The sequence below is a fragment of the Bos indicus genome, chromosome 25 (genome assembly GCF_029378745.1).
Source record: "Bos indicus isolate NIAB-ARS_2022 breed Sahiwal x Tharparkar chromosome 25, NIAB-ARS_B.indTharparkar_mat_pri_1.0, whole genome shotgun sequence".
Taxonomy (NCBI): Eukaryota; Metazoa; Chordata; class Mammalia; order Artiodactyla; family Bovidae; genus Bos; species Bos indicus.
In genome coordinates, this window is record NC_091784.1 from 20,711,453 (window position 1) to 20,942,414 (window position 230,962).

Consider the following 230,962-nt stretch of genomic DNA (forward strand, 5'->3'; position numbering starts at 1 on the left):
GTCTGGCAGTTAGAGAAGAAAATTGGACAAGGCCTAAGTTCTCATGGAGCTAATGATCTAATGACGACTTCACCAAGCAAAAGGCGATCACACCCGGTTTCGAAGCCTAAGTTTTGAAGCCTATCTGCAGAAGAGCAGATACAGGAAGGTCTTCTAAAGCCGCCGGCCCCTACGGAGCGGGAAGTCCTGGAGTTCAGATGGCTCGAGGCCAGACGCCGCTGGTGGAATCGCGGAACCCGACTCTTTCATTGGACAGTCCGGATCGGGAGAATCCAAAGTGGCGGGGGGGAGGGAGAGAGGCTGCTATGTGCTGTCGCAGGAGTAGTCAGAAGATTACAAAGTGGATATCCAGGCCATGAAGAGAACTAAAAAATCGGTAACTGAAACTATCTTCTAAATACTCCCTTATGAAATTATGCGTCTCCGCATCCTATGTCTTGGAGGAATTGGACTGGCCCAACCTCCAAGGAGCAGTAGAGCGCAGCCGGTCGTCTAGAGAGTCCCTCACGTAAGAGACGTGGGAAAGAGTGTCGCAGGGAAAGCTGGGCCACTGCCGCTGTCCGCCACCATCTTGCTTTCCTCTAAGGCGGCAGTGACCGAGGTTCAGAACAATCTTGAGCAATGAAGCTGTTAACCAGAGCCGGGTCCCTCTCGGTGAGCACAGCTGGCGGGCTTGGGGAAGGGTTGGAAAGCAGATGGTCAGCAAGGTCATACGGACCGGAGTTGCCTGGTTTGGGGCCCCTGGGCCCTGGGCTTCGTTCTGCCCTTCAGCTGAACCCTCCCTGGAGGCCAACTGGGCTCCAGGCTGGGTGGGTCAGGCTTTGGAAGGCCCGCTCATGCTCTGAGCAGAGGAGACCTAATGCAGGAAAACGTGCAGAGAGAGAGGGGGCTTGAGAGCAGAGATGAAGCGACTCGGTGGAGACACCTTTGAAGGTCATTGCTGCACTTGCGTGCAGGTGAAGGAGACCATGAGATATGGGTCACAGGAGGCCGGTGTAGACCTAGTCCCCCATCCCTACCCTATCAGCTGCTGCCTGTTTCTTGGCACATCATGTAGCATCAGCTGCTCCAACTGTTAAGCGGGCTTATGAGTAAAATCATAAGGGAAAAAATGAGCTAATACCTGTATAGCGTTTTTCAGTGAACCTGGAACTTGATTGTTACTGTCGTGTCCTGGCTGCATAAAGTGTGCTTTTCTTGATCTTGTTTTAATATTATCCAGGAGAGGTTCTTGGCCTTCCCTTTAGAGCTTCTTAAGGCTCCTCCTCCATGTCCGATTGACACATAGCTGTCACTTGGGGAAAACTCCAGTATCAGTGTTATATCATTGTGGACTGGTGGTTATCAAGAGGGGACAGTCTCAACCTCTGAGTTTAAAACAACTCTTCGAGGCCAATTTTGCCCCCAGGGGACATTTGGCAATATCTAGAGACGATTTTGGTTGTGACAACCTGAGGGCCGGAGGAGTGCTACTGCTGAACATCCTTCAGGGCTCAAAGCCACCCACAGCAGAATTATCCAGCTCGAAATACCAAGAGAGCCTGGGTTGCTAAGTAACGTAGTAATCTACTAGAAGGTTCGAAAAACCAGGGAATGGAGTTTCCGGGTACTTAATATTTAAATAGATAAACTGAATTATACAAATGACCATGATTTAGACTGTAATTCTCTTAGCCTTCTTAGCACCTCTAAACTAACCGGTGATTTTAATAACCCTTAGAGGGAAGTCCAGTTGGACTAGCCAAAGACCTCAAAACCTCTTCATTCATTCCATCCTCACCTTTCAGTAGAAAAAAGAACTCAAAGGTAACAGAGTTGAAGAGGACCAGTGTAAGCAAATTGCAGTAAGCTTGAAAGCAATTGTTGTTTCTACTTACAGCACATACTTTACATAAGAATAAATGTGTACATCTTTTGTTATTAAAACAGTAATTGTATGGACAGTTACTAGGATAATTCTTTGCAACAAGTTTGAATGGAACAAATTATAGAAAGTACTTTATCAACAAAGTGTCACTGCTCAGGCACATTTGAGAGGAGAGCACCTAAATCTACCTTAGCATCTGATGTGCCTACATGTCTTAAATTTTTTACTTTCTGGAAAAATCAAAAGCTAGAATCACTAGTAGAGTTAACTGTACCACACCCAGCAAATGAAATTGATGATAATAAACCAAAGCTAATTGTAATTTATAATTTGAAAGAGCTAAGGAAAGTTATGACCAACCTAGACAACATGTTGGAGAAGGCAGTGGCACCCCACTCCAGTACTCTTGCCTGGAAAATCCCATGGACAGAGGAGCCTGGTGGGCTGCAGTCCATGGGGTCGCTAAGAGTCAGACACGACTGAGCGACTTCACTTTCCCTTTTCACTTTCATGTATTGGAGAAGGAAATGGCAACCCACTCCAGTGTTCTTGCCTGGAGAATCCCAGGGACGGGGGAGCCTGGTGGGCTGCCGTCTATGGGGTCGCACAGAGTCAGACGTAACTGATGCGACTTAGCGGCAGCAGCAGCAGACAGTATATTAAAAAGCAGAGACATCACTTTGTCAACAAAGGTCCATCTAGTCAAGGCTATGGTTTTTCCAGTAGTCATGTATGGATGTGAGAGTTAGACTATAAAGAAAGCTGAGCACAGAAGAATTGACGCTTCTGAACTGTGGTGTTGGAGAAGACTCTTGAAAGTCCCTTGGACTGCAAGGAGTCCATCCTAAAGGAGATCAGTCCTGAGTGTTCATTGGAAGGATTGATGTTGAAGCTGAAACTCCAATACTTTGGCCATCTGATGCATAGAGCTGACTCATTTGAAAAGACCCTGATGTTAGGAAAGATTGAAGGGAGGAGGAAAAGGGTGGACGACCGAGGATGAGTTGGTTAGATGGTATCACCAACTCAATGGACAAGAGTTTGGGTCAACTTCAGCAGTCAGTGATGGACAGGGAGGCCTGGTGGTCATGTGGTCGAAGAGAGTCGGACACGACTGAGCGACTGAACTGAACTGAACAGCAAATGTAAACTAGGAACCAACTTTTCGATAGTACAGCATTGAAGCTGAATGCACAACCAGCAGCCCTCCTGGACAACATGAAGTAGGAACAATGCAGCCTTTGAGGGACTCCTTGGGAAACTCAGGCAGCATGTTCATTTAATCCTGGGAGTACTAAGGTTTAATTCTCAACATCTCCACTAGTAACCTTATGATCCTTAGACATAATCAGAATTAATTCTGTGGTATTGTATATCATTCGCCAAAAAAAAAAGCTAAATAAAATTACACATTTTGGATCCATTATCTGACGTTTAAGAGGATCCCTTCCCGTGGCTGCATATTACATTTTGAGAATCTGCTGTGGGTGTACCTATCGTTAATCTCAGGGTATATTAGTCAAAGAAGATTAAAAAAAAAAAAAACCCTTTAGTTGTGTAGTCTTAATGTAGCACAAAAGAGAGTGAAGATACTATAGGAAATATTTGGGCGCTTGGATGAAGTTTTCTTTGATATGCTTTTTAAAGGTTACTAAAATGATTAAGGAAATGAAGTCATATTGGAAAGTAGACTAAAAAGATGAGACTCTTTAGGCAGATAAGAGAAGCAGTAATGCTAAAATCTATAAAAAGGTATGAACGTGGCTATTCCGCACTTTTTCAAAAAGTTCCAAAGCATTAGAGCCTAGAAAGGACCACTTGGAGCTCTAATAAGGTAGTTAAAAGGTAAAAGAAAATGCAGTGAATCTTGATATAAGAAATGAACATGTTCAACTCAGCGTTCCTTCAAGCTATACAGATCAACAATAGAGATTGAAGAGTGGCATGGTAAACTGGTGGGTGAGTTAATAGGTTAATCAGCTGACTCCTCCCATGGAGTTTATTTACCACCGAACAGCCTCTATTGCTTGGGCCAACTCAGATACAATGCACTATTCTTTTGAGAAATGTGGTAACCTGTCTTTTTTTGTGTTTAGAGATTTTATTCCCTCAAAGTTGCTCCTAAAGTTAAAGCCACAGAAGCCCCTGCAGGAGTGCCTCCACATCCTCAGGACCTTGAGGTTAGTCCCCCTGAGTTACTCACTGGACACATACACGCCTTACTGTTCTTGGTAATATAAAGACATTAATCACATCCTGCTTTATCTTATATACAGTTTACCAGGTTACCAAATGGTTTAGTGATTGCTTCTCTCGAAAACTATGCTCCTGCATCAAGAATTGGTTTGTTCATTAAAGCAGGCAGCAGATATGAGAACTCCAACAATTTAGGAACTTCTCATTTGCTTCGTCTTGCATCCAGTTTGGTAAGCATCTTGACTACTTCCGTGTGTTTAGAAATCTGTGATATCTTGGTCCTACAGAAAAGAAGAACTAAAAGCAACACCCCTATGTTAGTTTCCTGGAGCTGCCATAACAAATTACTTCACACAGTCTGGCTTAAACACCAGGAGTTTATCCTGTCACAGTTTTAGAGGCTAGAAGTCAAAGTCATGGTGTCAGTAGAGCCATACTCCCTCTGAAGGCTCTAGGAAGAATCTTGCCTTTGTTTCTCCCACAGCTTCTGGTGGTTGCCAGCAGTCCTTTTCATTCCTTGGCTTGCGGCTGCATCATTCCAATATCTGCCCCTGATTTTACGTGGCCCTGTCTGTCTTTCTGTGTCCAAATATCCCTTTTACTGAAGGGCACACTTATCCAGCATGACCTCATTTTAAATATTTACATCTGCAAAGGCTATTTCCAAACAGGGTCACTTTTGTAGGTTCTTGGGTAGACATGAATTTTGGGCATGTTTTCAAATACAGTCCCCTAATATAGCGTGAAAAATCACAGGATACTTATCACAGGGAAGCAGTAAATTAGTGTCCATCCAGAGCATAAGAAATCAGTAAAAAGACAACATTTTTAGGATAGTGAGACACATGTACATCCATGGCTGATTCATGTCAATGTATGGCAAAAACGCCACAATATTGTAAAGTAATTAGCCTCCAATTAAAATTAATTAATTTTTTAAAAAATAAAAGAATCATGTACCAAAAAAAAGAACAAGATTTTTAATTTTTAAAAAGAAGTGCCAGAAATTGAAAATTATTTTTTCCCTTATGCAAATCTCTTTCACAATAGATTGATGAATCCAACAAGCATGTATTTGATAATTGAATTTTTATCTAAATACTTTATATAAAAATCTATACTTGTGCCTTTGGGTCAACTTTGTTGGGCATATCTTAAAAAGAGGCAGTATTTTTAGTTAGTGTTCCTTTGAATTTAATGACAGACATTAGATTTTGACATAAAGTCATGTTTGGCAAACTTGGCATTAAAAAATACCAAAAATGGTTGTTTTTTTCTTTTCCAAGACTACAAAAGGAGCTTCATCTTTCAAGATAACCCGTGGAATTGAAGCAGTTGGTGGTAAATTAAGGTTTGTTAAAAATAAATAATCGGAAATAGTGAAAACACCATAAGATGATCAGTTGTAAAGGAACTTTTCTGTTATCAAGGTGGTTAACAGTTTCTTAAGGCACAAGAAGGAAAAGACTGATGAATTTGACTGCATAAATGTAAAACATCTTTATGCCTGAAAGTAAAAATCTAAGTAACTAAAAGTAGGTATTTGTAACATATGTAATATGGAGAGGATTATTTGGAAAAATAAAGAACTGCAAATTAGGAAAACAACCAAAGAGTAAATGGATAGGAACAAAGATAGGAATAGGCTGTTCCCAGAAGAGCCCAGAAACAATGATCTTAAATCAACAGTTCAAAACCATTTTATACTGCTGGTGGGAGTATGAGTTGATACAGCTACTTAGGAAAGAATCAAGAAATATCAATTAATATTAAAAATGAGCATATTCTTCAACCTAACAGTTTTTAATCCACATGCACAAAGGAATTCTTTATATTGTGACTGGAAACAATCTAAATGCCTGTCTTTAAAGAGGTGGATAAGTAAAGTATGATACAATAATATGCTGGGACTACTACAGTTAGGAATGAACAGCAGTTAAGAGATGAATTCAGTCTGTATCAACATGGCAGACTTAACAAAATGTTTTTTGGAAAACAATTTCTAAGATTTTTTGAAGGTATGAGGAGGTTTTTAACAAAATAATATGTAACGCTTATAATTATGTTTGTCTCAAGTGGGAGAAAGTGTGAGAGCCTGGGAAGAATACAAAGAGATCTTCAACTTTAAAATTGCCTTTTTTAAGTTGTGGTAAAATACGTATAGGATGAAATGTACCACCTTTAACATGTGTAGTTCTGTAACAATAAGTGTCAGTGAGCAACCATCACCACCACCCATCTCCAGAATGTTTTCATCTTCCCCAACCCAAACCCTGTAGCTATGAAACACCACCTTCCCTTCCCTCAGCCCCAGGCAAGCGGCATTCTGTGTTGTTCCCATGATTTTGACTACTCTAGGTACCTCATATCAGTGGAATCAAATAGTACGTGTTACCTTTTCATGACTGACTGACTTCACTGAGCAAAATGTTTTCAAGGTTTATCCAAGTGTAATATGTCAGGACTTTCTTCCTTTATGTCAAGTTGAAATACTTAACTGTTTTCTTTTTTAAGATTTTTTTAAATAGTTAAAATCTTCAGTTGAGTGTGCATATTTTTGTTTACTATTACTTATACTTTTTGTACTTCAAAATATTTTTTCCAAAAGATTGATTTCATGAAGATATAAGAGAAAGCTTATTCTTCTGATTTAGATAATTCACTGTAATTTATTTTTGACTCAGCGTGACGTCAACAAGGGAAAACATGGCCTATACTGTGGAATGCCTGCGGGATGATGTGTGAGTACCTGTGTTTATTTAGAAGATCTGCTTTTAAAGAAGTACTTAGATGCTCAGTTCTACTCTTTTTTTTTTTTTTTTCAGTGTGGCATGACCTCTGATGTTGGTTTTGGATTGTTATTCACAAACTGCCTAAAGTTTAATAAAAAGCATTACAGTTATGTAGAATGGATGTTCGTTTTAAATTTTTGACTGGTAACTCTGAGCTTCATGTCTTCTGTAGTGATATTCTAATGGAGTTCCTGCTCAATGTCACCACAGCACCAGAATTTCGACGCTGGGAGGTAGCTGCCCTTCAGCCTCAGCTAAGGATTGACAAAGCTGTGGCTCTTCAGAATCCACAGGCTCGTAAGTGCACTTTTAGATTATATTCCATTGTTTCTAAGATACTGGGATTTCAAGAAAATCAATTTGTAGAGGAATAAAACTGCTGTTGAAATTCTTTTTCTCCTTGGGTTTGAAAATACACTTTCCAAAAATTTGTCCACTTTTTAAAACATTGTTCATTTCTAAACATTTGTATTATTGATTATTTTTCATCATGTTAATATTTAAATTTATTACAGAATCCTAGGCCTTTCACCTGTGTTTTATGCCTATCCTCCCACCGCTGATTTTTTTGTTGTTGTTTTTTTATTGGTTGCACTGGATCTTCTGTGCTGTGCGCAGATTTCGTCTAGTTTGGGGGAGCAGGCTTCTCTTGCTGTGGAGCACGGGCTCCAGGCTCGCAGGTTCAGGAGTTGTGGCACACAGGCTTAGTTGCTCCTTGGCATGTGGAATCTTCCCAGACCAGGGATCGAACCCATGTACCCTGCATTGGCAGATGGATTCTTAGCACTGTGCCACCTGGGAAGTTCCCTGGTGTTTTTTGTTTTTTAACAGTCTTTTATTTTTAGTTGGAGGATAATTACTTTATAGTATTGTGGTGGTTTCTGCCTTAAATCAACATGAATCAGCCATATGTATATATATGTCCCCTGCCTCTTATACCTCCCTCCTTATCCCACCCCTCTAGGTTGTATCAGAGCACCCCCTGGTGTTTTTTAATGGTTGTTTTACTTACACCAAATCTGGCAGCAGTTTATTGCTGCTGCTGCTGCTTTTACTGTTATATATTGCTGTTGTTGTTTAGCCAGCTCCCTTTTATTGGGTTTTTCCAAAGCAATCAGCTTAATTTAAAAAAAACCTTTTTTGTATTCATGTTTGTGTTTATAGAATGTTTGGTTATATAATCTTGACAAGCATACCTGGCAGAACAAATCTGTAAGATAAAAAAAGCACCACTGATTCTCAGAAGTCAAGAACTTGTGGTAGGAGCAGAAACGTGCAGGTAGCCCACTGAGGTATAAGCAGGCGGTCAACTGCAGGGGCTCAGAATGGCACGGACTTCACTCACATGCAGGCCTGTCAGGTGTCTGGAACATAGTGAGTGCTTGGCTCCTGTTTGCTCATATTATATTTCATCGTGATAACTTTGTTACCCCAGGCCTTTGGTAAAAGAAATAGAATAGTAAAATTGTAGAAAAGATGACTTCTGTGTCCTGAGTAGCTTCCTTCCCCACTGGCAGCAGTGAGGCTCCAGCCCTCGTCCTTTGTGCCTGAACAGTTATTGTAGTCTCCTGGCTGGTGTCTCTCTGCCCTGGCGTGCGTCTTCAGGTGGATTCTGACATTTACAGGCTGCTATCAGAGAATCTTATTTTTCTCAGCACATTTAACTGGCAGAATTTTAGAAGTTGCTAGAGATTAAATGATAATAAATTTTCGATGCTTGAATGCGATGACCAAAGTTGTATAGTTGTTTTCGAGGCTCTCTACATGGTGTTGTCTTTATTTAAACAATGTTTCTGTAACTGCTTCTTTACTTATGTTACAGACGTCATTGAAAATTTGCATGCTGCCGCTTACAGAAATGCCTTGGCTAATTCCTTATATTGTCCTGATTATAGGATTGGAAAAGTGACACCAGTTGAGGTACTGATAAAACACCTTACATTTTTAAATGTGCTCATTTTCACATTAATTTGAATGTTCATCTACCACTCAGTTTTGTTTGCTAATTTTCTTGTCGTCTAATTTAAGAGAGTCTCTTGCTTGCTTTTTTTTCCATCACTTTGCTGCCTTTTTTTTTTTTTTTTGGCTATACTACACAGCTTGTGGGAGCTTAGTTCCCCTACCAGGGATCAAACCCATGTCCCCTGCAGTAAAGAGCAGAGTCCTGAACCACCAGGAAATTGCCCATTCATCAACTTGCTTTTTGACTAAAATTCTGTCTGAACAGTTTTTGTGTATCTTTCAACTAAAAAAAAAAAAAGTGTTTATTATGAAAGGGGCAATTCCCTGGTGGGGAATTACAGAAATTTCAGAATTACATTCTGACCAGACATTTCATTCATTCATACTTTATGAATTCATTACAGAAATTTCATTCATAATTTATGAATAGGATGTATTAAAGGGTCCCATTTTTCAAAAAGTAAGGTGTGTGTAGACAAATACCAAGATATTAACTATGATTATCAAAGTTACTAACATTTTTAAAATGTATCCCTAGGCTAAAGGAAATTCTAAAGAAATTGGTGCTGGAACACTTTAAGCAGAAGCAGCATTCAGTAGAAAAACATCACCAGGAAAAAAATAAGAGTATGACTTTCCAAGATGGCTCAATAGATGGAGACAGCATTCATTTTAGGCACAAATTCTAAATAAACTGAGCTTCAGCAAGTCTAAACATTACTCAGGGAACCTTTTTAGCTGCCCCACCACCACCACCATGAATTTTTAACACCACAGATATACTGTATATCTGTTTATGCACTGTATATATATTTGTACTTTATATATAAAGGATTTTCTTTTTTTTTTTTTCTTCCCCCAAGAAGTAATTTTCACTCTCTTGGGAGCAGTAGTATAGTTGAGAATGCATGTTTTAGCCCTACTTTTATATAAAGATTCCAAGATTTCACATTGAATCTACTGTATTAACCTATATTAGTAGGGAGACATTGACGAATTTTTTTTTAAGCTCCCAAAATAATTCTGTAATCATCCAGGTTGGAAACCCTGGTATAGACACTAACTTATTAGCAAAAAAATATTCAAAGACAGGCAAGAGGAATATAGTGATATAACTGTTAGCTCTACTATAGAATGTTAACAGTGCTTTATTACTACCTGTATAAAGATGAACCTGATGTACTCCTTAAACCACATTATAATAAAAATCATAAACTTAGTCCCATTTCAAGTTCAAGCCAATATGTCCTCTAATTTTTGTATGTTTTTTTTTCATTAACAGCTTCATTGAGATGTAATTTACATACCATACAGTTCACCATTTAAAATGCACGATTCAGGTTTTTATTCTGTTCACAGAGTTACATAACCATCACCACATTCAGTTCTAGCAATGGTTTTTAAAAGCTCAGTTTAATTCAGTACTAGGTAGTCCCTTATAGTTCATTACAGCAGCTTTTAAGCCTGTTTATTCTCTGCTAAACTGCACTTTGATATTTTTATAGTTCTTTATATTTATACCAGTATAACCAGATGAATGTTTTCACTTTCTCAGTTACATGACTATGTACAGAATCATTTTACAAGTGCAAGAATGGCTTTGATTGGACTTGGTAAGTTGGCAATTACCTGCATGTCAGTTTCCTTCTTTTAAGAGTAGTTCTTTTAACTCACAAACATAGAAAACAGACTTATGGTTGCCAAGGGGGAAGCACAGGAAAGGGTTGGTTTGGGAAGAGCAGATGCAACCTATTATGTATAGAATAGATAAACAGCAAGATCCTGTTATAGCACAGGAAGCTATATTCAATGAGAAGGTAGAATTATCCTTGAAACTGTAAAATCAGATACTATCATATGTAACTGTGTATATATACATCTTTTACAGTTATATCAATATCTAGATAACTTACAGTTCCATGTTTCTTGGCTCCCAGAGAAAGTGGTAGATAATCAGGAAATTCCCTGAGGTTGCTGACTTTTCCTTTTGTAATTGTTGGGGTAGTGAAGGGGACACCTTTCCAGTACATTGTAAGTCTATCACTATATTGGTAACCCGCCTCAATTTATAATATACTCCCTTGGGTATTTTCTTAAATTCTGATTACACAATTCTTTATGGTCTGTCTCATTTTAGAAAGTGGTTAATTGAAAAAAGAGAAACTAAGGTGCACTCCTAGTAGATGTTGCACTTATAGTTAAGAATAAAGATACTGTTTCACTGTCTCTGTATGAGTTACTTTAAAAAAGAGTAGTCCCTTAAGCTATAATTATGTGATTACTGGATTGAACAAAATTTGAGAACTTACCCTGTGTTAGGTCAGAAAGTCAGTATGTGATAGGATTTTTATATACATAATTTTAAAAATTTATTTGGCTGTGCTGGATCTTTGTTGCTGCACAGGCTTTTCTCTAGTTGCAGAGAGCGGGGGCTACTCTCTAGTGGCAGTGCACAGGCTTCTCGCTGTTGCGACTTCTCTTGTTGCAGAGCACAGGCTGTACGTGTGGCGTACAGTACAGTAGGTGTGGCCTACAGGCTTAGGAGCCCCGCAGCGCTTGGGATCTTCCCAGATCAAGGATCAGTCCCAGACCTGTGTCTCCTGCATTCGCAGGCAGATTCTTTATCACTGAGCCACCAGGGAAGCCCTGATAGGATTTTAATAGCTAGTCTTTCATGGAAACAACCTGAATGTCCACTGACAAATGAATGGATAAGGAAGATATGGTACATATATTCAATAGAATATTATTCAGCCATTAAAAAGAATCAAATAGTGCCACTTGCAGCAACATGAATGGATGTAAACATTACCATACTAAGTGAAGTAAGTCAGAAAGAGAAAAGCACCACATGATATCACTTATCCATGGAATCTAAAATACAACACTAATGAACATATCTGTGAAACAGAAACAGACTCCTAGAGAACAGAATTGCACTTGCTGAGGGGTGTCGGGGAGGGAAGATGGGGAATTTGGGATTAGTAGATGCAGACTAGTATAGATAGAATGTATAAGCAACAAGGTCCTACTACATAGCACAGAGAACTATATTCAATTTCCTGTGATAAACCATAATGAAAAAGTATATGTATAACTGAATCACTTTCCTGTACAACAGAAATTAACACAACATTGTAAATCAGCTGTACATCAATAAAATTTTTAAAATATCCCCAACACAGTTTTATAGCATATAAATAAATCTTCCACAACTCTGAAAAGAAAAAAGCTAGTCCTTTTTTTTAAGTACTAATTTTTAAATTCATTACAGTATTTGCAAAACCTATGACAAAGGGCAAATTTCTCTAAGCAAAGAGCTTTTTACAAAGAGCTTTTGTTTTAAGTACAGTTTAATAAAAAAATCGACAAAGGGATGAACAAACAGTTCATGCAGAAAGTGTGTTATGTGTGTATACAATTATTGTAAAAGATGTAATAACTAAGAAATTTTTAATCTGTTAAGTTGGCAAAAATTAAAAGATAGACACTACCCAGTATTAACCAAGGTATGGAAAAATAGGCACTCAAAAATTATTGGCAGGAGTGCAAACTGGTACATTTTTGGAGGTCTATTTTAAGAATTTATCGTTCAGAAATATTTTGATAAGTTTACAAAATACTTGCATGAGAATTTTGTTTGCAGTAGTTGGATTTTGTTCATTTGTTTTATAAATAATAATTGAGTATAATTCACACTGTGTAAAATTCACCGTTCTGAAGTGTGCAGTTTGTGGGTTTTAGCATACTCAGAGTTGTGCAGCTATTGCCACTGTCTAATCTCAGAACATTTTCATCATCCCCAGAAGAAACCCCGTACTCAATAGCAGTCACTCCTCATTCCACCTCCTTGCATCTGACAACCGGCAGTCTACTTTCTCTCTGTAGAGAGCTGACTACTCTGGACATCTCATACAAAGAGAATTTTACAGTAATAGCCTCTGTAACTGACTGCTTTCACTTAGTCACTTAGCATAATGTGTTTAAGGTACATCCATATTATAGCATGTACCAATGTTCCATTCCCTTTTCTGGCTGAAAAATATTTCAATACCACATTTTGTTCATTCACCAGTTGGACATTTGGGTTGTTCTGCATGGTTTAGAGCTATTAAGAATATAAACATTCATGTGTAAATTTTTTAACAAAATATCTTTTTCATTCTTTTGGGTGTGTACCTAGGAGTAGAATTGCTAGGATTAGGATATAGGATATCTCTCTATTTAACCCTTTGAAGAACTATGAAACTGTTTTCCAAAGCAGTTGAACCATTTTATTTTCCCACCAACAGTGTATAAGGATTCCAACTTCTCCACATCCTCACCAATATGTACTATCATATGTCTTAGGAAGTGGTATCCCATTGTAGTGATTGATAACATTGAACAACTTTTTTTATGCTTTTTGGCTGTTTATGTGTCTCCTTTGGAGAAATGTTCATTCAAGTGCGTTGGCCAGTTTTTAATTGGGTTGTTTATTCTTCATTGTTGAGTTGTAAGAGTATTTTATATATTCTGGATACTAATCCTTACCAGATACATGATGTGCAAATATTTTTCCCATTTTGTGGAGTATCTCTTCGTTCCTTTTAAAAATGCCTCTTGATGCATATTGCAGTATTGTTTTAATAGCCAGTTATTAGAAACATGTCCATCAGGAAGAGATTGATTAAATAAATAATGGTACATCAGTATAATAGAATTCTTTATAACCATTACATGTTTGGTGTAGTCCACTCAGAAGTAAATTACAACAGACAAGTTAGAAACAGTATCAATAGAAGATACCATTTTAACAATAAAAAGAATAATATTAGTATTTACATAAAAAAAGGTTCTAGATGAATACGTAATAAAGCTGTAAATGCATATCTCTGTAAGAGCATTATAATATTTTAATTATATAATGAAGCATTTTTAAAATAGTAGGTATTCTACAATTGTGTTTTAGAAATTCTGGTTCTACAGTTTTTTGTTTGTTTGTTTCTACTGACATAGGTGTGAGTCATCCTGTCCTAAAGCAAGTTGCTGAACAGTTTCTTAACATAAGGGGTGGCCTTGGTTTATCTGGTGCAAAAGCCAAGTACCATGGAGGTAAGCGTTTTGTTCTGTAAGGTTAGTTTACCAGGATGCCGCCTCTCCCCCACAATAGATATTGGAGTATAATAGGCCTGATTGTTTACTACCAAACAGTATCAGTGTGGAAAGAGAGAGAATCATTGTGGAAAGTATCAATTGCTTGGGTATTATGTGTTAAGTATATTTGTGAATGTGTTGGGGGAAGGGCAGGGTAGCAAGGAGAGGACCAGGCCAGAGAAGAGCTTCATCTTAATGCAGTAATACTGTCTCATAGAGAGTATTGAAGAATAAAACCAAAAAATGGTTTCTTCCTTGCTCTTTCTTTACATGGCCCCAGGTGAAATTCGAGAACAGAATGGAGACAGTCTCGTCCATGCCGCTCTTGTAGCAGAGAGTGCAGCCATAGGAAGTGCAGAAGCAAACGCGTTCAGTGTTCTCCAGCACGTCCTTGGTGCTGGACCACACGTTAAGAGGGGCAGCAATGCCACCAGCTCTCTGTACCAGGCTGTTGCCAAGGGAGTTCACCAACCATTTGATGTGAGTCTGAACAGTGAACATCTTTCTTTTGTTTTCAAAGGCTTAATGTTTACAATGTTGTCCTGGAAACTTGATCTTAGTATTAAACTGCTTTTAAAATTTAAGATGGCACAAAGAAAATCTTTGTAAAATTGAAGAGGCAGCCAGGCTTAATTTTAGTACCTTAGTGGGTCTATCAAAAACTTACTGTTATTCTAATATAAAAAGAATTGAATGCTTAAAAATTCCAAAAAATCCAAAATCCCCACTCTCTCTTGGAGTTTGCTCAACTTCATGTTCATGAACTTCATGTTCATGTCACCCTGCTTATTTAACTTACATGCAGAGTACATGATGAGAAACGCTGGGCTGGAAGAAGCACAAGCTGGAAGGAATCAAGATTGCCAGGAGAAATATCAATAACCTCAGATATGCAGGTGACACCACCCTTATGGCAGAAAGTGAAGAAGAACTAAAGAGCCTCTTGATGAAAGTGAAAAAGGAGAGTGGAAAAAATTGGCTTAAAACTCAATATTCAGAAAACTAAGATCATGGCATCCGGTCCCATCACTTCATGGCAAACAGATGGGGAAACAGTGGCTGACTATTTTTCTGGGCACCAAAATCACTGCAGATGGTGATTGCAGCCATGAAATTAAAAGACACTTACTCCGTGGAAGGAAAGTTATGACCACCCTAGACAGCATATTAAAAAGCAGAGACATCACTTTGTCAACAAAGGTCCGTCTAGTCAAAGCTATGGTTCTTCCAGTGGTCATGTATGGATGTGAGAGTTGGACTATAAAGAAAGCTGAGCACCGAAGAATTGATGCTTTTGAACTGTGATGTTGGAGAAGACTCTTGAGAGTCCTTTGGACCGCAAGGAGATCCAACCAATCCATCCTAAAGATCAGTCCTGGATGTTCACTGGAAGGACTCATGTTGAAGCTGAAACTAATACTTTGGCCACCTGATGCAAAGAGCTGACTCATTTGAAAAGACCCTGATACTGGGAAAGATTAAGGGCAGGAGGAGAAGGGGACGACAGAGGATGAGATGGTTGGATGGCATCACCAACTCAACAGACATGGGTTTGGGTGGACTCCGGGAGTTGGTGATGGACAGGGAGGCCTGGTGTGCTGCGGTTCATGAGGTCACAGAGAGTCAGACGCTACTGAGAGACTGAACTGAACTGAATGTCCATTAAGTCAGTGGTTCTGCCTAACAGACTCATCCTCTGCTGCCCCCTTCTCCTTTTGCCTTCAATCTTTCCAAGCATCAGAATCTTTTCAGTTGTTCGCATCAGGTGGCCAAAGTATTGGAGCTTGAGCTCAGTTCAGTGAACTTAATCGGAGCTTAAGCTTCAGCAATAGTTTAGAATTGACTGGTTTGATCTCCTTGCAGTCCAAGGGACTCTCAAGAGTCTTCTCCAACACCACAGTTCAAAAGCATCAATTCTTTGGCTCTCAGCCTTCTTTATGGTCCAACTCTCATATCCATATATGGAAAAACAATAGCTTTGACTATATGGACCTTTGTCAGCAAAGTGATGTCTCCACTTTTTAATAGCTGTCTAGGTTTGTCTTAGTTTTCCTGCCCTGGGGCAAGCATCTTACTTTCATGGCTTCAGTCACCGTCCACAGTGGTGTAAGAGCCCAAGAAAATAAAATCTGTCACTGCTTCTACTTTTTGCCCTTCTGTTTGCCATGAAGTGATGGGACTGGATCCTACGATCTCAGTTTTCTGGACATTGCGTTTTAAGCCAGTTTTTTCATCCTCCTCTTTCACCCTCATTCTGTTTGCTTTCTACCATTACAGTGGTATCATCAGCTTGTGATACATCCAGACTGGCATTTCGCATGATGCACTCTGCATATAAGTAAAATAAGCAGGGTGACAATATATAGCCTTGGCTGCACTCCTTTCCCAATTTTGAACTAACATCAAAAAAAGGTGTCCTTTTCGTCATAGAGGATTGGAATGCAAAAGTAGGGAGTCCAGAGATACCTAGAATAACATGCAAATTTGGCCTTGGAGTACAAAATGAAACAGGGCAAAGGCTAACAGAGTTGTGTCAAGAGAACACTTTAGTCATAGCAAACACCCTTTCTAGCAACACAAGAGAAGGCTCTTCACATGGACATCACTAGATGGTTAATACCAAAATCAGATTGATTATATTCTTTGCAGCCAAAGATGAAGAAGCTCTGTACAGTCAGCAAAAATAAGACCTAGAGCTGACTATGGCTCAAATCATGAGCTCCTTATTGCAAAATTCAGGCTTAAATTGAAAACAATAGGGAAAACCACTGGCCATTCAGGTATGACCTAAATCAAATCCCCTATGATTACACAATGGAGGTGATAAATAGATTCAGAGGATTATATCTAGTAGACAGAGTGCCTGAAGAACTATGGATGTAGCTTTGTAACATTATATAGGAGGCAGTGACCAAAACTGTCCCAAAGAAAAAGAAATGCAGGAATGCAGCGTGGTTGAGGAGGCTTTACAAAGAGCTCAGCGAAGAAGAGAGTGAAAGGCAAGGGAGAAAGGGAAAGATGTACCCAAAACTGAATGCACAGTTCCAGAGAACAACAAGGAGAGAGATAAGAAGGCCTTCTTAAATGGACAATGAAATAGAGGAAAACACTAGAATGGAAAAGACCAGCAACCTCTTCAAGAAAATTGGAGATACTAAGTGAACATTTCATGCAAGGATGGATACCATAAAGGACAGAAACAGTGGACCTAACAGAAGTAGAAGAGATAAAGAAGGGGTGGAAAGAATACACAGAAGAACTATACAAAAAAGGTCTTAATGACTGGATAATCATGATGGTGTGGCTATTCACCTAGAGCTGTACATCCTGGAATGTGAAGTCAAGTGGGCTTTAGGAGGCATTACTACTACAAACAAAGGTAGTAGAGGTGAAGGAACTCAGCTGAGCTTTTAAAATCCTAAAAGATGATGCTGTTAAAGTGCCGTACTCAATGATATCTTTAAAAAGTAACACAAAATTGTAGGGTTAAGTATTGTTCATAATTTCAGCAACAGCGCATGGCACAGGTAGGTTATGCTTTAGTAAGTCTTTGGCCTTTTGACATTTAACAGTGGAAATTAAATCAGTCTTCTCTTTTTATCCTTCCTTTTAATACTTGAGTGGTTGTGTCAAACTTTTATTTTTAAGCAGAGGAGCCTTTTTTAATCCAATTCCATTTCCCACCTGCAATGCCCAACACAAAAGCTTTTGCTTTTAAAAAGTAGAAGGCTTACTTGACAGTGAAACCCTTGGAATCTTCTAAACAGAGCCTTAGGGGTCCATGGAGCACAGTTTTCAAACCATTATCTTAAATTAGTCCTAAATTAGAGTTCCTCCAAATGGTCTTTCTTCCAGTCTGTGGTCTACTCTGTTTTCTTTTTTTCATGCTTTACTCTTTTCTATTGAACATTAATGATGCTTTAGATAGTTGGAGTTTAACCCAGTGACATAATTTAACAGGAATTCCTACTTTAGAATTTGGCCAGAAATTTGGAGAATGACTAGATTAGTCTCAGAATTGTAATTAAACTTCAAGTGATTGAAGTGCATATCTTTGTGTGCTTCATATGGACCAGACCCATGGTTTTCAAACTTCACCTGGAATATAGTTTAAAATTCAGGCTCCCAGACTTCATCCGTAGTGATCTGAGTGAGTGGATCTGTTGTGGGAACCTGAAAGTGTGTGTTTTATAACAACTCAAGTGATCCTTGGACTTCCCAGGTGTCGCTACTGGTAAAGAACCCACCTCCCAAAGCATGAGGTGCAAGAGATGTGGTTTTGATCCCTGGGTCCAGAAGATCCCCTGGAATAGGAAATGGCAACGCACTCCATTATTCTTGCCTAGAAAATTTCCATGGACAGAGCAGCCTGGCGGGCTACAATCCATGAGGTTGCAAAGAGTCAGATACAGCTGGGCACAGTACTCAGACACACATGAGTGCTCCTTAGGTTATTGGTCCACATAAACACTGAAAAGCACTTTACTAGGATGTCATATCCACCTCAAGGAGCTTAACACTCTACTCGGACTACACACAGAAATACCCCTGTTTGCCAGAGGCTAAACTTCTTACTCCCCTGGACACCTGCTACTAAGCAGAAAAAAATTTCTAACCCTTTGACTTTCGTCTGTAGAAAAAGTAAAAGTGAATTAGTGAAAAGGAAGTCACCACCAACAGCAGAGGGAAGAAAACATGTTTGTCTAATATCAAGGACCATGATCTGCATCACTCAGCTGTACTGAATCTATAGTAGTAATGTAGTAATGTTTACAGGTTACTGTTTGCATTAACCCTTAATCATCAAAAGGTTAGAAAATACCAAGGAAAATGAGCAATCCATTTTAGAAAAAGTTAAATGAGAAAAGTTAAAACCATTATAGTTCTGAAAAAGGTAACCTGCGTACAGAACACTTCAGTCCTTAATAGAACCAGTTACGTGAAATATTAATTCATCTCTTTGCTTATACTGTGAAGGTACATATTTTTTCTAGACAACCTTAGGAAAACTGTACTGTTTTACCTGGTAGAGTGACATATAGTAAAGTTTCATTATATTTCAGGTTTCTGCTTTTAATGCCAGTTACTCAGACTCTGGACTCTTTGGGTTCTACACTATCTCACAAGCTGCATCTGCTGGAGACGTAAGTTGCAAACTGAAAAATTCTCACAAGATTTTTTTCTCCTGTTAACATTTTTTTAGTAAAAATATAGAATGTTCGAATACATCTCTGTCTAGTGTAATATCATTAAAGTGTTATCTGCTATGGAAGAAAGTTAAAAATGGAAAATGTATATACTAATCCTTCCGGGAAAGAGGGAGGAAATGCTTCCTTGGTATTTTGGTTCTGTGTGGACATGTGGCATTAAGTTACCTCTAGGGTATCTAAATGGAGAACTCAAGTGAGGTCAAGGCAAAGATGTATACTGGGCGTCCTCAACAGAAAAAGTGTGTTGAAATCAGGGTTACATATGAAAGTTGGTAGGAGAAGAAAACTGAAGGTCAAGCTAGGGGAAATGGCCAAGAAAACAAAAAAAAAGAGAAACTGGTATATTTGGAGACCAAGAAAGAGACTGGTTAACAATCTTTTGATCTACTCTATATTAACGTCCCTTTAGTTACCACAGGGAAGTCCGGTAGTTTTAGCAAACTTGGACAGTATCAGTTTTTACAAGACTGTTGGAAGTGAACTAAAATTTACAATATTAAGAAATGAATGAGAAGAAATAAATGCAAAGTTGGTGCAGGTATAGGGGAGTGGGTGGGGTTTTAGTAGAGTTTACTCTGAGAGATTAAGTAGGAAGAGACAGATATTCATACTGAAAGGAAAGAAATTGGAGTGAATATAGGAGGTAGGAAATTATAGGTGGATTAAATCTATAGAAGCAAGAGCAAGCAGGATCCAAAGTATAAATAGACATTTTATCCTTGGACATAAAGGCTGTTGGGAGAACAGGATGTCAGAGATGAGGAAGTACATCCCTGGTGCGGTAGGAAGCTAAATCATGTTTTGAGAATAAGAGAAAGAAGGAGTTTAAAGAAAGTAAGAGGTTGGGGACAGATGAGTGCCTAGATGCACACAGAATGAGCAGAGCAGCGGATTCATAGTATAGTCAGATGGCTAGCCTCATGGAAAAATGGAGGAGGCAAGCTGTAGGGTTGATCCCAGGTTGGAATCTTGCAAAGTAGACTGGTCAGAAGTATGAAGAGGTGGCAGGAAGTTGGAAACACTGGTAGGAGTGGCTGAAAGGATAATTCATGGATTTAGGCTAAAGAAGTAAACCCAGAGGGACATGATAGATTGAAAGTGGACAAATCAAGGAACTAGAGATGTTGCCAAAAATGGAAGATATGGATAGCATGATTAAAGACAGGCCAGAGGTCTTGGAATTGAGGATTTCAGTGTTCAGGTCTGGGGTATGGCTATGGAAATAGGTAGCTCACTTGGAGGGTAAAGTAAGTTTACAGACCCCGAATGATGCCACGGTTGGGATGGAGCAAATCATGGGCCAGGTTTATTATACCCACTCACACCACTAGAACTTGATTCCTTCATGACCCCAGCATTCCAGGCATGGACAGTCTTTACAGATTGGCTCCTTACGGTTTACTACTTTCTTCTTAGTGAATAGTAAGAGAAAGCAATATTAATTACATGATACTTTGAGAGTCTGGGGAACTTTAAAAGGTGCTTATTCTTCATAAGCAATTATAAATCCCTGAGTTTTCTTTTCCTAAACCCTACTGCCATCCTCTGCCCCCTGCCCCTTAATGTTTATAAGAAGCTTGGCTACTTGGATATTGTACAAACAGCTGCTTTATCGGAAGTGTAAGCAGCACCTAGTGACTTAGGAATCCCAGATGGACACAGCGATTTCCATCTTGTGTTTCTGCCTCATAGAGGAGCATCTGGAATACTGCAGGAGACTCTGGCACTGATCAAAGATGACCAGCTTTTACTTCTCTATCCTAGGTTATCAAGGCTGCTTATAACCAAGTAAAAACAATTGCTCAAGGAAACCTTTCTAATCCAGATGTCCAAGCTGCCAAGTAAGTTTCAATATTAACTTTCAATTATTTGCAAGTTGTATTTTTTCTAGGTACAATACTATTCTAACAAAGGTACAATAGGATTGAAAAGTATAAAAAAGTATTTAAAGGAGAGGGAAATATATTCCTACCACCTAGAGATATAATTGTTAACATTTTAAATATTTTCCTCACCATTTTTAGACATAATTGTTAATACTGCATATATAGTTGTTAATAAATAATTAACATATATAGTTGTTAATAATTATCTATCATTACTAACCAATGATTTCCCTTTAAAATGCTGTTTTCATTTATTCAGATTACTGAATTAATTGGTATGTCAGAATATACTTGTTGACAACTGGAAATTGTAAACTATAAAGGATATCTTTGGCCTTAAAAAAATTTCGTATTTCACATTACTTTTTGGTACAGATTTGCAGTTGAGCCAAGAGTTATAAATATTATAATGAAAGGCTTTGCATTAAAATATATGTTTGTGTTTATATATTTTGCAATCACAGTATTAAAAGGTTGTACCAGTTTATAATCACATCATCAGGAGTGCCTGTTCCACCATAACCACTAGCAGCTTTATTTTTTCCTCTTTACTGATTTGATAGACAAAAAAAGATACCTGTTTAAAAAACTGCAACGTCCATCTATTTGGTGATTTTTAAATCCCACTGTCTTCACTGTGCTAACAGCGAGTGCTAACAACAAACACCTGTTAACTCAGTACCTCTGGGAGTTTCTCTAAAAGAGACAAACTGTGGACAGAGTTACAAATCAGCTTGCATTTTCATACAGGAGATTAAAACATTTAAATTTTACTTCATCCATTTAGGACAATTCAAAACGTGAATCCTCAAACTCAGGCAGTCTTTTAGTATTCAAAGATCATTTAGTATTGTCCACAAAGGAAGTTATGATGGTGAATTACAACCTAGGAGGGAACAACCTTTTACCATTTCTCATTAGTACTATTACATTTTTCATACTGTACACACTGAAAAGTGCATCTCTGAAATAAGTACAACACACTTTATTAAATGTTGTATACATGGAACCAAGGACTGATAGGGTGCAGCTCCACATGACTGCCTCAGAAACACATGCTTACAAGAAACTGAAACACTGGATAAACTCAGGAAAAGTCTGTTTCAAGTCTTAATTTATTTAAGAAAATGTATTTTCTTAATAAGTGTAGAATTTTGGTTATTAATGCCAAGTTCTGTTTCTTTCCTGCCATTTTGATGGAGTTTATACGTTTTTGGTAAGGTTCTTAGTCCTCCTGTATTGAAAGAGAGAAAGTGAGGTGTCATTGCTGAAGGGACAAATTAATAATCTCTTGGTAAAGTTTACTGCAGGTAAAATCTTTTTTCAGTTAAGCTGACAGTGTGATAAAATTGCTACATTAAATTGTAATTATGTTTAAATGGAGGTCTTGCTACAGAGTTTGAGTTAAATAACTCAAGTGCCTTATTGAACACCAGTTTCTTTCTGGGATAATTATGAATTGGATTTTATTTCAAATTGATGCTTTTGTGCCCATATTTAAGCTATAGGAGCTTATAAAGACCTATATTCTCCTTCCCCACTTGTTCTGTCCTCAATGAGACAAATCCCAGTCCACAGCATTCTGCTAAAGGGACAATGAGAAGAGCCTAAACAGGTATTTTCTTTAGTAGAGATGTCTAATATCACCAAAAGTGTATCAGGAAGCTAGAATTCCTTCAGTAATCAAGACTTCACACTAAAATATTTTTAACTAGATCTGAGTTCTAATCTAAAAGCAAAATGCATTCTGTTGGGTTTTTAGTATAATCTTATAATGACAGCTTTCAAAATGATAATGTAAATAATAAAATAGTTGGTAAACTGAAGAAAGGGAATGAAGATCTTTAGCACTCTTAAAGTTTCAAAGCTGTTAGTTTGCATATTTACTCAAACATGTTTAAGGATTTAGGAACATACTTTAACTTGCTCCATAAAACTGCCTTCTGCCTTACTTACACACCTTTCACTGGACAGGAACAAGCTGAAAGCTGGGTACCTGATGTCAGTGGAGTCTTCTGAGGGTTTCCTGGATGAAGTTGGGTCCCAGGCTCTAGCTGCTGGTTCATACACGCCGCCATCCACAGTCCTTCAGCAGATTGATGCAGTAGCTGACGCTGATGTCATAAATGTAAGCAAATGAAAATCTGTTTAACACACATAACTTGTCCTTAATGATGCCATTTCAGAAGGAATGCATAAGGCCTGTATATGCTATTCTCAGGGTATTTGGTATCTGTCTGCCTGGTGTGGAGGCAGAGGCTCAGTCCCATCAGATCTGCAAGTAGCTTCCTTGTCAACTCAGGAAGTCTGTGTATCTTCCTCATTCAACTAATAGTTTACCATTAGGTTAAACTATTTTAAATTTTTAAAGGTCAAGAGTGAAATATTGGCAGTTTCATACCACTGAACCTAATTGTCAAGTTTGGTATTTTTCCTCCTCACTCTGAAATAAACTTTCTATCCTGCCAACCCTTCACAGTCCACCATCTCAAGATTTTCTTTAGTCTTCTCAGCCTAAGACATTCTCCTGCCCTTGTTCTATTTTTCTTTTATTTTTCACTTGTTTCCTATAAAATTGACCAGTTTTGAGGGCAAGGACTATGTGTTATACCTCTTTGTATTCCCTACTATGCCTAACAAGTACATGAACTATAATATGAACCCTAAATCAGTCCTTTCTGTATTAAAAATGCCAACTCCCCTTTCATGTCACAATCTCAACCATCTTCTCACCAAGGGGTCTATCCTTGTGGATAGAAAAAAAATGAAGGCTGTTGGAAGATAGCAATCCTGACTTGATTTCACTTGGCGCCTAAGTTCATCATCGTTGTTGTTGTTGTTCAATCACTCGGTTGTGTCTGACTGTGACCCCGTGAACTGCAACACGCCAGGCTTCTCTGTCCTTCACCATCTCCTGGAGGTTGCTCAAACTCATGTCCATTGAGTCAGTGATGCCATCCAACCATCTCATCGTCTGCTGTCCCCTTCTCCTTCTGCCTTCAATCTTTGCCGGCATCAGGGTTTTTCAAATGAGTCGGCTCTTTGCATCAGGTAGCCAAAGTAATTGGAGCTTCAGCTTCAGCATCAGTCCTTCCAAAGAATATTCAGGATTGATTTCTTTTAGGATTGACTGGTTTGATCTCCTTGCAGTCCAAGGGACTCTCAAAAGTCTTCTCCAATACCACTGTTCAAAAGCATCAACTCTTCAGCACTCAGCCTTCTTTATGGTCCCACTCTCACATCCATACGTGACTACTGGAGAAACCATAGCTTTGACTATACGAAACATTGTTGGCAATTGTCTCTGCTTTTTAATACACTTTCTAAGTTTGTCATAGTTTTTCTTTCAAGGAGCAAGCGTCTTTTAATTTCATGTCTGCAGTCACCATCTGCAGTGATTCTGGAGCCCAAGAAAATAAAGTCTGTCACTGTTTTCATTGTCTGCCCATCTATCTGCCATTAGTGATGGGATGGGACCAGATGCCGTGATCTGAGTCTTTTGAATGTTGAGTTTTAAGCCAGCTTTTTCACTCTCCTCTTTCACCTTCATCAGGAGGCTCTTTAGTTCTTCTTCCCTTTCTGCCATAAGGGTGATGTCATCTGCATACCTGAGATTATTGATATTTCTGCCGGCAGTCTTGATTCCAGCTTGTGCTTCATCCAGCTTGGCATTTTGCATGATATACTCTGCATAGAAGTTAAATAAGCAGGGTGACAATATACAGCCTATGTACTCCTTTCCCAATCTGGAACCAGTCCATTGTTTCATGTCTAGTTCTAACTGTTGCTTCTTGACCTGCATACAGGTTTCAAAGGAGGCCTGGTATTCCCATCTCTTTAAGGATTTTCCACAGTTTGTTGTGCACACAGAGTTAAAGGCTCTGGCATGGTATAATGAAGCAGAAGTAGATGTTTTTCTGGAATTCTCTGGCTTTTTCTGTGATCCAACAGATGTTGGCAATTTGATCTCTGGTTCCTCTGCCTTTTCTAAATACAGCTTGAACATCTGAAAGTTCTCGGTTCACATACTGTTGAAACCTAGCTTGGAGAATTTTGAGCATTACTTTGCTAGCGTGTGAGATGAGTGCAATTGTGTGATAGTTTGAACATTCTTTGGCATTTCTTTTCTTTGGAAGTGGAATGAAAGTTGACTTTTTCCAGTCCTGTGGCCACTGCTGAGTTTTCCAAATTTGCTGGCATATTGAGTGCAGCACTTTCACAGCATCATCTTTTAGGATTTGAAATAGCTCAGCTGGAACTCCATCATCTCCACTAGCTTTGCCCCTAGTAATGCTTCCTAAGGCCCACTTGACTTTGCACTCCAGGATGTCTGGCTCTAGCTGAGTGATTACACCATCGTGGGTTATCTGGGTCATGATCTTTTTTGTATAGTTCTTTGTATTCTTGCCGCCTCTTCTTAATATCCTCTGCTTCTGTTAGGTCCACACCATTTCTGTCCTTTATTGTGCCTGTCTTTGCATGAAATGTTCCCTTGTTATCTCTAATTTTCTTGAAGAGAGCTCTAGTCTTTCCCATTCTATTGTTTTCCTCTCTCTCTTTGCATTAATCATTGAGGAAGTCTTTCTTATCTCTCCTTGCTATTCTTTGGAACTCTGCATTCAGATGGATATATCTTTCCTTTTCTCCTTTGCCTTTCGCTTCTCTTCCTTTCTCAGCTATTTATAAGGCCTCTTCAGACAACCATTTTGCCATTTTGCATTTCTTTTTCTGGAGGATAGTTTTGATTACCACCTCCTGTGCAGTGTTACAAACCTTCGTCCATAGTTCTTCAGGCACTCTGTGTATCAGATCTAATCCCTTGAATCTATTTGTCACTTCCACTGCATAATTGTAAGGGATTTGATTTAGGTCATACCTGAATGGCCTAGTGGTTTTCCCTACTTTTCTTCAGTTTAAGTCTGAATTTTGCAATAAGGAGTTCATGATCTGAGCCACAGTCAGCTCCAAGTCTTGTTTTTGCTGACTGTATGGAGGCTTCATCATTGTATACTCTTCCAAATGGTTGTCCTTGTCTTATATACTGTACTGTCACGAGTCCAACCCAGCTGCCTCCAACACCATCTTTATTTAAAAAGCTGATCTGAGTACCTGAGTACTTCCTGGTGCTGCACTTGACGTAAACTAACAGACTTTGGACTCTAGAGCAGTGGCATAAAGAACACTAGGATATAGTGTAACTTTGACAAGTTAACAATCAGTGTATTGTCATTGACTCAGACTATTTGCCATTGTAATACAGACACAGAGGCGGACAGCCGTGCTCCAGGAGACTACCCTATTTTGCAGTGTCAGAAATTCCTTTTCCCTCTTTAACAGCTGTCATCATTAGAGCATTACGCTTGCTCAGTCACATAAAGGATGAAATATTCAGAGTAACAGAAGTTTGTCTATTTGCTTATTTGTATTAACTTTCTTTCTTTGTTTCTGTCTTAAAGGCTGCAAAGAAGTTTGTTTCTGGCCGGAAGTCAATGGCAGCAAGTGGAAATTTGGGGCATACACCTTTCATTGATGAGTTGTAATACTGAATCCCATATTGCAGGAAAGAACTGAACGTTTTGTGAACCCAGAGCAGCAAATAACATGAAAGTGAAAAGTCCTAATGTAACATTTATCTTTTCTTCCAGTGAGAGGAAATATAAAGCATAAATATAGGTAATTGTTCCCAACTGACCTAAAGTCAATAAAGCATTCTATTTAAATGTTTTTCTTACATTTTTGCTAATCAGTTAATCAACAGGTGTTTATGTTGAGTTTTTGTTTTAGATGCTTTTAAGGAGAACAGGAATATAAAGTACAGAAGCATGAGAAACTATTAAAATTAAGGCTTAAGTGGCTATCAGAGTAACTATCTCCAGATTAGTATTGGCTTTTAAAGATAAAAGCAGTGAAAAGTCTGTATTCTTGGGTAAGAACAGTTAAATGATCTGGGTTTTACCCCGTTTTGCCTTTTTTCCAAAAGAGTTATTTGTGCAAAATATATATTACCTGTTAGCTGTGGCCTATATTTGCACTGCTTCATTTTTTATGTTTATCTTCACTGTGGCACAATTTTGGTGTGTGTTTTTTTTCCCCTCATCTTCTCCCTCTTCTGTTTCTATTCTGTCTCTTTCAAGTAATTATCAACCTAACACTCAAAAGTAAGGCAGTGCACAAAAAAAAATGGGTGTTCTCAAGATAAATGCTTCTGTGGTCACAGATTTGAAAACTGCTGCCTAGCCAACTCGTGATACTGGTTCACTGCTGCCCTTTTCAACGGGGGTACAGTCTTCCAGCCAAAATGCATCTGAGGTAGAGGAGGCTGAGGAGGAGGAGGAGATTTCGTTGTCTTGCTTCACCATGGTCCAGTATGGAGAAGGGGCCCTCACTTCTTTCTTGTGATCTCTGTGAATCATCACGTCACAGTTAATGTCTTTTCCTACACGCATTACATGGTTCTTCTTTTTATATCCATGCCATTCTCTGGAGATAGACATTGGTCTCCTTACAGGGTAATGTCCAGTGGACCGTGGATATTTGTAGTACTTAAGTCTTGTATCGAAAGCTTCATCATCATCACTGCTTGTGACAGATCCATCTTTTGCCTCCTCAGTTTTCTTTGTTGTGCTGAAATGGAAAGACTAGTGAATGAAATGGATTCTTAATGTCTACACATTCATTCTCACCTAACAAGATATCTCATAACCTGCTTTGGTTCATAAAAGAAAAAATACAGTTTAGCACTACCTGTCTGTGTTATTAAAAATCTTCTCTTTTAAAAATTACCTTTACGGAATTCCCTGGCATTCCAGTGGTTAGAGCTCCATACTTTCACTGTCAAGGGCTCAGGTTCAGTCCCTGGTAGGGGAACTAATATCCTTTTTAAATTTGTTTAAATTACCTTTAAATTTGTTTACATTCCTAAATGGAAATCAAATTCTGCCCTAAATTATTTCACATTACTTTAAAAAGCTTTGCACAGACTTAAGCGAGACTACTGACCAGAATGTTAGCAGGCCTTAAAGAGTGGGTTGATTTCACCTCACACAGAATAACAGGTCAGTGTGGCCGTCTCATCCACGGAACTCAGTTTTCATGGGTCTCTTGGGATCAGCAATAATAGAATATTACTGATTTCCAAGGAGGCATCCAGAAATAATGGGCCTCAAAGATCTTCAATATGCTTATCATTGGTTATTCCTTTAAATCTTTTTATTTTTGCCCCTGAGCATCATTCTTTGCTTCTTAATTGGGTTTACGAATGTGGATCTGTAGAACACCCTTCCACCCAGATGTCTCATCATGCACTATTCCACCTTGCTGTTGCCATCCAAAAACTTGTGAAGATTCTTTTTTATTTTTCAGTTTGCCAACAACAGGGTTCTTGAACTTTTCTAATGCCTGTAGCACCTGCGCCTGCTATTATTTTCCTGAACAAATGCTGTCACGTGCTACCCCTCATTCTGGTGCTATTACCCAGCAGATCCGAAACTAGATCTTTGCAATTATGAACTTCCATTACCGTCTGTCCTGCTAGTAGGAAACGGATTTCTTCCCTACCCTAGTCCCTCCAACCTATCCGACTTACTAGTGTTTTCCCTAACATCCTTGGAGGCCTGCTTGTGGGTTTTTTTTGTTTGTTTGTTTGCTTGCTCCTAAGGATCTGAACAGATCTTCCTTAAAGTTTCTCTCTTCTGGTAATGGCATTTGGTATTGAGTCATTTTTTTCTGAAAGCCACTAGTCTTAAATTGTATGATTTTCTTTAATCCTTGATGTAGTGCTGTGCAAGGAGATTCAGAAGATCTCAGGACTAGAACAGTTTGCCTTCAAGACTCAAAGGACCTTCTTTGTAGCTCTGTTAGATTACCATAAAGACAGGTGGCAGAGCCAGGTTCTTATTAAACTGGCATTAGATAGAAATGCCACAAGCCAGCAGAGGTCAGGGTTCGCTGGAAACAGTTTTTAATATCAGGAGGCCTGCCCAGAGCATCACATGGCGAATTGTGCACTCGGTGCTATCTGCTCCTGAAAGAAGCCTTACAACTTTGCGAAATAAACCTTTCATTCCCCTTCTGCCTCTTCCTTACCCTTTTCCACATAAGATGCTAACATGCCTTAGCTATAAGCCCTTTGCTTAATTAAGGGATTCAGAACATGATTGGTGGTATTCCTAAGTTTGTGAATTTTAGCCTCATAAGTTGTGGTATTCTGTGTTTGCTTTTGAATGGTCAACCTGCCATCCCTAGGTTTTTAATATTCTGAATCACAAACTCTACTTAGAATGTAGTTCCATAAGCAAATGGTGAGGAGCTCAGTTTTGGAAGCTGAGCTCTCCAATACAGGGTCCACCAGCTACGTGTGGCTGTTAAATTTAAACTGGTTAAACTTGAATAAATTTAAAATTCCTCAGTTACAAATCTTCACATTTCAGGGGCTTAGTAGCCACCTGTGGCTAATGGTTACCACACGGGATGGCACAGATATAGGTCTTTTCCACTAGCATAGAGAATTCTTATTGGATGTTGCTGCTCTGAAAACAGACGTAAACTACTTAGCCCTGTGGCCTCTGGCAAGTTTACATACTCCTCTATTGGCTTTAGTTTTCTTATCTGTAAAACGAGGATAAATAGAACTGTCATGAGGATTAAATGGTACAACGCTTGTAAAGCGGTGTCCATCACATAGTAAACAAGTTCAGTATTATCATTAATGGTTTTTAATCAAAGCAGGATTGGTTTAGTTATTGGGAGAAAATTTTTCCCCATTCTGTATCTGATCTGAAGGGAACAACTGCTCTCCAGCTCTAGTCCACTGTTAGCATGTGGGGATGCAAGCCCATCTTGTTTTTCAGGAGAAACCAGAGATTTGTAAATTTACCAATTCAATTTTTTTTCATTAAAATTTTTTTGAAACAGAAAAATGCAAATAAGTTGAATGAAAAAAAAATTCTAAACACCTTGGTAGCTACCACCCAGGTCAAGAAATAGAGTATTACTGGCCCCTGGAAAAAGCCCTCCTATATATATAGCCTCCTTGCTCTCAACACTGTCTAAAACAGTGAGGGAGATAAACAAATCATATCTGTGAATCATATCAGTCCCTGTGGCCACAAGTTGGACTCTGAAATAATATGGGCCATTTTTTAATCCTAGTAAAGAGCCCCTAGCCATATTTCTTTGAGCACATCCCAATAAGCAAAGGTACACAGCTGTACATCTAGTGCTCAGGGATCTGGTCAGAATTAATAACAATAACTCTTGGATCAGAATACTAAATGTGCCACTTAAAGGAGATAGAGAAATCAAGCCAGCCCTTAAATTTCTGACTTGTTTGACTAAGCAAATGCTCTCCCACTAAGACAATGGCAAACTGGCTTTTAATTTTAGGCATAATGAGTTTAAGGGGTTTATGATACAGATATCAAGTGGGTGTTTATACAAGTTTGGAGATAATACAATTTGGAAATAATGTATGAATACTAATAGAAACCAAAGAGTTTGCTTAGAAGATTGAGAGAAGAAAGCCAAAGACAAGGCTTGGTAAAAGGCAATCACGAGGAAGTGACAAAAGGAGATAAGGGAGTGTGGTATTCCAGAAGTCTGGAGAAAATTATATTTCAACAAGAGTTGAGGTGGGAGGCTGTAAAGTGCCTGTTGCTGCTCAGAAGCCAAGCAAAATTAGAGACTGAGAGGAGTCCACTGAAATCAGCAGTATGAAGGTTGCAGGTGACCTTGGGGTAAAGGGCTCTCAGTCAAGGTCTGCACCGAGGTGGGATGTGGTGTCTCCTGAGGAATTGGTAATGTCTAATACAACTCTTTCAACAGCTTTGGAGTCAAGAGACAGGACAGTGGCTGGTAAGGAAAGGAGAGGGGAGTGGAAGTAAAGTGGGCTTTGCTAAGATGGAAGAGTTTTACCGGTTATTGAGAAGGATCCAGAGAGAGAACTGAATATGCTGGAGACAAATGAGGAAAGGGAGTCACAGCACATGCTTCAGGGCTCACTTTGGGAAAGGGGGAGTCGCATATCCAGGTTTGAAGGAGAGTTGCCACTAGGTAGTTTGGTCCTTAAACTCCATGTCCAAGGCTCTTTCTTGCCTTTATCATTCTGCCTCATATTAGGTCCTACAGATTGTGCTTTCCAAAAGGATTTAGAAACCCACTGAACTGTGACAGTGTCATAAATTCCTCCTACATGGTCCAATTGATAATTCTCACACTTAACTAAGACTGCTTCATAGACCCTGGGGAATTCTGTAGTATAACAAAGATTTCCTGAACTTAACTACTTACCGTGTGATTGGGAATTTGGTCTCAGGGATTAAATCATATATTTCTTGCCATTCTTGGGGTATGTCTATAAAATCTCGGTAAACTTTTATTTGTAGTATTGTTCCTATGGTGATATGTTGCAGAAGCTTTAAAAATTCTCGAAGAGTATAACCTAACACATTTGCATAGCCAACACTAATCAAAACATCACCTGAAAAAGGGAAAAAATTCAGTAAAATTACGATGATGGTTTAAAAAAGATCATGCCATTTCTGTCTGCATTGTGCAATGTCTCTTCCTTTTTTTTTTTTTTTTTTTTGGTGAGGTATTTCATTTTATAGGTTCATATTGTTGGTTCATTTTGAACCAAAACCAGGCTTCAAATTTTATTTAATGAAAAAAAAAAAAAAATGATCCTCTCAGTGAATAATGAATACATGCAAGATGTTTCTTAATAGTCAGTGTAATGGTAAATATTATAACATTTTAGAACATTTCTGAAGTCCTTGGTGTGACAGAGGCTAAAAAGGATTTAGAATCTGAACCATCCTTGAAGATTCTAAAAATGTGCTTGTTTCAAGTAAAATAAATGGCTACTACTATTAAAGAAAAAAATCACTTCCACTAAGTGAACAAATAACCTATTTTTATTATAGCTGCCTGGCCATTGCCAATGCCCTCCACAGTAAGCAGACCATACTAAACATCAAGCCTTACAGATTAATACTTTCCTTATGCAGTATTCATTGAGCAAGTAATTCTACATATAACACTGGACATTTAGCATGCTTTAATTAAGTTGAAGATGTGTATACAGAGCATGGAAGTTCAAAGGGATTTGACACCTAGGTCCCCTATCGTAGGACAGAGTTGAACAGGAAGGGGAGTATGATAGCCAGCCGTGCAGCTTCTGAGCCCCCAAAAAATGGAAAGAGAACCACATCTTGACAGCCAAGTCCCTGAACCTCCCAACTGAATGATAAATAGACCCAATTTATTCATTTGTAACCAGCAGCTAAGGCATGGACATGTAGACTAGGTCCAGCTATTGGTCAGTCCCTCTGGGTCACTAAACCTGAAGCAGGAGATACAGAGAAGCGACAGGAGCATCCAGTTTCCATGGCCTTTTGTTCTCTCATCATTTTCCAAACCTGGTGGTCAAGGCCTTCCAGGAATTCTGTCAGATTAAATGTTCTAAATTCAGTGCCTTTACAGAACTTGAAGTTCTTTAAACTTCAAGGGAGAGCTTGAAGAAAGCAGGAAAAACCATTAGGCCATTTAGGTATGACCTAAATCAAATCCCTTATGATTATACAGTGGAAGTGACAAATAGATTCAAGGTATTAGATCTGATAGAGTGCCTGAAGAACTATGGATGGAGGTTCATTACATTGTACAGGAGGCAACAACCAAAATAATCCCCAAGAAAAAGAAATGCAAAACGGCAAAATGCTTGTCTGAAGAGGCCTTATTAATAGCTGAGAAAAGAAGTGAAGCCAAAGGAAAAGGAGAAAAGGAAAGATATAACCATCTGAATGTAGAGTTCCAAAGAACAGCAGGGAGAGATAACAAAGCCTTCTTAAGTGAACAATGCAAATGGAGGAAAACAACAGAATGGGAAAGACTAGAGCTCCCTTCAAGACAATTAGAGATAACAAGGGAACATTTCATGCCAAGATGGGCTTGATAAAGGACAGAAACAGTATGGACCTAACAGAAGCAGAAGAGATTCAGAAGAGGTGGCAAAAATACACAGAACTATACAAAAAAGATCTTCATGACCCAGATAACCCATGATGGTGTGATCACTCAGCTAGAGCCAGACATCCTGTAGTGCAAAGTCAAGTGGGCCTTAGAAAGCATTACTATGAACAAAGCTAGTGGAGATGATAGAATTCCAGCTGAGCTATTTCAAATCCTAAAAAATGATGTTGTGAAAGTGCTGCACTCAATATGCCAGCAAATTTGGAAAACTCAGCAGTGGCCACAGGACTGGAAAACGTCAGTTTTCATTCCACTCCCAAAGAAAAGAAATGCCAAAGAATGCTCAAACTACTGCACAACTGCACTCATCTCACATGCTAGCAAAGTAATGCTCAAAATTCTCCAAGCTAGGCTTCAACAGTATGTGAACCAAGAACTTCGAGATGTTCAAGCTGGATTTAGAAAGGGCAGAGGAACCAGAGATCAAATTGCCAACATCCTCTGGATCATAGAAAAGCCAGAGAATTCCAGAAAAACATGTTTCACTGACTACACCAAAGCCTTTGACTAACTGTGTGGGTCACAACAAACTGTGAAAAATTCTTAAAGAGATGGGAACATCAAATCACCTTATGTGCCTCCTCCAAAATCTATATGCATGTCAAGAAGCAACAGTTAGAACCGGACATGGAACAACAGACTGGTTCTAAATTGGTTAAGGAGTACGAGAAGGCTGTATATTGTCACCCTGCTTATTGAACTTCTATGCAGAGTATATTATGTGAAATGTTGGGCTGGATGAATTACAAGCTGGATTGCTGGGAGAAATATGAATAGCCTCAGATATGCAGATGACATCATCCTTATGGCAGAAAGTGAAGAGGAACTAAGAGCCTCTTGAAAGTGAAAGAGGAAAGTGAAAAAGCTGGCTTAAAACTCAACATTCAAAAAACTAAGATCATGGGTTCCAGTTCCATCACTTCATGGCAAATAGATGAGGAAACAATGGAAACAGTGACAGACTTTATTTTCTTGGACTCCAAATTTACTGCAGACAGTGACTACAGCCATGAAATTAGAAGACGTTTGTTCCTGGGAAGAAAAGCTATGACAGCTAGACAAGAGTATTAAAAATCAGAGACATCAGTTTGCCAACAAAGATCTGTATGATCAAAGCTAGTTTTTCTAGTAGTCATGTATGGATGTGAGAGTGGGCCTATGAAGAAGGCTGAGTGCTGAAGAACTGACGCTTTAGAAATGTGGTATTGGAGAAGACTCTTGAGGGTCCCTTGAACAGCAAGGAAATCAAACCAGTCAATCCTAAAGGACATCAACCCTCAATATTCATTTGAAGGACTAATGCTGGAAGGGCAATACTTTGGCCACCTGATGCAAAGAGCCAACTCATTTGAAAAGACCCTGATACTGGGAAAGATTGAAGGCAGGAGAAGGAGACAACAGAGGATGAGATGGTTGGATGGCATCACTGACTCAAAGGATATGAGTTTGAGCAAACTCTGGGAGATGGTAAATGACAAGGAAGCCCAGCGTGCTACAGTCTATGGGGTTGCAAAGAGTTGGACATGACTTTTTTAAGAGACTGAACAACAACAACAATAGAACTTTTTATTGCTTGCAGTTAAGACCCCTGACTGCTACAAGGGCATCTAGCAAGAGAAGAAGAAATACAGGGAAATTGATTCTTAAGGACAGATTCACATTGGGTAAATAAAATCTTAGTTATCAGATCATACAAGTACTATCATCCTGCCAAATGGTCATGGAGACTTCAGAGTTAACACCAGATAAAGTGACCCTAATAAGTCCCAAAGAATGTTTATCCCACTGTGCATGGGAAGCTAGGGATCCCTCAGTCACCTCATTCTAAGACAGCTGAGGTCTAACCTCAGAGTAGAAAAGAGTCAAGATTAAGTACTTTCTCTATTACTACTCCCCAACTCTTTGCGACCCCATGGACTGTAGTCCACCAGGCTTCTCTGTCCATGGGATTTTCCAGGCAAGAATACTGGAGTGGGTTGCAATTTCCTCCTCCAGAGGTTTTTCCCAACCCAGGTGTCAAACCTGCATCTGCCATGTCTCCTGCATCGGCAGGTGGATTCTTTACCACTGAGACTCACCTGGGAAGCACTACTCTGTACTCTGCTGTAATTGGAATTACGCTGATCCTAAAGGAAGCCTCCAAGGAACGCCAAAGACAAATTTCCATATTGCTAGATTCTATCCGAAATGAAAGGTCACAGTTTTAAAGAAAATGAATACTGAGATGGGTGGAGAAAAGCTTCTACTTTGGTCTTTAAAGACAGCTGTGGCTAACTTCAGAATGAAACAGGGCTTCTCCCAACTACCTGCAGATTGTGTAATCTGAAACAGCTGTTCACCATATAGAGGTTAATTAAAATGTCAAAAAAAAAAAAAGAAACCCTCATGGGATAAGCTTACTTGCCTAATGTTAAAAGGGGTGTTTATAGCTGAAAGCTATGGCTTGACATGCTGCTTAATTATGTTGTTAAAAAGGTGACTTATCGAGAGGGCAGAAAATAAACAGCTTAATTGCCTGACCATCCTGATTATAAACCAAAGGTGTCATTGTATGAATGTGATTATTCTAGCAAGAGACATTAACATTGCCTTTCATCAAGAAGCACCAATTTGGTCTTTATAAATATTAATATTATACATTTTTTTCTGTTTTAATGGGCTGTAGGAACCACATTGTATAAACTGTCCCAGTTATCTATATTTAATCAACTTTTCAGCAGCCAAGCCACTACCAAAAAGTAGATTTTAGTCTTCTCCCATTTCTCTCAACTAGGCTGTAAATTCCATAAGCTCTGTGTGGTTAGAGACCACACATGACTGGCTCACCATCACACCCCGTGCCTGATGTCTGCACACAGCAGGCATTCAGGAAATGCTTACTGAATTAATGTGGCCTAGTAAGGGTGGTGACCAGTACATAACTTTGTTTACCTTCCAATCTATATTAATTTCTCCAAGAAAAGAAAAATGCTGTATTAATTTCTTAAGATTCTGGATATCAGAGTTTGCTAAAACTATGCTGGCCAAAAGGATTTTAAAGTTTAGCCAAAATAAATTAGGAAATCAAGATGAAGCCCTATTAAGAAACAACAAAAGAAGAGAAATTCAAAGCACGTAAGAAATAATGGGGCTAGGAGGTAATGGGGTAAAAAAAAAAAAAAATCAGGTTTCTAGGACCATCACCTCTCCAAATCTCATCATCATTGTCAAAGGGACTGAGTTACAGAGCCTTTGAATCCCAGACCTTGAAGAGAAGTGCCTGACTTGTCATGAAGAGATATGGGACTTACTCCATATTGCAATCTCTTTTCTAGTCAAAGGTATGGGCTTTCTAAGCAGACATGGGTTCAAATCAGCTCTGACCACCCACTTAGCTCTGTACTAAACAATTTACTTCATCTCTCTGAGCCTCTGTATTTCGTTATCTACCTTCTAGGAGTGTTGCAAAGATTAGATAATAGACATGGAAACACCTTGCAAAATGCCTAGAACAAATGCTCACTTACTCTTCATTTATCAAGTACAGACATAATAAATGCACCAGTTTGAATGGTAAGTCCCTTGAATTCATTAAAAGATGAATTCAAGACTGCCTCTGACCTCCAGGAGCACACTATGACCTCACCCAGAGATTCTGTTTCATGAAAGCATACTCCCATCCCACTCCAGTGAGTGTGCTCTCTGCTTATCAACCAGCATCTGTCCCCTAACTCCAAAAAACCTACGGAGAACAAGCAGAATAGGCCCATGGGACCTGGCCTAGAATTCTTTTGGATGGAAAGTCCAGAACTTTCTTTCTGGAAGGCTGTTCCCTAGCACCAAATAGTGATATGTGGAGAAAATGCTTTGGATTTTAAGGTGAGGTAAACTTTCATAACAGCATCATTGATCCACTTAATTCTTTAATCCACTGCATTTAACCCTAACTACAACTAGAATAACCTGAGAAGCTTTTAAACCATGAACTGCCCTGTCCCCAAACCAACTGAATCAGAACCTCTGGGGAGATGGGGCCAATCCATTTTTATTTTGAAAGGTCTCCAGGTGATTCTAATAAGTAACCAGCGTTGCAAACCAGTGGTTTAATCCACTAGGGCTGTGGCACCACAATCATTTTTGTTGTTGTTGTTCAGTCGCTAAGTCATGTCCTACTCTTTGCAACCCTATGGACTGCAGCATGCCAGGCTTCCCTGTCCCTCACCATCTCCTGGAGGTTGCTCAGACTCATGTCCATTGAGTCGATGATGCCATCCTAATATCTCATCCTCTGTCATCCCCTTCTCCTCCTGCCCTCAATCTTTCTCAGCATCAGGGTCCTTTCCAATGAGTCGGCTCTTTGCATCAGGTGAGATGCAAAAATATTAGCCAATACTTTGGCCAATACACAATCATTTTTGGTTAACAACAAAACAAGATACAAGTCTGCAGAATCTCTAAGAACAGCCTTAGAGAAAGGATTGCCAATATTTCCATAGCACTGTGGCTCTCCAAGGTGGTATTATCCCAATTTAGAGATGAGGTGACTAAGGCCAGGAAAGTTAAAGGATTTTGTCCAAGGTCAAAGAACCAAAAAGAGGTATAGCCTGGGCCTGAATTCAGGCCAGCTCACCTGAATGGTTTTTCCTTCCACCACCTTACCATCCCATTGTGCGTCCCTGACTCCTGAGCACAGCCCAGAGAAGGCACTGGGGAAATGTCTTGAACTGGATGGAAAATTCATTCATCTAAAGACAAGAGAAGCAGGGCAGTACTGACAAAGACAGCATTCACATCTCCACTCCTTGGTGTGACAACGTACAAGTTACTAAATATCTGATTCCTCATCCGTATATCGGTTTAATGTAGAATCTACCTTGGGGATTGTCAGTCAGGTGAAATGAGATCACACATCTAAATGTTAATGATGATTCATACTGCCTACAAAAGAAGAAAGCCTTATCCATACAGAGCCATAAACTCTGGAGTGACACTATTCCTGTATATGAATCCCTTCTAGATGGGGGTGAACCTTGACAAGAAACTCAGTCTCACTGAGCCTTAGTTTCCTCATCTGTAAAAGGCAGATGATAATCATGCTGCTGCTGCTGCTGCTAAGTTGCTTCAGTCGTGTCCGACTCTGTGCGACCCCATAGATGGCAGCCCACCAGACTCCCCCGTCCCTGGGATTCTCCAGGCAAGAACACCGGAGTGGGTTGCCATTTCCTTCTCCAATGCATGAAAGTGAAAAGTGAAAGTGAAGTTGCTCAGTCGTGTCCGACTCTTAGTGACCCCATGGACTTCAGCCCACCAGGCTCCTCCATTCATGGGATTTTCCAGGAAAGACTACTGGAGTGGGGTGCCATTGCCTTCTCATAGTTCCTACCTAAAGGGTTATCATAAGAATTCAATAAATAGGGCTTCCCTGATGGCTCAGTGGTAAAGAATCCGCCTACCAAAGCAGGAGTCCTGGGTTCAATTCCTGAGCTGCGAAGATTCCATGTGCCGTGAAGCACTAAGTTCGTGTCCCACAGCTACTGAGCCTGTGCTCTTGAGCCCTGGAGCCACGACTGAAGCATGTGCACCCTAGAGCCCATGCTTCACAGCAAGAGAAGCCGCTACCAGCGAGAAGCTCAACCACTGCAACAAGAGAGTAACCCCTGCTCACAACTACAGAAGAGCCCGCACAGCAACAGAAACAGCACAGCCAAAAATAAATAGTGAAAGAATTCAACAAGTAAATACAGTGAGGGTTATACAAGTAGTAGCAGCTGGCTTGCCCACTGAAAGCTCTCAAACAATGTCACCATCAGCACTGTTACACGGGAACCTAATAACCTGAGTCTCCCTGAAGGCAGATGAAAGGGAGGCAGAAGTAGAGGGGTCGGGAGGCCTGGGGAAACCACAGTCACCTGGCTGGAGTGTGCCATCCCTGGCTGCAGCTCCCTTTGTAATGAGATGGCTGATCTGAAGGTAGGGCCCATGCTGGATGATGATCAGGCCTAATCCCATACTACCCACAGTGAGTTTGGTCTGTTGAGTTTTGCTCAAGTCGTGTACAGATGGCTTGACCTTGAGGTTGACTTGTTTTCCTAGAAATGGAGAGATTTGTTTTAGTCTTTCTGCTAGATATCAGCATGACAGTAGTAACTGGGGTCTTAACGCCAGAATCTTAGGGCAGTTACTTAATCTCTCTCTGCCTTAGTTTCTGCATCAGTAAAGAGAGGATAATAAAAATACCCACTCAGAGGGTTGTTATGAGAATTAAAGGAGACAGTTAAAGGGCTTTTGCACAGTGCCTAGCACACTGTGCATGTTTAATTAAAGTTAGTTATTATTATCCATTCACTTAACAAGTATTTATTGATACAGGCAGTGGGCTAGAAACTGAAGTGTTTCTTGCCCTCATGAATCTTCCAGCCTAGTGGAGGAGACAAATATCAATGAGCTGTGTAAACATACTTTGAACAACAAACTGTAACACATGCCATGAAGGAAAAATACAGAGAGTTCTGAGGGTGACCAACAGGTTAAGTCTCCTGTGGGGAAGAGGGGTCAAGGCTTCACAGAGGAGGTAAAATTTGAATTGAGGTAGAAGGACCCAATATGAGAGCTTTAAGCAAAGTATGGTGGAAGGGAACAAATAAGATTCTGAGGCAGGAAAGAACATAAAAGGAGATCAGTAGGGGCCAGACAGGAGGAGCAAATCCGTCGCAGACAGGCTGCTCAGCATTTTACCTCACTGGAAAAGCTTTGAAGTGATCTTGGCAGGACAAGCTAAGATCTGCATTCAAATAAAGAATCAAACACCTCAGGCTGCTATATGGATTGTGGGGTCCAGACTGGAAGAGACAAAGTGTTACTGCATTCACCCAAGCATGTCATGACAATGTCAGTGGAAATGGACAGTAGAAAATAAGCATTTGGAAGGAAAATCCAGGAAAACGGGTAGTGAGGAATTGAAATATGTTTTACACAGAACTAAATCTCACAAGAAAAGTTTCAAAGACTGAGGAGTGATTTAGAACAACAAGTTATTTTCCCAAGAGGAAGCTTCTGAGATTCATTTTCGGTTCACAGGAAGCTTCTGGGGAAACCTGCTTTCAGCACACTCTTCCAGCATTTCACACACCAGCACGTTTCCTTAAGGAGAAGTGACAAACTGCTACTTGCCAAACCTTTGCCAAATCCAGGTGACTGTAGTGTTTGTGGGTGGGGGGAGTGGGTCCAGGAGTCCTCCCCACTGCTAGAGGAGGGGGCATTTCCCACATCTCCAGGGGTTTCACAGTCCCTTCAACTTCACGCAAGTGTCCTTGCCTGTCTCCAGCCTCACCCTCCCCACAACCACAGATGCTCTCTGACTGAAAAATTAAGGGTGTGCTCAGTCGCTCAGTCATGTCCGACTCTTTGCGACCCCATGGACTATAGCCCGCCAGGCTCCTCTTGTCCATGGCGATTCTCCAGGCAAGAATCCTAGTATAAAGAAGGCACCATCTTTGAGACTTTTCAGGATTATAGGAGCAATTTGGAACAGGTCATCCCCTCCTCAAATCTATGGCTCCTGAGCAAACAGAGAACTGGCATCATAGACAGGGTCTGAGTTCCAACCTCAGCTTGCAAATTAAACATGCTCCTGATATAATCTATGAAGCCCAGTCACAAAAGACAGCAGGGTTAAGTGAAAGAAGCCAGATTCAAAAGACTCCATACTGTATGCTTCCATTTTTGTGACAGTCTCAGTAGAAAGGGCAAAACTATAGAAAACAGATCAGAAGTGTCGGGAGCTGGGGTGGAAAGGGGGTTGGCAGTAAACGGGCATCACAAGGTAGCTTCAGGGGTTGTGGAACCGCCACGTCCTGATTGTAGGGGGTTAAATGCGGATATATGACTATCAAAATTCACAGAGCTGTACACTAAAAAAAAAGGGGGGGGGGAGGGAATCTTCCTGTACGCAAATTATAGTTTGGTAAACAAAGGATGGTGAGACGCTGTCTCAGAAGCCAAGAGTGTGATGTCCCCATTTTACAGACAAGGAAAAGTGAAGGAGTCTTGGTCTCCAGAACATACCCAGTTACCTTTAACGTTTTTCTGGACGGACTTCTTCATGGCACTGGGAGGCCAGGCCGCTCAGGAGGGCCTCCCTGAGCGGAAGCTGGAGTCAGTCCATCTCCCAACTGTTTCGAACCAGAAGCCGGCGCCCTGCGGATCGATCGCCAGTGGCGAGGAGATCTCGAGCTGGCCCCCAGGGGGCGCTGCGACGCCGCATTCCCGACGTTGCGCGGCAGTGTGGTCACCACAATGCTTCAGGAAACCCTGGAAAATGCAGTACGTGAAAATTTTGGTGCAGAAAAACAAAACTTCTGCGGGACTAACACAGTGCCTGGCTCATACTGGGTTCATCACGCATTCTTGGGAAATTACTGAAATGGAGAGGGTGGAGGAAACCTAAGAGGGGGCCTCAAAGATGTGAATGGTCTGCAGAATATCATGACTAGTTCATAGATGAGCACAGATGTCCTGCTGAGCTCCCAATAATGGTATTTTCACACTGTTACATCAACAGCGCCAACTGCTTTGGAACTGCACTTTATTCATGAATGTTTTGAATGAGAAAAGGCCAAGGGTGGCCTGAAAAAAATGAGTCATGATTAGGAGAGGAATTAATTCTTCCTTCTTTTTTTCCAAAATAATTCACCACCTCCCCACACACACACACACATTGACTCACACAACAAATATTTACTGGAAGCCTGCTGCATGGTTTTTGCTGATGCAAAGGACACAACAGTAGACAAAACAAACATAGGCTCTATCCTCCTGGAACTTAGATTTAAAAAACAGATGAAGTGAACAATTTTAGGAAAGTATAAATTATCAAAAATAAATTCTATAAGAAATAGAAAACAATGTAATAACACAGTACTACTGTCATCCCTGGGCTTCCCAGGCAGCACTAATGGTAAAGAACTCTCCTGCCAATGCAGGTAGATACTGGAGACAAGGGTTCGATCCCCAGGTTGGGAAGATCCCTTGGAACCCAATCCAGCATCCTTGTCTGGAGAATCCCATGGATAGAAAAACCTGGCAAGTTACAGTCCACAGGGTTGCAGAGTCAGACACGACAGAAGCGACTTAACACGCACACACGCACTGTCATATGACTCTGATAAAACCAAAAGGCAAAGTCTCTTGTGTTCATGCCTTCAACAAACAGTAATCAAGCACCTGTGAGGTGTGGCACTGACCAAAGATTTCCATGGTAAACTGGGAGGTCCCAGCTTATTCAGCTGCTTCTGTGGCTTTACCCAGTTACCCAGAGCAGACTTCTTGTTGGATACATTTTGTGCTCAGGTGGCTGATTCAGAAGGAAATGTCATCCTGTTCCCTGTCACTCTCAGCCTCAAGGCATCTCCTGCAGGTAGCTCCTTGTGATAGATTGCCTGATTCCTCCTTCAGTCTGGCGAGGCTTCTGTCCAGACACTAAATTAATTCTATCATAAAATGCATCCTTTCCCTCCATTTTCCTATCAGTAGAGAATGGTGAGCATTTACAGGAATCAAGTACGTCAGCCTTCAAGGTCCTATGTGGGACCTGGCGCACAGGGGTTCCTGGACCTTCCTTCTATCCCAGACTGAAAACTCTTCATAGTGAATGCCAAGATCACACTGACTGGTGGAACTGAAAGGTACCAACTGTTGTGGATGCTATGCTGTGCTGCCCAGATTCCCCTCAGGACTGAAGGATCTGTTCGTTCTCTTCTACCTCAAATCTGCCACTGGCTGAAGAGAGCCCTTGCCTGAGATCACACCTAACCAGGGCAGCTAGCATCCAGTGACCGATCGATGCAGGGTAAAAAACCTGGCTCCCTCAGCCCAACTTGAACAACTGTAAAGGGCCATCTCAGCTTCAGAGCCCCCTAAGGGACCTGCTGAGGTCCTTCTATCGCTGCTCGGCAACCCAGCTTCTCCCTCTGCCAGGCCTTGCTTCCTTCTGTCCACTAATGGAGAGTATGCCCCAGTAAATGCCCTGCAACTCAGAGTATTCCCAGAGAACCCAACCTGCAACAGCTTATGCCAGGGACAGCATGAACGAGTAGATGCTACAATGGGATTCTGGAGCTGGACCTGCTGCCCAGGTAATAATGAGGACCCCATCCCCCATAGAGGAGGAGCATACATAGCCTTGGGCACAGGGAAGCATTAAGATTGTTGTTTTTCAATGGTAGTAAAATGGCTTGGCACCCATATGATCTACCTGGGTGCCTCAGTTCTCCTTTGCCCTATTTTATAGTAAATAGACAAACTCAGCAGCCACAGCCTGAGAGGTACATGGCAACCAGAGGCTCAACCCCCTTAGGGATGGAGGTCTGGGCCATGCCACCATGTAAGCCACCTAGAGGTGCTGAGGGTGAGAGAAATCTAGGATGGATAGGAGAGGCAGGAAACGATGAGTATGTCAGTTATACATCAAGGTGAGCTACAGCAGCAGCAGCAGCAGCAAGAGTTCTATTTTGTCCCATTAACCTTCCTGTTATAACTGTCCCACAGGAAAAGACTCCACTGGGTCCTGAAGGTGATGCGCTCAGAACTAAACAGAAGCAAGTGGATCTGTTCAGCACAATGGGTACACTGTTGCAAATGCTGCACTGTCCTACCGAGTCCCCCTTCAGGACTGGAGGACCAATGCCCCAGCTCCTGGGGAGGTTGTAGGTTGACAGCTCTCAGCGGTCAGCCCTCTCAAGGAATTGTCTTTGGCTGAAGAGCCACATTACCCTAGGTCATGCCCCATGTCTAGCACCCAATGACTGGTCCAAGCAGAGATACCAAGGCTTTGTTGGCCCTTTTACCCCAGCTCAGAACTCAGAACAGCCATTACCACTTCAGAGTTCCCTGTGGGCTTGCCAAAGCCTCCTGTGACTGCACCATAGTCAAACTGCTTCCTCTGCCCAGTCCTGCTTCCTTCCCTTCCTCCACAGGAGTTGATCCTAAGAATACTCCCTAATAAACTTCTTGTAGTATAATCAATAATCTGTCCCTAAGTCAGCTTCAACAGAACCCAATCCAAGAGACTAAATGATATTTGAGCCCCCAGCACAAGTTACTAGCCTCTGGATTTAGCTCTTTCATTTCATCTAATCCCAGAAACCCCAGGTGAACATGTATAGTGCAGTCACCACATCCTCAGCCTGCATGGTAAACCTGATCCCCAGGCAGGCAGTGTGTTCTTTATCCTGTCAGGCCAAAGATCCTCCTTAAAGAGAAGAGTGATCGCACGGTCCCCTCCACAGCTTTCCTTGAGGTCGCCTCTGGATTCAGCCTCTGCTGGGCTGAGGCCTAACATCCATCATGACAAGACATGCTATGTCCAGAGCCCTTTAAAAACCACAGAATTACTATCTATGACTTCAGGGTGCTAGCATCGCTCCCTCCTGGGGACCTTCTGTTTTCCTGGGTCCTTAAGGACTTTCTGCCTGTTGGAGCCTCATGGCTCATCTTCTCTCTGGATACAAAAGTTCTAGCTGCTCTGCACAGAGGTGAGAGGATGGGGAGGTTCTATCACTGAAACGGAGTGCCTGACTCTGGGAGTCTATTGGTCACATAGAGGAAAGAGGCCCAGAGAGGTGATGTGACTTTCCCAAGTTCAAGTTAGTAGCATGGGTGGGACTGAAATATGGTTCTGTATTCTTTTTCACTCCATCACACCATGTCTCCCTAACCCCTAGGGTTTGCCTCTACTAAAATCTAGACTGAGATATAGAGAACAGACTGATCTGTCCTGTCCTGAGAGTCTTGGGACTCTGAAACACTACATTGGCAAGCAAGAATGAAACTGGGGGCAAAACCAGCCCCAAATTATTGGGACTAATAGGAAATCTGTAAACAGAGTATTTGGTCCCTGCCCACCTCTCTCATCCCACATCCTGACTGGTAAGGAATGGGATAGGTGGCTGTTGTCTATAGTGATGTGCAGCTATTAATCCAGTAGAAAAAAAAGTTTTAAATTATTTTACCTTTGTAATAGTTGTTTTTGTGTTTTAATCTTAGATTCAGACCTCTCATGGAGGGGCAAAGGTAGGAGGGACAGGAAGGGATGCCTGGGTAGAGGGAGGAATTTATGCTTGTATTTTTAAAATACAAGAATCAAGTCATAATTCCACTTAGTTGGAGTTAGAATAGGCAAGTGTTCCAACATTTCACCCTAAGATTCTCAACTGGTCAATGGTAAACATCCGTGGACATTGTTTGAGAATTCAGAACTGTACAGTTGGAGTTTCTATCACTTGGCAACAGAAACACTAGAAAGAAGCCAAGAAAATGACTCCGCCAAAGTTCTCCAATGTTTAAACAACAAACAGTGAAAAATTCCTGCAGTAATGTGATATGCATTATGTCTAAGTCCCTGGAACATATAAATCAGCTTGTGTCAATTTCTGTGGCAGAAGAAAAATATATGATTTAATAATAATAATAAAAACCCTACCCTTCCCTCCCCCCCGCCCCCATAAGAGACCAATGTTTGGACAGGAAAGTCTATAGGCTAGCAATTGAACTTCCTTACCCAATCTATGTGGTGATACTGATAACTCTGTGCATTTCTGCAAAGCTGTTCGTCTGGTGGAATTTGAAACCTGCTGAGTTCTGTGGACATGTAGGCATTCCAAAAATAGAGACAGATATCACTCTTCTAGGTCTTTCTAGAGATGACCTAGGTGGCCTTTATGGAGAAAATGAGCATCTCATTTCCTGTTCGCTGCATGGGGAACTATCTGGGAAAGAAAGAGCTGGACTCAACGTCAGGGTTAATAGTGATTTAGTACATGAGTCATGGAAGAAAAGGAAACCTCTACTAGATAGCAAAATCGTTTGTGGTAGACCATATGTGTCGCTAACAAATTTTGCCAACCCTCTTTTTCTGTTTCTCCATCTAACTTAAGCCCCTCCCCACATCCCACCTCAGTAAATAGTATCATCAAACGCCCAGTTACTCAGGCCAAAAATGTAGGAGTCATTCCCTGAATCCTCTTTGTTTCAATTCCTCCCTACCCCCATTTATCAGCACGTCCTTTCCTCTGCCTAAAAAACATCCCTATCTGCCCATTGTCCCCCATCCTCACTACTCTTATCCTAGCTAAAGCTACATTTCTCTCTCTCCTGGACTACTGTGCCTCTAAACTGGTATCTCTGCTTTTGTTCTCGCCCCTCCCCACCTACAATCTATACTCTTTTTACAGACTAAGACCTATCAGTCTCTTGCTTTAAACCCTCCAGTGCTTTCCTGTTGCATTTAGAACAAAATCCAAACTCTTTATCACGGCTCTCGAAGTCCTACATTTGATCTCTCTTTTTCTCCAGCCACATGGGCCGTTTTGCAGTTCCTTGAACAGCCCAACCACTTCCTTGCCCGCTTCCCTAATGTTCTTTGAACTTTCTTTTCTATCTGGAACAGTCTTGCCCAGATCTTCACGCATGAGGTCTTTATGAAGGTGGCATTTTCAATGAAACCCTCCCTGGTTATCCTAAGTATCATCAAACCGCCGCCCCTTAAACCTCTCATCAGACCGACCCCCAATTTAATTAACAGATTAACACCTAGCATTAAAGATCAGTTTTTAACAAAGTTTCCGTCTCTTCCCCGACTAGAAGGTAAGCTTTCTGAGAGCGGGAAACTTCTTTCTTCTGTCCACTCCGGCACCCCCAGCACCTACAGTGCCTGCTGCAAGCAGGAGTCCATAATCATTCCCTAAATGGGGCAGTCCCGGGCTGACGGATACGGCAGAGGCAACGATAATACAAGGTGACAAGAGCCTGTCACCGGCTCCATCGGCGGTCCCGAGGCCGCCTCCTGCCGGAAGAAAAGCGGCTCCTGCCCAGTCCAGGGCAGCGAGGCGGGCGGCCGAGAAGAAGCCGGGCGGAGCAAGGCCTGAGGCGGGCGGGAGGAAGGACTGGGGCTGCGAGCCTGGGCTGGACCGAGAGGACAGAACGGGGTCGTCAGGGGCCCAGAGCCGGAGCCGGCCGCGCCAGCGCCTCGGCTTCGCTTCCGGGTGAGGGGCGGGCGGGAGGAGCAGTTCCGGGGCGGGTGGCGGTTCCGGCTGTGCGGGCCGCGCCGCGGCTGCTAGTCCCGGGCGCGCGGAGGGCGCGAGCGGCGCGCGGGGGGCCCAGGGGAGCGAGGCGGCGGCGTGGGGTCTTCTGGCCCCGGCGGCGGCCCATGGGGCGGGAGGCGTGAGGCCGCGGCCTGCCCGGGGCTCGGGGGGTGGGGGGACGGGGCGGGGAGATGGATAAACTGACCATCATCTCAGGATGTCTCTTTCTGGCCGCCGATATCTTCGCCATCGCCAGCATCGCCAACCCGGACTGGATCAACACCGGGGAGTCCGCGGGTGAGCGAGCGGCAGGCGCGCGGGGCCGGGCGGGGGATTGGCTGAGGGCGAAGGGAGGGAAGGGGAGACCCGGCTCAGGAGAAGACGGAGCTGGAGGATGCGCGGCGGCGGCCAGCCTGAGAAGAAGGGGGCGGTGAGGCGACCCGGGCTGCCTGGCCGAGGGGCTGGCGAAGGGGACACGCGGGTCTCGAGCCGGACCCCCGGACGGAAGGGAACGGCACCACGGGCTGAGTGCGAAGTGGCCGAGGGGCGAGGAGATCTGGACCGGGCTGGTGGTCCTAGACCTGGGAGAGAGGGTGAAGGGAGACAGCCGCCAACCTGAGGGACAGCGGAGAGAGGAACGAGCGTCGTCCTGGATTAAAAAAAAAAAAGTCAAGGTGGGAGACAGGAGGAAACCGATTTGGAGGAAACTGAGGCGCCTGTGAAGGAATTAGAAACCAGGCGGTGAGACTGGGGCCCGGAGCGAGGCAGCCTGTGGGGTGTGAGGGTCCCCAGAGAGCTGACGGGCGACAAGAGGCCGAAAGGAGTCGGGGCCGACCGCTGACCCTTGTTCCCCCACCCTAAGAAGCGGCGTCCGGGATAGAGGTCCGGGCAGGACCGGGTTAATGGTGCCGCGAGAGCTGGTGGCGGTGGGGGCGCCGGATGAGAGCCTCAGACCCGCGCCCCTGCCCAGCCCCTGCCCACTTGGCAGTATTTGAGATGCATGTGGCTTCCGATTTTCCCTTTGAAGCCTCTGTGGTTATAATTTTGCTTTATTTTAGGCCCCGGAGCTGTAATAATCCTAATAATAAACTTCATTTTATGGAGCATCTTTCATTCCAGCGCATCACAAAACGCTTTCGAGATCCTAATAGTAGTTACAAAATTAAGTAACACATTAGAGTTGTAGGCAGCCCAGTAGCAAACAGTGCCTGCTGTAACACCACCGAACTGTGGGCAGCAGCGACGAGGTGGTGCCCTCAGGAAAGAGGAAAGCATCTTTCTGAAGGGTATCCCAGGTGAATGCCTTTGCAGGATTTTTCCTGGCTTGGGCCACCAACTACACCCCACACACACACATACACACACACACTCACTCACTCACACTCACCCAGACCTGTAAGACCAAAACTTTAATTAATGTAACAGCTGCCAGGAGAGCTGATGGGAGTAAAGGAATAAACTTCTTTTCTAACTGCTTGTTCAGTGCAGGTGAAGGGAATAATGAGAGTTGGGACTGTCAGACTCCCTCCATGAATATTTTGTTGTAAGAATGTATCACTGTGCTGTCAGACTTCTTAAGTATTGCTTATGATTCTGTATTTATCCTGCAGTATTTTTAGCCCTTAAAAAAAGCCGTGGCTGGGACATTTGTTGCTTCCTCCTCCTTTCTCTCCCCCATCTAGACCTAGTAACACAAAATCATGCTGTCAGATTTACTGGTTATTAAAATAACACTCTAAGAATTTCTGCTCCTTTTCTTGCCTATAGAGTCATAGCACAGCTCTTAAGTGTAAAATATGTATGATTATTATGTGACCCTGTAGCAGTGTTAGCTATTGCTACAGTGGTAATGTTGCAATTTATAAATGTATCAAATGAACACTTTGTGCACCTTAAACATACACAATCTTATATGTTAATTATATGTGTTTTTTTAAACTGTAAAGCATATAAAGAAAATATCAGAATGATTTCAAATTTGGTGAAACTGCAGGCTTTGTTTCTGAAAATGTTAGTAATGTCAGTGTTACTAGTTGTGTGTGTGACATCCAGTTCCTGACTTGTTTTTAATCTGATTATGTGTGCAGTGACTCCTTTTGTAAAGAAGTTTCAAGTGGAATCCCAGTGTATAAAATAGACTGAATGTCCATGGGAAGGAAACAGCTTAGAGAGGGAGGAGAGAGAGAGAAGTGATCTCATAACTTTCCCGAGAAGATGTTATACTCTATTATATTTGAAAGAAAACAAGAATAAGATGCATACAACTCATTTAAATTAGGCAAAGTCATCAGCTGTGAGTTGCCTTGGAGATGGGAGGGACAGAAGTCCCAAGGTTTGAAAGAAGTAGAAAATGTTTGAAATAATAGTTGTGAGAGACAGCTGGAGACAGTAGGATTATCTAGCAGCGTGGAGACGTCATTGAAGTCAGTGGTCATGAACGTAAGTGTGATAACCGACCTGTGCTTTGTTGACCCTCTGGTGCTCAGCTACTCTGGCACCAGGGTATGAAGAAAGCCAGTGGACAGCTTCGTTCAGAGTTGTGGTTTGCCAGATGCATGCAACAGAATGACAGGCACAAAAGTGTTTAGGGCATCGGTCAAAATATTGTAATGATAGCTCATTAAATCTCAGCTGGATAAGGAGAAAAAGTGAAAAAGAAAGCTGTTATATCTATTTTAGTCATTGAATACCAGATGGCATACGGTCAGTGGAATAGTTGACTTAGACCCATAGAGTTGAGGAGTCACTGAGAGTTATTGATACAGCAGAGTGGAAGGGCAGGGGATTGGGGGCACAAGGTCCAGACTGTGACACTGGTGCTGTGTGGCTGAAGTGGGGGTGGAGGAGGTTAATTTTTTTTTCCCCTATCAGTTTCGCTTGCCATCTCAAGATACCTTTCAGTTAAATATTCTGTTTAGCAAGAGGAATAAGAGGAGATAGTAAGAACACTGGAGATTTTTTCAAAATCATATCTACCCGGTATTTCTTTCTTTTTTTTCATTTTTCTTTCTCCTTTTTTTTTCTGGCCGTGCCTTATGGAATTTTCATTTCCCAGTTAGAGACTGAACCAGGGCCCTTGGCAGTGAGAGCATGGAACCCTAACCACTGGATCACCAGGGAATTCCCTAACCTGTATTTCTTAAGGTTAAAATATGTCAGACAGTGAGCTCCCCAAAATTTAAAATGAATGAAGTGGTATGTTTCTTTGTTCACTCTTGTGCCTTTGCTTTGTGGTAAGATGTACCTGAATCTTGCCTAGTGTTTGAGCTTGTATTGCTCACTGTACTTTTTACCTGAACAAACAGATCTAGTCTTGAGTTAAAAAAAAAAAAAAAAAATCAGTGCAGAGTTACACTTTCCAAATCAATGAAACATTTACAGGAAGTTCAGTTAAGATTTCAGAGGTGGCAGGACTGGCTTTATGCTAAGATCTGCAAAAAAGTGACTTTACCTGGCAGCAAAAAGTTAATATGTTGTTGATTCCCTTTGGTGCATTAAACATCATACTAAAAGTCTTGATTGTGATGTTTTTACTGCAGCTTTTTAAATGAACAAAGTCTATTTTGAAAATAGAACTCCTGGAGCTGAAAAGTTCCTCAGAATGTAGTTTGAAAACCACTGCAGTAAACTAGAACGGGGAAGTTTAGGATTCAAATCCAAACCTTACCTCTTAGTAGCTCTGTTACTTTGGTTAACTTACCTGGCCTTTCTCTATAAAGTTCCCCTTCTGTAAAAATAGAGATAACATCTCAGTGAGTTATTGTAATGATTGAGTTAATCCATGTAAAACATTTAGAACAGTGCCTGATACATGGTAAGTGCTCAGTAAAAGTTAGATATCGTTGTATTGCTGTTTGAGTTTATAACAGGTGTCAGAATCCCAGTTTTGAAACTGAAGCTCAGAACTTATTACTGAGAACTGACACAATTTCTTTATTAGATGCTTGGAAGTGAGAAAACATCAAGGCTTAGCACAAGTCTAATAAATTTGTCTTCCCTCTTAGCTTTGGACTCCACCATCACTGTTTCTCCTCTTTTAGTCTCTCATCTCCAACTTCTAGTCTCTGTACTCCTCAGCTTCTACTTGAACTACCACAAAAGGAAATGAAATATTCCAAAACAAAAAGCTGAGTAAAATAACTTCTTTAAATCCCAAGTAATAAACTGTATTACTATGAGATTATGAGCCACGTTTCATGCTGGAAGTTTGGAAGTTTGTTTTTTTTTTAATTTACCATTTTTTAAGACTTTTTTTTTTGGCTGCACTGGTTCTTCGTTGCTGCACATGGGCTTTCTCTAGTTGCAGTGAGCAGAGGCTCCTCTTTGGCTCAATACTCTTCTTGTGGTGTGTGGGCTGCTCATTGGGGTGGCTTGTCTTGTTGCAGAGCCTGGGATCTAGAGCATGTGGGCTTTTAGTAGTTGTGGCTTACAGGCTTGGTTGCCCCACAGCATGTAGAATCTTGGAGCAAGAATCGAACCCATGTCCCCTGCATTGGCATGCTCAATCTTGTCTGACTCTGCAACCCCATGGACTCTAGCATGCCAGGCTCCTCTTGTCCATGGGATTTTCTTGGCAAGAATACTGGAGTGGTTGCTATTTCCTCCAGGGGATCTTCCCAACCTAGGGATTGAACCAGTGTCTCCTGCATTGGCAGACAGATTCTTTACCACTGAGCCACCTGGGAAGTCCTATACTGGCAGTTTTTTATTTGTTTTTATAGTATTGGCCCAAATACAGAGAAACTATATTCCTTTAATTTTCATCTGCGTGTGATAGCATTTCCTGAATTTGTTCTAATAGCTTGTGGATGGTGCACAAACTTTTAAACATATGATGACTGCCACCCCCCCTTTTTTTTTGGCTGTGCCATAAGCTGACTGGCTTGCAGGACCTTAGTTCCCCAACCAGAGATTGAACCCAGGCCATGGCAGTGAAAACCCCAATTCCTAACCACTGGACCACGAATAAACTCTAAAGATACAGTGTAACAGAAATGGATATCGTTTATACGGGGAATATACGTGGGGGGATACTTTAGTAAGGACCCTTAGGAGTTTCTATTAATGTAATAAAAAGTATTAAATGATAGTAAATATAATGGCAGAATTACATTAATTCTGCTATACTAGGGTCAAATTTCTACTGGTTACTGGAACTCAGTATCAAGACAATATTTTATGTAGCACTTTATAGTTTTTGAAGCACTTTGACATCTATCACCTGATTTGATTCCCTAAGGTTCATTATATTTAGCCAATGTTAAATAGTCATTTCTACATTTTCCCCCATGAGTCGGTGTGTTGCGCATGAGATTTGAGTTTCCAGGTTGCAAAGTCTCCCTTCAAGAACACTACCTATGTGGGAATTTGTGCACGCATCAGTGGCTAAAATTTTTGCCAGAATACAGAAGAGGTAAAGGAGATTTGGGTTTCAGTATTAAAGGGATGTCCTGCACTTTGTACAAATACCTTAACCTCACAGTTACTGTTTTCTCATCCCTCAAGAGACTAATTTTTAGTGAAAAAAAATTTTTTTTAACCAGATCAACAAACAAAGCTGCTCCTGATAAATGTAAGTGATCTAGAGATCCTTTTACTGAGGCATCATTCCTTTCCGGCACAGATTTCAGTGACCATTTAGGATTGTGCATGCTCAGTCGCTTCAGTCGTGCCCGACTCTTTGTAACTATGGACTGTAGCCTGCCAGGCTCCTTTGTCCATGGGATTCTCCAGGCAGGAATTCTGGAGTGGGTTGCCATGCCCTCCTTCAGGGGATCTTCCTGACCCAGGGATCAACCTTGTGTTTCCTGCATTGTAGGCAGATTTTTTACTGCTGAGCCACTGGGGAAGCCCGACCATTGAGGATTATTACCATCCTGTATCATCCTAGATGGGTTTACTTAGTGTTCTTTATGAAAATTTCCAAGTGTTTCCCAGGAGTCTTCTAGCACATGAAGGAACTTGAACCTCTTCCTTCTATCTAAGCAAAATTTTTCTCTCTAGAATTAGTTCTCTTATTCAGACTGTAGTCTGTCATAGTGTATACTGCTACTGCTGCTGCTAAGTCACTTTAGTCGTGTCCGTCTCTGTGCGACCCCATAGACGGCAGCCCACCAGGCTCCCCCGTCCCTGGGATTCTCCAGGCAAGAACACTGGAGTGGGCTGCCATTTCCTTCTCCAATGCATGAAAGTGAAAAGTGAAAGTGAAGTCGCTCAGTCGCGTCCGACTCCCAGCGACCCCACGGACTGCAGCCCACCAGGCTCCTCCGTCCATAGGATTTTCCAGGCAAGAGTACTGGAGTGGGGTGCCATTGCCTTCTCCGGTCATAGTGTATTTATTCCTGAAAATATCTTCACTCTTGTTCTTTTTAAAATTAGATTGGATGTGAGAGTTTTTAAGGAGTCTCGTTATCATCCTCTTCCCTATTTATATTGTGAACTAATTGAGAAAAAAATAGTAAGATAATTAGGAGCCAAAATATTATTTAATATTGATAAAGAGGATATTGGAGAATGTGACTTATCCTTGGACAAGTAACTTCCTCTTGAAAGTGAAAGTTGTTCAGTCGTGTCCGACTCTTTGCGACCCCATGGACTGTCCATGGAATTCTCTAGGCCAGAATACTGGAGTGGGTAGCCTTTCCCTTCTCCAGCTTCCTCTTACTGGGCCTCAAAATTGAACAGACTTAATTGTCCAATCCCAGGCAGGATTGGGGGACCTGCTCTGTAGGACTTCCAGTGGGAAAGAACGAAAGAGATGAGTGCTCCCTTTAGGCAACTTGCTCCTAAGGGCAAAAAGTTGGACCACTTATGCCCAGTTTTTTATCTTAAACTGCCAGTCAAATAAAATCTTTCCTCCTGACCTGAGAAAGATTGAGTGAGGGGACACAGATAAACTTAGATGTTCTTAACAGCCGTACCTCTACCCCATCCCTCATGGATAAAAAACATCAGAAGTGGGAAGAAAGCCTTAGCTGGTTGAAACCTAGGAGATAGCTAGCCTTTTGCAAGGAAGAATTTTCTTTTTTCTCAAGTATGAAGACTGGCAGATGATTGAGAAAGATGAGGAAGGGTTTCATTTCCCATTCTGTTACCACTGCTCTCTCCACAGAAAATCCTGGTAAACCTCAGATAGGACACTGTGGGCTTGACCTCTGTCGCATAAGAGTTCAAGATCTTCAGGTAAATCCTAGCCTATAAGTTGGTAGCCTCTGGTTTAAAACATTAAAATTAACGCTTCCGAAGCACATCTGTTATTAAATAGTAGAAAGTTATTAAATGATAAGCCCTTTTCCTGACCTGTGACAACTTCAGTAAGCAGAGTTGGTTTGGTGCGAAGGAGCTTTGTAACCTCATTTGTTAAACCAAACTATCTAGAACTGTGTCGTGTTAATCATTTTGGACGTGACTTGTAGAGAAGGACAAAACTGGCTTACCTCAGAGAGCAAAAATCTTGAGATTGTGCTCTTTTTAACTTAAAAAGCATTAACAAAACTTCTTCAATGGCCTTTTGAGTCTTTTTCCAGTAAATTTCTTTTTTAAAACAGCCTTTTTGAGACATCATTTCATTAACTGTAAGATGCGCCTATTTAAAGTGTACAGTGAAGTGGTTTGTATAACCATAAAGTTGTGCCACAGTCAATTTAAGAGCGTTCTCAGTACTCCAGAAAGAAACCCCAGATCCCTTCGCCATCACCTGCCAACTTCCTGGTTCTTAGGCACACTGCTTTCTGTCTTTGTAGATTTGCTTATTCTAGGTATTTCATATAAATGGAACCATGCAGTCTTTTGTGATTGGCTTATTTCACCTAACATAATGTTTTCAATGTTCATCCATATTATAGCAAATATCAGTAGTTCATTTCCTCTTACTGCCAAATTGTGTGGTGTATCCCCATTTATCTATCCATTCATCAGTTGATGGATATTGGGGCCAGTAAATTTTTTGCCTTCCAAGAATACCACTTCTTCATAATGGTAAAGTGGTATAAAATTTTTTCCTTGATTTTTTAAAAAAGTAACATCATCAGTATTATTTATTATTTATTTATTATTCTTATTTCAAATAAGAACTTTGAATAAAAATTCAAAGACCAGTCTTTTTACAGTGTTCACAGGTCATACTTGAAGCTTGAAATAATTTATAATACTGTGAATTTCACAGCATAGTCCAGATTTTCCAATTTGAGATGAGATTTCCTGAACAAAGCATTTATATATATTTTTTACAACCTTAGTTCCAAAAAGCCCCTCTTTTTACTATTATCAACAGAGATATAGGCACTTCAGGATAAAGGATATAAACTAGTTGACCTAAAAGATTTGGTGAAGGGAAATTTGGGACCAAGAACATAGACAGAAGTCATGAGAGAGTAGAAAAATCTAAGAGGAAGGAAATTCTGAAAAAGGTATTACAGAGTGATGACAGCCGTTGCATTTATTAGACTGACCAGACTTGTTGAGTTCTTCCTCACTTGGCTGCCAGAACCCCTTTCAAAGCTGGCATGTAGGAGTAATATACATCAGTCCTCCACTGTTCAGCTTAGTATAAACCTAAAATAGTTCTGTTGTTAACCCCTTTCCTCATAAATGTTGAGTTTGTATTGGAGTTGTAGTGTAGTAAAATAGTCCCATGAGATTTGAGTCAGACATATCTATATTCGGTTTTTTTATTCCCTTTTTATGAATTTTATGATTTGGGGCATGTAATTTGATTTCTCAGCTATAAAATTGGAAATAATATATTTATCTCAAAGGATGGTTGTGAGAAAATAAAATATGGCATATGAAGAATTAGCACATGGCCTAATATATAGCAAACGCTCAAATGTTAGTCATTGTTATATGAAAGGTCAAAACATTCTAATTTTAAAATGTTTCCCTTTTGTATTATCTGTTTTATTTATTTACCTGTGTCCTGCCTTGTTCTAAAAAGAGATTTAAGGCAATAGTGTGTCTGTGGTGAGTATTTCTGAAATCCAGCTTGGGGAAGGGAGCTTTCCAGGAATACAGACTGTGAAATCAGTTGTAGTGGTGATGTGAACTTCATGGGATATATGTAAGTACCAAAACCAAGGAATGCATGAGTTTATATGTTTCTGGAACAGACTAAAGAGGTTTTCTAAGTGAAAGACAGCCTACCGTAGTGGAAAGAGCACACAGGTTTTGGGTTAGATCAACATGTAGTCAGATCCCAGTCCCACAGTTTGCTAGCCATGTAATTGATCTTAGACAAGTTGTAGTTGATGATTTTTTATTAATCAAAATTATATCATTCAGATATGGTTAATACCTCTTGTAGAACTTCCAATTGCTGCACAGGTTCAGACCCCAACTTTCTGTTCTATATATTAAAGATTGACTGGTTCGCTGAGTGAACAACAAATATGTTAAAGAGTAGTATCTGCAGCGAATTATGAAAATCATATATTTCCCAAATTATTTTTAAAGGACCATAGTGATTTGTAAAGCTTTCAGTTAGAGTATAGTCAATTAGTCTCACCTCAAAGGCTGAAAATAAGTTTGAGATATATGAGATAGTTGTTTCTTGATAGAAACCTGGCAAATAGTACAACTGAAAATTCTTCAGTTTTCATTTATGAAATAAAATTTCTTGTAGTTGTCATTAGCTTCTTCAATGTACCTGAGAGTTTATGAATTTTTCCATACCCCATTTCAGTGCATACTTAAGCAGTGGGCCATATTACATAATCTTAAGGGGAAATTTAGACATGTAATAAAGTATTGCTGTTCATGAAATTATTGAGTTATAAATAGCTTAATCATGCAACTTGAATGGATAATTGTTTACATAGTGACCTTGTTTTATATCCTCTGAATAACCCAAGAAATTAGGTTGTACAGTGACAGCAGTGGTAATATATAGGTGTAAATCTCATATCTACAACTTTACTTATTTATGATTATTTATATAAACATAACATTCATATTTTTTTGGTTGTCAGAATGTTTTATTGTTAAGCTCTGAAGTTACACATGTTTTTCCAGGTGCTTTTTAGAATTCTTTGCCCAGCTAGCAAATAGCTGCTGATAAGTTTGATGCTTAAAAAGCATGCTCTACTTGGTAACAATAGATTATGGGTAGTGGTAACATTATTTTATTTTTTATTGACTGTAGACTAATGAAAGGGTAATATTTAGCAAAGTTACTGTTGGAATAGCTAACTAACACAACATTGTTGAAATAGAGAGGTTAGCTAAGAGCATGAAGGAACCTAAGGATCCTTGAAAATCAAGGTGAAAAAGTGTTAGTTGCTCAGTTGAGTCTGACTCTTTGTGACCCCATGGACTGTAGTCCACCAACTTCTCTATCCATAGAATTCTCCAAGCAAGAATACTGGAGTGTATAGCCACTCCCTCTAGGGGATCTTCCCAACCCAGGGGTCGAACTTGGGTCTTCTGCATTGCACACAGATTCTTTACAGTCCAAGCCACCAGGGAAGCCCAATATTTAGCAAACGTATTGTTGAAATAGTAGAGAGGTTAAATAAGAGAATGAGGGAACCTAAGGATCCTTGAAAATCTCAAGTACCTAAAACTAAGTATTTGGGTCAAAATCACTTTTCAATAACATACCTCTCTAAAATTTATTATGTATTCTCTTATTTCCTGTAAGTCACAGCTAAATTGAATATGCTTACTGGAAATGCCATGGGCAAGTAGAATGAAATAGTCCTTTGGGATTTATTGCTTTAGAGTTGACAAAGAAGCATAAAGATTTGGGTGTTGCTATCAATGATACTTACATGTATTTATGAGTATGTATAAACCAGAATGTATAGTTTACTTACATTTCAGTTTATGACTTCAGTTTTGAAGCAAACTGACAGTTCTTTGAATTGCTTTTTTTTTCTTTTTAATTGAGATGAAAAGACTGCACTTTTTGTGTGTCTCTTTTTACTAGCTTTGCTATAAATAAAAGGTCACATTTGGTATTTTGACACTTGCTGTTGTGTATATTGAGCAAAAAGGCAGCTGTTGACTTTTAATATAGATCTGTTCAACAGAGACCGTATACTGCTATCATTAGAGATTAAAAAAAGTAAAGAAAATGCAGTTGGTTGGGTCAAGTAAGAAAATGGGAGAGGGGAATTTCATTGGGTCTCCCCATTTGTGGTATATTCACAATAAGTTATATGGAACATTATTGGGTCTACTTTCAGCTATAATACAGAAATTTTTTTCAAAAATAGGACATGTTCAAAGTAAGGCAAAGATCTCCAAGGCCATTTCATTTATGACCATTTCACTTATAAATTACCATCCATTTTAAGAAATCTTTCATTTACCGTGAGTATTCCTTAAATCTTCACATAGATATTCCCTATACCACTGTACTTTATTACAGACAGTCTCACAATAAATGCTTATTAAGATACGTGTGGTCTGTAAGGAACTGTACTAAATATTCTGAGGGATTTCTTTTAAGCAAATGAAAAAGTATTTTATCTTTGGGAAACCTGTAAAGTGTTTGGGAAGACTCATTTCAGTTCATTTCTATACATCGCTGCTAAATTTATCTTTCTAAAGGATAGGATGGTAATATTAAATAGTTGCAAATACTTATAAGTACTTGCTTTATGACAGCTACTTTTCTAGACACTTTTTACATGTGTGAACCAATTTAATCCTCACAACATCCCTAAGCGCTGCTATTAGCCCCACAGAGATACAAAGAAATTAAGTAACTTGCCCAGGGTCACACAGCTGCTAAGTGGAAAAGCTGAGATTTGGATCTAGCTCCAGAGTCCTGGCTTTTAACCACTGCATATATTTGGACCAGAAACCTTCAGTGACCCTTCATCTACCATAGCACAGAAGGCCCTTAATGATCTTCACAACATGCCTCCGGCTTATCTTTCCAACTTTTGATCCTACTTTTTGCCTACATGGATCTACATTCCAGCCCCTCTGTATTACTTTCTGTTTCCTAAATATAATCTGTCATCTCTTTATTCATCTCTGAATCTTTGTCTGTTGTCAGTGTGATGCTCTCACACTTAGCAGTTCCTGTCCGTTCAGTGTCCTGCCCATCTTCCAAGCATATGTCAACTGCTGTCTTCATAAAAATCTTTTTTGATCCCCTACCTCACATGATTTTTCCCTCTTGTGTGTTTTTCATGGTAGCATATCTGTATTATGGTTATTTGTATGTTACTTTCCCTGCTTTCTAGTGTAGATTTTTAAAGTTCTATAAGAATAGGGCTTCCTCCACGGCTCAGTGGTAAAGAATCCACCCGCCATTGCCAGAGACACAGATTCGTTCCCTGGTCTGGGAACATCCCACATGTCATGGAGCGACTAAGCCCACACACCACAACTACTGAGTGTGTACTTTATACTGAGCCACAACTACTGAGCCCACGTGCCACAAGTACTGAAGCCTGCACACTCTAGAGCCTGTGCTCCACAATGAGATGCCTTCACACCGCAACTAAAGAGTAGCCCCCACTCTCCACAACTCGAGAAAAGCCCACGCAGCATCGAAGACCCAGCACAGACAAAAATAAATAATTTTTTTTTAATTTTATATATAAAAAAAGAACAGGGCATAAAATTTATTGATCTCTATACCTTAGCACTTTCCATTTTGTGCTTGGCAGGAAAGAGGAAGTGTTATGGTTGACACGAAGTCTTTAAACCTGGAGTAGGGAACAGAATTGGGAACTTTGGACAGTGAGCCGCTTTAAGGGCAGAAGTAATGATTTTGGTTTAGAGGTTGTATTTCAAGTGAGAGTAAAATATTGAAGCAGAAAGGGGCTAATCAGGAAAGAGGGATTTGGCATCCCTGGTTGTCATGTCTCATTTTCACAAATATGATATTTATATTTTAATGGCTTTCTTTCAATAGCTGTATGTCCACAAAATTCATAATTTTTTTACATGTCAGTTGGTTTTTGTTTTGGAAAGTAAGGTCCAGCTACTGTCTAGTTATTCCCAACTTTGAAAAGTATTTTAAGGTGAAAGTTAATTTGTAGGTTGATTAGTTGATTCTCTGGGTCAATACAGAAATTAGGTTACTAGGCTAGTCAGTAAGACCATGTCATGACTGAACTATTTACTTCTGTATAAAAAAATATAGTAGAAAGCAATACAGTTACATTACTAATAAAAAGCTTTTTAAAAGTTAAAAAGTAGAAATACCTTGTATCTCTGATCCTTTGTCAATTTGACTTTAAAACATGAGATTTCTTCTATGTGACAGAAGTGCTTCATTGAGATTCTTCTTAACATTTGTCAACAATATTCTGAGTCATTTTTTACTTACAAATCGCCCTGGCAGAGGAAGAAAAAGAAGACTTGCAGAAAATGTATGTTTAAGAGATTTCTTGAGATAGAATATCCAGAGATAGAATTAACTCAGTGGAGGTGAGGAAGATTTGTATGAGTGCATGAATGGATGTGTGATTTGTGTGGTGTGCGATGGTAGGAAGTAGACATGGGGAAGATAAGGAACTTGTAGTGGATGAATGATCTCTCCCTGGGAAAGCAAAGTGAAACAGAATAAGCTGGATCCAAGGTTCCTCATCCAACCCCCATGAGAGGGACTGTTAGTCCTGGCTAGTGTGGTTACTGTTTGTTGAAGGTCCCTATGAATGAATGGAATAAGGAGGAAAATAGTATTTTGTGTGTCAGTTGGGGTACAAATGGTACAAATTAAGTGTTTTTAACTTGAAGAGTATTTCTGTTGATACTTGGCTTCTAATTTAGGCTTTGCGCTGTAGATGTTTTGTTTGTGCTTGAAAAATTACCTGTATGCTTTTTCTTTATATTTTTCCCAACCAAAAAATAGTTCCATGCTCCTCTTTCACCATCCGTCTCTTGATTTAAAATAAAAGTGAGTATATATGATATCATATATTGAATTCTTGGGAAATTATTAATAAAGATGTTGTGAAAGGAATACAGGGGTGAAGCCAGAATTCAGTTCAAATTCTGGCTCTGCCACTTTTGAGCTATGTGGCTTTGGACTTCTTGCTTGACCTCTGAGTTTAGTTTCCTCATCTGTTTGTTGTTGTTCAGTTGCTCAGTTATGTCTGACTCTTTGTGACCCCTTGGACTGCAGCATCCTAGGCTTCCCTTTCCCTAAGTGTCCTCCAAAAGTTTGCTCAAACTCATGTCCATTGAGTCAATGATGCCATCCAACCATCCCATGCTCTGGGGCCTCCTTCTCTTCCTGTCCTCAATCTTTCTAGCATTAGAGTCTTTTCCAATGAGTCAGCTCTTTGCATCAGGCGGCCAAATTATTGGACTTTCAGTTCAGTCCTTCCAATGAATATTCAGGACTGATTTCCTGTAGGATTGCTGGTTAGATCTCCTTGCAGTCCAAGGGACCCTCAAGAGTCTTCTCCAACACCACAGTTCAAAAGCATCAATTCTTCAGCACTCAGCCTTCTTTATAGTCCAACTCTCACATCCATACATGATGTCTCTGCTCTTTAATATGCTGCTTAGGTTTGTCATAGTTTTTCTTTCAAGGAACAAGCATCTTTTAATTTCATGGGTGCAGTCACTGTCCACAGTGATTTTGGAGCAAGAAAATTAAGTCTGTCCCTGTTTGCATCGTTTCCCCTATGTGTTTGCCATGAAGTGATGGGACCAGATGCCATGATATTCCTTTTTTGAATGTTGAGTTTTAAGCTAACTTTTTCACTCTCCTCTTTCACCTTCATCAAGAGGCTCTTTAGTTCCTCTTTGCTTTCTGCCATAAAAGTAGTATCATCTGCATATCTGAAGTTATTGATATTCCTCCTGGCAGTCTTGATTCCACCTTATGCTTCATCCACTTGGCATTTTGCATGATGTACTGTGTATAAGTTAAATAAGGAGGGTGATAATAGCCTTGATGTACTCCTTTCCAAGTTTGGAACCAGTCTGTTGTTCCATGTCTATTTCTAACTGTTGCTTCTTGACCTGTATACAGGTTTCTCAGTAGGCAGGTAAGATATCTGGTATTCCCATCTCTTTAAGAATTTTCCACAGCTTGTTGTGACCCACACAGTTAAAGGCTTTACCATAGTCAATGAATTTTGAAATTCCCTTGCTGGCTTTTTTTTGATCTGATGGATGTTGGCAATTTGACCTCTGATTCCTCTGCCTTTTCTAAACCCAACTTGACAACCTGTAAGTTCTCAGTTGAGGCCTAGCTTGGAGGATTTTGAGCATGACCTTGCTAGCATGTGAAATGAGCGCTGTTGTGTGGTAGTTTGAACATTCTTTAGCATTGCTCTCCTTTGGGATTGAAATGAAAATTGACTTTTTCCAGTCCTATGGCCACTGGTGGGTTTTCCAAATTTATTGGCATATCTCAGGTATTTGACATATTGAGTGCAACACTTACACAGCATCATCTTTTAGGATTTAAAGTAGCTCAGCTGGAATTCCAACACCTCCACTAGCTTTGTTCATAGTAGTGCTTCCTAAGGCCCACTTGACTTCATATTCCAGGATGTCTGGCTATGGGCAAGTGATCACACCATCGTGGTTATGTGGGTCATTAAGGTCTTTTTTGTACGGTTCTTCTGTGTATTCATACCACCTGTTCTTAATATCTTCTGCTTCTTTTAGGTCTTAGTGTTTCTGTCATTTAATTGTGTCCACATTTGCATGAAATATTTCTTTGGTATCTCTCATTTTTTTGAAGAGATCTCTAATCTTCCCCATTGTATTGCTTTCCTCTATTTCTTTGCCATGAAGTGATGGGACCAGGTGCCGTGATCTTTTGTTTTCTGAATGTTGAGCTTTAAGCCAACTTTTTCATGCTCCTCTTTCACTTTCATCAAGAGGCTTTTTAGTTCTTCAGTTTCTGCCATAAGGATGGTATCATCTGCATATCTGAGGTTATTAATTTCTCCCGGCAATCTTGATTCCAGCTTGTGCTTCTTCCAGCCCAGCATTTCTCATGATGTACTCTGCATATAAGTTGAATAAGCACAGTGTCAATATATAGCCTTGACGTACTCCTTTTCCTATTTGGAACCAGTCTGTTGTTCATGTCCAGTTCTAACTATTCCTTCTTGACCTGCATACAGATTTCTCAAGAGGCAGATCAGGTGGTCTGGTATTCCCATCTCTTTCAGAATTTTCCACAGTTTATTGTGATCCACAGTCAAAGGCTTTGGCTTAATCAATAAAGCAGAAATAGATGTTTTTCTGGAACTCTCTTTGCATTTTCCATGATCCAGCGGATGTTGGCAATTTATTTGATCTCTGGTTCCTCTGCCTTTTCTAAAACCAGCTTGAACATCTGAAAGTTCATGGTTCACATACTGTTGAAGCCTGGCTTGGAGAATTTTGAGCATTACTAGCGTAGGAGAAGGCAATGGCACCCCACTCCAGTACTCTTGCCTGGAAAATCCTATGGACAGAGGAGCCTGGTAGGCTGCAGTCCATGGGGTCGCTAAAAGTCAGACACGATTGAGCGACTTCACTTCCACTTTTCACTTTCATGCAATGGAGAAGGAAATGGCAACCCACTCCAGTGTTCTTGCCTGGAGAATTCCAGGGACAGGGGAGCCTGGTGGGCTGCCGTCTATGGGGTCACACAGAGTCGGACATGACTGAAGTGATTTAGCAGCAGCAGCAGCAGCGTATGAGATGAGTGCAATTGTGGGGTAGTTTGAGCATTCTTTGGCATTGCCTTTCTTTGGAATTGGAATGAAAACTGACCTTTTCCACTCCTGTGGCCACTGCTGAGTTTTCCAAATTTGTTGGCATATTGAGTGCAGCACTTTCACAGCATCATCTTTCCGGATTTGAAATAGCTCAACTGGAATTCCATCACCTCCACTAGCTTTGTTCATAGTGATGCTTCCTAAGGCCCACTTGACTTCACATTCCAGGATGTCTGGCTCTAGATGAGTGATCACACCATCGTGATTATCTTGGTTGTGAAGATCTTTTTTATACAGTTCTTCTGTGTATTCTTGCCACCTCTTCTTAATGTCTTCTGCTTCTGTTAGGTCCATACCATTTTTGTCCTTTATTGAGCCCATCTTTGCATGAAATGTTCCCTTGGTAGCTCTAATTTTCTTGAAGAGATCTCTAGACTTTCCCATTCTATTGTTTTCAGTGGCAGACTTTATTTTTTGGGACTCCAAAATCACTGCAGATGGTGACTGCAGCCATGAAATTAAAAGACGTTTACTCCTTGGAAGAAAAGTATGACCCACCTAGACAGCATATTAAAAAGCAGAGACATGACTTTGCCAACAAAGATCATCAAAGCTATGATTTTTCCAGTAGTCATGTATACATGTGAGTTGGACTATAAAGAAAGCTGAGCACCAAAGAATTGATGCTACTGAACTGTGGTGTTGCAGAAGACTCTTGAGAGTCCTTTGGACTGCAAGGAGATCCAACCAGTCCATCCTAAAGGAAATTAGTCCTGAATATTCGTTGGAAGGACTGATGTTGAAGCTAAAACTCCAATACTTTGGCCACCTGATGCAAAGAGCTGACTCACTGGAAAAGACCCTGATGCTGGGAAAGATTGAGGGCAGTAGGAAAAGGGGACAACAGAGGTTGAGATGGTTGGATGGCATCACCAACTCAATGGGCATGAGTTTGAGTAAACCCTGGAAGTTGGTGATGGACAGGGAGGCCTGTCATGATGTAGTCCACAGGGTCGCAAAGAGTCAGACACGACTCAGCAACTGAACTGAACTCAACTGATATCTTTGCATTATTCTAAGACATCCTCAGACAACCATTTTGCCTTCTTACATTTCTTTTTCTTGGGGATGGTTTGGTCACAGCCTCCTGTACAGTGTTATGAACCTCTGACCATAGTTCTTCAGGCACTCTGTTTCTCAGATCTAATCCCTTGAATCTGTTTTTCATTTCCTCTGTATAATCATAAGGGATTTGATTTAGATCATGCCTAAATGGCCTAGTGGTTTTCCCTACTTTCGTCAATTTTAAGTCTGAATTTTGCAATAAGGAACTCATGATCTGAGCCACAGTCAGCTCCCGGTCTTGTTTTGCTGACTGTATAGAGCTTCTCCATCTTTGGCTGCACAGAATATAATCAATATATTCAATCAGTATAATCAGTCTGATTTTGGTATTGACCATTTGGTGATGTCCATGGGTAGAGTCATCTCTTTTGTTGTTGGAAGAGGGTTGCTGTGACCAGTGCATTATCTTGGCAAAACTTTGTTAGCCTTTGCCCTGCTTCATTTTATACTCCACGGCCAAACTTGCCTGTTATTCCAGGTATCTCTTCACTTCTTACTTTTGCATTTCAGTCCCCTGTGATGAAAAGGACATCTTATTTTGGTGTTAGTTCTAGAAGGTCTTGTGGATCTTCATAGAACCATTCAGCTTCATCTTCTTCAGCATTAGTGGTTGGGGTGTAGGCTTGGATTACTGTAATGTTGAATGATTTGCTTTGGAAATGAACTGAAATCATTCTGTCATTTTTGAGATTGCACCCCAAGTACTGCATTTTGGACTCTTTTCTTGATTATGAGAGATACTCCATTTCTTCTAAGGGATTCTTGCCCACAGTAGTAGACATAATAATCATCTGAGTTAAATTCGCTCATTCCTGTCCCTCCTCCCTGAGAGCATTGTCTTCTACAAACACAAAACCTGGAAATGGTTGAGGAAGATGGAACCTCCTAACCATTGTTTGGGGTGGAGTCGGTGTTCCGGAAGCATATTGGGTTGGGCCAGTTGGGAAGGGCCTCGTTGGACTTTTAGCTGCATTGTGCCTGCTAGGTGTCTGTCTGGGAATGGGAATAGCTGGGTAGAAGGCAGAGAAGGGGGCTTCCTTGGTAGCTCAGCTGGAAAAGAATCCACCTACAATGCAGGAGACCCCGGTGTGATTCCTTGGTCAGTAAGATCCTCTGGAGAGGATACCCACTCCAGTATTCTTGGGCTCCCCTGGTGGCTTAGATAGTAAAGCATCTGCCTGCAATGCACGAGACCTGGGTTCGATCCCTGGGTTGGGAAGATTCCCTGGAGGAGGGCATGGCAAGCCACTCCAGTATTCTTACCTGGAGAATCCCCATGGACAAAGGAGCCTGGCAGCTACAGTCCATGAGGTCACAAAGAGTCAGACACGACTGAGTGACTAAGCACAGCACAGCACATTTCTGTCCACTTAGTTCACTCATTACTAAAATATTAATGTTCACTCTTGCTATCTCCTATTTGACCACTTTCGATTTACCTTGATTCATGGACCGTTAGGTTTGTATGCAATTCCAGGTTTCTATGCAATATTGTTCTGACAGCATTGGACTTTACTTTCACCACCAGACACATCCACAGCTGGGCGTCCATTCCTCTTTGGCTCAGCGTCTTTATTCTTTCTGGAGCTATTTCTCTGCTTTTCTCCAGTAGCATATTGGACACCTGCCAGTCTGGGGGGTTCATCTTTCAGTGTCTTCACTTTTTTTTTTTTTAATAAACATCAAACACCTACCATCCATTTTTATCAAGTTTAAGATAACATGGATTTTAAATATTCTTATTTTCTGTATCTCTAAGAAAGAAAAAAGAAAGTGAAGTCGCTCAGTCGTGTCCGACTCTTTGCGACCCCATGGACTGTAGCCTACCAGGCTCCTCTGTCCATGGGATTTTCCAGGCAAGAATACTGGAGTGGGTTGCCATTTCCTTCTCCAAGTGTCTTCGCTTTTTGCCTTTTTATACTGTTCATCTGTAAATGGGGATAATACCTATTACCTTGCAAAGTGGCTGGACAGATCAATACACCTGGACCACCTGCCACACCTATGTGCAGGCACCTATGATAGGTGGCTGTTGTTGTTAAAGAACTAAACGGGTTAATCTCTTATCACATCACAATGCATAATATAATGTTGAGATTGGCTATTTACCCCTCATATAGTCACCAAAAGCAATCTGATTTTTTTTTTTTTCCAACTCGGATATATCACTGTGTTAGACCTGGTTGCCCATATCATTTTTACCATACATGCCTGATACTTAACCTGGATTGCTGTCTTCTTCCTTCCAGTTTAGTGCACTAAGAGAAAAAAAATACCAGGCAGCCTATTTATTGTGTATTTATGTATTTGCTTTTGGCTGCCCTGGGTCTTCATTGCTGCACGCAAGCTTCTGCTAGTGGCGGTTAGCGGAGGCCACTCTTGGTTGCAGTGTGCAGGCTTCTCCTTGCAGTGACTTCTGCTGTTACAGTGCCTGGTTCTAGGGTAGCCAGGTTCAGTAGTTGTGGCACACAGGCTTCGCTGCTCCTCAGCATGTGGAATCTTTCCAGACCAGGGACAAACCCATGCCCCCTGAATTGGCAGGTGGATTCTTAACCACTGGACAACCAGGGAAGTCTCAGGTAGCCTATTTAAATGCTTATATACAAGTTCTGTTCTGCATATTAAAAGTAACATGTATTTGGGGATTCTCTAGTAATGATGACAGAATATACTAAACCATATTTCTGTCAGCCTTTTTACTGTAATGTTTGCTAAGTGCGCTATGGATGTAGTTTGTGGCCCAAGAATAGATTTTCCCCTAACCAGCCAACTGTATAAGCCATGACCTTGACCTCCTTAGTTGAAGTCAGTAACCAAGTATAAAGTGTTCTAAAAGTAAAGGATGATTGATAATCACAGGTAACCTATAATTTGTTATAGTCCTCTTCGTTTGCTTATTATTAGACATAAAATGAGAAACTCTGTATTTTCCTATCTGTAGATAAAATAATTATATTGAGAGTTTAAATTTTTAAAATCATTAATTGAATCACTGAAAAACCCATAGCAATGAATCTTCTTTAAATAACAGATGTATGTAGGCATGTAAGATCACCTTTAGGACTCCCACTTTCACAAAATTTAGTGGGTTAGGATCAGAAAACAAACCCTTATGTTGAAGTGTTGCTGGTATAGGACTAACTCCCAGAGCTTTCTTTCGGGAGTATTTGCCTACTAACCATCCAGCAGGTAGTTATCATCCATTAACCATTTAGACTCACACTAGTAGCCAGTAAGATGCTTGCTTTAAGTGCACCACCTTGTATTTAAGATTTTATTTTTTTGACTTTCAAGTTTTATTTTTTCAATTGGAGTATAGTTGATTTTCAGTGTCATGTTAGTTTCCGCTTACAGCAAAGTGAATCAGTTATGCGTACACATATATCCACTCTTCTTATAGGTTCTTTACCCATATAGGTCATTACAGAGTATTGAGTAGAGTTCCCTGTGCTATACAGTAGGTCCTTATTATGTATCTATTTTATCTCTAGTAGTGTATACATGTCAATTCCAATCTCCCAATTGATCCCTCACCACTTAAGATTTTAATTAATGTTATTGTGAATATCTTCAGAGTTATCAGGGAGGTTGGTACATTTTGGTTTTTCCTGCTGTGCTGTTTCTTTTTTTATTTTTGTCTCTGTTAAGTTGTTGGCCAGTGCTTTTGTTCTCTTTGTTAGCCTAGAGTTAATGAAAATACTTAAATACTTTTCCCATAAATACTTAAATACTTTATCCCTTATATATCGCCTCCTTTTGCCATCTGCCCTCCCTCTTTAGGAGCTTGTGGCAAATCCCCAACTTGACCATTCAGGCAGTTCACATCCAGTTGAAAAAGTCCGGGTTGCAAGTGTCATCAGCCGTCCCAAATGGTGCAGTTCCCTGTGACTTTTCTTGTATCTCCTTAGGTGTACAACCAAAGACCTCTAATGTGGTTAAGGGCTCCGATTTTCTGATTTGGGGTGTTGTTTTTTTTTGGGGGGGGAGAATCCACCCACTTCTTTGAAGAACAGGACTGTCTTTTGACTGTATGATTATAAACTACAGAAGCACTTGCTCCTTTTTTGTGAACATATTCTCTTCTGCATTCCAGAAATTCTTTAACGATTCTGCTCTGTTATTGACATTTTCCCATGCTGTTATAGAATTTTTCTAAATGTAAATTGCTTGGGTCATTTCATTGAGATTTGGAAAAGGAAGAAGGGCAAACTGACTCACTTTATCCCCCAAGTGAAGGTGTTAGTTAGTCGCTAAGTGGTGTCCAGCTGTTTTGTGACCCCATGGACTATAGCTTGTCAGGCTCCTCTATCCATGGAATTCTCCAGACAAGAATACTGGAGTGGGTAGCCATGCCCTCCTCCAGGGGATTGTCCCAACCCAAGGATCAAACCCAGGTCTCCTGAATTGCAGGCAGATTCTTTACTAAGAAGCCCAAAGGTGTGTAACAAATGCTAACTGAATGCGAGAAATCAAAAGAGATTTAGTCCATATTAATTTATTGTCTTTTAAATTTTTATTAATACTCGGAAAAGTTGTAATATAGTAATTTTCCTAAGTCACACTTTTTTTTTTTTTTTTTTAAGGTAAGCTAGGAAAGATTTGGCTTCCCTGGTGCCTCAGTGGTAAAGAATCTACCTGCCAAATGCAGGAATCGTGGGTTCCATCCCTGGGTTGGGACTAACTCCTGGAGAAGGAAATGGCAACCTGCTGCAGTATTCTTGCCTGGGAAATCCCATGGACAGAGGAGTCCGGTGGGCTGCAGTCCATGGAGTCACCAAATAGTTGGACATGATTTAGCAACTAAACAGCAACAAAAAGAGGCTTAAATTCTGTAGTCCCCAAATGGTAAGAACATTGGGTGATTGGTTAGAATGCAGGAGACATTACATTAGTTAAGTGACTAGTAACACAGACTCTGGAATCTGGATTCAAATTCTCCCTGTGCTGTTTGCTAATGGCATGGTCTTGGCTGACGTACTTCTGGGGCCTCTTTAAAGGTTAAAGCATCATGTATATAAAAAAAACAGTGCTTGGCACATAGCACTGCATATCAGCTAAAATTAATGGGACTGACTTTTGGAGATTTTTTGCTATAATCTTTTCAGTAGTCATAGGCAGTTATCTTAAAATTGATCATAAATGCTGTGTAGTTTTTGGTTGTAGATATAAATGTCACCATACTAGAATATAGAATCTAGCCCATGTACAAACGGACTTTTTTTTTTACCTTATATAAAGAATAATACCACTATAATGAAATGCTAAAAGAAAGCTTTGCTTGAACCATGTATATGTTTCACATACTCACAAAAAATAAAAATGATAGCAAGAAAGTAAGTCCTACTGTTGAGTACAAATTGAAACCAGTGAGCCTAACTGCATGTCAGATTGATAATGTAACTACCCAGGAAAAAAGAATAAAGTAACTTTTGAATACAGTGCTGTGGCTGTGTTCTCTTAGTGGACCATACCTAAGGACAGAGAGACCATTGTTGGTCTTGGTAGGTGGCGAACCCCCTATAGTAGGTCTTCACAAGAACTGTTATTCCCATTTTGCTGATGAAGAAGTATAGTTGAAGAAGGGAATGATTTGTTTGGCATCTTTTAATAAGGTGGGAGAGCTGAATTTAAAAGCCCATAACCTGTTCATTATACCACATTACTTTTTAAAATTGTTATAGTGCGCTGTTAGATGAGTCCCTGGTTTCTTTAGTTCTTACCTTTCGTTTATTGTTCTTCCCTTCCCTGTATCTTTTATTATTTCTTTTCTTTATCATCTGTAATATTAGTCAGAACCTCATTTTCAAGAGCTTCTTGGCCTCTTGTATCTCCTTTCCTTCAAGAATTTCATTCCATGCCATCATGCCTACCTTTTTGAAATCTGCCTTCCTAAATTAAAGGGTGTGTGACACTTCCCACGCTTTTCATTATGAATTCCAAGGTGGCCTGAAAGATTTTCTCTTGATTCTCATTCCTCCTACTTTGTCAATAATTAGTTTCCTGCTGAATTATAGCTAGTGTCAAAGTCATGATTACTTACAGGCATAGTCTGTATTGATAACTGATCCTGAAAGTTTTAAATGAGAGAGCTTCAGTCTTTTTTTTTTTTTCAGTTTGTTTCAATTGTTTATTAACTGGCCAGATTGCAGAAATAATCCTGGTAGATACCTTAGTTCATCCTTCCAATAAGCCTCTTGATCTGGTCTTCCCTGTTGCCAGCGTCTCCACCTTCTACAAAATGGGTGGTCTTTTTCATTCCCCTTCATGGAGAAGACAGTTTAAAGGGCCGCAGGAAGTTGTTTGCCGCTTTGAAACGTTTTCCAACGGTATAGATCTCATGAATCAGATCCTGCGTGCAGATGATTCCGTATTTCCCAAGAGACCGAGCAATCAGTGCATTGTATGTCAGGGCAGTTCACTTCTTGTTCATTTTGCCATAACCACGCTTGTAGATCAGTTCATTTACAGACTTCAGATTTGGGTACCCCCATGTAATGTATGGCTCCACAATTCTCAGCATGTTAATTGATGCCTTGTTGAGCTTCACAAAGGTGCCATTGAAGATCTGCCGGAGGCAAAGGAGCTGCAGCACCTTTCAAACCTTTGGGCTCACACCGTTGATACCTCTGATCCTGATGACAAATGCCAGTTTGGGTTCTGCGGGTACATAGAAGTTGCCGGCTTTTCGTGCCATCCTAGCCATTTGAATTTCAGTTCTGTACATCTGCCTATATTCCTTGTGGTAATGCTTGGCTTTTTCATAGATAAGCTTCCTCCTTGCCTTTCAAAGCATCTTTTGGGCAAACTTCTTTCTCAGGCACTTGATCTTAAGCTCTACGAAATTCTTTCGCTTTTTCTTAAGGGTTTCTGGCACAGCAGGAACCTTCTTTTTCTTCTCTTCTGCACCCTCCATGGTTCCAGCTGGGAAAGAGGTGAAAGCTTCATTCCTAAAGACATCTACCTGTTTGTAACTTGAAATATCTTATGGGGATTTGGTGAGATATGTGGTGTGGAAAGTGATAGAGAATGCAATTGTTGGACCTGCATTTTTTCTATGAGAAATAGTCGAAACAAATATCAGTTTATAAACTGTGATTTTGAAATGATTGATTCATTAAAGAAGGCAAGTAAAAATAGCAATGAAACAAAACATAATAACTAGTTAAATGAACTTTCTGTTCTTTGAAAAGGGACTGATTAAGGAAGAAAATATGTAAATAATTTGAGTACATAAGCTGTTATTTGAGATTTTGCTGGGTAAAACTGATGGGAAGAATTAAACTATACAAGAATTTAGTTGGATCTTGCTTAAAGTACTTTGTGTTGTAAATCTCCAAACTTGTAAACTACAGCATTTAAAGAACCTCTTCTTGAATTAGCACAATCAAAATGGAATTCATTCTATTTTTTAATCATTCCTGAATTACTATCTTTAATTTTTTAAAAAATTCTGGATTATTCCAGTTGGCCCCGTCTTTTTAAAAAAATTTTTTTAATTTTATATTGGAATATAGCCAATTAACAATACTGTGATAGTGTCAGGTAAACAGCAGAGGGACTCAGCCATACCCAATACATGTATCCATTCTCCTCCAAACCACCTTCCCATCCAGGCTGCCACATAACATTGAGCAAAGTTCTCTGTGCTGTACAGTAGGTCCTTGTTGGTTATCCATTTCAGATATAGCAGTGTATGCATGTCATCCCAAACTGACTATCTCTTCCTCCCATTCTTACCACCTGACAACCATAAGTTCATTCTCAAAGTCTGGGAGTCTGTTACTAGTTTGTAAATAAGTTCGTTTCTATTATTTCTTTTTAAATTCCACATACAAGGGATACCATATGATATTTCTCCTTCTCTGTCTGACTTCATGCAATATAACAATCTCTAGGTCCATCTCTGGAGAAGGCAATGGCACCCCACTCCAGTACTCTTGCCTGGAAAATCCCATGGATGGAGGAGCCTGGTAGGCTGCAGTCCATGAGGTCGCTGAGTCGGACACAACTGAGCGACTTCACTTTCACTTTTCACTTTCATGCATTGGAGAAGGAAATGTCAACCCACTCCAGTGTTCTTGCCTGGAGAATCCCAGGGACGGGGGAGCCTGGTGGGCTGCCGTCTCTGGGGTCGCACAGCGTCGGACATGACTGAAGTGACTTAGCAGCAGCAGCAGCAGGTCCATCTCTGTTGCTGCAAATGGTATTACTTCCTTATTTTCACTATCTTTAAAGTGCATGATTTTAAAATGTAATTTAATATAGTAACTCAGCTGGTAAATCATCTGCCTGCAATGCAGGAGACCCCAGTTCAATTCCTAGGTTGGGTAGATTCCCTGGAGAAGGGATACCCACTCCAGTATTCTTGGGCTTCCCTGGTTGCTCAGACAGTGAAGAATCCGCCTGCAATGCAGGAGATCTGGGTTCGATCCCTGGGTTGGGAAGATCCCCTGGAGGAGGGCATGGCAACCCACTTCAGTATTGTTGCCTGGAGAATTCCCATGGACAGAGGTGCCTGACGGGCTACAGTCCATGAGGTCACAAAGAGTTGGACATGACTGAGCAACTAAGCACAGCACATATCAGAGAAATTGTCCAGAAAACCTAGGCCCAGAATTTCAGTATAATGTTAAAAAGAAATAAGATTAGCAATCAGATTAATTTTTTTTAATTTATGTTTTATCAGAATTAAGACAGTAAAATAATGTTATAGTCTTTTATTGGATTAACTGAGTTTCTAAACACCTGAAGAAAATTATTTTAGTATTTCCTGTGCAGAGTTTGTGAAGAATGTGCCTTTGTCTGTGGAATCAGAGTCATGAGACCTCTTTGCTGATGTTTCTAAAGGTTAACTCTCTGGATAAACTTACCAAAAAAAAAAAAAAAAACACTATTCTACCAAAATATGCCTAAATAGTAAACTGTTCACGAAGTATCGAATCAGACTTTTTTCCAGCGGGTACCTAGTCATTTAACCTGTTATTCAGTTTCCTCATTTGTATTATTTTGAGAATTAAATAAGTATATGTAAAACAGTTAATGATACTATGACTGGCACTAAATAAGTGCCCAGAATATAGTGGCAGCTATTACTATTTATCCTTCCCTTGCCCCTAGATTTACAAGTGATAGGGAAGCAAAATTTATTTTGAGCACCCTTTATTCTAATGTTAAGGTTTTAAAGTAGAGGTTAGGACAAAATCATATTTTTCTGAACCCAAACACTTGAGATTCTGTTTGGGAAGTGAGAAAGCTGCCAAATGTCTACTCTACTTGTGCAGTGGCAAGAAGATTGAATTTCTAGTTTGTTTCCTGCCTCAAGTGCTTGCCTTCGATCCTTTGTCTCAATATGAAAATTTCTGTATTCGTTTGGAGATCCTTGTCTGACTGAAACAACAGAGAACAGCTTCCAGCAGTTTTAGTATGGCTAGCTAACCATAACTTTCTGGAAGAATATCTGGATGCAGTTGCAATTTTTAAAGCCTATCATATTTTATGACATTAAATTTCTTTCCGTTCTTTTCCTAAGTTGTGCCCATTCATCTTAAGAAATACACATTTTATGCAGAAAATGTAAGTATATAGTTGACTATCAATAAAAATTATTATCAATTAAACTACTCGAGTTTTCCCTTATCTCAGTTTCAGAATATAATCATTATACCAAACACATACATGCACATACATATATACCCATACATGCAAATGTAAACTTTCTTTATTGTGATTACTCAATTGCTTTATGTAGTAGAAGTTATGATTTATTATTATTATTATTATACTCATTTCATCAGTGTCATGGGCATCCCTGGTGGCTCAGTCAGATGGTAAAGAATCTGCCTGCAATGCAGGAGACCTGAGTTCGATTCCTGGGTCGGGAAAATCCCCTGGAGAAGGGAATGGCAATCCACGCCAGTATTCTTGCCTGAAGAATCCCATGGACAGAAGATCCTGGTGGGCTGCAGTCCATGGGTTGGCAGAGTCGGACACAGCTGAACAACTAACATTTTCACTTTCACATCAGTGTCACAGATAAGCTGCTGAACCCTGGTCTTTTTTTTTTTTAATTTATGTATTTGACTACATTAGGTCTTAGTTGCAGATTGCAGGATCTTTCGTTGTGGCATGCAGGCTGTCTAGTTGTGGTGTGGGCTTAGCTGCCCCACAGCATGTGGGATCTTAGTCCCCTGACCAGGGATAGAAGCTGTGTCACCTGCATAAGAAGGTGGATTCTTAACCACTGGACCACCAAGGAAGTCCCCTGGACCCTGGTCTTTAAAGAGAGAGAATCCGGGGCTTACCTGGCAGTTGAGTTATCAGTTATCTGTTCTTCAGATACAGGGAGGCACAGCTTTGATCCTTGGTCAGGGAACTAAGATCCGTCATGCCACACATCTTGGCCAAAAAAATTGAGAGCAGATGCTGACATCAGAAGTGCATAATTAATACTTTGTAAATATCAGATGGTGGTTTTGTTTGTTTTTAAAATGGTCATTTTTCCTGCTTCATCAAAAGACATTCTTTTTTTTTTTTTTTTAGACATTCTTTTTTTAAAATAATTTTATTTATTCATTCTTTTTTGTCTGTGTTGGGTCTTCACTGCTGCCTGGGCCCTTCTCCAGCTTTAGTGAGCTGGGGCCTCCCCTCAGCTGCGGTGCTCAGGCTTCCCATTGCAGAGCAAGTGCTTTAGGGCTTGTGGGCTCCAGCAGTTGCGGCTTCTGAGCTCCAGAGCATAGTCTCAATATTTGTGGCACACGGATTCATTTGTTCCACAGCACGTAGAATCCTCCCGGACCGGACCCTTCACCACTGAGCCACCAGGGAACCCCCAGAAGGGTGTTTTAAACTCATTTCTAAAAATAACATTAAGTTGATGCATAGTTGATTAACAGTATTACTTTCAGGTGTATGCATATTGATTCAACGTTTTATAGATATGCTCCGTTAAAAACTTACTACAATATAATGGCTATAATTCCTGGTGCTAAACAATATATCCTTATTGCTTATCTATTTTATATAGCTGCTTATAGTTTTTAATCCCATACTCCTAATTTTCCCCTCTTCCCTTTGGTAACCACTAGTTTTTCTATATCCATGACTATTTCCTTTTTCAAATTACCCTTTAAAAAAATTTTTTTTAGGTTATTTTTATTTTTGGCTGCACTGGGTCGTCGTTGCTGTGCGCAGGCTTTCTCTAGTTGCAGCAAGCAGCAGCTGCCCTCGTAAGGTGTGGGCTTCTCGTTGTGGCGGTTTCTCTTGTTGCAGAGCAGAGCACTAGGGCTCATGGGCTCTGTGGTTGTGTCAGTAGAGCTTAGTTGCCCCACAGCGTGTGGAATCTCCCTAGAGTAGGAATCAAACCCATGTCCCCTGCATTGGCAGGTAGATTCTTAACCAGTGGACCACCAGGGAAGTCCTAAATTACCTTTTACTATACTGAACCTCTTTCTTGTAGGAATTGTTATATATAATCTTCTTGAGGCTTCCCAGCTGGTGTTAGTGATAAAGAATCTGCCTGCCAATGCAAGAAATGCAATAAGCTCGGGTTCAATCCCTGGGTCAGGAATATTTCCTAGGAAATGGTACCCACTCCAGTTTTCTTGCCTGGAAAATTCCGTGGGCAGAGGAGCCTGGCAGGCTACAGTCCATGGGGCCACAAAGAGCAACATGACTGAGCTATTGCACCATATATATACTCTTCTTAGTCATATTTCCTTTAATTTTTTTTTCTAAAACTTTATTTTCCCAAAGGTGATAAATTATATTTCATGTTCTACATTTACTTTCCATTTACCATTGCATCACCACTATATATGTGAATTAGTACGTATGATCAGAGTATTACTTCCTTTACACTTTCTGTGATGCTCATGTTTTTAAAAGTTATAAAGTACAGATCGTTAAGTGTAAATTCCTACCATTTTGAATACTTGCAAGTTCAAAAGAATTTTTTTCCCAAGGCTGTTAGGTATGTGTATGATTCATAACATGAAACAGGGTTGCCTGTTCTTTCTCAATTAAGTTGACGTTTAAAGTCTTCTGGTCTTTCCTGTCTGTACTTAGCTGCTCAGTCGTGTCCGACTCTTTGCAACCCTATGGACTGTAGCACGCCAGGTTTTTCTCCTGGCAAGACAGGAGTGGGTTGCCATTTCCTCCTCCAGGGGATCTTCCCAACCCAGGGATCAAACTCAGGTCTCCCGTATTGCAGGCAGATTCTTTACTGTCTGATCCACCAGGGAAGCCCCTTATCTGTCTAGGGGAAAAATATCTAACATAGTTTAATGTCATGTAGATTATCATAGATCTTACAATTTGGGAAAATTCTCCTTTCTTCAATCTCCTTTCCAGTTTTAAAGCTTTTACCTCTCCTTTCAGTGTGCCACCAAAATGTAGTTTGGTAATCAGTTGATTTGAACTTTAGACACTAAAATCTTCTGGACAGAAAATGCTGTTGTGTTCTTAAGGGCTTTTCCTCAGTTATTTGGACCTCTCATAGAAATTTTGAAATCACTGGATTGTTAAACAGCTTCACACAAAAATTTATGTTTGGCTATAAAGACCATTTTCTCAGATTCCTTCCCCGTAAACCCATGTTTCTCTGCCCAGCCCCCCAGGTTTGGGATGTTTCCTAGCAAAATTGTTTCTGATATCCGTTCTTATATTAGAAGAAATCTATTCAAAGTGTGTCACCATGTTGCTTTGGACTCCATACGGAATTCATACTATCTGCTCAAACTTCATCCAGATTCAGAATTGGTTAGAGTGCTCTGAGCCTCAGTATTCTCTTGGGTCTTTTATTTTGCAGACTTACCTGTAGATTGACTATTCACTGCGGTTCAGAACCTATCATGCATCTCTGCAGGAAAAGGTTCAAATGCAGTTGTATGTGAAAATCAAAACTTTATTTTTCCAAACAACGTGTATGTCTATGTAAAGCTAAACCAGCTAAGGCAGGTCACTGTTTTTCCACTTGAAAACTTGCTTCAAGTGTCATAACATGAATGTTTCATGCATATTTCTAGGCAAATTATGCACCAGTGCCTTTCTCTTTACAATTAAATATTTCCAGTTCAGAACTTTTTTTTTAAGTATTCTATTGAGCTGACAAATGGTCACAAAAGTGATTCTGACTTATTCCATTTTTTACAAAGTATTTTTTACCTACTCTAGGATAAGATGCAATAAAGACTCAGTTTTAGTGAAAGCGACAAACAAACAGTTAGTTGGAATTCAGTAAGAGTGCTAGCTCAGTTCAGTCGTTCAGTCATGTCCGACTCTTTTACGACCCCATAAATCTCAGCACGCCAGGCCTCCCTGTCCATCACCAACTCCCACAGTTCACTCAGACTCACATCCATTGAGTCAGTGATGCCATCCAGCCATCTCATCCTCTGTCGTCCCCTCCTCCTCCTGCCCCCAATCCCTCCCAGCATCAGAGTCTTTTCCAATGAGTCAACTCTTCGCATGAGGTGGCCAAAGTACTGAGTTTCAGCTTTAGCATCATTCCTTCCAAAGAAATCCCAGGGCTGATCTCCTTCAGAATGGACTGGTTGGATCTCCTTGCAGTCCAAGGGACTCTCAAGAGTCTTCTCCAACACCACAGTTCAAAAGCATCAATTCTTAGGCGCTCAGCCTTCTTCACAGTCCAACTCTCACATCCCTACATGACCACAGGAAAAACCATAGCCTTGACTAGACGGACCTTTGTTGGCAAAGTAATGTCTCTGCTTTTGAATGTGCTATCTAGGTTGGTCATAACTTTCCTTCCAAGGAGTAAGCGTCTTTTAATTTCATGGCTGCAGTCACCATCTGCAGTGATTTTGGAGCCCCCCAAAATAAAGTCTGACACTGTTTTCACTGTTTCCCCATCTATTTCCCATGAAGTGATGGGACCGGATGCCATGATCTTCGTTTTCTGAATGTTGAGCTTTAAGCCAACTTTTTCATGCTCCTCTTTCACTTTCATCAAGAGGCTTTTTAGTTCCTCTTCACTTTCTGCCATAAGGGTGGTGTCATCTGCATATCTGAGGTTATTGATATTTCTCCCGGCAATCTTGATTCCAGCTTGTGTTCCTTCCAGTCAAGCGTTTCCATGATGTGCTCTGCATATAAGTTAAATAAGCAGGGTGACAATATATATCCTTGACATGCTCCTTTTCCTATTTGGAACCAGTCTGTTGTTCCATGTCCAGTTCTAACTATTGCTTCCTGACCTGCATACAGATTTCTCAAGAGGCAGGTCAGGTGGTCTGGTATTCCCATCTCTTTCAGAATTTTCCACAGTTTATTGTGATCCACACAGTCAAAGGCTTTGGCATAGTCAATAAAGCAGAAATAGATGTTTTTCTGGAACTCTCTTGCTTTTTCCATGATCCAGCAGATGTTGGCAATTTGATCTCTGGTTCCTCTGCCTTTTCTAAAACCAGCTTGAACATCAGGAAGTTCACGGTTCACGTATTGCTGAAGCCTGGCTTGGAGAATTTTAAGCATTACTTTACTAGCATGTGAGATGAGTGCAATTGTGCGGTAGTTTGAGCATTCTTTGGCATTGCCTTTCTGAAGTTGAACAGCATTACCAAGCTGAAGTTGAACGGTTCTGTGAAGACCTACAAGACCTTTTAGAACTAACACCCAAAAAAGATGTCCTTTTCATTTTACGGGACTGGAATGCAAAAGTAGGAAGTCAAGAAACACCTGGAGTAACAGGCAAATTCGGCCTTGGAATACGGAATGAAGCAGGGCAAAGACTAATAGAGTTTTGCCAAGAAAATGCACTGGTCAGAGCAAACACCCTCTTCAAACAACACAAGGGAAGACTCTACACATGGACATCACCAGATGGTCAACACCGAAATCAGATTGATTATATTCTTTGCAGCCAAAGATGGAGAAGCTCTATACAGTCAACAAAAACAAGACCAGGAGCTGACTGTGGCTCAGATCATGAACTCCTTATTACCAAATTCAGACTTAAATTGAAGAAAGTAGGGAAAACCACTAGACCATTCAGGTATGACCTAAATCAGATCCCTTATGATTATACAGTGGAAGTGAGAAATAGATTTAAGGACCTAGATCTGATAGATGGAGTGCCTGATGAACTATGGAATGAGATTCGTAACATTGTACAGGAGACAGGGATCAAGACCATATCCATGGAAAAGAAATGCAAAAAAGCAAAATGGCTGTCTGGGGAGGCCTTACACATAGCTGTGAAAAGAAGAGAAGCGAAAAGCAAAGGAGAAAAGGAAAGATATAAGCATGTGAATGCAGAATTCCAAAGAATAGCAAGAAGAGATAAGAAAGCCTTCCTCAGCAATCAATGCAAAGAAATAGAAGAAAACAACAGAATGGGAAAGACTAGAGATCTCTTCAAGAAAATTAGAGATGCCAAGGGAACGTTTCATGCAAAGATGGGCTCGATAAAGGACAGAAATGGTATGGACCTAACAGAAGCAGAAGATATTAAGAAGAGGTGGCAAGAATACACAGAAGTACTGTACAAAAAAGATATTCACAACCAAGATAATGACGATTGTGTGATCACTCACCTAGAGCCAGACATCCTGAAATGTGAAGTCAAGTGGGCCTTAGAAAGCACCACTACGAACAAAGCTGGTGAAGGTGATGGAATTCCAGTTGAGCTATTTCAAATCCTGAAAGATGATGCTGTGAAAGTGCTGTACTCAATATGCCAGCAAATTTGGAAAACTCAGCAGTGGCCACAGGACTGGAAAAGGTCAGTTTTCATTCCAATCTCAAAGAAAGGCAATGCCAAAGAATGCTCAAACTGCCGCACAATTGCACTCATCTCACACACTAGAAGAGTGCTAAAATAGTAGTAAATGCATATTGCTGTGGGAGCACACTGGAATGCCTCTAACTCAGGCTTGAAATGTTAGAAATGGCTAGGAACATGGAAGAGTGACATCCAAAGAATAAGTTGATCTAAAGAATAAGTTGACCAGAGACGGGAAGGATGTAAGAGTGTTCCAGGTAGAAGGAAAAGCAAGTTTAAAGTCTCAGAAGTTTGTTTTGTTTTGTTTGTTTGTTTTAAAGTTGTATTTGGGGAACCTGAAAGCTCAGTGTGCCTGATTACTGTAGTTTGAAGGGAAGAGTAGTGTCAAAGGATGATGGGGAAATAGGGACTAGATGATGAAGAGCTTATTTTTTCCATCTCTTTCTTTTAAAAAAAAAAACAGATTTATTGAGATATTTTGCATGCTACATAGTGCGTCCCTTTAAAGTGTACAATTTTTAGTATATTCAGTGTTGTACAACCATCACCAGTCAGCTTTAGAACATTTTTGTCACCTCTGAAAGAAACCCTGTGCCCTCAACTATCACCACCCCCTCAAATATTCCAGCCCTAACCTATTCTGCAGGTTTTATGTAAATAGAATCATATAACCCTTTTGTGACTGGCTTCTTTCCTGTTTATCCAATGTCATAACATGTATCAGTATTTCACTTCTTTTTATGGCCAAATAATGTTCCATTGTATAGATAAACTTCATTTTGTTCAGTAATTCATCAATTGATGAGCATTTGGGTTGTTTCTACCTTTTGTAGCTATTATGAGTGATGCTACTATGAACACTAACATACACATTTTTATGTGGACATATGTTTTCAGTTCTCTTGCTTTCCTAGGAGTGAAATTGCTTGATCATATCTTTTTTTTTTTTTTTTTTTTACTTAAAAGCTTCTTTTTATTTTTTTATTTTTTTTTTTAATTTTATTTTATTTTTAAACTTTACAATATTGTATTAGTTTTGCCAAATATCGAAATTAATCCGCCACAGGTATACCTGTGTTCCCCATCCTGAACCCTCCTCCGTCCTCCCTCCCCATACCCTCCCTCTGGGTATGGATTGCAGCCATTCTGACTGGCGTGAAATGGTACCTCATAGTGGTTTTGATTTGCATTTCTCTGATAATGAGTGATGTTGAGCATCTTTTCATGTGTTTGTTAGCCATCTGTATGTCTTCTTCGGAGAAATGTCTATTTAGTTCTTTGGCCCATTTTTTGATTGGGTCATTTATTTTTCTGGAGTTGAGCTGTAGGAGTTGCTTGTATATTTTTGAGATTAGTTGTTTGTCCGTTGCTTCATTTGCTATTATTTTCTCCCATTCTGAAGGCTGTCTTTTCACCTTGCTAATAGTTTCCTTTGATGTGCAGAAGCTTTTAAGTTTAATTAGGTCCCATTTGTTTATTTTTGCTTTTATTTCCAATCTTCTGGGAGGTGGGTCATAGAGGATCCTGCTGTGATGTATGTCGGAGAGTGTTTTGCCTATGTTCTCCTCTAGGAGTTTTATAGTTTCTGGTCTTACGTTGAGATCTTTAATCCGTTTTGAGTTTATTTTTGTGTATGGTGTTAGAAAGTGTTCTAGTTTCATTCTTTTACAAGCGGTTGACCAGTTTTCCCAGCACCACTTGTTAAAGAGATTGTCTTTAATCCATTGTATATTCTTGCCTCCTTTGTCAAAGATAAGGTGTCCATATGTGTGTGGATTTATCTCTGGGCTTTCTATTTTGTTCCATTGTTGATCATATCTTTATGTGGAACTGACAGGCTGTTTTCCAAAGTGGTTGCACCAATGTACATTTCTGCCAACAATGTATGAGGATTCTGATTTCTCTACATTTCACCAATACTTGTTACTTGTGTTTTTGATTATAGCCATCCTAGTGGATATGAAGTAGTTTGTCATTGTGCTTTTGATTTCCATTTCCCTGATGACTAATAATGGTAAGCACTTTTCATATGCTTTTGGCCATTTCTATTCTGTCTTTGGAAAAATGTCTGATCCTCTGCCCATTTTTATATTGAATTGTCTTTTTATTATTGAGTTATAAAAGATAATTATTAGACATTTGACTTGAAAATATTTTCCTCTGTCCTGTGGGTTATCTTTTCACTTTCTTCATGGAATCCTTTGATGCACAGATGTTTTTAACTGTGAAGTCCATTCTATCTACTGTTTGTTTTATTGCTTGTGCTTTTGATGTCATATCTAAGAATCCACTGTCATGAAGGTCTTTTCCTAAGTTTCTTCTCAGAGATTTAACTGTTACATTCCGATTTCTTTTCGATTTTGAGTTAATTTTTGTATATGGTGTGAAGCAAGAGTCTGCATTTATTTTTTCACATATGTCCCATCACTACTTGTTGAAAAGACTATTCTTTCTTCACTGAATAGTCTTGGCACTGTTGTTAAAAATCAGCTGGCCATAAATGTGAGTGTTTATTTTGGGACTGTCAATTCTACTCCATTGATCACTGTCTGTCTTTGTGCCATTGTTATACAGTCTTGATTACTATAGTTTTATAGTAGATTTTGAAATAAAAAAGTGTATCTTTGAACTTTGTTCTTTTTCAAGATGTTTGTGACCATTCATAAGTCCCTTATATTTCCATATAAATTTTAGGGTCATCTTATTGATTGTTACAACAGAAAACAAAAAACCCATCGGGGAATTGTGATAAAGATCACATTGAATCTATAAATCAATTGGGCAACTATTATCTAATAAATCTTCCAGTCCATGGGTATGGGACATCTTACTATCTATTTAAAACTTTGTTAATTTCAGCAACATTTTGTAGTGTTCAGTGTAAAAGAGTTATAGTTAAAAAAATTTTTTAGTGGCTGACCTCAAGTTTGTAGTGTATATTTATAGCTAATCCAAGGCCTCTTTAAATAATAGTATGTTGAATACCGCTTCAGAGGCAGTGCAGCTACCTTATTATAGAGTATTAAATTCCCAGTTCCTCCTTGCAACATCACTGTCATTCACTTCACTGAATGTTATTACTTTGCACAGACTGTTTTCTTTCTCTCTCTCTCTTTTTTTTTTTTTTTTTTGTCTGTGCTGGGTCGTGCCAGGACTTCTCTAGTTGCAGAGCACAGGCTGTAGAGTTCCTAGGCTTCAGTCATTGTGGTGTAAGGGCTTAGTTGCCCCATGGCATGTGGATCTTAGTTCTCTGACCAGGGATCGAACCTGCATCCCCTGCATTGGAAAGCGGATGCTTAACCACTGGACCACCAAGGAAGTCTCTTGTATGTTTTTTGATACTTATCCTGCTTGATTTTTTGAGTTTCCTATATCTATGGTTGCCACTTGTCACTAATTTTGGGAAATTCTTGACCATTACTTCAGATGTTTCTTTTGTTCCTTTTTTTCTTTCTTCTCCTTCTGTGTTCTCACTATGCTATGTTATATCTTTGGTCATTGTCTCACAGCTCTTAGATATTCTATCTTTTTCATTCTCTTTTCTCCTTGCAGTTCAAACACTTTCTATAGACATTTCCAGCTTGCTGATTCTTTCTTCAGCTGTGTGTACTGTATTGATGAGCCCATCAAAGACAGTCTTCATTTCTGTTTCAGGGTTTTTTATTTTATTTATTTTTGGCCGTGCTGGTCTTCACTGCTGCTCCAGCTTTTCTCTAGTTGCAGTGCACAGGCACTCATTGAGGTGGGCTTCTTGCTGTGGAGCATGAACTCTAGGCGCACGGGATTCAGTAGTTGTAGTTGTCCTGTGTCCTCAGTTCTCTGATGGATCTATGAAAAGTTGTTGACATTGAGTTTGTCACTTTCTTGTTCTGTGGGCAAGAGTGACAACATCTAAGTTCCTTACACACTGGTCTAGAAACCAGAAGTTAACCATTTATTTTGTTAAGTTTGTTCCTTAGTGTTTTGTTCTTTTTGCTGTTATTGTAAATGCAATCATTACCTTCTTAATTTTCAGATTGTTCATTACTAGTATATGGGAACACAATTTTTATATATTGATATTATATCCTACAATCTTTTTACAGTCGTTTATTCTAATAGTGTTTCCATAAATTTATTTTTCTTGCCCAGTTGCCTTAGCTTAACAGTGCTGAATAGAAGCAGCAAGAATAGATATCCTTGTCTTATTCCTGATCTTATGCAGAAACATTCAGTCTTTCTACATTAAGTATGCTAACACTGATATATGTACATATATCCTACTGTTACATTTATAATATACATGTATGATATTTATCAAGTTGAGGAAGTTCATTTCTATTCCTAGTCTATTCCTATTCTGTATCTACATTTTTGCAAAACTGTGGCATCATATCACAACTAGATGATTGACATTGATGTATTCCACAGATCTTATCTATATTTCCTTACTTTTACTTGTAGTCACTTCTGTTTATGTATTAATAAGTTCTGCAGTTTTATCACCTGTGTAGTTTCATGTGTCCATGTGCTAGACTTAAGAGGAAAACCAAAAGAAAATTTGATCTTGTGGAAGAAGATCTCGATCTTGGGGAGAAAGAGCCCTCAAGAAGAAAGAAATGGTCAGCAGTGTTAGCAAAGTAAAGTTAAATTAGTTTTAAAGAGATTTTTAATAGCCTTGGTGAAACATTTTAGTGAAGTGGCAGAGTAAGAGCCTCATTCATAGTGGGTTGAGAAATGACTAATAGGTGAAGTAAGATAGCAGTGGAGATGGAATTTTGCCAGTGAAAGGGAGAGGGAGGTAAGTTAAATAGAAAAGAATGTGGGGTCTGGGGTGGGTCAGTTTTAGCTAGAGAAGAGTTGAGCTTATCTTGATGGTAGTAAGGAGTCAGTAGAAAGGGAGGGGTTGATAATGCTTCAAAGAGAAGGAATTCTTATTTATTTTTTGCTGCACTAGGTCTTCGTTGCTACACACAGGCTTTCTCTAGTTGTGGGGAGTGGGGGCTTCTTTCTAGTTGTGGGGAGTGAGGGCTTCTCTTGTTGCAGAAAATGGGCTCTAGGCTCGCGGGCTTTAGTAGTTGTGGCACACAGGCATGTGGAATCTTCCCCAACCAGGGATCAAACCCATGTCCCTTGCATTGGCAGGAGGATTCTTAACCACTGGGCTACCAGGAAAGTCTGAGAAGGAATTCCTGTTTGAGTAAGGATCCTGATGATACAAAGCAGAGTGGTAGACAGCATAGCAGAGGGATAGACTTCAGGAGACAAGGTACACTTTCCTTTGTGACAAAAGGAAAGGAAGTAAGAATCAAGCAGATAAAGTTAATTTCTAGATATGATGGTAAAAATTCGAGGGAGTTTACTTCCAGTGGCTTATATTTTCTTTGCAGTGTAATGGAAGGTATCATTTGTTAGGAGTGAAAAGGGGATGATAAGGTTGGAAGTTTTAGGAGAGTGGAAAAGGTTGAGATAGCCACTGTAGAGAGTGGGAGAGAGTGAGCTGAGTAGAAAAGCAGGAAGATTTCTAGGTCATAATGAAGGCCTAGGTGGGCCTATGGGACATAAATTTTTTTAATGATCCCAGTCTTCTGGTTATATATTTTTTCCTAGTAGAGTTCAGCAGAGTAAGTGGAGATGTGGGAAAAGGAGATCATTATGTTGATCCAGGGTTGGAGTTTTCCACATGACATTGAATTGATTAAGCATAGTTGTTTAATAGACTTTTAAATCAGACATGTCTCAGTTTTAATCCTATTTTGACCACTAGTGATTTCTGAAGATTACTTATGCTTTTCTAAGCCTCAGTTTCCTAATAATTAAATCAACACCTAATCATATCAATTTTCTAATCATAATAATGCCTCTCTCAGTGATAAGGAATAAAAAAGACAAACAAGTAAGTCCCTTAACACATAGTTTGGCACATAAGTGTTAATAAATAGCAGCTTTTATTGTTATTTGTGGGCCAGTCCTGTCACTTACTAGCTGAATGATCTTAGGCAAGTTTCTTTCCTTTTTATTTGTAAAAAGGACATGACAATACTTGTTGGGAATATGCATTCAGTTGGGTATTTTTTGAAGGGAAAAGAATACAATGGCAGACATATCCTATTCAGCACTTAGTAACTTTGAGTTGAAGCAGAATCTGTAGATTTTTAGAAAATTAAATTGGAAAGTTAGGTGGGAATTTTGGCCTTTGTTTTATAATTAGTAGATAGCCTGTAAAAATTAAGAAAGTAATGATTGCATTTACAATAAAAGCAAAAAGAACAATTAGCAGAGAGATAACATGAAAGTGGTGTTTTGAGGAAATTAATCAGTCATGTGATAGGATCTAAGCTGGATACCAGCCTTCCACAGAGGCCTTCCCTAACCACTCTGAGAATCTAAGATTTGCTTCCTCTTCTTCTTTAACCCCTAACCCCATATAATTTTCTAGGATTATAGTGACATTTGTGACTATCTACAATTCTTTTTTTTTTTCCTTTCTCTCTCCACCAGGATATATTCTTCATGAAAACAAGGATGTTCTTTGCCTTACTGCTGTATCCCAGTACCCAGAAGAGTGCCTTGCCCACAGAAGGCATTTAGTAAATATATGGTGAATAAATGAAATAGAAGGAGGGACTAGAAGAAGAGGGACTAGTTAAGTTATTAGAATAATTTCAATATTAGAAGATCTAGATACAGATGATAGTAGTGTATATGGAAGGAACAAACAAAAATTGCAAAGAAAGAATAATTTTTAATATATTAGAAGGGACAGAATGAGGCAAGCAACAGGATAGTTTCATGATTTCCAAAATGGTGATTGAAGCAGTGACAGTTTCATTATTAAGAGTGTCTGCATTCATCTCCTTTTACAACTTTTTATGTCCGATACTTAGGACAGTGCCTAGCATATATAGTGATGGGTAGTAAATATTTGAATGAATGAAGAAAACCGGGAAATCAGAAAGTTACCTCTTATATGCATTGTGTGTCTGAAGTAATAGTAAGACACCCAAGCAGGTAGAAGATGAGGCTAAAATTCTGTAAAGAATTAAAGGCTTTGGGATTTATGACATTTAAGGGGGAAGATGCAACTAAACAGAAGAGGCAGCCCCAGAGACGGAAGAACACCAGGAGTAGGGTTTCAGGATGGCAAAGACAGAGCCAGGAAGAAGGACCTGCCAGTGTCACAAGCTACAGAAAAGCTAAAGAAAATGAGGACTGGAAAAGATCTTTGGATGTAGAAACTGAGAGGACAAGAACGATCTTGGAAAGAACAACCTACATAGAGCAATTAAGTGAAAATCATGTTACAGAGGATGTAAGGAATGAGTTAATGAGATAAATTACCCCTCCTCTCCACCTCCCAGAGCTGAAGGTAGAGAAGTGGTAGTACAGTGAATAAGAATCCTCCTGCCAGTGCAGGGGATGAGGGTTTGATGCCTGGTCTGGGAGGATTCCACAAGGCTCAGCGCATCTAAGCCCGTGTGCTCCAACTACTGGAGCCTGCTCACTCTTGGGCCTGCAGCCACAACTACTAAGCCCATATGCTGCATCTGCTGGAGTCCACTCGTGTGACAGAGCCTGTCCTCCACAACAAGGGAAGCCACCGCAGTGAGAAGCCTGTGTACCATAGAAAAGAGTAGCTCTGACTCATTGCAACTAGAGAGAGCGCAACTAAAAATAAATAAACAATTTTTAAAATAAAGGAAGAGAAACAGTGTGGCAATCTGAATACTCACTTAAAAGAAGTATAGTTTGTTTTTTTTTTTATATAAAAACATAAACATTACATTTGTAGAGAGAAGAAAGATCCATAGTCTAAGACAGTTATCAAATTTTAATGTGCATAAGGACAACAAGAGGATTTTACTGGGACTTCCCTGGTGGTCCAGTGGTTAAGACTCTGCACTTCCACTGCAGGGGGCACAGGTTTGGTCCACTGTTCCCTGGTCAGGGAACTAAGATTCCACTTGCCTCATGGCACAAAAAAAAAAAAAGAGGATTTTCTTTAAAATGTTGCATATAAGGAGAATCTGATTCAGTAGGTCTGAGAACCAGATAATCAGCATTTTAAAACAAGTACCCCCTCCTTGTACTTTCCTGATGGCTCAGCAGTAAAGAGTCCACCTGCCAATGCAGGAGACATGGGTCTGATCCCTGGGTCGGGAAGATACCCTGGAGAAGGATATGGCAACCCACGCCAGTATTCTTGCCTGAGAAATCCCATGGACAGAGGAGCCTGGCGGGCTACAGTCCATGGGGTCTCCAAAGAGTCAGACATCCCTTAGCAACTAAAGAACAATGACAGCAAACCCCCTCTACACCCCCCAAGGTGCATACATGCACCATTAAAGAGATGCTGATATGGTTAAATACTAAGACACTCTGGTCCAGGAGGCAACTGAAGTCAAAAGAAAGGGTGGGAAGGAAATTAGGTAAAGGTTAAGCTTAAAGAGATGGGAATACCAGACCACTTTACCTGCCTCCTGAGAAACCTGTATGCATGTCAAGAAGCAACAGTTTGAAATGGACTGGCTCAAAATTGGGAAAGGAGTATGTCATGGCTGTATATTGTCACCCTGCTTATTTAATTTATATGCAGAGTACGTATGCAAAATGTCAGGTTGGATGAAACACAAGCTGGAATCAAGATTGCCAGGAGAAATACCAATAACCTCAGATATACAGGTGACACCACCCTTATCGCAGAAAGCAGAGGAACTAAAGAGCCTCTTGATGAAGGTCAAAGAGGAGAGTAAAAAAGCTGGCTTAAAACTCAACATTCAGAAAACTAAGATCATGGTATCTGGTCCCATCACTTCGTGACAAATAGATGGGAAAACAATGGAAACAGTGACAGACTTGATCTTCTTGGGCTCCAAAATTACTGCAGATGGTTACTGCAGCCCCAAAATTAAAAGATGCTTGCTCCTTGGAAGTAAAGCTATGACAAACCTGCTGCTGCTGCGTCTAAGTCGCTTCAGTCGTGTCCGACTCTGTGCGACCCCATAGATGGCAGCCCACCAGGCTCCACCGTCCCTGGGATTCTCCAGCAAGAATAGTGGAGTGGGCTGCCATTTCCTTCTCCAGTGCACAAAAGTGAAAAGTGAAAGTGAATTTGCTCAGTAGTGTCTGACTCCTAGCGACCCCATGGACTGCAGCCCACCAGGCTCCTCAGTCCATGGGATTTTCCAGGCAAGAGTACTGAAGTGGGCTGCCATTGCCTTCTCCTATGACAAACCTAGGCAGGGTATTAAAAAGCAGAGACGTTCTTTTGCCAACTAAGGTCTGTCTGGTCAAAGCTATGGTTTTTCCATTAGTCATGTATGGATGTGAGAGTTGGACCATAAAGAAGGCTGAATGCCAAAAAAATTGATGCTTTTGAACTGTGGTGTTGGAGAAGACTCTTGAAAGGCCCTTGGACTGCAAGGAGATCAAACCAGTCAATCCTAAAGGAAATCAACCCTGAATATTTATTGGAAGGACTGATGCTGAAGCTTCAATACTTCAGCCACGTGATGCAAAGATCTGACTATTAGAAAAGACCCTGATGCTGGGAAAGATTGAGGCCAGGAGGAGAAGAAGACAACAGAGGACAGGATGGTTGGATGGCATCCCTGACTCAATGGACATGAGTTTGAGCAAGTTCTGGGAGATGGTAATGGACAGGGAAGCCTGGCGTGCTGCAGTCCATGGGGTTGCAGAGTTAGACAGGACAGAGTGACTGAACAACAGGAAAGCTTTGGGAGGGAGGAGTTCATCTCCTTTCAAAGAAATCGGAAGTTACATCAACTATACACAATTAAAAGATCACTATGAAAATTGCTGTTAAGCTCTTAAAACAACAGCAACAATAACAAAAACACACAGGAAGAGGAAGTATAGAGAAATTCTGAGATTATGCACTGAGCTTCACAGATGTTTTCAGGTGAAAACGAGGGCAAATGTGGTTGCTTCATTTACATGACCTCGGTTTTTTTTTTTTTACCTTTAAGTGAGAAGAAACTTCATCTACTCTGGCCAGGCATAAGAGAATTTGAAAAGAATGGAAAGGTCCAAAACAGCTGCTCTGGGAGATGCAACAGACTCACCGAGGAGGAATTTAAGCCCCTCTGAGGAGCATTGGGCCTCAGTGTGTAAAGACACACTCAGTGCAGGAGACACAGGAGATGTGGGTTCAGTCCCTGGTCAGGAAGATACCCTGAAGGAGGGAATGGCAGCCCACTCCAGTATCCTTGGCTGAAAAATTCCATGGACAGAGGAGGCTGGCCGGATACAGTCTAAAGGATCACAAAGAGTTGGACACCACTGAGCGGCTAAACATGCATGCACAAGCAGCATTAGGCTTCTGACTGGTGGACCTGACAGTTTTCAAAGTAAGAAATAATCCTAAAAACATGTTTCTTCTCTTGATAATTCATCATGACTCTGTCATCTGGAGATTTACTTACACCTTTTTTTAATGCTTTTAACCTATCTCACTTCATGGAATAATAAACTGCATATACAGAGTATTTTATAAGTATTTAAAATTTACCCTTCAACTCAAAAGATAGTTCCTGTATAATTTTCACTCATAATTACATTGATTTTCTCCATACTCAAGTTTTTATGGACTTTGATCACAATTCATATGGTGCTTGCCGGCATTTTACACATGGAGGGTCTTTATTTTCACCTGAGCACCAGAAATTACCAAGTGAATGTAGGGCCCTGGCCCAGGGCAAAGGAAACCAGTCTGCTCAGCTTTCTCTAGATTTGGATCCGTAGGAATCAGTTGAAACTAAGTGGGAGGAACACCTAGGCACTATGCTGTTTATACTGTATTTAACTTCCTAAATACTTCTAGCAACCCTGTATTATAATGTGTGCATGCGTGCCTGCTCAATCGCTTAATCGTTCTTGTCTGACTCTGCAACCCCATAGACTGTAGCCCGCCAGGCTTCTCTGCCCATGGGATTCTCCAGGCAGGAATACTGAGTGGGTTGTCAGTTCCTCCCTCAAAGGATCTTCCTCACCCAGGGATTGAACCTGAGTCTCTTGCATTGGCAGGCAGATGCTTTACCACTGAGCCACCCGGGAAGCCCATGTAGATAATAGAAGATCTCTATTTACAAATGAGGAGATAGCCTAAGATGCCTTGATTGCCTCAAATATGTATTCAGTTGAGGTAGGTTTGAGAAATTCTGAAATATCAATTCTCTAAAAATAGTTGTATAGAATGTAACCCCTTGAAAGGGTTTAGTTACCTATTCCCCAAGTTAGGTAGCCAGAAGTGTCTTGTTTGTATGAAACATCTTCTCAGTGTTAATAACTAATTTATTAAGCACTTCTGTGTATCACACATTGTCCTAAGCTTTTTATAATATTAAACTCATTTAATCTGCAGTAGCCTGTAAGATAGGTACTCTTTAGCATCTCCATTTTACAGATGAAGAAAGTAAGAGAGGGTAAGTTACTTGCCCGAAGCTGCAGAGCTAGTGACAGTACCCCAAACAGACTTACTATGGCTTACTATGCTGTTAGCCAGTATCCTGTGCTGCCCTTCACTGGCCCTCATGTTAAATAAGGATAGCTTTCAAACAGCTTAACAAGTTATTCTGCATTATCTGATGAACGTATGTTTAATAGCAATAATATAACTAAGTGAAAGGAAAGAATTTGGTGTTTGCTGTAATCTCTTATCACACAGTCAAGATTCTGTCTATCATCTGTAGTTAATTCAGAGTGTGAAGTTTGGGTATTTGAGAAAAATGCCGCATATTTTCTCATGACACTTTACCAGAGTGGGAAAAATCACAAGAAGAATAGTATTTGTGTTGGTATTTTTTACCTCCCCTTGTGGCTTGCAGGATCTTAGATCCTGGTCAGAGATTAAACCCAGGCCACAGCAGGGAAACCTCCGAGTCGTAACCTCTGGACCACCAGAGGATTTCCAGAAGAACAATATTTGGACTAGATCTCCCATGACATTTGTATTGGGTTGGCCAAAAAGTTCATTGTTCATTTGTGTTTTCCCATAAGATGTTATAAATAAATTGTATTGAATTCTCTAATGTTGGCTGTGGTCGTTGGTGGGTAGTATAATATTTGGTAACTGACAAAAAAGAATCCACATCATGGCTCACAGCCTTGTCATGGTGAAGGGCCTTGCGTAGCTCAGTGAAGCTATGAGACTTGCCCTACAGGGCCACCCAAGACATACAGGTCATAGTGAAGAGTTCTGACAAAAAATGTGGTCCACTGGAGAAGGAAATGGCAACCCACTCCAGTATTCTTGCCACGAGAACCCCGTGAATTGTAAAAAGAGGCAAAAAGATACGACACTGGAAGATGTGCACCACCTCCCCCCACCCCCCCGCCCCAGGTTGGAAAGTGTCCGGTTTGCTACTGGTGAAGAGTGGAGGGCAATTTCTACGAGCTCCAGTAAGAACGAAACAGCTGGGCCAAAGCAGGAATGATGCTCAGTTGTGGATGTATCTGGTGGTGAAACTAAAGTCCAATGCTGTAAAGAACAGTATTGCATTGGAATCTGGACTGTTAGGTACATGAATCAAGGTAAATTGGATGTGGTCAAGCAGGAAATGGCAAGAGTGAGAACACATTGCTCATAGCAAACACCCCTTTCCAGCAACATAAGAGCCGACCCAACACATGGACATCACCAGATGGTCAATACCAAAATCAGATTGATTATATTCTTTGCAGCCAAAGACGGAGAAGTGCTATACAGTCAGCAACAATAAGACCTGGTGCTGACTGTGGCTCAGATCAAGAGCTCCTTTTTGCAAAATTCAAACTTAAATTGAAGAAAGCAGGGAAAACTACTAGGCCATTCAGGTATGACCTAAATCAAATCCCTCATGATTATACTGTGAAGGTGACAAATAGATTCAAGGGATTAGACCTGGTAGAGTGCCTGAAGATCTATGAACAGAGGTTTGTAACACTGTACAGGAGGCAGTGACCAAAACCATCCCAAAGAAAAAGAAATGCAGGAAGTCAAAGTGGTTGTCTGAGGAGGCTTTACAAATTGCTGAGAAAAGAGAAGCACAAGGCAAAGGAGAAAGGGAAAGATATACCCGACTGAATGCAGAATTCCACAGAATAGCAAGGAGATATAAGAAGGCTTTCTTAAGTGAACAATGCAAAGAAACAGAGGAAAACAATAAAATGGGAAAGACTAGAGATCTCTTGAAAATGAGAGATACCAAGGGAACATTTCAGGAAAGGATGGGCATGATAAAGGACAGAAACGGTAAAGACCTAACAGAAGCAGAAAAGATTAACAAGAGTTGGCAAGAATACACAGAAGAACAATACAAAACAGGCCTTAATGACTCAGATGGCCAGGATGGTGTGCTTACTCGCTTAGAGCCGGACATCCTGTCACGTGAAGTCAAGTGGGCCTTAGGAAGCATCACTATGAACAAAGCTAATGGAGGTGATGGAATTCCAGCTGAGCTACTTAAACTCTAAAAGATAATGCTGCTGAGCTGTTGCACTCAACACGTCAGCAAATTTGGAACTCAGCAGTGGCCAGGATTGGAGGTCAGTTTTCATTCTAGTCCCAAAGAAGGGCAGTGCCAAAGAATGTTCAAACTACCATACAATTATACTCATTTCACATGCTAACTAGGTTATACTCAAAATCCTTCAAGGTAGGTAGGTTTCAGTAGTATGTGAACCAAGAACTTCCAGATACCTACAAGCTGTGTTTTGAAAAGGCTGAAGAACTAGAGATCCAGTTGCCAACATTCATTGGATTAGGGACAAAGCAAAGGAATTCCAGAAAAAAAATCTGCTTCACTGACTACACTAAAAGCTTTGACTGTATGGATCACTACAAACTGTGGAAAATTCTTAGATGGAAATACCAGACCACCTTACCTGTCTCCTGAGAAACCTGTATGTGGGTCAAGAAGCAGCAGTTAGAATGGACTGGTTCAAAATTGGGAAAAGAGTATGAGAAGGCTGTATATTGTCACCCTGTTGACTTATATGCAGAGGGTGTGTATGCTAAGTCACTTCAGTCATGTCCAACTCTTTGTGATCCTGTGGACTGTAGCCCGCCAGGCTCCTCTGACCATGGAGTTCTCTGGGCAAGAATACTGGAGTGAGTTGCCATGCTCCCCTTCCAGGGGATCTTCTGGACCCAGGGATCGAACCTGCATCTCTTATGTCTCCTGCACTGGCAGGCAGGTTCTTTAAACTAGCACCACGTGGGAAGCCCTACATGCAGAGTACATTATGCAAAATGCCAAACTGAATGAATTACAAGCTGGAATCAAGATTGCTGGGAGAAATTATCAACAACTCCAATATACAGATGGTATCACTTCAACGGCAGAAAGTGAAGAGGAACTAAAGAGCCTCTTGACGAGGGTGAAAGAGAAGAGTGAAAAAGCTGGCTTGAAACTCAACATTCAAAAACACTGAGGTCACTACATCACTCTACTTAACCCCCTGTATTGCATGTAATTATTTTATATTCTTAGGTTAATCATGTTTCCATTATAGCTTGCAATTGTAATTCAGTTCCATTCAGTTGGTCAGTCATGTCCAACTCTTTGCGACCCCATGGACTGCAGCACCCCAGGCCTCCCTGTCCATCACCAACTCCCTGAGTTTACTCAGACTCATCTCCACTGAGTCAGTGGTACCATCCAACCATCTCATCCTCTGTCGTCCTCTTCTCCTCCCACCTTCAGTCTTTCCCAGCATCAGGGTCTTTTCCAATGAGTCAGTTCTTTGCATCAGGTGGCCAAAGTATTGGAGCTTCAGCTTCAGCATCAGTCCTTCCAGTGAATATTCAGAACTGATTTCCTTTAGGATGGACTAGTTGGATCTCCTTGCAGTCCAAGGGACTCTCGAGAGTCTTCTGCAACACCACAGTTCAAAAGCATCAATTCTTCGGCGCTCAGATTTCTTTATAGTCCAACTCTCACATCCATACCTGACTACTGGAAAAAGGATAGCTTTGACTATATGGACCTTTGTTGGCAAAGCAATGTCTCTACTTTTCAACATGCTGTCTAGGTTGGTCATAACTTTTTTCCAAGTAGCAAGTGTCTTTTAAATTCATGGCTGCAATCACCATCTGCAGTGATTTTAGAGCCCAAAAAAATGAAGTCTGTCACTGTTTGCATTATTTCCCAATCTATTTGCCATAAAGTGATGGGACCAGATGCCATGATCTCAGTTTTCTGAATGTTGAGTTTTAAGCTGACTTTTTCACTCTCCTCTTTCACTTTCATCAAGAGGCTCTTTAGTTGGTCTTCGCTTTATGCCATGAGGGTGATGTCATCTACATGTCTGAGGTTATTTGGTATTTCTCCCAGCAGTCTTGATTCCAACTTGTGCTTAATCCAGCCTAGCATTTCTCTTGATGTACTCTGCATATAAGTTAAATAAGCAGGGTGACAGTATGCAGCTTTGACGTATTCCTTTTCCTATTTGGAACCAGTCTGTTGTTCCATGTCTAGTTCTAATTGTTGCTTCCTGACCTGCATACAGATTTCTCAAGAGGCAGGTCAGCTGGTCTGGTATTCCCATCTCTTGAAGAATTTTCTACAGTTTGTTGTGATCCACACAGTCAGAGGCTTTGGCGTAGTGATTAAAGCAGAAATAGACATTTTTCTGGAGCTCGCTTGCTTTTTCCATGATCCAGCGGATGTTGGCAATTTGATCTCTGGTTCCTCTGCCTTTTCTAAAACCTTGAACATCTGGAAGTTCATGGTTCACGTATTGCTGAAGCCTGGCTTGGAGAATTTTAAACATTACTAGCGTGTGAGATGAGTGCAATTGTGCAGTAGATTGAGCATTCTTTGGCATTGCCTTTCTTTGGAATTGGAATGAAAACTGATCTTTTCCAAAAGTCCTGTGGCCACTGCTGAGTTTTCCAAATTTGCTGGCATAATGAGTGCAGCACTTTCACAGCATCATCTTTCAGGATTTGAAATAGCTCAACTGGAATTTCATTACCCCCACTAGTTTTGTTTGTAGTGATGCTTCCTGAGGCCCACTTGATTTCTCATTCCAGGATGTCTGGCTGTATGTGAGTGAACACACCATCATGATTATCTGGGTCATGAAGATCTTTTTTGTACAGTTCTTCTGTGTATTCTTGCCACCTCTTAATATCGTCTGCTTCTGTTAGGTCCATACCATTTCTGTCCTTTATTGTGCCCACCTTTGCATGAAATGTTCCCTTGGTATCTCTAATTTTCTTGAAGAGATCTCTAGTCTTTCCCATTCTATTGTTTTCCTCTATTTCTTTGCACTGATCACTGAGGAGGGCTTTCTTATCTCTCCTTGCTATTCTTTGGGAATATATACCCATCTGCATTCAAATGGGTATATATATACCCATGCAGATATACCCATCTGCATTCAAATGGATATATCTTTCCTTTTCTCCTTTGCCTTCGCTTCTCTTCTTTTCACAGCTATTTGTAAGGCCTCCTCAGACAACCATTTTGCCTTTTTGCATTTCTTTTTCTTGCTGATGGTCTTCATCCCTGCCTCCTGTACAATGTCACGAATCTCCGTCCATAGTTCTTCAGGCACTCTGTCTATCATATCTAATCCCTTGAATCTATTTGTCACTTCCACTGTATAATTGTAAGGGATTTGATTTAGGTCATACATGCTCTAGTGGTTTTCCTTACTTTCTTCAATTTAAGTCTGAATTTGGCAATAAGGAGCTCATGATCTGAGCCACAGTCAGCTCCCTGTCTTGTTTTTGCTGACTGTATAGAGCTTCTCCATCTTTGGCTGCAAAGAATATAATCAATCTGATTTTGGTATTGACTATCTGGTGATGTCCAAGTGTAGAGTCTTCTCTTGTGTTGTTGGAAGAGGGTGTTTGTTTTGACCAGTGCGTTCTCTTGGCAAACTCTTGTTATCCTTTGCCTTGCTTCATTCTGTACTCCAAGGCCAAATTTTCCTGTTACTCCAGGTGTTTCTTGACTTCCTACTTTTGAATTCCAGTCCCGTATAATAAAACAGATATCTTTTTTGGGTGTTGTAGAAGGTTTTGTAGATCTTCACAGAACCGTTCAACTTAAGCTTCTTCAGCGTTACTGGTCTAGGCATAGACTTGGATTACTGTGATACTGAATGGTTTGCCTCAGAAACAGATCATTCTGTCATTTTTGAGATTGCATCCAAGTACTGCATTTCAGACTCTTCTGTTGACTATGATGGCTACTCCATTTCTTCTAAGGGATTCTTGCCCACAGTAGCAGATATAATGGTCATCTGAGTTAAATTCACCCATTCCAGTCCATTTTAGTTCACTGATTCCTAAAATGTCGACGTTCACTCTTGCCATCTCCTGTTTGACCACTTCAATTTGCCTTGATTCATGGACCTGACATTCCAGGTTCCTTTGCAATATTGCTCTTTACAGCATAGGACTTTACTTCCATCACCAGTCACATCCACAGCTGGGTGGTGGTTTTGCTTTGGCTCCCTTCATTCTTTCTGGAGTTATTTCTCCACTGATCTCCAGGAGCATATTGGGCACCTACCGACCTGAGGAGTTCATCTTTCAGTGTCCTATCTTTTTGCCTTTTCATACTGTTCATGGGGTTCTCAAGGCAAGAATACTGAAGTGATTTGCCATTCCCTTCTCCAGTGGACCACATTTTGTCAGAACTCTCCACTATGACCCGTCCATCTTGGGTGGCCCTACACAGCATGGCTCATAGTTTCATTGAGTTAGACAAGGCTGTGGTCCATGTGATCAGATTGGTTAGTTATCTGTGATTATGGCAATTGTAATTATCTTTTATTTTTTGTGTGGCTATTGATTGTGACAATTGATAAACATCTTTTACTATTGTGATAATATAATAAGTATTGTTCAGTTAATACCACTGTATCATGATTCTTCAACAGAAAATAGTAGAATTGTATATCACTAAAACTTCCTTTAATAGAAAAACTTAGCACCATTTAAAATCCGCATGCATAACAGAATGATCTTGAATTTTTTAAAAAATACAGATGCCTCCAGGTATGTTTCTAATGAGCAGCCATGTTTAAAAACAACTAGACTATATGATGATCTTTTATTTTTATCTAATTTGTTTCACTTTTCCTATTTTACATTCAGTGTTCTCATTTTATTTATGTTTTCAAATCTCTCCATATCTTTATTTTTGTTATTGTTCTTTCTCAAGCCTAGTAGAAAAGCTTGTGTCTTTGTATATATAATATATATTTTAAAACATTTATGAAATTTTGCCTAGCTAACAAATTTTATGACATTTTGATTCCACTTTTTTGACTTAGTGTGAATAGAATGCTAGATTTCTAATATATGTTCACTCAAAATTTTTATGTAGTTCCATGTATTTTAACATCTAGTATTACTGCTAAAAATCTAGAAAATTTATAATCTTAGTGATTAAAAAAATTGAATGAGTCTTGAAACTTCTAATGCAGTTCTGAGAAAACAGAGAAATACTATGTTATACAAAAAGAAAAAGTAGTTAACGGGTGATATAGTATTACTAACTAAAGTACAGGTTTTGTTCAAATTTCACAGAATTTTACGCTCATGTCCATTATTTGTTTTCATACCGTATTTAAGACTCCATATTATATTTAATTGTGTTGAGCAGCTTCAGCTACATGCAGCAAATTCTGGTAAATTCTCTTCATTTTTATTCTTTTACAGATATTTTCTAATTTTCCTTATTATGACTTCTTAGATACACCCATTACTTAAATTGGATATTTAATTTCCAAATGCATGGGGTGGATATTGTTTAAATTATCTTTAATATTAATTTCTCATTTTGATAGTAATTTCTCATTTAAATGCTTTCTTCTCTGCAATTACCCTCTGTTTTTTTCAGTCTAACTTAAGGCTTTCAATAGCTAAGTCAAAGATCTCTCTTGGTAAATGTCACATTGACTTGAAAATATGTGGGTTATTTTCAAATATCTTTTGATACTGATTTCTAACATAATTCCGCGATGATGAGAGAACTGACTCTGTATGATTTCAGTATCTTTCTCAGTTCAGTTCAGTTGCTCAGTCGTGTCCGACTCTTTGCGACCCCATGGACTGCAGCACACCAGGCTTTCCTGTCCATTACCAACTCCCAGAGCTTGTTCAAACTCATGTCCATTGAGTTGGTGATATCATCAGCCATCTTACCCTCTGTCATCCTCTTCTCCTGCCTTCGATCTTTCCCAGCATCAGAGTCTTTGCCAATGAGTCAGTTCTTCGCATCAGGTGGAACTGATTGGAGAACTCCAATACTTTGGAGCTTCAGCTCCAACATGAGTCTTTCCAATGAATATTCAGGACTGATTTCCTTTAGGATGGACTGGTTGGTTCTCCTTGCAGTCCAAGGGACTCTTAAGAGTCTTCTCCAACACCACAGTTCAAAAGCATCAATTCTTCAGCACTCAGCTTTCTTTATGGTCCAACTCTCACATCCATACCTGACCACTGGAAAAACCATAGCTTTGACTATACGGACCTTTGTCGGCCAAGTAGTGTGTCTGCTTTTTAATATGTTCTCTAGGTTTGTCATAGCTTTTCTTCCATGGAGCAAGCATCTTTTACTTTCATGGCTGCAGTCACCATCTGCTGTGATTTTGTGGGACCAGATGCCATGATCTTAGTTTTTTGAATGTTGAGTTTTAAGCCGACTTTTTCACTCTCCCTTTTCACCTTCATCAAGAGGCTCTTTAGTTCCTCTTTGCTTTCTGCCATAAGGGTGGTGTCATCTGCATATTTGAGGTTATTGATATTTCTTCCAGCAATCTTGATTCCAGCTTGTGCTTCATCCAGCATGGCATTTCACATGATGTACTCTTCATATAGGTTAAATCAGTAGGATGACAATATACAGCCTTGACATACTCCTTTCCCAGTCAGTACCTTTAGACCATGAAATTTTTGCACCTTGTTTTATGTCCCTGGATATGATCCAGTGTCTCCTAGTTTACAGTCTGTGGGTACTTGAGTAGAATGTGTATCCTGCTGTTGTGCAAAGATTGTATAAATGTTAATTATATTGAATTGGTTCACAGTGCTTTTCACATCAACTGTATCCTTCTACTTTTCTGTATATTGCTTCTATTAATTTTTGAGAGTTTGTTACTGAAATTCCAACTAAAAATCTTAATTTATCTACTTAAAAATAATTGTAATATGTAGTGGAACTATATGTAACCTTGTTCTGTATCTTCCAAGTCTCCTATAAATGTGTTATCATACTTTCATAATTTAAAAAGATTAAAATAAAACTAAGATCATGGCATCTGGTCCCATCATTTCATGGCAATTAGAAGGGGAAAAGGTGGAAACAGTGACAGATTTTCTTTTCTTGGGCTCCAAAATCACTGCAGACAGTGACTGCAGCCATGAAATTAAAAGATGCTTGCTCCTTGCAAGGAAAACTGTGACAAACCTAGATAGCATATTAAAAAGCAGAGACATCACTTTGCCGACAAAGGTCCATATGGTCAAAGCTATGATTTTTCCAGTAGTCATGTATGGTCGTGAGAGTTAGACCGTAAAGAAGGCTGAGTGCCAAAGAATTGATGTTTTGAACTGTGATGCTGGAGAAGACTCTTGGGACTCCTTTGGACAACAAGGAGATCCAACCAGTCCATCCTAAAGGAATTCAGTCCTTAATATTCATTGGAAGGACTGTTGTTGAAGCTGAAGCTCCAATACTTTGGCCACCTGATGCAACAAGCTGACTCACTGGAAAAGACTCTGATGCTGGGAAAGATTGAAGGCAAAAGGAAAAGGGGGCGGCAGATGGACATGAATTTGAGCAAACTCCAGAAGATAGTGAAGGACAGGGGCGTGGCATGCTATAGTCTACTGAGTTGCAAAGAGTCAGATGTGACTTAGTGACTGAACAACAACAAAAATGAATAGTTATTGGATCCTGAAAATAAAAATTTGTCTGCCCTCTGCATTTCTTAAATTTAAAAAGATTTTTGGTTAGTGTTTAAAAAATGTTATGATAGACGTATTTCAAGTTCTTAATAACCAAATATGTCTAGTGGCTAATATATTGGTTCAGGTTCAAGCTGACCAAGATGTCATTTTCAGAGTAAAATCTTCAGTCTTTTTGAAGGAACCTAGGTTGTCAGTAGTAATTTGTTCTGAGTTCTTTAATTCTTTTATTTGGGGCCTTGTGAAAAAAAACTTAAGTTTAGAAAAGTCCAGACAGCTCTGTTACCACCACGTGAAAAGTAGGAAGGTCAGGGATGTGGAATTTGAGTGCACAGGAGAACTAAAAGGACATGACCCCTGTTGAGGACTTTATTTCTCTATTTTTAATGGACTCTGGTTAACATAACTCCTGTGCCTTTTTTTTTTTTTTTAACTTTGATTCTCGTTTGGTAGTTATGTTCTATAAAGTCACTGCAAACGCTGGATTAGTAAATAGTGGATTATTGTCCCTAAGGGTTAGGTTACTGTGAGCCTATGGTCACATTTCATCAACCTGTCAATTCATTACCTAGTTTCATGTTTCTGTTTAAAGACGCCTTGCTGCTGCTACTGCTGCTAAGTCACTTTAGTCGTGTCCGTCTCTGTGCGACCCCATAGACGGCATCCCACCAGGCTCCCCCGTCCCTGGGATTCGCAAGACAAGAACACTGGAGTGGGTTGCCATTTCCTTCTCCAATGCATGAAAGTGAAAAGTGAAAGTGAAGTCCCTAAGTCGTGTCCAACTGTTCGAGACCCCATGGACTGCAGCCTACCTGACTCCTCCAGTCCATGGAATTTTCCAGGCAAGAGTAGTGGAGTGGGGTGCCATCGCCTTCTCCAAAGGACCCCTTAAGGATTCAATAAATCAATGATATATTAATATATAAATATTATACACTACTAATATATAATAATATAGTGCCAACTGCACTATAACTCGTGTCTGAACAGAGTGTATCTGACACATGTTTTTTCTCTGAAAGTCACACCACAGCCTCCCTGTGCTAGGAACACTAGGCAGCACTCGGGCATTATACTTGGGGGCCCTTTTAAACAGCCAGTTCCGGACTTCCTGAGGGTCTAGTGGTTAGGACTGCAGTTCCAATGTAGGAGGCTCCAGTTTGGTCCCTGGTCGAGGAACTAAGATCCTACCTACCCTGAAGCACAGCCAAAAAAATTAAAAATGAACAGTAAAGTCACCAGTAAAAACCTCACAAATGTAAAAGCATGGCATAAAGAGACCATGGAAAGGACACTTGCTTTCCATATGAGAGCTGAAGCAAGGCAGAGCATCACCTGGTTTGACTTCAACTGAGAATGTGTGTGTCACGTGACTCAGCGTTTTGCCATCCTGCACACATGCTGTTGTCTTTGGATGCCCACTAAAGTGCCTCAATTGTTGATTTGAGGGTTACAAATAAATTTTAGTGGGTGAGCATATTTGCAAGTTGAAATCTGCAAATAATGAGGATCAACTGTATGTGAATGCATTTTAAATTTTAAAGTGAAACTGAGAGAATTCCCTGGCACTCCAATGGTTAGGACTCGGAACTTTCACTGCTGGGGCCCACGTTCAATCCCTGAGGGGGGCAGCTAAAATCCTGCAAACCATGCAGCATGGCCAAAAAAAAAAAGAAAATACAGGTTTTCTTGCTCATATCTAACTTTCCTACCCCGCCCCACTCCATCTTTCCTTTCCAGAAGAGTGGTTACTCAGTTTCCTATGCATCTACATATATGTGTCCTTACAGAAATATGCATTTTTAAATAAATGAATCTCATGATACGTATTGTTCTATGGTTTGCTTTTTTCTCATGATGTCTTAAGAAATCTTTCCACACTAGTATGCACAGAATTATCTCATTCTTTTCAGTATTCTATGGTGTGTGTACTGTAATTAATTTAACCATTCCTCTATCCATCTGTGTTTAGGTTTCTTTCACTATTATAAATAATAATGCAATGAACATCTGCACCTTTTTCTTTGTATATGCAGAATTTTCTCTGGATTACATATGTAAAAATGAAACTGCTGGGTAAAAGGCAGCTTTGCTTAAAATTTTGCCAGAAAGGCAGTTGTATCAGTTGGGTCCTCTGGGAAGCTGGCGACTGAGACGGAATTAGAACTGCAAATAGTATTTGAGAATTAGTGCTTGTGAAAAACAAGGAAACAGACACGAAAGGTGAGAGACAGTGGTCAGAGCATGATACAGATCTATCAGAGTCAGCCAACTCAGTGGGACGCTCTGAAGTAAAGATTACCTTTTAGAGGAGTAGTGCTGTGTTGGGCAGAAATGGCTAGGCCCTCGAACTCCTTCATCCTGCGTTGTTGACCAGAGGCTTCTTAGGAAAAAAAAAACGGCTTGATCTTGAAAAATGAGGTGAATCTTAAAAAGTACTAACAGCTGTAGGCTAACTGCATTTGGGAGTTAAACTTCAAGGTGTTTTCAAGGGAAATCTAAGCAGTGTATTTCCAAGGCTGCTACTGCTGTATAATATAGCATTTTGTTGTTGTTGTTATTTATTCACTCAGTCGCGTCCAGCTGTTTTGTGACCCCATAGACTGTAGCCTGCCAGGCTCCTCTGTCCATGGGATTTCCCAGGCAAGAATAATAGAGTGGGTTGCCATTTCCTTCTCCAGGGGATCTTCTTGACCCAGGGATTGAACTCACATCTCCTGCATTGACAGGCGGATTCTTTACTGCTGAGCCACCCGGGAAGCCCTATAATATAGCATAATGGATAATAGTCTAGAGCCAAACTTCCTAGGTTCAGCATCTTTGTGTATGATTTTACACAACATCTCTGTGGCTCAATTTTTTCATCTATAAGCTGGAGAAATAATAGTACTTACCTCATAGTTTTACACGGACTCAGATCTGGTGGCTCAGATGGTAAAGTATCTGCCTGTAGTATGGGAGACCTGGATTCTATCCCTAGGTTAGGAAAATCCCCTGGAGAAGGGAATGGCTACTCACTCCAATATCCTTACCTGGAGAATTCCATGGACAGAGGTGACAGTCTACGGGGTTGCAAAGAGTCAGACACAACTGAGCAACTAACACACACATAGTATTATAAAGAGATGAAATGAGCTAGTTTATCTTAAGCACTTAGAATACTACCTGGGACATGTACTGCATAAGCATTAACTGATGTGGTTGCTGTTATTATTTCAAATTGGTCTCCCAAAAGACTGCACCACTTTTCTTCCCACCATCCCAACAGTGTGTAAATTAGTATTCACTTCCCCATACCTTTTCCAGTACTGGATAATACAAATTTTCTTAGTTTTTACCAATTTAATGGCCAACACATGGTATTTTATCTTAATTTGTGTTTGTTTTTTATGAAGTTGAGCTTTTTTTCTAGCCATCCCAAAGTCATGTGGGATCTTAGTTCCCTGACCAGGGACAAAACCTACGCCCTTGGCAGTGAAAACTTGGAGTCCCAACCAAAAGACGGCCAGGGAATTCCCTGAACATCTTTTCATCTTATTGGCCACTCTTCTGTTTGTATACTTGAAGTATTTAATTTTTCCTCTTTGATTTCTGGTACTTTTTCATATATTCCAAATATTAAACTGTCATATAGTTGAAAGTATTTTCTCCCAGCCTCACTTTGTTTTTCAGATTTATTTTTCATTATTATTTATGGTTTCTTTTGTCATAAAGAAGTTTAAAGGTTTTTTGAAGTATTTATTTATTTATTTGGCTGTGTCAGGTCTTGGTTGTGCCACTTGGGATCTTTCATTGATGGCGAACAGACTCTCCAGTTGCAGTGCTCGGGCTCAGTAGTTGCCACACGCAGGCTTGTTTGCTCTGCAGCATGTGGAATCTTAGTTCCATGACTAGGGATCAAACCCAGGTCTTCTACGTTGCAAAGCAAATTCTTAACCACTGCACCACCGGTGGTGGTGGGAAGTCCCTAAAGTTTTATCTTTTTTCTTTATGAGCTGAGGGTTTTGTGTCTTTTTTTTTTTTTTTTTTTAAGTCTTTTCAGGGTTATAGTTTTTGAGTTTTTTTTTTTTTATATTTAGCTATATATAATATTTTGAATTTATTTTTATCCATAATTTTAAATATTAACTTTTATTTTTTCCCCCAATAATGGGCATTGCCCCAGCGCTATTCATTGACTGGCACGTTTTTTTCCCTGATATTTTGAAATGCCACCTTTACCGTATTCTAAATTCTTGTATGTATTAGATCGGAAGATAGGGATATATTTTTGAAGGTTTTAATGTGTGTTGCCAAATTGCCCTGAAGAATACATTTAGAAATTTATCTTATTGGAGAATATCTTACTTCACCTCCTCAACCTGGTGTTTGTGTTTTTGTTTTTGTTTTTGTTTTTTTTTGCTGTAGCCAAAAAATAGAAATATTGTTTTGGTCTGCATTTCTTTGATTACTGGAAAGCATGAACTTTAAAGTATATGTACTTTAGATATCCTGTATGCCATCTTATATGAATTGCTTATTCATATCCTTTGTCCATTTTTCAATTTTGATGTTCAATTTCACATTGATTTGAAAGGACTCGCTATATATAAAGAATATTACCCCTTCATATGTATTGCACGTGGTTATTATTTACTTTTAAATTACAATCATGATCTTTTTCTTTATAGAATCTGACTTTGCATATATAGTTGAAGGGTCTTCCCCATTCCTAAGACCACACAGTCAACTTGAATATTTTCCTTTTTTAAAAAATAATTGTATTTATTTGTTTATTTTTGGTTGTGCTGGGTCTTTGCTGCTGCGTGGGCATTTCTCTAGTTGTGATGAGCAAGGACTATGGTTCGTTGTGGTTCCTTCTCATTGCTGTGGCTTTTCTTCTTGTTGAATGCAGATTCTAGGATACGTGGGCTTCAGTAGTTGTAGCATGTGGGCTCAGGAGTTGGGGCTCCTGGGCTCCAGAGTACAGGCTCAATAGTTGTGGCACACAGGCTTAGTTTCTCCGGGACACATGGGATCTTCCCGAACCAGGGATTGAATCATGTCTCTTACATTGGCAGGTGGATTCTTCACCACTGAGCCACCAGGGAAGCCCCATTTTCTTTTTTCTTTTTATTTTATGATTTTAGTTTTTATATTTCTGCTATCTTATTTTGATACAGGGTATTAATAGGAATCTATCTTAATTCTTTTCTAATTAGAAATTTATTTTTTTAACTTTCTAAAAAGTTCTTTTCTAATTCTTAATCCATTATTTCCATTGATTTCTAATGCCATCATATATATATTTGATCTGTTGAGGTTATTTGATTCTGTTTTATTGATTTATTGATTGAGGTTGTTTACATCTGTTTTGTGGCTGGAAAATGTACTTTGGAAAGAAAACACTCTGTGGAAGTATTTTCAAACACTTTAATTTTGGAAGTTAAAAGGAAATCCTCTCTTAAGCTAGAGTAAGTGAAGTGAAGTGACTTGGGTTCTGCTTGTGTTCCTTTATTCTGCCTTGTGGTCTTTAAATAGCACACTTCACTATATCTCTAGCACCAGAGGCTTTATGTGGTGATTTAAAATATTAAACTCCAAAAGAAAATAATTCCAGGATTTAAGAAACACTTCTTGCCAAGTGTAATTGAATGTTACTCTTTAGGTCTGATCATCTCTTTGACAAGAAGCAAGTTTGTTTTTTTTTTTTTTTCTAGCTTGCTTGCTTTCTTTTTTTTATTTTATTTTATTTTATTTAAAAAAAAAAAAAAGAAGCAAGTTTTGAAGGTAAACCTATCTCTAGAAAAAAAGCAGGAGTTCTCAGGATATCTGGGATAAAATATCTGTAGCTCAAATCACAGATAAATAGCTGATTACTTTAATATTTAAAGAGCTCTTATACTTCAGTAAGGGAAATGCAGTAGTTCCTGCCTTATCTCCCCTACAAAGGGGTATGTTCCAAGACCCCCAGTGAATGCTGGAAACTGCAGATAGTACTCCACCCTCTATCCTATGTTTTTCCCTATACATAAACACCTGTGTGATAAAGTTTAATTTATAAATAAGGCAAAGTAAGAGCATAAAAACAAGAACTAAAAGAGAACAATTATAACAATATATTGAGTAAAAGTTATGTAAATGTTATCTCTGTCTTTAACTTCAACATTGCCAGAATTCTTCATTTGCAGATACAACTTCTTTAGTAGTTTTTATATTCTTCTGTCCAGACCTATTCCTGGAGCTATGTAATCATCCTTTACTGGCAGTAAATGGCTTGGTACCATTTGTTTTAGGGAATCCTTTGCTGATGTTTTCCTATAGACTCTGTGCTTTCTGATGTAACACATTGCCATCAATTGGCAAGTTTTCTACCTACAAGTTTAATGCCTTTTCCATCTTAGCTAAGTACTTAACACACTATGGCCATAACTTATGCAGTTTGAGGTACAACAGCAAAAAATAGCATGAATTTCTCTTCCATCTTCACAGTTCACAGATAGAAGATTCATTCATACTATGGATCTTAGCAATTTTGGCATACAATTTTTTTTCTTACTGAAAACTGTCACCTTTCATGTAAAAGAAGCTCTTTATGGTTTCACTTTGGCATAGCCTAATTGGCAGCATCACTAGTCTTGTACTTTGGGGCTATTATTAAGTAAAATAAGGGTACCTGAATAGAAGCACTGGGATACCTCGACAGTCTGTTGGATAACTTACATGACCAAAAATCCTAAAGGAAATCAACCCTGAATATTCATTGGAAGGACTGATGCTGATGCTTGAGGCTCCAGTACTTTGGCTACATGATACAAAGAGCCATCTCGTTGGAAAAGACCCTGATTCTGGCAAAGTAGGAAAAGGGGATGACAGAGGATGAGATGGTTGGATGGCATCGTTGACTTACTGGACGTGAGTTTGAGCAAGCTCTGGGAGATAGTGAAGGACAGGGAAGCCTAGCATGTTGCAGTCCATGGAGTCACAAAGAGTTAGACATGACAGTGACTGAACAACAAGTGACTAACAGGCGGTAGCCCATACAGCGTGCGCCCACTGGACAACGGGATGATTCATGTCCTAGGTGGGCCAGAGCACGTCCTATGAGATTTCATCATGCTACTCAAAACAGCTCACAATTTAAAACTAATTGTTTATTTCATTTTGTTTTTCAGTCACTCAGTCATGTCTGACTCTTTGTGACCCCCAAAAATTTGAACAATTTTATTTAGTTTAGAATTGTTTACTTCTAGAATTTTCCGTTTAATATTTTTTGACTGCGGTCAACTGCAGGTAACAAACTGGAAAGCAAAACTGTGGTTAAGGGGGGAATACTGTATTCTAGCACACACATGACAGGTCTCAGAAGGGGAACAGAGAAGGGGCTTAAAGAATATTTGAAGAAATAATGACCAAAGTCTCTCCAGGTTTAATGAAAAACTTTAATCTCCACATTGAAGAACCTCAACAAATTCCAAGCAGGATAGACTCAAAGTAATTCACACCTAGCTACATCATAGTCATACAGTCCAAAGACATGAAGAGCATCTTGAAAACAGCAGGGGAAAAGTGAATCCTCATGTTCAAGGGATCCTCAAAACCATTAGCAACTGACTTCTCATCAGAAACCATGAGGCCAGAGAGCAGTGGGATGACACATTCAAAATGCTGCAAGAAACAGACTGTCAACTAAAAATTCTGCAAAACTATCCTTCAGAAACAAAAGAGAAATCAAGGTATTCTAAAAAAACAAAAACTGAGAAAATTCATCACAGACAGACTTGTCCTGTAAGAAATACTGAGGGGAGTTTTCTTCAAATTGAAATAAAAGGGCATGAGGCACTGTTTTGGATCCACTTGAAGAAATCCACCAGTAAAAGTAACTACAGAGGTGAATATAAAAGTCAGTATAAATGTCTTTTTGTGAGTAATCCTTTCCTCTTTAAAAGGTTCATTTATTTGTTTAGGCTGTGCTGGGTCTTCACTGCTTTGTGTGGGCCTTCTTCAGTTGCAGCACGCGGGGGACTGTTCCCCAGGCGCAGTGCGCAGGCTTTGCGTTGCAGCTGCTTCTCTTGTGTAGCACAGGCTCTAGGCGCTTGGGCTTCAGTAGTTGTGGTGCACAAGCGAGGTTGCTCTGCAGCATGTGGGATCTTCCTGGACCAGGGATTAAACCCGTGTCCCCTGCATTGGCAGGCAGATTCTTTTACCACTGAGCTACCAGGGAAGTCCTCTTTTTCTCTTTAAAATAGGGTAATAATTATAAAACTGTGTTGATGGGCTTACAGTATATAAAGATGTAATTTACATGGTAATAAGTACAAAAGAAAGGGAGATAATAGAGGGATATTGGGGCAAAAATTTTGGTATACTATTGAAATTAAGTTGGTAAATCTAATCTGTTGGGTTTTGTCTGAGATAAAATCCATCATTTTTAAGTGTACAATTCAGTGATTTTTAGTATATCCATAATGCTGTGCAATCATTGCCAATATCTAGTTCCAGAGTATTTGCATCAGCCCAGGAAAAAGAAACCCCGAACTTCCCAATTCCTCCTCCCTTAGCCCCTGGCAGCAACTAATCTCTGTCTCTGTGGATTTACCTATTTGTTATATTTCATATACATGAAATAATACGCCATATAGCCTTTTGTGTCTGGCTTTTTTGTAAACTTAACATAGGGTTTATACATGTAGCTTGTGTTAGTACTTTTTAAAAATTTTTTTGAATAATATTCTATGGATTTTGTTTATCATTTGATGGACATTTGGGTTGTTTCCACTTTCCTTGTTATTCTGAATAATGCTTTGGACATTCATATACAAGTTTTTGTGTAAATGTATGTATTCTAACTCCTGGGTACACTAATACACTTCAATTCTGACAGTAGCCACCTAGAGTTAGCACAGATCCCACAGATTAAGGGCTCTGTCTTCCACAAGATTGCCTCTAGTTCAGACACTGCCACAAGTTTGGGGTGAGGGGGCATTTCTCACCTCCTGGCTATAAATTTAGGATTTCCCTCAAGTTCAATAAAGAGACAGTTATAATGCTATGATTGGGGGCATGGAAGCATAGAGGAGCGATCCGCCCAGAATGGGAGTGTAAGAGCTTGTCGAGGAAGACTTGCCAGAGGTGACTTTTAAACTGTGACTGGGATTTGGAATTGTAGGTACTAACCGTTTGAAAGAGTAGTTTAAGCAGAGGGAACGCATATATGAAAGCCTGGTGTGCTCATGCTTGTTAGAGATGATTTAAGAATTAACTTAAGAACTTGAGCACCAAATATGAAAAAATGGGAAAAAAGAAGCAATATCATCCAGACTTTTGTAAGCCACTTGGACTTAATCGAAGAAACCGTGTATAGAAGACAAGTCCAACAAAGATCCCTAAGAAACACCGTGGCCGAGAACAAAGTGCCTGTGGAAAAAAAGAAAGACAAACCAGAGAGGCCAGAGGAAAATAAATAGAATACGGAGTCACTAAAACCAGAGGAAATGAAGTTATATCAGATGCTGCTAAAATATTGAGAAAAGACTTAGAAATATCCATCAAAGTCAGCAGAGTGGAATGAATGATGAACCTGGCAAGAGCTGTGCCAGGGGGTGGTTGGGGTAAAAGCCAAGCTACAGTAGATTAAAGGGTGAATAAGACTCAGGGAAGTGGAGATAGGAACTCTTGACCAGGCTCGGGGACAAAGGATGCTAGGCAGAGCAGACAGAAACACAGGCATGTTGAGACCAGAGGATGACTTGACATGATGGGGTGTTCTTGTTTTATAATAGGGGAGACTTGGGGGGCTTTCCTGGCTTTCCAGTAGTTAATACTCTCCATGTCTAATTCAAGGGGCATGGGTTTCATCCCTGGTCAGGGAATTAGGATCCCACACACCAGGTGGTGCAGCCAAAAAGTAAGAAGTAAACAGGTCTTAAAAAAAAAATAGGGGAGACTTTTGCAGTCCAGAAAAGAAAGAAAATAATGTTAGGCAAGCTCCCAGAGAAAGTAAGAGGGAATAGGATCCAAAACAAAGGTAGAAAGATGAATAAGATGAAAGAACAAGTATACACAGATAAATTCGTAAGTTCTCATGGTGAACAGTTAAGGAGTTGCTGTATGACGGCCCCTATCTTTTCTGAAAAGTAACAGACCAAGGCATCTACTGAAGTAATGGGGGGGCGGGGGTGTGGATCGTTCTCATATAGTGTGCAGTGGACTTGAAATGGGCACAGGAGAGAATGGGGAAGTGGTGCATTAGGGACATCTAATTTGTTTCTGGATAATACTGGCCCTGAGATAGTGATGGTTTCTCAATAGGAACTTACAGTGTCACCCCTCTGCTCTGAGCATCAGCATCCTGGAGGTAAGTGCAAGGGCAAAACTTAGATTGAATCAGGGTTATGGTTTTTGCCAGGTGGGTACAGTGAAAGGATAGAAAGGTGGTAATATGATGGATCAAGGACTCTCGGCTGGATAAGGGAAGAAGTGAAGATGGTAGGAGAGTGATGGATGCCAAGAAAATAGCAGAAAGTGCCAGGGAGATATAAGAACAGGTGGAAGTAACAGGAAGGGACACTGTTACTAAAGCAGACACTGGTGACTGGCCTAATAAACCTAAGTGTTATGTCACTAGGGTTTTCAGACACTGCCATTGTATGGTTCATTAGATTCCTCGTTTTACCTGTGCACTCTTTTTGGCCAGTTCACTATTTATAAGTACCCACCTCTAAAAGTGGGCTTCCCAGGTGGCTCAAATGGTAAAGAACTGGCCTACCAATGCAGGAGATGCAGGTTCAATCCCTGGGTTGGGAAGAACCCCTAGAGAAGGGAATGGCAACCCTCTCCAGTATTCTTGCCTGGCAGGCTACAGTCCATGGGGCCGCAAAGAGTCAGACCCAACTTTGCAAGTAAACAACTTCTTAAGGTAGAACCCAGAAATCACAGCTAATAAAAAAATAATCATCACTAGCAGTGCTTCTGGAGGAAAAAATTAAATATGTGAAGTTTTTAAGTTACCTGTGGACTATCATTTTCTGTGCTTGTGTCCCTACTCATTTAAAGTATGAGCTGCCGGGGTATGACTTACACAAGAAGGTGTATATCACTGCCCACATCGGGCTGCCCGGCTTCTTCTCACCTGCCTCCAGATTCTCCTAAATTTCCTCAACCAACCTGTCACTAAAACATAAAACTAAGTTTCAGTTTGGTTGGAATATTGTCCCTTACTTAAACAGATGCTCTTGAAAAGGGCAATATGTTAAACCTTTATCAATCATTAAGACCATTACGTTACTAGTAGGCTAGCTTGCCAAGATCAGATGTTTATATCCCCAGAGAGAAAGTAGAGTAAGAGATCCACATCAGTGGTAGCGATTGGGTGGGCCAGTTCCTTTCACTAACAAAGAGAGCCCCATGAGATGAAGAGAACACTTGTAGAAAGAAAATTCAAGGGGAAGATGGAAGAGGACAATGGTGCTGCTGCTGCTTGCTAAGTCGCTTCAGTCGTGTCCAACTCTGTGCGACCCTATAGACAGCAGCCCACCAGGCTCCGCCGTCCCTGGGATTCTCCAGGCAAGAACACTGGAGTGGGTGAAGAGGGCAATAGCAAACGTTAAATAACTTCACCGTTTTGTTCAAATTCAAACCTATATTGGAAAACCCAATCTGTGGCCAGTTTATTGAACGGTTACTGTACCCGATTTGCTCTGACGGATTGGTGGGTATGTGTGCCTTAGTGCTTTACAACTCCTGTGTTTCAGATTTTCTGTAACACAGCTTTTACACGTGGTGATGACGTGCCTTGTAATCATCCTCGTTGTAGCAACAGACGTGCTCAAACTGGCTGTGTTAAATCATTTCAGTAGTGTTTGGATCCATAGATGATGGGTGTCAAAAGCCTCCTCAGTTAAGATTCCCTACTTAACAGGAAATTACGACTTCTTTTTCTGTGTTTTGATACACCAGTGAGATACTAAGAGGCATATGGCATGCTATAGTTCCTGGTTTGATTTCCTTTTTCCTGTTGTGTGCAAGTCTTTTATTTGGCTAGACTGGTTACCTAGGAAACAGCTGCAGGGTAAAGATGGATTGGCTGTTTGGGAAATGGAATTACAGACCCCTTCAAGAAACAGAAGACCTGTTGGATAAAGCAAAAAATTAGTGAATGGCTAAGTGTATGCTTAATTTAGTGTGCTTCAAGAAATCACAGTGAGTTCTATAGAAAATTTAATTAATGCAATATGATTTTTAAATTTATTTTTTAATTTCACCAAATGTTTGTTAATTCCTGCTTTGTGCCCACTGCCGCAGGCCATTCTGAGGGCTTTCAGTGAAGTAAAACGTTCAGTTCCCTCATTTTCTGTTTGGGTCTAAAAGAAGCTACCTTAAAATCAAGTGCATGGGGCTTCCCTGGTGGCTCACTGATAAAGAATCCTGCTAATGCAGGAGACACAGGTTCGATCCCTGATCTGGGAGTATTCACATGCCACGGAGCAACTAAGCCCACGCACCATAACTATTGCGCCTGTGCTCTAGAGCCCAGGAGCCACAACTGCTGAAGCCTGCGTGCCCGCAGCTACTGAAACCAACTGCTGAAGCCTGCGTGCCCACAACTACTGAAGCCAACTGCTGAAGCCTGTGTGCCCACAACTGCTGAAGCCTGCGTGCCCACAACTACTGAAGCCTGCGTGCCCTGAAGCCACCACAATGATGAGCCTACACACCGCATCTAGAGAAAGGCCCACACAGGAATGAAGACCCAGCAAAGCCAAAAATAATAGATAAATAAAAGTTATTTTTAAAAAATCAAGTGCACAATTATGTGATATAGTCTATAAGTGTGTTCAGAGAGTTTGGAGGATGTAAAGGATCTTGGCTAGTCAGTGTGAGTGGTGGATTTGAATCTGCAGGTAGGAGATAATACTTTGAGGTAAAAGATGAAATTTAAAGACCTGGTGAAAGTTCGGGTATTCAGAGTACCTGAATTTACAACATTCAACAATAGCAGCACAATTACCCTTGCAGTTCCCTACATCCAGACAGCTTATGGAAAATATGTAACTCTGATATAAATTATATTGCCCTAGAGTCTTAGGAAAATGAATATTAGCAACAATGTTGACCCACCACTGTTTGCACTAACACTTGCATAATTTAAGAAAAAAATCTATTTTAACTGAAAGTGTGGCAGAGTATTAGTTTTGTAATCTCAAACCACTACAGAAATGTGGGCATGTAAAAGACATTCAATAAAATATTTGTGAGTTGATTTTCTTATATACAGTATACCTTCCTGTTAGTATTAGCTTTCTTTTCTTTCAGAATGTAGCTGTTGAATATTAGGTCTTGATTTGTAGTGATAAGGCCTTTTGTAAATATAGGAGCATAACTCCTCTTTCAAAGCTGAACATCTGTCAGGTTATCTCCATTTGATTTCTAGGAAGTATAGCTATCTCAATGGACTCGATGGTCATGAGTTTGAGCAAGCTCTGGGAGTTGGTGATGGACAGGGAAGCCTAGCATGCTGCAGTCCATGGAGTCGCAAAGAGTCGCACACGACTGAGCAACTGAACTAAACTGATAGCTATAATTTTCATTTTCTTACTTATTATCTTTGTATTCATTTGGTGTGGTGTGCCTCTCAGGAGAGGAGGAAAAAGCAGTCCTACTCAGAAAGCGTAACAATCTACAGGCACAGAAAATTAAATTTGAGTCCTCTTTGCCATGCCCATAAATGGAAAGTAAGAGGGGCAATAAAAGGATACTCTGAAATATTTTGAAGGAGAGATGTATTGAACCTACAGCCTCAAATATTTACCAGCAAAGAATAATTCTCAAATTTAAATTTCACTGTGCTGGCTGTTTAGAGTTACTGATGAAAGTGTCTTTGTACTGATATTTAAGTCGTGAAGAAAGTTGTTACTGTAATCAGAATCCATAATATTGAATTTTTCCAGAGGGTCTTTTATTCCCTGTTGTCTATTCTCACAGTAATTAGAGCTTTTATAAATGAAATAGTGACTACAGAGGGTAATTTGTTAGAAGTTTTTTGCTGAGTGATCAGGAATGGTTTCCTGATAGAAGTGCTTGAGCACTGCTGTGAATGCTTTATTTCCCAAATTACTATAAAATGGCTTGTCATAATAAGACACACTCTCTCCCCCAAGTTTCCTTTTCAAGAAAACTTTATAGTGTTTCATTTTAAGAACAATTACACAACTCTCTGCTACCTCCTCACCCCTGTTGTCGCACCTTTTCTGGTCTCAAGCAATTACCAGATACTGAAAAGGTTGGGCTTCCCCTGGTGGCTCAGTGGTAAAGAATCCGTCTGCCTGCCAGAGCAGGAGACACAGGTTCAATCCGTGATCTGGGGGGTTAGTGATTGTCGGAAACTTTGAACTGAGCCTATGAACTCACTCCACTCCAAACAGCGGCTATAGAAGGCGGATAACGTGGCATTACTGTGAAGGCTTGCTCAACTTTCTGCCCCTCTCCCCCCTCACCTCCTCCACCTTGCTGGAGATGATCCCATAATTATAACTCTCTTTGCACCTCTTCGGAGATCACAAGAAGCACCTAATTACCAGATGATTTGAGAGAAAAAGTCCAGCTTATTTGAGTTATTGTCTTCCACTCTTGAAAAGTTACAAAGTTAGCCTTAGAGGAAAAAAAAGACCCCAACTCAATTTTGAGAGCAGAGCTGTTTTTTTTCTTTGTTTTCTTTGAACGCATTGATTATTTCTAAAAATGTACTAATGGCAAAGGCAGCTTGCAGGAAAGCAGCACCCGACCAACAGCCCCACATATGCACGTATATATACAGCTCCAGCCCTGGTCTGTCTGCTCCCACTAAGGGCAGCTCCCCAAAATGCCTCACAAAGGAACTTGTTCATGGCACATGCTGTGATTTTGAGGTTACTGTCTTTTTGTTGTAGCTCTTGTTCATAATAAGAAAATAAGACCAACAAAAGATGCAGAAATCTATTATGTTTTCAGTGGCTCCAGAAATTTCTTGTATTTTTGGCAGCTGTTTTCCCATTTGCAGTTGCTCTTAAAAGGGAGAAGCAAGCAAGTTTTACTCAGAAGTAACATTTTAATTGTTCTTCTTAGTGGAGAAAAGGATAAAATAATTACTTTTTCATCTTCCTTGTCTAGATTTCTGTAAATTAATTTACCCCAAATTTGATAGAGGGGTTCCTTGGGTTTGACATGAAAACATGTTTGTTTAAAAATAGCACTTAATGTTTTACAAAAAACGCTTTCATTTATTTAAATGGGAGAGAGGTGCTTTAAAAGTTAGCACTGATGCCTCTATGCTTTTTTGCTGAAGCATGCTAGTAATGATTTAGCAATGTGAGCACTTTCACATTGTACAAAAATTGTTGAACTTACCAAACAGGGTGAACTTACTAGTTTTTCTAGCATTTTCTTGAATTTCATGGAAAAATGCTTATATTGTAATATTCTTAGACCTTTTACATTTAATAAAATAATATTGGTTCTAGTATTTTATCCATTATTTAATTTTATCTACATATTACACTTAGAAATATTTCAAGTTTGCCTTTAATTTTTTTAAAAGTGTGTTTCTTCTCAGCCAGAACAATATACGGTGAGACTTAGATTTGGAAATAGAAAAGTTTCAATTCTTTCTGTTAGAATGATAAGCCCAGCGAGAGCAGGAACCTCATCTCTCTCGTTCACTTATTTCCCTGGAGCCTAGAACAGTGCTTGACTCAAGCACCCAGAAAAGTAAAAAATGACTGAATGATTGCCTTCTATGACTTGTGGGGTTTGTTTAAGTTTACTTTGCATGTTAAACGAAATATTTCTACGTAGCAGACTACAGCATAATGCTGCAGAGTAGGACCCAGTGGAATTAAGTGCTGGGATGACCCACTCAGAGAGAAATAAGATTTAAGGGGTGTTGGTAGGGACTGTTCCCTGGGTGTGCCAAACCCACTGACATATTCCTATGTTTTGCCTCTCCCCAGGAGCACTCACTGTGGGCCTTGTGCGACAGTGTCAAACAATCCATGGACGAGACCGGACATGCATCCCACCTCGGCTTCCCCCAGAGTGGGTCACCACACTGTTTTTTATCATCATGGGAATCATTTCATTGACTGTCACTTGTGGTTTGTTGGTGGCTTCCCACTGGCGAAGAGAAGCCACAAAATATGCTCGATGGATAGCATTCACTGGAAGTAAGTAACCTGTGCTAAGTAAATTTGTCTAGAAGGCACTCACACTGGTATTTTTATGAAGATATTCAAGTCTCAGTAATAAGGACTCTCTAATCATCAAAGAGCACCATTTGTGTACGGCCATCAGATAGACTCCACGCAGTCCCATCAGCTCTTCAGAATTCTCACCACAAGACCAGGACATCCAGACCTTAATTGCTTTGAATAAAGTGCTATTTTAATGAATTTTATTTTTGCTCACACTGTGACATAAGTTTTCCAGGCCTGTGACTCAGAGCTACCACTAACCTGAGTCTTCTCCTCTTCTTAAAGATATTGGAATCTTCTGTCAAATAAAGATAAATCTAGAAAAATATATACAGAAATATAAATTAGTTTAAGGTGGTGATTTGCTTTTTAATATCATTGATTTGAGTTTCTACTGTAAGCTGTTGCGTGATCATTGAAAAATCAACACATTTAGCTATCTAACAATTGTTTCTCAACATTTCTTATGCCATTAAGCTATGCCCAAGGGTATGATACATATATTACACATTCTCTTGTACTTTGCAAAATTGGTTTAATTTCAAAACACAACACAGGCTTTTCCCAAGCTAAAAGCAACAAAAATGCACAAAGGAAAGATTCCTGTAATTTTGCTTTCTTCTTTCTAAAGCAGTTTTATCCCCCAGGGGACATTTGTCAAAGTCTGTAAACATTTTAGATTGTCCCAACTAAGGGGATGCTACTGGCGCGTAGTGAGCAGAGTCCAAGGATGCTGCTAAGAAGGGTACAGATGCACAGAATAGCCCCACAACAAAGACTTACCTGGCCCCGGATGCCAATAGGGCCTGTTAAGAAACTCTGCATTAAAGAACAACATAACTATACCTATGCCAAATAATACAGGATTTAGTTTCTAATTCAATATCTTATAATCATCTCAGGTTTTCTTAAGATTTTTAAAAAAATAAATATTATAGTACAGCTTACTTTGCCTTGATATTGTCATGTAGAATTTATAGGGGCAGGCATAATCCCATATATTCCTATTAATGTTACAACTCAATTTATTCTTAAAGATCATAGGATAGGGATATTCGTTCATGAGTCTTTTTTTCTCCCTATCTCTCTATGAAGCTCTTTCTCTTTAGAGAATGTATACATTTCCAGATCTATTGTTTTATTTTCATCTCTATTTCTCCCTTAATTTTAAAATCTAGATCAAGTTGCAGTTGACATAAAAATGCTTCTTCAACCTTGTTAAGAAATGTAAAACAAGTTGATGATCTTGTTTGAGGTCAGACCGCCTGAGACAGTTTTCTAAATAGTAGGGTCTAGAGGCAGTTACAAAGATGGGGCTACTAAATTAAAGGGTACTGATGAGGAATTTAAAGAGAATCTTTACTTACAGATATAGTTACTTATCCAGATAGAATTCACTCTTTAGGAGTTAAATAACATCCAGAAGGATTTCGTTAAAATTTGGGAGTGCATATTCCTTGATGGCTCAGACAGTAAAGAATCTGCCTGTAATGCAGGAGACTTGGGGTCAGTCCCTGGATTGGGAAGATCCCCTGGGGAAGGAAATGGCGACCCACTCCAGTATTCTTGCCTGGAAAATTCCATGGACAGAGGCTACAGTCCTTGGGGTCACAAAGAGTCAGACACGGCTGAGTGACTAACAGTTTCACTTTCCATGCTCTGAATATCAAAAACCTAAAATGTAAGTTAGCAATGTAGTATGAGTCAAAGAAAAGCACCAAGTTACTCACATGAGCCATTGATTCTGTGACTCAATAAAAGCAAAGAACTTTGATTATCTTGTTTTCCATTCCTCTTCAAGAGAGAATATTTACATATGTATTTAAATGTACTACCTTGAAATATAGGATTTTTTCCTTTATTTTTCAGGTTAAATAATTTAACTTCTTAAAATATGTGTATGATATATAATTCAGAGCCTGTGAAAGGGTGACCAAGTGAAAAGTAAATCTCATTTATGGCCTGTTGCCCAGTTATCCACGACTCCCTTCCTGGAAGCAACCATTCTCACCAGTTCCTGGGGTTTCCTACCAGAGGTGTTCTATGTGTAGAAACATATATGTATATGTGTGAGTGTTCTATAAATACATATTTATTCTATTTATACTATTCTGTGTCTTGGTTTTTTGGTTCAACAGTGTATCTTAGGGTTGATGTCATCTAAGGAAGCATAGAGCCTTTCTCTTCCTTAAATGCATTATTTTTTTACCCCAGCTAGTGTGCTGGGGTGGCAGTCAGAAGAGGGGGTTGGACTCCCCCTAGTGTTGCCATTCAGCCTTTGAAAATGTACTTCTCAGTAGTTTTGTTAAGAATATAAACTAACTTAATTTTCTAATGGGTTTACACAGAGGAAGTGCTCAAAGGAGAGCCGCACATGAGGGACTCACCTGTGGCGGCAAGAGTGACAAAAGGACGTGTCTTTTTCTTCAAGTCTGACTCTTGTCCTTGCTTTCGCCACCTTACTTTACTTGTCTGCCAGTACACCTGATATCTGGCTCTCACCACCAAGAAATCTATGCCATACAGGGTATGAAGTTACGTCTTTACAGACTTTTTTTTAGGACCCAGAACTTAATTGTCAAAAGTTGATAGATATTTTCAGCATTAACAGTACTTAAGATCTGAAGTAACTTCTCAGATCTCAAGAGCTTAAAAGAATCTTATCCACCAGCATTAAAAACTCCTCAGGAAGTATAGATAACTTGATTCCTTGGATTAGAAATCACTGTTGGATACCATCAGGGGTTCATTGCTTCCTAGAAATTTGATTAAGCTGTTCCTAACCAATTTGGAAAATATTTAACACTTGTAAAATATTAAACCCTGCTTTAAATATAGTCATTAAGTGGTAAATGATTACTATAAAAGATAGATTTTTATTTTACAGTAGAAAATAGTAAAGGATAGGAATTAAGTTGGCACATCAGTTAACAGAATGAACAAGAGTAACATCTGCATATGTCTGAAGCACTTATAAATTATTTTAGTGTTTCCTGAGGTTAGATTAATCTATATTAAAGAACAAATTGTTTTTAAGACAATAATGTCTTCCCATTGCTTTTATTAGATTGTCTATAGCTATTTAGATTGTGGTTTCATTTTACTTATCAAACCATATTAAAAAGTGAAGTCGCTCAGTCGTGTCCAACTCCCAACGACCCCATGGACTGCAGCCTACCAGGCTCCTCCGTCCATGGGATTTTCCAGGCAAGAGTACTGGAGTGGGGTGCCATTGCCTTCTCCGATATTAAGATACAAGAACCATTAAAGGTTGGTGACAAATAACACTGATGAGGGGACATTGGCAGCGCTAATAAAGTTGTGTATTGCTAACTATACAACAGAAAGGCCAAAAAATCTAGTACTTAATACCTGAATTTTTCATTCGTTTTGTAGTAGGTATCTAAAAGAAACTAAATATGCTTATGTAACATTATTTGGTGTGGTCATATGCCCAAAATGAAAATAAACTCTGTGTTGATTTAATATAAAATAGTCACGTAAATGGTGCAAAGCAAACAAGCGTGCTGGTGTGTTTCTTAAGTTAGTGTATTACCTAAGAAAATGTTGCCTTTTACTACATTTCTGGAGCTATTCCTTCCAGGATATATTTATAATTGGCCTTTTCAGAACTCTCCTATTAAATTTTGTTGGTTGAGTAACACAAACAATTTAGGACAAGTGTCAACTGGTATATTTATCCAGGATTTTGTCATTATTGCTGGGAATGGGTTTAACACGAAGTTTTCTCATTCAGTTAGTAATGGGGATTCTACAGTAATCTGCCTTCACAATATACTGAGGAAATATTTCTGCCTTCACAATATGCTGAGGAAATATTTCTGCCTTCAGAGAAAGTTGAAAGACTATGAATATGCTTTAAAAAGCACAAAATATTTTCTTGGAAGAGCCAGCCTATCTATAGGTAATTTGTGTTTCTTAAGAAGAGATTTTCTTTGGTAGCACAGGGGAGCACGCTGTTTCTAAAACAACCAACTGTGGAATAACTTCTGCCCAAACACTGGGTAAGATAAATAATATCTACATTTGTATGTACCTTTTCTCAATTCCTTGTAACTAATATCAACTGAGAAGAGCATAGAATTGGGAAAATAATACTAGGATGATAATAATCAACATTTATTCAGCACTTAATATCAACCTGGCACTGTGCAAAGGACTTAAAATTGTTTTGTTTATTCTTCTACAACTTAGCCATTTTCAGAATTTCAGAAGACTAAGATTACACTAGTAGAGCCAGAACTTAAACCCTGTCTGACTGAGCCCTTTGCCACTACTTTAAATCGTCAAGAATTGTATATACAATTACTTAGTAGGTTTGGTGGCCTTTCTTAATGCTTGTATTCAAAACTGTATGTAAAAGGCTAAACCAGCTTTTGTTGTATTTAATTGTTAAGCTTGGAGGATCTGTAGTATATGCAAACCTTTTTATAAGTGGTCCATGTTGCAACAGATTTGACCATGTTGTCATCAATCCACAACCCTGCTTATAAACTTCCTTTGTGCCAAATTTTCATTGTTTTCTTAATCACCAAACCATGTTACTAATGTTATGTTTTGGTTTGTTTTACAGTGATCCTTTTCTGTATGGCTGCCCTAATATTTCCAATAGGATTTTACATCAATGAAGTCGGAGGTCAACCTTATAAATTACCCAACAACACAGTAGTTGGGTCATCATATGTACTTTTTGTCTTATCAATTTTCTTTACAATAGTAGGACTTCTATTTGCCGGCAAAGTTTGTTTACCAGGCTGATGAATGTCTAAATCGCTTGACTCTTTTATTATTTTTAATTTTATTTTTTTATTTTTGGAGGGTGGGGAGGACAGAGGCAAGGCATCTGAGTAGTCCTCACGTAGGAAGATGCTTAGATGAAACTGATGCTGAAAAGAAAAAAGCAGATGCTTTGATTTGTTCTCACTATGCACTTTGGATTTAAAAACAAAAAATGAGGAGAGCCTTTTCCATAACCAAATACAGACAATATTGACTAAATCTCCTGAGCATATTCAGGCAGTCAGGTCTGCACTGTGATAGCAACCTAGTGAAGGAGAATGCTTTATACTGAAAAGCATGTGGCCCTTTGTACTCTGTTGTTCCATTTTTAATGTCTAATGATTCATTTGAGGGAGGAAAAGAAAAAAGTCTAAGTATTTATGAATCATGGCGGACCAGAGGGATGCAAAAGATGTTCATGTGGGGCTGGCCTCACCTCCTAAGAAATTAGTGTTCACAGCTTCCTTGTAATGGTATGAGTCTTTGGCACCAGAATGGATTGCCATTGCATCACTACACCAAGAAGCCAATAGATCAAAACTTGTTTGCTAAAATGTATGTAAAAATTCTGAAATTCCCTATTCTCTGTGTACAAAAAAAAAAAATTTAAACACTAAGAAACATGTTGGGGGTGGGTGGGTGGGGGAAATGTTCCTTATATTTATATAAATATATATATAATATATATATTTTGCTGATGCAGTATACAGTGTGTATATATGTGTGTGTGTGTATGTGTGTGTGTAAATTTATATACACGCACATGCAAACAGTTCCTGGAAGAGAACTCTGAATGCTTTGCTAGCAAAACACTGTGGTGTGCAAACCTAGAACCCAATAGAAAAAAAAGCCATTTATCTGAAGGCTGCATAGTGGAGAGAGTCTTCAGTTTACCTCATTCTTTGTAGCAGCCCTTGATTTTAACTGGTTTTTGTAATAGGTACAAATAATCCCATACCTTTCTAGGTGCAATTTTAAGTTAAGCTAAAATTCTCTGTAGGGTTAATTTATTTGTACATGATAGTAGAAGGTAAGATCATGTCAAATCTTATAATTTGGGGAATCTGACACTATTTAAATTATTGGCAACTGTTGTCTGTTGTATAGAGGTTCTCTTTTTCAACTGGCTTGGTCTGTTACATTAATAATGCATTGTATATGTTGAAGCACACAACTTTACATAAGTTCAAAATCTACTAGGAAGATCAATTTACAATATTTTGGCTATTTATAACACTAACTTCACTCTGCCATAAAATTAATACTTTTCATCTGTAAGCATTATTAATAATCTCCTTTACCAAAAACATGAGCAATACAATATTTTCTTTAAATGCTTTATGCCTTGTTTGCTAAAAGCTAACATTTTTGCATTTAGTTTAAAGAGCTGTACTAACCTCACAGCTTTATATTTCTTCCTGAAAGCAACATTGCAGCTAACCTTTGAGCCCACAGATCATTTTAAAATACAGTATTTCTCTTCTCCACATTTCCATGCCTTCATGCCTAGTTGTTTTTCTAGATAAACACGATAGATAATCTCCTTCTCCTGTTTGAAATGTGGGGCAGGAGAGTCTTTCATGGCAACGGCAACCCAAGTGTCCCTCTCAGTAGAGTGTAGGTCCCTTGTTTCACACAAATGGAAATGAATGCACTGGTTTTTTTTGTTTGTTGTTTGTTTTTTAATGATTACTTCAGAGATGGGGCTGCCTCCTCAGTTATTCAAGGTATGAAATGGAGGAGCCTGATGTGTTTCACACTGGCTTGTTTGACATTCATATTTCTTACTGTTAATTCAGCAGTATTTGATTGTAGAAGAAAACCCCAGTGTTTCAGCTCACTCAGGAGTCAGGGTAAGAGGTGGGCCACCACTGTGGTGTGTTCCTTGAGTGTACTGGGGGAATGTCACACATTTCCTTCCCAGGGTCAAAGAAATCTCTAGGAAATGCCTGAGGAAGACTAATTTCCCCCAAGTATTATGGTGTCTAGTCCATTCTAAGAATACCACTGGACATGTGCTGTGGAGGGATTGCAGTTCTCATTGGGACCCGATTGGACCTCAGTCAGGTGGATCACTTTGAAGGAAAGCTTTGGTTGTCGCCATTTTTATACCACTGAAGTAAAGTGTTTTTAGCAAAGTATGGTTCAAATTAATTTATGATAATGACCAAGAGCTTTTCTCTTCCAAAAGATGAATTTTATTGTAAATAGTTTCTCAAAGTATTTCTAACTGGATCAAAAGCATGGGGAGAGAAAGTTTCTCAGCTGCTAAGAATTTCCCCACTGTTTACTTCTTTCACTTACAGTGGTATCGCATATAAGAGTGCAGAATTGAAGGTTTTATTTGTATCTATTACACAAACCATAAACTTGTCTTTAATTTCATCACTGTCTTGGAGGTCCAGTGCGCAAAGGACTGATGGGGGAAACTCCCTCTAACCAGTCCGCACTCTAACCCAGGATGAAAACCATCCCATCAAGTAGTATGTGAAGTCACATCTTTGTACTCTTCCAGACCAAACATTGAAATGGACTCATTCATATAAAATTCTATAAATCCTGTAAGTGAAAAGATAGACAATTGTCAGCAGTTGCTTTTAAAAAGGTCACTATAATAAGTACTATAGAGTACAGTATTAATTTATAGCAGGAAATCATATCTTGTAAACTGTATATAAAACACTGTTTAATGGTGCAATCATTTGTCAAACTTTTGTCTGTTACATTGTTTTTAGAGTGTGTGCATTCTTCTCATACCTAAGAACATCACTGTAAAATCTGCTGAAAAATATTTATAGGTTTTATTTGCACAAGACTTAATTAGTTTGAAATTTTTGGAAGCTCCTATTGAACATGCCTAAACATCTGTAAACATGAAAAATCTTCAATTCATTAAAAGCAAATATTTCAGTATGATTCTTTCCAAAGGTAATCCATGTTCTATGTTGTTAACGTGTGTATGTAATTTTTCTGACTCTTCTATTTCTTATAAACCTATTTTCTGTTTCATTTGTTTTGCTTTTGAAGGATGGCTCCTTTTTTTTTTTCTTTTTAATGTTCTAGATGACCAAAATACTTCATTGATTTTTACTCTTTTGCCTAAATCTTTGATATCCCTTTTGATGTTCTGTGATTTCACTTAATCTCTTAAGTAAAATAGTGAACAGTCCTGGTGACATACAATCTATTGATTTTGAGGAAAGACCCTGAAAAGGTATTGGAAACTAACTTTGAATATACTACTCTTAGCTATGATTTTGCATCGTGGGCTTCATGGGAAGAACATGTTGCATTTATTTTGTCTTTATTAAAAGACTACTAGCCACAAGTTACTCTGATTATAGTAGCTGTTTTATCAACCCACTTTGATCTTCTTTTAAAATATTAAATTTACATTCACAATTCAAAATAGTAAGCTGTCTTTCAGAACTAATTTTTGAAGGATAAAAGCATATGAAGGAAAAAAGTGGCCTGTGTAGGTTGGATTCCCTACACAGGACTTATTAGTTATATCACCTCAAGAGATTTTAAAGTTTGTGATCAAGGCCTGTATATTACCCCAAACTTTATTAAGGATTGTTTTCTAATTGGTTATAGCATTTTTCAATTAATAGTTTAAAAACAAATTGTTAATACAAACTGTATAAAATGAACATAATTTTTCTTCACTTGTATTTTTGTTATTGAGCAAGTTTATCAAAATAAATTGTCTACTAAAGAAACTAAAAAGGCTTCTATTACTTTGAAACAAGATTTGAATTTAAAACTTTATTTTAGAAATAAATTTCTTGTAGAGGTTTCACATACTCACACAGTGACACTTCGATGCCTCTTGGTTTGATTTTGTTGTTAGCATTGTGCCAGGGAAAGGTCTCCCCTCTCCCACTCTCCTACCTACCCCCTAGGGAAGAGATGCTATTAATATTCTACAACATGGGTTAGTGTGTGTTTACCAATAAGAAGAGGCACTCAGCAATAAAAGACCATACATGTGGCAGTCTCTTCTGTATCATATTTCCATGGACTTGAAGAGAGGTACTGAGCCAAGGCGCTCTCATCTTTTCTTTTTTCCTTGTACATTGACCTAAAGCCTTTCATCTTTGCTTCAGTCTTCTGTTTCTACTTTATTTCAGGCCAAAGACTCTTAGCTTGTAAGATTTTAAAATAGGGCTTGAAGGAGCAATGTAGAGCCCTTTGGTTTCCAGACTCATTCACATGCTCCATCCCAGCTTTACTGTAACTCTGTTTAGGAGTATTGGGAGTAGCCTAGCCTAATAATTGGAGAAGGCAATGGCACCGCACTCCAGTACTCTTGCCTGGAAAATCCCATGGACGGAGGAGCCTGGTAGGCTGCAGTCCATGGGGTCGCGAAGAGTCGGACACGACTGAGCGACTTCACTTTCACTTTTCACTTTCATGCATTGGAGAAGGAAATGGCAACCCACTCCAGTGTTCTTGCCTGGAGAATCCCAGGGACAGGGGAGCCTGGTGGGCTGCTGTCTATGGGGTCACACAGAGTCGGACACGACTGAAGCGACTTAGCAGCAGCAGCAGCCTAATAATAACTAGTAATCAAATAAAACACTAGGTTTACCCTTCACTGCTGTTTATCTGTATGGCTTCTGCAGGAGCCTCATGGGGAATTGGGAGTTTAAGACAAGGTAGGATTTGGATGTTCTTGGCTTCTGGACCTTAACAGCATCTTCTTAGGATGACCAACCATCCTGGTTTGTTTGAGACAGGGCTTTTCTGGGACATGAGATGTTCAGTGCTGTAACTGAGAAAGTTCCAGGCAAAAAGAAATTAATTGGTCACCCTACTTTTGCACCATTCAGATCTTACCCCAATTTATAACACAGATTTGAGGTATTTGAAGGGTTATTTTCTATAAATATCAATGAATAGGTCAACTGGAAATTGCAGTGGTTGACTAAATACTGAACTTCTAAGAGAGGGGAAAAAAACGCCTTTTTCTTCTCTTTGTAGGAAAAGGCAACACACTGTCTTTTAAGAACAATAATATGAGTTAAAAAATACTTTGAGTTAGTCTTCCATCAACTCTCTTCTAACCACTGTATGAGAAGATTATAGGAAAAACACCAAGACTAGAGGACTGTGGGTTCCTTTTATGCAAAGTCAACTCTTCTGGGTCACAGTTACCCAGCAACAAAATAAAAGTAGTTATTTATAAGTTGTATTAAAGATAGAAAGCATAATGTATTATTTTTTAGAATTTTGGTTCTTTTCCCAGCAAGAAAAAAAAACACTGGGATATTTTCAAGCACATTGAAGGTTTCTACAAATAAGCCCCAGTTCTAAAGACTAAGACCACCCAAGATTAAATCTCAAGATGACATTCTTCAGGAGACTGAAATTTTCAGAGCTGGATGAAATCTAAAAGCATGTTCAGTGTTTCCATTTTCCAGATGAAGTAATCAAGGATTCAAAGGCTTCTTAACTTTCCCAAAGTCACATAACTAGGTCTCAGCGGGACACTCAATACTGTAGAAAAGAATGTGTTTGACAAATAGGCCTTGGGCAGTTGTTGACCTAGGACAGTTCTTCAAATTCTATAGCCACTTGAATTAGTGTTTCTTCAGCTAATCTCCATCTAAGTCAGTTGGCCCAAATCATTTCTGCCAAAATAATCTTAACACAGAACACTTTTCATTTCTTCACTTGAGTTCCTGTTACGCCCACAGTTACAGAATGAAAGCCAAGCTTCTTTAGCATAATATTGAAAACCCTTAATGACCTGACTTCAGGCTATCTCTTCAGTTTGATTTCCCATCATTCTCTTTTCACTTTTTACTGACAAACCATCTTCTTTCTTTGACTACACCTTGCTCTCTGTCTTCGCTGTGCCTGTATGACCTCCCCCTTGCAGTTTCTTTAATCCCTCTCGTATTTTAAATAATCTAATTCTTTGTGCTGTGTTTCTCTTTTGCTTGTACCTCTGTAACAGAACTAACTAACTAACTAATCCAGACTGCCTGGATTCAAGTCTCAGTTCCACAATAAATCACGTAATAAATCACTTAATCTCTGTGCACTTTGGTTTTCTTATCGGTAGCCCGGGTCTGATAGTACCTACCTCATAGGGTATTGTTGGTTTAAATGAGGTAAAGCACGGAAAGTTCCTGGTACGTAGTAAACCTTCAAGTGGTGGTTGCTGCTGTTATTAAACACTTCTCTATAATTTGATCAAACTTCTGAATTCAAGGAATGTGGCTTTCTCATAGTCCAGAGACCTGACGCAGTGCTTTACATGAATTACCATGATTAAACTTGGGGCTAGGTTATAAAGGAAAACTGAAACTATTTCATGAAGATGTGAAAGGCCCACTCACCTATCTTCCAGGATTGTTTCAGTGAACTTTTTCCTGAAAGCAGAGACATGCATAGATCAGCAGCCTTTATGGGTGAGGGTGGTTATTTTATTGGTAAGTATTGGACTGTGTAACGTGCCAGTCTTGCTGACCCCCCTAGGATTTCTCTGGACTCAACACCCTTTACTACTACATTCACAGTGCTCTAATATTGATACTCATACAGAGGACCACGATGATAACAAGCACCTTGTTGATCCTGAAGAGAACTCTGGAGGCTTCTTCAAGCTTGTGGGTTCTTCATTCTCTTGAAGCCTTCCATACATGTGGTGTGTTTTGCCGAGACCTGGTTCTACCAAGATGGTTTTAATTGTTTCTGCTAAAAGGAATGGACTCAAGGATTTGTTCTCATTTTAGAGGAGATTATCCCCAACTGACCATCGTATGGCACTTTAGTTGCTATTGCCAATGTGTTTGGTCACCATTAAATCAATATTTATTATCTGTTGAGGCAAGTCAGTAAAATTAATGCTTATGTCCTGACGCTGGCACTCTTCATGTTGTTTAAATACTTAATTTAGTTGTGTAAGACAGTTCAAGTATTTTCTTAAATAAAAAAACTTAAAACCTTTTTCTTTCACATTGCTTTGTTTTCTGTGGCAAAATGCAAATGTAGTTGAAGAACCACCAAAGAAAACCTCTCCCACTATCCTTGATAAGTCGTGTTAGAGGGGAAAAAGTAATCCACATATCTAAGAAAGTTTTTAACTACCTCATCTTCTACGTATTTTGCTAATGTAGTTAGTGCAAAATGGACTTGGGTGTTGCAGTGCCCCCCGACACACACACACCACTCAGACACTGTAGCTCATTTCTGCTTTCAGGGCCACTGGCAACTTTTTCTTGCCCTCAGTGCTGCTGTGAAGAAGAAAGTTAACCATGACCCTAAATTGGGACAAAATATTTTTTCTTTTAACAGTAACACGTCTGTAATTTTTAAATGAATATAGGAAATTAAAGTTCCTTCCTGACATTCCACCTTCCAGAGAGTACCACTGTTGACACTTTACTAGGTATTCTTTCAGAGACTGCTTTCTTTACAGAGTGTGTGTGTGTGTGTGTGTGTGTGTGTGTGTGTGAGTGTGTGAGTGTGTGTGTGTGTGTGTGTGTGGTATTTGCGTATATTTATGTGGATGTATCCTGTTCAACTGTTTTAACAAAAGCAAGATCACATTATACATGAGTAGCACTGCTTTCTTTTTTAACTTAATTTATGATGACTATCTTTCTGTGTCAGTAAATATAGATCGTCCTCATTTTTAATGACTGTATAGATAGATACATCTCTTACACACTGTATAATATAGATATATTTCTCCTTTCCTGTTGTACATTTGTCTCCAAGTCTTTGCTATTACAAATAATGCAGCTGTGAACTTAATCCTTAGATAACAGAAACTCCCCAAATATCTTGCCAAATATGATAATCTGACATTCTAACTGAAGCACATCAATTACTCTATTAACGCAATTCATATTTAAAAAAAAAAAACTGGTTAAAAAAATAGTGGCATTCGTAAGAGTTTAGAGAAAGAAACTAACATTAAATCCATGTTGTGTTTTTCCATGTGTCGATTAATACTCCTATGAGGCGGGAGACAGTATTTTATAAATTAGAAAACACTGAGAATCAGAAGGGTGAACCATTTACCCAAAGTTTCATTAGTGAAACGGGGTTTCAAACCTAGGTTCCCTGACTTCAAATCTAGAACTGCTTCTGCTGTCCCACATTGCTAGTTTGGCTAGTCTAAAGAAAATAAAAATAGCTTGTCCCAGATGCATGATTCCTTGGCTCAGACATGAGCAGCTAAATCTATGGTTTGCTTCTTCTGGATGTGGAATGCAAACAACCATAAAAGGTAGTCTCTACTTATAAACATTACATATTGAAAGAAAAAATTACATAAGTTACTGTCTTTAATCTGCCATTATTCACTGCTCATTGTCAAGCTTTCTGCAATCATTGCTAATTGGTATTTTATAGTGCTTACTTCCTTAACTAGCGAATTACATCATGTCATCCATTGGTTTTATCGGAACCCTTTTGAGAATTGAGCACATAGGGAAATTTTCCCAAAAAGGCCATCCCCTATCCTACCTATAGCACTTTAAAAAATCAACTAGATCTCTTCTTCCTTGTTGGTAGGAAATCTGTTGGCCATTGGGGACACCCTAGAGTTGTGCAGAGACCCATGGCTGAAACTTTAGAAAGTCCCCTCCGGCGGTTTGACTGACCCCTCTGGTGGTGAGCCCCTATACTCATTGCTGCTCAAACATCAGCTCCTCCAGGCCGAATGGTGCAATAATCCCCACACTTGGGGCATGGTGACCTTTGGTGAGGCAGAAGCGCCTATGCCTCTGGACTTTCTTCCTGGATGTACCAAGGACACGTTTCCCCTTAGGTCTTGCCATCTCACCACTATGGCTCCCAAACACTGTGCAGGTCCCTCCTCCCTCTGATTTCAGATCTGATTTCTTGACCTCTTTTTCTGGGGACTGTTCTCTCTTGCTTTGGCTTTCCTCAGTCATGTTTGCCTAGTGTCCCCTTCTTTGGTTAAACCACAACAAAATCAGATCTTTTCATGAGGCTAATTTCACCCTCTGGCTCCAGGACTAGATGCAGAAGCCAGATGTGGCCAATCAGAGTCACAGTGATCGGTTCAGGAATGAGTATGTCCTGTGACCAAGCCAAGCCTGGGACTCTCCTGGAAAAGGGTTGTTCTCCTTCCTTTAGGGTGCTGAAGGCTGTAGAGGGGGAAGCTGAGGGCTGACGTCCCAAGTTTGCCAAACGCTCCTAAAGAGCCTACCTAAGAACACAGCCATCACAAGGAAATGGAAACAAATTTCTGTTAACATAATTTTAGCCTTTGGATCAAGCCATGCCCAAGGCCAAAATTATTCCCGAATTTTTTCTGTCTTCTGAGTAAATAAATTCCCTTTTTTCCTTAAGCCAGTTTGAGTTGTGTTTTTGTCTCTTAAAGAATCTTTATACTTTCCCACTTTCCTCTTGACATTGAATACATCCATCACTTCCCCATGCTTTGGCATGTCATTTTAATCTTTTAAGTAACTTAGGCTTTTACAACAGAGAAGGCGATGGCACCCCACTCCAGTACTCTTGCCTGGGAAATCCCATGGATGGAGGAGACTGGAGGGCTGCAGTCCATGGGGTCGCGAAGAGTCGGACACGACTGAGCGACTTCACTTTCTAACTAACTTCTGCCATAAGGGTGGTGTCATCTGCGTATCTGAGGTTATTGATATTTCTCCTGGCAGTCTTGATTCCAGCTTGTGCTTCTTCCAGCCCAGCGTTTCTCATGATGTACTCTGCATATAAGTTAAATAAGCAGGGTGACAGTATACAGCTTTGATGTACTCCTTTTCCTATTTGGAACCAGTCTGTTGTTCCATGTCAAGTTCTAACTGTTGCTTCCTGACCTGCATACAGGTTTCTCAAGAGGCAGGTCAGGTGGTCTGGTATTCCTATCTCTTTCAGAATTTTCCACAGCTTATTGTGATCCGCACAGTCAAAGACTTTGGCATAGTCAATAAAGCAGAAATAGATCTTTTTCTGGAACTCTTGCTTTTTCCATGATCCAGCGGATGTTGGCAATTTGATCTCTGGTTCCTCTGCCTTTTCTAAAACCAGCTTGAACATCTGGAAGTTCACGGTTCACGTATTGCTGAAGCCTGGCTTGGAGAATTTTGAGCATTACTTTACTAGCGTGTGAGATGAGTCATGTAAACTCAAATAGAAAAAAGTAGTAACAATGAACTTTTCAATGTTGGGTTTTACTTCTTGTAAAATGTTGAAAATCCGTTATCCAGGAGCAAAGGATGTTGTGAGGGCAGTAAACCATCTATCTTGAGCCCTTGTGTCTCCAAAAATGGTGTATCAAAGCTAGCCAGCCCCTTCCACCCAGGATTTCCAATCAGGTGGGCCCAAGGACCCTCACCTCTTGCTCACAGGGTAGCCTTTGGCTGGTTTCTCTTGGCATCTTGTGACTTCCCTCTTCTGACTTCTTTCCTCTTTCTAGGCTCCTCCACTTGTGCCTCGTTGGTGTTGACCAAATGCCATGATTTATAGCTGCTATTCTCACCCATAACTAGTCTGCCCAGAGTGAGAGGTGATAAGTGAGCTGTCTCTGTTTTGAAGAATTTTGTTGTTTCTGATCTGACCTATAGAGGGATCTTGGGGTCAACATCTGAAGGGGTTCTCTATCACATAGTGACTACCACAAGTAGCACATGTTCTAAATTACGAATTAAAGATTCAGTAAGTGAAGATCGTGATTTGAGGAATGACCTGGAGAAGAAAAACTAAGTGCAGATCCCTTCGCTACTACAAGCTAGTTAGTTGACATTGAGTACATCACTTCATCTCTCTTGACTTCCATAGAAGGAGCTGGAAAGGTCCCCAACTGTGGGCTAAGAGCTGGTTACATCATAATCACCTGGAACCACTGTTAAAGATTCATGTTCCCATACTTTGCTACAGTTCTGTATCAGTCTGCCGGATGGGAATGTAGGTATGTTTTCTTAGCAAACAACCTAGATGATTGTGATGGGCACCTGGGCTTGGGAACCACTGTAGTAGGTGATCTCCTCTTATGCTAAGAGATCACTGAGCCTGCTGTTGCATTAGCCAGGTTTGGGTGGAGCTGGAGCTGGTGGGGGTGAGGGACTGCCAGACCTCTCCCAGGGAGTGTGTTTGGAGGGCCCCAGGGAATCTGCAGAAGAGAAGGAAGGTCATCAGCTTTCACGCATGTCACAGGTCCTCTGCTGTCTGTCTTCAGTTCCTAGCACAGGAAGGCAGCAGGCACCAGGGCTCCACTGGCCTAAACCATAGTTTTCCGATGACCCAGAGGTTCTAAAACTAGAGAAGAGTTCCAAATCCTGTTCCTGGCTTTTGTGGGGGTGGAGAAAAGCAGAGTGCCCAGGGAGAGGTTGTTACAAGCAACAAAGTGGTAATTTCTTCCCCAGGGTGAGGAACGTTTTTTCCCTGTCCCTGCCTCTAGCTGCAGTGGTGCAGTCTGTTACCTTGGATACCGGCTAACACTTCCCGACAAACCAAGCTTCACTGTTGCTTGGAGGAACTAGAAGTGGGAACCAGGAAAAACAGAGTCCTGGGATGACCAGGGCCCTTCTCCCAGAGTTGGAGAAATAGAGAAATGCAGGTGAGGTTGAGAGTCACAAGTATTGATAGGGTGGTAAGAGAGAGGGTGGGGGAGGCCCAGACACTAAGCTCTGGACTGAGTGAGAAAGACTCAGGGAGCCTGGGTCTTGAGCACCTGCTGTCTACATGCCAGGCATTGTGCTAGATGCTGGGGGTACAACAGTAAAAAAAGGGAGAAGAACTGTGACAATTTGGTATGAGACAGCCAGAGGGCAGGACTAGGAGGAAATTATTTCCTCCTTAGGGGTTGGGGGCAGCAAATGGGGTTCAGGAAAAACTTCTTGGGTTTTCTTATCAAACAACTTTTTGTTGCAAAGGCATTTCTAGAAGTAGATCCAACTTGAGCAAAGAAGAGGATGAATTAGCAAGGTGTATAAGTGGGGTTATCAGGGTGCACAAAAGGATGCAAGATGAGGTAGAGAGGTGAGTAAAGAATAGAGGCAAAAGGAGTGAAAAGTCTTTGAAGAAGATCTGGTTTGCTTGTCTAGGTACTGAGGAGCCATGGCAGGGTTCTAAACAGGTAATAATACAGACAGTTCTGCATATCAGAAAATCATTCTGGCAGCAGATTGTAAAATGGGTCGGATCGGGACAAGACTAGAGGTTACTAGGCAGTTAAAAATATGAACCCTGGGGGTGGCTTTATCCTGGATAGTTAGGAGAATCCTAGATCCAGATGTTAGCACATCAGGAACTTAGCTGCAGATTCTCTTTTATCCGCTAATCAGGGCTACCTCTCTCCCTTTGACAAGGTGCCGTTTCCTGAGGACCTGTTTGCATGTTCTCTCCCCCTGCTGTGACCAGTCTCCCTAGGTAACGTGGCCCACCTTTGTCTAAACTCCAGACCTGCCCTGAGTGCATTTATTCAACAAATGTTTGGGGGCCAATGTTTTTTTAGGCAATGATTACAAAGAACCGTTCTAACTTAGTTATGTTAACTAAGTCCATGCCCTCAAGGATCTTCTAGTGGACTGATGAGTAGGGGAGAGTGAGGCAGAGACATAATAAATATATAGAATATCAGATGATGAAATGTGCTACAGAGAAAACTAAACAGGGCAGAGGAGGTCCTGTCTGAGGAGGAGCAATCAAAGAAGACGTCTCTGAGAAGGTTTCATTGAGCAAAGGCCTGAGGGCAAGGGCTGTCCAGCTCTGCCTCCCCATTCGGGTCTCTCTGGCTCTGAAGAGGCACTCTATAGATGTACACAGAATGAATGAGTGCTTGAGTCATATGCTGAAGTGCTTGAAGATGTGGTGGGTTTTAAAATGGTATTCCTCATTCATATAGTACTTTGTATTTTCCAAAGCTCTTATATACTCTCAGTTTCATCGGAGCCTCTTGATGGAGTTGAAGTAGACAGCACAGTTACTATTATCCCCACGCCATTCTGCAGATGGAGAAACCAAAGGTCCAGTGCTCCTTTTAGCACGCCACACTGTTATGTTAGTTTTATGCAGCCCAAATACTCCTCCATCAGCCAACACAAGTCACCCCGGAATCCAGTTGTGCAAGCCTCTGAGTCCATTAGGTTGTTAGAAAAGAGGGAACTGAGCCTGAGGGGCATCCAGTGTTCACGAGGCCTTTCTATTCCAACAGTCTCGGCCACCGAGAGTTTCCCAGCTAACTGTAAGTAGAGCCAGCTATTTTTTGAGACATTGCCACATTATCTTGGTGCTTCCCAGAAAAGAAAACTCTTCTGAATAAGAGATTTAAAGACCCAAAAGAGAAAAAGAAGTTGCTGAACCATCATTATGTTGCTGTGTGTGTGCTTATTCGTGTCTGACTCTTTGTGACCCCATGGACTGTGGCCCACCAGGCTCCTCAGTCCATGGAATTTTCCAGGCAAGAGTACTGGGGTGGGTTGCCATTTCCTTCTCCAGCGAATCTTCCCGACCCAGGGATTGAATCCGGGTGTCCCACAGTGCAGACAGACGCTTTACTGTCTGAGCCACCAGGGAAGCCCCTTTACCACTGAGCCACCTGGAAAGTCCCTGAACCATCATTAAACTATTTAATGTTTTCATGAGAACACCCACTCCAATGTTAAGCTTCAACTCCATCTGGAGATTCCCACTGGCTGTGTTTTAGGCAATTTTTTTTTTTGGTTTCAAATAACAAGAAACCTAAATGAAGTTGCCAGGCGGCACTAGTGATATGGGTTTGATCCCTGGGTTGGGAAGTGGAGTGCAACCCACTCCCTAATTCTTGCCTGGAGTATCCCACAGACAGAGGAGCCTGTCACGAAGAGTCACAAGGGGTGACAAGAGGTCAGAATCGGAAATGGCTGAAGCAACTTAGCATGCAGAAAGCAAAAAGGGAGGAATTAGAAGGAATTCCTGCAAAAAGGGAGGGATTAGTAGGAACAAGTATCTAATGGAACCCAAGAGCAGGAAGTGAGGTCAGTTCTTCAAGAATCAAGGTTTACCTCCCCTCCTCAAAATATTTACTGTCTACCAGTTGAGATCCTGGAGAAGGCAAAGGCACCCCACTCCAGTACTCTTGCCTGGAAAATCCCATGGACTGAGGAGCCTGGTGGGCTGCAGTCCATGGGGTCACTAAGAGTCGGACACAACTGAGTGACTTCCCTTTCACTTTTCACTTTCATGCACTGGAGAAGGAAATGGCAACCCACTCCAGTGTTTTTGCCTGGAGAATCCCAGGGACAGGGGAGCCTGGTGGGCTGCCGTCTATGGGGTCGCACAGCGTCGGACATGACTGAAGCGACTTAGCAGCAGCAGCAGCAGTCGAGATCCAACCTGTCCATTCTAAAGGAGATCAGCCCTGGGTGTTCTTTGAAAGGAATGATGCTAAAGCTGAAACTCCAGTACTTTGGCCACCTCATGCGAAGAGCTGACTCATTGGAAAAGACTCTGATAATGGGGGGGATTGGGGGCAAGAGGAGAAGGGGACGACAGAGGATGAGATGGCGGGATGGCATCACTGACTCAATGGACATGAGTTTGAGTGAACTCCGGGAGTTGGTGATGGACAGGGAGGCCTGGTGTCCCGCGGTTCATGGGGTTGCAGAGTCAGACACGACTGAGCGACTGAACTGAACTGAGTCCCTGCTCTCATGTGATTTATAGTCTCACGGGAGAAAGATGCCAATTTTAAAAAATCACACTAATGAATGTATTATTCTAAATTAAGTACTTTTAAAGAAAGGAGCAAGTTCTGTGATAGTTTACATAACACAAGAAACCTGGAATAGAGTGGGATGGTGGGGTAGACTTCGCAGAAGAAGTGAAGTGTGAGCGGAAGAGTTAAGGATGAGTGACTGGGGGCAAGGAGGGGAAGAGAATGTTCAGAGCAAAGCCAGCCCATGAAAAAGTCCTGTGACTAAAGGAAATGCACAGCATGCCAGGGCCTGAAGGGGAAGGGGAGCTGTGGAACACAGACATGGTGAAGGGTGGTGGAGCGGGAAAGCTGGAGAGGTCGTTGGACAGTGGCCAGAGCCTGTGAGCCTCAAATGCCATCGTTATGATCTTAATCTTTATTCTAGAAATAAAGGGAAGACTTTAAACAGTTTTAATCAAGAGGCAGAAGAGGGGGTGTGATGTTGGGTCTGTGGGGTTTTTTGGCAGCAACTTATGCCTTGTGGGATGTTAGTTCCCTGACCAGGGATTGAACCCAGACGTGGCAGTGACTGCACAGTATCCTAACTGCGAGTTCACCAGAGACTGCCCTGGATTTCTGTTTTTAAAAAATCACCTCCCAAAATATTGGAAATAAAAGCAAAAGTAAACAAAGGGACCTAATTAAACTTAAAAGCTTCTGCACAACAAAGGAAACTATTAGCAAGGTGAAAAGGCAGCCTTCAGAATGGGAGAAAATAATAGCAAATGAAGCAACGGACAAACAACTAATCTCAAAAATATACAAGCAACTCCTACAGCTCAACTCCAGAAAAATAAATGACCCAATCAAAAAATGGGCCAAAGAACTAAATAGACATTTCTCCAAAGAAGACATACAGATGGCTAACAAACACATGAAAAGATGCTCAACATCACTCATTATCAGAGAAATGCAAATCAAAACCACTATGAGGTACCATTTCACGCCAGTCAGAATGGCTGCGATCCAAAAGTCTACAAGCAATAAATGCTGGAGAGGGTGTGGAGAAAACGGAACTCTCTTACACTGTTGGTGGGAATGCAAACTAGTACAGCCACTATGGAGAACAGTGTGGAGATTCCTTAAAAAACTGGAAATAGAACTGCCTTATGATCCAGCAATCCCACTGCTGGGCATACACACTGAGGAAACCAGAAGGGAAAGAGACACATGTACCCCAATGTTCATCGCAGCACTGTTTATAATAGCCAGGACATGGAAGCAACCTAGATGCCCATCAGCAGATGAATGGATAAGAAAGCTGTGGTACATATACACAATGGAGTATTACTCAGCCATTAAAAAGAATACATTTGAATCAGTTCTAATGAGATGGATAAAACTGGAACCTATTATACAGAGTGAAGTAAGCCAGAAAGAAAAACACCAATACAGTATACTAACGCATATATATGGAATTTAGAAAGATGGTAACAATAACCCTGTGTACGAGACAGCAAAAGAGACACCGATGTATAGATCAGTCTTATGGACTCTGTGGGAGAGGGAGAGGGTGGGGAGATTTGGGAGAATAGCATTGAAACATGTATAATATCATGTATGGGAAAAAAATAAATAAATCTGAAAGTCTGTTACAAAAAAAAAAAAAGTTCAACATTCAGAAAACTAAAAAAAAAAAAAATCACTCTGACTTCAGTGAGAAGAGATTTGAAGGGATATAGGGAGGCCAGTTAGGATCTACTGCAGTCATCTATGGCACAGGTGACAGTGGCCTAGATGTGAGAAATGTCAGTGGAGACAGAAGTGGTGAGATTTGAGAGAGGTAAAATTTACAAGATTAGGGACTTCCCTGACAGTCTGGTGGTTAGGACTCTGGCTTCCACTGCAGGGGGCACAGGTTCGATCTCTGGTGGCAGAAGTAAGATCCCACATGTGGCACAGCATGGCCAAAAAAAGGGAAAAAAAGCAAGATTAGATGATAGAGAGGATATGCGGAATGAGGTTATCAAGAATAATTCATTTCTGACTCATATAAGTAGATGGATGGTGGTTCTTTTCTCTAAGTTAGGGAACAAAGACCAGAGGCTAGTGTGTAGAAAATTTGAATTCAGTCTTGGACATGCTGAGTTTAAGTTGCTCCACATGGAAATATTCAATGTAATTGAACACAAGGTCTGGAGTCAAAGTGAGAGGTCTGGGCTTTTGACGTACAATGGGGAGTCACTGATATACAGATGACAGTTGAAGTCAAGGACAAGGATGTTTGCCTAGGAAAAGAGGAGAAAGTGAGAGGAGACCTGTGTGCATGATTTATCCTTGAGGAACACCAACTTAAAATGCTCAGGTAGAGGTGAGCCTGCAAAAGAGACTAGGAAGGAGCAGAGAGAGGAAGAAGCCAGGAGAGAAAGGCCCCAGGGAAACCAAGGCCGGGAATGGCCCTGCCCTCAACTTGGCTCTGAAGATGGTCTTTCCCTGCTTCTCAATGTACATGGTGGCCTCACAGCTCTTCATTCTGAACTCCCAGAGGGAGGATCTGATTGATCTGTCAGGCCCACGTCTACTGACCCCCATAAGCTGCGAGCAGTAGCTGCAGGGACCCACCCTCTGAGTGGCAGTTGTCAGAGGAAAAACTCGGCCTCATCTTAATGTTTTCCCTCTCCACTCCCTCATCCTCTAAATCGTTATGGGCACTTGTTGTCTTCTCTGCCTAGTTCACTTGCTGTCCTCTCTGCCAGACTTCACCACGGCCACCTCCTTTTCATCCTTCAAGAAAGCCTAAGCTCAAGCCTCCCCTGGTGGTCCAGTGGTTGACTCCACCTTCCAGTTCAGGGAGTTGGATCCCTGGTTGGTGAGCTAAGGGCCCACATACCATGGGCCAAAAATTAACAACAACAAAAAGGTCTAAGCTCAAAAGACACCTTCACTGACCACCTTACCTACGCAAAGGAGATTCCTGATTACTCTCTATCCTTCCTTCACAACACGTTCTACAATTTGTTATTACTATATTTAATTTTTTAAATTCATTTATTTATTTTGGCTGCCCTGGGTCTTCACTGCTGCACAGGCTTTCTCTAGTTTGGGCGAGCGGGGCCTACTCTCTAGTTGCCGTGCAGTGGCTTCTCTTGTTTGGAGCACAGGCTCTCGGGCTCGAGACCTCAGTAGTTGTGGCTCCTGGGCTCTAGAGCGCAGGCTCAGTAGTTGTGGTGTGAGGGCTTAGTTGTTCTATGGCATGTGGGAATTTCCTGGACCAGGGGTTGAACCTGTGTCTTCTGCATTGGCAGGCAGATTCTTTACCATTGAGCCACAAGGGAAGCCCCTACTATATTTAATTTTTAACATCAGTCTCTCCTTCTGGCAGGACAAGGACAATGTCTAGCTCCATGATTGTCAGCTGGGGACGACTATGCTCCCTGGAGACATTAGGCCATGCTTAGAGACAGTATTTGGAGAAGGCAGTGGCACCCCACTCCAGTACTCTTGCCTGTAAAATCCCATGGACAGAGGAGCCTGGTAGGCTGCAGTCCATGGGGTCGCTAAGAGTCAGACACGACTGAAGCGACTTAGCAGCAGCAGCAGCAGCAGCAGCAGTTGCTGTTGTTACAACCCAAGGGGCAGGGACGCTCCTGGCGTCTGATAGGTAGAGCATTCTTCAGTGCATAGGACGACCCCATGACAAAGAATCGTCCAAAACGTCAGAAACTCTGAAGTTGAGAAACGCATCAAGTAGGCGTTCAATGAGGGCTTACTGAATGAATGAATTAAAGAAGAGTTGAGCTGCATATAGATGCCCTCCAAGGCCATTGTCTACGTGTTGCACTCATCCCTTTCTGGTATTATTTTGCTCTCTAGGAAAATAAGCACTGGATGTTTTTACAATGGCCACACAAATTAGTGATGTCTTCCACGGTCAAGACAGTACATTTCTGGAAAACCACTGGTAAGCATCTCTGATTTTTCCAAATGAAAGCAACAACAATAACATTTTTTTTTTCATGAGAGTTGAGGGGGAAATACGTGCCTTTAAGGGAGACTGGGTAAATGATAATTGCATCATCTTATACCTGAGGGCTTCAGTTACCTAACTACCAAAACAATAAAATAACATGTCTTATGAACTTGGCATCCACATTTTATCAAGATCTACACAAGAAACTCCCCCAGTTACTACACAGAAATAAAAATGCTTCTGCAGGCCCTGACAGTCTGGCATCAACGTCTGGCACCAGGGCATTGACCAAATGACTTTGTGTTTTGTAGCATGAGGAGAAGCAATGACAGAGATCCACAGAAGCAGTTGAACCAGAAGAATATCAACGAACTTGACCAAAAGCTAGACAATGGACTCCTGGTTACGCACGTTAACCAGACACAGGACTTACTGGTAAAAACCATAAGTGCTTCTACTGTGCAGCCGTGCTCACAAATCATAGCCGGGAATGCAGACTGTGTTAAATTCTGGGTATTTCTTTCTTCATGTAGGATCTCAGGACTAGTTAAGAATTCATCTCTAGTCTCCTGTCTTTAAAAATTACTAAAGAATCTCTATGCTATTTATAGAAACAGTATAGCCTGCTTGGCCATATCATCAAATATTCAGGAGGGTGTGAAGATGCTGTCCTTGTTATCAAAGCTTGAAGACTAAGGAATTTAATTCTAAGATGCTCCTTCCTGAGATTTGTTTTTCTTGTAGGATTTCCTAAAAAATCTAAATCCAAAATTCAGTTTTGGGAAGTGCTATTGGAGCGAGAGAGTTGCGGCAGGAGAATTAACCTCTAGAATAACCAGTACTGTGGTCTTGGTGACTCTCATCATGTTGATGAGCTGTCTTCTTGCGGTGGTGAGTGGATTGTCTAGAACTCACAGCTCACTCTACCGTAGAAACAACTGTCATCGGGGGGCTGTCCGCGCAAGTCTGGCCCATAACTCTCTACCCATACTAGAGTTTAACAAAAATCTTTTGAAATGATAATCAGTCAAAAACAATACAATTTTAATGCTGGTGGTTAAAAATCAGGAAAATCGTTGTGTTTTACTTTTCTCAAGTATTGGCACTAACAGGAAAGCAAGTTTAATTACAAGGAAATGAGCAAAGGTCAGTAGAGTCTGGAGATTCTGAAGCATTCTCTCAGTGACCTTAGATGTTGATCCTGTGAGTATCTATTTCACCTAATTTCTTATCAAATACATGACTTCCCAGGTGTACAAGGACCACTCTTACTTATCAGCCACAACCGGGGCCTCATTTACCTCTCAAATTGCAGTGGGAAAGAGAGAATGGATTGCCCCAACAAAGATCGTACTCTGTATGTCAAGCACACCCTTTAGCGTGTAATCAGTATGTCTACAGTCAAAATCCATAATGTGTTTAATGGTGCTCAGATGCTCAGTCGTGTCCGACTCTTTGCCACTCCTTGGCTCCTCTGTCCATGGCATTTCCCAGGCAAGAATACTGGAGTGGGTTGTCATTCCCTTCTCCAGGGGATCTTCCTGATCCAGGGATTGAACCCAAGTCTCCTGTATTGGCAGGTGGGTTCTTTAAAACTGAGCCACCAGGGAAGCCTGTATTTAATATTAGCTCTTCAAATATCAACAATACAAAATCCATGTCCTAAAGCATGATGGAGCATTTCAAATGCAAGTAAAATAGAAGAAAAAGCTGAATGGGAAGTCTACCTGTTTCTGTTACAAACTAGGGAGGTGGTTGTCCTGAAAGATGAGAAGAGTGACATCTAGTGGTTACATGATGCAGAGCAGCAGCTCCCTAAGTGTGGGGCTGGGGCTAAGATTACAGGGGCGACATTAATTAGCGGAGAGAAATAATGAGAAAATTGTCTTTTCAGTCAGTTCTCTCTCGATCCTTCACAAAGACATTCAGAGTTTGGTGGTAAATCTAAAGGCCATATAGTATGGTGATTGTGCGCATGACTCAAGCTATACTGCTTGGGTCTGAATCCACCACTTACTAGCTGTGTGACTTTGAACAAATTACTTAATTCTCAGTACTTCAGTTTCCTAGTCAGTTAAATGAGGTTATCAATGATGAAACCTATTTCACAGACATAAATAATATATGTGAAGTGCTTGTCGCATTAAAGCAGCGCTATTAAGTGTTTGCTCTAATTATTAGTGTTTAACAGTTGCTAATTTCCTTTTGAAACAGAGGGTGAGCAGGCCTCAGGCACAGATGTAGGGCAGCCAATGCTATCTAGCTGGAATAGGGCAGCAGCAGTTTATTTTCACTGTCCATTTGTTCGTTATCTCCTGTGTATGTGTGTTGGTCACTCAGTCAAGTTCAACTCCTTGCGATTCCATGGACTGTAGTCTTCTGTCCACCACATCTGAGCGGAAACAAGAGTCATTGTTAAGCACTGTTTGGTGAAGAAGGAGATGCATGGCTTGCCCAGCATCACAAGCTAGTAAGTGGGAGGCCTAGGACTGCACCCCCTTCTTTTCTCTCTCTTCCTCTGCCCGTTCCTCCTTCAGAATCCTCTATCAGATCTAATTCTGTCTAATGCAGCTCAGTCAGCCACAGCAGATAATTGCATCCCCTTGTCCACCACCTCACCCTCTGCAGCGACAGCCCGACAAAGACAAGCCCGAGCAGGACTCACTCAGGGTTTCAGCAGGTGCACAGGAGACGGGCAAAGCCATCCTTGGGTGTAGACAGGGCTGCGGCGGGCTAAGCAGTGCGTGTCTTTTCCACAGTCATCGGACACGGCAGGGTGGTTTCTCACTGTGGGTCTGATCCAGCCTCCCCTGACGATGGGATTCCTCACCCCGAGTGATGGCCAACCCTGGCAACATGTAAGGCCCATTGATTCATTCAAACAATGGTGCTTGTGCTGGAAGCTCTCACAGAATCCCTGTCTGCGCCAGGCCTTGCACCTTTCCAGGCTCCTCTCGTGTCACACATACCCTGTGTCCAATGCGCACTCCAGTCACCTTGGCCACCTTTCTGTTCTGGGAGAACTCTGACCCAGCCCCAAGTCTGCCTCTGCCTGGAATGTGCATTCCCAGGGTCGCACAGGGCTGCCTCCTGAACTTCCAGAAGGACCTTCTCTGACTCCCATCTCAGCTAAAGCGATTCCGCATCTCCACCCTAGTCGTTTTCTGTCACATTCCCTTGCCCCACTTTCTTAATATAACTGTTCCTTGCTAAAATTATGTACGTTGATTTTGCTTTTCTTTACTGACCCTCTGTCCACACTAGAATGTGAGCTCTAAGAAGACAGGAACATTTCTATCTTGTTCACACTGCAGCCCTAGCACCTCAAAACAGGGCTCAGAACAAGGAAAATGGGCTCCGAGCCTTATGTCAGCTCTCTCCCACCTTCTGGCTCCCAGAACGTATCAGCGATGTTGAATGCTTGCTGTCAATGACTTCAGCTCTATCACCAAGGCCACCACCCACATCCTGAGCTTAGCATTATGTAAGTGACACAGGCATCACCAGGCACAAGAAAGGAGGCTTGTTCATTTCATGGCAGACTCCTGTGATGACTAGGAAATTCTTCCGCTAAAATTTCTATCCTCTGCTCTTGGTTCTGGCCTCTGGAATAGACAGGGAAACTTATTCCCTTTTCCATTAGTCAACAAATATTTGTGGAGGATCCCTCAGACTGAGAGGGAGGCAAAACTTATATATCTGAAAAGATACAGAGAATGCAAATACAGAAATAAACACACCACCATCACTTGTGTTTGGCAAAGACTCAAAGGCAGGCAGGGAAATAGGTAAACTTTAGAGTGAAAAGAATGAGGAAGCGTCAGGTGTGCCCTGAAGGAGCAGGCACACAGAAGCCAGAGATGAGCTCACTAGAAGCTGGGTATCTCCTGTGATTGGTTTGGGAGCATGTTTGGCTTTCTCTGGCTGGTCCTGAGCTGAAAAGGGCTGAACATAGGAACGGTGGCAGCCCCGTCACAGTCCTGACCTCCTGATCCAGTTGCTGGAGAGGTTACGGTTTGTCTCCATGGACTGGTTGCTACAGAGGTTGTGGGTCAGAGTTCTGTAGTCACGCGGGGTCTAGCAACTGTGTGTCCATGTATTCAGTCTCTCACAAGGCAGGATGCAGGGAGTGACCCCTTGACTCCTCTGGGGACATACTGGGGATGAGGTGAGGGATGGGCACCAGTATGATCAGGGGCAGGTGGCCCACAACACAGGCCTCTCTGCACACATCTGTTGCCTCAGCAAGGCGAGTTCCTGAACAGACTCTCTTGGGTAGGACCAGTCAGGCTGGCACCCCCTGGGGGTCCCCGTGGAGGGACCTAAAACACCCTGAGCTTTGCCTTCTCTTTTCACTGTTTTCTCCCTGACTCTGGCTTCTGTTTCACAGAGGCTGCAGGGGGATGAGACCCAGCCTTCAGTCTGGGAGAATTCAGAAGATTGGCTTTCAGCGCACAGTTTAAAGTCTAAGAAACTCACTTTGGCTGACCTGCTATGCCAGGGCACAGCCGTGCTGTAAGTTGGAAGCCACTCCCCTCCCCCAAGCCTGTGAGACACATCCAGCCTCCTGAGCCCAAGCGACCCTTTCATGAGACTTTGCTTCTTCAGGGAGGAGGCCAGCAGTGTCACGAAGAAAATGCACTTCCCCACCCAGACCGTCCACCAATTTGAAGCCAAGCTTTCTGAGTAAGTATGTTTCTCATGTCCTCCCAACAAGCCCAGAGCTCAAGAATTACCTGGTTTCAGCTCTCTGAAAGTGACTTTGTTCAAACGACAGGCTCTGTTGGGCCTGTGGACAGTTCTCTTCCCACTTCTGGCTCCAATGTCTTCTTTTTTCAAATAAAGAAGGTTGAACTATATCAGTTTTTCTCACCCTCTTAAAACCCATGGCCCCTTTGGATGAAACCTCACTGCCTCATCTGATGTGTAACAATTAAGAGTGACAGATTGATTGGGTTCATATCTTTACAGATGTATGTTAAAAATATTCAGGTCCCCCCACTTCCAAACCAGTGTTTGTTTGTTTTAATGTGGACCATTTTTAAAGTCTTTATTGAATTTATTACAATATTACTTCTGTTTTGCATTTTGGTTTTTGGGTCATAAGGTATATGGGATCTTAGTTCCCCAACCAGAGGTTGAACTCGCACCCCTTGCATAGGAAGGCAAAGTCTTAACCACTGGACCATCAGGGAAGTCCCTAAACCAGATTTTTTTTAAAGCTTCTCTTTACTTTTTTCGGCCTCACTTCACAGCCTGTGGCATCCTAGTTCCCCGATCAGGAATCGAACCCAGGCCCTCAGCAGCGAAAGAGCAGTGTCCTCATTCCTGGACCACCATGGAATTTCCCCAAACTAGATTTTGTTAGCTCCATCCCCTGTGTAGCAATTGCTTGCTTGATTACTGCTTGCCTGAGATTTCTTCAAAGGCTAGAATAATAATCAAGAACCAACAGTTATTCATGTGTCAGGAATTCTGCTAAAGGCTGTACGCATTATCTTATTTAATCTTCATGACTCAAAAAATAGCATTATTCTCAAGACAGTTAATGGAAAATCAATTGCTGAGTGACCAATTTGTCAAATTTATCAAAGCATTTTAACTGTAACTTTTATAGCATATTTTATTGAGTTGGAAGTTTAAACAGATTTTAAAGATTTCTGTAGTATTTTTGGTTGATTGGTTTTAATTGTGAATCCAGCACTCTAAGGAATGTTCTATTCAGTTAACTGGTCATTTGGGAAATTGATTTTCAGAGAATTAGTTTCAAGTAAAGTAAATTTCAGCAAATTGACTTGAATAAAGTCTTATTATTATCTTCACATTGGAGATGTTGAAACTGCAGAGTTTACCATACCTGTCCAAGTCACACAGCTAGTAAACAACAAAGCTGGGTCTCAAAGACAAGAACATCTCATCATGGAGGCCATGCTCTTTGCCTGCACCTACTTGTGTGTCTTATGACTCTGCCCACTGCTCCCCATCCATGAGTTCATGCCCAGAGGCCCATTTCTGGGCCCCCAAATCCCACCTACCTCAGTGAGGGCAATTCAGTTAAATTCAGATGACTGAGCCCTTCACTTGAGCACCTGTTACAGGCTGATCTTCAAATAGCCATAGGAATAGTCTGCAATGAGGGAAACTCTAGAAGTTCCCCTGGCCACTTACTATTCAAAAACAAAATTTTTTGTTCATCAATCCACTGAGAAACCGACGCTGAGCAGTCTCAGTTGTGCACTTATGATTATGTCCAAGTGACTAGAAGTCTCACCTGAGAAGACACAGATTTGAGAAGAGCAAGAATGTTCTTCCACCTTCCTCATGAGAACCCTCCCCCATCCCGCACAGACTGACCCTCCCTTGAAGCCCACCTCTGGCTCCACCATTTACAGTGCTTGCTGCAACACTAAGAGACCTTTCCACAATCCCCCCTCATCATTTGCCCCAGCAAACAAAGACCTTCAGTTTTTTCCTGGCTAGATTTTGCCTTATATTCCCCCAGTGCCTTAGACACATTAAAAGAAAAAAATTCCCACTGCATTTTCCTTCAGTATGTGAGTGGGCATTGCTCGGTGCTGGAACTGACCTTGGGTGACAAGTCTTCCTGGTGTTTTAACAGAGCTATTGAACTCTATCAACAGAGAATTCAGTGGCTCACAGAAAACAGCAAGAAGGTAATAGATTTCTTTCTTTGCCTCCTTTCCGTCATTGCATCTGTATTTGTTAGAACCCTTTCTGTTGCAAGTAACAGACCTCCAATTTACATTAACCAAAGCTAAAAAAGGACTTTCTAGACCTACAGAAATGAAAAGCCCAAACACAGCTGTATCCTAGGGTTCAAATGATGTTATTCTTTGTCTCTGAGCTCTGCTTTCCTCTGGGTTGGTTTTACCCTCCATAAGGCTCTCCCCAGTCTTGGGAAGATGGGGTCACCAGCAGCTCTCAGCTTATATGTCACTGTAGTGGTGGCCTTCCTTTCCCACTGCACCCTCCCAAGTCCTGGGACTGACTCTCTCTGGGCCAATTTAGACCAATCGCTATAGCCAATGGGGTGAGATACACTACCTGCTTAGGCCTGGAACTAGTGCTCACTCCTGGGGAAAGACAGGGGTCAGGGTAGTTGGGGAGAATGGGTGGGCTCTCCCCAAACATCACAGACTGAGAAAGGGAGACAGATGGTTGCACATGGAAAGCCAGAGAGCTGTTACCAGGACAGGAAACATCCTGGGTGAGAACAGCTGAAGCTCCCCTGGACCATTTAAGGTCAGGCCTTTAGTGAGATTTACAGCTAAGGCTGATCATCCAGACAGAACTTATGAAAGTTTGATTAAATGTTTTCCTCAGGCCCAAAGGGAAGAAGGGTGTTCATAAGCAAATTAACCTTCACTTTGCTTTCTTATTTGTTTTAGCCTATGTTCTTCCAATTGCTGCCTTTCTGGCCCACCGTTGCTTTCACCCTAGGCAATCCTTAGCCAACTTGTGGCTTCCCTGGTCACTCAGATGGTAAAAAATCTGCCTGCAATGTGGGAGACCGGGTTCCATCCCTAGGTCAGGAAGATCCCCCGGAGAAGGAACCTGCAACCCACTCCAGTATTCTTCCCTGGAAAATCCCATGGACAGAGGAGTCTGGCGAACAATGAGGTGGCAAAGAGTCAAACATGACTGACTAACTGCATGATGTGATGATGTGACAGGCAATCCTCAACTCTTTATTTATTTATTTACTTCTAATTTATTTTTGGTTGTGCTGGGTCTTTGTTGCTGTCCATGGGTTTTCTCTAGCTGCGGCAAATGGGGGCTATTCTTGAGTGCAGTATGTAGGCCTCTCTTATTGCAGAATTCAGTAGTTGCTCTTGCGGATTTCAGTAGTTGTGGTACACGGGCTTAATTGCCCCGTAGCATGTGAAATCTTCCCAGACCAGGGATTGAACCCATGTCCCCTGCATTGGTAGGCAGATTCCTAACCACTGGACCACCAGGGAAGTCCAATACCAAAGTCTTGTTTTAAAGCCTGAGATAGGTGAGTGCTGAAATTCATGCTCCCCAGCCCCAAACCCCACCTGTATACAAGCCCAGTAGGTGACAATACAGGCGAGCTGCCTGAGCCGATTCCAGGGTGTAGTCTACATCTCAGATCCAGAACCCTCTTCTCTCGCTTAAGACAGGTCGACAGATGCACATCTCCAGCTGTAGCACGCCCCCTCTGGTCGGTCGCGGTAACACAGGCAGAGAGGGACAAGAGCCTCACCTTCTCCGTAAACATCAGTTCAGGGAACACAGCTCTCTCATCCAGCTACTCCCATCACACTTGTCCTGGCACTTTCGATAGAGGGGCAGGGATTGCTGGTTGGGTCCTTCTTCCCTTTATCCTTTTCCGATGGAGTTATTGAGGAGCCAGGGAATAAGCCCCAATTGGATTCCAAGGTAGCAATCACTTGGAAATCAACTCATGAGTCTTCTGGGTGCTTCCGCACCTGACGTGATGCATAGTCCATCACTGGACGCAGTTCTGGACTCTGCTGTCAGCAAAACCACACCTCCCTGGGTGTCTGTTTGCATGTCTGCAGAGGATAAAAGCAGAGGTTATAAACCAGTGGCTTGCAGGCAGATCTGGCCCTACAACCTGTTTTTCTTGGCCTCAATAGTTTTACATATTTTTTAAATTAGTTGTCAAGATTTTAAAATCCTGCTATTTCACTCCCTTCAGTCTTCTCTTGAAAAAATTTAGGGCTATCTAGCCCTAAAAAATTAGGGCTAACTGGGTTCCAGTTCCCTCTCATGTACTCTTCCAGTTTTTTCTCTGGGATAAATTTCTAGAATTTCAATGGCTAGGTTTAAGGGAATGCATTTGTCAATTATTAAAGCTCTAAAGTCAGCTTTCTCAAAATTTTAAAGGATAGAACTGGCCCCAAATTTGAATTCCTTCTGGCCCCTGAAAATTGGCAATGTCCTGGGAAGCTTCATCTGTTTTTAGATGAACAAATATTGTTTGAGTGATTACAGCATATCAGACACTTTTTCCAGGACTGGGGATTCAAACATGACTAGTACAAAGCTCTGGAGAAGGCAATGGCACCGCACTCCAGTACTCTTGCCTGGAAAATCCCATGGATGGAGGAGCCTGGTAGGCTGCAGTCCATGGGGTCGCTAAGGGTCGGACACAACTGAGCAACTTCACTTTCACTTTTCACTTTCATGCATTGGAGAAGGAAATGGCAACCCACTCCAGCGTTCTTGCCTGGAGAATCCCAGGGACGGGGGAGCCTGGTGGGCTGCTGTCTATGGGGTCGTACAGAGCCAGACACGACTAAAGTGACTTAGCAGCAGCAGCAGTACAAAGCTCCCACTTTCATGGAATTTATAGTCTGGGGGAGAGGACAAATCACGTACAAAGTTAGTTTGTGGTGGTGCTATAAAGAAAAATAAAGCAGGATGAGGGATGAGAGGGTGAGATAGAAGCAGGGGATGTTTAAATAATAGGATAGTCCAAGAGGAAACATTTGAACAGACACCTAAAGGGAGCGAAGGAGTGATGTTGAGATCAAGGCAGAATGTTCCAAGCAGAGGAAACAGCTAATGCTAAGGCCCTGAGACAGGAACACACTTGACCTGTTCCAGAAGCAGCAAGCAGGCCCATGCAGCTCTTGACTTTGTCTCAAGAGCTCAGAGTGTGCATTTGGAGAGCGGATGGGGTTAGGGGCAGGCACAGATCAGGAAGACCTTGCTGAGTTCAGATTTTATTCCAAAGGTGAGACTTTTAAGCAGAGGAATGACATGATCTGAATTCGGTTTCAAAAAGATCATTTGGATGCTTCATAAATTGACCGTAGACAACAAAATCTAGGAGGAAATGTTGGTGGCTTAGATCCAAGGGGCAGGTAGGGGGATGGGATGAGAACTGACGGATTCAGGGTATGGTTTGGAGGCAGAACCGGCAGGACTTGCTGATGGATTGGCTAAGTTTAGGGCCAGAGTGCCTGCTGCTGCTGCTACTGCTAAGTCACTTCAGTCGTGTCTGACTCTGTGCAACCCCATAGACGGCCTTCTACCAGGCTCCCCCATCCCTGGGGTTCTCCAGGCAAGAACACTGGAGTGGGTTGCCATTTCCTTCTCCAATGCATGAAAGTGAAAAGTAAAAGTGCAGTCACTCAGTCGTGTCCGACTCTTAGCAACCCCATGGACTGCAGGCCACCAGGCTCCTCCGTCCATGGGATTTTCCAGGCAAGAGTACTGGAGTGGGGTGCCATTGCCTAGGTGAATGTTAAATGCCATTTACTGAGGTGGGGAAAACTAAGTATGGAACAGGTTTAAGGAGGAGCAATAACTTAGATATCCAATAAAGCAAGATTTAAGGCAAGCATCCAGAGGAACCTACTGCCCTAGAGAACTATCAATTTCATATGAATGACAATTCCAATTTACAATGCGGCTATAACAGGAAGAACAGTTACGAGGTGAATCAAACAGCATTGACATGTAGCTAGAAATAGCTGTTAGAAACATAATTAGAAATTCACAGAAATACCGCTGCAGCTAGAGAACTTAACACATCTGCTTTTGATTGGTAGAATAGGCAGAAAATAAATAAGGATATAAGGAAATGAAATAAGATAAGCTGATGTAATTAGATGTCAAACTATCTTACAAAGGCTGCTTTTCTACAGTCTCCAAACTTTCTTTAATGAGCACAAATTACTTTATAAAAGTGGACAGTAAGTATTAAGGGGAAAAAATTTTAAATAAGTTGTCACAAATAGAAGCAGATAATGCCCACCACTAAAACCAAGACACCTAGTTTTGCACTCTGCTCTACAAAACGGGTCTTCCTTTTGTGGCCTCTTGTTGAGGCTGGGGTGTGCTTGAATTTCTGCTTCAACAAGCTGCCCAGTGAAAGGTTTGCAGAAGCACAGAGCTGTGCTGGTTGTTCTGCATGCCCTCTCTGATTTTAGGCATTTGGCCTCATCAAGGGGGCCAGAGTCGGCATTCTCATTGACGTGGCAGCTGTCAGCAATGACCCTCAGAAAGAGGAGTTCCAAAATGACCTCATGGTAAGTCTCTCTGGCACAAAGAAGTACCTGGAACCACCACCTCCTCCCCACCCTCTATCCCTACTTCCTCCCCACCCTCCCTTGGGAGCTTGCTAATGGCTTTGTTGATAGCAAGCGCAAAATGGAGTGTTTTACAAAGAACAGTTCACACTTAATTAGCACCTACAGTTAAAAAAATATGTTAAGTTCTGCGAAACCCAGCCTCAGAGTCATTCACAGTTGCCGTGTGAGCCTCTAGTATTCACACTGTGGCAGTCCCTACCAACTCAACTGTCTCAAGAGCCTGTGCTCCCTGGAAAGAGGTGGTGGAGACGAAAATCAGTTGGACCGACTCCAGCACAGGCTTCTAGCCTTTTCCTGATGAGGAGCGATCCTGGTTGCTTTGGTCGTAACTGAGAAGCTAAGAGCTCGAGGGCTAAATCCCAGGCACCTCCACCACTTCTGGGCTGTGTGACTCTGTCATCTCATCTGTGAAATAGGAATGATGACTCTCGCCACCTCACAGGGTCGCCAGAGGACAAAAGGAGCCCAAGCAAATGAAGCGCTCAGTACAAGAGGCTGGCATTGACAAAAGCCCCTGTAGTCTCTGAGAAGTGATGTGGAGGGTCTGTTTTCTTAGAGGAACCTCTAAGCTTTGAATGAGCAGCAGTAGCTGGTCCCAGAATCCTACAGAGGGATCAGGATGGGCCAGTTTCCAGACCTGTCCCCGTTCCTGGTCTCACCAGGTGTCAGGGAACCGGTGTCAGTGCAGACTGCCCTTCACAACATCCCCAGGGCCCAGTTTCCAGAGATACCCCTGGTGGGCTGGTTCAGTATTAACCAACGCAGAGCTCATGTTCGCGGTTAGAGGTAATGTTTCTAGGTGGCCGATGATAGCTTATGGTGAACGGTGTTGGATTTGTGATCTCCGAAGGAGAAAATTTCTCTTTGGGACCAAAGACTGAGCTTCAGTCACTCAGAGCTTTGTTTTATTACAGTAAAAATGGGACAGAGAAAGCTTCTGACATAGACATCAGAAGGGGACAGAGAGTGCCCTGCTGGTTTGAGTGGGGCTTTATATACTTTTTCAATTGGTTACCAACAATAGATCAAAAGAGTATCTCAAGGTTGTAAAAGTCTTACCAGGCCCACTCCCACAACATACATCTTAAGATAGCAGGATTAGTCAGAAAGTTTTTGTTAAGAAGGAGAAACATGCCCTTGAGCAAGATACATTGTTGTTATATAATCATTAGTACAGAGCTTAAGGAAAAACGTACCCTTGAGCAAGATGGGTTGTTTTGGTGTGCAATCATTAGCTCTGGGCTTAAAGAAAGTTAGTCTTAGGCGAAATAGATTGTTGTCATAACAATGCAAAGTTTAAGGGGAGAAAAGTCTTATGTGACTAAGATGAGAGAATGTAGAAAAAAAAGTTTGTCCCTTCCTCCTCCTTGAAGACCCTGGTCTCCTTATCAATGTACCTAAGAATAAGCTCTCTCACTGGGAAGGAGAGGGAAGAGTTATCTTACTGTTGGATACTCACCAGGCTGAGCCTGAGAACACCCAATAGGCTGGCCCTGCACCCATCACTCCATCCCCAACTCACACGGCCAGGACAGCAACCACTGCCCCCCACCTCTTTGCTCCTCCCTGGGTGCCACGTGTAAATGCCACGGTCAGGGTTCAGCCATTGCACATGCTGAAGTGGGTGCTCATCCCACTCACACCCATGACCCAAGTGTGTGTCAGTTGCTCCAGAAGAGATCTTGGGTCTGCAGTCAGTGGGAGTGAAAGCCAATCTCCAGAACTGGCTGACCACCCAGGCCCCACCCCGACCACGCACAGCCAGGGACAGGCTGGGATGGGCAGCTAGGGTGCTCCACCTAGACCCCTGTGACCCCAGGGGCAGCAAGCAAATGTCGACTTGGGGCTGCTAAGCTGAGTCTTAAGCGACCCTGTTTCAGCACAGTTCACATCTCAGCCCAGAGGGCCCAACCACAGCATGAGAGGTGAAGGCAGGCTCCATATGACTCTGGGAGCCACTGATGTCCTCTTGCCCGCCAGAACCTCATTGACGAGCAGCTGAGCCACAAAGAGAAGCTGTACATCCTGTCCTTCGGTGCCACCACCAGCGCCCTCTGGCCCAACCCGACAGAAGTCAGCACCTCCAGGTGAGTGAGTGCCCGGCCTTGGCCTGGGTGTTTACCTAATCATTCTCCTCCCTAAAAGTGTTAGTGTCTTTATCAGATGATTAATGCACAAAATAAATGAGACAGTTCTCAAAAACAGAAACACAGGGAGCCAATAACTTTTGGAAAAGTCATCACCCCATGAGCACCGCAAAATGAAAAGACAAGATACCATTTCTACCCAGAAATCTAACAAAGGTCGTTTTATTATTATGAAAATGATACATGCTGATTTTCAGAAATTACAACAGTATAAAAGGATAAAAAATAGCAGATGAGTCTCCCTCTCACCCTAGTTCCCCCTCCCTCATCTCCCAATGATAGTTTCTTCAATCTACTTCCACAGTCTTTGCACATATATACATCTGTGTGTTTATCCTCTTTTACTTAAACATAATCAAGAGAACATTGCACTTTTTTTCATCTTGGCTTTGCACCTAATTTTCTCTCAGTATACAGAGATCAGCCTCTTTCTTTTTAATAGCTACCTACAATTCCACTGTTTAGTGCTTCCCTGGTGGCTCAGTGGCAAAGAATCCACCTGCCAATGCAGGAGACTTGGGCTCAATCCCTGGGTTGGCAAGATCCCCTGGAGAAGGAAATAGCGACCCACTCCAGCATTCTTGCCTAGGAAATCCCATGGACAGAGTGGTCTGGTGGGCTACAGTCCATGGGGTCTCAAAGAATCAGATGCAACTTAACAACTTAGATGTAACTAAACAACTAAGAATTTCTACTAAGTTATGCCTGAAAGTAGACATCTCTTTTCCAGGAAGGGAATAGCCTTGATTATCCACCATGCTTGGCACTTCACATGTACTCTCTTACTTAATATTTATAGCCAACACATGGAATAGGATTACCATCCCAATTTTGCTGACGAGGAAACTGAGACTCAAGTTAGGGAACATTTCTGAAATGGTAGTCAGGATTGGATTCCAAAGCACAGAGCGGATCCCAGGGAAAGCCATATGCTTGGGTTTCTGGAACGGAGGTTCCCTTGTCCAGCAATGGCTGTAGAGGGGCGCCCTTCTGGGTAAAGAAGTGCCCGTTCAGGCAGCATGGGCTTTGAATCCCAGCTCTGACAGTTACTTGGGGATCCTGACTCATCCTTTAACTCTCTCATTAGCAGAATAAGGTGAGGATACCTGCTTCTCACAGAGTTGTTGGCATGGGAAGTGCTTGGCATGGGGAAGGTACTCAGCAGATAAGATTGTTTGTTTGTTTTATTCTTTAACGATGATTTCAACCTCAAAGCTCCAGGATGTCAGACCTGGAAGTCACCTTGAGACCATCTAGCCAAGAGTTCCTCAACTGCAATTATTCCTGGATTTCCCTTGTGATTTTTGTCATATCCCTGCCACTTGTACGATTATTTACTCTGTGCAACTTGTAGTACTATTGATTTTTAAAATAACCCAATATTTATTCTGAACGAAACTATCAATGCCATAACTGAGAAGCCTGTATCACTTGCCATAATTAGCAAGTTGCTATAAAATAAATAGAATGAACGCAGACAAAACAGTAAGATTAAATTCCAGCTTGAAACCTATTGACTAGAGATGGCGCCAGGCCTGGGATTTGTTCTCTTTGTTAAAAAGGCAAATTCAACCGTTATAATAATGAAAGAGACTTACTGGCAATGAGCTGAGGGGGTTTTTTGGGGGGTGGATGTCAGAATGAAAGAGAAAGGGGGAGACCAGAGCTGTCTCACCAGTGCCACGTGAGACAGTGAACCAGGAGAGCTCTGAATTGAGTCCTTCCTGTATTCCCAGTAGTGTGTATTCCAACCTGTGTGGGATGTAGCCACACAGCTGTAGTGTCTTCTCTTCAAGACTCTTTGGGTTGGGGATTAACCCCATGTTTCAGGCTGAGATCTGCCTCCAGAAGAGTTGGAGGGGAAAGGAGCTAGGTCCCAGACCCCACATAACAGAGTCACTGGAAATTCAGGCCCTTGAGTCACACCTGGATTGAAGTCTCAGCATTTCCAGTTGCTTACAGTATCCCCTAACTCTGAGTCTCAGTTTCCTCATCTATAAAATGGGAATAAGGTATCCCTATCAAAGAATTATTGTTAGGCTCACACCAGCCCGTGTTTGTCCCGGGCCTGGTCCCTAGTATGAGTATTGTTATTAGGTTTTATCATTTTGCCTAGTCTCCAGGAACTCAAGCTTTGGGTGAAAAAGCTGAAGCCGGACAGAGGCAGCAATCTGCTACAAGCCCTGAAAAAAGTCTTCGTTCTGAAAGGGCTGAATTCTCTGGTGACCATCATGGGAAGCTGGTAGGTCTCCTTTTCTAAGCTGATAACAGACCCAGGAAGGGATTGGAGAACCAAACCGAGAAAAGACCATCAAGCGTGACTTCCAGGCCATTAATCTACAGATTTTTATGGCAGGGGGCCTGAGGCCCACTATGCCTTACATCTTAACACAGGTGACCTGGGACACAGATGATTGGTTAGATTTGGTAGAGGTTCTTTGGGAATTACCATCTTGCTGGAGTGCCCCCTTCTCTTCTTCCTTCTTCTTCCCAGCCCAGATCAGCCTTCTGAAATCCTGTCCGATTACATCCAACAGTCTACCACGGGAAGGGACCTCATTACCCACATCATCACCTACAAATGCGATGATCAGGTGCCGCCTGTAAGTACCCAAGAATCTTCAAGGCTTCCCTTGGATTGGTGATAGTGAGCTGGGCCAGCCTTTGAGTCCCCCAAGTTATGGATTAGAATACAACTGTCCTTGTATCTAGTTCTCCCATTGGTCAGCCCAGGTGGTAGGCTCAGACAAGGAAAAAGCTTGTAAGACTAACGGCATTGCCCTAGGGAGGGCTGACTCTGTCTCCATCCCCATAGGCTGTTCTGAAGAACCTTGTAGAAGCTTTTGGGGGCTATTATCACTGCTACAGCCCAGAGACAGAGGTAAGCTCTTGGGCCAACACACTGCCCCCTCCTCCTATCCCTGCCTGCTTCCAAGGTTGTGCCTGGGGAATCTGGGCCAGAATGATTCTTTGTGTGTACTGGCTTCCCTTCTCCCCTACTCAGTGGGTTTACTCAAGTAAAATCAGATTAAAAAGAGTATGAGGGAAGAACAGAAACAACAAAAAGTCACAAGAGATTCTTTTGTCAGGGTGTATGATGAGTTGATTGGGCTACCCAGGTCACTCAGTGGTGAAGAATTTGCCTGCAAATGCAGGAGACATGGGTTCAATCCCTGGGTCAGCAAGATCCACTGGAGGAGGAAATGACAACCCACTTCAGTATTCTTGCCTGGAGAATCCCATGGACAGAGGAGCCTGGCAGGCTACAGTCCATGGGGTCGCAAAGAGTTGGACACGTCTGAGCAACTGAGCATGCACGCAATGAGCTGGTTGCATGCTGACAGAATTCTGAATTCCTACCCAGTTGCCATCAACATGGGCCCCACCCCACCTCTGCTCCCACCAAAGCTCTGAATCTGAAGCAGCTGCTTCAGTTCTCTCTCCTAGATAGATCCCATTTACTGCAAGAGACACACAGCAATCAATTCTGAATGAGCAAGTTAATTCTGTACCAATCCATCCATTAGTCCTTGTCGCAGTTAATAATAACATCACACACTCTGTGTCTGTAATGGAGATGACAGCAAATGTGTGTTGTAGATCCATATGGCAGATTGAGAATCCAGCTGTCTGTTGAGCTACAGGCTGTGCCTTGCCTGCTAACTACCAATTGCCAAGAGTAAATGAATATTTGCATCTCACAAGTATGTTCTAGTGTTACAAAGTATAGGTCAGGCAACATTTTCCTTGGGCAAAACCCCTTGTTACCTCACTGGCCAGACTCTGTAGGAGTGACATACTCCAAGGCTAGGAAGATACTATGGGTGAGTGAATGAAACTGGCTGGTTTAAGAAATATTTTCCCTTAAAAACCTGTGAGCCTCTTGGCTTAGTTGTTGTTTTTCCACTCTTGGTGGAGGTATGGGTAAAACAAATTTCATTGTTTTCTTTATTATGAGCAAAACAACAGTGCAAAGATGACAAAAAATTACAACTGATTCTAATGAGAACAGAGAGTGGTAAGGAGTGTAAAGAACAAAACAGCACTTGCCCCAATGAGTGGGACGCCTCTGCTCAGCCCTAGCCCGTTATTTATTTGTTCTGCAGGAGTGACCCCCAGTGTTACCAGTCTTCTGATTTTCCAACAAGAGCCAGAAATCTGGCTTTGTGTGTGTGTGATTTCCTTTCATTTGTAAACAATTGAGGGACTTCCCTGGTGGTCCAGTGGCTAAGACTCCATGCTCCCAATGCAGGGGGCCTGGGTTCGATCTCTGGTCAGGGAGCTAGATCTGACATACCACAACCAAGACCCAGAGCAGCCAGATAAATAAATAAATTTTTAAAAATTGAGAAAATTCTCATAAATAAAGTGAACAACAGTGGCACTTTTTATACTCACAATGTTGTGCAACCACCACCTTTATTTAGCTCCAAAACACTTCCATCTCCCCAAAAGGAAACTCTGCACCCTTAAAACAATTACTCCCCATTCCCCCTCCCCTGCAGCCCCAGCTCATTGTCAATCTGCTTTCCCTCTCTTGGGATTTACCCATTGTGGATATTTCATGTCCATCTTTTTTCACTCAGCATCATGTTTTCAAGATGCATCTGTGTTCTGACATGTATCAGAACTTCATTCTTTTTATGGTTGAATAATATTCCATTTTCTGAATATACTACCTCTTGTTTACCCATTCATCAGTCAATGGATATTTTAGCTGCTGTGAACTGGTATGATTATTGGTGAAGTATCTGAGTCCCTGTTTTCAATTATTGTAGGTACGTAACTAGGAGTAGAAATGCTAGGTCATGTAGTAATTCTGTTTAATTTTTTGAGGAGCCACCAAACTGTTCTTCACAGCAGCTGCACCATTTTACAGTTCCACCCGCACCCCTCAAGTTCCAATTCTCCAGTGTTTGCCAACACTTGTTATAGTCCTTTAATAATTATTATCATAGCTAGTTCAGTTCAGTTCAGTTCAGTCACTCAGTCGTGTCCGACTCTTTGCGACCCCATGAATTGCAGCACGCCAGGCCTCCCTGTCCATCACCAACTCCCGGAGTTCACTCAAACTCCTGTCCATCGAGTCGGTGATGCCATCCCCTTCTCCTCCTGACCCCAATCCCTCCCAGCATCAGAGTCTTTCCCAATGAGTCAACTCTTCGCATGAGGTGGCCAAATACTGGAGTTTCAGCTTTAGCATCATTCCTTCCAAAGAACACCCAGGGCTGATCTCCTTCAGAATGGACTGGTTGGATCTCCTTGCAGTCCAAGGGACTCTCCGAGGGTATAAAGTGTTTCTTCACATCTATAAGGTTAGACAAACTTTCAACTATTTAAAACACTGCAAGCCAATAATGTACAAATGGAACACGCATTGGCAGGCTCTGTCCTACACACAGATCCTGTTTATAATGTCCGCTTTGAAGAGCATGCCACGCCGCCCTAGGGATTCACGTGGCTGCCTGCCATTTCCCACCTCGGCCACTGCCGGTAACCAGGTGACTACTGGGTGACTGATTGCCCCCACCACCCCCAGATCTGCAGCAGCCGGGAGGTGGATGAGCTCCTGGCAGAAATCCAAAAGGCCCAGAGCCTCCGGGACCACGTGCAAGCCCTGCACCCCAACGCCCGCTGTGAGGAGCCCACCAGCGTGATGCAGGAGGTAGGTGCTGAGAGCCGGAGCTCAGACCTTCCGGGAGGCGCGCAGCTGGCCTCTCCATGCTCTCCTGTCTCACCTGTCACTCAAGGGCGCTACTGCCAGGCCCCCAAAAGTGGGGTGAGGCGAGGCCCCGCCCCCTCGCAGCCTCCACAGCTCTGAACTGCCCCAGCCTCTGCTGGAAGGATCCTGGTGGATTTTCTAACTGAAAAAAAAAAAATTATTTCAGAGAAAGGCCATCAGGCCTCTGCCACCCCTTCCACTTAAACATTGTCCCTCCCTTCCCTCCAGTTTGGAAAATGATGAAAACCTCAGCTACACAGGGTAGGCTGTCTGGAGACATCTCACCAGCATCTCATTCATTCGGGGCAAAGGCCCTGCTTGAGGGCGTTTAATTTATCAGCAGAATAACTCAGAAAGTTTACGGACACCAGTGCCATAAAAGCTGTGCTCTGTTTAGACAGCACAGACAACTTAGCTGTGGACAGAAAAGAATTGGAAACGCTTTTACAGCATCACAGAGTGAAGGTGTGGACTTGGGGTACCACACGTTTTGACCTGGCTAGCTGTCGTAAAAGAAACACAGCACTTAGATTGAGGTCTTGAATTTTAGTTTCAGCTCTTCTACTGATTATCTCGGAGAAGGCAGTGGCACCCCACTCTAGTACTCTTGCCTGGAAAACCCTACGGACGGAGGAGCCTGGTAGGCTGCAGTCCCTGGGGTCACTAAGAGTCGGATACGACTGAGTGACTTCACTTTCAATTTTCACTTTTCACTTTCATGCATTGGAGAAGGAAATGGCAACCCACTCCAGTGTTCTTGCCTGGAGAATCCCAGGGAAGGGGGAGCCTGCTGGGCTGCCGTCTGTGGGGTCGCACAGAGTCGGACACGACTGGAGTGACTTAGCAGCAACTGATTATCTATCAGTTCAGTTCAGTTGCTCAGTCGTGTCCGACTCTTTGTGACTCTGTGAACTGTGGCACGTCAGGCTTCCCTGTCCTTCACCAACTCCCAGACCTTGCTCAAACTCATATTCATCGAGTCGATGATCTCTCATCCTCTGTCGCCCCTTGTCCTCCTGCCTTCAATCTTTCCCAGCATCAGGGTCTTTTCCAATTAGTCAGTTCTTCGCATCAGGTAGCCAAAATATTGGAGCTTCAGCTTCAGTATCAGTCCTTCCAATGAGTATTCAGGACTGATTTCCTTTAGGATTGACTGGTTTGATCTCCTTGCTGTCCAAGAGACTCTCAAGAGTCTTCTCCAACTCCACAGCCTCCGGGACCATGTGATTGTCTATAAACAATAACAGTAATTAATGGTTTTCATTTGCTGAGTGTGTAGGCACTTAAGATAGGCACAAGGCTTAATCTTTTTAAATGCCTTATTTTATCTTACAGCAATGGTCTCCAGCAGATATGTTATTTTACAGATGAGAAAACAGAAGTTGAGTTTAAATAATTTGCCTGAGATCGCAGAGATAAAAGCTGATTAGTCTCGATTGAACTTAGGTCTGCTTGATGTCAGAATCTTGCCAGGAGTTTCCCAAAATGAAATGCATATACTACTTGTAGTTTGCAAAATAATGATAAGGTGATATGCAGATTAACATTCTTTTAAATGTTATATATTTAAAACTAGCTCATTATGGTAGAAATAGAGCTTTCTGAAATTATTTAAGTACTAGGAATTCTCTGACAATTTCAATGTTTCAGACTTGGTGCGTTCATTGCCAAGAGCCCAGATTCAATCCCTGGTCAGGGAACTAAGAGCCCACATTCTGTAAGGCATGTCCAAAAACAAACAAGCAAAGTATATATGTGTATGTGTGTTTATATATATATATATATATATATAATTTAAGTACAAAAAGGGGTCCATTAAAATCAAAATTGAAATTAATATTAATTTCAATTAATGTTAGTAAAACTAATAATTAAAAAGACTTAGTGTTACTTGTTTGATTTTTAAAATATTGAGTAAATAACAATATAGGGCTTCCCTGGTGGTTTAGTGGTAAAGAATCCACCTGCAAATGCAGGAGACATGAGTTTAATCCCTGGGTCAGGAGAATTCCCTAGAGTGGAAAATGGCAACCCACTCCAGTATTTTTGCCTGGGAAATCCCATGGACAGATGGGCCTGGTGGGCTACAGCCCATGGGGTCGCCAAAGAGTCGGACACGACCTAGTGACTAAACAACAACAAATAACAGTACGGTGATACTCAGATACAGCGAATTTCATGAAGGTGGTTCTCGAATGTCTGAAGTTTGGAAATTGCTGTTTCATGCTTTCCTCATACACAAGCTATGTGACTTAACCTCTCAGAACCTCAGGTTTTCAGTTGTAAATGTGGGCAAGGGAGTCTAGGCTAGATCAGGGCTCCCTAAATGATTTGGTACAGGAGTTGCTTTTTAGTTCCCTGGGGCTTGTGTTTTGTGCCCACGGCAGGGCCACTTGTCATCTTGGAGTCCTTGGTGCTGATTCAAATGCCAAGGGTGGGAAGGGGTTAGGAGGATGGACAGATGACAGAGGAAGTGAGTTGCTGGGTACAGTTCTGTCTTCTCCTAGAAATTCCACACATCTCTCTAGATGGTGATGGGACTATGGAAGAGAAAGGCAAAACTGCCTGTAATTTAACAGGAAATGTTTTAAGAGAGCTTCCCTGGTAGCTCAGCTGATAAAGAATCTGCCTGCAATGCAGGAGACCCCAGTTCAATTCCTGGGTCAGGAAGATCCCCTGGAGAAGGAAGGGATAAGCTACCCACTCCAATATTCTTGGGCTTCCCTGATAGCTCAGACAGCAAAGAATCTGCCTGCAATGTGGGAGACCTGGGTTCGATCCCTGGGTTGGGAAGATCCCCTGGAGGAGGGCATGGCAACGCATTCCAGTATTCTTGCCTGGAGAATCCCCACAGGCAGAGGAACCTGGTGGGCACTGGTTCTGTCACTGGCTTGGAGCCTCCACTCTGGGGAGCCCATGGGGTCACAGAGTCAGACACAACTGAAAGACTAAGCACAATGTTTTAAGATGCTCCCTTGGGTGGGTGGGGGAAGACTGGGGACTTTCCAGGTCTATAATATGATTATGTAATGATGATTTTTCATTTCAATTTAGATTTCCACAGAGGTTGCAAAGAGTTCACTCATGAGTCTCTTGCCTAAACCCCCAAAACATGAGGATCCCCTCATGATTGAGTTCCCAAACTTGGACATGACTTCTGCAGAATGGCTAAAGACCAATAGCCTGAAAGGTAAATCCCCAGAGAGGGAAGAACCCAAGATGCAGATGACTGACCAAAGGCATGAACCCTTTGGGGCTTCATGAGCGGTGCCTCAAGCCCCACCATTTATTTTTACAGCCAAGAAGCTAAGCCTTTATCAGGTTCTGGCACCCAATGCATTCTCTCCTGTGGAGGAATATGTGCCTATTCTCCGGAAAACAGTATCATCAACTATCCATGAGGTAACTCAGATTCAGAGTTCTGTCCAGTCCTTTGCCGTGGAGCTCCTGTGTGGTATTTCCTTTCTGAAATGTTCAAGAAATAGAGGTCATGAGACAGAGCCCAAGGAGCAGGAGCTGAGGGCTTGGAGTGGGATGCAGGCTTTCCACCCAGGACTCTAGAACTCTCATCAAATCTACTCTAGCTGCTGTTTTTCAAAGATACGAAAAATGAAACTTGGGAGATTGGGGAAAGAGGGGGTATATTGGGCACCATGATCACCTCCTTCATGAAGGTTTCCTCCTCGTCATTCAGAACACAGTCTCTCTTTGGGCCCTCGCTCTACCTGATACAGACTTCTCCTATTGCTCCTATGATGCGCGTATGTGTGCATTTGTTACACGTCTAATGCCCACCGGGGTATGAGCCCTATAAAAGAAAAACCTCTTCCCCAACACTCTGTCCCTTATATGTAGTACAAGTAATCAGTCAAGGAATGTCTGCGTGCGTGGACAGAGGATGGAAAGAGGGAGGAAAAGGCTGAGTGAGTGGATGGATGGAAATGATAAGTGAATAGGTAAAAGAATGGATGGATGGATGGAAATATTAACAGATGGAAGGATAGATAACAGGATAGAATAAACAGATGAAAGGATAAAAGTCAAGATTAAATGAAGGATAAAGGATGGAGACGTGGAAGGACAGCATAATAGGTGAACAGAAAGGTCAGTCAGTGGAGAGACTTCCCTGGTGGTGCAGTGGCTGAGACTCTGCACTCCCATTACAGGGGGCATGGGTCCAATCCCTGGTCAGGGGACTATGATCCCACAGGCAGCGAGGCAAGGCCAGAGAAGAGAAGATCAGTGGAAAGACAGAAGAGTGAGAGGAGAGACAGGGGATGTCTAGTTCTGGCAGCCCATAGATGAATGACTAGATGGAAGGAGTGACAGAGATAGAGATATGACAACTTGATGGAGGAATGAACAGAATGAACAAATTTGATTTTCAAAGTGTCCGTGAAGGCCCATGTGGGTTTCCAAATCTTAGAATTTATGACTATGGTATGTTTTAAATCTCCAACTCTGCTATTACCAAAACGTCTAACCATATCTTGTAATAAGGACATTGATGTTCAGAAGAGCCTCCTGAGAAGGGAGCCAGCTTGTGGTCAGACCTGGTGCATTCAGGGGACTGTGTCCTGAAGTCCCTCAGCTGCCAGCTCCAGACAAGGCAATGGCCTGGTGATGGGGAGGGGCACAATCCACCCGCAGATGTGTTAAGAGCCCATTTCCCTCTCTTGCATCTGACTTGGAGAACCCAGTGACCGATTTAAACTTAAAATCCTTCCTCACTTGTGCTTCTGTTCACCTGCTCCCCTCCTGGCCACACCTGCGTGCAGAAGGCAATGGTGCAATTTGAATGGCATGACGGGACAGTGAAGAATATTCATGTGGACTTGCCCTTCCTGTACGAGTACCAGGTCAGTGCTGGGTCCCATCAGTCAGAATGTGGGGTGTGGGGAGGGGGTGGGAGGAAGGTGTCGTGGAATGTGGAGGCACCAAGCCAGTGACAGAACCCCCTCCTGTAAACAGACTGTGCTCCACCCACAGGCCCTTCTGGAGCTTTCTCCACCTCCTCTCCAGGCAGGAACCTGGATGCCTTAAACAAAAACCTCTAATCCTTTTGGTCAAGATTTACCTCCTCCCCATTTGAGGCAATGAAATACTCTGACTCTTCCCCTCCTAGGCTTGTGACAGACAAGTACATGCTTATATATATATATAGTTTATATATTTAAACAAATGTTTATTTATTTATCTATTTTTGGCTATGATGGGTCTTTGTTGCTGCACACGGGCTTTCTCTAGTGCAGCAAGTGGGGGCTGCTCCCTAGTTGTATTGCTGGGTCTTCTCATTGCAATGATTTCTCTTATTGCAGAGCATGGGCTCTAGGTGCACAGTCTTCAGTGGTTGTGGCTCACGGGCTCCAGAATGGGGGCTCAGTAGTTGTAGCGCATGGGTTTAGTTGCCCTGTGGCATGTGGAATCTTTCTGCACCAGGTATCGAACTGGTGTTCCCTGCATTGGCAGGCAGATTCTTAACCTCTGGGCCACAAGGGAAGTCCTAATACATGCTTTAGAGGGATTTTTGTTCTGCCTGGATACCCATGGCCTTGACACACCATTCCCAGAAGCCACGTGGGGTACACCCTCTTCCCCCACATGCTCTGTGCAGTGCTGACTGTGTGTGACCCATGAGTTTGCAGAAACAGCTCAGCAGAGCGATGCGGATGTATGAGAGACGGATTGAGTGGCTCTCCTTGGCCAGCAGAAGAATCTGGGGCACCGTATGTGAAAAAAGGTAACTTCTCCCAATAGTGTTCTTGTCCTTCGTGTGTGACACAGCACTCATTCAACTTATGAATTTCCTGTTGGTAGCATCAGAATCCATCATTTAGATTAAGGATCAGTAATGGCTCAGCAGAAGCCCTGGAGGGAAAAGTCACCACCATTAACTGCAACCTTAAGAATAGCATCACTGTGTCACTCAGGAGTCTTTGTTAAAAAGCAAAAGAAACTAAGTGCAAATTGACTGAAACAAATCAGGGAAGTCTGGTTAAGGTAACTATATTCTAAAGTAGATTTGGTAGCTGTCTTCAGGCCTGGCTTGATCCAGAGATTCATACATGTCAGGAATTTCTTTCCAACCCTCAGTTTCATTTTCCTCTTTCTTGGCTTTGTTTTCAGGCAGGCTGTCCCCTCTAGGTAGCAAGATAGCCACCCAAAGTTCCCAACTTCCTTCCTTCCAGTTTAGCACTTCCAGGGTTTAGAGCATGGGCCCATCCATGAGCCACTTGGGCCAAGAGGATTTGATGTTCTGATTGCCTGGGGTCTAATGTCCACTTTAAAGCTTGGACTGGGGTAAGCTCTACTCAACTCAAGTGGACCATTAGAGACAAAGATATTCCCCCCCACACCAGAAAAAAAGACCAAGATACTGTTTTGAGCAGAGGTAATGGATGCTGAGGAGGAAGAAATTGTAGGTATCTATTATATCATTCAGAGAAGGCAATGGCACCCCACTCCAGTACTCTTGCCTGGAGAATCCCATGGGTGGAGGAGCCTAGTAGGCTGCAGTCCATGGTGTTGCTAGGAGTCAGACACGACTGAGTGACTTCACTTTCACTTTTCACTTTCATGCATTGGAGAAGGAAATGGCAACCCACTCCAGTGTTCTTGCCTGGAGAATCCCAGGGACAGGGAAGCCTGGTGGGCTGCCGTCTATGGGTTCGCACAGAGTCGGACATGACTGAAGTGACTTAGCAGCAGCATTATATCATTACCATTCCATACCTTACTTAATGCATTACCACTTATCATGTATTAGAAGTTTGTAATACCATTCATCTGCTCTATTTTTTAACTCTCAAAGCAACCCCTTGAAGAGTCTTATTATAGTTTATATAGTTAAATATGCCAAGGAACAGGCTTCCAAGGTGGTGCAGTAGTAAAGAATCTGACTGCTAATGCAGGAGATGCAAGAGACTCAGGTTCAATCCCTGAGTTGGGAAGATCCCCTGGAGTAGGAAATGGTAGCTCATTCCAGTATTCTTGCATGGAGAATTCCATGGACAGAGGAATCTGGCAGACTACAGTCCATGGGGTCGCAAAGAGTTAGACATGACTGAGCACACACACAAACGCATGGCAAGGATCAGAGAGGTGCTGTGACTTGCCTAAGGCCCCACAGAAAGTGGGACTTGAACTAAGGTCTTCAGATGCTATATCGGGTGAATTTTCTTTTGCTAATCCATAGCTGTCTCAAAATGAGAATGAGGGGAGGAGATAGGACTATAAGATCTAAAGAGAAGGCTCAACACTGTTGCTGCTGCTGCTGCTAAGTCGCTTCAGTTGTGTCCGACTCTGTGTGACCCCATAGACGGAAGCCCACCAGGCACCCCCAGGTGGTGGATTCTCCAGGCAAGAACACTGGAGTGGGTTGCCATTTCCTTCTCCAATGCATGAAAGTGAAAAGTGAAAGTGAAATCGCTCCATCGTGTCTGACTCTCAACGACCCCATGGACTGCAGCCTACCAGGCTCTTCCGTCCATGGGATTTTCCAGGCAAGAGTACTAGAGTGGGGTGCCATTGCCTTCTCCACTGCAAGAGATCTTAAAACAGAGAGAAAATAAAAAGATACATTTCCCCAAAGGCCCCAGTTATACCTAATTCCCCATATAACTTGCTTAGCTTGTTTGTTTTCCCTTCACAGACCCCAACCTACTGTATTATCGAATGCTAGTGATTTAAAACAAGGAAATGTATGAAATCATTATATGCAGTCCTGCCCTTAAACTGTCCACCACGAGGCTTTATTCCATGATAGACCCTCCTGCAGAGAAGGTTCCATGACCCCTCAGGCTACTGCCTGTGTTGACCTCAAACCACGGAGAAGATTTGGCCAGGGGTGAATTTGGCTTGCAGAACTCCCCTGGAAAAAACGTTAAATAGTAAAATGGAACAGAATAAACATTATCTGAGAGATTCGGTTCTCCTCTTAAAGCTTGTGTTTCTTTTTAGGGTGGTTATACTGCTCGATATCTCCGTGACCAATTCCATGTACATTATTCATATCCAGCACTCCCTGCGACGCCTGCTGGAGGAGCAGCTGTCCAACAAGGACTGCTTCAACATCATTGCGTACGCAGCGGCTTCTCCTGGTGGGGAGGTCGTGGGCACTAGGCCGCCATCGCCAGGCTGAGGCTTCTGGCAGGACCACAGATGTATGGGCAGCCGGCCTCCTAGGAGGGCTGTCTGTTTATCTCATTTGAACCATCTTGTTTGGGGCATTGAATAATTAAATGGCTGTAGGACGGTCCCCCTGGGCTGAAGGTGATAAGCGGCCCCAAAACACACTGTTTGATCAGCCAGGATAAAGTAACTCAGCCCGTCACCCCATTTGGCTCCCAAGCTGATAAACACAAAAGAGAAAAAGACGGGTCCCCAGGCTTGGCTCCTACCTCAGTTCTAGCAAGCCACGATATTTTAAACATTCAGAATTCCAATTATAAATTTTAATTGTACACAGATCTATCAATATTATTATTATATATAGTTATATGTTATATAAATTATATAGAGCTATATAGAATTAAATTATACCTTTATATATAAAACTACATGGTTCCATTATATATATAAAACTATGTATTTAAGTTATATATAAGTAGGTGTGTGTGCTGCATGTTAAATAGCTTCAGTCGTGTCTGACTCTTTGAGACCCTATGGACCCCCATGGACTGTAACCCACCAGGCTTCTCTGTCCATGGGCTTCTCCAGGCAAGAATACTGGAATGGGTCCCCATTTCCTTCTCTAAGGGATCTTCCTGATCCAGGAATCAAACCCATGTCTCTTATGTCTCCCGCATTGGCAGTTGGGTTTTTTTTAACCACTAGAACACCTGGGAAGCCCTTATATAAGTATATATAATATAAATTAATACTATATAGCTATATATTTAAATTATGTATTTCATACATAATTATGTATATAAATTTTAACTATAAGTAAATTTAACTTAAAGTATAATAATATGTAGTATGTTTTACTACATATGTTTAAATTATATATGACTATATATAATAGTATAAATATTTAAGTTATAGGTCTATCTACATAGTTACTTATATTTTTATCTATAAAGTATATATAATTTAAATATATGTAGTTACATATAATATTTTTTTTACACAACTTCACATCATATAGGGAGTGTTCTAAACCTAATAAGTCAGCAGTTAATATTATATATTAAATTGTACCAGAGCCTAGTCATTCCCTAATAAATTCTACAGAAAAATGCTTAGAGAAGCATTTTGGACAATATTTTCATTCACTCATCCCATTCATTCATTTAACAAACTTTTATTGAAAGGCTGCCATGTACTGTAGGTATGCTAGGCATTAGGGATATAGAAGTTAACACACATGATACCTGTCCCTTAAGGAACTTATGACCTAGTAGTAGGAAACAGGAATGTTAAAATATGAATCCTATTAAGTGTTTTCTGAAGAAATAAGTAGAAGGCAGGATATGGGACTGCAAGTCCCATATCGACTCAAAGGTGGAGTCAGTCCATTTACCTGGGAAGAGTGAGGTCAGGAAATCTTAGCTGAGTCTTGACAAAGAGCAGGTGTTTCCCAGCACACAGAAGAGACAGGGAATGTGGAGAATGGCCTTCTGGTGCAGGGAGCAGCATGAGCAGAGCACAGAGGTGTGATGTCTCACACACAGAGGTGTGTCACACAACCTTGGGGGACCTGCAGTGTGAGTAGTTGAGTGTGAACAAAGGGTGAGAAGGAGAACCGGATGGCCCAGAAACGAAAGGAAACACCTGCTGATGGAGGCTTTAAGCAGGAGCTTTTATACTATAGGACATATAGGTACTGAAGGATTTTAAGCAAGATAATAATCTTGAGACACTTGAGTTACAAGGTGAAGGACAGGCTGAAGGGATGCAATACTGGAGGGGAGACCTGAGCCAAGGCAGTGGGAATGAAAGACAGGGTGGCCTGTAAGGGGTGCACAGAGTTGCATACGTAGAATGTAGTCACTGCTTGGCTGTAGGGGACGAGGGAATGGTGAAGAGGTGTGCCAGGTGGAGCAGAGTTTGGAAGACAGACATAGTCTGAGATCCTTAAGAGTTTGGAGATTCTCCTGGTTGGAGCTCTAGCCATCAGCATAAGTTGAAGACACGGGAGGGCATGCATTGCACCTGTGGAGACACGATGCTGGAGAGATGCCAACCAAGGAGAGAATTTGGGAGAAGCTGCCATTTGGATGGCAGAGAAAGGGAACCACCTAAGAAACAAGAGGAGCAGTCCAAGAGGCAGGAGGAAAACCTGGAGAGAAACGTGTTTTCCCCTTTCCCAAGGGAAGGAGGATCTTGGAAAGAAACCGAGTTAGGGCCTGCAGAAGCAAAGTAGGAAGGAGAAGAAAGAAGGAATTCTCTGAATCTGGCAATAGAGCTCCCTGATTAGAAAACAATGAGACATAATGGTTTTGCAATTCAGTTCAGCAAACATTTAAAAGATTGATAGTACCCAATGCTGATGATAATTTGGTGAAAAGGGCACTCCTGGAAAGTATTGTTGGAAATGCAATTTGGTACAGCTCTTGTATTAAATTTTTTTAAATTGGAAGTATAGTTGATTTGGTGCTTCCCTGGTAGCTCAGCTGGTAAAGAGTCCGCCTGCAATGCAGGAGACCCGTTTGATTCCTGGGTCAGGAAGATCCCCTGGAGAAGGGATAGGCTACCCACTCCAGTATTCTTGGGCTTCCCTGGTGGCTCAGGCAGTAAAGAATATGCCTGCAGTGCGGGAGACCTGGGTTCAATCCCTGGATCGGGAAGTTCCCCTGAAAGAAGGCATGGCAACCCACTCCAGTATTCTTGCCTGGAGAATCTCCATGGACAGAGGAGTCTGGTGGGCTACAGTCCACAAGGTTGCAAAGAGTCGGACACGACTGAGCAACTAAGCACAGCAGCATAGTTGATTTGGGCTTCCCAGGTGGCTCTGTGGTAAAAATTCCACCTGCCAATGCAGGAGGCACAAGAAATGTGTGTTTGGACCCTTGTCAAGAAGATTCCCTGGAGGAGGAAATGGCAACCCACTCCAGTATTCTTGCCTGGAGAATCCCGTGGACAGAGGGGCCTGGCAGGCTCTAGTCCAGGGTGGCAAAAAATCAGACAAAACTGAGCACACACGCACATAGTTGATTTACAATGTAATGTGAGTTTCAGGTGTACAGTAAAGTGATTTAGTTATATACTCTCTCTCTCTCTCTATATATATATATATATATACACATATATTGTTTTTCAGATTCATTTCCCTTCTAAGTTATTACAAAATATTGAGTATAGTTCCCTGTGCTAAACAGTAGGTCAACAAGACAATAGGCCTTGTTGATTATTTGTTTTCTGTATAATAATGTGTATATGTTAATCCCAAGTGCCTAATATTTTGTGTATCATCTTCACACAGGGGCCATGCTAATCTTCTCTGTATGGTTCCAATTTTAGTATATGTGCTACTGAAACAAGCACCGAATCAGTATGGTCTTTGTTCCTTCAATTAAACCTTTATGAAATATCCAAAGGAAATATTAAGATGACTGTGCAAAGATAGCCTTGAAGGGATTTTCAATGCAGCGTTCTGATAATTGTCAAACCTGGAGAAAAACAAGAGGGAATTGGTAAAATAAACCTGACTGTAGAATTCTATGCAACTATTCAAAAGAATGTGAGAGAGTTACGTGAGTACATTTAGAAAACTTCCTCAGTAAGTCCAAATGAAAGGAAATAAATAGGATAGGTTATATAATTACATTTCTTGTATTTTGCTGGAAAACTTTTTTTTAATTATTGTGTAAAGTGAAAAAATAACCATGTTAAGCTGGTGCTCACCCTCTTTCTCAGTACCCCCAGGTTTCCAAACTCTCTTCACAAACTTGCAGTTTCTATCCATTAGGCTGTAACACTGATTTATGGTAGAAAACAAGGTCACCAGGGTGGGAAGAAAGGCTATAATTCCACTTCTGTCAATATATCTTTATCTAACAATTTTTAATCCAAAAGAATATAGAACAAAGAGTTAACAGAAATTTGGAGGGAGGGATAAAACTGAAGGAATTTTCACTCTCTGTATATTGTTAGAATTTTTATTCAACTATAATAGAGGATTTATTATCCAACTATAATAAGAGATATTTCCATGGGATTAGGAAAAGAGGTCATCATTAATATTTGCCAGAGAACTGCCCAGGGTGGAAGCTTGACTGCAGAGGGTTGAGAAGCAGATTATGAGAAAGTGGTAGTAACATTGTTTTTCCAGGGAGCCTGTCTGTGAAGGAGAAAAGGAAAGACAGAGGAGTGGCTGGCAGAGTGGACCCTGGTGGAATGATAGCTAAGAGAGGCAGAGGGGACGAGGGAAGTAGATCCAGGAGTGGGCGTGGGAGGGAGGTCAGCACAGGGCAGTGTCTCAGACAGGTTGGCGGTGGTCAAGTCAAGAACCCAGAAGGAGGAATTGCTCTCGAACCAGAGAGGGGACGGCTTTTCCTTGATAAAGGAGATAAATCTTCTTCTCAAAGATTTAAATTCTGTCTCATAGAGAGAATGAGCTGATGCATATAAAAGAGAAACTGTAATACAGGTGGAGAGTGAAAGCTTTGAGAATGAATCTGTGCTCTTTGTGACCCCATGGACTGTAGCCTACCAGGCTTCTCCGTCCATGGGATTTTCCAGGCAAAGGTACAGGAGTGGGTTGCTATCTCCTTCTCCAGGAGATCTTCCCAACCCAGGGATCGAACCTGGGTGTCCCTCATTGCAGGCAGATGCTTTACCATCTGAGATACCTGAGAAGCCCTGAATCCATGCTAGAGGAGCCATAAAGGGAGCAGTGACTCCTTCCCTGGAGGTGGGGAAGTTCACACAGTGGAGGGAGTACCTTCCTCAGGGGAGAGGTCTGGCTAAACCGGTCCTGGCGGGTTGACATGGAGGGCCCCTGCTCTGCTCCCACCATGAATATGCTGGGACGTGTCCTGACCAGCAAGGAGCTTGTGGGTGACATCCTAACATTTTGGGGATGTAACCAGAATTTTGGGCTCCCCTCGTGGCTCAGCTGGTAAAGAATCCTCCCGCAATGTGGGAGACCTGGGTTCAGTCCCTGAGTTGGGAAGATCCCCTGGAGAAGGGAACAGCTACCCACTCCAGTATTCTGGCCTAAAGAATTCCATGGACTGTATAGTCCATGGGGTTGCAAAGAGTCGGACATGACTGGGCGACTTTCACTTTCAACCAGAATTTTGCCCCCTTAAAATCCTGGGAAGCCCAGTGAGCTGGGGCACATATCTCCCCACTAAGAACAAGCCCTCTTTCCCTCCCTCCAAGGTTCGGAAGCACCATCGAAAGCTGGAGGCCCGAGATGGTTGCCGCCAGCCACAGCAACTTACAAAGCGCCTGGCGGTAGGTGACCTGCTGGTCTGACAGCAGCCTCCCTGGTGCTACTTTTTCTGGCCCCCTCCCTCCCCCAGAAAGTAGCTCTCTGTAGAACCTTTGCCCTCCGACAGATGGCACAGACGTGAATCAGGCAACATCCGCCTTCCATCCCCCACCCTCCCCTCTGGGGCCTGGCAGCACCACACCGCGCCCCCCCTCCCCCCCCCCGCCTCAGCACGGCCTCCCTGCCTCCCAGGTGGGTCCTGAACCTGCAGTGTCAGGGCAGCAGGAACGTCCTCAGCGCCCTGCGGAAGGCTGTGGAGGTGGACTTCAAGGACAAAGAAGAACAGCAGTCACAGGGCATCTACCTCTTCACGGGGGGCATCCCTGACCAGGACATGGTGGGTGAACCTCGTCTCGTCCTCCTTTATCCTCTAGGACTCCCACATCTTCCCCTGGGTGGACGCCTAGTGACCAGTTTCTCCAGCATGATTTTCCCATCTAGACTTTATCACCTGGAGATGTTGTTCAAATGCAGAGGTGGTTAGACCTGGCTCCCAGGGGCCTGAGAATCTGCATTTCTAATGAGCTCCCAGGGGATTAGAGGCTGCCGGTCTAAGATCTCAGGCCCAGCTCCCCACCAAGATCTATGAAGATAGTAAGAGAAATGGTGACCCAGGCTCTTCCATCTTTCCCTCCTCAGTGCCACGTACTAGACCCGGGACACAGTAGGTCCACAAGAAAGAGACTGGGCTGAACTGACCCGAGACCAGCAGCTGGAAAAGCCCTCAGGCCTGGGCCCCTCCTCCTTCTCTGCCCACAGGCCATGCTCAGCGCCTACATGGCCGAGGCCTGCGGGGGCTGCGACTTCCATCTGAACGTGTGTCTCTTCTATGTGGGTGAGTCACAGACGGACACCATGCCCCCTGCCTGCTATGCCAGCCGCACGGACACGGCCGCCGCCTACAGGGAGGTCACCCGGGCTGCTGGTGGGCGCTTCCACTGGTTTGGAGACACAGGTGAGTGAGTGGTGCTGGTCCCTCCACCTCTTTCTTTGCAGACAGTAGTTTTGGTACCGACTTGGCTCCCTATGCCATAAACATAGGGATAGGGTAGCGGTGGGGAGGGAGGCTTAAAAGGGAGGGGATATTTGCATAATTATCGCTGATTCATGTTGTTGTACAGTAGAAACTAACACAGAATTGTAAAGCAATTATGCTCCAATTAAAAATTTTTTAAATACATAATAAGGTCCATCTAGTCAAGGCTATGGTTTTCCCAGTGGTCATGTGTAGATGTGAGAGTTGAACTGTGAAGAAAGCTGAGCACTGAAGAATTGATGCTTTTGAACTGTGGCGTTGGAGAAGACTCTTGAGAGTCCCTTGGACTGCAAGGAGATCCAACCAGTCCATTCTAAAGGAGATCACTCCTGGGTGTTCATTGGAAGGACTGATGTTGAAGCTGAAACTCCAATTCTTTGGCCACCTCATGGGAAGAGTTGATTCATTGGAAAAGACCCTGATGCTGGGAGGGCAGGAGGAGAAGGGGATGACAAAGGATGAGATGGCTGGATGGCATCACCAACTTGATGGACATGAGTTTGAGTGAACTCCAGGAGATGGTGATGGACAGGGAGGCCCGGCGTGCTGCGATTCATGGGGTCACAAAGAGTCAGACATGACTGACCAACTGAACTGAACTGATTAAATAAATTATGGTTTAGGTGATATGCAGGCAAGGCAAAATTGTGACGTGATTCAGGAGGGATCAAAGCTTGGGACACAAGACTGATCTCTCTGATTTACAAATGAAGAAATGACTCCCAGGGACATGAGTGGCATAGCTGGGGCTGGAACTCATGAAAAGTGCCAGGCACATACATTTAAGTTATTATTGGTGATTATTATTGATAATAGCAAGCATTTATAAAATAGTTATTATATGCTAAACTCGGTTTTAAGTGTTTTAAACATGTTGTGATTCATTCCTCACAATAACCCTATGAAATGGGTTATGATTATTACCCCATTTTGCAGCTAGTGAAGCTGAGACACAGAACCCAGAGCACAGAGGTAGTAAGTAAGGAACCAGGAGCTGAACCCAGAGTCTTACTTCTTAGGCATCACACTCTAGTCCCACTCAAATGAGTTATATTCGAGATGTTACTACAGACATTATTCAGTGCAGACATTAGCTACTTTAAGTAACCTCAAGGTGGATCTTATTCACTGGAGGAGCGGGACCTTTCCCTGACCTACTCTTCTGTGGGTGAGAGCTCTTGGCTGGGTGCCAGGGTGCTGGGTCCCAAGCTGGCTCCACTCTTGGTACCCTCACTGTACCCGCCCATCTCCTTTACCACCAGATAGTGTGGGGTGGGGGCTGGTCAGCTGAGCCCACTAACACCCCAGCTTGCCCCCTGGGCTGAGGTCTCTCCACGTGGCCCTTGCGTTTAGAGATATGGACACTTGCCAGAATCTGTACCCCTCCCCCACACTCATGATGTGCTTTGTTTCCAGGTATTTACGAAAGTGATGATATCAATGCCATCACGTCTGAGATGGAAAAGGCTCTCAACTACTCCCAAAAGGTATGCCTTACGTATGGGACAATCAATGACTACACTGGCTTCTGTTAGAGTCCTGGGGCTGTCATTAAAGGACCACAAAAGAGGTGGCTTAAAATGACAGATATTTATTCCCTTACAGTTCCAGAGGCTAGAGCCTAAAATCAAGATGTCTAAAGAGCCATGACCCACGCCCCCCAAAGACTCTGAGTAGAATCTCTCTTTACCTTTTCGTAGCTTCTGGTGGTGACTGCTCTTAAAGAAATGAAATTTCACTGGATGCTTGTTAAAAATGGCAAGGAAGATACTGTTCAAGATGACTGCAATCAGGGGAGAGAGGTTGAACTTAACTGTGATTATACAGCAAAGATAGCTGGGGATTTATAGCCAATGAGCAGAGTGAGAGAGTTAGTGGAATGAAAGTTACTAAGATGAAGTTGATTAAATGTCAAGGGTAGAGAGATTCTTGCTAAACAAGCTTAACAGGATTCTTCGCTAAAACTAGGTTCAACAGTTCAGTTCAGTTCAGTTGCTCAGTTGTGTCCGACTCTTTGCGACCCTATGAACCGCAGCACGCCAGGCCTCCCTGTCTCCATCACCAACTCCCAGACTTTACTCAAACTCATATCCATTGAGTCAGTGATGCCATCCAACCATCTCATCCTCTGTCATCCCCTTCTCCTCCCACCTTCAATCTTTCCCAGCATCAGGGTCTTTTCAAATGAGTAAGCTCTTAGCATCAGGTGGCCAAAGTATTGGAGTTTCAGCTTCAACATCAGTCCTTCCAATGAATATTCAGGACTGATTTCCTTTTGGTTGGACTGGTTGGATCTCCTTGCAGTCCAAGGGACTCTCAAGAGTCTTCTCCAACACTACAGTTCAAAAGCATCAATTCTTGGGCACTCAGCTTTCTTTATAGTCCATCACTCACATCCATACACGACCACTGGAAAAACCATAGCTTTGACTAGACGAACCTTTGTTGGCACACTAATGTCTCTGCTTTTTAATATGCTGTCTAGGTTTGTCATAACTTTTCTTCCAAGGAGCAAGTGTCTTTTAATTTCATGGCTGCAATCACCATCTGCAGTGTTTTTGGAGGAGTCAAAACCCAGTCAAGAAGAGGGCTCAGAGGAGCATGACCAAAGTTTGGTCAAGTAGGGCATCCTTATCACCAGCACTCCTTGGCATTCCTTGGCTTGTGGCAGCCTCACTCTGATTTCTGCCTCCATCTCCACATGGCTCTCCTCCCTCTGTGTGTGTGTCTGTGTCTCTTTTCTTCCAAGGACATCAGTCATATTAGATTAAGGGCCCACCCTTCCAGTACAGCCTCATTAACTTACATCTTAATTACATCTACAAAGGCCATGTTTCCAAGTGAGGTCACGTTGACGGGTACCGGGAGTTTGGACCGTGTCTTTTGGAGGACACAACTCCCTCCACATCAGCTTTCCACCTTTGTGCTGATCCACAGACACCAAAGGCTTCCAGTGAAACATGAGGGTTTCCTATAAGTCACTGGTTTCGGGTCTGTGTGCTCTGCATCCTGGCCTGTACACCCTTGAGCAGATCAAGCTCATTCCCAAATTTGCCTTTGCACCTGCTATTTCCTCTGCCAGCTGTTCCCCTCCCAGGCCATCCGTATTATTCAGGGTTCACTAAAGTGTCACCTCCTCAGAGAAGGAGTTGAGCAGTTCAAGGTTAGGTGAGAGAGGGACCAGATCGCATCAGGAACAATGAGAATGGAAACAAAGGAACAAACCTGAGATCATGTTTTTAAGGAAGAATTGACCAAACTTGTGGCTGATTGAATACATGGGGTGAGAAAGAAGAAGAAATCCTGGGGTGACTTGCTGGGGGACCTGGTAGACAGTGGTGCCATAGACCCAGAGAGAGAAATCAAGACAGGGTTCAGAGAGGCTAGAACAAAGGTGAGTCTGTGGGACTTGTGAGATAATAAGTGGGGGCATCCTTCTGGCAGGTGGATAAAGATGAGGGCCAGACATAGAGGTGCGGGCAGTTGAAGCCAGGAGATGGACAGAGCATGTAGGCGACTCACATTTCAAGTTCCACCATTGCCAGAACTGCCTGCCTCCCCAACTACGTTGTGAGCTCCTGGGAGGGTGGGGCCATGGATTGGCAGACCTGTGGCTCCCCAAAATGTGTCTGAGCTTTCCACCCTGAAAGGGCCCCTCTTTTGGTGTTTTGAAAAAACTGCTTCTCAGGTGCGCATTAGTCCTGCTCCCTCATTTGATAAACTCGTTCCCAAGGTGTTAATGGGAAATACTGGTTTAATCCACCCTTATATGGTGTTATTTACATTCACACGGTGCTTTCTAGTGCTTTGATTGAGAATAATTATTGAAGAATCTTTCAGGCAGTTGAGAACTAGGTAGGCAAAGGAGCCAAGTATTACACCACCATTCTGCAGGCCCCCAGGGTTGGCCGTGGGCACAGAGTCCACATATGGAGCAAAACTGGCTTTGGGACAAGGTCCACCTGAGAATGAATGGAAGATCCACTGTATACTTGTGGTAGCCTTGGGCAAGTCCTTTAAGTTTGTAAGATTTACTTCCTCACCTGTAAAATGGGATAAGATGGCACTTACCCTGCCTGTGTAGTCACACACCTTGTGGACAAGAGGGTTTGAGACCCCCAGGCACGAACTAGCCCACTAACTAGCCTGATACATCCCAGGACCTCTGTACTTATTATTAGTAGGTTTGAGCATAGAACTCTCAAAGAAAAATCCAGGGGCCCCAGTGGCCTCAGCGCCTCCTGCTCTGTGTGTGTGTGTGTGTGTGTGTGTGTGTGTGTGTGTACACACTTCCTGTGGGGAGGCACCTGGCTGACTCCCCATCCCCACTGCAGTGTGCCTTACTCGTGTCCTCCCTGAAGAACCACTCTGGAAAAGAACAGCAAAGCGTGGCCCTCCTGAAAGAGAAGCCGAATGTGCTCAAGCCGAGAAGCCAGCCCAGGAAGTTCTGTCCTTCCAGGCCCACAGCACCCTCCGTGGCCAGAATGGTTTGACTCCCCCCGCCCCCACCCCAATAACACACAGAGGATTTTGTTTCCACCTTGTCTCATGGTCTTTCCTAGATCGTGAAGTGGCCTGGGCCAGGTCCCCAGATCCCAGGGCCAGTGGATGCGGGGGTAACGTCTTCAGTGGTCAGTGGCCCGGCCTCCAAGAGGGAGGAGACCCCCGGGGCCTGCTTCTAAGCTCTGGCCACCCTGTCCACTCCAGCTTTGGCTCTGCCTGGTTGTCCCCACCTCGTGGTACTAAGGGTTCCGTGGAACTGGCACCCATTATTACACATGCTGGTTACAAGGCAGGAAGGCTCATTTGGAGGGTCTCTCAGGGGCAAAGGAATAAGGGTGGTGTGGCATCTAATGGGCTCTTGCTGCTTCAGCTCAAGGCTTACAGGGGCCTGATTGGACCTGGGTCTTCCGCAGGGTTGATCCTTGTTCACAGCCCATCAAAATCTGTCCTGCATAAAGTGTCCACCATAGCAACACAGGGGGCGTCTGGGGTGTGCCTGGGGGAAGACCCCAGATTCCTCAGCACTTGTGAGCAGCAGCCGCAGTAAGGTGTGTGAACTCTTCAGCATTTCACCAGCTGACAGACTCTGGTGAACCCAGCTCACTCCCTTCCCGAGGCTGCACTCTCGAGAGGTTCTGTCCACACGGGTAATGGTGGAGTCGGGAGCCAGCACCTTCTCATCTTCCCAAATTCTGAGGTGAAACCCCAGGGTCTCGGAGTCTGCCGGTTGGGCCTTCAGTGTGAGGGGGTTTGGGTTGCACCAGGGCCCCTAATGGGCCTCCTGAAACGAGGGAGGGGGCTCTGGGTAGGTGATGGGTGTCAACTGGTCCTGGGCCTGGGTGACTTCGTGCAACTGTCGCCACATTCCAGTTGTGCCCAGTAATGAAGGAACCCCTCCCTTAAAGCTGAGGTGCCCGACATGGCAGAGAAATTACTGAGTGGTTGCTGGTCATTCTGGAGGCCCAGAAATCCCAGTCCAGTAGGAAGAGGGGCAAGTAACTGATGAAGAAGGTTCAGGCAAATCCCCACAGCTGTCCTAGCAAGCTCTCTCTCTCTCTGGCCATGTTTCATGGCTTGGGGGGTCTCAGTTCCCTGAACAGGGATTGAACCCAGGCCACAGCAATGACAGCTCCAAGTCCTAACCACTTGATCGCCAGGTAACTTCCATAGGCCCTCTCTCATAACACACACACACACACACGCATTTACCCATTCATATATATGCACACACACACACATGCACACACACATATTTTTCACTTCAAGGTAACTTCCATAGGCCCTCTCTCATAACACACACACACACACACACATACACGCATTTACCCATTCATATATATGCACACACACACACATGCACACACACATATTTTTCACTTCAAACACCAGGGTCCTCTCTGTATCTGCTGCAGGAGAGGGCTGAGCATATGAGAAACCTTCCTCAGGCCTCTCCATGCAAAGGCTCCTACTTGACATATTGGGGCTGGGCTGATGGGGGTACTGCCCACCACAGACAACAGGCCTCTGATGGGAAAGGCTGCCTGTTTTCTAGAGCATTAAAGATGACCCTGACAGAGAGAAGAGGCCCCCCTTGAAAGCTCTGCCATGGCGTCCACTCAGTGGCAAAGCAGGCATCCCCCCAGGTAAGGCATGGCCACGGGATGGGAGGGGCGGGCAAACACGGCTGAGACATGGATGAGTGATGGCACTCACTAAAGTGATCAGTGACCGTGCACCTGCCCTCTGCTAAGATTGTCCCCTTTAAAGCTCGTAACCATCCATCCTATACAGCAAGGAATCTATTAGTTCCTCTGTTTTACTGATGAAGAAATTCAGGCTCAGAGCGACTAAGGAGAGTGTCCAGTGCCAGCCGATCATGACAAGGCACTGGTATTTTTATGAAAGTATTCAGCTCATAGAACCTAAGACCATGCGTCTCACTTCTAACATCAGAAACAGAGCAGAGCAGTTCAGAGCAGAGTTCTGGAGTTCCGGAGTCAGCAAGACCTGGGTAGAGTCTTTGCTCTGCTTCTCACTGACTGAGTCCCTTGTGCCTCATCTGTAAACTGGGGGACTGTGAGGATAAAACCAGACAGGGACCGGGAGGCACCTTGCACCAAGCCTGGTAAGTAATAGCAGCTCTAGCTTTGCTGATCCCAGTGAGGCCAGAGTCAGGTCATCCCAAAGGACCTCAAAGCCACCTTGGAGCCCCAGTTCTGAGGGCAGAACATAGCTGAAGTTGACAAGTCTCTAAGCCAAGCTGCATAGCTTCACTGCATAAACCCTCAAGGCTGCTCCAGACAACAGGCCATATGTCCTCTAGCTGCAGCCCCGCCAGTGAAGGAAAGGACTACCGAGCGGAGGAAGAAGACCCAATCAAGGGATGCAGAAATAGCTCTCTCACTGTTCTACACAGAGACAGGGAATAACGTGGGTGAGTTGACGGCTACACAGATGTCTGGACAGCCCCCTTGCCCCTTAAGACCTGGAAGGTGATCAGGCCCCGTGGGAGGGTTACCCCTCCAGGACACAGGCAGCAGTGCCCCCAGAGCAGGCCTATCCTCAAACCACTCAGATCTCCCAACCCAAGGAAGTGAGCTCGCAAAGTCTTGACACAAAGCAGTAGAATGGGAAGAGGTGATGTCAGTATTCCCCCAGGTCCCTGGGTACAGCGCTTTGGCTCTGTTCACGAGGGGCAGTGTCCTCAGACTGACTGGGAAGGAAGTGGGCATGAGTCCCCCAAGTCAGCAGGATTGATAACTGTGGAAAGGCACAGGTCCCAGTAGCAACTCATTGAGAAGCATGGGGGTGGGGTGGGGTGGGGTTTGGGTAGGGGGACCCAGAAGACCTCCCTAGATCCCCCCAAGAGTCCCTCCTATCTCTCAGCAAGTTGCACCTAAGGAATGTTACAACTGACTTGACTGACAGAAACTGACATGGAAAAGGGAGGAGAGGGTAAGAGAATTGCACAAGATAACTCTGCTCTCTTTCTCCCAGGCTCGGTATACAAGAAGTACCCTCAAGGAAGGGGCCTAAGAAGGACTAGATCGTCTATTGAGTTGCCCAGAAAGGATACAGTCTGCTCCAGCCAAGAGGTATTACGCTGTTTGTACCAGCACGTGCCTCCCAAGCAATCATTCCTTCCGTTATATCTGGGAAGGTGGACATACTTGGAATTGAGACCAAATCTGCTTAGAATGACTGTGTCAAGTGTCAGGATAAGGATTAAAGAGAACTACGTGGGAACCTGAGTCTGCCACTTCCTAGCTGGGTGACCTTGAGCTAGTCACTCAATCTCAGTGTCTTCATTTATAAAATGAAGACTCTTGTACTTAATAGGATTGCTGATTAATTGAAGTATATTTTGTGTAAAGTCCTCAGTGGTATCAGATCCTTTTGGATGCAAGTACCAGAAACCCCCCTTCTTGTTCGGATCCAAAGATAGGAATATCTTTTCTTCTGGCAACCAGTGAGTCAGTCTGAGCTTGGTTCTGATTGGTCCAGTCCTGGAAGCCATACTCTGATTGCTTTAAACCTGATCATTCTTGTATCTCTTATTGTGATGTCTTAATTGATCTAAACTTGAGACCAAGCAGGGTTTCCATTCAAGTTTCATGGAAGAGGCTGATATGGAAATGGAGGAAGCCACAGGGTTCACTAGACAGGGAGTAAATAAGTGCTCAGTAAATTTTGTTCCCTGGTTCCCATATTTCTTTGCATCTCTCTCCTGCACCAGGGCAGGAATGTGCATGTGAGGTAATCTCAGTGAGGACCTGGGAAACCCCACATTTCAGATACAAGACAGATTTCAAACATGAGGTTTTTGAAAGATGAGTCAATCATTCCATTAAGCCAAAATTACCCAAGATACTCATTCTTTCCTTTATTCCAAAGTGGGTAGCAAATTATGGGCTAAAGAAACTAAAGATGGAGGTCTCCAGATACCTTGGTCCCAACTGCACTCATCAAAAATCAGTACAGACGTCGGCATCAGCCAAATACTGCAGTGTCTTCCCCAGCATAGAGACCAATGTAAGTCAAGATTGGTTTTGTTTTTTCACTCCCAGCTCCTTTCTCTTCTCAGACACAGATGACTGAGTGTGTTAGGGCAAAGTCCACATGAATGTATGAGCCCCAGCTTTTATTCCTCCTGCTAAGAACCCCAACCCTCCAAAGGGGGACTTCCCTCGAGGAATAGGATACACAGCCCTGTTGGAAGAGAAGCCAGCCCCTCAGAATGCCTGAGACCATGGTCAAGGTTCTAGGGACTCACTGGGGTGAGAATTAGTGACAGTTGCTGAGATCACAGACCAGTGGCTAGAATACTCACCAATAAGAACTCTATACCCCAATTCTGATGGTGGTTCTGTTAAGACGGCCAGAAACAGGGGTTATGGCAGGAGATCAGGGGGGCTTCTTAGTTTTGAGGTAGATTTTTAAATTTCTTTGACACTGGAACAGGTAAATTTAGTACAAAATTAAAATCTAATCCTGCTTTAAAAAAAAAACAAAACCCATTTTCTCTCCTTGCCCTTTAATGTGACATTGTCAACTGTAAAGCTAAAAATTATCCACCATCCAAGTTTCATGGAAGTTTAATCATGCTGCCTGCCTCCTCCATCCGAGGTCATCTTTTAATGTGAAATTTATCGACCTCCCATTCTGCCATTAAGGGTTTTCTATTTAAAATTTAGAGAGACTATTTTAGTTTTTAGTTATGACAGTGACCACATTTGGCACAAAAACCAGCATACCAATTCCCCCACACCTGCCTAAACCCATGCAGTTGATAGTTTAATAAAAGAAAAAAAAGCTTTTAAACAAACAAACAAAAATGAATGCTTTCACAGTGTTGCAAAAATTGTGAACCACAATAGACTAAAGTGCTCTGGGGGTGATGGGGATAAGAGACAGAGCTGGCAGGGGAGTATTTTTCTTTGCTTGCTTTAATCCAGGGGACAGTGAGACACATTGAGTGCACCCCCAGGGAAATGGAGGAGTACATTATACACCTGGATAAGCTGATGCGCCGCTACATCCAGAGGCTGCAGTGGCTGCTGTCTGGTGAGACTGCCCGCTGTCCTGGAGGGTGGGGGGCATGAAGGGCAGGGGGAGGACAACCCCAGGGACCCCAGGATCACTCCTTCCCAGACTAAGCACTCACAGACTGTCACCCAGTGGCAACATGACTTCTGGGTTCAGAGGTCAAGCATTGTGCTGGATAAAAGGAGGTGGAGCATGGACCAGAGCATCAGAGAGAACCAGGTCTGTCCAGGCGGCCTCCCACACCCCACCTCCTGGGTGTGACTGAGGGGCTGGCCCTCAGGAGCCTCAATTTAGCATTGATTGGGCTCCAAAGAACTGGTCCATGAAGGTAGAGATAGGAGGGTCTCCAGCAGAGAAGATGCTCCTGTTCTTCTTTACAGAGAGCACTGAGGACCCTCTGGAGAGGCCAGTGGCCGGGCTGGCTGGGAGGGAGACTCACATCCCAGAGGCGGCTTGGGTGGGAATCAGGATGGTCTGAAGCATCATGTCCAAAAGGCTGGGCGGTTGGCTAGAACTGAACAGGAGGGTGTTTAGGCTTTGGGGCCTGGAGAGTTCCTGGGACAATATGAGGAAGCATCCCAGTGTGGGCCGCTTGGGCTCCTGTGCAGATTCATTAAGTCCAGTCCTCTGCAGTAGAACCTGGTATAAACAGTCCTTGGTCTGCCACAGCTCTCCAAAGCCTCTGGAGGGGGCTGCAAAGTCCCAGATGCAGCTGTCAAGTCAGAGGCTGAGGTGGGGCAACAATGAGATTGTGTGCGCTCCCCACTCCGACACACACTTCCTGCCGGGAGAGTGTGAAGGCCAGCTGTGCAGTCGCTCCTGGTGTAGTACGAGTTGCACCTCCACATCACACGCAGCTACACGCCCAACACCATCTAACACCTCAAAACATACCCAGAGGACACTGCGCTGATTCACTCATTCATTATTCAGCAAAGAGTGTCGTTCTCCCGCTCAGTGCTGGGGCGGTGGTAGAGGAAACACCCCACGTGGTCCCTGAGCTCATGGAGCATATGGTCCAGAGGAGAAGGATGTTACCCAAAGAACAGCAGTGATGAGTGTAAGGTGGAGACAGGCGTGGTGCAGGGAGAGGGGGCAGTGGGCCTGCACAGGGACATCATGAAGGGCTTCCCTGAGGAGGTGATCTGAAGAATGGACATCATCTGAGCAAAGAGAAGAAAGACTCTCAGGACGTGGCTGAGCTGCTCAACAGGGGACCAGGCTGAGTACAAAGACTGAAAGGAAGCTGGATTGGCTGAGAGTAAAGGGTGCATCCATCCCGAGAAGATGAAGCCATGGCCCAGATTTTATCTTAAGAGCAATGGGAAGACACTGAGGTTTTAAATAAGGGAGATGTGATCAAGTTACAACCAATCTCTCTGGTTGCTCTGTGGACAGCAATTGTTGAGGGGATGGAGTGCAATCAGGGGAACCTAGTAGGAATCCAGGGGATAAGAATAGGATAACTGGGAAGGTTAGTGATGATGGAGACAGACGAAGAAAGCAGAGTTAGATTAGGGAGACAATCGCAGAGCTCAGTGGCTTGCAGGGTGTTCTCTTCCGCTGTCTGGTTCCCAGGGTGGATCGGCTGGCCTTTTGTGTGGGAGGCCCCCAGACAGCTGGCTAGCTGTCCTCACAGAACATCCCCCATGCTTTAGGATGGCTCCCCTCCTGTCCTCATGTGGCCATGAGGATGGCCAGAGAATATCCCACGTGAGTCCTGGAAGATTCCTGGGTGGTGGGTCCAGCCAGCTCAGGCCGCCTTTTTCTGGAGAGCAGTGAGCCCATTTTACAGCAGGTTTCTGTTTTTTCTACTCCTGCCTCCAGTGAGATCTGAGGTGTGATTCAGGAATGCTTGACACACCATCTTCTGCTCTTTGGCTTCCTCCGTGTTACTTCCATTTAGCCTTGGGGCACCAGAAGGGCTGGGGCTAGCTGTTGCCTTAAAATGTAGATCAGAGGACCTGGATGTGAATCTCGGCTTCACTGCCAGGCTGTGTGACCGTGGGCAAGTCACTGACCCTCTCTGTTTCCCCTTGGGATAATTCCCAAATCCTATACCAGCCTCTCCAGCTTTCTCTCTGTCCCACACGCATGGCATATTCTTCTCCCACTCAGAGCTTTTCTCAGTCTGTCTGCTCCGCACTTACCTTCTCTCCTTGGCCACTGCTCCTCATCCTTCAGCCGTAGATTGTCTGCTCCCCACCCCATATCCATCAGTTTCAGATTCTCCCCAGTGTGTATGCCTGTAAGTTTGTCAGAACCATCAGCAGAGTGGTAGCTGTTAGTATAACATCTGTTTTCCTTTACGGACTGGCAGCTCCGTGAGGGCAGGGACCCTTCCTCATCTCCACTGCACTTTGCTCAGTGCCAGGCACACAGTGGATGCCCACTTGATTTCTGTTGACCAACGTGCAGACCCTGTGTTCTGTAACATTGCTTCCAGCCCCAAACTGTGCTGTGACATCACTTAACTCAATCACCTAACATTAGAGGTGAGGAAGCTCAAGCCCAGGGAGGTTATAATCAGGTAATCTCCGGCAAAGTCACAGAGGAAACCTTGACCTCCCAAAGCCCAGACCACCGACCTGCTCTGCCTTTGAATGATGACCACTCTAGCAACACCACAGAGGCTATCTCCCCCTGGGTTCACATCCGATCAGGTGGTGGGTGTGGTATATTTGATAGCTGCAGTGGGAAAAACCACCCTCGCTCCTCCCTGGCCTCTGCCCCCACCCACCCTGGAGCAGGCAGCCGCCGACTGTTCGGTGTCATTTTGGAGAGCAAAGTGTGCATCCTGCTGGACACGTCGGGATCCATGGGCCCCTACCTGCAGCAGGTGAAGACGGAGCTTACCCTGCTGATATGGGAGCAGCTGCGGAAGCACTGTGACAGGTAAGAGGCAGGGGTGCGGGTGGATGGGGGCAGGAAGATCCAAGCGATAGTTCTGGATGCTTCCCTGGCCAAGACCACTCCCTCCTCATGCTTCCAAAGGGCCTGGAGGGTTCCTAACTGCTCAGCTGAATAGCGGGAAGGAACACTGCCTTCTACTGTAGAAGTAAAGTGGTTTTTAGAAATCCGTCTCAGGCCCAGTGACAATTGCAAGCAGATCAGAGGAACCACCAGGTCGCCTTGGATTGTGGATTTTTCAAGAGGAGGTTTTGGTGTGGTTGGTTCTCTCTACCCAGAAGGGTTGACCCCGGAGGGACAGCTGGAAACTCAGACCCCAGGCTGGGACTCGTTCTTGCCTTAATATTAAAATGAGCAGGCATTTATAGAGCTGTTTCCTGTGCCAAGCACTTTACATGCATGAGGTCATTCAGCCTGCACCATGATCCTGTTATTATCCTCATTCTTCAGAAAAGGAAACAAGGGCTTAGAGATTAAGGCATTTGCCCAAGGTCATATAACCAGTAAGTAGCAATTACTGAGTGCGGATTTAAATCTGTCTGCATCTAGAATTTTCACCGTGTACCTTCTCAAACTTGGTTGGTTTGCAGGGGGCCCAGGGCTTGCTGTAGGGTCTTCAGGGATAAGCATGTGTCCTCATGGAAGTTACTCCCCCAAGATCAAAATAGACTGCGTGCATGCTCAGTCGTGTCTGACTTTGTGACCCTATGCACTGTAGCCTGCCAGGCTCCTCTGTCTATGGAGTTTTTCAAGCAAAAATACTGGAGCGGGTTGCCATTTCCTCCTCCAGAGAATCTTTTTGACCCAGCGATTGAACCTACGTCTCCTGCATTGCAGGTGGATTTTTTACCACTGAGCCATCAGTGAAGCCCTCAGTATAGACTGGCACATGCTAAAAAATCTCTTTTTCCTCTCTCTACCCCTCACTTTTTCTCCCTGCTCCCCAGTTTTAACCTGCTCAGCTTTGCAGAGGGCCTACAGCCGTGGCAGGACACTCTGGTGGAGACCACAGACGCAGCTTGTCACAAGGCCATGCAGTGGGTGACCTGCCTGCAAGCTCAGGGGAGCACCTCAGTCTTGCAAGCACTGCTGGCAAGTTCCACCACCAAGCCCAACCCAGAAATACTGTCCTAACTCCTAATCCTGACATTGCATGATGCTTTAGAGTTTACAGAGAGCACTTTAGAATTTACTAAGTGTTCAATCATTGCATCTTTCCAACAATCCAGTGAGAATGAGTTTCTCGAATTTCTGACTTTATAAATGACGACACAGAGGCTCAGAGAGGTTAAGTGACTTTCTTGGGGTTAACCAGCTCTGGAGTGAGCTGAACTCTTTTTCCTAAACTTTAACAGCTTCCTGGTCTGTCATCAGGTGAAAGGGGAGGCTCACAGTCTTAATGACAAGTTGGTGGGATCCAAGCAGACTTGGGGACAGCAGGTCAGTGGTTTCTGCATCCTGGTTGGCCCCTCCTCTGAACCAGACCGCCTACGTGCTCTTTCAGAAAGCTTTCAGTTTTCCTGATGTAGAAGGACTATATCTCCTGACCGACGGGAAGCCGGACACAAGCTGTAGTCTTATTCTCAGTGAAGTCCAGAGACTCAAGGAGAAGAGAGACATCAAAGTGCACACCATCTCCCCGGACTGCTCTTGCAGGTGGGCAGTGAGGAGGCGGCCGAGTTGCACCACTTACCTACCACCACGTGTCTGAGGGGCACGTGGCCGTGAGCTGAGCCATCCTGGGCCCAAGTCCCGTGGGTCAGCCACTAGGAGGCCCCTGGGCAGGCATTGCACCAGAGAGAGAATCCCACTGAAACCCTGCCTACCTGTCAGCAGGGCATCCCAACTTTCTCCAGTGTGGAAACAGACTTGCACCGGTTCCCAGTCACATGCTGTGTTCTCCCACTTTGTCTTTCTTGGGGGCACATTTGTGAATAGGGGAAAAAGTTTAAAGTAGCTATGGCTATTTCCATAAACAATCGCCATAGAAGAAAGAACATGTGTTAAACAAGAGAGATTCAGCTCCTTCTGAAAAAAAAAAATTTAATGTAATTGGCAAAGCTGTGATTACTTACATTCATATTTAATCTCTCTGTCCAAACCATGAGCTCCGTAAAAGGCACACTGTCTCCCTGCCAGGCCAGACACATAATCGGCCCTGGATAAATTGAGGAATGGGGCCATGTGCTCAGAGGGCGAGCCTGACACGGTGAATACGATTCACACAGCAGCACCACTGCCACCCAAAAACCATCTGGGAGAGCGGGCTTGTGATCCTGACACGGTCTCAATGGCACACGGCCTCAGGGTCCAAGACCCATTACCCCACTGACGTGACTTCTCCAGGGGCTGGGGGCTCACAGAGAGCTCGGTGGGCCTGGCCCCAGCCCCCTGTTCCTCCCCACAGGACTGCGGCTAGCTTCTTGAGAGACCTGGCCGCCCTCACCAGGGGGCGCTATCACTGCCCTGTTGGTGAGGACTCGCTTCTCGAAATGCAGGGCCTGCTGACCAGGGGCTTCATCCACCAAAGGGTAGGTTGTAGAGCTGCTGGGTGAGTTCTGTGGAAACGGTGCAATAAATACAATGTCAACAGGTGTGGTTTTTTCTTCCTAACTAACAATTAGCTCTTTGTAAATTACCTCTTTAAATCCTACCAACCATTTTTGTACTCATTTAACAGATGAATGAACAGGCTCAGCCAGGTTTAGGAATACACCTAAAGTCAGAGTAAATGGTAAAGCTGGAGTCCAGACATCCATGCTCCTAAGTTCTATGCTTTAATTCCTGCATGTTTCTGTCTTCTCACCATAAATTCATTAAAGTACAGATATTCAAATGTGTGATCTGTTAAAAATAAATATAGTAAAGTCAAAGATTTTATCACATATATGGAATAAGATTTTACAACCTGCTAGAAAGATTATGTATCTATTCATACTTTCTAGGGATGTGCTGCTGTGAATTATAACATTTCCAGGCCAACAAATCCAGTAGAACAATCAACAAGAATTCTGGATTTTTTTTTTTTTTTTAATTAAAGTTTACTGTCACAGGACATGGCAAAATTTTTGAAGTTGAGTGCTTTGCATGATTTCTTTGTTTAAGTAACAGTTTTGGGGCAAATATTACTAATGATATAGAGGTCAGAACAAGTAAAAGTAATAAATATTCATCCATATCCTACACAGGAAAACACACTTGATGATATTGGGAAGGTTCTCTGTTTAATGCCTTATCAAATCAGATTCTTTGAATAGTTTCTGGGTGCAGAGTGGGACCTTTGCCCACTACTGCTTCCAGGGAGAAGGAACACTTTCATCTCTCTTAGATTCTCTTATTGTGAGAATTTTTATTTTTAAGGCTAAGCTCTGGAATTTCATTAGTTGACATAAGAAAAAGGTATGTCTGTGGAGCTGTTTTACTAAAAGAAATAGAGAAGAGGCTGGATAGGTTTTACTGATTGACAGTGAGATAAGGCGTATATACCACTTCTGTTCTACAGGGCAGAGCAGTGCTGACTTCAGTGAAGTCCAGGGCCCCTCTTGGTTTCCACTGACTCTCAGACATCTTATTGCAAAATGTCCCCTTTACAGAAGGACTGCCTTGACATATATTAAGCTCTCTGTCCCTGGAAACATGCAAGCTGAGGCCCACAAGATTTCCTGCACTGGGAGGAAGGCGGCACTGAGTTCACTCTAAAATTCTTCTCCTGAGATTTTGGATTTTCATGTCCCACCCAGTCATTTGATGGATCTAACTTCGGACTCGTTTCCCTCTTTCAAGGATCCTGCGCTGCCAGTATTTGAAGGAGATGATTTAAGGAGACTGGCGCAGGAGATCACCAAGGCCAGAGGCTTCCTCTGGCAGGCCCAATCCATCAGGTATGCCCTTCAAGCAGGCCCTCCCCCTGCCTCATAGCTCTAGCCCACCCAGACCCTGGGCACCACCCCAGTCATGACACCCTTGCTCCAAGAGTTCCTGCTTTCCAGGCCCAAAAATCTGGGCATCTTCCTTCATCTCCTGTTCACTAGGTCCCAACTCCAGAAGAAAAACAACCCAGAACCGAAGGTCACTCTTATTTAGAGAAGCATTCTCAGGTAAGGGGAGGGGACAAACCCTGTGCGGGCCAGGCAGCATGCTCTGCTTTGTGGGGAGGGATCAGAAACAAGGATTCCTCTACACAGAAAGGCCATCCTACAAAGAACCACATCTTGCTGTGAGCACAGGGTGCTCCGGAAAGCTGTAACCCCCAGATCAGCATCATCAGGCACCAGGACTCCCTGGAAGCTGCAAGAGGAAAGCTGTCTATCCCTGGGTCCACCCTAATGTTCCTGCCTTGTCCCCAACAACCCTGTACTTCAGTCACAAGACTGTTCCTTGCCAGAAGTCCTGCACCAAGCCCCCTGTTTGGAGCATCCTTCTGCCACCCTCTGCCTGGTGACTCCTTCTCATGCATCAAGGCACAGTGCAAATGGCATCAGGTTCTCTGTGAAGATGCCCCTGGGATCTATCAAGAGCTGGGAGCCTCCAGCCTTCCCCCCAAAGCATTCTGACCCCTCATCTCTCTTTATAGTGGTGGCACTTACTACACTTAGTATGCCACATCATGCTTCCTGGCTTCTTCGTCTCTTCTCCCTGAACATGAGCTCCCTCAGGACGAGGCTGGTGTCCTAACCATCTCTGGGTCCCCAGAACCTGCCACGTGGCAGACATGTGGTACACTGTGAGCTCGCAGCTTAGTTATGAGAGCCCCACTCTGGAGACCGGCCAGATGGGATCGTTTCGGCCTCAATCCTCTTGCTCTGTGCTTTCCCACCACCTTAGTCCACGGGTGCAACACAGACTCAGCGTCAGCCCATCCTGGAGGAAGAAGAAATAAATGAGTCTCACCGCCACCCCAACCCCTGCTCAACCAAACTGGACTGCAGTCTGCTCTGGAGCCCAATCCAGAGCAAATGCTTGGCTCAAGCTTGTGAAAACTGGGCTAGATCTGCTGGGCCAGCCCCACTGTGTACACACGAAATGAATATGTCATGTATTACATCATTGGGGGTCATTTCTAAGACACAAAAAATTGCTTTTATTTAATTAATAGGATCAAAGCTACTTTTAAACTGATGTGATCATTACGGTGTGTGTCTGTGTGTAAATTTTTGGTGAGATAAACTTTATTAAAAGACTCATCTATGTTTTAACTTTTTTTTTTTTACAAGAAAGTGGTATATGAGCCTTTCTATGTAGCTATGTTTATTTTATCTGCATCTTTAAAAAAACTGTGATCATGGTCTTTCTAGTATTTTTTATACTTTTAGCTCTTATATCATGTAACACCTAACTTATTTTAGATATTGCAAACTTACATATTCAAATTGTGTGCAATTTTTATTTTTTCTATAAAATTAAAATCACACTTTAAAAAAAGACTTATCTCTAGATATATGAACTCCAAATCAATAAGATAAACATCTTAACTTTTTTTAATGGACAAAAGTTTCAAATATAAATGAAATTTATGTATATGAAAATAGGTATATATATAGGTGTTCAACAGCCTTATCTATCAGTGAAATGCAAAATAAAACTACAGTGAGAACCACCACAACACCCACTAGAATGGTTAAAAATAAAGACTGACAATATCAAGATAGGGAGCAACTGGAACTCTCACATGTTGCTGGGGTGGAAGTAGGGCAGTGTAAATTGATCCAAGCACTCTGGAAAACTGCTTGGCAATTTTTGCTAAAGTAAAACATATGCAATAAAGGAAATTTTACTAAAGTAAAACATATGGACTTCTCTGGTGATCCAACTGTTAAAAATCCTCCTGCCAAGGGAGGGGACACAGGTTCGATCCCTGGTCCAGGAAGATTCCACGTGCCACAGGGCAGCTAAGTCCATGCACCGCCACTGCTGAAACCCACGCCCTAGAGCCCATGCCCCGCAGCAAGAGAAGGCCACCACAGTGAGAGAGTAGCCACTCCCAACTAGGGAGGAGCCCCTGCTCTTGGCAGCTAGAGAAGTCCTGCGGGTAGCAACAAAGGCCCAGTGCAGCCAAAAATAAATTAATTAGTTAAATAAAGTTTTTAAAAAGTATGCTTCCTCTCTGCCAGCAATTCCACTCCAAGAGAAACAAGTGCCCACATTTGACAAAAGACATATATAAGAATGCTTATAACATCTTTATTCATAAGAGTCAGAATGTGGAAACTAATTAAATGCCCATCAGTGGTAGAACGGACAAATAGATTGTGATACATATTTGCAGTGGAATACTACACATCAATGTAGAAAGAATGAACAGCTATATTCAGCAAGCTTTTATGAACAAATTGGGCAAAAGAAACTGGACACAAAAGAGCACATACACTGTAATCCCATTTATATGAAGTTCAAGAATAGTCAAAACTGGGGGCTTCCCTGGTGGTCCCGGGGTTAAGACTCAATACTTTCACTGCCGTGGGCCTGGGTTCAATCCCTGATTGGGGAGCTAGGATCCCACAAAGTGTGCAATGTACCAAAAAAAAAAAAAAAAAATAGGCAAAACTATTATTGGTGATAGAAGTCAGAGGTGATTACCTTGTGTGTGTTGGAGCCACAGGGCTGTATCTCAGTCTGGGGGTGGCTACACTGATAAGTAAAAATTCATCAAAATGTTTAAAAACACAGTTTACTAAAACTTGACAAGCCATGCCTTTGGCTAGGCTCTGTACCGGCCCAGGGAGACAGCAGTGACTACAGTCCCTGCTGCCACAGTGGATATCAGTCTGGTCTCTGTCTTGGACAGCTGCCCTCCACATCATCCCCATCCGTGCAGAGAAAACAACCTGTGGTCACTGTATTATGTCACTCAGGCTGTCGAGACAAAGTACCACAGACTGAGGGGCTGAAGCGTTGTCTCCAGCTCTGGAGGCTGGAAGTCCGAAATCAAGGTATAGTGCTCCCTCCGAAGGCACTGGGAAAGGCCTGGAACAAGCCTCTCTCCTGGCTTCTACCAGTTCCTTGCTTCTGGCAGCATGCTTCCAATCTTCCCATGATGCTCTCCTCGTGCACATGTCTGTGTCCAAATTTCCCCTTTTTACAAGGATGCCAGTCATACTGGGTTAGGGCCATACTCTAGTATGACCTCATCTTTAATTACATCTGCAATGACTCTTCCCAACTAGGTCACATGCTGAGGCACTGGGGCTTAGGACTTCAAGGGTGGCACAGTTGGACTTAAGGGTGTTCAACTGAAGAACTTGAGGGTGGCACAATTCAACTGTAACACCTGTTAACAGTTGCAAACTATGCTTTTCCTAATGAGACTACACTTAGGCCTGGAGAACAAGAGTCCTCTGGCCCTGCTGGTGGGAGAGGAAAGGCTGGTCTTTGCGAATGGAAGGACAGACCAGATGCATGGTTTGCAAAGCAGCAAATCACAGGTCTTGGGACTGAATCCCAACCTCTCATATTACAGTGATAACAGCTACCATTGGTTGAGTGCTGACTGGGCAGGCATGATACTAGGCATTCTGTTATGGTACCTTGTTAGCCACAAAGTCTCACAACACCACAGCTGTAAAATACATACCAGTTCTGGTTTATGGATGAGGAAACAGAGCCCTGTAGCTGCCCAAACACATGCGAGAAAGTGACAGAGCCAAGATTTAAACCCAGGACTGACCCCAGATGTTCAAGCTGGCTTTAGAAAAGGCAGAGGAACCAGAAATCAAATTGCCAACATCCACTGGATCATCAAAAAAGCAAGAGAGTTCCAGAAAAACATCTATTTCTGCTTTATTGACTATGCCAAAGCCTTTGACTGTGTGGATCACAATAAACTGTGGAAAATTCTGAAAGAGATGGGACTACCAGACCATCTGACCTGCCTCTTGAGAAACTTGTATGCAGGTCAGGAAGCAACAGTTAGAACTGGACATGGAACAACAGACTGGATCCAAATAGGAAAAGGAGTACATTAAGGCTGTATATTGTCACCCTGCTTATTTAACTTATATGCAGAGTACATCATGAGAAATGCTGGGCTGGATGAAGCACAAGCTGGAATCAAGATTGCTGGGAGAAATATCAATAACCTCAGATATGCAGATGACACCACCCTTATGGCAGAAAGTGAAGAGGAACTCAAAAGCCTCTTGATGAAAGTGAAAGAGGAGAGTGAAAAAGTCAGCTTAAAATCCAACATTCAGAAAACTAAGATCATGGCATCTGGTCCCATCACTTCATGGCAAATAGATGGGGAAACAGTGGAAACAGTGGCTGGCTTTATTATTTTTGGCTCCAAAATCACAGCAGTTGGTGACTGCAGCCATGAAATTAGAAGACAGAAAGTTATGACCAACCTAGACAACATATTAAAAAGCAGAGACATTACTTTGCCAACAAAGGTCTGTCTAGTCAAAGCTATGGTTTTTCCAATAGTTATGTATGGATGTGAGAGCTGGACTGTAAAGAAAGCTGAGTGCCAAAGAACTGATGCTTTTGAACTGTGGTGTTGGAGAAGACTCATGGGAGTCCCTTGGATTGCAAGGAGATCCAACTAGTCAATCCTAAAGGAGATTAGTCCTGGGTGTTCATTGGAAGGACTGATGTTGAAGCTGAAACTCCAATACTTTGGCCACCTGATGCGAAGAGCTCACTCATTTGAAAAGACCCTGATGCTGGGAAAGATTGAGGGCAGGAGGAGAAGGGGATGACAGAGGATGAGATGGTTAGATGGCATCACCGACTCAATGGACATGAGTTTGGGTAAACTCCGGGAGTTGGTGATGGACAGGGAGGCCTGGCATGCTGTGGTCCATGGGGTCACAAAGAGTCAGACACGACTGAGTGACTGAACTTAACTGAACTGACCCGATGGCCTTGCCCCACTACAGTCCCCCACTACGCCCCTTTTCATCTCTCTGAATCTGATTAATGAAGCAAGCAGCGTTAAAACAGAGTTGTGAGAATTGAGCAAGATACCTTACCACTTGCCACATAGCATGTGCTGGCTGAGGTTTTTTCTCTTCCCCGCTCCTACCCATGCACACAAAGGAGGTTCATACAGGTGAAGCCTCTGCACTAGCCCTCTCCAAAGTAAGCAGCCCTTGGTGTTCTGGGTCAGCCTTGGAGTACAGCCCCGCCCCTAGCTCCACTTCATCAGCTGTGCCCACTCCTGGGCACATTCTTGCCTCTCTGCCACTGCCACTTGTGAATGAGTTTTCCAGGGATGGTGTGATCCATCTGGGTCCCCAGTGCAAGGGAAAGGACAGCACAAGAATAACCTATTAAATGTGGAACGATGGCATTGGAGAATGGATAACCCAGAGTTGGGTGGAGGATGCAAGAAATGAAGGGTAGACAGATGGGTGGAAGGGAGGAAAGAAAGATACAGAATGAACTGGATGGATGAAAAGCTGGATGGATTAAGTGGAAAGGCAGAATGTCGGTGAATAGATGAACGGACAAAAAACAGTTTTAAATTGGTAGAAGGCTGGATGAATAGACAGAGATGGATGGAAAAGTGGGGAAATGAATAGATGGAAAGAGAGGAAGCGGGGAGGGAAGGAAGGAGGGCAGGAGGAAAGAAGCAGGAGGCAGGCTGAACAGAAGGGACCGCGTGGGAGAGGACATGGATGGATAGGTGGGTGGAAGAAAGAAACACCCTTTCTTGGGGTTCAAGACGTCTCTGCAGGCAGGATCGGGCCCAGCACGCAGGACGTTCCTGCCCTCTCCCCACCAGCATCGTGGCCCATTTCACCCTTCGACCGGCCTCGGTTTCCCCTCTGGGAGAGCCTGCGTGTCCCCGCCTTAGAGACCAAGGTTGTGGAGTGGGCAGCAGGATCAGGGGAAAGAGGCGAGGGGCGGGCGCGGGGCGGTCCCCGAAGCCGCGGCCGGCTCCGCCCCGTGGAGGCGGAGACCCCGTGGAGGCGGAGGCCCAGCAGCATCCGGCTCAGCATCTAGACCAACCGAAGCGCGGGCGCTGCCGAGATCACTCAGCGCCGCGGGAGCCCGGCCAGGTAAGCGTCGCTGGGGCGCCGGGCGCGGGGCGCGGGGAGGGGGCGCGCGCAGCAGCCGCAGCAGGCAGGACCTGCCCAGCAGGAGGCTTTCAACATGGGATGGGTTGCCCCGCTCCTACCCACCCAGCGTGAGTGATGGGTCTGGAGTGGTCCCTGCCCCTCTCCCTGTTGCCTTTCACCCGACCCCGCTTTGGGTCCCCAGCGACCTGGATCCAGAGCCAGCCATTCACTCAGACTCTATCAGAGTTCGCAAATGTTCTCTGAGCCTCAGTTTCCCTCCCTGATGATGGGGGCAGTAAGCCTCCGCTGCACAAGGCTGCTGGGAGGATTGAATGCGGCGGTGCCGGGGCCAGCTCTTCTCTTAGCCCTAAGCTCCCAGAGGCAGAACCGCTCCCAGGGGTTTCATTCATTCAGCATCTGTTTAGTGACAGCCTGCTTTGTCCCAGGCACAAGAACGGGTGAGGGCCACGGACACTACCTGATCCAAGCCCTCCTGGCCCATGTGTGCCGGTGGCCTGTGAAGGCCCTGCCATCGGTAAGGTGGACAGGGCAGCCAGGGTTAGTGGTTTCATCGGGCAGACGTGGATGCTGAGGTACAGTAAGGTTAGAAGGACCTTGCCCGAGGGTGCACCCGGGAAATTCGACCTGCGGCAGGGTCCCAACCTTTGTCACAGAAAGCATCCGCATAGGATAGAAAAATACTCTGGTGCCACAGACTGTTTCCCAGCACAGAGTGCCAGGCCTGGTAGAGAAGGGTTCCACTCTGCGGTTCCTTCCCTCTCCTGCTGGGGGAACTGGACTCATACCCTGTGATGACTGAGATCTGGGGTGTCTCCCCTCCCTGTTACAGCCGTGAGTGCCAAAGCTTGTATGGCGCCTGACTATATCCCTCACTCAGAACTATGGCCAGCAGGGCAGTGACAGGAGACTAGAAGATACCATACAGCGGTCCCAGACTCTGTCCTGTGACCACCACCAGCAACACCTGTGCGCCCATCACTCAGTCACACATTTGCACCTGTTCTTTTTTTTAACTTATCTTAAATTGAAGGATAATTGCTTTACAACCTTGTGTTGGTTTCTGCCATCCGGCAGCATGTATCAGCCATAGGGACACATATGTCCCCTCCCTCGCACCTGTTCTTTTTTTATAGCCACTGTGTGCCACGCGGAGCAGAGTTTACCTGTCTCTGTATCCACAGGGCCTGGCACACTCTGGTAGACCCAGAATACACAGTACACATTGCTGCTGTTATTAATGATGATAATGGTGATCTGGCCTGTGGTCCAGCCTTATCCTCAGGTGGAGCAGGAGGTAGGGGGTGAGATGACGGTGACAGTGACTGACAGCCTGGCTCGCTTTAAGTCTTGAGTGAGGAGGACAGGATCCTCAGAGCCGGACCCCAAGGACCTCAGACCTTATCCTGAAGCCCACAGAGGGTTGGGCAAGCCTTGTGGTGTCATCCAGCTGCACTACTGGGGACCTGGGAGAACCAGAGGCAGCAGTTGCCAGGGCAGAGGTGGTCCAGCCCTTGGAAAAGTTACCAAGGCCCTTTGGATCCCATGTGGCTCCTCCCTTCTTTCCTCCTCCAGGAAGTCCTCCCCATTTCCCCATCAGAAAGCAGTCACCACCATGCCTCCCCCCGACCCAACCCAATCAGGTGGCATGATTTGATCCATCTCCCTCTAATATTACATGGGAACTGGGCTTTTAAGGAGCTGGTAGAGAAGTCGGGTGGGCTGCCGTCTATGGGGTCGCACAGAGTCAGACACGACTGAAGCGACTTAGCAGCAAGCAGCAGCAGAGAAGTCAGCATTTACACCAAATGCTTGGTGTAAATCTCAGCCATGTGGTGTGGCTTTGGGCCCTGGGTTCCTGAGCTGTGAATCCCAAGTCCTTGGCTGCTTTGTCTCTGACTCTCTGAGGAAGGCAGCAGCCACCTTGGAAGTTCTCAAGATTCCAACAGGGATAGATTTGGGAACTCAGAGGGTCTCTAATTCCCACCAGCAAGTCCCCTAAGCCCCCAGGAGTCTGATAATCCACATGACTCAAGACAACTCTAGAGCATATGCTCTTCTGTTTTTCCCTACAGGTGGATAGATCCCGGGTCCACATGGCTCAGTAGAAGATGAAGCCCAACCCGGCAGGCTCCTCCCAAGAGGCCTGCAAAGCTGCAGGACAGGGCCAGCAGAGCTGCCCCGTCTGTCAGGCCTGGGGTGGGGTCTCAGGCCTGGGGAATGTGTCTGGACCTGGGCTGGGGCCTGGTATAGTTCCAGAACGTGGATCAAGGCCTGGTGCTGCTACAGAATATGGACCAGGGACTGGAGCAGTGTCAGGCCCTGGGCAGGGGCCTAGTGATGTTCTGGGACCCAGACAAGGGTCTGGAGCAGTGTCAGGCCCTGGGCAGAGGCCTAGTGATGTTCTGGGACCCAGACAAGGGTCTGGAGCAGTGTTGGGTCCTGGGCAGGGGCCTAGTGATGTTCTGGGATCCAGACAAGGGTCTGGAGCAGTGTTGGGTCCTGGGCAGCGGCCTAGTGATGTTCTGGGACCCAGACAAGGGTCTGGAGCAGTGTTGGGTCCTGGGCAGCGGCCTAGTGATGTTCTGGGACCCAGACAAGGGTCTGGAGCAGTGTTGGGTCCTGGGCAGAGGCCTAGTGATGTTCTGGGACCCAGACAAGGGTCTGGAGCAGTGTCGGGTCCTGGGCAGCGGCCTACTGCTGCTTCAGGAGCTGGGTCAGTGCCTGATTTAGGAGCTTCACCTTCCCCTGGCCGAGAGGTAGGGCCTGGACCCAGGCGGGGATCAGGGGCTGGGCAAAGACCCAGTGAGCCAATAACAATCCCAACACCGGCTCAACAGCAGAAGACTCAGGCCACCCCTGGGCAGGCCTCAAGGCAGAAGGTTGTGGTCACCGGAGGAGCAGGCTACCTGGGCTTTAGCCTGGGTTCCAGCCTGGCCAAGAGCGGCACTTCTGTCATCCTGCTTGACCTCCGCAGACCCCAGTGGGAGCTGTGCCCAGGGACCGAGTTCATCCAGGTGCAGTGATGAGTCTTGGGGGATGGGCGGGGGGGGCAGGGTGGGGGTGGAGGTCAGAGGTTGGTGTCTGATGTGTAACCAGTCACTGGTAGTGAATGAAGAGCACAGGCTTCAGAGTCAGACTCCAGCTCCCAGCTGGGCCGCCACGGCCACAGGGCCCCACACCTCTGAGCCTCACGTCTTCATCCACAGAAAGGGGACACCAACAGTATCTGCTTCACCAGAGACTTATGGGGAGTTGAGACAGTGCGTGTAAAACTCTGAGCGCGTTCTCTGTGACTTAGCTCCATAGACGGGGCTGATGATGATGAAGACAGACGCCCAGTGGAATCATCTAGTAAATCCTGCCCCACAGCTTGTCCGGGCTCTGCAGATGCTGGGCCTGGTGGGGTCAGGGGGCTGGCTCTGGGACCTGCCACAGCTGTAATGTCTGATTACCTTGGGCCCAGACCTCCTACCTCCGTGTCTTTCTCCTCTGTTTCAGGCTGATGTCCGCAATGCAGAGGCTCTGCACCGTACCTTCGAAGGGGTGGACTGTGTTTTCCACGTGGCCTCCTACGGAATGTCTGGTGCTGAGCAGGTGAGACACCCCCCCACACACAGGGCTTAGGTCCTGGCTCTGCCCGCCCCCCTAATCCCTGGGTGTTCATTATGCTCTTCACCTATTCCAGGGAGGATTTGGGCTATACCCAGCCTACATTTGGCCCATGAGACCAAGTGCCAGTTCTGCCATTTTCTAGCTGTGTGACTAGGAAAGTTAAGTTAACCTCTCTGCACCTCTGTTTCCTCATCTGTTAAGTGAGGACACAACTAGAGCTAATGGCACAACCTCCCCAGAGAGCAGTATAACAGTATCTGTCAACGCATGCAACAGCCTTTGACTCAGAAACTACACTTACTTATGTATTTGCAGCATTGGTTTTAATAACAAAGCAGGAACTAACCAAAATGCCCAACTACTGGGGACTATTTAAATAAATTGTGATATAGCCTAACAATGAACTTCTATGCAGCCATTCAAAAGAAGGCGAAAGAATGAGGTAACTCAATATGTGCTGATAACAGAACAATTTCCTAGGTACTGTGGGGGAAAACAGCATTTGACACTTTTTTTTTTTTTAAATAAAAGGCATATACTCACATTTGTATTAGAAACGGGAGGGAAATTTCTTCTTCGTTGCATACTAGTTTCACTGTTTGAGTAGTTTTAACCTTGTGATTGTATTACCTATTGAAAACAACTGCAACAAGAATAAATATAGCTTGAAAATCAGTATAGAACCCACTTCCCTGTGTGGTTGTAGGGATTAAATGAGATGTAAAGGCTTCGCTGTGCCCCTGACACACAAGCAACTCTCACTGTGGCCCAGTTGTTTTTATTTTTCACACCCCTGCCCTCTCACTAGGGTAGACAGCAGTATTACTGTCTCTGTCTTATGGATAAGGAAGCTGAAACTTCTAGAGTCAGGAAGCAATCCAACATATTTGAGGCTCTTTTCTGTGTGAAGCCCTGCATCAGGTCCTCTCATGGGGCTTATTAAATCCTGCCAACCATCCAAGGGACTCTTCCCTCACTTTATAGGTGAGGGAGCTGACTGCCAGATGGGGGGTGGAAACTCCCCAGTAGCCCAGGCAAATGGGAGCAGAGAGGGGCACTAGAGCCCAGGGCCCCCACACTACCAGGGGCCCCTGGGAACCCCTGCCTCTGAGCTGCAGCCCCCCACCCCGCCCCACCCAAGCCCAGCCACACACCCTCAGCTACAGGGCTGAGACAGCACCTCGACTCTCACACCTCCGTCTTGCCTTTTAGCTGCAAAAAGAGCAGATTGAGTCTATAAACGTTGGAGGCACCAAACTAGTGATCGATGGTAGGCGCTCAGAGCAGAGTGTGACCCGCTGTGTGTTTGCTGCTTCCTTCCTCACCTGGGCTGCCGCAGGCCCAGCTCTGGGGGACAGGGCAGGGGGACAAAGGTGGGAACCTCCTCCCACCCCCTGCCCTCCCCCGTGGAGGGTCTGTGGGCAGCACATCCTTCCTGTTCTGCAGGCGTGCCCAGGCCCTGGCATGGGGCTCAGTGTGACCTCAGTGTGTCTGGGGACACAGGAGTGGAGTTTGCACAGAGGGCTTAGCAGTTGGGAGCAAGAAACGTTGCTGAAGTTCCAAATGAGAAGACCCACCTCTGGGCTCTCAGGGCATGTCCTGCCTTATCCTCCCTCCTGTTTTTCTCTCTGATTCTAGAGTGTGTTTTCCTTATGTCCCCACTGAATGAGACTTTCTTCTGACCTGTCCCTGGCAAGGTGGCCACACTGAGAAGGAAGAGTGAGGCAGCCTGGCCCCCAGGGACTCTCAAAGCAGGGGCTTGACCCCTCCCCAAGTTAAGGGAAGGAGGCCCTTCCCTCCTGAGGCAGGATGTGTGCTGGAGGGTGGGTGGAGGACTCATCCAAGGAGGTCCCCAGGGGCACCCTTCAGCCAACTCCCTACTCACATCAGCGCTGTGTGTGTGTGTGTGTGTGTGTGTGTTGCTGTGTGACCTGTCGCTGCAGTTTGTGTCCGCCAGCGGGTTCCAAGGCTTGTCTACACCAGTACTGTCAACGTCGCATTCGGCGGGAAGCCTATAGAACAAGGTGATGAGGACTCTGTGCCATATTTCCCACTGGAGAAGGTACCTGGCTTCCTGGAGAGGTGGGCAGGGCGGACCTGGGACCCACAGTTCAAAGGGTAGGGATGGGCAGAGCCAGGGTCAACTTCACAACTCAGGGTGAGACCCAGGAGCAAAGAGTCCCCAAACAGCATGGTTCAAGCCCTCTCCTACTTCAGTCATGCCAGAAAGGGCTTTGAAATCACACCGACCTGGCCTTGAACCAGCAAAGCAACTTTCTACTGTGGGACCCTGAGCAGATCACTTCACTTGGAGGCTCTCCTTCTACACCTGGGCATGATAACACCACTCTGTGGGGATGTGGAGAGCTGGAAATGAGACGATTATGTGAAAATGCCACGTGAGCACAAGGATTCCATGTAAACAGTCCATCTGACATGCATCCAGCATCCACATCCCAGCGCAGCCGACGACCCAGTGCAGGCGACGTGGCTGACGGGAAGCTCCATTGTTACTGCTCTGAACTCTCTCCTCTGTTCGTGGCTCCCACCCAGAGGGAGAGGAGCGGCAGTAGGGCTCAGGGCTTGGCCATTTCCTGGTGAGGGTCCCAGAAGTGAACTCCCATATGGTCAGAAGCAAAGGTGCAGCCCTGGAGCCAGGAGGGCTGGGTGGTGTGATCAGCAGTGTCCCTGACCCCATCTGGTGGCTCTATTCTCCCTGTCCTTGAACAGCACATGGACCACTACTCCCGAACCAAAGCCATCGCTGACCAGTTGATCCTCATGGCCAATGGGACGCCTCTCCCAGGTAAGTACTGGGGGCCTGCTCACAGCCAACATGCGTGTCCTCTACTGCCTCCCTGAAGGACATGAGCAATTCTCGCTTTTAGCTGGTATGTTTCTGAGGCCCAGCTTCCTTCTAAAGGACACTTCCCCAGGGCCTTGGACATTCATCATCCAACACATTCTGAGCACCCACACCCAACAGGGATACAGCCTGGAAAACATCAGATCCAGTCTCTGCCCTCACGTTGCTCATGGTCTGGTGGGGAGACACTTGGGTTAGCCCAAGTCTAGCCCTCTTTTCTGCCACATAGGCGGGCATCCAGTATGGGGGAATCCTCTTCTAGATAAAAAGAGTACAAATTTATGAATATGCAGTGAGGCGTGGTGCTCTGGAAGGGCTGTGCAAGTGAGGGACGCTTCAGGAACTCCCAGAAAAATTGGCCTCGGCTGCCCAACTGGATTGCCTCTTCTTATCATATTGTCATAAAGAATAATAATAGAATAAGGACTGGTGGCAGCATGGTGCAGTGGCTAAACACCCACATACCAGCATCAGATTGAACTGAGTTCAAACCCCAGCTCTACCACCTTTCAGCAAAAGTCTCCTATCTCTTGACAGCATCTGTGTAAGGCAAGAGACCCAGTTTCTTTCCAAACTCAGGAGTTAAATATATTAAAAGTCCTTGCTATCCAAATTATATTTGCTTTTTGAAATTCAGAAACTAAAAAGAATCAGAAAAGCTGGTTTCTCTCACTGTCTACACTCAGGAGCCAAGTGGATTTAGAGGGTGAAGGTTGCTTGGTATCATAATCCCCAAATTTACAGGACAGAAAACTGAAGCTAAGAGGTTAACTGACCTAGATCAAGGTCACATGGCTCTTAGGTGGCAGGCGTAGGGTTTGAAAAGGCACCTCCCCCCAGGGGAGTCTAACACCAGAGCCTGGGGCTAATCACTTAGCCCCAGGCTCCACTTAGTGCTCCACTTAGCTGTGGCTGAGTGGTCTCTGAGCAAGAACGCTTCCCCCTAAAATCCCCCACACCTCACCCCTCACCCTGGACCTGTCAGGCCTCAGTTGTTTATCCCATTACGAATATCCAGCTGTGTTTCCCAGAAGTTTGAGCCTGCACAGTAGAACTCTCTTCTCTATCAGGGCCTCCCCTGGATGGACCTGCACTCCTACAAGTCAGACACCTAATCCTCCAGCTGAGAATTATTTATACAAGCATCCCCAGCTTTCCATGGTCAGGACAGTCATGGATACCCTGGGCCCCACCCCTCTGTGACGTAGCCGCCCAGTACCCCACTGGCCAATGTCAGGTGCAGCCCAACCAGCCTTCCCCCAACCCCCACTCCATGCCCAGGTGACCCAGAGTTTAAAATTAGCTCCAGGCTGTCTACAGAAAAGCTCACCTGATACCTGCCTCACAGGAGGCCTGCCACAGTCTCCCCGGGTGATTTCCAGTCCCTGCTCCCCCAGCTGGTCCCTGAGAGACTCTGCCTCTAGCCTGGCAGGGAGCAGCCTGGGCCCTATAGCAGAGTCTTCAGACTTGCAGACCCCAGCTCCATGTGAAGGCTCTGTGTCTTTATGTCTCTGGGTGTGTGAGTGTCCTGGGGCCACCAGCACAAATCACCACTAACCTGGTGGCTCGAAACAGCAGAAATTTCTTCTCTCACAGTTCCTATAGTTCACAGTCAGATGTCTGAAATCCAAGTGTCATTTGGGCTGCACTCCCTCCAGAAGTGTGTGGGAGAATCCTTCCTTGACTCTTCCGGCTTCTGGTGGCTCCAGGAGCTTGGGGTCCTTCTTTGGTATGTGGCCGCATCACTTGGCGTTGGTCTCCGCCTCTGTCTTCATGTGGCCTCTCCTCTTCTCCCTTTGTGAGTGTCTTATAAAGCCACCTGACATTGGATTTAAGGCTCAACAGGATAATCCATGGAGAAGGCAATGGCACCCCACTCCAGTACTCTTGCCTGGAAAATCCCATGGATGGAGGAGCCTGGTAGGCTGCAGTCCATGAGGTCGCTAAGAGTTGGACACGACTGAGCGACTTCACTTTCACTTTTCACTTTCACGCATTGGAGAAGGAAATGGCAACCCACTCCAGTGTTCTTGCCTGGAGAATCCCAGGGACAGGGGAGCCTGGTGGGAGGCCGTCTATGGGGTCGCACAGAGTTGGACGAGACTGAAGTGACTTAGCAGTGGCAGCAGGATAATCCAGGATAGTTTCATGTTTAGATCCTTAATTACATCAGCAAAGACCCCTTTTCCAAGTAGGGTAGCATCCATGGGTTCCAGGACACAGACATAACTTTTGGGGGCCCACCATTCAACCCACTACACTGGGCTTCATTGTTAAGTGAGGGTGTTGGAGAAGGAACAGTCAGGATGGCTATAGAGCAGTCAGGAGTAGGCTATGACCCTGTGATACCATCCCTGGCTAATTTATGAAGAAAAGGGAATTTATACTGGAAGGATATGTGATAGCTTCTGGAAAATATCATCCAGAAAATGACCACCAGGGTTTAGAAATGACAGGGTCGGGGTGATTCTAGGGAGCTGGGAGGCAGTATCTGGTGATCAGTCTCTCAGGGTGAGCCCACTCTAAGGATTTTAGATCCATGTTAGTGGGATGCACAGAGTTATGTTCCTGGGTGAGAAGATGGCATTGACTCAGCCTGGGTCTTGGAACGCCACCTCAGAGAAAAGAAGTGTATCTACACTGACATTCCACCACCCCCAACCTGGTGCAAAGGGGAAGGAGCTTCCAAAGAAAGGTGGGCTTCTGGTCCCAGAGGATGGCATACACTCAGCTCCCCAAACTGGGAGCAGGCTGCTTGGGGAACCTGAGCCTTGGGGGAAGTGGAACATCTACCAGGAGGCACTATCTCAGTTAAGGAGATGGGGTTGGGAGTCAAATAATTTACAAATAGTAACTGAAAAAAATTTTAAATAAATTAGAATAAATTGAAATTTTTGTAGACTTTCTTAAGACTTGAATATGTTTGGGGCAGCTCTTCAGGCTATATACCCCTAGACCTCCCCCCACAGGGTGACAGGCTCCCACTTCCACCAATGGGGACCCCTCAGCAGAGAATTTGGGAAGCCCTGGACCAAGCTCCATCTTAGTCTGGAGACTCTGCTGACACCGCAGAGAGGGGGGACAGACCTCCAGCTCTCATGCTGATGGCTCTAGTCTTCCTTTCTGGTTGTCTGGAAAGGGTAACTGCAACCACTAGTTACAAAGCATCCAGGTGAAGAGACCAAGGCTGAGAGAGCTGAGGGTCAGGGGGCTGAGTTGTTAGTACTGTGCCACCAGAGGTGTGAGCGGAAACAGCTTGAACCTGGATCTCCATCTCAGCTCCACTAGGTTGAGCTGTGTGCCCTTAGGCAAATCACATCTCTTCTCTGAGCCTTGGCTCCTTTATCCATAAGACAGGGATAATAACAGCTCCCACCTCCTAGGGCTGCCTGGAGGGGAAAATTCCAGGCTTACCAGAGCATCAGATGAAGGCACCAGACACATAGCAAAACCTCTCTGAGAGCGCTATGGACCTTAGCTAATGACTAGAAGAAAGAAAGAGCTATAGCTATCGGCATGAGGGCATGTGGGTCCATGCACATCTGTAAAATGGGCACAGTAGGACTCTCGTGGGAGTCAAAGGTGATCACATCTATCAGAGCTGGTTAAACTCTCATGGGCCATGCACATAAGTGTTGCCTCTGTTACTGGCCTGTGAGTTTTGTGAGTTCAGGCACCATTTCTTGGTCCTCCTGGGATTCTTCACAGCATCCATCCCAGGACCCAGTGCAGAGCGAGTGGGGAGGGGGATGATTCTCAATAGTGTTTGTTGAATGACTAGCTGATCTACTGAGAGAATAATTAATTGAATGAGAAAACTCCAAGGACCTGCCTATCCCACTCACCTGTCCAGGTAGGACCAGGAGATGTGGACAGCCTTTCTATCCCCCTTCCTGCTCATCTACCCCTTCCTAGGCCCCTGACTGCGCTCCCCTGTGTCATAGGAGGAGGCTCTCTGAGGACATGTGTGCTCCGGCCCCCAGGGATCTACGGCCCCGAAGAGCAGAGGCACCTGCCCCGTGTGGCGGTACGTTGTTCCCACCTGAGGCCGGAGGCACGGGGGGGAACCCGGCTGGAATTGTGTGAATGAGGACCCAGGGTCCCCATGTCAGTCTTGGGTCAGTGCCCCAGAGGGGGACCCTCGGTTCTGGGAGAACTCCTGCCCCCACCAGGCCCACCAGGAACAGAGTTCTTGGGGGTACTCCAGCCAGGCCTGGTACCCATAGAGAAGACGTGGAGTTACAACCCCAGAGAGGCAGAAGAAACTGTTGCCCTGCCCAGATATGGGCTCCCTGAGGGCCAGAGGGCTCATCTCATGCTGCTGGCACCAGGGTCTCCACACAGAAAGCCCCTCTCCAAACAAAGCTGGGTGCCAGGGATATGGCTGCAAGGGGCTCTAGATCCTGTCCTCAGATTTCTCACAGCCTAGTCAAGGAGACAGGTGCCACAGTCACAGATTCAGGGTGGTATGGGTTGAGGTGAGAGGGAGAAGATGGGAAGACAGCAGAGAGGGCCTGGCAGGGGAAGTCCAGGAGGGCTTCCTGGAGGAAGTGACACCTGTGCTGTTTGAATAGGGAATGAGCTAACCAAGCAAAGCAGGTAGTGGAGAGAAGGTGATCCAAATAGAGGAGAGAGTTTGGGCACAATGCTGGAAATGAAAACCGGTTCCAGGTTTGGGGATGTACTTCCCTGGTGGGTGAGACAGTAAAGAATCTGCCTGCAATGCAGGAGACCCAGGTTCAATCCCTAGGTCAGGAAGATCCCTGGAGAAGAGAATGGCTACCCATTACAGTATTCTTGCCTGGGAAATGCCATGGACAGAGGAGCCTGGTGGGCTCCAATCCATGGGGTCACAAAGAGCTGAACACAACTGAGCGACTAACAGTGAACAAAACAGACAATTCTGCCCCCCTCCCTGTGGGCTTTATATTCCCACAGGAAGGGAGACAGAATAAACACCTTACATGACAAGGAATATTCGAAGGTGCTGGGGACTGTGGAGAAAGAGGAAAAGTGCTGTGGGGTGGGGGAAAGCTGGGGTGCCAACAGTCAGGAAGCCTCTTCGAGCAGGGACGTTGAGCACCTTGAGGTGACCGGTGTATCACACAGATAGGCAGAACCTTCCAGGCAGAGGGCACGGGAGGTCCAAAGCCCTGAGGTGTGAACCTGCTGGCATGTTCCAGGCAGGAGGCCGAGGGCTAGAGCTGAGTGAGACCGAGGGGTTCGGTGGGAGACAAGTCAGAGAGTAGCTGCGTCCAGAGCAGAAGGGTCTCCTTAGCCATCTGACCTACCGGAAAGGCGTCCCAAAGGTTCTGAGCAGAGGAGACGTGGTTTGACTTAGGATTAAAAAAGATCCCCAGCTGCATGGAGAACAGACCACAGGGGCTGAGGGTGGAAGTGGGGGACCAGTTAGGACGCTATTTCAGTGTCCAGGTGAGAGATGGGGTGGCAGTCAAGGCAGTAAGCAGTGGCTAGACGCTGGACTGATTGTAACAGCTGAGACAACTGGGTTTGCAGGTGGGTTGGGTGCAGAGAGGGAGGGAGGGAGGCGACAGCCAGAGTGGGCTGCAGAGCTTTGGCCTTAGCCCTGGGTGCTGTGGGCCGAGGGGAAGCAGGGGTGGCCAGTTGGGGTCGGGCACTCACAGGACAGGGCAAGTCCGCCTTGTCTATCTGGCAACCAAACGGGCCACCAAGTGGAGATGTCTGTCAGGAAGGTTTAGTGGGGCTGGGACAGAGGGGTCTGACCTGAAGCTAGAAATTTGGGAGCTGTCTGCACAGAGAAGGAATTAAAAGCCATTCCAGGCTTTGTCAGTGTTTCTTACCCTGTCCCCCCTCCACCAGAGCTACATTAAGAAGAGGTTGTTCATGTTCCGATTTGGGGACCGACGGACGCAGATGAACTGGGTCCATGTTCGCAATCTGGTGCAGGCACACGTGCTGGCTGCCGAAGCCCTCACCGCCGCCAAGGGCCACGTGGCTGTGAGTCTCCTGCAGTGCTCCCCTTCCTTACCCCCCAGGCTGCAGGTAGGCGCCCCCCATCCCTACGGGATTCCTGGCTCACACACAACAGATCTCCCCAACTCAAGTTGCCTCATGGGCTTGTCAGCCCAGGAAAGCTGGGGGGTGGCTGATACTTTTTAGAGCATCATTAGCTCCTTGAAATGACCCTGGGAGGCAGGTGTTGTTGATCCCAGAGTGACAGTCACCAAATGCTAAGCATCTTACATACATTGTTATAGTTCACCTTTAGAGCAGCCCAAGAGGGAGATCCCATTATTATGCTCCCATTTCTCAGATGAAGAAACTGAGGCACAGAGTTTAAGTGACTCTGTCGAGGTCATACAGCTAGTCAGTTGGCAGCCCCGGAATCCAAAGGGACTTGTTCAGATCTTTCTCCAGGGCTGCTCGGGAGAATGGGGAGTTGGGCAGCTTCTAGGAGCCGTCAGAGAGGACGGGGTCAGGTGATGGCCTGTGCCTGACATCCCCCTCCCCGCATGTCCCCTCAGAGTGGGCAGGCGTACTACATCAATGACGGGGAGAGCGTCAACCTCTTCGAGTGGATGGCCCCACTGGTAGGTGCCCAGACAACGCCACCAACCCAAGTGAGAATTCCAGGATCCCCACGTCTTCTTTCCCTGTCACCTTTTCCTCCTTCCAAAAGCTCAGAAGGTTTCACATTAAAGGCCAGCTCTGGCAACAGTGTCCATTTGGGAGGCACTGGACCTGGGTCATGACCACCCCTTTAGGAGGCCAGGAGCTCCCCGAGTTTGCCACGGTCCCTCTCAGCCTGCTTCCTGATTTATGTTGATGTCTTGTGAAGTTTGCCTTGTGGGCCCCCCACCTCCGTACTATATAGGGAGGCCCTGAAAGAGGTAAGTAGGAGGTGGACAAAGCCCAAAGGGAGGTGCTTCACAAAGGGAGGCACAGCCCCCACGCTGAGAATCCCAGCCTCCTCTCCCAGCAGCCTACAGACTCCTTGAAGGGGTCGACCAGAAACCCCACACTGGAAGATATATCTTTGGGGTATTCAGGCCCTTTGCATGTCAACTTTTAACAACTTTATTAAGATATAATTTATAGGCCATACAGTTCACCTATTGAAAGCATACAAGCCAATGGTTTTTAGTATTTTAAGAATTGTATGACCATCACCAAAACACATTTTAGAACATTTTATCACCTTCCCCAAAAAGAAAGTGAAAGTGAAGTCGCTCAGTCGTGTCCGACTCTTTGTGACACTACGGACTGTAGCCTACCAGGCTCCTCTGTCCATGGGATTTTCTAGGCAATAGTACTAGAGTGGATGGCCATTTCCTTCTCCAGGGGATCTTCCCAACCCAGGGATTGAACCCTGGTCTCCTGCATTGTAGACAGACGCTTTACCTTCTGAGCCACCAGGGAAGTCCCAAAAAGAACCCCTCCAAAAACCAGACTCTTTGGCTGTCATTTCTATTTACCTCTCCTCCCACCCAACCCCTAGCCGTAGGCAATCACTAATCTCCTCCCTGCTTCTATAGACTTGCCTCTTCTGGACATTTCCTATGAACAGAATCATACATTTGGGCTCTGTGTTAAGTTTCTCTCATTTAGTATAATGTTTTCAAGGTTCATCCATGTTGTGGATGTGTCATATCAGCGCTGCATTCTATTTTATTACCAAAAAAAAATATTCCATTCAGTGGATATGCCAAATTTTGTTAATCCATTCATCAGTTGATAGAAATTTCAGTTTTCCCTTTGGGGGCTGTTATCAGTAATGCTATTATGAACATTTGTGTATAAATAGTTGTGTGGACATACATTCTCATTTCTCTTGGGTCTACACCTGGGAGTGGAATTCCTGGGTCATACATTCCCAGGTGGTGCTAGTGGTAAAGAATCTGCCTGCCAGGGCAAGAGATGTGGGTTTGATCTCTGGGTCGGGAAGATCCCCTGAAGGAGGGCATGGTAACCCATCCAGTATTCTTGCCTGGAGACTCCCCATGGACAGAGGAGCCTGGCGGGCTACTGTAAATTCTATATAAGTGCCTTAGTGTGTGTTTGGGTGAAGCAGATGTAAAAAATGACTAGATGGGAATGAGCCCAAGTTTAAAAACCCACTCTGTGCAACCAGCTCCCACTTAATTTTCCAGGTTATAGCGTGGATTTCATTTAAAGACTGGTGTAAACATAGGGCTGGCTGTGGGATCTGCCCGCTCTGGTGGGCAGCTGAGGAGGGGCCAGGGGGTGCTCTGATAACTCTGGGGTAAAGGCAGTATGTGGCCTCTGCACGCTAGCTCTTCAGGTTCTGTTTTCTCGCCTCAAGCCATGTTTCCTTGCAGTTTGAGAAGCTGGGGTACAGCCAGCCCTGGATCCAGGTTCCTACTTCCTGGGTTTACCTGTCAGGTAAGGAAGGGAGTGTGTGTGTGAGAAAACCCTCCATGTACCAGATGCACATGCATTATCGTCCCCATGTTCAGTCACTCAGTTGTGTCCGACTCTTTGCAACCCCATGGACTGCAGCACGCCAGGCTTCCCTGTCCTTCACTATCTCCCGGAGCTTGCTCAAACTCATGTCCCTTGAGTTGGTGATGCCATCCAACTATCTTATCCTCTGTCATCCCCTTCTCCTCCTGCCTTCAATCTTTCCCAGCATCAGGGTCTTTTCTAATAAGTCATCTCTTCATATCAGGTGGCCAAAGTATTGGAGTTTCAGCTTCAGCATCAGTCTTAACAATGAATATTCAGGATTGATTTCCTTTAAGATTGACTGGTTTGATCTCCTTGCTGTCTAAGGGACTCTCAAGAATCTTCTCCAACACCACAGTTCAGAAAGCATCAATTCGTTACTTCATTTTAAACCCAGAGCCAGGACCTAGCTGAGATGAGTGGGGCCATGAGGGCACAAAATTTAAGGAAACCCGCACTCTCAGGAGTCAAATGCTCCAAGCCTGATCTGCACTTGCCCAGCCCTGAGAGCAAGTGCCTCCTTAAATTTGCCCTCAAGGAACCTTACTCCCCTCACCCTAGTCCTGGCCCTGTTTAATGTCTATCCCACTTCCCAGGTGAGTGTGATTAGGCCCATTGTAAAGATGAGGCAACTGAGGCCCTTACAAGTTAGCAGCCTGCCCACAATGCCATGCTGAGAAAGCAGGAGAGGCAGAATTCACACTGTGCTCGGCTGACTCCATAGCCCACTTCCAGCCCCTCTGCTGTGCTGGAAGGTGCTTAGCCAGGCAGAGGAGAGGCTGCCCCATCCACCAGGGTCAACCTGGAGTTAAGGCTGCTTTGGGACATGTTGAGGTTCAGTTTTGACCCTGGGCTTTTCCTGGTGGCTCAGCAGTAAAAAAGTCTGCCTGCAGTGTAGGAGACCCAGGCTTGATCCCTGGGTTGGGAAGATCCCCTGGAGAAGGGAATGACAACCCACTCCAGTATTCTTGCTTGGAGAATTCCACGGACAAAGGATCCTAGCAGGCTACAGTCCATAGGGTTGCAAAGAGTCAGACACGACTGAGCGACTAACACTTTCACTTTCGCCTCCTCAGTCTTTACTCTCACGGCCCAGTGTCTCTCTGCTGGCCTCCTTCCAACTGGAATGCTGAGCGTGTGTCAGGCATGGAGTGATCAGCCCCAGGGGATAAGTGGCCCTCCAGTCACAGATAATTGAGTTCCTGGAAAACCTCAGCTGGATCTGTTGCTCTTTAAGAGCACCGGCATGCTTGCCATTGAAAGCTGGGGTTTGCAGACTTCTCTCTCCCAGGGCACCGGCACAGAACGGCTTCCCCTGCACAGCATCTCCAAGAGTGACACTCCTGACCCCCAGCTGAGAAAAGTTCAACTGCAGGTTCTGGCAGTTTTAGTGAATTACCTATGAATTCCCAGTTCCCAGTGAGCTATCTGTAACTCAGTGCTTCTTACCCTTGGCTGCACAGTAGAATCGCCTGGGAGCTTTTAAAATCTAGAAATGCCTCAGCCACATCCCAGACCTATTATCTCAGCATTCTGCAGGTACAAGGGGGTGGGGGAAGCTGTAATATTTAAAAAAAAGTGATCCAGTATAAAGCGCATGTTGAGTTCAATCACTGCCCCAACTTCTTTATCGCTGACTCAAGAGAGCATACCGGAATAGAAGTCAGTGAGAGAGACATGATTGTAGATATCACTTTGAATCTGCTCAGATTGATTTTAAGATGTCAGGCTTTTAATATTAATAACAACTTACTTGTGACATATTTCATCACCAAGCAAGGTGCCCCAGGCTGTGCTGAGAAACTGATTTAAAGGAATCCCAAGGACAGGAAAATGTTGGCAAAGTGAAGACTACCCCTAGCAAAGCAAATAATGCCCCCCAACTGACTTGCCCCTGAGAGCCTCCCTGGAGTTTGTGAAGAGCAGGCACCTGTTCACTGGTCCCTCTCTCCCCACACAGCCACGGTGATGGAGTATTTGCATCTGGCCCTGAGGCCCATCTGCAGCCTCCCGCCGCTGCTCACCCGGAGTGAGGTAAGTGGGCTGCTGTGAGGGGAGCCCCTGTGCCCTTCTTCCTGCCCCTTCTCCACTCCTACTCTGACACCATAACTGGATGCTTGTCTGAGGTCTCAGAATCTCCCATGTGCGCCCAAATCTAGGGCCAGCTCTTTTATCATGTCCCAGCCTCTGGGCTTTGGCTTAGGCTGTGCTGTCTTGGTCTGAAGGGTGACAGCTCCAAGCCCTTTCTTCATCACTGTCATTTCATTCATAAGCAGCTTGCCTTCCCAGCCAGACTGGAGGCTCCCGAAGGCAGGTTCCATGACATTCACCTTCTGGAATGTCTCCACTCCCCAACAGCTGTCACTGTGCACACACAGCCTGTAGACTCAAGGCTCACAGTTTGAGGCTCACAATTCCTGCTCACTGAATAAGTATATATTAATTAAGGACCTACTGTGTTAAGGACACTGTTCTCAAATAACGATGATGCATTTTCTATTTGCATATGGAGTTTAAAAGAGATGTTTTGTTTTTATTTAAACATTACTTTTTCATTTATTTCTTTCTTTATTCTTAGGTGCACTAGGTCTTCATCACTATATGTAGGCTTTCTCTAGTTGTGATGAGCGGGGGCTACTCTTCCTGAGGAGCATCAGCTCGAGGTGCAGGGGCTTCAGTAGTAACAACACACAGGCTCAGTAGTTGTGGCTCATAGATCCTAGGGCACATGGGCTCCAGTAGTTGTGGCACATGGGCTTTAGTTGCTCTGAGGCGTGTGGAACATTCCCAGACCAGGGATTGAACCCATGTCCCCTGCATTAGCAGGCACATTCTTATCCACTGTACCAGCAGGGAAGTCCTAAAAGAGAGGATGTTTTAATGCAGATTGTAAATAGTAAAGCAACAGTGGTGTTCGGTGTTACTTGCAAAATCCTTCCTTTCTCCCTTGACTGTCCCTGATGCACTGCTAAGTTAGGAAGGCCAAAAAGATTAGTATCTCATTTAATGGTGAAAAATTGTGAGCACTAGAGTGAACCAATCATTGATTGGTTCAGGGCTTCCCAGGTGGCTCAGTGGTAAAGAATCCGCCTGCCAATGCAGGAGACGCAGGAGATGTGGGTTTGATCCCTGGGCCGAGAAGATCCCCTAGAGGAGGAAATGACAAACCACACTGTATTTTTGCCTGGAAAATCCCATGGCCAGAGGAACCTGGTAGGCTACCATCCATGGGGTCCCAAAGAGTTGGACACAACTGAGTATGCATACACACACCAAGGTCCCACCTAGAATTGACTTCACACTCAAAGCTCAGTGCTCCCCACCTCAGAGAATCAAGAATGGGCCATGAAAAGAAGCAGTTCCCTATGGTTTCTCCTTTTAACCATCTGGACTAGCACAGAAAAGAGAAAAATAAAAATAGGGACCATCTATTGTGTGATGATGAAATACCAGGCACTGTGTTTATCTCATTTAATCTTGACAACCACTACGCACTGTGGATTCTGTTATCACTTCCATGTACAGAGGAGGAAATGAAACACACAGTTAGGGGAGGGGGAGAGGGTGAAATAACCTGCCCATCACTATTTACTTATGTAGCAGCACTGAGATTTGAACCCAGACTAGACCTAAAAGATTCCAAGCTTAACCATTAGCTTGTGAAATGTCAGGAATCATATTCACATAAAATAGCTGCCAAGGTGCTGCTGAATTGTGGTCGGGCTGGGAGCTGGCTCCTCTGTCTTTCCCCTGTCTGTCTCTGGTTTCCTTGTTCAATTTTGGAGCAAAGGATCCCTAGTTAGTTGTGAAGTTTCTGGGCACCGTGGCTCAGGCGCCCTCTGCTGGCCAATCTATAACATACTAACCAGCCCTCTAGTTTGACTTCCTAGCCTTTTTTCATTCGTTTCACATGTATTGAGCACCTACTGTATGCCAGGCATTGTTCTAAGGAATGAAGGTAGGGCTGACCTTACTTCCTATTCACATATACTGTTCAAAAGAGGATTTTTTTTATTGAAGAATAGTTGATTTACAGTGTCTTAATTACTGCTATATAGCAAAGTGATTGTTATATATCCTTACATTCTTTTTTAAATATTCTTTTCCATTATGGTTTGGGGCTTCCCTTGTGGCTCAGCTAGTAAAGAATCTGCCTGCAGTGCGGGAGACCTGGATTTGATCCCTGGGTTGGGAAGATCCCCTGGAGAAGGGAACGGCTACCCACTCCAATATTCTGGCCTGGAGAATTCCATGGACTGTATAAGTCCATGGGGTCGCAAAGAGTTGGACACGACTGAGCGACTTTCAAATATATATATAATCTTGGGGGAGTTGTGTTGGGTCTTTGTTGCTGCATGCAGGCTTTCTCTAATTGCAATGAGCGGGGACTACTCTTCTTTCTGATGCTTCTCACTGTAGTGGCTTCTCTTGCTATGGAGCACAGGCTGTAGGTATATAGGCTTCAGTATTTGCAGCTTGTGGGCCCTAGAGTGTGGGCTCAGTAGTTGGAGCCCACAGGCTTTAGCTGCTCTTTGGCACATGGAATCTTCCTGGACCAGGGATCAAACCCATGTCTCCTGCATTGCCAGGTGGATTCTTATCCACTGTACCACCAGGGATGTCCATATCATAGAATATTGAATATAATTCTCTGTGCTATACAGGCCCTTGTTGTTTATTAAGAGAGGATGTTTTAATGCAGATTATAAACAGTAATAATCTGTTAATCCCTGGTGGCTCAGCCAGTAGAGTCCACCTGCAATGAGGGAATCCTGGGTTCGATCCCTGGGTCAGGAAGATCCCTTGGAGAAGGAAATGGCAACCCACTCCAGTATTCTTGCCTACAGAATTCCATGGACAGAGGAGCCTAGTGGGCTACAGTCCACAAAGAGTTGGACATGACTAAGTGACTTTCACTTTCACAAACAGTAAAGCAACAAGTGGTGTTTGGTATTATATGCAAAATCCTTCCAGTCCACTCTCTGATTTGACTGTCCCTGATGCTCTGGTAAGTTAGGAAGGGCAAAAAGAGTATAATCTCATTTAATGGAGAGCTCACAGTCCATCCAAAGAGGAAGACCGCCCAACAATCAGGCAACTCAAAACACTGTGATAAAGACTATATTGGGGGAAGTGATGAGAAACTTCAGAGTACACAGAAGAGGCACATAAATCAATTCTGAGGAAGTTAGGGAGGGTTTCCCAAAGGAGGTGATATCCAAGCCTGAGATCTGGGACCCCTGTTTATCTACTTCATAGCTGTATCCCCCAAAGCCCTGAACTTGCTAACTGAGGCAAAAAGAGACAAGAACTGGCCTCTCACCCTCTCTCCCCACACTAGCATCCAAGATCAGGGGCTTGACCCCAACGGCTGTTACAGGGCCACAGCAGAATCAAGCAGCTAGTGGACTCCTTCCCAGTGTTCAGCTGAGGAACTAAAGCAGAAGAAATGAACCAAGTGGGAGGGTATCCTCCCAGTCCTAACATAGCAGGGAAAGGCATGGGCTAGAATTTAGCTCCCTTGTGTGACCCTGGGCAAGTCGCTTAACCTCTCTGATCAATTTTCAAGAGGAGCCAGTGGTATTAGCATTTCAGAAGATTAAATGAGAGGAGGCCCAGAAAGAATTCAGTCCGACAGGCACGGGGTGCTAGCTCAGCAGTTGTTAGCTGTCGGTACTTCCTTTGAAGCCTGTGGGCCCCAGGACTTCTGCCAGCAGGGAAGGTTGCTCAGGCCCTGGAGAGTCATCACTTCTGCATAATTAAATTCCTCTCTTAGGGAAACTCAGTTAATAAGCAAGGGAGTGCCCTGGGACCTGCCTGCCCAGACTCGATCTAGGGCTGTGGGCTGAAAAGCTCAGGGTGTACCCTGGAGACACTTGTTTCCGGAGAGCTGCACCCAGGCTATAGGCAGAATGTATCAAGGTCCTCCTGAGCCCCAGCATCTTCTAGGCCAAGGAAGGGAGTGCAGAGGTGGGGCCTTTATTTTGGGGGGACTGAGAAATTCAGTAAGGTGAGGAGATGCCGAAAAGACATCGGGGAGGCGACGTCCTCAAAGAAAATGGGAGCGGAAGAGAGAAAGGAAGTCCTCCCCATAAGGACATGGAAGGCGCAAGATCCAACTCTTTGGGAGGTCCTTTTAAATCGCTGTGCGACGCAAGGGGAATCCCTACCCTCTCCGGTCCCAGTGAAACAAGGTTGCCTCCCACGCCCACTAGTCCCGCCCCGCGGCTGTCCCGCCTCTCCCCGCAGGTGCGCAGTGTGGCCGTGACACACACCTTCCAGATCGCCAAGGCCCGCGCCCAGCTTGGCTACGTGCCGGACAAGTTCAGCTTCGCGGATGCAGTGGAGCGATATGTGCAGTCAACAGCCGGGCGGACCCGCGGCTCCAACGCGCGGACGCTCCTGCGGCTGCTGCTCGGGCTGTTGCTGTTCCTTGGCCTGCTCGTCCTGGCCCTGCGCTTCCTAGTCCTGCAGCCGTCCATCATCTGACCGTCGTCGCCGGCCCATCCCTGCTCCCGCCTGGCCTTCAGGACTCGGACCAGACCCTGCTCCGCCCTCCGGACTTGGGCGCACCCTGGAGTCCTGGACTTGTCCCTGCCACGCCCTCTGGGCTTGGGTCTGCCCGGGGCTCAAATGGCAACCCACTCCAGTATTATTGCCTGGAGAATTCCATGGATAGAGGAGCCCGGTGGGCCACAGTCCACGGAGTCTCAAGAGTTGGACACGACTTAGCTACTAAATATCATCATCTGGGGCCAGCGTTCTGACCCCGCCCATTCCCCGCCCCCCTGTGTTTAGGCACGCCCCTGCCCCGCCTCTTGGGTCATGACCACGCCCCTGCTCCTCCCTTCTGTTCTTGAGCTCCCCCTGGCCTGGAGAGGATGCCACGGGAAGGTCCTAGCCTCGCAGCCTGCTCCGCCTTCCAGGCCTTCTCCCCGTCCCTACCCAGGTCTGCCCCGCCCCAGGGTTCTCTCCTGCTCTAGTTCCGCCCTCTTCCTGGCTCTACCTGTAAGCTTGAGCCCGCCTCCTGGTTTCTCCCCAGGGAATTAGCCTTGCTCAGCCCTTTGGGTAGGGGCTTCCCAGGTGGCGCTAGTGGTTAAAGAACCCGCCTGCCAATGCAGGAGACATCAGAGACTGGGTTTGATTCCCGGGTCGAGAAGATCCCCTGGAGAAGGAAATGGCAACCCACTCCAGCATTCTTGCCTGAAGAATCCCATGGACAGAGGAGCCTGGCGGACTACAATCCATAGCGTCGCAAAAAGTCCGACATGACTGAGCAAGCAGGCACGCCCTATCCCTCTGGGTCGGGTCCTTCTCCTCTTCTGCTTGAGATTCGGTCCTAGCCCCGCCCCCTTCCGTCTGGCTCCACCCCCTCCAGTCTCATGTCATAGGCGAGTTCTTAGGGCCTGAGCGAATGAACTGAACTGAACTGAACTGCAGCCATTTGTGCAAACTGGGCTTACGTTTGCAAGTTTTCACTGTCTGTGGCTACCTCTCTAGGGACACAGACCCTCCTTGCTGCCCTAACTTCCCTGGGCTTGTCCTCAGTTTGGGATCTTGGATTAGACCCATTCTAGGAGCACTGTGTTTGATCCTCTGCTTCGCTTACATGTTGGGTTCTCTCTCTCATCAGATCTCCTGTGTGTTGATAGCCAGGGTTGGAAGGAAACCTGAGACTCGGGCTTCTGCCTAGCCCTACTTGGCCTTTTTGGGTTTCCAGAGTATAAGTCTGGGGATGATTCAGCTTAGTAAGCACAGATTTCGGTACCAGAGGGACATCAAAAAAGAAAAAAATATATTTTTTAGGGTGATTAAAAAGATATAAACGTCCAGTTAAAAGTAAATCCTGGGGGTGTAATATACAGCATGGTTACTATAGCTAATAATGCTATATTGTGTATATGAATGTTGCTGAGAGTAGATCTTAAGTTTTTATCACAAGAAAAATTGTAACTGTGGTGATGGAAGTTAACTAAACATTGTGACCATTTCACAATACATACATATAGCAAATAATTATATTGTATACCAGAAACTAATATAATGTTACATATCAATTAAATCTCAAAAAAACCCACACCCTTTTTAAAGAACTGAATCTGTTGTATGGCAGAAACCAAGGCAATATTGTAAAGCAATTATTCTCCAATTAAAAATAAATTAAAAAAATTAAAAAACGAATCGAATCTCTGGGGAAAATAGCAGTAAATTATAATGGGCATTTTTAGAAATTAATTGGTCATACTTTTTTTATTTAGTATTGCTTCTATTTGTTCCTGAGGGGGCAGTAGTGATCACCATAGTCTTTAATGTTTAAACCACAGTATTTCTTAATCCAGCCCTGCTCTCCACAGACGCAGTGCCTCCCTATTATCTTGGTTTCAATTGTGGATACCAAAATATTAGTGTGTAAATACACCTGTGTATATATCATAATATACACCTGTGTATATATCATAAGATACACCTGTGTATATATTATAATATACACAGGTGGAACTGGCTGGTAAAACTATGGATCCTAGCAGAGAAGGAAACCATCACAAACCTAGAGAAACCTGTGATGGGGAGGAGTAAATATGTTAGTTAGGGCCAACATGGCCCCAGTATGAGTATCAGCGGGGTGTCCTCTGCTGAACAATTAAGAAAATTTGTGAAGCAGTTCAAAAATGTGTGCTCCTATTTACTATGTTGAATTGCATGTGTGCATATAATTTTTTAAAACAATAATCCTTTATGTTTTGTTTACGATTCATCCTTTATACTTAATGCTTGACAGTTTGAAAGAGCTTTCATCTATATGCTCTAATACTTAATTCTCAGGACCACTCTTACACAGGGCTTATTATTATTCTCATTTTTAAATGAGGAAACTGGGGTTGTCTAACTTGAAAGAGTGGAGGAAGGTGGGGGTTACTGCTCTGCAGGTGGATGAGATGCCCCAGGCCCACTGGCCTAAACATGACCCATGGGTTATTTCTGCTTTTCTGCTCCTTGACCAAGGCTTGGGTTGAGCTCTGAGACATATCTCAGTCTCAGATCCACAAACCTTGGACCAGTTGGGACTGGCAGCCCTTGGGATTTCTTTCTTCTCAGTAACATGCTTGCATTTAAATTCACCTTCCTCTCTGACTTTCTCTGAGAAATCTGTTCTTAGCAGAAGGAAAATAGGCTTTTACTGTTGACATAATGTAAATCTTTTCTCTACTGACAAACCTTAGCTTGTGAAACTCAAAAGCAAAATCAATTTCTTTGTTTTCTGAATTTCTCTAAATCATCTCTTTCCCTGTTAGTAAAATGTCTAAACCCTCGGATGGGGGCAGTATGGGTCACTATATCAGAAAGCTTCCTTCCTCTCAAGTGTCTTTAACCAATGGGAAAGGAGGTGGCACCTCCACCCAGCAGAGAAACCAAGCCCCCATGAGGGTTTTAGAGGCTTCCCAGATAACCCACCCTTCATGAGTTTCTTTTTTTTTTTTTTTAATACTTTTCATATTTTATTTCATTTTAAATTTTTATTGGGGAATAGTTGTTTTACAATGTTGTGTTAGTTTCAGGTGTACAGCAAAGTGAATTAGTTATCCGTATACATATATCCACCTTTTTAAGATTCTTTTCCTGTATAAGTTGTTAGAGTATTGAGTTTCCTGTGCTATACTGTAGGTCCTTATTATCTATTTTATATGTAGTATGTCAATCTCAGTCTCCCAATTTATCTCTCCCCTCTTCCCCTCTAATAACCGTAAGTTTGTTTTCTACATCTGTGACTCTATTCCTTTTATTTTTTAAGCATTTGTTGTTGTTATTTAGTGGCTAAATTGTGACCAGCTCTTTTTGAGACCCCGTAGACTGTAGGCCTCCAGGCTCCTCTGTCCATGGAATTTCCCAGGCAAGCATACTGGAGTAAGTTGCCATTTCCATCTCCAGGGGATCTTCCCAACCCAGGGATTGAACCCATGTCTCCTACATTGCAGGTAGGTTCTTTACCCGTGAGCCACCTGGGAAACTTCATTATTTTATCAATTGAGGGACGGAGGAGCCTGGTGGGCTGCCGTCTATGGGGTCGCACAGAGTTGGACACGACTGAAGCGACTTAGCAGCAGCAACAGCAGCAGCAGAAGCAATAATACCTCGGTATCTAGACTACATCTTGTACCCAGATCTTGTTTCCTTATACCATTCTCCAAAAAAGGGCCCATGACGCCTAAGATAAACGGCAAACTCTGGAACAGGAAACATGTGAGATGAACCTGGAGCATCTTTTGGTGCCACAAAGTGAGAAGTGTTTAAAAACAACCACCACGCAATGATGGAGGTATTTCAAAGGACACCTGAGCCAGCTGTAAGAGCTCCCAGTGGCTAAAGATACAACACTTTGAACAAATTATTACTGGATTATGTCCCAAAATGAATATCCAGGAGTCCATAATGGTATAAATAAATTTAGTAAATGAGGGAAGAGACCAATTTCTTTGTATAGTATTTCAATTAACTGATGTAAACATTTCACCCTTAATATCACAACTCCACATTACTATATATAAAATAGGTAACTAATAAGAACCTACTGCAATAGCACAGGGAACTCTACTCAGTACTCTGCAATGACCTACGTGGGAATAGAATCTGAAAAAGAGTGGATATATGTGTACGTATAATTGATTCACCTTGCCCTATAGCAAACAGTGACACAACGTTGTAAATCAACTAGACTCCAATAAAAAAAAAAATTTTTTAAGTGTATACAGTGACTTCATTCCAAAGCATACAGTACTGGGGGGGGGGGGGTGACTTTCCAGTGGAGAAACCCGCAAATAAGACCTCAGCCAGGTGATCAAGGTTAACATCAACAGGAACAAGTCATGTGGATAATGTGTACTTTTTTTTTTTTAGCCACACTTGGGGGATATTAGTTCCCCACCAAGGATAGAGCCTGCCACCCCCTGCACTGGAAGGGCAGAGTCCTAACCACTGGACCTCCAGAGAAGTCCTGATAGACTGTACTCTTGATGTGGAAGAGAATGGCGCTTTACCTCTGCGGTCTTCCTTTCAAAATCCCTTAAGATTCTAAGTCCCCAAATCCTAATTATGAAAAGAAATCAAAGTAATTGAGAAACTTTCTACTTTGAAAGTTTGAAAGCCTTACTCAGAACTCGGGGGTCATCAAAAACAAGGAAAGTTTAAGAAGCTGTCACAGCCAACAGAAGTCAAAGGAGATATAATGACTAAATGTAATCTCTGAGGGATCAGCTTCCTCATGCTGCTTAATAATCAGGTATAATGGAAGAAAGTTCAGTGGCTGTGGACTTCGTGCGTGTCAAGACCTGCCCTGTTCCTCTTCAGCCTCAGGTTGATCTTCCTGTTTTCGTGTCCGACTCTTTGCAACCCCATGAACTGTAGCCCAGCCAGGCTCCTCTGTCCATGGAGTGTCCCAGGCACGAATACTGGAGCAGGTTGCCATTTCCTTCTCCAGGGGATCTTCCCGACCCAGGGATTGAACCCGTGTCTCTTTCATCTCCTGCATTGGCAGGCAGATTCTTTACCACTGAGCCACCTAGAAAGCCCAATCCAGGACTAAATATTAATAGTAGGCCCTTCATAAATTGTTGTTGAATGAGTAAATAAACAAGCACAAAAAACTAGGCAGGAGGTGGATCAGTGAAGCTGGGACCTCTAGGCTGATAAGCCCGGCTGGGGCGGGGATCTCGAGCCCCCAGACCCTCCGTAAGGTCCCCTGACACAGTTTCTACCAACAGGGATTTATGGAGTCAGCCTGAGCTCTCTGCAGACCAGAGAGGCCAGAAAGGGACCCTTCCTAAGTGAAGTCTTGATTAAAATCCCCACCACATAATCTCTGTCGCTGAAAGGTAAAGATGCCCACTCCCTGGGCCTCAGGCTTTGAAACCTTAAACCAAAGGTGCAGTCTGATGAGAGCTTCTTAAAGTATCTCAGATGCTTTACTATGAAAATAGGGAGACATTTTCGTACTTCTAGGTAGCAGGATTCTTGGGTTTGTGTATTAGGCTAACGGAGTGAGGTGCCCCGAGCTGCTGTTTCCTCCTTTCCCCCTCCCTTCCTCATTCCATTTTTAAAAAAGAAAAAAGAGCGTCAGAAGGTTAAAAAACAAACACACACCAAAAAAAATGCTAAGAGTAACTGGGAGAGGATGATTCAGAAATTGAAAAAGTGAAACCCACAAGGTGTGGCAGCGGTGGGATTCGAACCCACGCCATCGAAATGACTGGAGCCTAAATCCAGCGCCTTAGACCACTCGGCCACGCTACCTCCCGCTCACAACGTCTTCCACACGTACTATATTAGTCTCATGACGCGGCGCCTCGCTCTCTACAAACCCCGCCTCCATTGTTCTACGTTTGCCAAATATCAGCCTGGCGTCTCTGGCGCCAGTTTCCACGTACTCACCTCGTGGCTTCCTTCTGGGCTTCGGAATCGGAGTGCTCTCGTTATCCGCAGTAGTAAATACAGTCGGGACGCAGCATTAAAAAGGAAAAAAAGGAGTTCCAAAATGCTAATAGTCAATCGTCATCTGTTTGCGTTTGGGTTTCCGTGAGGCGGCATACTGCCTACGACCACGTGGGGGCAGTGTTGCACTGGCGCTTGCTCAGGGCCAAGCTGCAGATCCGCGCGGCACCCAGTTTTCGGGGAACTAAGGGTCCCCATCCTGCGGACTCTCTAGTCCTTCTGCAGGCTTGGGCGGCCCCATGGCCTGGCACTTGCCACTGTGATTCCAGGAAGGAATATCACTGAACGCTTTTACAGATCATTGACTTGTGTAGGCTCCCTCGGTCATCACGAGTATCCACTTTGTTTTACAGAACGGGGAACTGAGGCTCAGAGAGGCTAAAAATTTTGTGTTAGCTGCCCCAGGTAGAGCCAGCATTCCTGACGCTTCCAAGATCCAGTGTTCTCCACGTAGAAGACTATTTTCAGTGAGATATTAAAAACACTGTAGCCTTTTCTGCCTCTACTGCCGCCATGGAGCCGGTGAAAAAGCCTGTGGGGAAGCGCGTCAACAAAAAAAGTAGCAGATCCTGTCCTAAATTTACCTTGAACTGTACCAACCCTGGAGAAGATGGAATCAAGGATGCTGCCAATTTTGAGTAGTTTTTTTTCAGGAAAGAATCTAAGTGAATGGGAAAGCTGGGAATCCTGGTGGAGGGGTTGTAACAATAGAAGAAGCAAAGCAAAATTATTGTAATTCTGCCTTTTTCCAAAAGGTATTTGAAATATCTCACCAAAAATATTTGAAGAATAATCTACGTGCTTGGTTATGTCTAGTTGCTAAAAGCGAAGTTACAAATTGCTACTTACAGATTAATCAAAAATGAAGAGGAGAAAGATGAGGACCAAAACTCAATTATCTGAAATATTTTGTGTAAGATCTTGAATACATATTGGGAACCAAAATGGTGGTTTTCCTTATAAAAATAAAATGCAGTAAATTCAGAGCAAATACATCACACATCAACTTCCAGTTCCTGCCACCCAGAATTCATTTTGTTCAACTCTTCTGAAAGATCACCCAGTGTGGCCACAAGGAGGAAGCAGAGATCTCTTTGGGTAAAGTGAGTGACCGTGTTAGCTGCTCAGTTGTGTCCCACTCTTTGGGACCCCATAGACTGTAGCCCACCAGGCTCCTCTGTCCATGCGTGGAATTCTCCAGGCAAGACTATTAAGAGTGGGTAGCCATTCCTTTCTCCAGGGGATCATCCTGACCTAGGGACCCAACCTAGGTCTACCTGCCTTGCAGGCAGTCTTTACCATCTGAGCCACCAGAGAAGCCCCTCTTTGAGTAATCCCCCAACAAATGAGTCAAAGTCTTCTCCAGTAGTTGCACCATTTGCTAGCAGGAACTGTAGCAGTGAAGAACAAACCTGACTCCATATTGAATCTATTCCTTTAGCTCTAACCTTTGTGTTCTGTCGCCTGTACTCAGTCACAATGGCTCTGCATCTTTGTAAAAGGTTGCTGCCTACAACCCAAAATATACAGGATATCCCCTTCTCAAGGCTGATCTTTAAAGGTATAACATGCTTCCATTCATAAGGCAAGAGAAAGTTGCAGAACAGAGAATAACATTTGTCCTGTTGGAGGTTTATGGGAACTTTTTGACTTGACCCACATGAACAATTGTAAGAACAAAGGATTCTGGTGCCAAGAAATTTGCAACAACCAGCCATCCCCCGCCTCCTCTTTTAGGATAAAAGAAACCTGAATTCTAACTCGAATAAGGTGGTTCTTTGGAACACTCATCCACCGTCTTCTCTGCTGCTACTGCTAAGTCACTTCAGTCGTGGCCGACTCTGTGCGACCCCATAGACGGCAACCCACCAGGCTCCCCTGTCCCTGGGATTCTCCAGGCAAGAACACTGGAGTGGGTTGCCATTTCCTTCTCCAATGCATGAAAGTGAAAAGTGAAAGTGAAGTCCCTCAGTCGTGTCCAACCCTCAGCGACCCCATGGACTGCAGCCTACCAGGCTCCTCCATCCATGGGATTTTCCAGGCAAGAGTACTGGAGTGGGGTGCCATTGCCTTCTTCAGTCTTCTCTGCCTGCGGGCTTTCCAAATAAAGTTGCTGTTCCTTGGCCCAGAACCTCCTCTCTCGATTTATTGGCCTGTTGTGTGTGTGAGCAGTATGAACTTGGACTCCATGACACACCCCTAGCCCTTCCCACTCTCTCTCTCTCTCTCTCATAATTCAAGTGAGCATTTATCCAGCACCTCCTAGACCAGATAAGGCAAAAATCAGGTCTTCTGGAAGAAAAGCTGTTTCCAGAGCTGCCTCAGAACCCTCATGCCAGTTGCTTCAACAGAACAAAAATCCAGTGCGAGCAAGGCTATGACTTATCTGCTCCAGTGAGCAGGCCTGACTCCCTGCAGGCCTCTGCAGAAGTGCTGACTCAGCTTCCCTGGTGAGTTCTGCCTTAAGGGTGAGTCTGGGAGGACAGTTCCTACGCAAAACCCAGGCCCAGGCAGGCAAGGGTGGGGAGGCCTTGGAAACCAGGGCAACTGGACTCTGTTTATCTTTTGCTTTTTTTTTTTTTTAAGTGACAGTTAAAAATAACTTTTGCTAAAGCAATAAATACGTGTTTCTTATAGAAACTCGAGGCTAAAAAAGAAAAGCGCAAATAAAAGAATAAAATCATCTTTAATTTCTCCACATAGTTAAACTCTGCCAACACTTCAGTAAAGAAAGGTGCTTTTTTGTCTTTTTAAATGTGAAATATAATGTAATGCATGCTCATTGTAAATTTTTTTCAAATGTCAAATCTGTATAAAGTTAAAGGGAAGTTCTCTTCCTCACCACGTCCCTCCTTCGAAACTAAATCCCACAACTCATTGTAATGAGTAACAGTTTAGCTGTATCCTGCTAGATCTTTTCCTATGCAGTGAAAAAAGTAAAAGTGTTAGTCATGTCCATCTTCTGTGACTCCATGGACTATATAGCCCACCAGGATTCTCTGCGGAGAAGGCACTGGCAACCCACTCCAGGACTCTAGCCTGGAAAATCCCATGGACAGAGGAGCCTGGTGGGCTGCAGTCCATGGGGTCACTAAGAGTCGGGCACGACTGAGCGACTTCACTTTCACTTTTCACTCTCATGCATTGGAGAATGAAATGGCAACCCACTCCAGTGTTCTTGCCTGGAAAGTCCCAGGGATGGAGGAGCCTGGTGGGTGGCCGTCTGTGGGGTCACACAGAGTCAGACACGACTGACGTGACTTAGCAGTAGCAGCAGGATTCTCTGTCCGTGGAATTCTCCAGGCAAGAACACTGGAGTGAGTAACCATTCACTTCTCCAGGGGACCAACCCAGGGATTGAACCTGGGTCTCCTGCATTGCATGCAGACTCTTTACAGCCTGAACCACGAGGAAAGCCTGTAACAGTACCGGGGCAAACGTATCTAAAGGTCCACACATGCCCCACCTAGTCCTGGAGTTTGCCTTGTGCAAGAGAAAGAAAGACACTGTCCAAAAGATAGAAGAGTAGTCATTTCATAGCTTCTGCTAGTCTTTCTGTAGCTACAGGTAGGTCATTGAATGGCCCTGTGATGGCTTTGTACACAGAAGGCCCTACACCTCCTGAGCCAGGGAGGACTTCCAAGGATTTTTTTTTTAAGTTTCTGCTTAAAAGCATCCCATTGTGGCTCCGGGGGGTGGGGTGAGGGGGATGTAGGGGATGAATAGATGAAGGGTTTTTAAGACAGTGAAGCTGCTCTGTATGATACTAAACATAACACTTGATGAATGTCACTGTAAATTAGACCAAACTCATAGAATGTACGGGACTTCCCAAGTGACACAGTGATAAAGAATCCACCTGCCAATGCAGGAGATGCAAGAGATGTGATTCCATCCCTGCGTTGGGAAGATCCCCTGGAGTAGGAAATGGCAACCCACTCCACTATTCTTGCCTGGAGAATCCCATGGACAGAGGAGCCTGATGGGCTAGCCCCAGCAGGCTACAGTCCATGGGGTTGCAACTTGCAAAGAGTCAGACATGACTGAGCACTCGTACACATAGAAGGTATACAGCCAAGAGTGAATTCTAATATAAACTGTGGACTCTACCTGACTGTGATGTGTCAGTGTAGGTTCATTAATTGTAACACATGGTGGGGGATGTTGATACTGGGGGAGGCTATTCTTGTCTTGTGTGGGGGCAGGACGGATACAGGAAATCTCCTGTACCTTCCATTCAGTTCCACTGTGAACCTAAAACTGCTCTATAACTCCCACGGCCTCCTGTGGACAGGGAATCAGAGCAGCCTGTACTTAGAAGCATTTTGTTTCCATGGCATTTGTGGCTGGAGCGGTTCTCCAACCCTCCCTGAGCCTGTGGGCGGATTACTCACATCCTTTGAAGTGGGGAGCAGCCAGGTACCTAGACTGGGCTAGAGCCCTCTTCCTGGTGAGCTCTCTTCTGAGTCACACCCTGAAGCACCCTGAAGATACCGTGAGCCCTTTTTTGAGGCGAACAGTTTCATCATGATATAATTCACATATCATACAAGACCCCTCTTTAAAGCGTATAGCTCATTGTTAAGTATACTCACATAATTATGCAACCATCCCCACAATCAATTTTAAGATATTTTCATCTAAAAAGGAACACCTGTTAGTAGTCACTCTCCATTCCCCACAAACTCCCTTCCCAGCCCCTCAGGCAACCACTAATCTGCCTTCCATCTCAAAGGATTTCCTTATTCTGGCCATTTCATATAAATGAAATCGTGTATCTGTTGCCTTTTGTGTCTGGCTCCTTTCACTTAGCATGTTGTTTTTAAGTTTTATTCATGTTTTAGCATTTATCAGTACTTCACTCCTTTTTATTGCTGAATAATGTGCCCCATTTTAATTATCCATTCATTGGTTGATGGACATTTGGTTGTCTTCACCTTTCTCCTATTATGAATAATGCTGCTGTGAACATTTTTACAGGTTTTTGTGCAGACATATATTTTCATTTCTCCTGGATATATACTGGGGAGTGGAATTCCTACGTTATATGGTCACCCCATGCTTAATTTTTTTGAGAAACTGTCAAGCGGTTTTCCATTTTCCTGCTTGCAGTGAATGAGTTTCCCAGTTTCTTCACATCCTTGCCGGCACTTGTTATCTGACTTTTGATTATAGCCATCCTAGCAGATTAGGTTTTGAGTTGCATTTTTCCAATGACTAATGATGTTGAGGATGTTCTCATGTGCTTATTAGCCATTTGTATATCTTCTTTGTAGAACTGTCTGTTCCAATCTTTAACCCATTTTGAAATTGAGTTATCTTTTTATTATTTGAGTTATGAGTTCTTTATATATTCTAGCTATAAATCCCTCATCAGATATATGATTTATGAATATTTTCTCCCATTCTCTGAATTGTTTTTTTACTTTCTTGATGATATTTTTTGCATCCTGTGGGTTAGTGAGTCCCGTGATTACTCTGCTGGAGGGAAAGAGAGGGGGAAAAAAATCCTGGGGGCAGGGAGAGGGGCTTTTCTAATACAAGTGGGGATTTTGTCCTTCAGTGCTTGGACAGGAGATGTTTGTCCACATGAGAGAAGAAAGGGCAGGCTTCAGTACATGGAGTAAGGCTTGGAACTAGAGTGCGCCAAGAAACACTGTGAGCGGTTTATTTTTCCTCTTGGATACTATCAAAATGAGGGTACAGTTTCATTTTTATCCTCCTGTGTTTAATTCTGTTATTCCACACTCTTCAGTAAAGTCCGAACAGCTTTATGTGGTGGTTAACTGGGGTGATTAAGGATCAAGTTAAAACCAAGAATGATCTGGTTCTCATCACCTTGCTTCTGGGTCCCGGGCACCTGAAGCTCATGGAAATGATACCTTCAGTGCCGACTCTTTGCGACCCCGTGGACTATAGCCCGCCAGGCTCCTCTGTCCATGGGATTCTCCAAGCAAGAATACTGGAGTGGGTTGCCATTTCCTACTCTAGGGGATCTTCCTACTCCAGGGGATCAAACCCGCATTTCTGCATTGAAAGTTGGATTCTCCACCGCTGGAGCCACCTGGGAAGCCTTCAGAGTGCAACTCAAATGTCATCTCATCAGAGAATCCTTTCTGACTGCATTTGCCTTTATAATCTCTTATTGCCCCTTATAATTCTCTCTCATAGCACACCCTGCAGTTTGTATTGGGAATCATGACTGCTTAATTGCTTTAAGAACAAATACCCACAGATAAATAACAAGGATAGCACAAGAACTATATTCAATATTTTATAATAACTGATAATAGAAAAGAATGTGAAAAAGAATATATATATATATATATATATCACTTTGCTGTACACTTGAAACTAACACAATTTTTACACAAAGTGATTCAGTTACACACACATATATATATTATTTTTCAGATTGTTTCTCTATTTTATATATAGTAGTGTATATCTGTAAATTCCTAATTTATCCCTT

The 230,962-nt window shown here is 43.1% G+C and overlaps 5 protein-coding genes, 1 long non-coding RNA gene, 2 other non-coding genes and 1 pseudogene across 14 annotated transcripts; 4 read left to right on the forward strand and 5 right to left on the reverse strand.

Moving 5' to 3' along the window:
- The first annotated feature begins 498 nt into the window (after positions 1 to 498).
- UQCRC2 (ubiquinol-cytochrome c reductase core protein 2) lies at positions 499 to 26,773 on the forward strand. Its single transcript, XM_019988000.2, has 14 exons — positions 499 to 654; positions 3,964 to 4,047; positions 4,144 to 4,293; positions 5,350 to 5,414; positions 6,748 to 6,804; positions 7,028 to 7,152; positions 8,678 to 8,775; positions 10,373 to 10,430; positions 13,816 to 13,911; positions 14,234 to 14,433; positions 19,017 to 19,097; positions 20,928 to 21,004; positions 23,024 to 23,177; positions 26,506 to 26,773. The coding sequence occupies exons 1-14, from the start codon at positions 622 to 624 to the stop codon at positions 26,587 to 26,589; spliced, it is 1,362 nt and encodes a 453-aa protein (XP_019843559.2). The 5' UTR covers positions 499 to 621; the 3' UTR covers positions 26,590 to 26,773.
- Positions 26,774 to 26,911: 138 nt separating this feature from the next.
- Positions 26,912 to 47,086, reverse strand: PDZD9 (PDZ domain containing 9). 2 transcript variants are annotated; one of them, XM_019988001.2, is made up of 5 exons: positions 45,615 to 47,086; positions 41,131 to 41,368; positions 38,968 to 39,147; positions 31,337 to 31,526; positions 26,912 to 27,673 (listed from the first exon to the last, which is right to left on the reverse strand). In XM_019988001.2, exons 2-5 carry the CDS (start codon positions 41,159 to 41,161, stop codon positions 27,283 to 27,285), a joined length of 792 nt encoding a protein of 263 aa, XP_019843560.1. In that variant the 5' UTR covers positions 41,162 to 41,368; positions 45,615 to 47,086; the 3' UTR covers positions 26,912 to 27,282. The 2 variants fall into 2 exon arrangements, with proteins under 2 accessions (XP_019843560.1, XP_070635878.1); XM_070779777.1 differs by having other exon boundaries at positions 41,123 to 41,368.
- Positions 47,087 to 47,297: 211 nt separating this feature from the next.
- On the forward strand, positions 47,298 to 129,519 carry MOSMO (modulator of smoothened). The gene is made up of 3 exons (XM_019988217.2): positions 47,298 to 47,433; positions 117,511 to 117,723; positions 122,345 to 129,519. The coding sequence occupies exons 1-3, from the start codon at positions 47,328 to 47,330 to the stop codon at positions 122,527 to 122,529; spliced, it is 504 nt and encodes a 167-aa protein (XP_019843776.1). The 5' UTR covers positions 47,298 to 47,327; the 3' UTR covers positions 122,530 to 129,519.
- LOC109578738 (large ribosomal subunit protein uL30 pseudogene) lies at positions 71,052 to 71,822 on the reverse strand (annotated as a pseudogene).
- A 4,350-nt stretch (positions 129,520 to 133,869) lies between the features above and the next one.
- Positions 133,870 to 192,254, forward strand: VWA3A (von Willebrand factor A domain containing 3A). 6 transcript variants are annotated; one of them, XM_070779774.1, is made up of 36 exons: positions 133,892 to 134,116; positions 134,868 to 134,928; positions 141,047 to 141,134; positions 141,455 to 141,578; positions 141,888 to 142,034; positions 145,534 to 145,658; positions 145,752 to 145,829; positions 147,763 to 147,817; positions 152,093 to 152,191; positions 154,235 to 154,341; positions 156,518 to 156,643; positions 156,896 to 157,004; positions 157,217 to 157,282; positions 159,941 to 160,066; positions 163,178 to 163,313; positions 163,422 to 163,525; positions 164,902 to 164,982; positions 165,769 to 165,863; positions 168,083 to 168,202; positions 173,453 to 173,527; positions 173,757 to 173,901; positions 174,324 to 174,519; positions 176,017 to 176,087; positions 178,935 to 179,087; positions 180,656 to 180,746; positions 181,427 to 181,537; positions 182,101 to 182,198; positions 182,998 to 183,135; positions 184,059 to 184,167; positions 186,900 to 187,044; positions 188,007 to 188,155; positions 188,568 to 188,715; positions 189,467 to 189,590; positions 190,843 to 190,940; positions 191,091 to 191,156; positions 191,286 to 192,254. In XM_070779774.1, exons 3-35 carry the CDS (start codon positions 141,073 to 141,075, stop codon positions 191,140 to 191,142), a joined length of 3,663 nt encoding a protein of 1,220 aa, XP_070635875.1. In that variant the 5' UTR covers positions 133,892 to 134,116; positions 134,868 to 134,928; positions 141,047 to 141,072; the 3' UTR covers positions 191,143 to 191,156; positions 191,286 to 192,254. The 6 variants fall into 6 exon arrangements, with proteins under 6 accessions (XP_019843833.2, XP_019843832.2, XP_070635875.1 ...); XM_070779773.1 differs by having other exon boundaries at positions 133,893 to 134,116; positions 191,244 to 192,254; XM_070779775.1 differs by lacking the exon at positions 141,888 to 142,034 and having other exon boundaries at positions 133,902 to 134,116; positions 191,244 to 192,254.
- LOC139179841 (U6 spliceosomal RNA) lies at positions 171,503 to 171,610 on the reverse strand. The gene has a single exon (XR_011564194.1). It is a non-coding gene; the product is annotated as a U6 spliceosomal RNA (small nuclear RNA).
- Positions 192,255 to 199,069: 6,815 nt separating the features above from the next.
- On the forward strand, positions 199,070 to 218,496 carry SDR42E2 (short chain dehydrogenase/reductase family 42E, member 2). Its single transcript, XM_070779779.1, has 11 exons — positions 199,070 to 200,095; positions 200,580 to 200,675; positions 201,906 to 201,963; positions 202,637 to 202,755; positions 203,424 to 203,499; positions 207,504 to 207,586; positions 209,401 to 209,538; positions 210,066 to 210,131; positions 211,881 to 211,944; positions 213,968 to 214,041; positions 218,257 to 218,496. The coding sequence occupies exons 1-11, from the start codon at positions 199,190 to 199,192 to the stop codon at positions 218,494 to 218,496; spliced, it is 1,920 nt and encodes a 639-aa protein (XP_070635880.1). The 5' UTR covers positions 199,070 to 199,189.
- On the reverse strand, positions 214,517 to 218,419 carry LOC139179714 (uncharacterized). The gene is made up of 2 exons (XR_011564047.1): positions 218,283 to 218,419; positions 214,517 to 214,867 (listed from the first exon to the last, which is right to left on the reverse strand). It is a non-coding gene; the product is annotated as an uncharacterized lncRNA (long non-coding RNA).
- Positions 218,497 to 224,210: 5,714 nt separating the features above from the next.
- Positions 224,211 to 224,292, reverse strand: TRNAL-UAG (transfer RNA leucine (anticodon UAG)). The gene has a single exon. It is a non-coding gene; the product is annotated as a tRNA-Leu (tRNA).
- Positions 224,293 to 230,962: the final 6,670 nt, after the last annotated feature.

Excerpts from the sequence above, each read along its gene's own strand:
- UQCRC2 (XM_019988000.2), top strand. The coding sequence starts at position 622 with ATGAAGCTGTTAACCAGAGCCGGGTCCCTCTCG. Across the intron at positions 8,776-10,372 it reads GAAAAGTGACACCAGTTGAG|TTACATGACTATGTACAGAA; the intron begins GTACTGATAAAA and ends TCACTTTCTCAG. Across the intron at positions 13,912-14,233 it reads AAAAGCCAAGTACCATGGAG|GTGAAATTCGAGAACAGAAT; the intron begins GTAAGCGTTTTG and ends ACATGGCCCCAG.
- PDZD9 (XM_019988001.2), bottom strand. The coding sequence starts at position 41,161 with ATGAAGAAGTCCGTCCAGAAAAACGTTAAAG. Across the intron at positions 31,527-38,967 it reads GGATGGCACACTCCAGCCAG|GTGATGTTTTGATTAGTGTT; the intron begins GTGACTGTGGTT and ends TCCCTTTTTCAG. Across the intron at positions 27,674-31,336 it reads ACCAAATTCCCAATCACACG|CACAACAAAGAAAACTGAGG; the intron begins GTAAGTAGTTAA and ends TTTCCATTTCAG.
- MOSMO (XM_019988217.2), top strand. The coding sequence starts at position 47,328 with ATGGATAAACTGACCATCATCTCAGGATGTCTCTTTCTGGCCGCCGAT. Across the intron at positions 47,434-117,510 it reads CAACACCGGGGAGTCCGCGG|GAGCACTCACTGTGGGCCTT; the intron begins GTGAGCGAGCGG and ends GCCTCTCCCCAG. Across the intron at positions 117,724-122,344 it reads ATGGATAGCATTCACTGGAA|TGATCCTTTTCTGTATGGCT; the intron begins GTAAGTAACCTG and ends TTTGTTTTACAG.
- VWA3A (XM_070779774.1), top strand. The coding sequence starts at position 141,073 with ATGGCCACACAAATTAGTGATGTCTTCCACGGTCAAGACAGTACATTT. Across the intron at positions 141,135-141,454 it reads ACATTTCTGGAAAACCACTG|CATGAGGAGAAGCAATGACA; the intron begins GTAAGCATCTCT and ends TGTGTTTTGTAG. Across the intron at positions 174,520-176,016 it reads CCACTGGTTTGGAGACACAG|GTATTTACGAAAGTGATGAT; the intron begins GTGAGTGAGTGG and ends CTTTGTTTCCAG.
- SDR42E2 (XM_070779779.1), top strand. The coding sequence starts at position 199,190 with ATGAAGCCCAACCCGGCAGGCTCCTCCCAAGAGGCCTGCAAAGCTGCA. Across the intron at positions 200,096-200,579 it reads CAGGGACCGAGTTCATCCAG|GCTGATGTCCGCAATGCAGA; the intron begins GTGCAGTGATGA and ends CCTCTGTTTCAG. Across the intron at positions 211,945-213,967 it reads TTCCTGGGTTTACCTGTCAG|CCACGGTGATGGAGTATTTG; the intron begins GTAAGGAAGGGA and ends CTCCCCACACAG.